The sequence below is a fragment of the Diabrotica virgifera genome, chromosome 5 (genome assembly GCF_917563875.1).
Source record: "Diabrotica virgifera virgifera chromosome 5, PGI_DIABVI_V3a".
NCBI classification, from domain to species: domain Eukaryota; kingdom Metazoa; phylum Arthropoda; class Insecta; order Coleoptera; family Chrysomelidae; genus Diabrotica; species Diabrotica virgifera.
The window spans coordinates 29,921,607-30,187,400 of NC_065447.1; the positions used below are offsets into that span (position 1 = coordinate 29,921,607).

Genomic DNA, 265,794 nt, shown 5'->3' on the forward strand with positions numbered 1-265,794 from the left:
TCCTCATTTTCAGGGGTCCGCAAAGGTACAAGATGTTTTGTTTTTCTTGATGTCGGAAGACTTTCAGAATACGTTTTATAAACTGTTGGTATGATATCCTTACTTAGTAAATACAATAAGTCTTTCTTTTTTGCCTCAGATATGAAAAGTATTTTCTGATATTTGGCTTTTAGCTGGACATCTGTCCATGCAACTTGTGTAATTTGTTTAGTATGTCTTTTGTTTTGTATGACATCAAACTCTAAAAATTGTTCATTAGTCAATGAATATTTATATTGAATAACAAATGGCCTTGTTTTTTCCAATCGGAACCACTTAACCTGGAGCCATTTTATTGCATCACCTAACAGATTTTTCTTATTTTGTATTATAAGGGAAGCAAGATTCTGCAGGTCATAAAAATGTGAATAGTTCAGTCTATGTACTTCGTAGGGTTTTGGTTTGTGTCTTGCTAATCAAAAGTGCTAATTCTTCGGTCGTGAATATCTTTTTGTGCTTACGAGCATGCTCAATTGTTGCATGAATTGAGTCAGCTTCCAAATAAGAATGACCAGAAAGATTGTCAATTTTTGCAACAGCGTATAGCATCGAAGCACAAACAAACTGGTTGCGATTTTGCCCACCACATGTGTCTTAGAAAGTGGCTTCATGTTCAACGGTTTCTGGCAAACTATACAGGTATTTTAAAAGGTATGCCCCTATCTCTGAGGCACCTTTGGAACCCTGGGTTTCATCCCACACATAGCAGTGACCACTGTGATTAAATTAGTCATAAATGGTAAAATTAAAACTGAAAGTTTTCGTTTGTAATAAATCTGAGAATCTGCAGAAAATGGCACTGTCAAAATTGCTTCTAAGTCAAACGTGATCGCTCTATAATTGACTCCTTTTACTTCAATAGCTTTCTTCTTGTCTGCTTTTTTCATTGTCATAGCTTCTTCTTCCCTTTGCTTATGGAGTTTCCAATTATTTTCCAAAGAAGATTTGTCTGAGACATTATAATAAATATTGCATGTAGAACATTGATCCTTTTTGAGAATGTGGAAGGACAGCTGTGGAAGAGCACAAATATTGCATGTCCGGACAAACAATATTTACAGCCATGATAAATTTGATCGCGTGAGCACTAATATTGTATGTCCAAAACATACTATGTTTGTGCACTTCCAACGGACATAATATATCTGTGCAAGTCGGTTTTTAGTACAAATGGGAAATACTATATTTTGGCAAGGCGGTTTAACCCATTTACAATCATTCTGGACTTACAATAATTATGTAGAACATTCATATGACCCTACTGAATATTCTTATGATGTTATCTTAAAATCAAAAAGTGGACATACTATATCTGCGCTCTTAACCATCGACTGTTTAAATTTAATGGCGCGTCCGCATGGGTAAATTTTTCGTGCGTACCAGCTGTTCGTCGCAAATATTTGCATGCTCGAAGTACCTAAATTGTGCTAGTGTGGACATGTTCGTCGCATAAATCGGACGCAAGAATTAATGACGCACACAACGCATACGCTCCATCGGTTATAGTTTTCGAGCGAAGATCAAAAATGATCTGAGCACCGCGTAGTCACTGGTAAAAATTTGCGACGAAAATTCTTGCGACGATCCATTAGTTCAATACGCACGAAAAATGTAGCAATGCGGACGCCCATAAAACTGGAAACTAAACTAGAAAATTGACAATACTTTTATGTGTTTTTTAAAATTAGCTAAAAACATATACGATACCGATACACTTCTTGTAAGTGTTTGATAATTTTATTCATTTCTTCCTTCATCTTTTTATTTAACTCATTGGAGTTGTGTAGACCGTCTGGAGTTAACTCGGGACCTCTAATTTTTTTCACACACCTTTCTCTAATAGAAATACTTGCCCCTCGAACAATTTTTAAATGCATTGTTATATTGTTCATAATGTTAACAAAGAGAGTATCAGTTGCAATAATACTGAAATTTATTAAAAAGAAAATTTCTTAGAAACGTGAAGTCTGATAAATTTCATGTCAAAGTCTTATAATAATATAATAATTTTCTTAAGTTCAGTGTATAATTTTGTACTCATGAGTGAAAACATCTTAAGTCAAAAAATATAGCGTTGAAATAACTTAGTCAAAATCGATATTTTTGACTTAAGACGTTTTTACTCATCAGTACAGAATTATTCTCATTAATGTTGAATCATATAAAAGGGAAACGCGTGTTGAGCTGTCCCCCCCCACTATCAAAAATTAAAAAACAAATAGCGCTGATTTATGAGCTGTTTATGAGCTTTCATATTGCGCAAAATATGAAATTTTGAGCTCGTTACACTGAGCAGGAATTTAATATTTTAGTGGGGTGGGGCTGACTCGCCCCCCCTACTTAAAAATAGGTATATTAAATTGATCTTTGCGGCAGAATTACGAGCTATTTATGAGCTCTTGAAATGATATAGCTTCAATTTTTGAGCTCATCCCCTTCACCCCCAAACAACCCTTTAATTGATTTAACTTAAGAGAAACATGCTGAAAAAAATTGAAATATATCGTATCGCGGATATAATTCCTATAGCTTATAATATGTTCTAAGAATAAACTCTTAAATTACGCGCATTTCGATTATTGAGCTACAACCCTTTCTGCAAGAAAACCACCTCATCTTCCTAGGCTTAAGAGAAAGTTGTACATAAAATGCATTATATTAATTATTAGGCGACTACATATCATTCAATAATTTATGAGCTCCCAAAATACGCGCATTTTGATCATTAAAATACAATTCCGTTTGTATGGTGCAGTCACTGAAGGTACAACAACTATTACCTTCAATTTCGTTGAACCTTCATCGATTTTCACGAAAATTGGTGAGAGGTTAGACGATATCTCAAGAAACAAAGATGGCATGGTGCCACCTTGAGCCTTTACCCTGAGGGTGGATACCGCCCCTTCTCGGGGGTGAAAATTATTTTATTAAAAATAACTTCGCAAATCGATAGAGGGACAAATTATCAGCAAAATTTATTAAAGTTATTAAAATAAGTCAATACTTTTTGAGTTATTAAAGATCACAAATTTTAATTATTCGTGAAAAAAAAAATGCATGTTTTAAAGCGGTTTCTCGTAAATCACTGAAAAACTGTAAGTTTTTACAAAAGAGTTAATAGTAGTTTAATTCGTATAGCTTGTATTCTAAGAATAAACTCTTCAATCACGCGCATTTCGATTATTAAGCTACAACCCCTTCGCAAGAAAATCCTTCCCGGCTTAAGAGAGTTGTACTTAAAATGAAGTAAATTAATTATTTGGCGACTACATATCGTTTAATAATTTATGAGCTTGCAAAATACACGCATTTCAATTATTGAATTGCAATTTTCTTTCTATAGTGCAGTCACTAAAGGTAAAAATCAACTATGATTTTCGATCGGTGAACCTCCATTCATTTTCACAAAAATTGGTTAGTGGATAAAGGATACCTCAAGAAACAAAAATAAAATGGTGCCAACTTGCAGTTATAGCCTGGGGTAGATGTCACCCCTTCTCGGGGATGAAAATTACTTTATTAAAAATAACCCCTCAAATCGATTGAGTGGCCAAATTCTAAGCAAAATTTGTTATATAATGTTATATCGATACTTTTGAGTTATTAAAGATCAAATATTAATATTTTTGTTAAAAAATGCCCCCTTTAAAGCGATTTTTCATAAATAACTTAAAAATTATAAGTTTTTACAAAACAGTTTTCATCACTAAAATTGAAGCTAATAAAAACTATAATAAATTCCTTACTTGTAAAACCATTTAATGTTAATTTAAAGTAAGTTACTTATAGGTAATTGAATGTATATTTTTTCTGCGAGTATTCAAATCTAAGGATCCAAACTTAAATAACGGGAACACGATGCATTTTATAACACTTACTAAATACTTGTCAAAGTACTTAGAAATACCTATCAAATGAGCTCCAGAAGAAGTTGATAGCATCAAAATTTATACTCCAAAAATTTTTCCAAAAAACTGTATTTTTTTGAATAACTGTTAATTTCTATGATATCAGGCACATCCAACTATTTGCAACGTAATTTCAAGAGCTATAAAACTGTATTACATTTAATCTTTCAAAAACTTTATTTTTTTAGGATAATAGGTTAAATATGCATTCTAAATCGGTCAAAATGTTTAAGGTCATTACTTATGCTAAAATTTTATAGGGATTGCTAAAGATTTTAATTTTTGTGGAAATGGCGTTCGTTTTATTTTTCACTTTTTACTAAAAAATTCGAAAGGGTCCTATTACTTTCATGTTCACTTGCTTAATTTTGATGATATCAACTTCTTTCGGTGCTCATTCAATAGGTATTTCTGAGTACTTTGACAAATGTATGTTAAGTACCTATATTTTATAAAATGCAGGATTTTCCTGTTAATTAGGCTTGAATAATAAGATTTGAATACTCGCCGAAAAAAAATATATTTAGTTACTTTTAACTCACTTTAAATAATTAATAATAAAATATTTTTCAAAGCTTTAATTTTAGTAATGATAACTTTTTTATAAAAACTTACCATACGTGATTTACCAAAAACCGCTTTAAAACAAGGAATTTTTTCACGAAAAATTTAAATCTTTGATCTTTAATAACTCAAAAAGTATTGATAGTAACTTATATTTAGTAACTTATAGTAAGTAACTTTATATAACACATTCTACTTATAATTTGTCCATCGATTTGTTAAGTTATTTTTAATAAAATAATTTTCACCCCGAGAAGGGGCGGTATCCACCCTCAGGGTAAGGCGCAAGGTGGCACCATGTCACCTTTGTTTCTTGAGGTATCGTCTAACCTCTCACCAATTTTCGTGAAAATCGATGAAGGTTCACCGAAATTGAAGGTAATAGTTGATTTTTACCTTCAGTGACTGCACTATATAAAAGGAATTGCAATTTAATGATCTAAATGCGCGTATTTTGGGAGCTCATAAATTATAAAATGATATGTAGTCGCCAAATAATCAATTTCATGCATTTTAAGTACAACTCCATTTTAAGCCGGGAAGATTGGGTTTTCTTGCGAAATTGCGAAGATAGTCGAAATGCGCGTGATTTAAGAGTTTATTTTTAGAATATATAAGCTATAGGAATTATATCCGCGATACGATATATTTTAATTTTTTTCAGCATGTTTCTCTTTAGTTAAATCAATTAAAGGGTTGTTTGGGGGTGAAGAGGATGAGCTCAAAAATCGAAACTATATCATTTCAAGAGCTCATAAATAGCTCGTAATTCTGCCGCAAAGATCGATTCAATATCCTTATTTTTAATTAGTGGGGGGGGGCTGAGTCATCCCCCCACTAAAATATTAAATTCCTGCTCAGTGTAACGAGCTCAAAATTTTTAATTTGAGGAAATATCAAAGCTCATAAATAACTCATAAATCAGCGCTATTTGTTTTTTAATTTTTGCAAGTGGGGGCAGCTCAACAGGGGTAAAAGGGAAACTACAGGGTAACATTCATTAGTGCTTAATGTATGCTAATGGTGTAGTATTAATAGGAAATACTAAAATAGATTTAGTAAACAAAAACTGGAAGTATTTGGAATATTTTGGAATGATCAATTAAAGATAGAATCACTGCCAATAAAATGAAAACTGTCTATGGTGATATGATTGTGGAAACGTAGGTAACAGTTTTAAGTACCTAGTATCCGAGTAGACTAGTAGACCATGTTGAAAGGCGAATAGTGGCGGGAAATAGATCATTCTTTGTAATGCAACATCTACTAAGAATAAAATTTCTCTCACGAGGTGCAAAAATTCAGATATGTATATGTTACCGTAAAAACCCGATTTCAGTTAAAACCCGAATTTAATAGGAAAAATTAGTTTTCACTATGAGTTTTAGACAATTCTAGTTTTAACTAGTGAAAACTAAAACTATCAAATATTTTCAGTTAATTCTAGTTGAGACTAAACATATTTCAGTCAAAACTAGTAGGTCTGGATCCCGCGTATGAAAAAAAAGTTGATTAATAGCAAGCTGAAAATTTGTTAATAGCTTAAGGGTGTCTAGTCGAATAAACTTTGATATATGGGAACACTGAAACAGGGGTAGTTTTAATTGTGGAACAGGTTAAAAATTTGGAACGGTCACAGCACGAAAACGGCACATTTATTTTGTCCGACAGAACAGACTTAAACTCTCCGAACAGAGATTAAACTCTTATGAAAAAATCAGACTGCTATTTATTACCTGTCATAATTCCTGTCATTTGACATATTCTACATGTTCCACTCATTAAAACGCCCATTTGGTGATAAATAGCAGTCTGATTTTTGCATGAGAGTTTAATCTCTGTTCGAAGAGTTTAAGTCTGTTCTGTCGGACAAAATAAATGTGCCGTTTTCGTGCTGTGACCGTTCCAAATTTTTAACCTGTTCCACAATTAAAACTACCCCTGTTCCAGTGTTCACACATATCAAAGTTTATTCGACTAGACACCCTTAAGCTATTAACAAATTTTCAGCTTGCTATTAATCAACTTTTTTTTCATACGCGGGATCCAGACCTATAGTTTTTACTAAACTTTTCAGTAATTTCTAGATTCAACTAAAACTCGGTAAATAATTGGCTGCTCTGGTTGTTTGTAAATAATTTCTCGAAAACGTAAAATACTGGACAAGATCTTTTTCTTCTTTATGTGCCGTCTTCTACCGAAGGTTGACCATCCAACGATAGGTTTCTCTGTTTTGTGCCGCATGTATTATGTTCGCAGCTTCTGGTATTTGAAACCATTCTCTCAAGTTTCTCAGCCAGGATTTCTTCTTTCTGCCCAAACCTCTTCTACCTTCAATCTTGCCTTCCACGATAAGCTGTAGCAGACTGTACTTATCATTACGGAACACATGGCACAGGTATGACGCTTTCCTCCTTTTAACAGTTGTTAACAATTCCACCTCTTTACCCATTAGTCTCAATACCTCTATGTTGGTCACTCTGTCTGTCCAAGGTATTCTCAGTATGCGTCGATACAGCCACATTTCTAGAGCCGCTAACTTCTTTATAGTTGCTGCTGTTAACGTCCACCCATCTACTCCGTAAAGTAGCGTAGAAAGTACGTAGCATTTCGTGGCGCGCCATCGGAGGTTAACGCTTAGGTTGCGGTTGCTTAAGAGCTCTCTCATTTTTATGAATTTGGATCTTGCTATTTCAATTTGGATCCTAATCTCTACGTCTGGATCCCACTTATCATTTACTGTATATCCCAGATATTTAAATCGGTGTACTCTTTCAATACGTTCGGCTTCAATATTCAGCTCGATATGTTGAATGTTCTTTTTACTGATCACCATAAATTTAGTTTTCTTTCTATTGTTCTTCAGTCCAAATCGGTTGCCAGTTGTATTTACTCTATTTAGCATCATCTGTAAATCTTCGATGTTATCGGCCAGTATAACAGTATCATCTGAATATCGAAAATTACTTATTGGTACGGCATTAATCATGATGCCCTCATTGTACTCTTCCAGTGCCTCTAGAAATATTTGTTCCGTGTACAGGTTGAAAAGCAGTGGCGAAAGAACACAGCCCTGTCTAACCCCTCTAGAAATGGTTATGTTTTCACTCACCATATGTCCATTCTTTATGTGGGCTGTTTGATTCCAATACAGATTTTTTATAATCTGGATGTCCTTAGTGTCAAGTCCTGAAAGATGTAATAGTTCTATGAGTTTGTCATGTTTGATAGTATCGAAAGCGTTCTTATAGTCGATAAAACAGGCGTAAACATCTTTCTGTTGATCCAGGCATTTTTGAATCAAGACTTGTATTGCAAATAGGGGCTCTCGAGTTCCAAAACCGCATCTAAAACCGAACTGTGTTTTACTTATGCTGTGTTCTAATTTTGCTCGTATTCTGGAATGGATAATATGCAAGAATACTTTAAGGGTGTGACTCATTAAACTTATAAGGCGATATTCGCTACACGTCTTAGAATTAAGATCGGACAAGATCGTTAACGTAAAAAACGCAAGTCCTTTGACCACTTGTTGTTATTGTCTTGCATCCAGACTGCTAACATTTTCTCGATGTCTTGGTTAGCTCGCTCTACTGAACCTTGACTCTGGTTGTGCCTTGGTTTTCCATGAACTAATTTCGCCTTAGGCCAGTATGACATTACCGCATTTATAACTGCATTACCGAACTCTCGGCCATTATCGGAAAGTAAAATGCATGAATGTAAAAAATCAAGAATATATCCGTTAATTATTGATAACCAACTTCGTCCACCCTCTTACTTTGTAATGGTCTCAACAAAACAAATTTTGTAAAATACCGTGATCCTCTTGTGATTGCATGTCGATCAAATCTACCCAACAGCGACTATTCATTTCTGAATGCAATAAAGTTTTCGACACAAGACCCCTCTTAGCTTTACTCTTCTTCCGTTGGGAGGTCTCACAAATTGATATAAAATTATTGAAAATACCAATTGATACATTTGCGTATTTTTTGGCGGTTTCAGTCTTCAACCTATCACAACTTCCATGACCAATAGCAACGTGGGCTGCTTCAATTATATCAAAAATGTCTTCATCAGGTACATAATATTTGATGGGTTCAATTCTAGAAGACAACTTTTTTATTTCGCTAACTTCAACAATTCTAAATCGTTTTAGTGTTTTCTGGGCAGACAGTTCCGCATCTTGTACTTCGGGCATTAATTTATTATACATGCTTTGATCACAACATTTTAGTGACTTTCTTTCTGCTCGGTCTGTTCCTTTTGTAAGATCTTTCCAAAAAACGTTCTTTCCAAGTTCTTATATCTCTGCTCTCAACCTGATCTTCGACATTATCACTTACGGTGAATAATACAAAGTAGTGTAATATTGATAATATAACCAATAAAAACGATGCAGAAAAATCAACAGTTGCACACACTAGTTTGTTTCCGTTTGTAACCCTACCCCGAAAACACCAAATCGTCTTTGTCTCTTCTCTCAACGATTTTAACTGGTATTCGCTAGTAATTCCAGTAAAAACTAGTTTAAACTAGTATGAACTACTGTAAAAATGAAATCCGGTCGGGATTTCCAGTTTTAACTGAATTTAGCAGTAAAATCTAGTTTTGACTAGTTAAAACTAGAATTGTCTAAAGCGCTTAGTTAAAACTAGTTTTTCCCAGTAAATTCGGGTTTTAACTGAAATCGGGTTTTAACGGTAACATATACAAAACTATAAAACGACCAGAAGTCACGTACGAAAGCGAAACATGGACGCTAACCAAAAAAGAAGTAAATAAATTGCTAGAGTTGGAACGTAAAATTCTTCGAGTATTATATGGCAGGGGTCACCAATTAGTTTCCCTGAGGGTCCGTTTCGATAATCTATGACACTTCCGGGGTCCGGATTTAATACTACCTGTGTCTGGTTGTTCTCTGATTCGGTTCCTAGGCGGATTCTTGTTAAAAAATATCCCCTATAAACAAATCAGAAGGGCTCCGGGCGAAATTTTTGGGCAGAAATTGTTTACCAATTTTTTTTAAGAAGTTCAAAACATCACCTTTTTCCCCCGAAAATATATGCTTTTAGCATTTTGGGGTCATCTTAACACGTTGACGGACAGAACGTCTATAGACGTCTAATTTTCATTGATGTAATGTGACACAACGTCTATAGACGTTGCATTTTTCCCTATTCTACTTTGCAAAATATATAAAGTGTCACAACACTTGCTTATTCTTATACATTTGACGCACTGTCCGTCAATGTGTCCGTCAACAACAAAAATCTTCTGCCATTTTCTCAAAACTTGATAGATTTCGAGTTTTAAGCGATTTAAAATCTGAAAAATGCGAAAATAAACATTTTCGAAGCTTGAACACTTAAATTATTATTTTTGCGGTTGTGCCTAAATTGAAGTTTAAACATTAAATTTCAAGATTATGGCTAGTAATCCGGGATTGTTTTAATCTAAACATTTGTTTTTAATTGTTAATTATGCGCGTCCTTTCGACCCTTAAGTCGTCCTGTCGCGAGGCGGCGCGTTGCACTATACTTATGGTGCGTATCGCACTATATGATTGAAGTATTTAAATAGCATATTGGCAATAATTAATTGAATAAATAAATAAATTATTAAAAAAAACTCTGGTTATAATAAATTATAAGATTTTAATAAATGTCAAGTATTTTTTGGGAATTTTTTGCATAAGTAAAGTGCGACGCGCTGTGATTTAGAAGTCGAGTGGAGGCGTATAATTAACAATTAAAAAACAACGGTCTATATTGAAATCAGCCCCGATTACTCGTTGAAATCTTGAAATTAAATGTATAAACTTCAATTCAGGTACTTGGTCACCTGAAAACTAATAATTAACATAAATATATAAGTTTTCAAGCATAAAATGCGTATTTTCGCATTTTTCAAACTTTAAATCGCTTCTAACTCGTAAGCTTTTAACTTTTCAGAAATATAACAAGAGACATTTTTTGTTGAGAATTACCCAAGAAACCTAAAAATATATTTTCGGACCAAAAAGGTAATTTAACATTTGTTTAAAAAATGGTTTTCTTTAAAGAAACTCTACAAAATTAAATTAGCAGTGAGAAAAATTAAATGTTTTATTATGTATAACCTGTCTGAAGTTTGAAGTGAGTTTAGTGCAACTGATTCTCATTAGAAAGTTGAGATATTCATATATGTTAGCTGAGATCTATAGGTACGGATTTTTAATAAAGTTCATTCTTGATAAAGCGGCTTCGCACACATAAGTTGAGCGAAATGTAGTACACAGTTTCATGGCCAAACATTTCCAAAATTGCCAAACATTATATTCTGAATTTAATGGAGGTCCGGACAAAACTCGCCCACGGTCCGGATGCGGACCGTGGTCCGCTAATTGGTGACCCCTGTTATATGGCACTTGTGGAGATAGCTTCACAAACGAATGAAGGCGCAGACACACCAGCGAGTTAGAGTCTCTCTTCGAAAAGGAAAATCTAGTCAGATATATAAAGGCCAATAGTTGCAAATACGCAGTTGCAACAATCGTCCTATAAACAATGTATTTTAGGAAAGACCTGATGGGAGAAGGTCTATATAGGATGACCTAGAAAACGGTAAAAATATGTAGTTTTGGAGGATCTGGAGAAAGTGGGAGTGAAACAATGGAAAATCGTGTCACAGGATTGAGAAACATGGAAAGTAATATTAAACGCGGCAGACTTACGAACACTTATAACGGCATTGATGATGATGACCAAAATATATGGAGATGCGTGTATTAGAATTAGTATGGAAAGAATATATATAACACCGGATTATAGCGTCCTGCGCCTTCCGGTTCCTATTCTCCAGCCGCGTCGATCTGTCCAATCTCCTGGTCGGAGATCTCTCTCAGACATGGCTTTCTGGATTCCACTTATCCAGGTTGTTTTCAGTCTGCCCCTTTTCCTTCTTTCCGGGAGTTGCCATTCCATTATTAGCTTTGGGAGTCGATGTTCCTCCATTCTGTGTACATGGCCATACCAAAAAATTTGTTTTTGTTGGACTTCTTCAATTATGTTTGTTTTTCTATTCATAATATCTCGAACCCGTTCATTCGTTATATGTGAGAGTCTGGAGATGCAGGCCGATCTTCGCCAGAAGTTCATTTCCAGTGCGAGCAACTTCTGTTCTGTTCGCTTATTCATTTGCCAGGTTTCACATCCATACAGTACCACGCTTTTAAAGATGCTATTATAAAGCTGTGCTTTCTTTTCTTTTGATATGATTTTTGACCAAAGTAGTGAGTTCAAAACTCCTATTACCTTCTTTCCTTTCATAATTCTTTCCTCTATTTCGAATTCTGTCCTTCCACTTTGTTGGATTCTCGTTCCAAGGTATACATAATCAGAGCTTGGCTCGATAAGCATATCATGCTCTAGTTGTAACTCACTTTTCTCTCCTCCTATACACGTATATTTGGTTTTCTTTATATTAACGTATAGGCCCCATTTTTTGTATTCTCGAAACAGCCGGTTTGTCATAAATATTAGATCATCTTTATCCCGGGCAATCACCACCTGATCGTCAGCAAAATGCAGTGTGTATAGTGTTGAGTCGTCGTTTAACTGTATCCCCATTCCAGAACACGATTTCCGCCACTTATTCAAGACCTCATTTATATAGATTTTAAACAGTGTTGGCGATAAGCTGCATCCCTGTCGTAGTCCCTTATTCACCATGAAGCTATTGGATAATCTGCTGTTGATTTTTATGTTTGCTTATATTATATTGTTATAGAATTGTTGCACTGCTTTTATTAAAGTTATATTAATAAGGGATTTTTCCAGGCCATGCCATAATTTACAAGGTGGTACGGTATCATATGCCTTAGTTAAATCGGCGAATAGTGGATGTATTTCTCTGTCTCTGGCTACTTTTTTTTTCGTTGAATTGGTTGATCGTGAAGATGTGGTCGATACAGGCCGATATAATCTGCTAAAGGTGCTGGTTACAGTAATACAGCGATAGTTTTGGCAGTCTTCCTTGTTACCCTTTTTGTGTATTGGGGTTATACATCCTGTTTTCCAATTTTCTGGTATGTTTTCTCCATTTGTGTAGTTGTTGAAAATTATGGTTATTAGTTTGATCAATTTTGCAGTGCTATTTTTTATAAGTTCCGCTGGGATTCCTTCTGGACCACATGCTTTTTTATTTTTTAGTGATTTAATCATTCTCTCAACGAATTCGTCATTTAATTCTACGACTTGATTATTTAAATTGTAGTGCTTTGGTGATGTATTTGTGTTTTCCATTTCTTTAAATCAATCATTTGAAGGTTTGTATTATTTCTGTTTTTGATCCAGTCTGTTCTGGTATAGGAACCTGGTGCTGTCGTCGATCACTAAGAGGTGATAAATATAAATCTATAAGCAATATTGACTAAAGCAGAATTAATTAGAAGCAAATAATATTTCATTATTGGAGTGGAGGCCACGAGAAAAAGCACTATGGAGCAGAGGACGACCACCAACCAAACGATCTAAAGCATGTTATCGGTAACTGGATGCAAACCGCACAAAACAGAGACAGATGGAAAGAACTGAGGTAGACCTATGTCCAGCAGTGGACGCGTAAGAGTTGATGATGATGATGATGATGATCCTTAAAATACATTTACCTGCAAGCATATGAATATACAACAATTGCTTCATAAAGCACACCAAGCATGTAAGCTGTAGTACTCCCGTCAAACTTAAATGGCATCCATGTCCTATAAGGCATATACTGAGGTATTTGTCTCTCAGCGTTGTTTTCATCATGTTGTAGTACAAGTAGGATATTGGCTATGAACGTGGCAGATATATCGGCGCAACTGCCTAATATATAAATATAAATACATCTTCTACTAAGATGTTCAAACTCATTTGATGTCTTTCCGGGATAAAAATCTTTCTCGGGGCAACACTCATATCGCAACTTGGGATTCGAAAGTCTCTTCGTGATTTGCTCTAATTCTGAGCGATAAAAGAAATAAAATGCAATCTAAAATAAAACAGTATGCATTATATAAAACTATTATTTATAAAAATACTTGCTAATATAATGTATGTTATAATCAAAGCCCGAATTTCAGGCACTCCTAGGTTTGACTATACAATCCTCAGGTCTGACTGACGGTCTTAGTCAAAGCCCGAAATAAAATACAGTTTCGGCCTTTGACTAGTCAAACCTAGGAGAGCCTACGTTGGTCAGGCAAAGGTCGAAATTTAATTTTATGAAATCGGGGTTTGACTAGTCAAACCCCGATCAGCTATTAAAATGTCGTAATTTGATAGATTAGGTTTAATAGAGCGTCATTTTTTAATTATAATATTTATTTATTTTATATTTTCGTACTTAATTAAAATAAAAAAATTAGTTTTTGTTCTCGCATGTTGAGGCATTATGGCATTTATAGTTGCACAATACATTAGACCTTTTACAATTACATCGTTTTGAAGAGCACTTCTTATTGCAGTGGTATTTTATAAATCCTTGTCCTCCAAACTTAGAAACTTTTGTACTAACAGCTTAACGTCTGGAACATCTTCGAAATTAGAAAAATTCTGTTTGCATTCTCTTATTTGATTTCTTGAGAAAAGTGTGTTTATTGTTCCGTATTCCATACCAACTCTATCTACTTCTTCTTTAAGTACCGTGCCCAAATTTTTAGGCGTGGGTAGCTTCCATAACAATTTGCCGATATCGTTCTCGATCTTGTGCGGCATGTAACAATTGATCTGCTGATAAGCCAGTCCATTGACGAAGGTTTCGGAGCCATGAATATTTCTTTCGACCAATTCCTCTTTTTCCGTCGATCTTTCCATTGAGTATTAACTGCAGCATCCTGTATGCAGCATCCTGTATATAAACCGTCAATTATAATTCTTGTTTTATCTTGTATGATACCCAAAATATTTCGAGCATCTCCTTGACACGCGTTCAAGCATGCGTTGTGCACAAGGAAATGCGATTGAAGGTCTTCATGCCCAGGCTAATGCTATGAAACAATTAAGTGAACAAAAAATTTCCTCCAATTTCGATCAGAAAAACTGTAACAATACCTATCTCCAGCTTTGATAGAGCCAAAGAGGATGCTCGAAATATATTGAGTAGCATACAAGATAAAACATTTGACGGTTTATATAGAGTTGGTACGAAATACGGAACAATAAACACACTTTTTTCAAGAAATCAAATAAGAGAATGCAAAGAGAAATCTCCTAATTTCGAAGATGTTCTAGACGTTAAGCTGTCTCTGTCTCTAAGAGAAATCAGTACAAAAGATTCTAAATTTGAAGGACAAGGATTTATAAAATGCTACTGCAATAAGAAATGCCCTTTCAAATTACGTAAGTGTAAAAGGTCTAACGTATTGTGCAACTCTAAATGCCATAATGCCTCAACATGTGAGAATAAACACTAATTTCTTTATTTTAATAACGAAAATATAAAAATAATAAACATTAAAACAAAAAATGACTAATCTAACAAATTACGACATTTTAATAGCTGATCGGAGTAATCGGATAAAATTAATTTTCGACCTGTGCCTTGACCTCGATTTTTGACACTTCGCTTCGTTATCGATCATTCGCTATCTGTACACTAATCAGATACGAAGCGAATACGTTCGATAACGAAGCGAAGGGTCAAAAATCGAGGTCCTGACCAACTTAGTCTATCCTAAGTTTGACTAGTCAAAGGCCGAAACTGTAATTTATTTCGGGCTTTGACTAAGACCGTCAATCAGACCTGAGGATTCCCTAGTCAAACCTAGAAGTGCCTACATATTTAATTTACTATACATAACATGTATACTAAATTTACAATCAAGATGCAGTAGATATATACAAACCAAGCCACGTTAAATGCTACTAGGAGCACTCCCGAAGTCAATTTTTATTCCTTACAAAAATGTATTAATTAACAAAATTATTATTATAGTGAACAACCAATGAAATAAATCCTATTTATCACGAGATTGTTTATAAAAAAATGAAAGACAATATTTATCCGTGGCTCTCTAGAGTTTAACAGAATGGCTGAAATACGGGTTTATTACACTTCCAAAAAAAAACAGGAACCAAAAAATCTGAAGAATTACAGTACGATATGCGTGATGAGTCATTTCCTAAAATTATTCCTAAAAATAATCCGGAAGAGAGTTTACAAGATGTGTGTGAAAGTCATATTTCCTCCAACCAGTTTGGGTTTATAAATGCTATTGGTACAACAGAGGCTTTGTTCTCAATACAAGTTCTATTCCGAGTAATACAGAGATGCAATTGCGACGTATGTGCATGTCTGGTTGATTACAAGAAAGCGTTTGATCGAATACAGTTCGCCAAGATGATGCAAATACTAAAAGAATCAGGAATTAGCAATTAGTATCCGAAAATAATTAAAAACCTTTACCCAAATATATGAAACCAACCACACCAAATATGTGAAAATCATGCGTGGTGTGAGGCAAAGCTGTATTTTGTTTCCTCTAATACCAACTTCTAGTCTGATAGAATATTTAGCAAAGTTTTTGCATGAAACTAAAAATGTATTCTATTAAACCGGTACCAGCTAAACAACATCAGGTATGCAGATTATGCCATAGTATTTGTGGACGACGTAGACCTACAAGTCCTTATGAACAAAATCACATATAACAGTCAAACCATGGACTCAACATGAACGTACAGAAGACAAAGTTTTTGACCATTAGCAAGAAAATGGTAATAAAAGGTCAACTCTACATCAACCCTTTCTTCAACTCAGCATCTTACCTCGACAAACACCAAGTTAATTCTGTCTTTTCATTGTATTATTTTTCGACAACCAATGTGTGTAATTGTTGCAGATACACGGGTTCCTTATTCAGCACCCGTGGCTCAAGGATTAGTACAATTATATTTGTAAAACAATGATACATTTGGTTACTCGATATTTCACAATCTTGACCCAGTTCAATATTGGACATTATTTAATATTCATAATTCATCTTCTGATACTTATAAAAATCCTAATCTCATAATCTTATTCCAGGACAAAACCCCTGTAGAAGAGTAACGTACTACAACTACCTTGGCACCATAATAAATGAAGAATGGACCAACAACCAAGAGATAAGAGAGCGCATCTGCAAAGATAGATGATAGATCCACCTTCAATCGGATGGGACCTTATTCAAGAGCCACAACCTCTCTTTTGGCATAAAATGTAAGAATGCTGCGATGCTACGTCTATTCTGTTCATTTTTATGGTGTTAAATCGTGGACCATGGACGAAGATATGTGCAGAAAATTGGAAGCATTTAAGATGTGGCTAAATCATAAAATACTTCAAATTCCGTGGACTGGCTGGGTCATAAATGAGGAAGTCCTCGGAAAAATGAAGAAGAACCGGAAAGTACTGAAAAATATGGAGAAAGCGGTGTCCAGGAAGAAGAACATCCTGGTTGAAGAACCACAGAACCTAGGTGAACACAACATCTGTGCAGCTTTTCAGCGTTGCTACAGATAAGACAAAGACTGGTATGATGATCGCCAACATTCGTCATGGATAGGTACATCAAGAAGAAGGACCTACAATTCGATTCCGAATAATTTTAACTATAATTACTCACCTACGTATAGGATATACAAGATATATGCACTCTTACCTGCTTCTTCTTGTAGTACCTATCCGTTTAGTATGTTGGCGACCATCATGGCAATCTATATTTTGCACACTGCTGCTCTAAAAAGACTTGTGGTTGTTGTGTTGAACCATGTGCGTAGATTCTTCAGCCAGGAAATCCTTCGCCTTCCTGGTCCCCGTTTTCCCTCCACTTTTCCTTGCAAGATTAGTTGCAGTAGTCCATATCTTTCGCTGTTTTTCATGATGTGACCGAGGTATTCGATTTTGGCTGCTTTTATTGTAGTTAACAGCTCTTTTTCCTTTTGCATTCTCAGCAAAACACCCTCATTAATAACGTGGTCGGTATAAGATACCTTCAGGATTCGACGATAAAGCCACATCTTAAAAGCCTCAATTTTCATGCAGGTGGCGTCTGTGAGAGTCCACGACTCAACTCCGTACAACAGTATAGGAAAGATATAACATCGCAATAACCTGACTTTTATGGGCAATGAAAAATCATGACATTTGAATAACTTGGTCATTTTTTGAAATGCAGATCTTGCTTTTTATCCTATATTTAATTTCTATGAAATAATCCCAGTTTTCATTGACCCTCGTACCAAGGTAGGTGTATGTTTTTACTCTTTCTATTTGTTGACCGTTCACACTGATTCGTCCAAGAAGTTGCTGTTCCTTCTTAGAGATCATCATACATTTTGTTTTCTTAGTGTTTAGCGAAAGTCCGTATCTCTGGCTGACTTCTGTGATTCTATTCATTAACTCCTGAAGGGCTTCAGAACTGTCAGGGAATACCACCGTGTGGTCTGCGTATCTTATGTTATTGATACATTGTCCGTTAATTTGAATTCCGGCTTCAACATCATCCACTGCTCCTTGAAAGATTTGCTCAGAGTAGATGTTAAACAGCAGTGGTGATAATATACATCCCTGACGGACCCACGTTTGATTTTGATATCGTCTGATTCTCCTGCCTCTGTCCGGATAGTTAATGTTTGATTCCAGTACAGATTGCTGAGAATTCTTAAATCACAGGTGTTTATTCCAATATTGGTTAGTATTTCCATCAGCTGTCGTGCTTTACTGTATCGAACGCTTTATGGTAATCAATGAAGCATGCATAAATATCGCAATTTACATACGTCTCTACATCGTTGAAATAGCACTTGTATACTAAAGAGAGCCTCTCTCGTACCCAATGAATTCCGAAAACCAAACTGTTTTTTTCTTCGCGCAGTCTATATATCATTTGATGTATAATTTTTAGAAATAATTTTAAAATATGGCTTATTAAGCTGATGGTTCGGAAATCACTTCAGTATGCGGATTTTCTTTTCTTTGGTAGAGCAATAAACGTCGACTTCAGCCATGTACTTGGTATTACTCCGCTCAAATATATGTCATTAAATATTTTTGTTAGGCGTTGAGTACCGTCAGTATTAAATAGTTTTATGAGTTCAGCATATGCATTGTCAGGTCCAGGAGCTTTGGCATCTTTTAGTTGTAATATTGCTTTTTCCACTTCATCTTATGTGATTGGTACGTGGTCATCACATATGTAGGATGGAGGTTGTTCGGTTTTTCGGTTGTTACCTGCTTACCGGAGATAATCTCCCTATATGTGAAATTTTTGACAAAATACAAATAGCAAAAAACATTTTTTAATCGACTGTCCATTTTTTGCAAATGAACGTAACATGTACATTGTTCCGAAAAATATAAATAAACTTTTCTATACAGATTTTAATTCTGTTAGAATTGTATACCTATACAGGGTGAGGCAGATAAAGGACCTATTAGAAATATCTCGAGAACTAAACGTAAGAGAATCATGAAAATTGGAATACAGGGGTTTTAAGGTGTGAACTATTTAATGAAAATATTTTGGGCTGTTTGCTACTACCAGTTATACCGGAAGTTGATTGTAACTTCGTTTATTTAAATGGGATATCCCTGTATATTTTTACAATTTTGGATTTTTCTCGATTTTTTTTTTTTCTTAAAATATAAGGTTTTGTAATATTATACAGGGTAGTTTTAAAGATAATTACGTTTTCTTATTAATTTCGTAGCAAACTTCACACCCTGTAGAATTGTAGTAGTTTAACATAATAAACTCTATTTATGTTCAAATGATTTCTAATATAGTCTATTATTGTTAAAAATTATTGGTATAATTAAATTTTTCATTTCAATATACAGGGTTGGTCGAAACTCGGAATGAGTATTTTCTGAGTTTTATTAAATAGAACACCCTATATTTAAGTATTGTAATGAAATGTTATTTTATGGTACTTTTAAACTTCTTAAGCATTCCCTATACCTAACTGCTTTAATTTGTGAGATATTGGTGATTCAAGCCAAAAATTAATTGCGACACAAAATACGTGAAATTTTATTAGGTTGGACGTGAAAATATTCAATCACAAATTATTTTTCGGAAATAAATACATATTAATCTAGATTGATACTTAAAATTGCCAATAATGGTTGAGCTACCAAAATACCTATGTAGTTAAGATTGTTGGTGCGATTAACAATTAAGCACAAATTAAAGCAGTTAGGTATAGGGAATGGTTAAGAAGTAAAAAAGTACCATAAAATATCATTTCATTACAAGACTAAAATATAGGGTGTTCCATTTAAGAAAACTCAGAAAATACTCATCTCGAGTATCGACCCACCCTGTATACTAAAATTAAAAATTTAGCTGTACTAATAATTCTTAACAATAGTAGACTATATTGAAAATCATTTGAACATAAATAGGTATTTTGATGTCAAACTACTACAATTCTACAGGGTGTGAAATTTGCTATGAAATGAATAAAAAAACGTAATTATCTTTTAAACTACCGTGTATAATATTACAAAACCGTATATTTTATTAAAGAAGAAATCAAGGAGAATCCAAAAGTGTGAAAATATACAGGGTGTCCCATTAAAAAAAACGAAGTTACAATCAACTTCCGGTATAACCGGAAGTAGCAAAGAGACCAAAATATTTTCATTAAATAGCTCACACCTCAAAACCCCAGTATTCCAATTTTCGTGATATTTTTACCTTTAGTACTCGAGATATTTCTAATAGGCCCTTTATCTGCCTCACCCTATACACACTGTATTCTCGCTAATCACCTATGGCGAATGTGGTAAATTTTTCAATAAAAAAAATATATTTTAAGTACTTTAATAAAACAGGAATTATTGTGAGAGATCTTTATATTCGTCTAAGTTAAGTAGTGTATGTTTGTATAAATCCCTTTCTTACCTTTATTAGCCCAAGTATGTGTGTTACTGTCACACTTAAATTCTTGAGGAATTGATAAAGATCCCCAGCATTGTACAAATTCCAAATTTCCGTTGCAGGAAAAAATATGTTCACAAACAGTAAAGTAGCAATTCTGTAAAATATGTATGAGTAACGAAGCAATCTATTGGGCATTTCGGCTTTATATAGCGCTACAGATTTTAGAATCCTCCGATTTAGCCAGAAAAAATCTTCAAAGTACTTGTCGTCTGTACCGTACATGGTTTTCCCCATTTTAAAGTTTGATTCAAACCTGTTTTTGGTATTTAAATGCATTTTGTTAATCGATACTAAATAGAAACGTTTAGATAATTGCAGTATTTTTAATTACAAGGTAGATCATATTCTAGTAAAATATTATGAGAATTCTGCTAAATAATTAATATTAGTGTTTGACCTATTTATGTTTGCCCTATTTATTACGTGGCCCTATTGCCCTATTGCATATTAATACATATAATTGCAATAAAAGTGTATTTTTCACATTAGGTATCCGTAACTTTCTATTTTGGATCACACTGTAGCATTTTTTCTCTCACTTATAATTTCGAACGAGAAAGCATACATTTTCTGCAGTCGCCCCGAAAATAAAACTTTCGGTATGATCTATTAAATTGAAAGTGCCATTTTACACGACTCGTACCGAAAGTAGCTACTTTCGGGACTATTTTTTTCACTTTCGGGACTCTTTTTTTACTTTCGGGACGATTTTGGGCAGCTAGGTAACGCCTTTGATAATACAGTAATATTTGTAACATCAACTTTGTATTTTTATTATGATAACGCTTGTCATTTAATATTCGTGTGTGTTTTCGTTATTGAATTCCAAGAAATGGAAATCAGCAGTGAGAGTGAAGCCGAAATGCTTCCAGATGGATTGGGGAAACTGCTAAAGCCGCTATTTATGAATAATTGTGTTATTAATATTCATAAGTAGATTTTTCTAATGTTGAATTCACGAGAGTAACTTTAAATTGTTTAATAAAAGTTCATAAGTAAAGTTTATCCATATATTCTTTTTAACATACAAAACGCACGACGGCTGCAAAAAAAATATTGTAAGTAACACGATCCAAAAGTGATTTTACGAGACTCGCAGGTAAAAATATGTAAATACATATTTTATATGTTTACGTTTTTTTTGTTTTTTCCCAAAATTATTTTTTGCATCGAATAAAGTTTTTTTTTGGGGTTTTTTGGATCATTTCAAACAGAAAAGGTCTTTAGTGACTTTTCTCTAAAGTTGATATATAGTTTTTGACATATAAACGATTAAAAATTTAAAAATTGCGAAATCGGATATTTTTAACCCTCAAAAACTATGTGAAAAACTGAAAATTTGAATGTTGCCAAGGTAGGTAGATATTCTTTAAACATCGATTGATGAAATCCTGAAGAGTTTTTGCAACACAATATCGAAAACCCCTTTAATTTTTAATTAACCGTTGCATGTGTATGTAACATGCGTAAATATATGTGCGGAAAAATATTTCGATTCAATTTTTTTTCATCATCTTGTTTGAAAATATCCCTTCTTAACCAATTTGTATGTTTCCAGGATCAAAAAGTCAAAAAATTTTTTAAACGTTTGTTTTTTGTTTTTTTCTAAAACTAACTTTTTGCATCAGACAAATTTTTTTAGGTTTTTTGTATCATTCCAAATAGGAAAGACCTTAAGTGCCTTTTTTGTGTAAATGTGATAGTTTTCGAGATATAAGCGATTGAAAGTTTAAAAATTGCAAAATTGGCCATTTTTAACCCTCAAAAACTATGTAAAACACCGAAAATTTCAATGATACCAAAGTACGTAGATACTTTTTCGAGATATAAGCGATTGAAAATTTAAAAATTGCAAAATTGGCCATTTTTAACCCTCAAAAACTATGTAAAACACCGAAAATTTCAATGATACCAAAGTACGTAGATATTCTAAGAATATCGATTGATGAAGTCCCGAAGAGCATTTTGCAATACAATATCGAAAACCCCTTTGTTTTTTAATTGCTAATCAAGCAGGGGCGGCCCGTCGGGGTAGGCAAGGTAGGCGCCGCCTACCCTCTTCAAATGTAGTACAATAATATAAATTATTAATATAAATTACTTATTTCAAAATTGTAATTTATAAATTTTGACACAATACCTACAATAAAATAGCAAAAATTATCCAAATTATTTTTAAAAATATCCAAATAATTTTCTCCTTAGTTATAATTATTGTACGCTCCTTGTAGTATCAGTAGTACTGTATAAGATTCTATATTCTTCCTTGGTCAGGCACTTGAAAACGTAGCCTGAAATAGAATGACGTTAACACCGAATTGACGTGCGATCTCTCTCTGTTTACGCGAGCAGACCTGCTGCAGGTCTGCTGGTAGCGACCGTATTCTACGATTTTGACAGGCGGGTAGGCACAGAGTCTTATTATAGCCGGACCTACAAAATTTTATCAGTTGCTTCTCTTGTGTCTTGTGAAACTGTTTTAAATAATTGTTTTTTGATTTTGGCTGTTATTAGTAGGTTAAGTATTGAATAAAACTAGGTAGGACAGTTTAAATTTGTTTATGAAAACTGAATAATAAACAGGTAAATTTGAGATCGATCTATTGAAGGGCATTTTAGTTTTATATTAATTTAGTAATAATTCATTACCGACAAATAAATCTGTGAATAGTTATTTGTCAGTCGTCCATTATATTTTTATTGTGTTTCAATACAATTTGGATAATTTAAAGTTAAACTGACGAATTGTGTTATTAGATTATATAGATAATTAAAAATTTAAAGCGAGGTTAATTGTTAACTTATCAATTTATTCGAAGAGTAAATTATTATTTGCTACATAAATAAAATAAGTAATATTTGGCGCTGTTGAAACGTAGGTGTGTTAGTTTTATTGGTGGAAAAACTTTAGTAATCGAATATGAATATTTTAAACGATGTAATATGCAGTTTGATCGAGACGCCTTTTTCAAGGCGCCAAAATCAAGAAAGATCAGAAATTATTTCAATGGGCCGGCCTTTACCAAATTTAACAATTTTATCCACAGATAAGACAATCGACCATTTTCGAGATCGTTTAAAACAATATGGTATGAAAATCATAAATGGCTAAGCGGAAGTTATTTTAAAAATTGACTTTTCTGTTGGCCTTGTCTGTTGCTCTCAAATTTGAAGCAAAATGTTTGGGTGAGTCAGGGATATTTAGATTTGAAAAATTTATCAGCTAGTGTAAAAAAACATGAATCTTCGAAAGAACATTTAAACAATTGCTTAGGTTTAAAACGGTTAGAAAAAAATAAACAAACTATTGACAGTGCTTTAGCTGGACAAATTTCTCTATCTAATAAGATATATAATGAAGAAGTTGAAAAAGATTGAAGAAGTTGAAGAAATTGATGTTACAATTCTGTTAGTAAAACAAGAACTTGCATTTCGCGTTCGTGATGAGAGCCATAATTCTTCAAATATGGGTAATTTTAAAGAAATTTTTAATTTAGTAGTTAAACGCGATCAGGAAATCCAGGATCATGTTAAAAAATAGAAGGGGTGTTCACGGGTTTGTCAAAAACAATACAAAATGATTTAATAGATTGCCTTGCCGATTACGTAAAAAATGAAATTTCAACAGAAATTAATGAAAGTCAATTTTTTTCTATACTAGCGGACGATACTACTGATATAACCGAAAAATCACAGTGTACTTTAACAATCCATTTTGTTAACAAAGTTAGTCAGGTAACAGAAAGATTTTTAGGGTTTTTTGATGTTAGCGAGAATAGATCTGCAGACGCTCTATATAGTTTAATTTCAAACGTGCTTGAGCCATATGATTACAAAAATAAATTAATTGCTCAATTTTACGGTGGTGCAAGTGTAATGGCTGGCTCTTTAAACGGATTACAATCAAAAATTAAAGTAGATGCTCCAAAAGCAATTTTTACACATTGTTGCGCTCATAGATTACATTTAGTATTTCAAGACGGCTCAAAATGTATTACAAATTTTAGGATATTTTTTGTCGCCTACCCTAAGTATATGTGTAGCCTACCCGCATACTGAGGTCACGAGCCGCCACTGTAATCAAGCGGTCGCTACACTGTTTTTAACCGTTGCATGTATACAAAATCTAGCTTAGAAAGGTTCCCTATTAACAAATTTACATGTTACCAGGGTCAAAATTGTGTCAAAAAAAGTTTAAACAATTTTTTTATACTTAAAATGTTCTCCTATTACATACATACCTAAACGGTTGAAAATAGTGTCGCTCCCGCTTGATTATCAAATAAAAAACAAAGCGGTTTTCGATATTGTATTGCAAAAATCTCTTCGGGATTTCACCAATCGATATTCTTAGAATATCTACGTACCTTGTTATCAATGAAATTTTCGGTGTTTTACATAGTTTTTGACGGTTAAAAATGGAATATTTTGCAATTTTTAAAAATTCAATCGCTTATATCTCGAAAACTATCACATTTACAGAGAAGTCACTTAAGATCTTTTCTATTTGGAATAATCCAAAAATCCTGAAAAAATTTGTCCGATACAAAAAAATTAGTTTTAGGAAAAAACAAAAAACAAACGTTTAAAAAAAATTGATTTTTTTGATCCTCTTAACATACAAATTTGTTAAGAGGGGATATTTTCAAGCAAGATGGTGAAAAAAAAAATGAATACAAATATTTTTCCGCCCATATATTTACGCATGTTACAAAAAAAATACATATAGATACAGGGTTATTCACTATATTTTGACCCCCTGTAAACTGCTTTATTTACAGAATTAGAAAAAATGTAAAATACAAAAGTTATTAGATTTTTAAATTATGATTTTTTGACATATATATCGTACTCGTGACGTCATCCATTTGGGCGTGATGACGTCATCGACTATTTTTTAAATAGGAATAGGGGTCGAGTACTAGCTTATTTGAAAGGTTATTCAATTCCCTATTCAGTAATATAAACATTAATATGATTAATTATACAGGGTGCCCAAAAATTTTTTTTTTAATTAAATTAATTGACACAAAAAGAAGAATGTATGTAATTTATTTAATTCAACATACATTCTATTTCTGTCAGAAAACAGAAATAAATGTTTATTAAACAAATAAACATTACTTTTCACTTAAATTCAATGTTCAAGCTGCCACCCATCTGCCTCTTGGCAGTTTGAACATTGAATTTAAGCAAAAATCAATGTTTATTTTGTGCAATAAACTTTTATTTCTGTTTTATAACAGCAGTAAAATGCATTTTAAATTAAATAAATTACATACATTCTTCTTTTTGTGTCAATTAATTTAATTAAAAAAAATGGACACCCTGTATAAATAATTATCTTAATATTTTTATTACTGAATAGAGAATTAAATTACCTTTCAAATGAGCTAGCACACGACCCCTATTCTCATTTAAAAAAATAGTCGATTACGTCATCATGTCCAGATGGATGACGTCCCTAGTATGTTTTATATGTCAAAAAATCATATTTTAAAAATCGAATAACTTTTGTATTTTACATTTTTTTCCAATTCTGTAAATAAAGCAGTTTACAGGGGGGTCAAAATATAGTGAATAACCCTGTACATGCAACGATTGCCAATCAAGCGCCCGCTTGATTGGCAATTAAAAAACAAAGGGGTTTTCGATATTATATTGCAAAATTGTCTTCGGGATTTCATCAATCGATGTTCAAAGAATATCTTCTTGTGTTGGTAACATCGAAATTTTCAGTTTTTCACATAGTATTTGAGGATTAAAAATGGCCGATGTCGCAATTTTTAAATTTTTAATCGCTAATAAATATGTAAAAAACTATCAACTTTAGAGAAAAGTCACTAAATACCTTTTCTGTTTGAAATGATCCAAAAAAACTTAAAACTTGAAAAAAATAATTTTGGGAAAAAAGCAAAAAAAAACGTTTAAAAAAATTTTGACCCATTTTTGGACATGGCAACATGCAAATTTGTTGAAAGGGATCCTTTTTGAGTAAGATTGTGGAAAAAATCCGAATCGGAATATTTTTCCTAGCGGATGCGCAGTGGCTTTCTGCTTCGAAATGTGGCTCTACTTAAAAACTCTACGCGTATTCTAGATAGAACACAGAGTCAACCTGTCAATTCACATAAGAGACAGGATATTTAAAAAAGTAAACCGAGCAAACCTAAGTCACTTCGGCTACGTACCCAGAAGAATGGGAGCTATGAAACTGTTAGTAGCAGAAGGAAAGGTAGAATGCCTTAGATCAACAAGAACAACAAGATAGGAAAACCAAATGAAAACTCTGGTGGGAAAATATCTACATAAATCCGCCCACCTAGTAGTGATGTTGATTATAGTTACTTTCGAGGATTAGTTACAAATCGTTACTTTTGTATAAAGTAATCATTTACAGTATTCGTTACTTTGATTACTAGAAATTACTTTTGTTACTTTTGTATTTGTGTATCGGTTATCATATCGAGAATCATATTTCTCAGTAGGTAGGTATTTTGTATAGCGTATTATACAGTGATGAGTGCGCTAATAACCGGCAAAATAGCTCAAAAGATAGAAAACATAATACATTGCAAAACAAAAAGAGATGAAATTAGTGGAGGTGGAAATTATCGTTATAAATGTATTAATTAATATTACATTACATAGTTTCCTACCTTTAGACGTATCAGAGGAATATGACAACTGCCAATGTGACAGTAGAATTTTATAAAATACTCCTGTCACGGACGTCTAAAGGTGGGAAACTATGCAGTGTAATGTTAATTAATACGTTTATAACGATAATTTCCACCTCCACTAGTTTTATCTCTTTTTGTTTCGCACTGTATTATGTATTCTATCTTTTGAGCTATTTTGCCGGTTATTATTGCGCTCATCACTGTATAACAACGACCTTAACCGATATGTTTAAGGGATAAAAATTATTTTATTACTATGATCACTCTTGTTACTTTTTTATTTTGTAACGAAGTAATCAGAGTAATCAAAGTAGATACAATAGTCGTTACTCGCTCTGATACGATTGGTACGAAATAACGAGGTAATTAGAGTAATGAAAGTAACGATTTGCCTCTCTGTATAGTAATCGTTACTTTCGGTATTCGTAAGTAACGAGTACTTTGTAACGAATAGTTACTTTTTCAACATCACTACCACCTGGTGTACGATAGTACGATCGTAGCCAGGTTTTGCGTATGCAAAATCATTAAAATAATTTCAGAGTTGTCAGGACTGTATGAATAGGTGTGGTTCACAATGATTAGAAGTGGTAATTAAATGAGTATCTATCTTTTGCGTAAAACAAACTAATATAGCGATTTTTTTTCATTGTCCAAAAATGTCTGTATCTCTCGAGGGTTCGGTTAAAGTTGAAAGTAGGCGCCATTACTAACAATTGGCTCAAGTAATAATTTTGAAATTGATGTTAGGGGCAGTGAATATGACATCAGATGGCATCTTTTTCGTTTTAAAGAGATTTACGTGGTTCCATATTTTATCATATCCCTATAATTATTATAATGAAAGAAACAAATAGATGCAACAAGTTTAGAAAAGCAGCAACTATGTTTTTAACGCAAGGGTGCAGCAAAACATATATTTTTTTAAGAAAATATTTCAATATAAAAATTAAGAAAAAATCTTTACAATCAAGACGAAGAATCGATGTTTCAGTAAATCAGTATGTATGGTAATATAATTAATATACCTACGATATTCTTGCGAGCAATGTAATGTTTGAATATTGTTGTTAAGTTAGCATTCAAATAGAATGCTTTGTTATTTTTAAGTTTTTAGATTATAGGGCAGTTTTAAAGTTTAGATTATAAAGAAGGTTTTATTTCTCGTTTTAATAACTATTTTTTTTTTCGTTTTCTAGCAAACTTGGTATCTGTGAATTGGAAATCAAAAGAGTAGTTGTACAATTATTAAGGGCTACTGTATAATATGCAAAATCATTAAAATCATTTCAGAGTTGTCAGGACTGTATGAATAGGTGTGGTCGAGGATCGAGGTCAAAGAAAGTCAGCCTTTCTTCAAATTTCTAAAAGCATAACCTCATACAGCTATCGGTTATAAAAATACTCATTAATATTTTTGAAATAATCTTTTTTGAAAACGATTTCTAAGTGGAAATCGAAACGTCAACGTCAACGTCAGTTAAAAATTTAATTTATCTACTCTATGCATATTATGTATAAGTTGTTAGTTTGTGAAAACTGGCATTATAGATAGCTGTGCGTGAAGGATTTAAAGTGTGCGTGAAGTAACAATATATTTTTAATGAGATTTACTTTTTTGCACACTTTCAATGGGTTTTTTGGCACACTTTCATATGATCAAATATCCTTAACTTTCGCGTTGTGATGGTGATGACAATATGAGCAAAGACTTACAACAAAATTTTTGACAGTTTTGTGGTTTGAAAGTAGTTAGGATTTTTAAATGTCAAAGTTCTTAAAATTTTAGAATAGAAATGAATTCCAGTGACGAAGAGTTACAGTTTTTTCATTTGTTTATCGTAGATAAAATATTGTATGAAACTGTGCGTGAAATACTTTTTTCGAACTTACGCGATGTATAGCACTCGCTCCGTTGTCGCTAGTGCTCTAAAAATCGTGTGCGTTCGCAAAAAGCATACTTCACGAACTCTTTCATAAATAACTATTATCTACTCTATGTCATATTATGTATAAGCTTTTAGTTTGTGAAAACTGTCATTATAGATAGCAGTGCGTGAAGTGTTTAAAGTGTGCGTGAAGTAACAATGTATTTTAAATGGGACTTACTTTTTCGCACTGTTTTTGATACACTTTCATATAATCAAATATCCATAACTTTCGCGTTGTCATGGTGATGACATAATGAGCAATAAATTACGACAAAAGTTTTGACAGTTTTGTGGTTTGAAAGAAGTTAGAATTTTTAAATGTTAAAGTTCTAAAAATTGTTGAACAGAAATAAATTCCAGTGACGAAGAGTTACAGTTTTTTTATTAGTTCATTATAGATAAAATATTGTATGAAACTCGCTCCGTTGTCGCTCGTGCTCTAAACATCGCGTGCGTTCGCAAAAAGCATATTTCACGAACTGTTTCATAAATATCTAACTATTTTAGTACAATTCATTGTGGCTAATATCAACATAATATTTAACTTGGACATGTCATAAGAAAACAGTTTCAGATTCGGAGACCGGCCCTGGCAAGGTATGGTTAAGTTGTACTGATATTGTACTCCTAGTTTTTAATAAAAGCAAGTAGTTTTATTAAATAGTTTTTTAAAATTAAAGTGTTTATCTACTAGATACTACTACGTAGGTCATCTATACGTAATTATTATTTTATTATTATTATTGTGAAAAAAAAACGTCAAATAAGAAATATACACCACCGTACAATCATTTTGTAAGGTTAGCTTGCATGCGGTTGGTCTGCCACTTACAAGAGTCGGAGTGAAGCTTTCGCCACCGCAGCTTATAATGACTTTACACAATGTGAACACACCTTCCGATCTAACCAGTCCAGTAAATCAACGTTCGGATATGAAAAACAGTTATGCATCAGCCGCTTCACATTCTTTTCCGAGTAAGACCCAAACAATTGTATTTAGTTGTATCGATAATGCTAAACTGCAGGATTATTTAATTCCGTTGGGCACAATCGTCAACCCAAAAAATATTATTTTTTCATCTAGATTATCTCATAATAGAACCTGCATATATTTGGCAAACAAAACCGTAGTAGATAATTTCATGACACATCATGGCTCTATAGAAGTACTCGGCGAAGTTATACCAGCACTAAGACTTGTCTCTCCAGCAGAAAGACTAGTCTTGTCTGGAGTCTGCCCGTCAATTCCTCATCAAGTATTAGTTGAAGAATTACAGAATATCGGTTTAAAGCTTATTTCCCCAATAACATTTCTGAAAATTAGCTCGACTCTTCCCGAATATAGTCACATATTGAGCTTTCGGAGACAAGTTTCTGTAAGCCCTATAACATCATCAATTCCAGATTCTATTCTAATAAATTTCGCCCAAACACCTTACCGCATATTTTTGTCACAAGGTACACTCACCTGCTTTATTTGCAAAAATATAGGACATATATCATCCCCATGCAATAACAGTTCAGTATTTTTAACAGTTTTTGTTCCAAACTTTATCGTTAATTAGTAATATTAATTACCAGTGTTTTAAAAAAACGCAAATAAAATAAAACAAGTACTATTTATCTTTTCTATACGCAAAAATACCGGCAAATAAAGTCATAGGCGTCCCATAAAATAATTGTTCGTGATGTATAAAACATTTAATTGTGATACAGGATGAGCGAAAATGTAGAAATCATAGACAAAGACAATCCGTTTCTAAATTCAAATAAAGTGAGCAGATCTCCGGCGAGAAGATCAACTTCAGAAGAATACACCGCTAACTTGCAAACAAATACCATGGAACAACCATCGAGAGATTCAACCACAGCCTCGTCTAGTGAGCAACAAAGCAATGAAAATTACTCAAGCATTATAGTGCACCAAGAGACTGATTCTAGTAACAATCAACAAGAACAACCAGGTAACTCTTTTCTTTCTAATCATGCTTCTTCTTCTTCTTATTCTTATCAACCATCACAAATACACATCAGTAATCTACACGATAGCCAAGAAAATCAGGACCAAGGATGGGACACTGTTCAAGCACGCAAAAGAGCAAGAAAGGACAGCCCTGAAGCTGATAAACAACTAAGACAAACAATAATGAGCGATTACTGGCTCAAAGCACCCACACCAACGTCTAATAGATTTGCTAGCTTAGATGAAATACCTGATGAGACCAACCTAACCGAAACTTATGAAGTTAAAAATAGTATTCAGCCACCACCCATATTTGTTTCAGATGTAGGTGATATAAAACCTCTTAGAGAATTGTTAGAAACAATATCCCCACTGGGATACACCATCAAATGCCTTTATAACAACCAAGTAAAGATCCAGCCCACAACCTCTGAACATTACCGAAACATAGCCAAAGCACTAAATGAGAAAAAAACCCACTATTACACCTACCAGACAAAAGAAGAAAGAACATTCCGAGTTGTACTTCGTAATATGCATCAAACAGCAGATAAAGATGCTTTAAAAGATGAGTTAGCACAAATGGGACACGAAGTAACCAACATAGCTAATATATATAAGAATGGATCCAAAACGGCGCTTCCGCTTTTTTTGTATAGAACTAAAAGCTAAGCCAAATAATAAAGACATTTATGAAGTGAGAGCACTTCAGAATATGATTGTGTCATTCGAACCACCACATCCCAAGCGTCAGGTTCCCCAATGTACCAAATGTCAACGTTATGGCCACACACAAAAATTCTGTTATATGCCTCCAAGATGCGTAAAGTGTGCAAGTAATCATCATACTCTAGACTGCCCACGCAAGGAACGCAGCAATAACGTACAATGTGTACTCTGTATGGGAAACCATCCGGCCAACTATAAGGGCTGCAGCGTATACAAACAAATACAAAAAGAAAAGTTCCCCCAACTCAGACAGAAACAAGAGACCCATAGAACAGACATCAATACAATTAACAGCCAAACAGTAACCCCTGGTGTTTCTTACGCTCAAAAAACGTCAGGAAATAGTCAAACAGCTGAAATCACAAACCAACAAAGTAATGTTAGCTCAAACCATTTAACGACAATTGCCAACCTGGAAAACATGATGGCAAAATTAATGGAGAGAATGGATACTATGCTTAATCTCCTTACCACTATGATCTCCAAAATGCACTAATGCAAAACGCACTTAAAATAGCCGTCTGGAACTCAAATGGGCTAACGAATCATATCCAAGAAATAAAAATTTTTCTCGACGAGAAGAAAATTGATGTTATGCTCATATCAGAAGCCCATCTAACAGACAAAAATTATATAAAAATTCCAAAATACACTGTTCACTACACAAAACATCCAAATGACAAAGCACACGGTGGCACAGCTATCATTATCAAATCTAATATAAAACACCATGAGTTAAATAAGTTCAGTGAAAAGTACCTGCAGTCAACTAGCATTGTTATTGATGACTGGTTAGGCAACGTTACCTTATCTGCTGTCTACTGTCCTCCTGGCCAATCCATCAACGAAAATAACTTTAATACCTATTTTAGTTCACTTGGACACAAATTCATAGCAGGAGGAGACTTTAACTGTAAACATCATCACTGGGGCTCTAGAATAATCACAACAAGGGGTAGACAACTGTTGAAGTCGATAAGAGGAAACAATCTACAACACATATCTACAGGAGAACCAACTTATTGGCCTACAGATCCAAATAAAACACCAGATCTCTTAGACTTCTGTGTGATTAAAGGTATCTCTCTTAACTACTTAGCAATACAATCATGCTGGGACCTCTCGTCAGATCATTCTCCCATTCTAATTGACCTAGACTCCAAAGTCATACTCAGAAATAAGCCTCCAGTCCTAACCAATAACCAAACAAATTGGAACATATTCCGAAGTGCATTAACAGAACAAATATCAACGAATTTGCCACTTAAAACAGAAATACAAATTGAAAATGCAGTACAACAACTTACTACCTCCATACAAAAGGCGGGATGGAGGGCTACACCTGAACAAACATTATGGAAGGAAACCATAAATTGTTCTCTGAGTGCAAAAAACATGATTGAAGAAAAAAGAAAACTTAGGAGAAAATGGCAAAACACACATGCACCTATTGACAAAGAAAATCTAAACAGAATTACCAGAAGACTTAAAAATCTATTAAAAGAAGAAAAAAACAGGGTGATTCAAACTTACTTAGAAAATCTGACTCCATTCAAAGACACTAACTATTCGCTATGGAAGGCGACGAGAAAAGTAAAAGGACCAAAAGACGCCATACCTCCTTTAAAAAATGCCAAAGGTAAATGGGCAAGAACAGACACAGAGAAATCCGAGACATTCGCAGAACATCTTTCGTCAGTATTTAGTCCCTTTACTAGAGTAGTACCATTAGAACAAGAAGAACCATTTCATTCTTTTCTTGAGGCTCCATATCAAATGGAACCGCCAATCTCCAAGTTTAATATTAAAGAAGTAAAACAGATAATAAATAATGAGATACAACCTAATAAGGCACCAGGATTCGACCTCATAACGGGTAAGGTCCTTCAGGAACTAACCGATGATTGTTACAGAATAATCACTATGATCTTTAATGCTATGTTAAGTCTGCACTACTTCCCGTTGCAATGGAAAGTGGCACAGATTATACTAATTCAAAAACCTGGAAAAGATCCAAAAGATGTCAACTCATACCGACCGATAAGTCTGCTCCCAGTCATCTCTAAGGTGTTTGAAAAACTTCTGTTAAGAAAAATAAAACCAATATTAGAAGAGAAGAGTCTCATAACTGACCATCAATTCGGATTTCGTAATCAACATAGTACAATAGAACAAGTTCACAGACTGTACACAGCAATAAGAACTAGTCTCGAAAACAAGCAATACTGCACTGCAGCCTTTTTAGACGCCTCCCAAGCTTTTGACAAGGTGTGGCACACAGGACTTCTGTACAAATTAAAGAAAAACCTACCTTACACTTACTTCAAACTGCTTCAATCATACCTTACAGAAAGGAGATATCTGGTAAAATATAGTGAAGCCTATACAAAACTCTACCCCATCCTATCTGGTGTACCTCAGGGTAGTGTGCTCGGACCGATCCTATACCTAATATATACGGCTGACTTGCCAACAAGCAACGACCTAACACTTGCAACATTCGCAGATGATACTGCTTTCCTGGCCTCTCATGGTAATCCAATAATAGCATCAGAGAGACTGCAACTACATCTGAACAAAACAAATGAATGGCTTAAACTCTGGAGAATTAGAGTAAACCCCTCAAAATCCACACATATTACATTCACTCTAAGAAGAGGTACATGTCCAGAACTTAATCTCGATGGACATCCTTTACCTCAAAAGGATGACGTAAAATATCTAGGTATTCACCTTGACAAACGACTAACTTGGACCAAACATATATGGACGAAAAGACTTCAACTGGGAATTGTATACAGAAAACTTTACTGGATGTTGGGAAAAAACTCTCACCTATCGATCGATAACAAGCTGCTTATATACAAAACAATAATAAAACCCATTTGGACATATGGTTCGCAGCTCTGGGGATCAGCTAGCAAATCTAATATTATGAAAATACAAAGATTTCAATCCAAAACTCTAAGAACAATCGCTAATGCCCCTTGGTACATCCATAATGACGCAATACATAGAGATCTTCAGGTACTATCAGTCTCCGAAGAGTGCAAAAAATCTTCTGAACAATATCAAAATAGGTTGCGGGTACATCCAAACACCCTGGCACACAATCTTCTAAACAAGCAACAAGCAAAGAGATTGAAGCGATATGATCCCTTGGACCTACCTAACCGATCCTGACAGAGCCTACAGCAGAGGAAGCTACGCCATCCAACAGCGTCCAGCCATTGTGTTCTGTGCCAGTTTTACTTTTAGTTTTCGTGCTCGCGTATCAGTGTATGTGCGCATCTCACCGGTAAACAAGGTAATGTGTGTGTGTCGTGATGCTTTGGTCACTGGACCTTACATCTCTCTGCCATTGTAAAGACAAACAATTTTACTTATTGTTTTCATTGTAAAACAGATTGTAAAAAAACTTGGATGTTAATAAAAAAAAAAAAAATCTACTCTATGCATATTATGTATAAGTTTTTAGTTTGTGAAAACTGGCATTATAGATAGCTGTGCGTGAAGGATTTAAAGTGTGCGTGAAGTAACAATATATTTTTAATGAGATTTACTTTTTTGCACACTTTCAATGGGTTTTTTGGCACACTTTCATATGATCAAATATCCTTAACTTTCGCGTTGTGATGGTGATGACAATATGAGCAAAGACTTACAACAAAATTTTTGACAGTTTTGTGGTTTGAAAGTAGTTAGGATTTTTAAATGTCAAAGTTCTTAAAATTTTAGAATAGAAATGAATTCCAGTGACGAAGAGTTACAGTTTTTTCATTTGTTTATCGTAGATAAAATATTGTATGAAACTGTGCGTGAAATACTTTTTTCGAACTTACGCGATGTATAGCACTCGCTCCGTTGTCGCTAGTGCTCTAAAAATCGTGTGCGTTCGCAAAAAGCATACTTCACGAACTCTTTCATAAATAACTATTATCTACTCTATGTCATATTATGTATAAGCTTTTAGTTTGTGAAAACTGTCATTATAGATAGCAGTGCGTGAAGTGTTTAAAGTGTGCGTGAAGTAACAATGTATTTTAAATGGGACTTACTTTTTCGCACTGTTTTTGATACACTTTCATATAATCAAATATCCATAACTTTCGCGTTGTCATGGTGATGACATAATGAGCAATAAATTACGACAAAAGTTTTGACAGTTTTGTGGTTTGAAAGAAGTTAGAATTTTTAAATGTTAAAGTTCTAAAAATTGTTGAACAGAAATAAATTCCAGTGACGAAGAGTTACAGTTTTTTTATTAGTTCATTATAGATAAAATATTGTATGAAACTCGCTCCGTTGTCGCTCGTGCTCTAAACATCGCGTGCGTTCGCAAAAAGCATATTTCACGAACTGTTTCATAAATATCTAACTATTTTAGTACAATTCATTGTGGCTAATATCAACATAATATTTAACTTGGACATGTCATAAGAAAACAGTTTCAGATTCGGAGACCGGCCCTGGCAAGGTATGGTTAAGTTGTACTGATATTTTACTCCTAGTTTTTAATAAAAGCAAGTAGTTTTATTAAATAGTTTTTTAAAATTAAAGTGTTTATCTACTAGATACTACTACGTAGGTCATCTATACGTAATTATTATTTTATTATTATTATTGTGAAAAAAAAAACGTCAAATAAGAAATATACACCACCGTACAATCATTTTGTAAGGTTAGCTTGCATGCGGTTGGTCTGTCACTTACAAGAGTCGGAGTGAAGCTTTCGCCACCGCAGCTTATAATGACTTTACACAATGTAAACACACCTTCCGATCTAACCAGTCCAGTAAATCAACGTTCGGATATGAAAAACAGTTATGCATCAGCCGCTTCACATTCTTTTCCGAGTAAGACCCAAACAATTGTATTTAGTTGTATCGATAATGCTAAACTGCAGGATTATTTAATTCCGTTGGGCACAATCGTCAACCCAAAAAATATTATTTTTTCATCTAGATTATCTCATAATAGAACCTGCATATATTTGGCAAACAAAACCGTAGTAGATAATTTCATGACACATCATGGCTCTATAGAAGTACTCGGCGAAGTTATACCAGCACTAAGACTTGTCTCTCCAGCAGAAAGACTAGTCTTGTCTGGAGTCTGCCCGTCAATTCCTCATCAAGTATTAGTTGAAGAATTACAGAATATCGGTTTAAAGCTTATTTCCCCAATAGCATTTCTGAAAATTAGCTCGACTCTTCCCGAATATAGTCACATATTGAGCTTTCGGAGACAAGTTTCTGTAAGCCCTATAACATCATCAATTCCAGATTCTATTCTAATAAATTTCGCCCAAACACCTTACCGCATATTTTTGTCACAAGGTACACTCACCTGCTTTATTTGCAAAAATATAGGACATATATCATCCCCATGCAATAACAGTTCAGTAACGGAATCAACTCATATTTATTCAAGCAATGAAGTACCAAATCAAACAGCTCCAACAAGTATATTACACAAGGTACCAAACACTCAGCAGTCCTCAAGTTATCCATTATCAAATCCGAGCACATCACCTACACCTACAAATCTCCATGACCAAGAAATTACTAATACTCCTACTCGTAGCAACACTTTCAATCAACCTCATTCAGCGGCAATACCGTTTTCACAAACTTCGGAAGCAATATCCTCCAATCTAACAGCACCTCTTCCATTAGATACAACTGCAGAAAACTCTAATAAAACTGATACATCACCACAATTTTCTGAAACAACCACTTCAACCAATCTTACAAACAAAACTTCAAGCTCGAATTCTGTCACTACCAATGAGTCTGCTCCAGTATTTCCAAATATAATAAAGCCACAGCATCTACGTAAAAACTCTAATAGCACTTGCGAAAACGCAAGTTCTTCCATAAAACGCAGTATTAGTGAGATCGATACGCCTCCTTCAGACTCAGCAATTTCATCACAAAATCTGTTTGCAAAACCCAAATCCTCTAAACCAAAAAAACCGCGCTTATGTAAAGTCCCATCTACATGGGAAACTCTTGAAAATTTTATTGATAATCATACCCCAGCATTCGTTATAAATTACCACCAATTATCCTTACTGATTGATAATGTCCAAGGCTCCCCCGACACTATTAGCGTCGTTAAAGAATTTACAACTGATATGGCTGGTTTACTCCATCTTTTACAAAGCAGCTATCAATATGCAAATGATAGATCTACAAAAACCAAGTTTACAAAACTTCAAAAGAAACTATACATTCATTTAGGGAAAGAGAGTTCTGACTTAGAAAGTGACTCTTCTGTAGACAATTGCTCAGTAGCATCTAACGCCGAATCTGTTAACAACATTTAACTCGATACTTCAATGGAACATTGATGAATTTTTCCATCGTCTCCCTATGCTACAGCTTCTTTTATCTGAATATTCTCCAGATATTATTTGTCTACAGGAGACAAACTTAAAGACCAATCAGTTGTACAATTCAAAACATTTCACTTGTTTCCGCAAAGACCGTACAGATGCAAGTCGTGCAAGCGGTAGTGTAGCAATAGCAATGGTTTCTTCAGAAAACAATCTTCTTCTCCGTTTTAACCCAGCATGTAGCACATATTCAGCTGAACTCTACGCCATATACCGTGCTGTGAAACTTCTTAACGACCTTACACTCACAAAAGCCCTGATCATAACAGATTCCCTTAGCTCTCTAAACTCATTAAACACATTTTTCCGAACATCCTTTTAAAAAGTTGCTAAAATACCAGCTGTCCGAAGCTCATGAACATGGAAGAATCGTCCAATTTGTATGGGTTCCCTCACACGTCGGAATAACAGGAAATGAAGAAGCTGACAGGACTGCACGAGAGGCAATTTTAAGTGATTTTTGTATCAAGTGTGGCAAGTGTGTTTCCAGTGACTTAAAAGCTTATTTTAAAAATAAAGTTGTGTGTTTGTGGCGAAACGAGTGATCTTAAAATAATTCTAAGGTGAAAAAAATCTAAAATAATGTGTCTCAGTGGATTCCATCGTCGCGCAATAGACGAAAACAAATTGCGGTTGCGCGTTTACGTCTAGGACATACCAGGTTAACGCACTCTTACCTTTTCACAAAGAATAATCTACCTGTATGTGATCAGCGTAACGTCCGATTAACAAACGAACACTTTTTAATAAGTTGTAGTAAATATGACCAAGAAAGACAGCGCTACAATATTCCAAACGCTCTACCAGCGGGTCTAGGTCAAAACTGTTCCTATGACAATATAGTTAATTATCTAAGATCCATAAAAATTTTGTACAATCTGTAGTTGTTTACTTTTGTTATTTATATTTTGTTCCGTCGCTAATAACCTTTTGGTGGATGCGACTTCTTTTTCTAAAAAAAAAAGTTTCAGATTCTTTTTTTTTAAATCGATATCGTTGGATTTTTCCCGAAAAAATGCATCAACCCCTGTAAATCTACACTAGACAAAAATAAGAAGGTAGCAACAAAATGTTCATTAATCTTTGAATATATCAAGGCACGAGTCTTTTAGATATTCTGTTTAAGTCTTTTATAAAATATGTATATTTTATATAATACTATCCCTCGTGCAACATCTACTTTTTGCATCAATTAGGGGTTGATACATATTTTAGCGCTGTTCTAAAAGATTAAAGAATAATAATTGCAGTAAAATACACGTCAAAACTGTGGAAAGTTCCATCGTCGGAAAATTTCATGTGAAAACTGAATAAAAGACGACTCAGCTCGAATGCGCGACACGGAAACTAGCGATATTAAAAGAAGAAGTGGCTACTGTAAAAAAAACTGAAAACTTACAAATCATCTCGAACAGGCAATATTTTTACGGAGATGTTTGTCTCGATCTGAGATGCAGGCACGAATATTATTTATAAGTATTTACTTACGCGATTCTTCCTAGGTCAATTCGGTCAACATGATCCATCTATTTGCGGCATCTTGATCATGTACAACTTATCACTTCCTTGACTCAAGTTTGTCTTGAAATATGCTCATTCCTTATTCTATCTCTGAGAGAAATTTCTCTTTTGGTTCTTAATATGTACGTACATTTCTATAATTCCCAAAAATCTTGCCACCGACGCTTCAGCTCTTGTTTTCGCTGCATATGTTGGTATTGACCTTATAGAGGCATTATATATCCGGATTTTGCTCTCTACGCTCATATACTTGTCCCATTTGTTCCTCCATATGATCTCCTTCAGGTATCCCGATATTCTGGCTGCATTACAGGCTTGCTCTTTCACTTACTCTGCAGGATATCTATCATACAAAACATCCACAATATTTCGAGGTGCTTAAAATTCATGGCTTGTTCTATTATGTGCTCGCTAATCATTAGCTACATCTGATAGGGCTCTTGGCTATAACCATTAACTTGATCTTTACGAGAGATATTAACATATTTCTGGTGCGCAGTAATATTTAATCCATAAAAAGGCGTCGAAGGTCATGATTATTGCACCATTCGTGTAGCCAAATTCACTCAAAGCTTGGTTATCTATTTTGTAGCCAAAATTGGTTTCATTTACTCGTACCATTATCTTGTCGATGAACATGTTAAAGAGATTCGGACAGATATTAATCTGCCTGATTCCTTCCGATGCATTTATTTCTTTGGTCAGTCCATGTTCCGTTTTTGTTCTTGCTTTATTGCGACTATTAAGCACCGTGATTATTGCTATGATTTTTACTGACAGACGTTCCTTTGCTTCATGATCGGGTTTACGCATTTCAGTTGGACTCCGTCGAACGCTTTTCTAAGATCAACTGAGATCAATAATGAACTCTGTACTAGTTGCTGAATTATGAATAGCTATTGATCCTGGATCTTTGTTGTTCTTCTGATATTCCTACGGTGTTAGTCAACTTCTGTGATTCTAAGATTTTTTTATGTAGACTTAAGTAGTGTTATTTCTCTGTAATTATGTGCGTCAGTTTTTACTCCTTTTTTGTAATTATTGTTGTAATGCTCGCTGACCATTCCTCTGGTATCTTATTATTTTTTTCAAATATATTTTTCAATTTTGTCACGATTTCTGAGCTAAGGTTTATTAGTAATCTCGTTATTGATACCATTGATTTTCATTTTTTGAATTCTACTTGTACTTCGTCACTAGTTATATTCTTCATATATCGGTATCATTGTACATATTATTTAAAATTTCCCATCTCGGTTTTATGTAGGCTTAATAACGTCTTTTGTTTCTTCATTTTTTGTCTGCTTTCTCTAAGCACATTTAATACTTCCTTTTGAGATGTATACATGTCACGATCTAACTCTGCTGAGAATCTTTTCTTTATTTACTTCAGTCCATCCATATTTGCTTCATTATTCAGCACTCTTTGGCTTTGGGAAGGCTCATTATTAAGCAAAAGCTTATTGAAGAGTCAAGTAGTAAATGAAGTGAAAAAATAAAATGACATTCTTATAAAATAAAAAAAAAACTATTTATTTACAATACTGATATTTTAACAATATATCACAATCGTATTATAATTATTAATAGGGTAATATTCTAAATATTCTATCTCTATAACATTGCTTATTATGGTGTGTTTATATCATAATAGTCAAAAATTTTAACAAACATATTGAGACCAACATTTTTGTAAAGTTACCAAAATTTTACAAAAACTTTTATCCATTAGATATAAATAAAGTGTCATATTATGTCAAAACGGTGGAGATAAGTTGATTTGACTGGGAATTTATTAATCTCAAATAAGTTGTTGAATTGACAATATAATAGAATGTTACCCTAAATACTACTTTTGCTGTATTACATTAACCTAGAATTGTACCTCAAAACTACTGGTGTATTTTTTCAGTCATTAGTCATTAGAAAGGCACATAATGAAGGCCATAATCAAGTTTCATAAGATATAACGGTTTCTTCGATTTAGCCTGTCTAAATTTTTACGAAAAAGAAATGTGTGTAATATGCTCTTTGATATATTTTTATAATCCCAGAGAACGACAGTTCTCGCTAGTGGCTCACAACCCCTCTATATGCGACACTATACAGGGTTGCGAGAAAGTCTGGCCACACGTTATTTTCCCGGAAACCGCTAGAATGATTTTTATAAGTTTTGGTGGGTAAGGGTCTTTTAATGCGGCCGATATTATAGTGGTAATTACATTGTTGTCAAATCTTCCGTTTTTCTGAAAATCTAACGAACTTTCTTATTTCAAATGGAACACCCTATATATTTTTTAATTTTTGGAATCCTTAAGGGATACTGATTATTTTTCATATGACATTCCCTATACCTAAATGCCATAATTTCGAAGCCATACAATTCATACACGTTCTCTGAACCGCATATTGGAATATTTTCCTGTGGATTTTCCCTAATTATAGTAGTGCTTTGGCGGGCCGCGTAAAAAGTTGCAAAGGGCCCCATGCGGCGAGCCGCAGGTTGCCGATCTCTGCACTAAAGCATCAGCAGTTCATCCATATATACCGCCATCATTTTGTACTCTGCTCCAAGTATAGCGTGAAACCAAAGATTTAAGCTTGGAAGATTTAAGTCGTACTTTTACGGCTTCTAATAGTATTGGTCAATACCTTTCCAACGCGTGTCTAATTTTGAATCTCAGTTATACCATTTAAAAGCCACCCAGCTTAGAAATTTGACTCAATTTCTATTTGAAAACGGGAAAATAATTATAGGTGTGTGTGTATGTATGTAGAAAAGTTACACCGTTGTGAATTTGTTTTTCTGTTTTAAGATAGAGTAGGAACCGACTCAGAATCGGTGTAGTTTATTATATTTGATCACCCATAAGCCAACCTAACAAAACAAAACATTCCAGGACTGTACTATCAAAGTTCTATTAATGTTTGAATGTCCTGGACATTCAAGGAACATTCGGTGAACATCTGATTAAATTATTGGTGGAATGTTACCACAAGTCATTCTATGCATATTCTACCAATGTGCTATATTTTAAGAGAGGCCATTTACTATTCAATTTGCGTTCATTTTCAAATTTTCCGCGCGTGTATCTGTGTAGGGTCGCGTGGTCATCACATTTCATGATAACCTAAAAATTTCTGTAAAATGGAAATTGGTGGCTTTTTTTGCTGTTCTGTCTGTTAGTTTTGCTCTGCTCTGGCCGGATCTCTTTTGTTTAAACAATTATGTAAGTATTATAAAATCCTTCAATTTTCTTTATTCTTTATAAAACGAATTTTTTATGCATATTATTACCTGTAAATAGCACCTATTCCTTTTGATTTTTAATTTTAAAGAAGAGAAAAATTACCATTCATTTTAATTTTTTTTAGAATCAGCTGAAGGTGGTCTACAAAAAACCAGATATAACCAAAAGAAAGATATAAAAAGTGTGTTGGCTAGTTGGAAGAAACTCCACATTGTCGATGCATAATAAGTTTACTTTATAAATAAATATTAAGACCTGTATGGAACAAGTAATATAAAAATTATACAAAGATTTCAGAACAAAATACTGAGAAATATTGTAGATGCTCCTTGGTATGTGACAAACAGCGATCTCCATAAGGACCTAGAAATGAAACTTGGATATAATCATCAAGAAGATGACAGGAAGTTACGAGCAACAACTTCATAAGAACGAGAATATTGAGGAAATCCAGCTCCCCGATAGTACTGGGCAAACTAGAAGATTGAAGAGGACAAAGCCTTTTGAACTAGTTTGAGTGATAGGTGATAGTGATGTTAGAATAGTGCACGATCTGGTTAGATTAGATAAGCGACGCTATGGGGTAAGCTCTTCAATTTAAAGAACAGTAGTGATTTAGGTTAAATTAAAATTGCTCATTGGTCAGTATTGACCAGATCGTAATTGTAATGTACAATTCAATACAATGAATCATCATCGTAGTGATGATTATGGAAAAAAATATATGACAAAATTTTGTGCAATACAAATGTTTATATGTATCAAGGATATATTATTTGGTATGGCCACATATACATCTGGTATATCGTCGGTGATGTGACAATACCTCCTATCTGCTTTTTCATGAATTTTGTAGGAGACGAAAAACCATTTTTAGGGTCATCTCTTGTTGTCACATGTAAATTTTGACATGTTTTGTAGTAAATAGATAGTTGAATTTACTACAAAACAAGTCAAAAAATATTATATGAAAACAGGAGGTGACTGTAAAAAAAGTTTTTATTCTCTCTTACAAAACTCATGAAAAAACAAATCGGTGGTATTATATCACATCAGCGACTATATCCAGGAAATGTGTAAAAAATATACTGTGAATGTTCAAAGAATATTCGTAAACATTCATGGAAAGTTCCAATAAGACATTCAGGGAATGTTTAAAATGCTGACGGAGAGGATTTTCGTGGGACATTTAGGGGACGTTCTTGTGCTTTTGAGGACATTCCAGGAATGTTTTCAATGTCCTGTGTGTACATTCTAGGATCATACATTGAATGTTTGGTGTTATTAGGGCAGGTATCCGCTGTGAGCTCGTAGGTAGACGGGATATCTAAAAGTTCGTGAGCACCAGTAGTGACAAGTCAGTGCTGGAAATGTGACATAAATGTCAAAGTGATTAATTTAAAACATTGAAATTAAAAACATTAATAGGAAAATATATTAGTTGGTCAAAACTGTGGCATACATTTTTCCTTAAATATACTACTTACGTTTTAAATATTAAAATTTGGTTTTTTACGTTTAAATATAATTATTAATCTAAGTGCCATCTACACGATAATTGTCAAAGTATCAGAAGTAAGAAAGATGGAAACTAATATTCGCCAGTAAATACGTCAAAATAATACGCAAAATCTTAAAAAAACATAATCTAATTACTTCTTTATACTGTATATGGTCAATATTACACGATAAGGAATAAATAATAAATTTGAAACAATTATTTGCTATTATTCGTTATAATTTTCTCATTAAATTTCCGACAAAAGTTGAACTCGTAATCCGCTAGTTGTCGATACCAGCGAAGCTCCTAGCGGATAGGATTGGGCAGATAAAACAAGGGATATTGTTGTTTTTAGCAGATCATTATTTAATATATTTTGAGGTATAATTTGTCTTATATTGGTTCAATGGACAATCTACGAATTTTATAAATTAATACATACAAGATAGGTTTATATGTATTATAAGAAAATAATACCTGGTAACTACATATGATATAGGTAATTGCTAATTTGAGTATCTTAGAATTTGATAATATTGAAGATTTGAAGTATCATTTTTAAAGTGGTAGATAAAAATAACGCAGATAATAAAACTCTTGAAACCAGCTGACAAAAAACCTTTGATTAGGTTTTAATTTTTTTCAAATAAGAAGACTGGAATAGTATTCCTTTACAGAATAAGATTAAACGTATAGGTAACTGTGGTGAACATGGTTAGGAAAACCCATATTAGATCGAAAAAATACAAAAGAATGGTGGGGTGAACATATTAGAGTAGTGGTATAGTGGAGCAAAAATCAAAGATGGCAGCAAAAAATTACTCATGGTATAATAAATACAAACAGATCGACCAGAGCATATGCATCAGCAAAGCAAGCGATGCATGGAGAACAATAAAATCCGCAAGAACGCATAGAAAGAAAAAGCTCGTACCATCCTAACACCGCTAATACATAGATTCAAAATATTATTATCAAAATCTGTTGACTGAAGATAGTTCACATTTATTACTGAAGATATTGAGCACTCTTTCCAGTCAAAGATATCTTTTGTAGAAGAAAACTCAATAACACCAACTGAAGTAAAAAAGTTCTAATGACAATGAGAACTGACACACGAATGGAAAACAGCATTCGTATCAAACATATGTATATGAAATGGTGATGGATGAACGTCCTACGACTACAGTCGTTAAGTATATCAAACTCTATATGTATTTAAACTTTACTCTAAGAATATAAAAGAAAGAAAGAGAACCAAGTAACGGAAGAGAAGAAGCCAACAGGATTCCAGGAAGAAAAGTCTGTAGCATACTTCTTTTACCCCAAATATATATATTGGTATTTAAGCGACAACGCCCTTCGGGTAGGGACGTAGGGAGGAGTATCACTAAGCCGCAAGCCCGTATATCTTGTCCTACTGCTCCCCCATTTGCCGATCAGACAATCGCACATTCCAGTCTAAGTATCAGGTTCCTATGAATTTTAAACTGCTGGGTTAGCCTTTCTGCTTTTCGTGTACCGAGCGAGGAATTGATCTCGCATTCATCACAGCGAAGAAGTGATGTACTAGCCAACTCTCGTCCCGCTAATCTATCCAATCGACGTCCCAAATAGCTTTTAGAAAAAAGAATAGCCATAATCTTAGAAGTATGTATGTATATGATATTCGTAGATCTAAAAAAGCCTATGTTAACATACCCGGCACTAAAATGGGACCTCCAATGAAGGAGAATGGTTTAAGTAATATATTTATTCAAACAGCTAAGGACATTTATACGAATATACAACTTACAATTACTAAAAGGAATAAAACAAGGCTGTGCATCCTTATTTAAAATTGATTTAAATCCAGCACTAATAGTACATTCTTTCACGGTTTTTGCTGTAAATTTTAAAGAACCCCTTGGATTGACATGGAATTTGGCATACGCATGGCTAACATGTCAAAGAAAAAAAGAGATATTGTATCGATGTGTGCTTTTCCCCTGGGGGTGACTTTCACCCCCTCTTGGGGGTGAAAAAATATATGTTCACAATAAGACCGGAAATGAATAAACTACTAATTTTAAGTAAATTTTGTCCTATAGAGCTTTTTTGCCAATTCAACACTTTTCGAGTTATTTGCGTGTGAATATGTTCATTTTTTAACAAAATAACCACGTTTTTAGATGGTTTTTCGCAAATAACTCAAAAAGTAAGCATTATGTCGAAAAAATATTCTTGGCAAAAATATAGCCTGTAAAAAAGTAAAAAAAAAAAATGGTGTACGATTGAGGTCTCTGGACCTCGTAGAACCAGAGTTCAAATTTCAAATGGAACACTTCAACGTGAAATATCCAAAAAATGAAGCACTTTTTGGGGAAAACCCATTATAACTTTTTTAAAGTTTTTAAAATATGCTTTATTTCTGTTTTTATATCAAGTTTCTAGCAACAAATGCAAGCAAGTTACGCTCAAAATAAAGTTGACCCCTTTTGTTTTGGCAAAAAAAATCAGGAAGATCACCCCCTAATTAACAACTTTAATGAAATTAATCGTTACCGCTTCACAAATTATTTTACTTATTATGTTGTGTTTATATGATCTGTAGGTTTCATCCGTTTAAAGTGCTTATTTAGAAAAAAATTGGTTTTAAAGTAAAATTTTTTAAATTTTTAATTGGTTTTTTCAAAATAACTAAAAAATTATTAGAGATACTGAAAATCTCAAAAAACAAAAAATGTCAGCATTGCTTTTCTGAATATCTTCTATTTTTTGTTTTTATGTAAGACAAAAATTGATTAAGATTTAGTGTTTCTAAATTTGCATACACTCGTGATCAGTGACTTGTTCAAGCCCTTTTAACTACAGCCCTTTCAAAAATAAGCACTTTAAACCGATGAAACTTACAGATCATATAAACAATACATACACGAGTAGATAAACTTGTGAAGTGGTAACGATTAAGTTCATTTGACATACTAATTAGGAGGTGATTTTCACGATTTTTGTACCAAAAAAGGGATTAACTTTATTTTGAGCATAACTTGTTTAATTTTGATGCTAGAAATTTTATTTACAAAACAAAAATAAGTTTTTTAAACAGTTTAAATAAGTTGTAATACGTTTTTTCCAAAAAATGATTTATTTTTTTGGTTATTTCACGTTAAAGTATTCCATTTGGAATTTGACGAATATGAACCTCTTTTTTCATTAGCTATAACTCTGCTTCTACTAGGTATAGATACCTAATATACACATCATTTTTTAAAATTTTTTACAGGCTATATTTTTGCTAAGAATGTTGTTTTCGACAAAGTACCTACTTTTCGAGTTTGCGAAAAACCGTCTAAAGGCGTAGTTATTTTGTTGAAAAATGAACATATTCACTCGCAAATAACTCGAAAAGTATTGGACTGAATACTGAATGAAAAAACGCTATAGAACAAAAGTTACTTAAAATTAGTCAATTTATCCATTTCCGGACTTACTTTGTACGTATAGTTTTTCACCCCCGAGAAGGGGTGAAAGTCACCCCCAAGACCAAAGCACACCTCGGCACAATATCACTTTTTTTCTTTGACTTGTTTGAAGCGGTCCTTTAAATTTAGAGGTTTTGCAATATTTTACCGTTAAAGAACGTACTATGAAACGATGGAGACACATTATACATATAATATTATGTTATCACATGGGTAAATCTACTGATGACGATAAACTTGTCACTTTGCTGACCACCAGATCAGACCTATTAGTTAAGTATGAGGATGAGATCGAAACACTAGCTACTCGCATGATTTTTACCTTTAGGTTGATAAATGAATAAAAGACAACAATGCAAAATTGAAAGTTATTCTAGGTAGCAGTTGACTGTAGGCAGTCGTTTGAAACTCGTGGGGTGGGTGTTTAGAATTGAAAAATTGAATAGTATCTGCATACAGTTTAAATGAATAATAGTATATTATGCAACGAGCATTTAATGATGGTCATTATGAAGCGAGTATGAGGGTTACGAAACGAGCCGTATGCGGCGAGTTTCGTATAGAGTACAAGCTTCATAATGATAATTAAATGCAAGTTGTATACACTATTTTTTCTATGATCATTCACAACAAAAAATATATTCAAATTTATTAATTTTGTAACACAAGTAAATTCAGTAGTTTGTCAGTTTGACGGTTTGTTTACATATTGAGAACTGTCAAAGCGTATGTATTTGACTTGCCATTGGTCACTGCGCGTGTACCATCTTTATCGCGAATGCCATATCGCGATTCTATTGGTTAAAAATTTGTATCTTAATGAAAATCTGTATCATAATGAAGTTCATTATGATACAGGTAGTGACATCATAATTGATATATTATAGTATAACACGTGGTGACAGATATGAACTCCTAAAATTAATTATGCAGTGAAAGATTCAAGGAAGGCGCAGCATAGGTAGGAGAAAAATGTCTGCCTGAGAAACCTCAGATAATGGATTGGATGCAGCTCAACTGAACTCTTTCGGGCTGTAGTGTCGAAAGTGAGAATAGCAATGATGATTGTCAACCTTCGTCGCGGAGATGGCACGTAAAGAAGAAGTATGAGAATAGAAAATAGTATATTATGCAACGAGCATTTAATGATGGTCATTATGAAGCCAGTATGAGGGATAAGAAACGAGCCGCATGCGGCGAGTTTCTTATAGAGTACGAGCTTCATAATGATAATCAAATGCAAGTTGTATACACTATTTTTTCTATGATCATTCACAACAAAAAATATATTCAAATTTATTAATTTTGTAACGCAAACAAATTAAGTAGTTTGTCAGTTTGACAGTTTGTTTACATATTGAGAACTGTCAAAGCCTATGTATTTGACTTGCCATTGGTCATTGCGCGTGTACCATCTTTATCGCGAATGCCATATCGCGATTCTATTGGTTAAAAATTTGTATCTTAATGAAAATCTGTATTATAATGAAGTTCATTATGATACGGGTAGTGACATCATAATTGATATATTATAGTATGAGAATAGAAAAACATAGTTATAATCCAATTATATCAAAGAGCATATACCGGCAAAAACTCGGTCTTATACGTTAACACAGTATTTAACAAGTATTTGTTTTACGGCTTTCTTATCCTTAATACTTCATATTGGTAGTTTTAAAATCATTAAACTGATAATATACAAAATGAGTATGACAGTTTTGCTAATTGCACCACTATAGCCCGTTTTGGGAATCACTAACACATGTGAACAGATAACAACAGTCTCTTGATCTCTATATATCTAACAGGACCCATAGATTACAAAAGTGTTGTTCTTCAGTCTTTACTATCTTTCTCAGTTTCAGTTTGCTTACTCTTTAGTACTTGTGCTCGCACTGGACTCGAATGGCTACTGGAAGCTTTTCGTACAGAAAACCTTCTTAATTCTGATGTTTCCTGCAAGGTTAGGGAATTCCTTGCAGAAACACAAGGGCTATATGGTGGAGGAGAGCTCAGTATATTTTCAGATACTGGAGTCATTGAAAACCTTCTTGGCTTTGGACGATTTCTGGTTTGTGGTATTAAAGATGCCCTCCTTATTGAAAATGAAGGTACTAATGGATTACTGGGTGAATACCTTGGTGGGGTCAAACTAGCTAATCCTATTTTTCTTCTTGGTGGTTCTTTGTACTTACTTTCTGTTACTGCAGAAAGCGCTCTGATAAATTCGGCTATCGACGTTTCTTCTAAAACATTTTGGTCTGGCATGTTCTGCCTTTGGGAGTCACTATTAGAAGGAATGATGCTAGGATGACGTATTCTATTAAAAGATTCATCTAAATTTTGTTTTTCAATATCGTTTTCTCTAGAATTAGATTTTCTAAATCGATTAACCACTGTTTTCTGAACCCGCTGAAGAAAGGAATTCTTAGAGTCTGGGCCTGGAGCTGGAGCAACTGACATAGCTCTCTTCTTTTGATTAAATGCTTTAAGAGCTGTAGAAGCATCGTTACCATACCATGTATTGACAGATTGCTCTGTTAAATATTTTGGTGGAGGCTTGACGTCGCTTATTGCTCTTCTTCTTTGATTAGGCAACATGGGTGGTGGTGGATCATATCTTGCATTATTTAGGTTCTCGTCTTCAGAATAACCGGAAATTATACCGTCTCTAGCAGATGCCAAGCTTAACGCATCAACGACTTTAAGAAGAAGATCTTTCTGTTTCATAAGAGCATCAGAAGGCCTGAAGGTTAGTTCTTTATCGATCTTGTCTAGTTCTGATTCGGATTGTACTCTCTCCAAAACGTTGTACTTGTAACATTCTGACATTGCTCTTTTTCTAGCCGTGGTAGGAGAATTTTTGTTTATCCAAATGGTGAAATCTGGACAACTTTGACTTCTTTCCAAATATTGTGGGGTGTATTCGAATTCACCCTTATAAACTGGTTTAACTCGCATAAACAAAAGCTCGTGGAGCATGCTTCTAAATTCATTTCGTATCTTCGTGGGGGTGCTTTTAACCGTATGTGCTAATATTCTTTCTAGTTTCTGAATATGCCGGCTCTGCATACCTTTGGTAATAAATCCTATGATCATAATAACATATCCTAAGCCTCCTATTACCCACACTAGTAGGAAGATGTGGTAACACACAAAGACCCCTTTGCTGAACTGATGAACATTTTCAGTTCCTGAAAAAAAAAACACAAAATATTAGGGATGACTTCAGGCAATCTATTATTAAAGTAAAACATAAATAAAAAAGCAAAGTAAAATATAAAGTAACCATAAATAATTGAATCAATAATAATCAAATATAATCCTCATAACAAGATTTTGCATTTAAGAACACAGGATTAGTAAAATATGTAGGTAGGTACTTATAAATAAACTCGAAATGGAAATTTTTGTTGTTTTTGGAGTTTAGCCTATGTACCGGGTGTCCCAATAAGAATGGCTCTCGGCCATATCTGAGGAACCGTTTATAGTACAGCTTTGGGAAAAAAAAAATTATAACAAAAGTTACCTCCAGAAAAGCCTGGAAATTATTTTCATAATTGTAAGTCCACCGCTAGAGGGCGTAATTGAATATCAAAAATTAAAAAATCGAACTTTTACCTAATTTGTCTAATGAAAGGGCACTGGAAATCCGATTATCGTATTCTTCATAAAATTCTGCGCATATTTCATTTCACAAGTTTGTCTACCTGTGCAAATAAGAGGTGGGGGTAAGTGGGAACCTTGTTATGAAAAAATCGCTGTAAGTCCGGTTCTGCTTAATCGATTTTTGCAAACTTGGTCTTGTTGAAAACAGCTCTTTTTTGTCAATGTAATAGTTATAATTTGGAAACAGCATATTACGTAATATGCCGGGTAGTAGGCACTATTTTTTTTAGAAATCTTGTTTTCTTTGGAAAATATTAAATGCAAGTATGTATTTTTTCCCTGTTTTACAAAATTAGACCAAATTAGCAACAGAATACCGAAAACCGCATGTCGATACCTTTTTTCTATCTCGAGATATCTTAAGAAACGTGTAAATTTTAAACATAAGTGTTGCTGTCATATACCTAAGTGGAAATATTATAGAAGCAAGTAGTGCGCTATGGAAAAAACCAATGAAAGATTTTCCAGATGTCACCGTATATAATAAATCAAAACAAAATATGAAAAACTCTACTACTGGGGTGACGTCTTTGGGGATATTTCATTGCATATATTCTAGCCGCAACAGTTGCATTTCTCATGCATTCAAAGAATGTGGCTATCATGTCAAATGATTCTTCGTTTGCAAGAATCATCTTGAATTTCACTCTGCATAAATTTTATATAAAATTTAATCGAAACAAACCGCAACAAACCATCAATGAACAAATTTTGATGTTTTACTGATTTGACACATAATTTGACACATGATGACTTTTTGAAGTTAATACTTCTAATAGTTCTATTTTTTTCCATAGCACACTACTTGTTTCCACTTTGACTTCCTTAACTTAGTTTACCGGTGACAATAATAGTTATGTATTTATCTTAGTTGGAAATAGGATAATTGATATTAAAATATAATGAAATAAAAATTAAAAATTTGTGTAGAAAATCTGACGTTTTTACATTTTCTACGATTCATCGAGAGAAAAGCAAATGCCCGGAGGCAACAATTCGTAAAAATTTACATATTAACGCTAATTTTTTGGTATTATTTTAAGTATTAAAATTAGTGTAATATTGAAATAAATAAAATTAAACTGATTAAAATTATTTATTTCGTTAAAATCATAATAATAGAAGTATAACTTCTTACGCGCCTACAAGGTACACACTTTTTTTTTTTATTATATTTTATAGTGTAATTTGTCTTTTTGTTGTTTTGATTCATAATATACGGTGACATCTGGACAGTGTTCCTTTGTTTTTTTCCATAGCACACTACTTGCTTCTATATATTCCCACTTATACGACAGCAACAGTTATGTTTAAAATTTACACGTTTCTTAAGATATCTCGAGACATAAAAAAGGTATCGACATGCGGTTTTCGGTATTCTATTGCTAATTTGGTCTAATTTTGTAATACAGGAAAAAAATACATACTTGTATTTAATATTTTCCAAAGAAAACTAGATTTCTAAAAAAAATAAATAGTGCCTTCTAGCCGGCATATTACGTAATAGACTGTTTCCAAATTATAACTATTACATTGACGAAAAAGAGCTGTTCTCAACAAGACCAAGTTTGTAAAAATCAATTAAACAGAACCGGACTTGCAGCGATTTTTTCATAACAAGGTTGCCACTCACCCCCACCTCTTATTTGCACAGGTAGACTTAAACTTGTGAAACAAAATATGTACATAATTGTATGAAGAATACGATGATTGGATTTCCAGTGCCCTTTTATCAGGCAAATTTTGTAAAATTTCGATTTTTTAATTTTTGATATTCAATTACGCCCTCTAGCGTTGGACTTACAATTATGAAAATAATTTCCAGGCTTTTCTCGAGGCAACTTTTGTTATAAATTTTTTTTTTCCCAAAGCTGAAGTATAAACGGTTCCTGAGATATGGCCGAGAGCCATTCTTATTGGGACACCCGGTACCTACAAACACCGGCTAACCAAAAATGGTGGTAACTTTTATTAAGAGGTAAATTTTTTCAGATGCTTCTTCTATTAGTGTTGAATACAATAAGAATATCGTATGGCATTTTTGCCGGGAGATCTTTTCCGATTGTTCCGGTGCCATTTACATCTTTAAACCTGTTTCAAGTAACTATAGTCCAGGGTAATAAGGTTTTTTCCATGACACTTGAACAGCCAGGGTACTGAAACATTTTTTCGACAGGTAATACCTATAAGAGCAAATTGGAACTATTTCCTGCGTAGGATCTGGCGGCCATTTTTATTTATAAACAATTAAGTGTCAAAAAATGGCATTTTTCCTTTTTTTTTTTCAAATCAATGGAGAACAGGGAAACTTATGGTTTTTTAGTACAAATATCTTCGATATTATGGAAAAATCTTTAAAATGACGTATTACAAAGTTTGATATATACCCTATTCCACGGACATACGCCTGTTTTGGATTACTTCGACAACGAATATTTTACTGTGCAAAATAAGAAGAACGAAAGTAAATTGCAAATTACATTGTTGTTTATTGGAATAATTATTAGCGCCATTTACTTTCGTACTTCTTATGTTGCACAGTAAAATATTCGTTGTCGAAGTAATCCAAAACAGGCGTATGTTTGTGGAATGGCCCATACTCATTTATTTTTAATATAATTGCGAAAAAATGTCGGAATTGCAAAAAATTTATTTTCGCAATAACTGTTGTAAAAATTAATGTACCGTTTTGAAATTTTTGGCAAATAAGGTCTCTTTGGTGCTTAATATGCGATAAAAATTTCAAAGCGATTCATTCAATTGTTCAAATCTTATTCAAATCGTTTTTCCCAGACAGCATTTTTTTTTGCAAATAACATAAGTCAGAAGAAAATGACGTTAGAACCATTCCACAGGTGTCAAATGAAAGAGCATGAGCTATATTTTCAACAAAATTTAAAAAAGTAAATAAAAGAATGCATTTATTAGTAATAAATAATTATGCAAAGTATCGTAAATCTTTCCTTATAAACTTTTTATTTTGTTATATAAGAAATTATACATATTTATTACAATTTTTTATCAATTATGATATAGATAACATTACTTGGTTGTTGTGCACTTAAAACAGGGTAAAAAAGTTAATTTTTTTGGAAAAAGTTATTCAAAAAGTTTATAAAGAAAAATTAACGATACTTTGCAAAATTATTTATTACTAATAAATGCATTTTTATTCACTTTTTTAAACCATGTTGAAAATATATCTCATGCTCTTTCATTTGACACCTGTGGAATGGTTCTAAGGTCATTTTTTCTGACTTATGTTATTGCAAAAAATGCTCTCTGGGAAAAACAATTTAAATAAAATTAAAACAATTGAATGAATCGCTTTGAAATGTTTATCACATATTAAGCACCAAAGAACCCTCATTTGACAAAAATTTCAAAGCTGTACACTAATTTTTATAACATTTATTGAGAAAATATTTTTTTTTGCAATTCCGACCTTTTTTCGCAATTATATTAACAAGAAATGAGTATATCAAACTTTGTAATACGTCATTTTAAAGCTTTTTCCATAATCTCGAAGATTTTTTTTTTTTTTTTTTTTTTTTATTTTGGCTTAGACTTACCGTCATACTGCCAGACACATAAGGAAATCTCGAAGATATTTGTACTAAAAAAAAAAAAAAAAAAAAAAAAAAAAAAAATCATAAGTTTCACTGTTTTCCGTTGAATTGAAAAAAAAAAAGGAAAATGACATTTTTTGACAGTTAATTGTTTATAAATAAAAATGGCCGCCAGATCCTACTCAGGAAATAGTTATAATTTGTTCCTATATATATTACTTGTCGAAAAAACGCTTCAGTACCCTGGCTGCTGAAGTGTCACGAACAGGGTATATTTTTGTCTTATTACCGTGGCCTACTAGTGTCGACGTATACTAGCCCAGGGCAAGCAAAATGCCAGCCAGTATGAGTGTTGAAATTTTACATTTATACAAAAATTGTGGTTTTTTCTTTGTGCGTTACCTCATAGAGTACTTACTCAATAAAGTAATTGGGTTATACGTTTTTTGAAAATTCGCAAAATGACAAGAAATACTTTTTATCACTATTTGTCCTATCTATTTTATCACTATTTATCACTATTTACTGCATCAGTTTTTAAGATGGTTATATTCTTTCTCATTCAAACTTGCCGTATTTACTGCATTTAAGATAGAATCTGGTAACTTCTCATCATAACAGATAGCATTAAAAGCTTCTCAGTTTTTTCATTATTACCCCAGGTAGTCCTGTCGCCAGGGGGGGTACAACGGCCTCCTTAATTCAGATGGACTTACCCAAGTTTTTTTATATATTTTGACCCGTAGAATACGAATTTTTTGGGTAACAGTTGATCCGGATGTCGATAAGATTGTTATAGACAAAGAACTTGAGGAATTACATAACAGTGATTTCTCGCAAAACAAAACATCTTTTTGTATTTTTTGGGTCATTCTAGGCAAAAAATGCTCTGACAAGTTTTTTCGTAGGATGCATAGTTTTCGAGATAACCGCGGTTGAACTTTCAAAAAATCGAAAAATTTCAATTTTTGAACCCGAATAACTTTTGATTAAAAAATAAAGTAGCGATTCTGCTTACCGCATTTGAAAGTTTAAGTCAAATTATATCGGTTTTGATTATTTGCATTGCTAAAAATTTATTATTTTATTGGTAAACAAAGCTATAAACACCTAGTGCGTGAGTGATGTTTTCAATTATTTCTCATTTAAAATCGAACGAGTAGGTAGAGTAGCTACAAGTGCAAGCGAGGCAATTTCTACGTAGCATGCGTTAAAACGCATGTATTAGGCACGGGAAACACTATGTGTTTATAGCTTTATTTAGCAATAAAAAAATTAATTTTTAGCAATGCAAATAATCAAAACCGATATAATTTGACTTAAACTTTCAAATGCGGTAAGCAGAATTGCTACTTTATTTTTTAATCAAAAGTTATTCGGGTTCAAAAATTGCAATTTTTCGATTTTTTGAAAGTTCAACCGCGGTTATCTCGAAAACTATGCATTCTACAAAAAAACTTGTAGGAATATTTTTTGCTTAAAATGACTCAAAAAATACAAAACGATGTTTTGTTTTGCGAGAAATCGCTGTTATGTAATTCCTCAAGTTCTTTGTCTATAACAATCTTATCGACATCCGGATCAACTGTTACCCAAAAAATTCGTATTCTACGGGTCAAAATATATAAAAAAACTTGGGTAAGTCCATCTGAATTAAGGAGGCCGTTGTACCCCCCTGGCGACAGGACTATAGGTGAAAAATAGGTCGATTTCAGGATATAATTCAGGAATTTTTGAAACCTGTCAGGTGTTGTAAAGGAGGATGCCAGGAATAACTTCTACTAAAATGTAACCAAAAATATTGTGCGCTTTTCTTATATTGCGATTTTCATTTGTTAAATTTGCAATTTTTAAAGATTTTTAATTTTGCAGCTTAGGATATTGATTTTAGAAAAAAACCTTTTTGTAGAAAACTATAGTAAATTAAAAAATCTACAATTTGAGCTATGGTAAGTTTAATTTTGTTTATTGGTTATTGCAAAACAGCCTGCGAAAATTCCAAAATGGCCGTTTTTTACAATTGCAATATTTATTGTACAAATCATTTTTTATATTTTTTAAAGCTTTAAAATGAAGATCTTTCAATTCCAAACATAAAAAAAGTTGTAAAGCCAGATTAACGAATTTGTTGCTTAGATATTATAAATTGTTTATCCCAAGGGGTCAAATATCGAAGGCTATAACTTTTTGAAAAAAAAATCGTAGAGAGTTGGTGAAACATCCAATCTCCTTCTAAAGAGTTATATTTTCATATTCTGATGTAAATAAATGCGTAAAACATTTTTAAACCTCTAATTTTTGGGTTTGAAAATAAGGGGCAAATTAGTTTTAAACATTTAGAGCTGAAGCGGCCCTGTACATCCTATGAGTTTTTAACTTACAGACTATTGTTGCTGAGGACGAAACCAAGATTTATAAAAAATAAAAAAATTCTACGACTAACTGAAGCCGAGATAATTTTTGGGTTTGAAAATAAGGGGGCAAATTTCGTTAAAAACATTAAGAGCTGAAGCGGCCCTGACCATCCTATGAGCTTCTAACTTACAGATTAAAGTTGCCGAAGACGAAACGAAGATTTATAAAAAAATAAAAATTTTCTACAACAAACTGAAGCCGAGATAATTGTTTTTGGTTTTCTTAAATCGTAGTGCCTTTTATTATAACCATTAAGAAATTATTTTACAGTCATTGACTAAAGAAAGACTTATGTTATCTTAAAATAAAAATTATTATAAAATATAAGTACATTTAATTATTAAAAATTATTTTTAAAATCGGTGCTTTTGCGAGCGGCCGAATTTTGCAAATCGCTTCAAATCCGCGCGCTCGGAAAATTTTTTACGTAACTTATATTAAATTTTGACAGAAAACAATTTAATAATATTACCATTATAATATAGAGTCTGTTTACCACTGTATTTGTTTTTCTTGTTAAACTTTTATATGTGAAATCTCATTTCTGAACAAATAATATTACAAAATATGTGAAATATATAACTATATTTTTAATTTTCTCATTGTTATATAAATATAATAATAATAATGTTACTTCTTATTATACAATATAAAACTTTTTCTTCTTGGCGAACATCCAAAACGGATAGTAACTACAAGAAGAAAAAGTTTTATATTGTATAATAAGAAGTAACATTATTATTATTATATTTATATAACAATGAGAAAATTAAAAATATAGTTATATATTTCACATATTTTGTAATATTATTTGTTCAGAAATGAGATTTCACATATAAAAGTTTATTAAGAAAAACAAATACAGTGGTAAACAGACTGTATATTATAATGGTTATATTATTAAAGTCTTTCTTTAGTCAATGCCTGTAAAATAATTTCTTAATTGTTATAAATAAAGGCACTACGATTTAAGAAAAAAAAAACAATTATCTCGGCTTCAGTTGGTTGTACAGAATTTTTATTTTTTTATAAATCTTCGTTTCGTCTTCAGCAACTTTAATCTGTAAGTTAGAAACTCATGGGATGTACAGGGCGGCTTCAGCTCTAAATGTTTATAACGAAATTTGCCCCCTTATTTTCAAACCTAAAAATGATCTCGGCTTCAGTTGGTCGTAGAATTTTTTTATTTTCTTATAAATCTTCGTTTTGTCTTCAGCATCAATAATCTGTAAGTTAAAAACTCATAGGATGTACAGGGCTGCTTCAGCTCTAAATGTTTATAACGAAATTTGCTCCCTTATTTTCAAACCCAAAAATTAGAGGTTTAAAAATGTTTTACGCATTTATTTACATCAGAATATAAAAATATAACTGTTTAGAAGGAGACTGGATGTTTCACCAACTCTCTACGATTTTTTTTTTCAAAAGTTATAGCCTTCGACATTTGACCTTTTGGGATAAACAATTTATAATATCTAAGCAACAAATTCGTTAATCGGCTTTACAATGTTTTTTATGTTTGGAATTGAAAGATCTTCATTTTAAAGGTTTAAAAAATATAAAGCAATGATTTGTACAATAAATAATGCAATTGTAAAAAACGGCCGTCTTGGACTTTCGCAGGCTGTTTTGCAGTAACCAATAAACGAAATTAAACTTACCATAGCTCAAATTGTAGGTTTTTTAATTTACTACAACTCTCTATTAAAAAGTTTTTCTCTAGAATTAATATCCTAAGCTGCAAAATTAAAAATCTTTAAAAATTGCAAATTTAACAAATGTAAATCGCATTATATAAAAAAAGCGCACAATATTTTTGGTTACATTTTAGTAGAAGTTATTCCTGCATCGTCCTTTACAACACCTGATAGGTTTCAAAAATTCCTGAATTATATCACGTTTTTTCACCCACAGCCTGGGGTATATTTACTATTTTCGTTAGGAATAAGCTACAATTTTATTTCATTCAAAAAAATTTAGTTCGTAATATTGATTAACAGTGATTATTGAATAATATTTCGTTGTAACAACAATTTAATCTTTTGTTTCAACGAACTTTCAGACATTGGCGAATATATTTGGTTATTGTCACAATGATTGAATAATAATTGTGAAAATAACTAGAGTACATTAATCAATAACACTCGATTTATTCAGCCAAAAACTTAGTTTCATATATTTAATAAATAATGCTAATTCTGGCAGCAACTCACTTTCTTGATTTCGTAGATGACAAGCAATTACCTTGGTTTATCGTGACAATGTACAGATTTCATTAAAACAATGTACAAATGTTGTTAATATAGGGTAATATATGATTATTGTATAGATGTAAACTGATTTTTGTGACAACGAATGCATTATTCAATCTACTTCTGCGTTTAATAACCACAATCAATGCGTTCATGGTGACAATAAACGTAGTTGTTGAGACCATAAATGTTTTGCTTGACCATTTGAAATATAACGGCTTTTCCTTATCGTGATACAAATAGCTTCTCTGTGTTACCATTGTTTAAAAAAGAATTCTTTGTTAAACGATGCTGTTACCTCTGCCGAAGTTCCGAATCATAATTTCATTTCGTTTCCAAGTGTAGTCCGTAGTAGAAGGAAGTTTTCGTGTGTCTATTATCGTGAAATTTCGGTCGAATTCTTTTTAAATGTATTCATTTTTTTCGAATCCAGAGAAAACTAATTAGTATTTTTGAAAATTTAAATGCAGAATAAAATATTACAGTACTATCGAGGGTCTGAAGTCCCTGAGAGCTTCTAAAATGATTACTTTAATAAGTCACAGGGGTGAAAAAAAGAAAATTTAGTATGATTTTTAATTTCAAATATACCATTCAAAAGAAACTTTTTGTTTATTTGTAGGGACTTTGAGCCCTCGGTAATAATGTAATCTTTTATTGTGCGTTTAAATTTTTCAAAAATACTTATTAGTTTTCTCAGGATTCCAAAAAATAATTAATACGTTTAAAAAGAATTCGATCGAAATTTTGCACCTGCGCTCTCAAAAAGGAATAAAGTGTTATACATTTTTGGAATTACTATTTCAAACGCTTTTAAATGAACTGTCACATGATGTACTTTTCCATTTAAAAAAATGAAAGTTATGCCTGCCACCTGAAGAGGGATCGTGTAAAGTTCGAACCATTGATGTTCCAATATACTTTGATTATTTTAAAAATCGACCTGTCCGAGCGTTTTGCTTATGTGGGGAGGGGTTAAGGGGGGTGTAACACTTATTTCAGCGCACTGTATAAGTGAAATCATATGAGAAATCACACAGTGTAAATTCCATTAGGTTTAGGACAAAAAAGGGAGATTTAAAAAATTATTATTAATCAATATCATACATTGGGCTAATGCATTCAGTAATTATTAATATAAATTACGTTTATAGTAGGCATGAACGAAACTGATTGTAAGAATGAATAGAATTGCTTGTAAGAATAACCGCATTTATTGTGGGAATGAACGGAATTATTTGTAAGAATAAACGGAAATAATTGTAGAAATAAACGAAATACGTTAGGGGAAATAACACTGTTATTGACACAACGAGTAGTCTTCGTCGGTCAAATAACGACGTTGTTGTTTCAATGAATAGTGTTCGTTGACTCAGTGAACAGAGTTCGTAATATCAATAAAGTGATATTATGGTATACATAATGAATGTTCATCCATTCAATAAACGTAACACATTGGCTCAACTAACGAAAATAATGAATTAATGAACATCGCTTTGTTGTTCCAATAAAACCAAGAATTGGACAAATTTTAAGTATTGCGTTTGTTGTCTGAATTAACATTTTTATTGATATTACGTACCTTTTTCGTTGAGTATTTAAAATTAAGCTGGCTCGATCAGCGCATCCTCTTCGGTTTTATTCTTTCTACATTTGCTCTACAAGTCTTCTCCACTTCTCTCTATTTCTCGCTCTTTGTTTGACCTCCCAGGCCAATCTCAGGCCAATTCTTTCAATATCTCTTGTTAGAGTTGCTCTCCAGCTATTGTATGGTCTTCCTGTTCTTCATTTTTTCCGTCTGGTTGGTATTCGAATCCATTTTTCTACGTTTGATATTTTATCCGGCCAGTTTATTTTTAGGGTTTTCTCAACGATTTATTTATAAGGGTTTCTAAATTTTTCGAAATTTTTTCTTCCTGACTCCAAAATTCTGCGCCATACAATAATATACTTTTAATACAGCTTTGATTTTGGTTAATTCTGATATAATATCACCTGTGCTCTATTATATTTACTTTAAAGAGTTATATGCATGTTGTGCCTTTATTATTATTTTTTCTACAGCTGATCTACTACTGCCATTTTAGCATGATGGATCCCAGACATGTAAAGTTATCTGTAGTCCGTCCGCTATAACTTATCCCATGCGGTACGATTCATATTCAATCAAAATAAGTCAAAACATAAATTTAAATGAACGTCGATGTGTATATACATTTTGTTTACTGTGAGCTATATACTAGACACATCGGCGTACATTTCACTTTCTGTTTTGACTTAATTTGATTGAAAATGAATCGTACCGCATGGGAATAGCTATTTGTATAACAAGGGAGGAAAGTCCTACTTTTCCTCCCGAGAATGAGGTTTACTACCCGACGCGTAGCGGAGGGCAGTAATCATTCAAGGGAGGAAAAGGCACTTTACTCCCATGTTATACATATGGTTTTTCCACCTTCCTCAAATTAATAACAAGTCATTTTTCATTTTTACTTAATTTATTTATGTAGCTAACCAACAAAATTTATTAAAACTAAAACTAACAAGTAGGTACAATATAACTGTCAACTGTTAAATATAAGTCAAATTATTAATGTAAATTAAATCAAAATAACAATTTACTGTTTTTTACCATTCTGCAAAATACTGGGTGTTTTATAAATAAACTTTAAATGTATAGATACTTACGTAATAGAAAATAGATATTGTACAGGGTGTCAATAAGTTATATTTCATGAATGACGTCACTTTTACTTTTCCTCCCTAGGGAGGAAAAGTACAACTTTGCTCCCTACAATCAAGTCCGGAAAAGTATACTTTCGGTAGAGGTAGGTGGAAAAAGTTATAGCGGACGGATTATACTTTCTCTATTTGTCTTCCATTTATTTTAATTTTAGTTTCTTGGTTTTGTTTCGTTTCGTTATTTTTTGTATATATCTTCATGTCCAATGTCCATTACGTTGGAGTATTTTGCAAGCTTGTCGATCTTCTTTTGCATATGGTTGCTATGTTCAATTAGGAGACAAATGTCACCAACAACTAATTATGCAAGTTGCATCTAATACTTGTTTTTTATCGCTTACGTTCTTCATGATGTAATCCGTTACTATTAAAAATAATGTAGGGGGCAGTACGCATTCTTGTTTAACTCCGCTTTGTATAGCTATGTCGTCTTCTACCAGTTTTCTCACATGTTCCAGTCTAGCTCTATATCCCATGTAGGATAGTCTGATCGAGTTAATATGTTTCATCATCGGCAGTCCACATAGTTTTACAATCTTCCACATGTGTTATTTGTTTGTACTATCGAAGGTCTATTCAAAGTCAATAAACATTATATTTATATTTTTTTGCCATATCACTAGCGTGTTTCAAGATGGAATTGACCTTCTTTTTCATGTGCCATCTTCTCCAAGAAGGTCAGCAACCATCATGGCAATTCGCACTTCCGATACTGGTGTTCTAGAGAGATCAGCAGAAGTTCAGTTAAACCATGCTCAAATTGTTTAATCAGGAGATGCGTCTTTTTCCACGACTTTTTCTACCCTGTATTCTTCCTTGTATTATTAATTGCAACAAGTTATAACGCTCGCCCCTTATGACATGTCCCAGATATTGAAGTTGTAATGATACGCTGATACGCCGAACAAGCATCGACACTTGGAACCGTGCGATTCTCTCAAATCGCGCAGATGCCTCCACTCAGTTCCACCTGTCCGAACCAACACCGGCAGAAGGATATTTAAGAGAGCCGCAAGCAGAGATCCGAGAGTCCTGAAACGACATTTCTGGACTCCACAACCAGTCAAGCGAGGTGAGCTAGGCAGGCCGACCTGAGTAGCGAGGTGTACCGTACCGACGTGATTCGCAAGCTTAGACAGGTCAACTCGCCGCAAGGTGCACTGTAGTGAAGTGATTTGTGGCTCATAAGTAAACGTCGTTACTCGACGCCCGGAAAATACCAAAAATGCCGACAGATAAAGACACAGACTCAGTTACAGGCGCCACGACAGGTACATCATGGATAAATCGTCTCTCCAAAGAAGAATTACAGCGCGACGCCGAAAGATGCGGAATAGGTTCCAAAGGAACCGTCAACGAGTTAAGGTTAAGACTCAGAACCTTTTAAAAAGAACGCGGGGAAGCAACAGGAACAATTCCAAAAATCAGTACTTCCAAGGAAACTGAACCAGACACACTTGACCCAGGGAAATTTCGATAATCAGAAGCCAATTACAGGACTTAACAATGACAAAACAAATGAGGCAATCAGATTTGTTAAATCAAGTACGGAGGTGGAACACACAATTCTACAAGAAACATTCGGATGCGGTAGACTTCATGGAGAGAATAGACGAGTTAAGCCTAGCCTACGAGGTCGATAAGCAAGATCTGCTAAAAGCATTACCAGAATTGTTAGGAGACCATGCACAGGTACCGAAACAACAACAGAAATTGGAATTCATGGAGGGACTTCAGCAAAGATTTTAAGAAAGCTTTCTATCCCAGAGAATATTCGCTGTAACTAGAGGAGCAAATCAGAAACAGGAAGCAAAGGAAAAACGAACCAGTGGATAGATATATCACGGATATTCAAACATTAATCAGAAGAGAAGGATCTTTTTCAAGAAACCAAGAACTGGAACGGATATATAAAAATATGCTGCCAGAATATAAGCTTTATGATCGCCGCCGGGACTTCGAAAATTTATCGGAATTGCAAGAATTAGCCCAAGAATACGAAACTTTAGAAGACGAAAGGACCCGAGAAAATCAAAATTTTCGCGGAAGTTGGAGACGTACACACCCTACAGGATACGTTGCCAAAAGGACATGCTTTCGATGTAGGATGCCAGGTCACTTCCGTAAGAATTGTAAAAACCCATGGAAAAAGTTTTGTTCGCGATGCGGCAAAGAGGGGGTCTGCAGCAGTGACTGCTGTTCCAGACGTCAGGGAAACGAATAACACACTGGAGAAACAAGGAGTCGTCCCAGTCTGAGGAGCAAGATTCGACTCCGTTCGTTCTCCTAACTTTAGTTGTATTTAAAACCCATCTTTCTTTTCCCATTCTTCTTAACACCTCAACATTCATGAGTCCATACATGGAATTGATAGAAGCATGCTATTTAAAGTGACAGTGAGCAAAATTAAGATAGATATGATGGTAACCATCGTTCTGAAAGGTACATACGTACGTTAAGAAAGATAAGATCCAAGGAGCAACAGAAAAAGTTTGGCTTAAAGTCGGTGAGTTGAAAACCAAATACATGTGCTGTAGCTTCGTCAACTTATTTATAACGACAACAAATATAAGAAAAAAAATGAAAGTAATCATTGCTATAAACAATTGAATTAATATACAAGTAGAGATAAGAAAACAATTAGGTCAATAACTCAATTCAAGTGGTAAACATTGTTACAATAGGCTTCTGGGAAATTATTTGTCCAAGTAGGTACATGCGTTCAAGTGGTATATCAGTTCATTAGCAAATCAATACTGCGTTTAATCATAATATGGTAATCGTATCTGTACATGTGTCTCAGACAGACGCAAAAACACAGAAAAAATAAATACACAACACATATGTTTGTTTCATCTCGAGAGTTTATAGAGCTTCAACCTATTGAATTTGCAACACCATAATATTGTTACATAAGTTATTCAAAATATATGGGAGATATCTTAACTTATCTGCATCAATTAGAATTAAGTCACATAAAGATTGCACTTACATTATATTTAAAATATGTTTTTCTATGGATGCTATACAATGTGCAACTTCTCTCACTACTTACGTACATTCAAAACGAACAATTTCCCATTCTGTGAGAAAAGTCGGCCATTGCAGTGAGAAATATTTTTTCTCATGGGTTCCATACGTAGAATCGCGGTTTCCATGGAAATATGCACAATACAAACACGAATATTTTCGTGAAATAAAATGTGTCAAATCAAAAATTACCAGAAATTACCTTTCAAAACTGTTCAAATATAACTGGTAACTATAATTTTAAATAAATAAAAGTATATAAATATTAAGAATATTAAATACCTAGATATGTGTATAATATGTATTTTATTTCAATTTTGGCATATAATCTACATAAAAGCACCTACATTATTTAATTTTGAAGTTTCAACTCTTGACAAAAACGCATCGATAGAAAAAGTATAGTGTACAACACGTGAGATAACGACATATTTCTCCCTCGCTTGATTTGCGGCACTCTCCCCGTGCCTCGGCTCGTGCTAACAAACTTCTGCGCTCGTGAGAAATATGTCTTTTTTCTCTCTTGTTGTACAATATACTATTTTATTAAAATATGGCGTCATTATTATCTTCTCTTTTTTATTTTTGGTGTATGACTGTTTATTCTGGCATCTCAGCTCTCCCACTGATAATGAGTTTATGTTATATTATGTTATATTATGATTCTTCTAACAACTTAGCTTGTTTAAACATCCTCTATCATTTTATCTCATATAATTGATTTGGTTATCATGTTTAACTCCTGATTTTAGCATAGACTCCTCCTTATTTGCTTTTGAGAACGACACAGAGAGAGAGAGAGAGAGAGAGAGAGAGAGAGAGAGAGAGAGAGAGAGAGAGAGAGAGAGAGAGAGAGAGAGAGAGAGAGAGCGAGAGAGAGAGAGAGACAGAGAGAGAGAGAGAGAGAGAGAGAGAGAGAGAAAAGAAGAGGGTGAGACATAGTACTTTGTGCAAGAGAACTGAAATTAGACTTGAGAGTTAGGCTGGCAAGGTGTTATATTTTCTTGACCCGATTTACGGGATAGAAGCACTTAACGCGTCGACTACTAAAAAGTTGGAAGCATTTGAACTGTGGGTGTATAGAAGAATCCTGAAGATATCATGGACCGAGTATATAACAAACAAAGAAGTCGTGAGAAGAGTCAACAAAAGACTGGAAATATTGGAAACCATCAAGACACGAAAGCTGCAGTACCTGGGGCATGTTATGCGTAATGAGAGATACAACATACTTCAGTTGATTATACAGGGGAAAATCCAGAGCAAGAGAAGTATAGGACGGAGACGAATCTCGTGGTTGTGTAACTTGAGGGAATGGTACGGATGCACATCAACCGAACTATTCAGAGCAGCAGCATCTACGATCAGAATAGCCATGATGATTGCCAACCTCCGTCGCGGAGATGGGATGTGAAGAAGAAGAGACATAGAGATAGAAAGAGAAGGAGAGAGTAATAAATAAGTGTTAAGTATCTATTTCTTATTCGTATCTCTTCAGAAGCATACAGTTTATTATATTTATTTTTTTATATAATCTTTATCCGGAGCCTTGTATTTTCCATCTTCTCTAGAAGCCCTACCACATGAGATGCTTTTCTTCATATCTGTCGTTATTAAGCCTTCAACTCCTATTCATCGTCTTAGAATAGAATAGAATAGAAGAGAATAGAATAGAATAGAATAGAATAGAATAGAATAGAATAGAATAGAATAGAATAGAATAGAATAGAATAGAATAGAATAGAATAGAATAGAATAGAATAGAATAGAATAGAATAGAATAGAATAGAATAGAATAGAATATAATAGAATAGAATAGAATAGAATAGAATAGAATAGAATAGAATAGAATAGAATAGAATAGAATAGAATAGAATAGAATAGAATAGAATAGAATAGAATAGAAATATGCTTTATTGTCACTGAAAATTTTTAAAATTTTATGGACAAAGCTTACATACAGTCAAAAGAAAACATAATATCAATAACAAATAAAAACTACAATTTACTAAAATTAGATAAATCGTCAATATATGTACAGTATAATATAAGATATAAAATCCAAGACAAAAACAATTTATTGCAAAATTTATATCAATTGTAAATTGAACATACTTATAACAAATAAAATAAAATACATAATGAACTGAAATGTTTATGCTACTGCGTATGAAACCCAATTTTCTTAGTTATTCATTAAGAAATTCTTCTATTGAATAGTATTGGTCTTTTAGATAGATAGGCTTTTGTCATTTTACGGAACTTTGGGAAAGATGTTGCAGATTTAAGTTGTAACGGGAGATGGTTGTACAGATTCTTTGCGGAATATAATATAGATTTCTTTACTAACTCGATGGATGGAATCGGTAAATAAATGTCAAAGATTGAATTTCTGGTGGATTAAATATGATTGGGCCTTGCTGGAAAGACATGAAGGTGTTTACGAATTAAACAAACCGTTTCTAGAATATATAAAGAGGGAAGTGTTAAAATTCCGTGATCTCTGAAGTAACTTCTGCAATGTGTAGATCTTCTGAGGCCAAACAGATATCTTATTGCTCTTTTTTGCAATTTAAAAATAACATCAAATTGAGCAGCTGTACTAGAACCCAAAAAAGGAAGACCATATCGAAGAAGAGACTCGAACAACGAAAAATATGTTATTTTAGAAGATGCCAAATTGAGTTCCCTTGAGACAGATCTTATTGCATAGCAAGCTGAGGCGAGTCTCTTACTTAACGAATCGATATGAAGGGACCATTTGAGGTTGCTGTCTAAAAAAAGACCAAGAAATTTTACAGAATCAACGGTACTGATCTGGATGTTATTAAGACGCAAAGGTTGAAGAGCTCCTTTATAGGATAATGCTACTGTTTTATTTACGTTAAAAGAGAGTAAATTAGAGTCAGACCAGGTCTTTATCGTCAGTAGATCCGAAGTTATAGTTTCATGAAGAGATGCAATAGTTGAGTAAATCATCTCCACGTTGCGAATTATCTCTCTGTGGGATACCCTAACTGACCTCTTAAAAACGTCCATTTCAACTTTCTTCAGCTTCTTTAGTTATTCCATTTACATGACCATAAAAAGAATACCTGAGAATGAAAATAATATAGAAGTAGACAACTATACTATTGAAAGTGTGGATGCCTTCACATATCTGGGCACAGAAATTAATCAGAAGAATTCCATAAGTAGCGAAATTAATACACGTAGGTATTTACATCATAAATATTGCCCAAAAAATATAAAAAGTATCGAAAACTTCGACTTTTCACCCTCCGTAACTCTGGCACCCTTGATTTTATAACAATTATGTATAGAATATTTTTTGTTTTAAATTTCACGCAGAGCATTTTTGTATATAACATTGTTTTCGCTAAAGCATAGTTTTAGAAATATTGACGAAAAACTTAAAAAAACTACTAATTTACCGGCTTCTCTCCCATCTCCCTCCCAAACCGGAAGCTCAAAATGGTGTAACTTTTTACTGAACAATATGTGGACCATATAGAACATTTTGGTGTGGGAGGAAAACTTTTACTTTGGATATTTGTGTTAGGCCTTTTTTTGGACCAGTTATAATATACTACCTCCGTAACTTTGGAACCATTCATTTTAGAAAGATTATGCATAAGGCCTTTTTTATTTCAAATTTAATGTAGAACAATTTTGTATAGAAGGTTGTTCTTGCTAAACCGCATAGTTTTAGAAATATTGGCGAAAAACTTAAAAAACTACGAATTGACCGATTTCTCCCCCCTCTCCCCCCCAAACCCGACGCTCAAAATGGTGTGACTTTTTTCTGGACATTGTGTGGACCATATAGAACAATTTGGTGTTGGAGGATAACTTTCACTTTGGATGTCTCGGTTATGCCATCTTTTGTATCAACTATACAGCAAAAGAACCAAAATGACTATCTACAGAACATTGATTAGACCCGTAGTAACCTATGGTTGTGAAACCTGGATAATGACGAAAAAAGATGAAACCCAACTCAGGACATTCGAGAGAAAGATACTGAGAAAAGTATATGGCCTGGTGCAAGACGAAGACTGTACAGGGAGAATCAAGAGAAAAGCCAACGACTGTCATGGCTGGAACATGTTCAGTGACAAGCAGATACTAAAATGACAAAGAAGATAAGTATTACAATGGAAGCCGGTCATCATCATCCAACCAATTCACGTCCACTGCTGAACATAGGTCTCCCCAATTGTTTCCACACTTCACGGTTTTGTGCTGATTGTTGCCAGTTTTTACTAATCCGCCTGATATCATCTGTCCATCGTGTAGGCGGCCTTACTCTACTGCATTTATCTTCTCTTGCTCTCCATTCCATCAGCTTTCGTGTCCATCTTGAATCTTTCAGCCTGGCGACGTGTCCTGCCCAGTTCCATTTGAACATGGTGATATCGTCGCCTCAAAGTAACAGTAGGATATGTAAAAAAAATGACTTTTGGGATAACCATTTCAAATGATTGGAAATAAACCCTTTTGTTGAGTGTAACATTAAGATAACTAAAAAGTGGAATATTTTTTCACAATATTATATATCCTTGTGTAGCTTAATTTTCTATAACTCATATTATGCTATAATGTAACACTAAGACAACATACATATTATATCCTACTGTTGTATTTTGTCGTTTACTAATTTTGGTCACAAAATATTAATGCAACACTAAGTTATCTTACGCACATCCTACTGTTAATGTAGTAGTGCCGAATTGCGAATATTTGTCTTTGTTTATATTAAACGGCTTGCACCCACAATGTTTATTATCTTCAGAAATCTTACCAAAGTTCTACTATTACATTCATGTTAAAAGTTGTATTGTGAGAATAAAAATGAATAATTCAGCCTCAGCCAATTTAAGTTATAAGAAATCTAAAATATCTAGTATAAGTCAATATTTAGTTTAGTCTGCATCCGATGTGACCAGTGACCACAACTAATTCTGATTAATTTTCCATTCTCTTTTGTTTGTCATTTTTGTTGTTGAGTTTTAAAATTGTCGGAAAACATGACAATGTATATTGAGTTTATAATTTATCTAATAAAATGTTTAAACAAAACGTTTGAACAACATTGTTTTGTTTTTTATAATAAAATGTGTAAAATTTTAAACAAAACTTCAGTACAAAAATATATGTTTATACCGGAATGGGACGTTTCGATGCCGCCGGTTCATCGCCAGTCCATTTCATCGCCGTCATATCTCGCATTTCCTAGAATTCCTAATTAATACTAAAAATAGCTAATAATTGTAACTGTCGAAAATTCGAAAATATATCAGATAGCGATTAATTGACTGGCGATGAATCGGCCGGCATCGGCATCGAACTGGCGGCATCGAAACGGCGGCGATGAAACGTCCTAGACCCGTTTATACAGTGAGGACGTTTGAGTTGGAATAAATTCATTATCTCGAGAAGGGGTGAATTTGAAGAGAAATCCTGAGACAATTCGATTTTTAATTTTAAATTATGACTTTTTGCCATATAGATCATACTACTGACGTCATCCATCTGGTTGTGATGACGTAATCGATGATTTTTTTAAATGAGAGTAAGGGTTGTGTTATAGCTCATTTGAAAGATTATTTAATTCTCTATTCAGTAATGTAAATATTAACATTATACAGTGTGTTCAAAAAATATTTTTTTTATTAAATTTTTTTATTAAATTATTTGACACAAAAAGAAGAATGTAAGCAATTTATTTAATTAAAAATACATTTTATTCTGTCAGAAAAACAGGTGATAATGTTTATCTCAAAAATAAACATTAATTTTTGCTTAAATTCTATGTTTAAGCTGCTAAGCGGCAGGTGGGTGGCAGATTTAACATTGAATTTAAGCGAAAAACAATGTTTATTTATGAAATAAACATTTCTTTTTGTTTTCTGACAGCACTCAAATGTATTTTAAAGTAAATTAATTACATACACTTTTCTTTTTGTCTCAATTAATTTAATAAACCAAAAATTTTTTTGGGCACCCTGTATAAATAATTATGTTAACGTTTACATTATGAATAGAGAATTAAATAAACTTTCAAATGAGCTATCGCACCACCCCTACCCTTATTTAAAAAAATCATCGATTACGCCATCACGACCAGATGGATGACGTCATTAATATTATACATATGGTAAAAAGTCATAATCTAAAAATAAAAATCGACCTGTCTCAGGATTTCTCTCCAAATGCTCCCATTCTAGAGATAATGAATTTATTCCAACTCAAACGTCCTCACTTTATAACACATATTTACGGATATCGTTAAAAAACAGATTAACTGTTAGAGCAACAGTAGGACAAATAACTTTTTTTCCAATTATTCTTTACTTTTTTATGAATTAATATAAATATTTATGTAAGGCCTGCAAAGTTATATACTCAAACAAAATTCCATGTAATTCCATTCAAATATAAAAAAGTTATTAGGTAATGAAAAATTCGTAAAAATTTCAATTGCGTTTTTCTCGAAACTACAGTATTTGACATATCCTACTGTTGCTTTAAGGCGACGATATGTTCTATAACATCTGCGATACCGGTTCTTTGTCTGAGATCTTCATTTCTTATTTTATTCCGTAGGGTTACACCCAGCATGGATCTTTCCATACTCCTTTGAGCAACCCGCATTTTCGACGCTGTTGCCTTGGTTAGATCAGTGTCTCTACTCCATATGTCATTACCGGCAGCACACATGGAAGCCGGTAGGAAATCGAAAAAAGGAAGGCTCAGGACGAGATCGTTGGATGACGTGTAAGACGACCTGAAAACCATGAATATAAGACAATGAAAGAGAAGGGAACAAGAGAGATCTGAAAGGAAGGACAGATGCCAGGATACCAGACAAGCAAAGACCCAAAAGAAGAAGAAGAAGAAGGGATACCCCAACTTACCTCTTAGAAACGTCCATGTCAACTTTGTTCAGCTTCTTTAGTTATTGTCTAAGTTTTGCTCCGTATAACAGACTATTTTTAATTCGAGCTTCATATGTGTTCTTTTCTTTGTTTCCCTATTTATTGACACCAGAGTATACTGTTTAAACAGCCTATTATTCTCCTATCCGAAGTTATTGTGAGTTACCGAACAATATAAGATATGCCGATGATACGGTGATTTTTGCCAGTAGCATAGATGAAAACGGACTACAATAATTATACATTGGAGACCGTGGAACCACATACGAAAAAGGGGAAGGCCACACATGCGATGGTCAGGGCCGGATTTAAGGGAGGGCAGGCTGGGCAGCTGCCCGGGGCCCCCACATTTCGGGGGCCCCCACAAAGTCTTAAACATAAGAGATTCATAACAGATATTGGCAGGAGATACAGGAACAATGTATGACAAGTATAAAATAAAGGAGCGAAGGAGTGATAATATTGCATTGTTCATGGTTATGTTTTTGACCTTCCACCGGGTGGGTGTATTGCTTCGTTTGTAAATTCTTATGAAGTGATGAGAAGAGAATTTTGTGATAGGAAACATGTAGATGCAGATAGTAGGCTTATGGATCACGAAATGTCTAAAGCACACGAAAGAATTGGGCGTATTGATACTGAAGTAGCAAAACAGATCGAAGAAATAAAGAATTATTGGAAAATGGTAACTCAAAGACTAATTTTAGAGTTATAAAGTTTATTTGTGAACGAGATTTAGCATTTCGCAGCGAAAAGGAGTTGTCGAGTTCATCACAAAATGAAAATTATTTGAAAATGCTCCAGTTATTAGCTGAATATGATCAATTTTTGAAACACCATATTTTAATAAATATTCAAATTCTGGAAGCGGACGTGTCAACTATCTTTCATCAACCATATGTGAGGAAATTGTACATCTGATGGGTCAAAACGTATTAAATGAAGTAGTTTCAAGGATTAAGAAGTCAAAATATTATTCAGTTCATACAAATCAATTAACTGTGACATTTCGTTACATAGAAGGTTTCACTCCTGTTGAAAGGTTTACCATATTTTTGCCAAATCGCCGTCATAAAGCAGAAGATATATTTAATTATCTAATGACATTTTTGCAAGAACATGATATCGATCTGAAAAACTGCAGGAGACCGTTCTACGTTAATGCGTCAGATATCAATGGAAAATACAATGGTGTTCAGGCTGAAATTATAGAACAAAAAGGTACATATCCATACGTGGGTGCTCCGTGCTCGGTGTAGCTGCTTAAATGGATACAGCATGCGCTCCCCTACATATAAACAGCAAACCAGTTAAATCACTGGTTGGCGATCACCAACGTATCTACTATGTGGAGCTGCTACATTGAGCACGGAGCACCCACGTATGGATACGTACCTTAACATCTTGGAGTTGTGGATTCCTTGTGTCGCCCACTCTCTAAATTTAGTTTCAAAAGCTGCAACTGAGTGTTATCATGCATTAGCATAGCACCGCATTCTTTAATTTCTTAAAAGAACTAGCTTATATATATTTTTCACTTCCTCTACATATAGATACAACTTAACAGAATGTTTTAAGCTGCGTCTTAAAGCGACAGCAATACAGACCGTGCCAAAAATATTATTGTTCCTAAAAGAGCAAATACTACTAGATGGTCATCGAGGTAATGCCGCAAAAGAACTAGTTAAAGGTTATATTCGGATTAAAGGAGCAATATCCAAAATTTCGGAAGACTATTAGCAACAATCTAAAACTCATTGCAAATGGTTTGTTGTACCTATAATCGAATGTGTTTACTGGAAACAGAGAGGATATCAGGGAGGACAAACAGAATAAGTCGTATTCTTCAAGATCCAAATATTGACCTTAATTCAGGAGTGGCAGCACTTATATCACTTATACAAATTTTACAGTCAAGACGTGACAATTTCGAAAGATATGAGAACATCGGGGAAGTTTAGAACTCAAAATTTTATCGGTATTATAGATTAGGTCAAGTCAGAGGCTTTCTGCATAGGATTCCATCCATTCCAATTTTGGATTTTTACATCATTTTGGAAAATTGGAAAATTTAACTCTGAATGAAATTGAAGCTCACTCACTAAAGCTTACCAACATTTATAGCATTGATTTAGATGAAAACTTATGTGTCCATCTGGTACAGTTTGTAAGATTCTTTAATTCATTTAAAGAGGAAATCAGCTCATCAAATATAACCAAAGAATTTCAAATGTACCAACTGCTAAAAAAAAAGAATATGAATTTTTCAAATGTTGAGGTGACACTTTGTTAATATTTAGGTCTGATGCTAACTAACTGCAATGGGTAGAGATCATTCTTAAAATTTAAGTTAATTAAAAATCGACTTCGGTTTATGATGGGCCAAAAGTGTTAGACTCATCTCTCTACAATGAGCATTGGCCACGATATCTAAATGCAACTTATGTCCCACATATCAAGAAATTTTTATTTAAAATATCTCGAAAAGTTCCCGGACTTTAACCATACATCTTACTATTATTTTTAGTATTTTACTCTAACAAGTTAGAGCTCTTGTACTTTTTATTATTTAAAATTATATTTATAAAAGTAGATCAATATTTTTTTAATGGTAGGAGGTAGGGCCCCCACACCAATTCTGCCCAGGGGCCCCCACAGGCTTAAATCCGGCTCTGATACCAAATAATATCTCATGAGAAATCTCATAGAGAAGACATTGTAACGTAGATGATTTTGATATGACCAAATCTAGAAACTTATCAATTAAAATGACCAACTGACTATGTAAGCTTTATGGTAATTTAAGATATCCTTACACAAAACTCTATACACTCTGTAATCTACAGACGTGAGTACAGTGAGTAGCGAATTAATAATACTACATGTCTCATGCCTTTCAGATTATTTATTAAATTTACATGTTTTTAAGCAGGTCGCATGGGAATTTATTTTAGAGAAGAGTCATAGTAATGTTAAAATATATTTTATCGCCAACCGTCACTAAAGTCATTCATTATTGTACTCATTTGCGGGAGTAAAGTAACACTTTATTGTACTGAAAGAAGAATTTTACTTTACCTGCCGCGATTAATCAAATTAATCGAGATTGAATGTAAGTGGTCGATGCCAGTAATCGAATGGCGAGTTTGAGTGGATTTAAATTTATTTACTTTAATTATTAAAAATATTGTACGCAATTTGCGATATTATCAGTAGTAATTGCACAAGAGCTCTGAAATTATTGAATTTTTCCCAAGTGACACTTTGATAGTTTTAATTTCATGAGCCGAAGGCGAGTGAAATTATGTCAAAGTGTCACGAGAGCAAAAATTCTATATTAATTTCAGAGGTCAAGTGCAATTTGTTGCGATTATTTCATGAATAAAACTGTTCAAAACCAAAAATTTTATTGTAATTTATTTATGTAAGTACCATTAAACACACAGTTTTTATAAATAGTTGACGATTGAAAGTCATCACTTTTATAATTTTTAAAACATTAATTGTCATTAATGTCACTGAATGTATTTTTTCGTAGCAACGAAGGGCATCTGACGTAATATACTTAACGACGGGAGATTATCAAAAATTATCGATTTAATTCAGATTTCTGTAGCTTTTTATTGGTCAGAATCTCATATGAATGAAATAATCAATTAAATTTATGTCAAAAAGTTAAATTCTGTAGTAATTATTTATTTATTAACTAAAACTTTACCGATTTAGTAATTATTGAATATTGATAACTAACAATTAAAAATCGAAAGCGGCCATCTTGCAAGTTATCTGTCATCAGTCATCACTGGAATAGGAATAAAAGAGATTTAATTGTATCACAAATTTTTCAGGTATACTTTTTGTTAGAACACATATTATGTATCTACTTAATATAATTTCTTTTTATTTTTAATATGTATTTTCCGTTGTTGTCGTTTATAACCCCAGTGGTTCGGACGACATTAAATTAAAAAGAATATTGTAAATATATTCATATAAAATAAATTAAAACTTTACCGATTTAGTAAATTATTCAATATTGATAACTATCGATTAAAAATCGAAAGCGGCCATCTTGCAAAAGTTATCTGTCATCACTGTCATGAAATTATTATGACGTCTAAAATTTAAAAAGTTCTTAAATTGTAAATTGCAAGTGAGTGTTAAAACCCATATCAAATTATTGTAGAAAGTGAAATTGTAGATTTATAAAATATATTTTGGCATTATCCAATCTGTCAATCTTCCAGTACTTCATTTCTCTAGTTTTTAATTCAGGGATTATTAAAATTAAAGATAATTATGAAGATTATGAAGATTATTTCATTCATAGGAGATTCTGACCAATAGAAAGCTACATAAATCTAAATTAAATCGATAAATTTTGATAATCTCCCTTCGTCAAGTATATTACGTCAGATGCCCTTCGACGAAAAAATACATTCAGTAACATTAATGAAAATTAATGTTTTAAAAATTATAAAAATGATGACTTTCAACCGTCAAATTAATATTTATAACAACTGTGTGTTTAATTGTACTAATTTGTACTTACATAAATAAATTACAATAAAATTTTGGTTTTGAACAGTTTTATTTATGAAATAATCGCAACAAATTGCACTCGATTTTTAAAATTAATATAGAATTTTAGAGCTCTTGTGCAATTACTACTGATAATCGAATTAAAAAAAATTGTGTAGTGTTATAATGAGATTTTAAAGAAGTTAAATACACGACAAATTTTTATTCATTTTTTTTAATTTTATATTATTTTTAAATAATTACAGAGCCCAAACTTTTACGTAGTCAACTTGAAGGTGCCAATCATCGGAATTCAAATTGCAAGTTGATTTCCAATCAAATTATGTTGGCGATAAAATGTTTTATGCACCATGTCAGTAAAGACTCTTTATCGAACTCGTCTGTTACTCGCTTCGCTCGCTACGTTCGCTCTCTTCGTAATATCAGGCTCGTTCGATAAAGTGTCACTTTACTGATTTGGTTCATAAATAACTATTATTGTTTCAATTCAGTATGTTTTATCTCACCTGCAACAAAATCTCCAAATCCAATAGTTGTTAATGTAACAAAAGCATAATAGACAGATACGTCGTAGTTCCAGTTTTCAAAAAAACTCATGATGGTGGCCGGCAGAAAAATGAAGAAAGTTAAACCTGGAACTGCGTATAGAATGATTTGACCTATAAGTCCCAATTTGGCGGTATTCTTTTCTAGGCGTACCTTCTTCCATCTGTCATACAATTTTGTGAACTGAAACAAAAGTCTATATTATTGGGGTGATAATACAAATTAATATAATGCAAAATATAGTCCAAGAACTTTACAGAAACTTGTCTGGTCTATCTTTTTACCAAGACTAATGATCCATGTAATAAAGCATTCAGCTGGAAACTCATTCTGCGAAGCTCTTAGAGCAGCTCAAGATAGAGACCAATAGAGAAACATTGTTAGGAATATTGGAAGAAATCACAATCTTCAGTAATGGGGACAAGAGAGGGAGAAAATGATCTATATATTTAGCCCATATTTATTGTTACATTGGACAATTCATGGTATTTCGATGACGTAGCATTTCAAGATATTTTATAAGATATAAAAGTTCTAATCTGTTTTTGGAAAGCTGGACGGCCACTAAATAATTATGGTATAAAATAAACTTCAAGCTTACGAAATGTGAGTGTATCCAAGCCATGAGCTTGGTTGACAGCTTGACAAATGAAGAGGTATTACAACGTTTAAAATAAAACGAGAAGTAGCTAAAATGAATATTCCAATCTGAATGCGACACACAGAACGATATGAAGTCCTCCATTTTATTATTGAGGGCCATTATTATTAAATATATGGAAAGAGGAACATCATATCTTCTTAACCTACTCAAGTGGTTAAATCAGTCTTAGTCATTCCTATTAAAAGCTGCTGATTAAAAATATTATAGCTAAAATGATAACCAACCTTCAGTAATGGACATGGTATGGAGAGAAGAAGAGAATAATTTTCAAGCTCCTATTTATAGGATAAGGAACTTCAAGATAAAGCAAGCGTATGGAGACTATTGCTGTCACTTGAGATAAAACAGTTTTCGTTATTAAATAAGATTGAAAATAACAGAACACTACTATTTTCATTTTTTTGCTACCCATAAAACGTATTTTTGAGAACATCAATGTATTCTTCAATAAGTTCGTTGTCGATAGGTATTAGCAATATTTTGGAAAGTAGTTGTTTTCCAGGCTAGTACAGCTGTCTGAGGAGGATGGTTTCAGCCCTATTATTAGTGTTGAAATCGTTCTCAAAACGTATTTATTAATTAGGAACTGAAATCGGGTAGTGTGTATGAGAGTGTATACTTTGGACATGTTATGAGAGCAAACACAGAATACATGGAAGAACTCATTATACAAGGAAAGGTGGAAGGCCGAAGATCACGAGGAAGATCCCCAACAAGATAAATCGATCAAATTACAGGAATATGCAAAAGACCTACGCATGAGTTAAAAGAAATGAACAGAGACAGAGATCTTTGAGGCGGACAATACACGACATCATTCGACCACTACACTCCCTCTGGGGGGTCAGGATTGAAGAGAGAGAGAGAGAGAGTATGAGAATGAAGGGATAGTAGTTCAATAGCTTTATGCCAGGAACTTTGTGTATAAATATAAGAGGAGAAGGATAGCAGTTCTCCTTTATGAAACAAGTTTATGCAGGATTGTTATCTCCACTGACAAAATGTCGTGCCTATGTCTCCGCTTAAGCAGCAACTACAATGCTCAGCATCAGCATTATAGTACATTATTTCACGGTTTTTGCTGTAAGTTTTAAAGAACCACTTGGACTGACATGATATTTGGCATACGCTTAGCTAGCAAGTCAAAAAAAGTGATATTGTACCTATGTGTGCTTTTGCCCTGAGGGTGGGTTTCACCTCTTCTCGGGGGTGAAAAAATATACTTTTAAAATAAGTCGGGGAATAGATAAAATGACTAATTTTAAGCAACATTTGTTCTATAGAGTTTTTTCATTAAGTCAATTCTTTTCGAGTTATTTGTGAGTGAGTATGATCATTTTTTAACAAAATAACCACGTTTATAGACGGTTTTTCGCAAATAACTCAAAAAGTAAGTTTTTTGTCGAGAAAAACATTCTCAGCAAAAATATAGCGTCTAATAAAGTGAAAAAAATGGTGTATGCATGAGGTTTCTAGACCTGGTAGAAGCAGAGTTATAGCTAATGAAAGATAGGTTTATATTCGCCAAATTTCAGATAGAATATTTCAACGTAAAATATCCAAAGAATGAAGCCATTTTTGGAGAAAACTCATTACAACCTTTTTAAAGTGTTAAACAAAATAACCACGTTTATAGACGGTTTTTAGCAAATAACTCAAAAAGTAAGTTTTTTGTCGAGAAAAACATTCTCAGCAAAAATATAGCGTCTAATAAAGTGAAAAAAATGGTGTATGCATGAAGTCTCTAGACCTGGTAGAAGCAGAGTTATAGCTAATGAAAGGTAGGTTTATATTCGCCAAATTTCAGATAGAATATTTCAACGTAAAATATCCAAAGAATGAAGCCATTTTTGGAGAAAACTCATTACGACCTTTTTAAAGTGTTTAAAAAAATCTTTATTTCTGTTTTTATAAAAAAAGTTTCTAGCATCAAATATAAGCACATTAGGCTAAAACTAAGGTTGGTCCCCTTTGCTTTGGCAAAAAAAAAATCGGGAAAATCATCCCCTAATTAGCAACTAAAATGCAATTAATCGTTATCGCTTCACAGGTTGCTTTAGTTATGTTGTGTTTATATGACATGTAAGTTTAATCCATTCAAACTGCTTATTTTTAAAAAAATTTGGTTTTAAAATAAAATTTTTAAAAATTTTAATTTTGAAAAAAATGTTTTTTTCAAAATAATTTAAACATTATTTAAAATACCAAAAATCTTAAATATAGTCTGGGCAGATTATCCGACAATAGGCCATTTTTGGGAACAGTTATTTACCAGCAATTTTATTACTGGAATCGAATCTTATGATTGCATATATTAATAATATAGATATGCAAAGTCCGCAGATAGTGTGCTACTTTTTTTATAAACAAAATGGTGCCCGAAAATCGTGTATTTTTTTTAATTTTTGCTCTATAACTCCAAAGATTTTAACTTTACACCAAAAACGTCCAAATAAAAATGAACCGTAACTAAATTCTGCATAGAGGCGTGTTTTTTCCAATTTACTTCGACGGAAATTTTTCCCGAAAAACGCGGGTTTTTCCAACAAAATCTTTAATTTTTAACTAAAATTTTAGATAAGTAATTGTTTATCAATAATTAAATAACTTGGTAATATAAAATATCTTTTCGTCTAGATTATAATTCCAGAAGCCGATGGAAATTAAATGGACAGTTTAGCAACAATTGAATTGTTAATTAAAAATTTACGGTCGCTATAATAACCACAATAATTACGATACATAAGAATAACTATGATTTTTTATAAAAAGACACTGTACCTATCTAATGCACTTTACAAAATGGGACTATTTAAGCGAACTCAGGAATATTTTAAAATTATAAACAATTTTTTGGCTTATAAACAAACGAATATCTCGGGAAATATTAAATTAAATTAAATGGTGAAAACGGTATTGGAAAAAAAGCAGCAGGGCACTTCTTTTAAAAGAAAAAACGTTTAGTTGTAATGAGTGGTTCCTGAGATACTTCCGGTCAAAGTTGATCGGAATTTACGGCAAAGATATAAACAAAACGATCATAATTTTTGAACCATCACCTTTTCGTTTTTGTCCTCATTCTCCACACTAATTTTCATACGTTTAAAATACTCATAACATTTATTATAATAAAAACTATCGATATTACAAGTGAAAATTGCCAAAAATAGCAAAATTCCAATCAAAAATTAGGTTAGAGAAAAAAAATGTAATTTCAAAGTTCAAAATCGGTACACGTTAAAAAAATGCATGTTCTCGGCTTCCCATGGAGCAATTTTCTTCATTCCTTTTTTCTTCCAAAGTAACTCGAGTAGAGCCATCTAACTAACGCATTATTAAATGTCAAAGTGGCTTTTGTTTTTTTATAGTAAATTAATTTTCTTCTCTTTCTTTTTTTCAAGTTCTCAGGTTATATACATTTACTTTTGTTAGTGGATAGTAGCTCATTTTTAGTCTATTTTATAGTATCCTAAACAGGTACATAATGACTAAGAATAACAAGAAATAGTTTAGTACCGTGTATTGCCTCGTAATTAGATACTCATCTTCTTATTCCAAAAAATATATTTGAATAGGATTTAATTTCTTATGACCTCTAGCCTACGTAAAGAGTAAGCTTATATAAATGCTGACCTCATACAAGCGATGTATATAATAATGTCACATTAACATCCGCATGCATAAATAATTTATGGCGATTTACCGCAGCCAGTTGTAAAAGCTCTTAAAGAAATTTCTAGTCGAATATAAAACAGAGTTTGTTAAATCGTGAGTTACAGCCTTCGAGTTAGAGCATTATTATTATACAGTGTGGATATCAAGTCTTACCCCCCTAGTAAACTCCGTTATTTAAGACAAATATGAAAAATGCTCGGACCCGTCAATTTTTTATTTTAATAGAGGTATTTTATAACATAAAAAAATTGTCACCCGTTTCATCCCCTTCACTTGACAGCTACCCCCTCAGATTTTTTAAATAGCAATGGGGGTCGTGCGATAGTTCGTTGGAAAGGGTTTGAAAAGAAGAATTCAAAAATGTATCACACTTTACTTTAACCTCAAGGGTATGTTTGTTAATAACGATTAATTGTTTGGAGATACACTTTGCGAGAAGATGGATTGGACGTCGTGGATTCATTGAATGGCCACCAAGATCACCAGATCTGACTCCTCTAGATTTTTACCTATGAGGTTACCTTAAATCCAAACTGTATGGGAGCCAGTTGACGACACTTGATGAACTCCGTCAAAGAATAATCGAAGAATGTAATAGGATTGATATGGAGACCCTACAAAGTGTCAGGGGAGGCAACGAAACAAAGAATCTACTTCTGCCAGGAAGTAAATGGAGAACATTTCGAGCATCTCCTGCAGTAATTTAAATTTTCTTTAGAATAATTTGGCAGTTCCTTTAATTTTAAAGATGTAATTTATTACAATATTTTTTGTAATAATTTTAAATAAAACAAATATTTTAAATAAAATACAAAATTTCAAACTTGTACATTTTTGAATTCTTCTTTTCAAATTCATTCCAACGAACTATCGCACGACCCCCATTGCTATTTAAAAAATCTGAGGGGGTAGCTGTTAAGTGAAGGGGATGAAAGGGGTGACAATTTTTTTTATGTTATAAAATACCTGTATTAAAATAAAAATTGACGGGTCCGAGCATTTTTCATATCTGTCTTAAATAACGGAGTTTACTAGCGGGGTAACACTTAATATCCACACTGTATGGAGATTAGAAAAATAATTAATTACTTTCTTTAATTAATCAGTGCCATTATTTAAATTATCGCATAATTATTGGAGTATTCCATCATGTCTTCTGTTTTAACAGCAGCTTATAAAAGTGACTCAGTTTGCTATCTTAAAAGGAGTCACACAAAGTTCTGCACTTTCGCCTTTGCTATCCGCAAGACGTGAGGTGCAAATTTGCAAATTCTACTCTTCTAAAGAGCTCTTCTTCTATTCTAAAGGTACTCTAACCAGTGCCATGGGTAAGAGACTAAAAGCTGTTGAATCTTTTTAACAATGTAAGTCTAGAATGGTCAACCTAGATAACGCAAAAAAACTAATAAGTACTTCTTCCAGAAGACGCCAGAACTCGCGGTTGAAATTCCTGAGGAGATGGTTTGACCGCTCATCGTCAGCAATCTTTCGTATAGCAGTTTCCAAAGCTACAGTTGCCATTTGGATAGCCAACTTTCTAAAGGAGACGGCGTAATAAGAAGCAGGAGGCAGGGCCGCCGAGAGGGATGAGCGGGTCCCGGTAAGAAGTGAAGAGCGGGCCCCCGGCAAAAAGTGAAGAGCGAAAAAATTGTGTATTTTTTATGGACATAAAATTATCAATAATAAATAATAATAAACATTTCAAATATAACTTTTATTATATTTTGATTATATTTTTATTTATAGTGAAAATATTTACCATACCGATGCTTTTCGAGTTTTTTCATTGGCAAAGATATCTATAATTTTCGGCATGATTTTACCAAATCATTCTCAATACACAAAGTTGTTAGGCCAGGTTACTGATCCTGTTTCATTTTAGATATCATAGCATTTTTTATGATAGAAAGAAAACTAAAGGATATTTTCCTTTTTTGCGACTTCCACCGGTAAGGTGCAAAATATTCTTGACGCTATAACGAACTTAGGAAATAATGATTCCAATTTAGGATGTTTCCTTTAATTAAGTAAATATATTGGAGAAAGTAAGATTCACAAATATTCTCCTTGTATATTTCTAGCGTCTTCTTTATAAACTCGCACAATATATCAATTTTTTTCTTTATACTGTCGTTATCTTTATCTCAGAATGTCCATAAAATATTAAATATCCAATGAATCTCAATTGCTGCATTAAAATATTCTGGTTAAGTTGCTTATTATACAATCTATGACAATATTAAATATTTCACAGCGAACTATTGCGTCGGGCTCAAAATAATTTTTTTTGCACGATTGATTATTTTTTACTGTTTACCGTGACAGATTTTACGTCAGTAGGTGACATTTACTAGCAACTCGACGGTAAGTAATCCAACTCAACGGTAAGTACTCCAACTCGACGGTAAGTAATTCACTTACCGTCGAGTTAAAAAATCTTTTAATTTTAATTTATTTTTTGAAAGAATAAAGGAAACTAACGAATTATTTATTAATATTGAAACTTATGGTACAATTTGTTAAATTATTTTGCAGAATTTCTAAATATGGAATTTTATCGTCTGGTTTACTAACGACTGTAAAAGTACGCTGGATGTTCGTTTTTGTATTGGGTACTTTTACAATCATTAAACCATCGGTTTGTTGGATGTCATTCATAGTAATATTATATAATTCTTCTCTTCTACAGGCACCAGATATTCCCAATATCATTGCGACCTACAAATTATGAAAAAATCTTCATTAGAGTATTTCTTCTACCTAAACTAGCTTATATTACCTTGTGAACTAGAAATTCTTCAACCGGTGCTTCCATCAGAAATTTTTCAAATTGCTCCCGTGTAAAAATGCTCGCTTTCTTAGGCCTATAGCCAACATTTTTTCTCTTCAAATACGCGATCAAAGTTGAAAACTTGGAAATATCAATGCCATCATAAAGAAAAACGGTGGATTTAATCATTGAATATTCTGCCCAAAGGCTTCCAGGAGCTTTCAACTGCATATGTCTTTGAACGAAATATGCCAATAGAGTCTTTTCTTCGATTCTTAAATTCTTGCCTTCGCACCATTTTTTAAAATTTTGGTAGGTATTTTGATAACGGATTTTGGATTTTTCGGGAATAATTGCGGAACACCCTTCTTCCCAAGCCCGTTCAATTTCTTCAATTCACTTTCGCTCATATTTTAATTTATAATAATCAAAATTGTACTTAAAATTATTGAAAACTAAATAAAAACTCAATTCTCCATTGTTGTTATGCACCCTAGTTACTACCTAACAACCAAAGTATCTATCTTGATAAAATGAATGAAACTAGTCAATATGACGAAAATGTTTAATTTTATAATTTATAATGGTATCAATCGTGCAAAAAACGTTATAAGCATGTCGAACGTTAAGGCAAGCCGCACACCAAAGAAACATGAAACGAAAAACATGAAACATGAAACGAAAAACCTGTTTCATGAAAAGAAATCACTGCTAAACAAATCTCAAAGTCCGTCTATCAATGAAACGAGTGTGATTCATGCTAATGACACATTTTTATTTTCGGAGAGTCTCATAAATGGCCGGACGTATATTTTTTAACAGTGGTTTATTTCCATGAAACGTAATTTACGTTTCATGTTTCTTTGATGTGCGGCCTAGCTAAGGGTAACCGATCTCAGACAATAATTGGAGTCGTCGCTCCGCTCCTCCTCCAAACAATTGTCTTCAATCGGTATAAAACCCTTACCGTTCTCCATACTTAATATACTATATCAGTCGCCTCAATACTAGGCCCTATATTTCAAAATAGAGGTAAAGGTCATATTAAATATAGCTGAGTATTAACTAAACGCACCATATTCTATCGGTACTTGTTTTTTTTTGTAGATTATTTTTATAATAATATTTTTCTTATATTCTTGTTTGAATTAATAGTTTCTTTTTTGATCTGTTTTCGTTTTAACCAAATTAGGCATTTTACAAATCTAAATATTCAAAAATGTTAAAATCAACAAAAGTATGGGTACTCATCCAATGATTTACAAAGTTTTAACTTCTTATAATTTTCAATTTCTTGATATTTTAACCAAACTATGTGTGAACTGTATTATCCAATACGCACTCGTATGATGCCATTAAAACACTAACGTCAGCAGGATTGATATCTTTCAAATTTCGCAGAAAAATACCAAACTGAACAATCCAGTTTTAATTTGAAAATATTGAAATCTAGGTCTAGTGCTACCGTATGCGTATGCTTATATTTCTGTTAACAAAAAATGTGTTAACAAGTGAGATACTGGGTGTGGCAAATTAGCGATTTAATTTTTACAATAGTAGTACTGCAGGTGAATTTCAATGAACAGATAATAGTTTAGTTGGCAATGCTACTTTAAATCAGACAATAATATTAATAAATCAGATTTTGAACAAAATACATGCATTATAAAATATGTAGGTATACAGGGTGTTTAGTAAAGAATGGACCAAAGCGTAACCTTAGATTCCTTAGGTCTTAGGTTAAAATAGGTCGATTTAAGCTAACTTACCTTAGTACAAAAGTTGATAATAAATGAAATACAGGGTGACAAAGTTAAACTTTTATATTTTATTTTTGAATATTTTTTGACAGGCATGGGACAACAACACGAAATTTGGAAAGTGGTGCTGGTACTATACACCCTGCTAAATTATGTTAAACAAACGTTTCTGGCTACTACCAGAGGCGTACGACGGGGGAACGTGAATTTACTTTGAACCCTTCCTAAATTCTACGCCACTGGCGGAATTGCTATTCTAGTGCAATTTTTTGATTCTTTAATAAATTATATGCAAATAACTTACTCTTCATTTGTAACGATAAAGCCATTAGTTTTCGAGATATTTAAAGCTAAACACGAAAGAGCATAATATATTTTTCAAAATAAGTGTGCCTTTTCATGTTAACTTCAAATATCTCGAAAACTAATGACTTTATTGTTACGAATGAAGAGTATATTATTTGCATAGAAAGTATTGTATAATTTAAAAATTATGCTAAATAGCAGTTTCATCAGTGGCATAGAATTTGAGAAGGGTCAACCATTCACTTTCCCCTGTCGTACGCCTCTGGTAGTAGCCAGAAACGATTATTTAACATAATTTAGTAGGGTGTACAGTGTCTACACTTTCTGCCAATTATGACATGAATATGTCAAATTATTTTAAAGTATTCTTTTTTTTTTAAATAATTTATTCTTTATTTAAAACTTTAAGAATTATGTGTGCCCGGTACTATAAAACTATTTGACATATCCAAAAAAAGTTGATAAATAGCAAGCTGAAAATTTGTTAATAGCTTAATGGTGTCTAGTCGGACAAACTTTGATGTACGGGAACACTGGAACAGGGGAAGTTTTACTTGTGGAACAGGTTAAAAATTTGGAACGTCAGACTACGAAAAGGTCTCGTATATTTTATCGGACGAAACTTCCGGACAAAAACCAAAAAGTGTAACAAAGGCATTTGTTACCCTTTCATTGAACTCTCATGCAAAAATTAGACTGCTATTTATCACCAACATAATTTCTGTCATTTGACATGTTCCACTTTTCGGACTTATTAAAATACCCAGTTGGTGATAAATACCAGTCTGATTTTTGCATGAGATTTTAATGAAAGGGTAACAAATCAATTAGAAGTTCTCTATGGCAAAATACATGGGACGTTTTCGTAGTATGACGCTTCAAATTTTTAACCTGTTCCACACTTAAAGCTTCCCCAGTTCCAGTGTTCCCATACATCAAAGTGTGTCCGACTAGAGATCCTTAAGCTATTAAAAAATTTTCGGCTTGCTATTAATCAACTTTTTTTTAGTACGCGGGATCCAGGCCTAATAGTTATAATTGAAAAAAAGGAACAAGAAGAGAAATATACACACATATGGAATGGGGAAGAGAAAAGGAATTTTCAATGTACTAAAATATGTATTAGACAAGGGAAAGAAAACACAAGATAACCTAGTAACTAACAGTGACATAGAAAAGGAAGATGAAGATATAATGGGAAGATTCGGAGACGACAAAATTAGAAATGACAATGGAAGTCGACTAATACAAGATTTCAGCATACAAATATATATAGATACAAATGGGAGGAACATCAATTATTGATACAGCTATGATTGATGGTGAAGAAGAAGAAGTAGAGTGAGAAAAGTCAGCAAAACAATAATACAAGATGTAACAGTATACAGTCAAGCAGAATATGCAAGTAGAGACCTCAGAGAAGATGACTGGGATAATAGAGTGGTGTGAATGACGAATGTCTATATTTTGCTTTTAAGTCTACACTCATCTACAATTGAACACGATAATTCTAGCAGCTCTTTATTTTTAATTTTTTACTCCAGTTGCTTTATATTTTTAATATAAAACTTCACTCAAAATGAATGTCTTATGTCATAGAAACTAAAATTTCTTATTACGAATGTTTTACCCCTTATTTTTTGTTTCTTTTGCTCTTGAATTCAACTGGCATACGCTAGTTTCTAAATGATGACACTGCAAACGAATATTCCTTTAATATTAAGAAAACTTGAATACTATGTACTAAGTAATCTACAAATTATTCACTAATTAATTTTTATCAAAAGAGTGCTATTATATTAACAGTGCTCAAAGTATTAGAAATATGGTGTTATCGATTTTTGCTAACTATAACTTCCGTATGAGCCAAAGTTGTAGAAATACAACTTATGGGAAACGAGTTTAAACTTTTTGGTTTTAAGTCAAAGAAATAAAGAATAATTTAAAAACACTACTATTGAAGATGTAAAAAATATGCGAAAACACCTACAGAAGGCTGCTTAACGATAAAATGTGGAAAAATAGACACTTGAAAATATAAATTAAAACATACAAATTTGTAATTTCGATGGCCTAAAAACAATACCTCGTAAGTACCAAAAATTCAAAAATCACGCTTTTGGTGCCGCAGTAGGTACTGATTTAAACCTTTTCTACCAATCACCAAAAGTATAAAGGCGCAAAGCAATTCATCATCGTACTTTTCATTTCGTACTTTTCATCATCATGAATATCGTACTTTTCATCATGTGTCAATATCTCGCCTAAATATTTTTGCCTGCAATACCTCGTTTGTGTTTATTTTGCTGTGGTAGTTAATGTCGATTATAACGTAAAAGTTTGTTATGCAAGTTTATATTATAAAGTTTACCAGTCTGGCGATTGGTAGAAAAGGTGTATGTCAGTATTGCGGCGCCAGAAGAGTAATTTTTGGTACTTACGAGGTATTGCTTCTAGGGCATCAATTTGTCTAAATATGATGTAATCCGTAGATACCTATGAAAAAGAAGTATTGCCAATTAGTGAAACTTACTGATTTTCCAAAGAAGTCGCCCAGCGTAACCATAACGATACCATTCATTGGGATTCCAATTAGACCATAAATTATCATAAATATTCTGGTGAACATGGTGGTTGGAGAAAGATTTCCATATCCTACAAATAAAAGATATTGAGAATGTTGCTGGAAATTTCAATGGATCTTAGTACATATGTTACCGGCCAAACCCGATTTCAGGACAAACTAGATTGTCCTAACCGCGTTAGGATAAACTAGTATGACCTAGGCCAAACTAGTTTGTCCTAGGCCAAGCTAGTTTATCCTGATATAAATACACACACTTCAGGCCAAACTAGTTTGGCCTAGGCCAAACTAGTTTATCCTCATACAGGGTGTCTGCGTAACTTTGCACCATATGGGAAACTTTTTTAATATCAATTTTACGAAAAAAAGTCATTCTTTATAAAGTGCTCTGCATAGTCTAAAACCTAAGGTGCAATCATCAGATATCAAATTTTGTCAACAGTATACGAGGTATGTCAAAAAATATTAATTTCGCTCAAGAGCAAACTACCTTTATACTTCAAAATATCAAAAAAATTTATTATGAAAAGTTATAATATATACGAGACAGATATACGAGCAATAACAGCCATCTACGAGAAAAAAAATTTCTGAGATTTGCCTAAATTAGTGATTCCGAACATCATTTTTATTTATTAGACCTTAGTCCTGTCGCCAGGGGGGGTACAACGGCCTCGTTAATTCAGATGGACTTACTCAAGTTTTTTTTATGTATTTTGACCCGTAGAACACGAATTTTTTGGGTAACAGTTGATCCGGATGTCGATAAGATTGTTATAGACCAAGAACTTGAGGAATCAAATAACAGCGATTTTTGGCAAAACAAAACAATATTTTGTATTTTTTGGGCCATTTTAAGTAAAAAATATTTCTACAAGTTTTTTCGTAGGATGCACAGTTTTCGAGATAAACGCGGTTGAACTTTAAAAAAATCGAAAAATTGCAATTTTTGAACCCGAATAACTTTTGATTAAAAAATAAAATAGCAAGTCTGCTTACCGCATTTGAAAGTTTAAGTCAAATTATATCGGTTTTGATTATTTGCATTGGTAAAAATTTATTTTTTTATTGTTTAACAAAGCTATAAACACGTAGGGTTTCCCGTGCTTTTACATGCGTTTTAACGCATGTAACGTAGAAATAGTCTTGATTGCACTAGTACCTATTCTACCTACTCGTTCGATTTTAAATGAGAAATCATAGAAACATCACTCACGCACTAGTTGTTTGTAGCTTTGTTTAGCAATAACACAATAAATTTTTAGCAATGCAAATAATCAAAACCGACATAATTTGACTTGAACTTTCAAAGGCGCTAAGCAGAATTGCTATTTTATTTTTTAATCAAAAGTTATTCGGGTTTAAAAATTGCAGTTTTTCGATTTTTTGAAAGTTCAACCGCGTTTATCTCGAAAACTGTGCATCCTACTAAAAAACTTGTAGAAATATTTTTTGCTTAAAATGACCCAAAAAATACAAAATATTGTTTTGTTTTGCCAAAAATCGCTGTTATTTGATTCCTCAAGTTCTTGGTCTATAACAATCTTATCGACATCCGGATCAACTGTTACCCAAAAAATTCGTGTTCTACGGGTCAAAATACATAAAAAAAATTTGGGTAAGTCCATCTGAATTAACGAGGCCGTTGTACCCCCCCTGGCGACAGGACTACCTGTAATAACTCTTTTATTAATAATTTTAGGAAAAAAGGTATTCCTCATAAAAATCTGTGCATGGTCTAAACCTCAAGATGCAACCATCAGTTATCCAAGTTTGTTAATTTTATACGAGGTGTATCAAATAATATGAATTTAGAAAGAATTCTTTCTATATTCTTTCTAAATTCATATTATTTGACACACCTCGTATAAAATTAACAAACTTAGAAAACTGATGGTTTTATCTTGAGGTTTAGACCATGCACAGATTTTTATGAAGAATAAGTTTTTTTCCTAAAGTTATTAATAAAAGAGTTATTACATGTCTAATAAATAAAAATGATGTTTGGAATCGGTAATTTAGGAAAATCTCAGAAATTTTTTTTCACGTAGAAGTCTGTTATTGCATATTTGAATATGGTTTTTAATTACAAATAGCTTTTCTTAATAAAATTTTTTGATATTTTGAAGTATAAAGGTAGGTTGCTCTTGAGCGAAATTAATATTTTTTGACATACCTCGTATACTGTTGACAAAATTTGATATCTGATGATTGCATCTTAGGTCTTAGACTATGCAGAGCACTTTAAAAAGAATGACTTTTTTTCGTAAAATTGATATTAAAAAAATTTCCCATATGGTGCAAAGTTACGCAGACACCCTGTATAAAGACGCATACTTCAGGCTAAACTAGTTTATCTTGAAGTGTATGTTTTTATATCAGAATAATCTAGTTTAGCCTAGTCTAAACCAATTACATTACAGATAAACTAGTTTGGCCTAGGCCAAACTAGTTTATCCTGAAATCGGGTTTGGCCGGTAACACATACATAGTTTATTTTGGAATTGCAATGGTTCTTCGTACATACATACAGTATTTCTCATGATCATCTTTCAGTGCGTCACAGTTTTTCGATTTCTTTCTAATGCATTAAATTGTATGTGAGAGAAAAAAAGGCACGTCAGTGATTACATTTCGTCGGTGACATTTTTATAACATTTATTCTAGTTATTCTAGTTGTCGATAGATGGCGCCATAATAAAAAAATTATTATTTTTTAATTAGATAATAATATTACAAATATAATCTGTGTAATTTATAAGACTATACAAATCAAAGAAAATACCATTTTTTAAATGCAAGAGACACTTTTGATTTGTTTTTATTCCAAATTGAAAATAAAATGTGACAACTGTCAGATTTAACTAAAATGTCATGTTAGAATAAATGTCATAAATGTGTATTATCACGGACTTACCCTTTTTCCTATCATTTGTTACGCACTGAAAAATGATCATGAGAAATACGTACATAGAGTTTATTTTGATAGTTTGATGTTACTGCTTTTTAACAGCACAGTCAATTTAGAAACTAAGAGAAAAAGAGATTTTTATTTTATTATTTTACTTCGTTTAAACGTTCACAAGCAAAACTTAAGAAGAAAAGTGTTCAACCAGCACATCCTTTATCATAATATATGTGTGTATATCGAACATGGCTCCTAATTATGGCAAATATGAATAAACTACCTACAACAGAAAGAGCAATAATTTTGTAGGTATAGACTATCAATGAAAAGAGGAATGACTGCGTAAAATCAAAAACAAATGAGAATAGGGGAGAGTCGGCTAATGGTGCGCGTCGGGTAATTGTGCGCATCAATGTTTCTAATCTCTTATTTAATAAAATTACAAAAACTATATTGTCGGGCCATCTAGTAGAAACTGCCATATCTATCCGACACAAACGAACGTCGGGAGATACTTTACCGGATGGCAGTTATCGTTTACATGTTTTCGCATGGTTTGATATTGTTTGTGTATCTGAAAAAATAAGCGATAATTTTTTTCTCGACAGATATATAGTTTAAATTGTGCTTATATCCTTTCTTTATCATTTTAAACACTGATATAGTTAGTTTTGCTTGTTTATTTTCTTGTTTTTATCAAATTTTGTGTTATGTGGTGAAACGTAACGTCGTTTAATGATGCGCATTGCGCACCATTAGCCGGCAAGATTTATAAAGGCATTTTTTTACGTTTTGTGACTGCGTCATAGAAGGTAAACAAGCGTTAAACAACCGTCAAAGTAAAGAAAGGGGCAAAAAGAAAACCACGAAATTGAAAAAAGGTACAAAAGGAAAATTTTTGAACACAACAGCTTCGAAGTTATTTCAGAAAGTGAACTGTGCCATTATGATGAGTTGGACGATCTCGTGTCAGATCAAAATGAGTTCTGTGTATTGTGGTGATGGTAGCAAAAAAAACTAGGTATGGTGCAAGTGTTCGATATATTATCAATGGTTTCATGCCATGTGTATACGACAGGATAGTCCAGAAGGATATATTTGTGACTTCTGCAATACTTTGTTTTGTTTCTTTGTTTGTTCCTTTAATATTTATGTTCAATATATTATATTTTCGAAGGTAATTTTAAGTTCTATTATTGCGCACAGTTATCCGATATATGCGCACCATTAGCCGAATAGGTCGGGCAATTTTGCGCATTACACTAATTGGAAATTTCACCTTTCACTTCTCTACTGTTCAGCCATTCATTAAATGTGGTCCCTACCAATATACCTAAGTCTTAGAAGTATATCTTCAAAAAATTTGGAAACTGAAATATTTCAAGTGTGTAAAATATCCTGAATTTACCTTAGGTGCGCACCAATAGCCCATTCTCCTCTATGACAAAAAATTTCCAAACTTAAATAGAGATTTGCAGGCCACACTGCTAGGCCAAAAGACCAACGTTGGAATGCCACATACAACTTTGGTGTTGGAGACCATACAAAGGTAGGCGACCAACAGAAATACTAGAGATAAAATGAGGAGATGACATTATAGTCCTGTCGCCAGGGGGGGTACAACGGCCTCGTTAATTCAGATGGACTTACTCAAGTTTTTTTTATGTATTTTGACCCGTAGAACACGAATTTTTTGGGTAACAGTTGATCCGGATGTCGATAAGATTGTTATAGACCAAGAACTTGAGGAATCAAATAACAGCGATTTTTGGCAAAACAAAACAATATTTTGTATTTTTTGGGCCATTCTAAGTAAAAAATATTTCTACAAGTTTTTTCGTAGGATGCACAGTTTTCGAGATAAACGCGGTTGAACTTTAAAAAAATCGAAAAATTGCAATTTTTGAACCCGAATAACTTTTGATTAAAAAATAAAATAGCAAGTCTGCTTACCGCATTTGAAAGTTTAAGTCAAATTATATCGGTTTTGATTATTTGCATTGGTAAAAATTTATTTTTTTATTGTTTAACAAAGCTATAAACACGTAGGGTTTCCCGTGCTTTTACATGCGTTTTAACGCATGTAACGTAGAAATAGTCTTGATTGCACTAGTACCTATTCTACCTACTCGTTCGATTTTAAATGAGAAATCATAGAAACATCACTCACGCACTAGTTGTTTGTAGCTTTGTTTAACAATAACACAATAAATTTTTAGCAATGCAAATAATCAAAACCGACATAATTTGACTTGAACTTTCAAAGGCGCTAAGCAGAATTGCTGTTTTACTTTTTAATCAAAAGTTATTCGGGTTTAAAAATTGCAGTTTTTCGATTTTTTGAAAGTTCAACCGCGTTTATCTCGAAAACTGTGCATCCTACTAAAAAACTTGTAGAAATATTTTTTGCTTAAAATGACCCAAAAAATACAAAATATTGTTTTGTTTTGCCAAAAATCGCTGTTATTTGATTCCTCAAGTTCTTGGTCTATAACAATCTTATCGACATCCGGATCAACTGTTACCCAAAAAATTCGTGTTCTACGGGTCAAAATACATAAAAAAAACTTGGGTAAGTCCATCTGAATTAACGAGGCCGTTGTACCCCCCCTGGCGACAGGACTATTAGGAACATAGCCAGAATAAATTGGAAGTACATAAAATATGTTGCTCAAGATACAGATCAATGGAAGCAGTTAGGAGAGGTCTATATCCAAAAATGGACGACAGAAGGCTAGGAAGAAGATTGAAAACAACAAGAAATGGCCATGTTAAAAATCTATAAACTACAATTCGTGGATACATAAATAGTCCAAACTGTTAAGCTGCTAAACGAAGTGTGTATTGTCTAATTCGAGAAAAGTTAAATGTAATCTTAACATTACTCCCAGCTTTGTTTGTAATTGGTTTTTAAATAAATATATTTACTGTTACAAATATTTGGCAATACCACGAGGATTGGCCCTTTGCTAACGCTAATACACATACATCGATTTTGGACTGTCGATTTTTATCTTCTTTTTCATGTACCATGTCCTGTCAGAACGTTGGTTACCATCACAGCTATCTTAATTTTATTCACTGCCACCCCAAATAGCATTCTTGTATCAACACCATACCAATCTCGCAAGTTCTTCAACCATGAGGTTCTTCTTCGCCCTGGACTGCGTTTGCCTGCTATTTTCCTTGCATGATATTTTGTAGCAACCTATATTTGGGACCTCTCATTACATATCCGAATTACTCCAGGTTTCTCTGCTTGATGATTTTTATGATCTCAGTAGTCTTGCTGAGACGTTGTAGTATTGTGGAGTTTCGAATCTTCTCCACCCAGGAAACTTTTAAATTCTTCTATAGCACCACATTTCGAAAGCCCCATGGCGATTTAGATCGATTCTTTTTCACAGTCCAGGACTCGACACCGTAAAGTAAGACCGAGATCACGTAGCAGCGAAGCAGGCGGATCCTCAATGCCAATTTTAGGTTTCTGTTACATAACACCTTGGACATCCTTCTAAAAGCGGCTCTAGCCTACTCTATCCTAGATCTCATTTTGCCGTGACTTTCTGCGTTACAATTTAATTGCTGCCCAATGTAGCAGAGTATTTTGGTTACGTATGTTCAGATCCAGACCTGCCTCACTACAACTCTCAACGACACTATCAAGTAGTGTTTGCAGATCTTCTTGAGTAGAAGCTAGGAGCACTGTATCGTCCGCACATCGCAAATATTGATGACTTCACCGTTCACAAGTATTCCTTCTTGTTTTTTAGAACAAATTTTTATCGCGCGTCCAAATTCGTATATTTATTATAGTTAACCATATTGCAAGAACGGTCGGCGTTTGTATTAAAATATCCCGTTCTCGCATGTGGTTTACTATCGGAATTTGTGGACGCGCGATAAAAATCGACCGTCCAAAATCGATGTGTCTGTGTATTTAGCGTAACTCGCGAGGATCCCTCGTAAGGAGGGAGCTCGCAAACCAAAGCAATATCCCTACATCGCATAACATACATTGCGGAAAGATACGCACTGAGTGTCACATCTGGTTTTCTGTGAACAAAATTCCACCGAAAGTCACCGAAGATTCACCGAAAACCAGATGTGACACTCAGTGCGTATCTTTTCGCAATGCATGCCACATGCCATGTAGGATATTGCTTCGGTATGCGAGCTCGCTAAACGCTAAGACTAAGATACAATATTATTTATTATAGTGCATATGATGTAAGATATTAAAATGATATTAAAAGCTCTTACCGATAGTACTAACCACTGTGATTACAAAGAATATCGAATTGTAGTAGTTCCATTTACTAGGAGGAAGTTCATCACTCATATGATAGTGAACAGGCTTTCCGCAATAGTTAGTCAGTCTTTTAAATAAAATTTCCATACTTTTGTTGTTACCATGGTAGTTATTCCATAGCAATTCTGAAACAAAAATTTACTGTTAAAACAAAAATACAAATCGCGTCATTTCGTTATTTAAATTTGGTTAATTCTCATAGGTCCGGTTTCACCAACAACAAATAAATCAATAAATAGTTATTCGTAGAATAAAATTTATTATACGTTTATATTTTTATTTTGTTTTAATACAATTGTGATAATTTAAAGTTAAACTGACTAATTTACTTCCTTATAGATATTTACATCAAGAATAACTTGCCAATTTATTCGAAGGGTAATCATTTGTTTGATAAATAAATAAAATAAATGTTATTTTGACGTTGTAGACCAGGACGGATCTGTTTTGAGGTGGATGTGAGAGGTGGCATTCGGATTTTTGCAGATACAGTTAGGTGACAACTTCAATAATTATAATTGACTTATGCTCCTTCTCAAATATACCCGGAACATTAATTAAAAAATAAAAATATTTAAAAATTTCGATAAACATCGAACTTTTTCTACTTTCTTTGCTTATAACTTTACGATTCATTTTGGAACAAAGTCGTAGGAAAATAAAATAAAGATAATTAAATTTTGTATGATATACGACTGGTTAAAAATGTCTTAAATTATTACCTTTTCTGCAAAATATCAATAAACACAAAATAAGGGTGCAAAATAAGCCTATTTTTATTTAATGTTTTTCAACCAATTTGGTTGCATTTAGAACCTTCGTAATTCGTTTAAATAATTCTTATAGCATACTTAAATCGTCCACCAAATTTAATTTAAATCCACCTAATAGATTTTGCGTAATAATTTTGCAATCTAAATGTTTTTAAAAAAGTTCAAATTTTTTAAAAACTTTCTGAACAAAAAGTAGACTATTTAAAAGTTGACTAATTTTTTAACATATAAACAGGAGCGCTACTTATCTAATACACCTTCTACAATTAAAATCGGATTATTTAGGCAGCTTCAGCAATGTTTTAAAGTGATAAACAATTTTTTGGCTTATAAACAAATTAGTGCTGTCGCCAGGAAGGGATGCAACGTCCTCCTGTATTTTGACCCAAAGAACACGAATTTTTTGGGTAACAGTTGATCCAGATGTCGATAAGATTGTTATAAATAAAGAACTCGAGGAATTACATAAGAGCGATTTTTCGCAAAATGAAACATTTTTTTTGTATTTCTTGGGTAATTCTAAGCAAAAAATGTTCTTACAAGTATTTTCGTAGGATGCATAGTTTTCGAGATAAACGAGGTTGAACTTTAAAAAAATCGAAAAATTGCAATTTTTGAACCCCAATATCTTTTGATTAAACAATAAAAAAGCAATTCTGCTAACAGCATTTGAAAGTTTATGTCAAATTATACCGGCTTTGATTGTCTGCATTGCTAAAAATTAATTTTTTTATTTTTAAACAAAGCTATTTGTTTATATGCCCTGTATAAGCCAAAAGCTATATTTGTTTTAAAAATTGTTTATAATTTTAAAACATTGCTGTGGCCCATAATCCGATTTTAATTCTGTAAAGTGTATTATATAAGTAGAGCCCCTCTTTATATGTAAAGATATTAGCCAACTTCTAAATGGTCTACTTTTTGTTCAAAAAGTTTTTAAAAACTTTGAACTTTTTTAAATAAATTTAGATTGCAAATTTCTTGTGCAAAATGTATTAGGTCGATTGTAATGAAATTTGGTAGACTGTTTAACTATGTTATATGAATTTTATAAGCGAATTACTAAAGTTCTAAATGCCACCAAAGTGGTTAAAAACATTGAATAACAACAGGCTTATTTTGCCCCCTAATTTTATTGCTAAATTGCAAAAAGGGTAATACTTTAACACATTTTTAACCAATCGTTTATCATACAAAATTCAATTATTTTTATTTTATTTCGTTACGACTTTGTTCCAAAACGAATCGTTTGAAAGTTATAAGCAAAAAAATTTAAAAAAAATCGATGTTTTTAGAAATTTTTAAATATTTTAATTTTTTTATTAATATTCCGGGCTTATTTAAGTCTATAATTATTATTATTATTGAAGGTGTCACCTAACTTTATCTGCAAAAATCCGAATGCCACCTCTCATATCCAAAAATAGACGTTTTTTCACAGATCAGCCCTGGTCTATTGGTTCTTCTTCTTTATGTGCTGTCTTCTACCAAAGGTTGGCGACCATCAAACGATAGGTTTCTCTGTTTTGTGCCGCATGTATTATGTTCGCAGCTTCTGGTATTTGAAACCATTCTCTCAAGTTTCTCAGCCAGGATTTCTTCTTTCTGCCCAAACCTCTTCTACCTTCAATCTTGCCTTCCACGATAAGCTGTAGGAGACTATACTTATCATTACGGAACCCATGGCCCAGGTATGACGCTTTCCTCCTTTTTAACAGTTGTTAACAATTCCACCTCTTTACCCATTCGTCTCAATACCTCTGTGTTGGTCACTCTGGCTGTAAAAGTTATTCTCAGTATGCGTCGATACAGCCACATTTCTAGAGCCGCTAACTTCTTTATAGTTGCTGCTGTTAACTTCCACCCTTCTACTCCGTAAAGTAGCGTATAGAGTACGTAGCATTTCGTGGCGCGCCATCGGAGGTTAACGCTTAGGTTGCGGTTGCTTAAGAACTTTCTCATTTTTATGAATTTGGATCTTGCTATTTCAATTCGGATCCTAATCTCTACGTCTGGGTTCCACTTATCATTTACTGTATATCCCAGATATTTAAATCGGTGTACTCTTTCAATACGTTCGGCTTCAATATTCAGGTCAATATGTTGAATGTTCTTTTTACTGATCACCATAAATTTAGTTTTCTTTCTATTGATCTTCAGTCCAAATCGGTTGCCAGTTGTATTTACTCTATTTAGCATCATCTGTAAATCTTCGATGTTATCGGCCAGTATAACAGTATCATCTGAACATCGAAAATTACTTATTGGTACGCCATTAATCTTGATGCCCTCATTGTACTCTTCCAGTGACTCTAGAATTATTTGTTCCGTGTACAGGTTGAAAAGCAGTGGCGAAAGAATACAGCCCTGTCTAACCCCTCTAGAAATGGTTATGTTTTCACTCACCATATGTCCATTCTTTATGTGGGCTGTTTGATTCCAATATAGATTTTTTTATAATCTGGATGTCCTTAGTGTCAAGTCCTGAAAGATGTAATAGTTCTATGAGTTTGTCATGTTTGATAGTATCGAATGCTTTCTCATAGTCGGTAAAACAGGCGTAAACATCTTTCTGTTGATCAAGGCATTTTTGGTCTATTGGTAAAATGGAGAAATGTCAGTTTATTGGTTGAATAACTGTATTCATAGAATAAACTACTATTTGTCCTTGGTTAAACCTGCCAATAGACATATTGAATGATAAGGTGCAACAAGAAATCTCACTTTAATATTCTTTACGGTGTCAAGATTCAGTTATACCCAAGTTTTTTTATGTATTTTGATCCGTAGAATACGAATTTTTTGATTAACAGTTGATCCGGATGTCGATAAGATTGTTATAAACAAATAACTTGAGGAACTACATAACAGCGATTTCTCGCAAAACAAAACATTTTTTTGGTATTTTTTGGGTTACTCTAAGCAAAAAATGTCCTGACAAGTTTTTTCCTAGCATACATAGTTTTCGAGCTAAACGCGGTTGAACTTGCAAAAAATAAAAAAAATTGCAATTTTTGAATCTGAATAACTTTTGATTAAAAAATAAAATAGCAATTCTGCTTACCGCATTTGAAAGCTCAAGTCAAATTATATCGGTTTTGATTATTTGCATTGCTAAAAATTAATTTTTTTATTGCTAAACAAAGCTATAAACACCTAGTGCTTGAGTGATGTTTTCAATGGTCACTCATTTAAATTCGAACGAGTACTCGAGTAGGTAGAGTAGGTACAAGTGCAAGCGGGGACATTTCTACGTAGCATGTATGTAAACGCATTTATTAGGCACGGGAAACACTATGTGTTTATAGCTGTTTTTGTATTGTTTAACAATAAAAAAATTAACTTTTAGCAATGCAAATAATCAAAACCGATAAAATTTTGACTTAAACTTTCAAATGCGGTAAGCAAAGTTGCTATTTTATTTTTTAATCCAAAGTTATTCGGGTTCAAAAATTGCAATTTTTCGATTTTTTGAAAGTTTAACCGCGTTTATCTCGAAAACTATGCATCCTACGAAAAAACTTGTAAGAATATTTTTTGCTTAGAATGGCCAAAAAATAAAATCAATGGGAAAATCCCAATAGGGATCAAAAAAAAGTTTTGTTTTGCGAGAAATCGCTGTTATGTAACTCCTCCAGTTCTTTGTTTATAACAATGTTATCGACATCCGGATCAACTGTTATCCAAAAAATTCGTGTTCTACGGGTCAAAATACATAAAAAAACTTGGATAAGTCCATCTGAATAAAGTAGGCCGTTGTACCCCCCCTGGCGACAGGACTATACTTGCTTTTATGAAAATGAAGTCATTTCTTTGCAATAATTATCTCAGTTTAGAACTAAGACAAAGAATGGTTAAGTGCTATATTTGGTTTGTACTTTTGTATGGTGCAGAAGTGTGGACAGTAAAAGTATTGACCTTGAATATAATTGTAGCATTGGAAATGTGGATTTACTGTATGTTGCTGATGTTCGAGAAGTCCTCGCAATGGTGATAGTCAAAGTCAGATAATTCTGAAGTGAATATAATATAGTGATATATAAGTGTATAATAGAGTATATAAGTGTTTAATAATAATATAAGTATAATATAAGTGATAATTCTGGCACGTGAAGAGACCTATATTCTGTTCTGTATTTTAATATCCTTTTTTAAATTGTATAATCCAATAATACTATGGAAGATGCCAAGAATCAAATTCACAAAAAGACTGAAAATAAACACTACAGCGCACTAAAATGAGGAAAGAGTGGAGAAAATATGGAGGAACCTTCAGGCCATAATGTCAAACATTGCAAACGAAACGATTGTTATTAAAAAAGAGAAAACAGGAAATGGATAACCCGAGAGAAATTACAAATAATAGAAAAAAGACATAAAAAAATAAATGTTACAAGAGGAAGTATCCGAAGAAGGAAAAGCGCTACAAAGAAGCAAGCCAGAAAAAATAAAAAGAGCCAAAAAGTAAACCATTATAAAAATGAATAATCATTTTCATCTCGTTGCAACACGAAGCTTATATTCTAGTTCGTTTAGAGATAGTCTAAGAGCTAGAGGCGAGAAATCATCGTCATAAGTAATATGGAGTTTGGCATGTGAAATTTGTCTATTTTATGTTGATAATTATGACCCCTTTCAGGCTGACACCTCAGTGGATACAGGGAGTAGCAATAAGGGATGAAAGGGGAAAGTTAACGCAGTCATTAAAGGTTTTCACCTCCTATTTTGTTAAACCTACATCGATTTACATGAAAATTGGTGAGTAGTTAGAGCATACCTTAAAAAATAAAACTGATATGGTACCAACGTGCGCTTTTACCCTGGGGGTGGATGCCACCCCTTCTCAGAGGTGAGAACTATTTTATTAAAAATAACCCCAGTAATCGACAGAGGGACAAATTTTAAGCAAAATTTATTACCTCTAATTATTAAAATAAATCAATACTTTTTGAGTTATTAAAGATCAAAGATTTGAATTTTTCGTGAAATAAATGCATGATGTAAAGCGGTTTTTCGTAAATAATTCAAAAACTGTAAGTTTTATCAAAATAGTTATGATTACCAAAATTGAAGATAATAAAAAATAAAAGAGATTTGTTATTCGAAAAACCTTTGAGAATTAATAAAAAGTGAGTTATAAGTGATGGAATATATATATTTTTCGGCTAGTACCCAAATCTATGTATTCAAGCTCAAATAACGGGAAAACGGTGCATTTTATAAAATATATTTACTGACACTTGTCAAAGTACTTGGAAATATGTATCAAATGTTATTAACAAGGTATTAACATATATGTTAATTTTGTTGAGTGTCACAAATTTTTCGTTAGTAAAAATGGAGAAGTGCAGAAAGACGAAGCTCCATATTTTAGTTGTCCAGCTCATGAGGAGGCAGACACTAAAATAATATACCACGTATGTCAACTACAGAAAGATGCCAATGTAATCATAAAGTGCTCAGATACAGATGTTCTGGTTATTATGTTAAGTAATATGCATCACTTGAACAGTAATTTACACATTTGGATACAGTCTGGAACGGCAGGAAAAAAACGTTATATTGATATCTGTAAAATTTACGAACATTTTGGAGATTCAATATGCAAAGCTTTAGCCGGTTTCCACGCTCTAACTGGCTGTGACTATAATCCATGTTTTCAGAGAAAGGGAAAAAACCATTCAATATTATGAAATCATTTGAGCAACATAAGGAAGCATTTTATGCTCTTGGAGATATCGATTTTGACGAAGAGACGATTTTTGAAATTCTAGAAACATGTATTTGTCACATATACGGTACAGGGATTACAAAAAGAATTCTCCAAAGAAAAGTCAATGACATACGGCTTACAATATTTAATCGTCGATATAAGCTAAAAGACGTAAATGAACCATTTTTTAAAAAATATCTGAAAAATTTTGATGCATCAACTTTACCACCATCTCAATCTGAGCTATATCAACATCTTTTACGAGCACGATACATTACAAGTATTTGGTTGAATGCCTGTAAAAAAATCCAACAGATCTGGTTATTGAACAAAATGGTTGGGAACTTGCTGAAGATAACAAATATAAATTCAAATGGTTTGAAGGGCCTCAAATGCCAGAGATTGTTAGAGATATTACTTTTGAGAATGAAACAGACGATGAGATGGATGACGAGCAAGCTTATGATGACATTCATAATAGCGAAAGTGATGAAAATAATTATTATAGCGATTTTAGTGAATGTGACAGCGAAAGTGAAAAATAAATAGTATTTTCAATGAAAATTTTGATTTCGTTTATAAATTCGCAAAGTCCGGTCGTTCGTTCCTGCGTTGCCACCCCTGCAATATCTGGAGCTTATGTACCGATGTCAATGTAGTTTTGTCTCCTGAATCCAAATCTGAAAACGGCATTTAGATATCTCAAACCATCTTCGAGATAACCGACCTCAAAAACAAGTTGCATCTCGGGACAGCAATTTATGATTTTTTAGCAATTTTAGATAGCGAGATAATTCTACAATGGAGACACTGTACGTAAAAATGTTAATGAAAATTTCATATTATTTCAAAAATATATTACTTCATATAAACTGTAAAAGAATTGAAATATCAAATAAATAAATATTACTTATTAATTTTAATGTAAGTAATGTTAAATGGCAGGTTACAAATTTTTGGTGCTGTCTACCCAATGATTTATGTATTATGTATATTATATTGTATAATATACAGTGTGTCTACTTAAGTTGGACACATATATTACGGGACACTTTTTTATTTTTAATTTTACGAAATAAAGTTAAAATTCATAAAAAGTTCTGCATCGTCTAAAACCTACGATTCAATCATCAGATAGCAAATTTTACTTATATTAGAGGAGGTATTTTAAACAATATGAATTTCGCTCAAGATTAAAGTACCTTTTTTTCACACTGTTGTAAATTATTGTTACTACGAAAAATGGTTTGGAATTAAAAACTGTGTTCTAATATATGCAATAGTTGTTATTATTATAATTAAATAATTAATAATTATTATAATAATGTAACTATTATCTACATTCTTCTAATAAAAAAAAATATTTAATTTTTTTCTCAAATTAGAGATACCTACCAATCATCATTTTCATTTATAACTCTTTTATTATTAATTTTACGAACAAAAATTATTCTTCAAAAAAGGTCTGCACGGTCTAAAATCCAAGATGCAATCATAAACATAAGATTATATAAAATTGTATCGATTTTAGTCGGTGTGTAAAAAATATGAATTTCGCTCAAGAAATTCGCTCAGAAAAGTGCCTTTAGAGCTCAGAATATTTAAATAGTAGGATATAATTGCACATTAAACATAATTTTTAATTCTAAACAACTTTTCATAATAGCAATTTTCCATATTAGGAATTTAAATACATAAAAAACAAAGTTTTCGTTATAATAATGCTCGCATTTTTAACTTGTTTAAAATATTTAAATTGTAATAAAACGAACTTGATAATAAATTATAATCCTAACTTCATTCCCGAAATTCCATTAAAAACTATTCTGTTAACAAATTTCAAAATAAATATATAAATAGCGTATGTTTTAATTTTCACTTTTTCCTAAAAACTCGAAAGGGTTCTCTTATTTTCATCATCACTTGCTTAGCTTTGATGTTATAAACTTCATCTGGAGCTCACTTGATAGGTATTCTTGAGCACTTTGACAAGTGTTCGGTAAATATATTTTATAAAATGCACCGTTTTCCCGTTATTTGAGCTTGAATACTTAGATTTGGGTACTAGCCGAAAAAAATATATAATCCATCACCTATAACTCACTTTTTGTTAATTCTCAAAGGTTTTTCGAATAAGAAATCTCTTTTATTTTTTATTATCTTCAATTTTGGTAATTATAACTATTTTGATAAAACTTACAGTTTTTGAATTATTCACGAAAAACAGCTTTACATCATGCATTTATTTCACCAAAAATTCAAATCTTTGATCTTTAATAACTCAAAAAGTATTGATTTATTTTAATAATTAGAAGTAACAAATTTTGCTTAAAATTTGTCCCTCTATCGATTAGTGGGGTTATTTTTATTAAAATAGTTCTCACCCCCGAGAAGGGGTGGCATCCACCCCCAGGGTAAAAGCGCACGTTGGCACCATATTAGTTTTGTTTCTTGAGTTATGCTCTAACTACTCACCAATTTTCATGCAAATCGATGGAGGTATAACAAAATAGAGGGTGAAAACATTTAATGACTGCACCAACTTTCCCCTTTCATCCCTTATTGCTACTTCCTGTATCCACTGAGGTGTCAGCCTGAAAGGGGTCATAGTTATCAATATACAATAGACACATTTCACATGCCAAACTCCATATTACTTATGACGATGATTTCTCGCCTCTAGCTCTCCGTATAAGAGCGCAACAAGCACCCTATGAGTGAATTGCAAATTATAGAATTCCCTCATCTTCCTAGCTCCATTATCCGCTTGACTTTCATTTTCAGGAGTCACTGAGGTGTAGCCAGAAAATGGTCCCAATAAAATTTTTAATTTAATATTTATATTATTTTATATTTTATTAAGTTGAAACCTTTGACTTGCAAAAGTAAACCATTTAAATAATGATATTACTAGTCTGGATTATACTGGTCATATATATTATAGTGTGGGCTGATTATCGGAGAATAGGCCATTTTTGGGAAAAGTTATTTACCAACAATTTTATTGCTGGAATCGAATCTTATGATTGTATATATTAATAATATAGATATGCAGAGTTCGCAGATAGTGTGCTACTTTTTTTATAAACAAAATGGCGCCCGAAAATCGTGTTTTTTTTCAATTTTTGCTCTATAACTCCAAAGATTTTAACTTTAGACCAAAAACACCCAAATAAAAATTCACCGAAATTAAATTCTGCATAGAGACGTGTTTTTTTTTATTTACTTGGACGAAAACTTTCCCCGGAAAAAGTGGGTTTTTCCAACAAAATCTTTAATTTTCAACTAAACTTTTAGATAAGTAGTTGTTAATCAATAAATAAATAACTTGGTAACGTAAAAGCCCTTTCCGAATATATTATAATTCCAGAAGCCGATGGAAATTTAATGAACAGTTTAGCAACAATTGAAATGTTAATTAAAAATTTACGGTCGCTATAATAACAACAATAATTATGATGAATAAGAATAACTATGATTGTTTCATAAAAAGAAACTATACCTATCTAATGTATTTTACAGAATTGAAATTGAACTATTTAAGCGGCCTCAGGAATATTCTAAAATTATAAACAATTTTTTGGCTTAAAAACAAATAGAATATCTCGGGAAATATTAAACTAAATTAAATTGTGAAAACGGTGGTGTTCGAAAGACAGCGGCAGGACGCTTCATTTAAAAGAAAAAACGTTTAATTATGACGAGTGGTTCCTGAGACACAACCAGTCAAAGTTGACCGAAATTTACGGCAAAGATATAAACAATAGGATCATAATTTTCAAACCATCACCTTTTTATTTTTGTCCTCTTTCTCCACACCAATTTTCATATCTTTAAAATCCTCATAACATATATTATTATAATAAAAACTATCGATAATACGTGTGAAAATTGCCAAAAATAGTAAAATTCCAATCAAAAATTAGGTTGAAGAAAATGTAACCCTCAAAGTTCAAAATCGATATACGTTAAAAAATGCATTTTCTCGGCTTCCCATAGAGCAATTTGCTTCATTCTTTTCTTGTTCCCAAGTAACTCGAGTAGAGCCATCGAACTAACGCATTATTAAATGTCAAACTTGCTTTTTTTTTTATAATAAATTAATTTATTTATTATAACACAATATTTTAATTTGTTTGAATAAAAATTGTTTAAATAATTATACAGCTTTCAAATGAGAATATTTATGTTTTTAACTTTAAAAGGTACACTTGTAGTAAGTTTATCTAAAAAAAAGCCTACAACTGGAAAAAATATGTAATTTTCTCTTCTTATAAATAAATTAATCTATTATAACAAAACAAAAGCAAGTTTGACATTTAATAATGCGTTAGTTCGATGGCTCTACTCGAGTTATTAGGAAACAAAAAAAGAATGAAGGAAATTGCTCAATGGGAAGCCGAGAAAATGCATTTTGTTAACGTATACCGATTTTGAACTTTGAGGGTTACATTTTCTCCAACCTAATTTTTGATTGGAATTTTACTATTTTTGGCAATTTTCACACGTATTATCGATAGTTTTTATTATAATAATTTATGTTATGAGGATTTTAAAGATATGAAAATTGGTGTGGAGAAAGAGGACAAAAATAAAAAGGTGATGGTTTGAAAATTATGATCCTATTGTTTATATCTTTGCCGTAAATTCCGGTCAACTTTGACCGGTTGTATCTCAGGAACCACTCATCACAATTAAACAATTTTTCTTTTAAAAGAAGCATCCTGCCGCTGTCTTTCGAATACCGTTGTCAAAATTTAATTTAGTTTAATATTTCCCGAGATATTCTATTTGTTTATAAACCAAAAATTGTTTATAATTTTAAAATATTCCTGAGGCCGCTTAAATAGTCCAATTTCAATTCCGTGAAGTACATTAGATAGGTATAGTATGTTTTTATGAAAAAATCGTAGTTATTCTTATGCATCCTAATTATTGTCGTTATTATAGCGACCGTAAATTTTTAATTAACATTTTAATTGTTGCTAAACTGTTCATTCAATTTCCATAGACGTCTGAAAATAATAATATATACTGAAAGGGCTTTTACGTTACCAAGCTACTTAATTATTGATTAACAACTACTTATCTAAAAGTTTAGTTGGAAATTAAAGATTTTGTTGAAAAAACCCGCTTTTTCCGGGGAAAGTTTTCGTCGAAGTAAATCGGAAAAAACACGACTCTATGCAGAATTTAATTACGGTGAATTTTTATTTGAGTGTTTTTGGTCTAAAGTTAAAATCTTTGGAGTTATAGAGCAAAAATTGGAAAAAACACGATTTTCGGGCGCCTTTTTGTTTATAAAAAAAGTAGCACACTATCTGCGGACTTTGCATATCTATATTATTAATACATACAATAATAAGATTCGATTCCAGCAATAAAATTGCTGGTAAATAACTTTTCCTTGTATTTTGCTGATTAGCCCAGAGTATTAATTTTATTTCATGTTCTCTATATATCTAATCATCCCTAAACATCCATTCTTGTATATAGGCCTCCTCTTCCTTCTTTCATGCCTTCCTTCTTGGGAAATTTGCATCCAATTTGACCCAGTGTGTTTCTTCAGGTCATCCGACCATCGCATGTGTGGCCTTCCCCTTTGTCGTATGTGGTTCCACGGTCTCCAATGTATAATTATCGTAGTCCGTTTTTCATCCTTCTGCCGTAGGGTGTGTCCGGCGAACTTCCATTTAAGCTTTGCTACTTGGGTTGAGACATCTTTCACTCTTGTTTTGTTACGGGTCCATTTGTTTCTTTTCCTGTCTGATAGTTTAATGTTCAGCATTTCTCTTTCCATGGATCTTTCTGTCTTTACTATTTTTTCCATATTTTATTTTGTAAACGTATATGTTTGAGAGCCATATTAGAACAGGGAGTATACAGTATATATTTCATGTTACTAAGTAAACTTGTCTCCTTAATTTTTATTCCTAATTCGAATGTGATCAGTGATTATACACCTACTAATATTTATATTACCTATTTTATTTGAAGTGCTAATTATTGTAACGTCACTTGAAGATTTCTTTTTGACTCATGTCTGAATGGTATCCATTCCCCTTTAATTTATATACAGAATTTTTACCAAATCATAATACGATAATTTGTCTGAAGGTGACGTATTGGTATGGTGTTTGCTTAATCAATTATATTGATTATCGGATCATCACATTGATTTTGCTAATATATTACAATTTAATTTTGTGCTAATTAAATTCTGTTGGTGGGAATAATTATGATGCAGATTAAATATATGGTAAAAGTTGCTCATTTTTAAATATATAATCTTTGGCACAACGGTTTATTTATCATATAATAAACCAACAAACTTGTCGATTTCTTCTATGGTGCCTTAATAACATTTTTTCTTCATGTGCCTTGCCCGTTGCGGACGTTGGCCATCATTATAGCGATTTTAATTTTGTTTGCGGCGTTTCTCAATAACTCGATCGATGTTAGTCCAAACCATTGGCGTCAGTTTTGAAGCCATGAGTTTCTTCTTTTTCCTAGTCCGCGTTTGTGTTCTATTTTACCCTGTATTATCAGTTGGAGTATATGATATTTATCATGTCTCATACTATGACCGAGGTATTCCAGTTTCCGTTTCTAAATTGTGAAAGACATTTCTTTTTGTTTTCCCATTCGGCGCAATACCTCTACGTTGGGGGGTGTAAACACTAGGGGAGAGGCTTGTACCTTGAACGGGATTTTTTTAAAGCTCAATTATTTTTAAGTTTCTAAAGTTCAAGTAAAAATTTTTAGACTAACTTGTAGTTTACATACCATAGTGGACTATTAGTCTGGGCTGATTATCGGAGAATAGGCCATTTTTGGGAAAAGTTATTTATCAGCAATTTTATTGCTGGAATCGAATTATAAGATCCTATTTATTAATAATATAGGTATGCAAAGTCCTCAGATAGTGTGCTACTTTTTTATAAACAAAATGGCGCACTAAAATCGTGTTTTTTCAATTATTGCTCTATAACTCCGAAGTGTTTAACTTTACAACAAAAACACCCAAATAAAAATTCACCGTGATTAAATTCTGCATAGAGACACGTTTTTCCCAATCTGCCCCGACGAAAATTTTCCTCGGAAAATGCGGGTTTTCCCAACAAAATCTTTAATTTTCAAATAAAGTTTTAGATAAATAATTATCTACCAATAATTAAATAATTTGGTGACTTAAAAGACTTTTTGGTTTAGATTATAGTTCCAGAAGCTGATGAAAATTAAACGAATATTTTAGCAACAATTCAATTGTTAATTAATAATTTAAGGTCGCAATAATAACCAAAATCATTATGATATACTGATCAAGCTTTGAAATCTTATAAAGATGAGATGTCTATTTAATATTTTGTCGACAAAATATGAATTTTTTATTTTTTTGCACAATCTTTAAATGTTTAAAAAAAATAGTTATAAACAAATTAACGTTTCTCAGAAAGTTTTTATTATATTATAATTTTAAAAAATATTTAAAATGCGCATTTTAAATATCTTTAAAATGAAGGCTTTAAAACTTTTTTGAAACCATTTGTAAAAAAGTTATGAAACAGCAAAATAAACATACGATTACTACTGTGTTTATATATTTTTTTAATTCTTTCAAAGCGTAGAAGTGAGTTTAAAGTACAAGCTAATTATTTACAAAAAAATATCGATTATCAGTTTAATGATTATATTTTAATTAAAGATTATAAATATATTTTTTTGTAATTTACACGCGCGAAAGTAGAGTAACGCAGTACTGTAGCTAAAATTTTCACTCGGAGCGACGATTGGCCGCGTGATGTACACTTTTAATAAATAATTCATGCTGCGTGTCAGTCGCTTCGAGTGAACATTTTAGCTCCGACTCTGTATCAGGCCTACGTTTGCGCTAAAAATTACAAAAAAAAGTATTTTTAATCTTTGATTAAAATATAACCATTGCACTAATTTTTGACATTCTTTGTGAGTAATTAGGTTGTACCATAGACTCACTTTTAAGCTTTGAAACAATTAAAACAAATTAAAAATAACGGAGATTTCGTCTATTTATTTTGCTGTTTCATAACTTTTTTGCAAATGGTTGGAAAATTTTTTTAAAGCATTCATTTTCAAGACCTATGAAATACGCATTTTAATTATTTTTTTAAATTAGATTATAATATACAATTTCTGAGAAATTTTAATTTGTTTATAACAATTTTTTTAAACATTTAAATATTATGCAAAAAAATGAAAAATTTATATTTTGTCGACAAAATATTAAATAGGCATCACACCTTTATAATCTTTGTAAGTTTGATCAATGTCTCATGATTATTTTGGTTTTTATTGCGACTGTAATTTGTTAATTAATTATTGAATTGTTGCTAAAATATTCGTTTCATTTTCACCGGCTTCTGAATTTATAATCTATAACAAGAAAGCTTTTATTTCACCAAGCTATATAATTATTGATAAATAATTACTGGCCAAAAAAATTTATTTGAAAATTCGAGATTTTGTTGGGAAAACCCACATTTTCCGAGGAAAATTTTCGTCGGAGCAAATCGGGAAAAACATGCCTCTATGCAGAATTAAATTTGGGTGAATTTTTATTTGAGTGTTTTTGGTGTAAAGTTAAAATCTTCGGAGTTATAGAGCAATAATTGAAAAAAATACGATTTGTCGGCGTCATTTTGTTTATAAAAAAAGTAGCACACTATATGCGGACTTTGCATAGCTATATTAATAATATATAGGATCTTATAATTCGATTCCAGCAATAAAATTGCTGGTAAATAACATTTCTTTGTACTTTACTAATTAGACCAGCGTATTATAACTATTTTTTTTTCAAAATTTAAAGATTATACAAAAAAAAGAAAAATTTATATTTTGTCGATAAAATATTAAATAAGCATCTCATCTTTATAATCTTTATAAGTTTGATCAATGTATCATGATTATTTTGGTTATTATTGCGATCGTAATTTGTTATTTAACAATTGAATTTTTGCTAAAATATTCGTTTAATTTTCACGGGCTTCTAGAATTACAATCTATACCAAGAATGCTTTGATGTCACTAAGTTATTTAATTATTGATTAATAATTACTTACCTAAAACTTTATTTGAAAATAAGAGTTTTTGTTAGGAAAATCCGCATTTTCCGAGGAAAATTTTCGTCGGAGCAAATCGTGAAAAACATATCTCTATGCAGAATTTAATTGCGGTGAATTTTTATTAAGGTGTTTTGGTTGTAAAGTTAAAATCTTCAGAGTTATAGAGCAATAATTGAAAAAAATACGATTTGTCGGCGCCATTTTGTTTATAAAAAAAGTAGCTCACTATCTGCGGACTTTGCATACCTATATTATATTATTAATATATAGAGCAATAAAATTGCTGGTAAATAACTTTTCCATGAATTTTGCTAATTAGCCCAGAGTATATATAAAAAGGTCATTTTAATAAAACAAAACCAAACACATTTTTTTCAATTTTATTAATTAGAGCTCATTTGGTCCAAGGTAGAAGCCAGAAGCCAGTCCTGTACCTTGAACCACGTAGTCTTGTACGTTGAACCACCCTTAAAACTTTAAAAATATATACACAAAATTATGTTATTCAACATTGAACCTCTCAAAATCTAAGTCAAACACATATCCTCCTTTTAGCCTTTCAGACACCCCAGCCTGACTTAATGGTTTAAGTTTGAGTAAGACATCTACAATCCCAATGTCAAATTGTTGATCAGATACTCTCTTCAGATACTGCACCGTTAAATGGGGACTTACAGCAGTTACGTGTGCAACATAAAAATGTGTCTTCTTTTTTCCCATTAATTTTGTACAGCCCAACGTACAAGCCCTGATAGCGGTCTAAGGTACAAGACTCGGCCGAAAAGAAAACAAATGTGAATTTAAGCTAATAAAGCGGTTTTGTTATGTTTCTCACTATGTTGTATAACTACCTGTTAGAATAGGCATACACACCCTTTGATTTAATTTACGATATCTATTAACACCAAAATTAAAAAAGAAAATGATGTATCCTATAAATAGTTACTTTTCATGAAATAAAACGCTATATTTTTACGATAGTCGCAAACGTTTTCTAATCACGTTCAACAACTAACCACAGAATGACGCCGATTGTAGAAGAACTTGAGATAAAAAACACAGACAGTTCGAGCGAAAATTAAAAGAAAAATGGGGTGGCCCATGGTACAAGCTGGCCCAAGGTACAAACCTCTTCCCTATATGGTGTAAACGACACAAAAACATTGCGGTGAAATCAAGAATCGGTAAATCCAGTACATATAAAAAGGCACGTATCCACTAAGTTGGTACTCCGTGCTCCGTGTAACTGCTCCAATGGATACGGCATGCGCTCCTCTACATATTAACCGCCACCGATTGGATCGCCGAGGGTGAGCGCTGAATGGGAGCACCAACGTATCCACTATGTGGAGCAGCTACACGGAGCACGGAGTACCAACTTAATGGATAGGTGTCTTTAGACCAACAAAGGCCTACGAAAAACATCAAAGAGAAATAGCAATATTCAGAAAAATTACAGGAAACACACTGAGACACCGAATAAGCAGTGACGAAATCAGAACAAAATGTAATGTACAGGGTACAAACTAGAGCACATTATTAGAAAAAAAGAATTTGACTTTCATAAAGGCAACAATCCGATAAAACAAGCAAAATTGCTTATATAAAGAAAGAAAAAGAATAAGATTAGTTCCTATGTAGAAACAATTTTACGTTTATATTCTTCTGTTCTGTTTTTTACAAATTATTATCTTTATACAGGGTGTTTGGTAAAGAATGGGCCATAGCTTAACCGTAGATTCCTGACGTTTTAATATGTCGATTTAAGCTAACTTACCTTAGTACAAAAGTTGATAATAACCGAAATACAGGGTGTTAAAGTTAAACTTTTATTTTATTTATTCTTGAATATTTCCTGACAGGCATGGGATAACAATACAAAAATTGGTAAGCGGGGGTTTTCTGGGATGAGAAATCTAAATTCGCCATCAAAAATGATGTATTGCCCAGAGGGCGTCACCAACGTCTTTCAGTGCTCATTTAAAAAGTTTTTTTTATCCCCCACTCTACACACTTTTTGAATCAAAATTTTTATTCTCTGTTTTCGAGATAAACGCATTTTAAAACTGCGATATAACATATATTGTTGTGCATAATATCATTGCAGTTATTATGACCCGAAAAATTAACTTGAAACCATAATAATTGTCCAGTTATCATATTTATGTCATTGCATCGCAAATTCCATTTGAAGAAATTTGCGATACATGTTTGTTAATTTTTATGGTTTTAAGTTATTTTCCGGTATAACTACTTACAATGATAACATACAAGAAAATGATGCTGCCTCGCAGATTTAAAATGCGTTTATTTCGAAAACAGTTGAATTTAGCGAGATGAATGTAGTATACCTTTTATAAGTAGAAATATTAAAAGAATATAAATTTTGATTCAAAAAGTATATATAGTGGAGGATAAAAAAAACTGAACGTATTAAACGAGCACTGAAAGACGCATGTGGCGCCGTCTGGGTAATACATCATTTTTGGTGGCGAATTTAAATTTTTCGTCCCAAAAAACCCCTGCTTACCAAATTTCGTGTCGTTATCCCATGCCTGTCAGGAAATATTCAAGAATAAATAAAATAAAAGTAAAGTGTGCTAAATGTGCAGTCACTCTAGCGATTTGGGGACCTATTGGGTTGTGAAGGGTGGGTTCTAAAACCAAAAAAAGTTAAGTAAAGTTTTTCATTTTAGTGGGGACTTTCCATTTTTAATTTAATTTTCCATTTCCAAAATTCGTTTTTTCCGATTATAGCGCCATCTATCCATAATTCGAAAAAATGTTTGAAATAAAATTACTTATTTTTACGTAACGAATCCGAATCTGAAATAAAAATGGGGGCTCCTATTAAAATTTTAAAGTAACCCCCACCACACATCCGTGGGGGGTCGTGTTTGGTGCCATTCGATAGACACAATGGTAAATTTGGACTTATGCATATTCAATGACTTAGGCAACCATCTCTAGGTACTACAAGAGGTACATCTACAGGATACCAGGGTTCTCTCCATATGATAATCTAACGCGCTCGAGTTACTGCAAAAATCCCCTCTTGTGATCCCCTACCATTAGTGCCAATGACAAACATATCTTGTTTTTCTATCGCTCGAATCGAGATCATAATTTATTAGATTGTCGATCTTTTCTCTTTTAAAAAATAATATTGTTTACGTAGTTTATATTGCGCAATATGGTTTGTTCATTGATCTTTATTCTGATATGCCTTGCCAACGAACCTTTCAGTATTTCTGTTTATTCACTTAAAAATGGTACCCTCCGTTAAGATAAGCAAAATGCCTTTACTCCGATAATTAATTTTTTTTATTATTTAACTTTCCATGTGATTAAAAAATAAAATTCAGCTCAAATTTTATCCCTCCACGCTCTCCCCTCCCCACCAACAAAAACGTCATTCTTTCGTAGTTATTTTTTTTAGACGAGAGACAAGCAATCTAAAAATTTCAAAAAATTCAGACATATAATTGAGGCTTTTTCAAAATATATTTATTTATATAGACCCCCGTAGGTTGAGTGTACATAAAAATGTACACAAATTTTTTTTCGAAAACAGCGTGTAACTTTGTTTTGTAGATGGTCTATTTTTTTTATTTTGTATATTTTATCAAAAACTGTATTTCCACTTTTTTTTCAGATTTTTCCGTAAGGTACGTTATTTTCAAAACTCTGGTTTTCTCTCGAAAAACTCTTGTTTTTAGGGTTTTAGGGGAATTTCCTCATTTTATGGACTTAGAGCTAGATAATATCAGGGTTTTTTATAGGCTATGTTCAATTTATAGGCTAACTAAGTCTTTAGGATAACTACTGAGTCCTGCTACAGATAACTGAGTCCATTAGACAATTTTATAAGCTAAGTGAGTCCTTTAGAACATTCAAAAAATAGGCGAAACACGTTCTAATCCGCAAAATGACCCTCAAAAAACCCCCAATTTTGGGAGGTTTGAATGTGTTTCTCCCATGTTTTATTGTCCTAAAAGACCCAGGTAATTCAAATACTATATCACCTATAAAAAACCTTGATTTGATTTATTTTGAATACATTATAAAATGGGGAAAATCTTCTAAAACCATTCTTAATAAAAGAGTTTTTAGGATTTTTGAAAGATACGTAACGAAGAGATTTAAAAAAAAATAGAAATAAAGCTTTTAATAAAATACGCTTTTTTCGAAACCTACGAGTCTATAAAAAATAGACATATTTTAAATGACTACGCGTATGAATTTTATAAAATTCTTAAATTCACTTAAAAAAATAAAAACGAAAAATAACGGTTTTAGTGGTGGGTGAATGTGAAGTGGGTGCAGGGTTAAAATTCCACCGAGTCTTCTTTTTTTAATCAGATTTTATGACACAAAGGAATCGGATTAAAATGCTATATGTATAAACCTAAAAAATTGCTAAATATTTCGAAAAAGTTGCAATACCTAGTAAAAATAATTTCATATGACAAAGGCTTTTAAATTCGATAATATTTTTTAAATGTCCTTTAATTTAAATCCTGATTATACTAAATTTACAATCAAGATGTAGTAGAAATAAACAAACCATGACACGTTAAATGCTACTAGGAGCACTCTCCCGAATCATAATTTACAATTTATATACATTGAAAATCCTAAAACCCTAAATCATGATTTTCAAAGTTTATTCATTGTAAATTATGATTCAGGAGTGCTCCTAGTAGCATGTAACGTGTCTGGGTTTGTTTATTTCTACTGCATCTTGATTGTAAATTTAGTATAGTAGGTTTACTGAACTTTAAGAGTCACGCCATCTATTTATCATGATTTTGGTGCACATTTCGTGCTTTTAAGGTTCATCGCATTGCAATTTTGGTTACGTATTTTTTATTAAAAACACTTATTATTAAACACTCAATTATTCCAAAAAAAGAATGTGTGTGTACTTTGTACGCACGTAAGAAGTTATACTTCTATTATATGATTATATGATTATAAACGAAATTAATATACTTTTTATTTATATTTTATTTAAATATTAAATTAATTTATACTTACTACTTCTCAAACATTTTTATTAAAACAGTGCCAAAAAAACACATTAAAAATGCCACAAATGATTTCTGAACATTAATTGTCGGAAATTTTTTTAACTAAATACGTATTTTCTAAAAATAAAATTATATAATAAATATACTTACAATCATAAAATGTATAAAAAAAATAAAAAAAATAAAAGTTTATATTGGGATTCGAACCAACTTACCACGCGGCTGGTATTTGCGTTGTATTGGGATTCAACCGCATTAAAACTTCGCCACAGAGACAGCTTGTCATTATGTGCGAAGATCGTCTAACTAAACAGATTAACCTTTTGACATTTTTAACTTATGTAAATCAAATTATTTTGATTTTGAATTGAAATGATTTAGAATTGAAAAAATACAACAAAACATAGAGTAAGAAGACAATATATTAGGTGAATATTGATAGAAATTTTGATGGTAATCAAATTATGTAAATAAAAGTATTACATACTACTTATGTATTTTGGTAGGTTCAAGGTAGGTATCGGAGCCCGTATAACGACTAATAAATTTCGCAATCACTTGCGTCGTGCAAAGTGGCTATGTTCAAATATCATAACAAATTTTGATCAACTATTTATAAATCACTTACCAGTGAAAGATTCTTTAGCTTTGAATAAGCGAGATCTGCGGCACTCATACTAGGCACAGTTTGATGAGCTTTCACATTGGCATGCAACAATCATCTCTTCTATGTAAATAAGTCCAAAAATATAATATGAAAACTATTTAAAAAGGCAGTATAACCATTAACTAACTTTTTGTTTGTTGTTTCTCTTCCTACAAATTTTAAAACGCAACAAGCATACATTATAACCAAACCATGCACAGTCCCACAGCTGTGCCACAGCTGCCATATTGGATAATTTTTGTCATGTCATTTGAACATCCAATCAGAACAAAGTTATAATGCGCATGCGCCCGGTCGCTAGGTTTTCCCATATAAAATTTCACCGTCATTACGCCCGTAAAGAAGTATAACTTCAAAAAAGTTTTTTTTGGAAATAATTACGTGACTCCCTAAGCTCTTTGAAGTCACCCTCAGGAGATGGCAACCTACACTTTTGGAACCAGTTGTTTTCAAGATTCCCAAGTAGCACAATAAAAACATTTTAGTTTTATTTAAAGTTTATGAAGGTTTGATTGTGGTAAATCAGAAGATAATGGTTTTAAAGTTGCCTTTTAGATATACAGCCAGATCTTTAAAACTGTTAAGAATTTGTCACTAGTTTTAAAGTATCTAATAAGATCATCAAATAAGACTAATTAATCTAATAGATAATTTGTCTTATTGTAGTTTTAAAATGGTTTATTATCAGTTCACTTTAAAACCAAGCAGTTTTATGAAGAACTTTCGGACTGTTTGGTTTTGTTAGATTTTAGTTTGTTACCTTTTGGTTTTATTGCAGTTTTAAAGATTCTCCTAATGTTACTAATAAAACCTATTATTAAAACTACTTGAACTTAAGACTATTATGTCAGTAAAACATATACCTTAAAACTATTTTTTAGTTTTCTTTAAAGTTGCTTTCTTAAAAGCAATTAGTAGGCTATATTAAAACCAAACGCTCTTAACTGAATCAATTTGGTTATCGTAAAGACTAAACTATGTTTCTTCTTAGAAACAAAAAATCTAAACTCATCCCCTCTTCTTTTATGTCCAAAATGGTCGGCCATTTGTTTTAGAGCGAAACAGTGGTGTAGTGTGTTGTAAAAGTGGAAGTACAGTTATTATGGAAGAAATAAGTCGCAAGTACTTAAAATATAAACGAACCGGTCATATTAAAAGAAAAATGCAACACACACAGCACTACAATTTTAGGTTAGATTCACATTAAAACCGAGTGGCATTATTGACAGCAACATTAAAACTAAACGGTTTTAATTCCAAGGCAACCTTGCTTTTATGTAGGATATATGCTCTTGGAAAGGTATAAAATAAAACCATTTGATGTTAACAGTTCTCTGTCGATAGACCAAATAGTTTTATTTGGATTTCGGCCATATTGCTTTCTGGAGATGCTGAAAGCCATGATATATTAAAATATAAGGCTTATATTAAAATTATAAATAGGCGTCTTAAAGACATACATTCGACTTATTTTAACATTAAAACATTAAAATAGTAGATAAACGTATTTTCCTTTCAAATTAATATTTTTCGGATTTAAATTTTTTTATTATTTTTATTTTTTAATCGCTAAAAGTCAGAAATATTAGAGGGCGTGTGTTATTTAGACCTATTTTTGTTAACGTTATCAATAAAGTTGGGTGCACAAGTGTTTTTCTACCTTGACAGTCCGAAATAACCAAGTACTTTTTATTATTTTATGGTTACAAATACGTATCTTTCTATCATAACACATGTAAACATTTGTTGGCCTATATGAAGTATATGAGTTTAAAGAATCATTTAATATGTTAGTTTAAAGTGTCTTTTAACATGGTTTTAAAAACACTTTCACAGCAGCTTTAAAACCAGTTGCTCAAGAAAACAAAGTTTTAAGAAGATTTTTATTTTTGGTTTTATTGACCTCTTTCAGAGTGGGTCCCTTTTGTGCTGAAAGCGGTTTTATTGCAACCTTAAGGTTTACTTAAAAACCAAGTGGTTTTAATTTTAGTTTTATTCTACAGTTTTAAAGCATCCTTAAAATACTTAATAAACCTGTTCGGTGCTACTTGGGTTACTTTGAAATTGACGAAAATAAATTTTATTAATTACTTAATCTATTAAAACATGCTAATAACTCTGCGTAGTTAACGCGTTATTGTAAAAAAAGACAACTAAAAATCGTCAAAATATTCTTAGTCAGAAAATTTACAACTCTGTCGTATTTAAAATAATGTTCTAACTATAAACAATCCTGTTAATTGTCAAGGAAACAATAATAAAAATAGAAGGCAAATCCAGACCTACCTCAAAATTCGCATTAATTCCTATCGCATCTTCTGAAAATTGTGTATGTCATCGTAATACCAAAAAGTGTCCGTCAAGGAGAATCAATCATTTACAATCACGATTTACCTTTGGTTAAAGCAACGGAATATAAATTTTATTTATTCTTATTTGACCACAACAATTTATTTGATCCGTGAGAATATCAGTGTAATATTTTTTTAATATTAGAATTCTTGATAAATTTTATTAACTGTGTTATAGAGTTAGATTTTCTGTAGTTTCCCAGTTATAAATGGAAATTTATAATTGTGTTATAGGGTTAATAGGGGAGTGCATATAGATTTTCATTTCGGAAAAAATCAAACAAGATAGAACTTTTTGTAATTTCATTAAGAAACGTTTAATAAACAACATATCAAAAAGTTCTACTCGAGAAGTGGGTGCTTCAGTTTTTATTAAACAAATGAACTACGAAATTAGATGTTTTTTTAAATACCTCCGAAAATATAAATTTAAGAGAAACTGACTTGACCACTGAAAAATCCAGATAATTTTACAAAAAAACCTTATATAAAAATTTTTCTAAAATTAAATCTGTATCTTCTATAATTTTTTATTTATAACGCTAAAGTTACGCTTCTCACAAACATTGGCGCACTGTAAACTAGCGTACGGCGAAGTGCACGGCTGAGTTATTTTAATGTAATTCTTTAACTAATGAATCAAATGAAATTTTACAACTTGAACGTGAAAGAAGAATAATTAAGCTATCTTAGGGTTGTAATAAAAAGAAATAAAATGTATGGGCATAAGTACGGTGTGGGCGGAAAATGAGCCTTACATGAATTTTGTTTAAAAATGATTTAAAAATGTGTAACTAATACTATTTTTTTTATAAAACTCTTTATTTTGCACAACTTACCTTTCAAGTATCTTACTAAATGATGTTTCATTCAAAAAAAAATCTCAAAAATTTAATTCTAATGATATGACGTCTCAAAAAATGTAATTTTTGAAATCTTCGTAGTTTTATAGAATTACCACGAATTTAAGACGGTATTACTCAAGTTTGAACAGATCTAATACAATTTTATAGGCACTTTTTTAAAGCTTAGGATGTAATCTTTAAAATGCACTGAATTATTTTACTTTAGAAATGAAATAAGTTATTTCTTTTTGAGAAAATTAAGAAAGATAACAAAAATGTAATACAAAAACCGAAAATTACCAGCTAAAAAAATGTTTATACAAAGTGATCAAAACTTTTTTCTGTAAAACTTACCTAAAATACATTTAATAATAAGCTTCAACAATAATAAATGTTTTTTTTTAATTTTTTTAGCTGTTATACGGTATGTCTGCGTAACTTATTGATAACTTTTTTATTATCAGTTTTACGAAAAAAAGTTTTTTCTTTATAAAATACTCTGCATCGTATATAATCTAATAGCCAGGGAGGTAGTGTCAAATTTGACCGGAGCATTTTAGCATGGCTGGTTTCTTATTATTTAGGTAGGTGCTCCAAAGCTTATTAACAAATGATGTGTCAGCTGGCCCAAAACCGGGGATTTTAGTCAAGAAAAGGTAAAACATGAAAGTTGATGGACCAACGCTACAGCTTAAATGTCAAATAATTTTATACGTTACTCAGAACATTTAATGGACTTGCTTACTTCGCGCCTACCTTTCACTCAGGAGATCGGGGTTCAAATCCTGGCGCGGAAAATTCTTTTTGTTTTTTAAAATGACATTTTATTTTGAAAAATATTTATTTTTCTAATACCACGTTTTTATTATTTATACGAGACAATATAAAAAAATCTGTATGTCTTTTATAGAATCGCAAACTATGCATTTTTGGTCATATTATGATTGATCTTAATAAGCAAATGTGTTGTACATGAACCCCTGAAGGTTCCTGAGTTGGTAAGACCAACAATCTAAGTGAAAAGGGAGATATTATTTGTTATTTTTTTGGACAAACTGTTTTTTCTTAATTTTATATGTTGTAGAACCGAAAGATACAACCCTAAATTTTCACTTTTCTATCACCAACCCCCATGTTTTAATAGCAATCTAAATATTTCCTATTCTCTATAATATATATAAAATGAAATATACAAAAAACAGTTTTTCTAAAAAGATAAAAAATGTCAGGAGGGGGTGGGGTGGGAAGGCCAACCCCCCTTTTCACTTAGATTGGTCGTACTAACTCAGGAAGCTTCAGGGGTTCATGTACAGTAATTTTGCTTATTAAGGTGAATCATAATATTTATGATCAAATGTATATATTATGCTATTTCATAAGTTCTATGCATAATTCTATAAAAGACATACATATTTTTTTATATTGTCTCGTATAAATAATAAAAACGTGGTATTATAAAAATAAATATTTTTCAAAATAAAATGTCAATTTAAAAAACAAAAAGAATTTTCCGCGCCAGGATTTGAACCCCGATCTCCTGAGTGAAAGGTAGGATCCAAGTAAGCAAGTCCATTAAATGTTCTGAGTAACGTATATAAATATTTGACATTTAAGCTGTAGCGTTGGTCCATCAACTTTCATGTTTACCTTTTCTTGACTAAAATCCCCGGTTTTGGGCCAGCTGACACATCATTTGTTAATAAGCTTTGGAGCACCTACCTAAATAATAAGAAACCAGCCATGCTAAAATGCTCCGGTCAAATTTGACACTACCTCCCTGGCTATAAGATTCAATCATCAAATATCAAATTTAATTAATTTTCTACGAGGTTTGTCAAAATATATGAATTTCACTCAAGAGTAAAGTACCTTTACATTTCACAATATCGAAAAGTGTTATTAAGAAAAGTTGTTTGGATTTAAAAAATTTGTTTTAGTGTTCAATTACATCCTTCTAATTAAAATATTGTGAATAATAAAGGCACTTAACTCTTAAGAAAAATTCATATTTTTTACATACCTCGTATAAAACTGAAAACGTTTAATATCTGATGGTTGTATCTTAGATTTTAGACCAGGGAGAGCATTTTATAAAGAATAACTTTTTTTCGTAAAAGTGATAATAAAATAGTTATCATAATTGTAATAAAATGATGATGAGTATCCGTAATTTGAGAAAAAATTGAATTTTTTTTTTCGATTAGAATGATGTAATTGTATATTTAGACATAGTTTCTAATTTCAATCAACTTTTCATATTAGCATTTTTAGATATTCTGGAATATAAAGGTAGGTACTTTACTCTTTAACGAAATTCATATTTTTGACATAACTCGTATAAAATTGATAAAATTTGATACCTGATGGCTAAGTTTTAGAATTTTTACTATCCAGAGCATTTTATGAAGAATAACTTTTTTTTAAATTGATAATAAAAAAGTTTTCCATGTGGTTCCTAGCTACGCATATATATTGTAATCATCCAGTAAAGATAAACTGCAACATATTCTCCAATACATCATTTCGGTTTAGAGAAATTCTTGTGACATATTCTTATCTATAGCAGGGTTGGAGGCAGGAGCTTTGTTTAACACCTTTTGTTTGTGAAAAAGCCTGCGATGTCTGATTTACGATTTTACTAACAGATTGATTTTACCGACAGCTTCATTTCCTTTGTGTAATGCTTTACAGAATTTATGTGTAAGCTATGTATGAGGCAAAATGAGCAGTACTGAAATGAATATTGAAATGTTTATGACTATTTCAATATTTAGTATAGAGTATTATACATGACATAGTCTTGCAAATATTATTCACGATAACGTTCCCGATAAAACAGATGTTAAAGATGTCCTCTGGCACGAAAAAGTATTTAATTCTAGTCCACAACTCCGGAATATCAAATGGTGGATGCTATGATTTCCCTTGCTTCCAATTCCAATCGGGCTGATATTAGGGGAGTGCAATTAGAACGAAAACATGCATTGTTTCGGAAAAATTCAAACAAGCTTATATTTTTTCAAAACTTTTTTGTTAGTTTCTATACATGTTAAAGTAAAAAGTTCTACTCGCAGATTTGGCCGCTAATTGTTTATTAATTGTTTAAACAATAACAATTGTTTTGTACAAATAATTTTAAAAATATCGATAAATTTATTATTTTACTTTGATCAAATATGTTTCTATTTTGTTTTTGATTATGCTGAATCCGAATATGGCATTTCAGTTTGAAAATTCTTATACAGAAGCTCTTATACACAGTGTCTACGTAGCTAGGAACCACATGGAAAACTTTTTTATTATCAATTTCACGAAAAAAGTTATTCTTAATAAAATGTTTTGGATAGTCAAAAATCTAAAACTCAACCATCAGATATCAAATTTTATCAATTTTATACGAGTTATGTAAAAATATGAATTTCGTTAAAGAGTAAAGTATCTTTATATTTCAGAATATCAAAAAATGCTATTATGAAAAGTTGTTTGAAATTAGAAAATATGTCTAAATATACAATTACATCATTCTAATCGAAAAAAGAATTCAATTTTTCCTCAAATTACGGATATTCATCATCATTTTATTACAATTATGATAACTATTTTATTATCACTTTTACGAAAAAAAGTTATTCTTCATAAAATTCTCTCCCTGGTCGAAAATTTAAGATACAATCATCAGATATCAAATTTTTTTAATTTTATACGAGGTATGTAAAAATTATGAATTTTTCTTAAGAGTTAAGTGCCTTTATTATTCACAATATTTTAATTAGAAGCATGTAATTGAACACTAAAACAATTTTTTTAATTCCAAACAACTTTTCTTAATAACAATTTTCGATATTGTGAAATGTAAAGGTACTTTACTCTTGAGTGAAATTCATATTTTTTGACATACCTCGGATAAAATTAATTAAATTTGATATTTGATGATTGCCTCTTAGATTATATAAGATGCAGAGTATTTTATAAGGGATAACTTTTTTTCGTAAAACTAATAATAAAAAAGTTATCAATAGGTTCCAAGTTATGCAGACATAGTGTATAAGAGCTAAAAAAAATTTTTGCTGGATATTTATTATTGTTGAAGCTTATTATTAAATGTATTTTAGGTAAGTTTTACAGAAAAAAGTTTTGATCACTTTGTATAAACATTTTTTAAGCTGGTAATTTTCGGTTTTTGTATTACATTTGTGTTATCTTTCTAAATTATGTTAAAAAGAAATAGTTTATTTTATTTCTAAAGCAAAATAATTCAGTCCATTTTAAAGATTACATCCTAAGCTTTAAAAAAGCCCTTATAAAACTGTAATAGATCTGTTCAAACTTGAGTAATACCGTCTTAAATTGGTGGTAATTCTATAAAACTAAAACTAAGATTTTAAAAATTATAGTTTTTGAGACGTCATATCACTTGAATGAAATTTTTGAGATTATTTTTGAATAAAACACTATTTAGTAAGATACTTAAAAGGTAAGTTGTGCAAAATTGAGAGTTTTATAAGAAAAATTGTAATAGTTACACATTTTTAAGTCATTTTTAAACAAAATTCATGTAAGGCTCATTTTCCGCCCACACCGTACTTATGCCCATACATTTTATTTCTTTCTAATATAACCATAATATAGCTTAATTATTCTTCTTTCATGTTTAATTTGTGAAATTTTATTTTATCAATTAGTTAAAGAATTACATTAAAATAACTCAACCGTGCACTTCGCCGTACGTTAGTTTACAGTGCGCCAATGTTTGTGAGAAGGGTGACTTTAGCGTTATAAATAAAAAATTATAGAAGATACAGATTTAATTTTAAAAAGTTCTTTATATAAGTTTTTTTTTTGAAAATTTTCCAAATTTTTCAATGGTCAATTTTTTTTTAAATTTATATTTTCGGAGTTATTTAAAAAAACATCTAATTTCGTAGTTCATTTGTTTAATAAAAAATGAAGCCCCCACTTCTCCAGTAGAACTTTTTGATATGTTGTTTATTAAACATTGCTTAATGAAATTACAAAAAGTTCTATCTTGTTTGATTTTTTCCGAAGTGAAAATCTATATGCACTCCCCTATATAACTATTTCGTAAAGCTTTCCTATTGACAGTGAATAAACGAATAGAAAACTTGCTTACTGAATTAAACGTCAAATATTAAATTGTATACAATAGTAAAATCTACCAAAAGTTGTTCAAACTTCGTTAATAACTATTTACTCCAATTTTCTTTCAGAGTATAAGCAATTTATTGTTATTAAAACAAACAATGCAAATGAATCCCGCCTCAAACGTTATTTTAATGGAATACCCGAAGACAATCTATCTACTTCTAAGTTAACTAATTTACAAGTAAATTAGTTAACTTAGAAGTAGATACTAAAATTAGTGCAAATTTGAACTTGAGTGCACTCGGCATTAAGTTTTCCTAGAAGAGACTTATTTTTGCACTTCACGTTGTTTTTTATCGTCTTTGAGAATATTGATAATAATTATTAAAATCATTTAATTGAAACTCAAGCACATTGAATTACTGTTATATTTTATCTCAGATTATTATATCATTTTCCCGAACTCTTATTATATTAAAAATAACACAATATAATAATAATTACCTTACATAATTTATAAGTATTCTATTTTCGTGGTGATCTCTTTTTTTACATAATTTTATTAATCCGTAAAATTTGTAAAATCATAATACACCTGCTATGACTCAATTTATTCCTAAAACATATTTATTCAACAAATTAGTAGAAGCGTTACTTTTATAAATAAAAAGCGGATAACGATAATCTAAAGCCGTTATGGAATATTTTCAAGAAAATTATTAGTAGTAATTACACAAGGGCTCTAAAATTATCGAATTTTTCCCGAGTGACACTTTGACAGTTTTCATTTCACGACTCGAAGGGTAGTGAAATTTTAGAGATCGAGTGCAATTTGTTGCGATTATTTCATGAATAAAACTGTTCAAAACCAAAAAATGTTATTGGAATTTATTTATGTAAGTACAAATTAGTACAATTAAACACACAGTTGTTATAAATATTTTACGGTTGAAAGTCATCACTTTTATAATTTTTAAAACATTAATTGCCATTAATGTTACTAAATGTATTTTTTCGTAGCAACGAAGGGCATCTGACGTAATATACTTAACGACGGGATATTATCAAAAATTATCAGTTTAATTTTTATTTCTGTAGCTTTCTATTGGTCAGAATCTCCTATGAATGAAATAATCATAAATACAGCTAAAGAAGTATGTGGAATAAGAAAAACAAATGGAAAAGCATTCTGATAGAAAGAAGACATAAAACAGAAAATTAAAAAAGAAAGATGTATGTAAAATATATTTGAATAACAAAACAGTATAAAGCTTTAAAAAATACAAAAAAGGTGGCAAAAACAATGTTGGTCATAGCCGCGAAGAAAAATAAATGGTAGAAGTTTGGAAAAAATTGAAAAAAACAGAATCAGAAATTCTAACAAAATACAACAAAGCAATAATATAAAGGATAAATAAGCGTGAAGCGAACATTCTCAAGATAAATAGAAATACTAATAGACGACAGAAAGAGAGGTATGAGAAATTGAAGAAATAAATGAAATAGCAGTACAACAAAATGAAGAACAAATAAACAGCGAGGAACTTAAAAAAGAAGCAATCATAGTTAAACTATAGGAAACACCAGATAGCGACGAATTAACAACAGAAATGACGAAAAACAGGAAATAAGGAAAAAAATATTAAGTACTAAACAATCATAACAAGGCTTGGAAGGAAGAGTAAGTTCCAAATGATTGGCAGGTGTCATCGATAGTTTTTATTTTTTGAAATGGATGGCAGAAAAGATTTTAATCATTAAAAATGAACTACACTTCTAAGAATTGTAGGTATATTATATAATCTAATATTCTTTAGAAAACTTGTAGTATGTATGTAATAGTCATATGGACATTTATTTTAAAAGTTCTTTTAAAGTAAACGAACACAACAAACCATTTCAATGTGACATTTTCTCATTCTTTGAATTAATTACATTAAAAGTTCTATAAAATACAAGTTTTCATATTTTTACATATATTCATTACAGCCTTTTATAGTAACAGAACTAGTTCTGTAAACAAACATCTTGTCAACCTCTCTAGGTACTGTTTAGTCTTGTGTTGTTGGGGTCAATGTTATAATGACATCATTTTTATAGTTTTGTATACATAGTATTTGGTCTTGTTCCTCTGCTGTATAAGGCAGCAAACATGAACTTGTGAATAAAGGATTAAATAATTAGTTGTTAACAATGACAATATATAAATACAGGAAGTTGTTCTTTGAAATTCTGCTTTGACAAAACACTGTACCGGATTAATTTAGAAAGCTATTATCTTTTACTACAGCTATTAACGGTCTAAAGGAGCATATACATTTAATATAATAGGCGAGTTTTCTACAGCTGGCGCCGTTAATTGCATCCTGATTTCCAGCGTTTTCTGCCTTTTTGGAGGTCGACCCACACCTTTCTCATGTAACCTAGGTCTCCACTCTACGAAGCATTTATAGTCCAGAGTAATAAGGATTTTCTCGGAACACTCAAAGATCCAGGTAGCTGACTACTTTTTTAGTTATTGTAGACTTATAAGAAGAAAACCTACCTGTTTCCTGTCTAGAGTTCGCGTCCGTTTTTAATTATTAACAATTTAGTGCAAAAATCGCGATTTTTTCGATTTCTTGCACTCCATTCAAAAGCTAAATAGTTGACATAAAATTACAAAATTCAGTTTTTTACAACATTAAAAAACTTTCAAAATGCAGATTTTTGAAAGTAACAAAGGTAATTTGTTGCTACACAAACTGCAAAATAAGTGAAAATTGTTATTTTTTAATAACTTTTACTAAAATTAACTTAGAACTTTAGTGTTTCACCCAAAGTTGGGTATTGGCGTACTTAACAAAACTTTAAAATTTGAGAACGATCCATTAATTAGTTTAAGATTTATTCTATTTGTTTATCCCAGAGACCTTTATTTTGCAATAGCATAAGACAGAAAATAATACAAGCAGAGCCCCAGGAAATAAAACAACATGAACAGGATAACACAGAACAACAACGTGAAGAAGAACCTACACTACAAGAAGTAAAAGAAAAGCTGCAAGAAAAAAATTTCCGACTAATATTAACAGTCTGGCAAAAAGAGGAAATGCCGCAACAATGGAACAATGCACTCATCTGTCCAATCTACAAAAAAGGTGATGAAACAAGTTGCGAAAATTATAGAGGAATATCGCTATTAGAAGTGGCCTATAAAATACTTGCAAAAATCATCCGAAATAGATTGCAAAAGGAGGTAAATAAGATCATTGGAGAATACCAAGGAGGTTTTAGACCAGGAAGATCAACAACGGATCAAATATGTTTATTAAAACTAATACAGAACAACAGCTACGAACAAAATTTGGGACTACATATGTTGTTCATTGACTTTAAACAGGCTTACGACTCAGTAGACCGAGATATGCTATATGAAGCAATGAGCTCCTTGGGTATTTCAGGAAAGCTGGTTAAATTAGTGAGAATGACGCTCAACAATACAAAAAACAGAATAACACTGGAAGGAAATTTTTCAAAACAATTCACAGTGAATAAAGGACTGAAACAGGGTGACCCTCTATCTACAGACTTATTTAACTTGGTACTAGAGCACATAGTAAGAAGGATAAAAATTAGTACAAGCGGTACCATATTTAACAACAGACAGCAGTTTATAGCTTACGCTGATGATCTAGTCATCTTAACAAGAACAAAGGAACATCTCCAAAAAATATTCCAAAAGTTCGAAGCGGAAGCAAAAAGGTATGGATTAAGAATCAACCAAGGAAAAACACAATACATGGTAATGAAACGAGATATAAATAAAGAGGATAACTATATAAAAATGAAAGGAGAAGGAGATGAATATAAATTTAAGGAAGTAGCAGAATTCGAATACCTGGGAGTGACTGTAACCAGAACTGGAAGGGAAGAAAAAGAAATAGATAAAATATTATTGAAGGGAAGTCGAGTTGTGGGTGCCTTAAACACGATATTAAAAGCCAAAAATGTATCAATAAACGCGAAAATCAGAATGTATGAAACGATAATACGGCCCACAGTGTTGTATGCGAGCAAAACGTGGGTAATGAATCAAAAAGAGGAGAAGAAGATACAGATATGGGAAAGGAAGGTCCTGGTAAAATTTTTTGGAGGTATACAGATAGCGGAGAAAACCTGGAGGAGACGAACAAATGAAGAAGTAATGAGGATGTATGGGAGACCAAAAATAACGACAAAAATACGAGCCCAAAGAGTTAGATGGCTGGGACAGATTACTCGAATGCCAGAAACTAGAAACGTCAAACGAATATTGAATGACAGAGCATTGGGAAAAAGGAGACAAGGTCGCCCAAGGTAGAGATGGTTAGAGGCTGCAGAGAGGGATTTGGAAGAAATCGGGGTGAGGGACTTGAGAAAGAGTGCAGAGGACCGAAAAGAATGGAGAAAGATTATCCAGAATTTAGAAGCCGTAGGCCTATAAGGCCTATAAGGCCTGTTAGCGCTGTTATATATATATATATATATATATATATATATATATATATATATATATATTATCTTTTACTACAGCTATTAACGGTCTAAAGGAGCATATACATTTAATATAATAGGCAAGTTTTCTACAGCTGGCGCCGTTAATTGCATCCTGATTTCCAGTGTTTTCTGCCTTTTTGGAGGTCGACCCACACCTCTCTCAGGTAACCAAGGTCTCCACTCTACGAAGCATTTATAGTCCAGAGTAATAAGGATTTTCTCGGAACACTCAAAGATCCAGGTAGCTGACTACTTTTTTAGTTATTGTAGACTTATAGGAAGAAAACCTACCTGTTTCCTGTCTAGAGTTCGCGTCCGTTTTTAATTAGTAACAATTTAGTGAAAAAATCGCGATTTTTTCGATTTCTTGCACTCCATTCAAAAGCTAAATAGTTGACATAAAATTACAAAATTCAGTTTTTTAGAACATTAAAAAACTTTCAAAATGCCGATTTTTGAAAGTTACAAAGTCAATTTCCTGTCTAGAGTTTGCATCCGTTTCTAATTATTAACAATTTAGTGCAAAAATCGCGATTTTTTCGATTTCTTGCACTCCATTCAAAAGCTAAATAGTTGACATAAAATTACAAAATTCAGTTTTTTAGAACATTAAAAAACTTTCAAAATGCCGATTTTTGAAAATAACAAAGTTAATTTGTTGCTACACAAACTGCAAAATAAGTGAAAATTGTTATTTGTCAATAACTTTTACTAAAATTAACTTAGAACTTTAGTGTTTCACCCAAAGTTGGGTATTGGCGTACTTAACAAATATTTAAAATTTGAGACCGATCCATTAATTAGTTTAAGACTTATTCTATTTGTTTATCCCAGAGACCTTTATTTTGCCATAACATAAGACAGAAAATAATGAAGATAGGGCAATTTTGAGTATGCCAAATGAAATTAGAAGGGTGATAGTATCAAAATCTATTAAAAAAAATATAAAAAAAATAATTAATAAAGTCAAAAATCCTAATGCCACATTTTTGAAATTTTGTAGTTTATAAACATTTAGAATAACTTTAAAAAGGTCCGCAGAAACAATCTTTTTATATATTCGAAAATATAGTATTTTAAGACGAATTTTCGAATAAAAAATTTAGCCTGAGTTCATTTGGAACAAAGTTAGCCATATGTTTTTTTTTTAATTCGCAGCTAATTTGTTTATAATAATAAGGAATCATATTAATGCCATTTTAAAGAATGGGATCTGTGTTTTATCTTAAAAAATTTGCACAGACATTGCACCTTCACAGCACCCTCTACGATTTTTCAAAAATGTAGTTCAAAGGATTAGTAGGGGGAACCTACAAATCCACCGAGTTTTGTTTGTGTTTTTGTTTTATTGGCACTGGTTTTTACAACCAACTGGCCAGTCAATTTCATAATGACTTTATTAGATTATAGTTTATCACTAACTCAGGGGAGTAATGTGTAGTGTGTGTGTTGAGTAAGTGTCTTGTTACTTTGCAAAGTCGACGTCATTATCTTTGCAAAGAGACGCTAATTGTATCCGAACGCCTGCGATCCAATCCACCGAGTTAAAATACCGAAAAAGCAATTTCAAACAAATACAAATTTCGGTATCTCCGGATCAAGTCAATGGATTTTGATCTTTCTTTTTTAATTTGTATGCAATTTCTACGTACATTACAAATATGCAATTTTTTTATATATGTATTAATTAATAAACAGTCTAATTTGTTTAAACAATTCTTGAAAAAATAGTTTTTTTACAAAAATCTATTTTTTTGATCACAGTATTATTAATGATCATAAAAAAGTTAAAGTACACTTTAATAAATAAATGAGTTTTATTAGATAATTATTTATTGTAGATAATTTATTTATTAAAGTATACCTTAACTTTTTCTATGATTAATTACGATAGTATGATTAAAATCATGGATTATTTCAAAAAAATTATTTTTTCAAAAATTTTTAAACCAATTCGACTGTTCATTAATTAATAATAAATGTCAAATTGCAAATAGACAAATTGCATATTTGTAATGTACAGAAAAATTACATACACATTAAAAAAGAAAGATCAAAATATATATTCAGTAGATCCCGAAATATAGAAAATGATAGTGGCTTTAAGTTGCCTTTTTTAGTTTTTGAACTCATGCATTTGTCGGCTCCCAGCTCCCCCTTCACTTACCACGACTAGTCACCAATTGAACTAAATTTTTAAAAATTCGTGTAAAATACCAACTTTTCTAATATTTAAAATGATTTTTTCTACGGACAATATTTTTAAAGTTATTCTAAATGTTTTTAAACTACAGTTTCACAAATTTGGCATTAGGATTTTTGACTATATTAGATAATTTTTTATCTTTTATTAGTACATTTTGATAGCATCAGTTTTCTACTTTTATTTGGCATACGCAGAATTGCCCTATCTGTCTTATGTTATTGCAAAATAAAGGTCTCTGGCTTAAACAATTAGAATAACTCTTAAACTAATTAATGGATCGGTGTCAAATTTTTAGTGTTTTTTAAGTACCCCAATACCCAACTTTGGGTGAAACACTAAAGTTCTAAGATAGTTTTAGTAAAAGTTATTAACAAATAACGATTTTCACTTATTTTGCAGTTTGCGTAGCACCAAATCTTCACCACTTTTAACTTTCAAAAATCGGTATTTTGAAGGTTTTATTATGTTTTAAAAAATTAAATTTTGTTATTTTATGTCAACTATTTAACTTTTGAATGGGGTGCAAAAAACCGAAAAAATCGCGATTTTTGCACTAAACTGTTAATAATTAAAAAACGGACGCGAACTCTAGACAGGAAACAGGTAGGTTTTCTTCCTATACATAGGTCTACAATAACCTAAGAAGTAGTCAGCTACCTGGATCTTTGAGTGTCCCGAACATGGTCTATTTCTAGCTAATTGCCCTGGAGTATTAGTCGACCTGGTATCATTTCTCAAGTGTTCTGCTCAAGACATCTTATCTTTCAATAAACCATTCGTTGTATTAGATCTTCGAACTTTTGTTCTTCTACATATTTTTCATTGCCGACACGATCTTTTGAACTTATTCCCAGCATAATTCGCTCCACTGCAGGCTGTGTTACTCTCATTTAGTCGGCTGCTTTTATGATCAATTTAATATAGGCCTGGATCCCACGTACCAAAAAAAGTTGATTATTAGCAAACTGAAAATTTTTTAATAGTTTAACAGTGTCTAGTCGGACAGACTTTGATGTACGGGAACACTGGAACAGGGGAAGTTTTAATTGTGGAACAGTTTAAAAATTTGGAACGTCAGGTTACTAAAACGTCTCATGTATTTTGTCGGACAGAACTTACAAATGATTTGTTACCATTTCATTAAACTCTCATGCAAAAATCAGACTGCTATTTATCACCAATATAATTCCTGTCATTTGACATATTCTTCGTGTTGGACGCCTTAAAATGCCCAGTTGGTGATTAACACCAGTCTGATTTTTTCATGAGAGTTTAATGAAAAGTTAACAAATCAATTGGAAGTTCTGTCCGACAAAATACATAGAACGATTTCCTAGTCTGAGGCAGGCCGCACATCAAAGAAACATGAAACGTAAAACATGAAACATAAAACGTGGAACACGTTTCATGAAAATAAAACAATGCTAAACAAATAGAAGTCCGCATAGCAATGAAACGAGTGTGATTCATGCCCATGAAACATTTTTATATTCTTGAAACGTGTTTCATGAAATAGGACGTGTTCTATTTTTCGATATCAGTTTCATTGTTTTAACTAATTAATTACATGCGTAAAATGAATGCCACCAAGAATTTAATATTGTATTGGATTCTGTGGTGGAGCAGAACGAAGAGTTGTACAATAATTATAACCTGAAGTGGTACTCGAATAGACAATAACAAGAAAATATCGTTTTTTTTAAACCAGGACCCACAATAAAACAATGTAAATGTTTGAATACTCATTCTATAAAATGATTGAAATTTAGCAAGATGATCATTTAAATTGTTTGCAACCAAATGTTATGTACTATGGTTATGATTTTTGGACAGTAATAAAAGAGTTGCCACAACAGCAACGACCTCGTCATCATCACTTTCCATTATTTACTATACAAATTTTATTTTTGTTTCTTTGATTAGTATATTATTAGTGTAGGAAACAAAGATTAAACTTCGCAAATTCGACATAAGTCCGGTATTTTTTTTTGGTATATCAAGGGGTGCTTATTATGAGACTAACTTTTTTTAAAAGATTTGCCCCGGAACAAACACCCATTTTCATTCCTTTAAAGGGGGTATGGAAAATCCTACTCCATCAGTAGGGTTTTTTATAAATACATTTATATATTATGGTTATTGCAACATCCCTGCGGAAACTACCCCCATCCCTGAAAATAAGTTTGGCGAGTATGTTCTAAGATTTTCTCATTAAGTATATATTTTTTTGAAACAACGCTTATACAGTATTAAAGACCACTATTTGCTCTACAAATAAGGTCCTATGCATTTTTTTTGTATAAACCATTATGAGCAACAGTGGCGCCGCAAACCTCAGAAATGCTTTGGCAAGCTCCAGTTTTTGTTTTTTTTTTCGTCACCTATTCATTTTATTAATAATATATTTATGAAAAATAAAAGAACACACTGTCTGCTACATATTATGACCTTTAATATATTTAACTTATAGTTTTGCGCCTTAAAGCCACAGTGGTGGCCCAGAGTAAATTTTTGCATATTTTCTTTATTCATTTTCTCTTTTTTTGGGGGTGGTTTCGGGAAAAATATGGGGCTGAATTATACAAATTTGTAAATAATACTTGTACATGGGTATGAGTAATCGCTGAAAGTTTTTTTTACGCTAGCATAAGTGGTTCAGATGATATATATAAAAAGGGGCTTTTTAAAATTTAACACCCTGTAACTAAATAATGGACAATTGCCCTTAAATGAAACCTATACCAAAAAATAAGACATTCATTTGTGATTAATTGCCGCTGGGTTGCTTCTTGATTACCATTACGCTTAGAGAAAAATATATTTTTTTTAAAAACATCTTTTTTAAAAACTTGTCAACTTTGGGGCGCCACCTCCGCTAAACGGTGTGTGATAGATATATGATGTCGCAGAATAAATTGTAGGAAATATTTCTCTTCATATTTCTATTGAGGAATTTTTGCAATGACGTACAGGAAGGGCTACGTTTCGCAAAAACGACAAACTACCCCATTTAAAGGGATGAAAATGGGTGTTCCGGGCGAAATCTTTTAAGAAAAAGTTAGTCTCTTTAAAAGCACCCCTTGATATACTAAAAAAAATATAACTGGACTTATTTGCGAAGTTCAACCTTTGTTTCCTACACTATATAACATGAAACGGTTTCGTTCAATTTATTTGTTTCATGTTTCAAGTTTCTTTGATATTAAAAAGCAATTCAAGAGCGGCGCCGACAGCAACGACCACGTCACTATCCATTGCCGACTATACAAATTTTATTTTTGTTTTATCGATTAGCTTATTACATGAAACGGTTACTTTTTTTACAATTTATGTGTTTCATGTTTCACCTTTCAACCAAAACATCAAAGCAAAGAAGAAATAAAGGTGAATATTGGAAAATTGGAACATGGAATATTAAAAGTATAACTGGGAAAGAAATAGAACTAATAGAAGAATTTGAAACAACGGAATTAGACATACTAGCAATAACTGAGACTAAGAAAAAAGGTAAAGGTGAAATAAAATTAGAGAATGAACACACAATGATATATAGTGGAGTCCGAGAAGATCAAAGAGCAGCTGCAGGAGTAGGATGTATAATACATAAAAGTATGGAGAAACAAATAGGTGATTGGAAAGCATGGTCCGAAAGAATATTGAGTATCGAAATTAATAATACAGAGAATAATCGCATAAAAACTGTAATAGTAGTTTATGGCCCAAACGAAGACGACACAGCATACAACAAAGATGAATTTTGGCATGAGTTGACACTGATAACAGAAAGCGCTAAAGGAGAGATATACATAATAGGCGACTTCAATAGTAGAGTTGGAACAAGAGATGAGTTATACACAAGATGCGTAGGACAGTATGGAGAGCAGACTAGAAATAATAATGGGAGAAGAATGCTTGAATTTTGCACTATCCACAACTTGATTATAACTAACACATTTTTTAAGCACAAAGATATCCATATGTACACAAGAGAAGTAAAGAGCCGTAACGAAAAATCCATAATTGACTATGTACTAGTTGAAAGCAACGACAGAAAAAAAGTTATGAATACTAAAGTACATAGAGGCCCAGAAATAGGTAGTGATCACTATATGGTTGTTGCAAAGATAAGAGAGAAAATAATAGACATAAAAGTTAATCGACCAGATAATCAAACAATGGTAACGGTGGAGACAATTAATACTTATAAACTCAGAAATAAAGAAACAGCAAGAGACTATGAGAAGAAAGTAAACGAAAAACTCAATAATAAAATAGAAACGAACGAAGAGAATATAAACCAAGCGTGGAATTGGTTTAAACACCTATTACTAGACTCAGCTAAAGAAGTATGCGGAATAAGTAAAACAAATCCCACGAAAAAACAGACAGCTTGGTGGACAGAACAAATAAAAACACAAGTAAAAGCTAAGAAAAAAGCATGGAAACAATATCTGCAAAACAAGACAAACGAATACTACAACATTTATAAAAATGAAAGAAAAAAAGTAAAGCTACTAGTAACTGCAGCTAAAAAGGAAACATGGACAAAATTTGGTGATAAAATGGAACAAGACAGTAAAAGTAATCAAAAGCTCTTCTATAGAACACTAAAAACATTAAGAACAGAGAACAAACAAAAAGTACACAATATTAAGAGTAAAAATGGAAACTTATTAGCAGAACCAACTCAAATAATGAATAGATGGCAAGAATACTTTGAAGAACTATTGAACCATGACAACAATACAGAAACCAATACTGAACCAGAAGAAACACCTGAAGAAAATGTAGAAGAACCAATAACATTAGAAGAACTACAAGAAGCCATAAAACAGCTAAAATATGGAAAAGCTCCGGGAATTGACAAAGTAACGGTGGAAATAATAAGAAACATGGGACAACAAGGTACTGAAATACTACTAGAAATAATGAATAAAGTATGGAAAGATGAAATATTACCAGAGGACTGGAAAACCGCATTGATAGTTCCCATACATAAGAAAGGTGACAAAAGAGAATGTAATAACTGCAGAGGATTGACATTGCTATGTGTATCCATGAAAATATTAGAGAAAATCATAGATAAACGAATAAGAATAATCGCGGAAGATACACTAGACGAGTCACAAAGTGGTTTCAGAAGCGGAAGGAGCATACAAGATCATATATTCACGCTAAAACAAATAGGCGAAAAAGCGCTTCAAGAGAAAAAGAACATATACTTAGCCTTCTTAGACCTAGAAAAGGCCTTCGACAAAGTACCCAGACAGAGAGTGTGGAAAGTGCTAAGAGAGAAAGGTGTAGGACATAAAATGATACGAATCATCCAGAAAATATATAGTCAAAATGTGAACTCGGTGATTAGTAACAACAATAGATCAAACACTTTCACAGTAACAGGAGGACTAAGACAAGGCGGAGCTCTTAGCCCAACGCTGTTTATATTGTTTATGGACCAAATAATTAAAAGATGCACAATAGAAAGCAGAAAATTAAATGTTGGACACAGATATCTTCGCAGAGTAGAAATATCAGAAGGAGTGTTTGCAGACGACTTGGTGTTAATTGCAAGAAGTGAAAAAGATTTACAACACAACATTGAAATATGGAACAGAGTATTCATCGAAAATGAAATGGTAATAAACAAAAGCAAGACCAAAGTACTACAGATCGGTGAAGAGAGACAGGAGCTAAGAATAGAAATTGAAGGAACACAAATTGAACAAGTGAAAACTTTCTCTTATCTAGGTGTAATAATTGACCAGGCAGGCACTCAAGATGCTGAAGTAAACAATAGAATAGACAAAACAATAAAGCTGTACCATACAATGAATAAAAAATTTATCAGTAGAAAAGAAATTTTAAGAGAAACAAAAATAAAAGTGTTCAAATCAATCTATAGACCAGTACTAACCTTCGGCAGCGAATCTTGGGTCTTAACAAACCGACAAAAAAGCAAGATCCAAGCCATGGAAATGAAGTTCCTGAGAAGAGTAAAAGGCGTCACTAAATTAGACCGACTACGGAATGTAGACATAAGAAGAGAGTTAAAAATACCATCCACATTGGAGTATATAGAGCAAAGACAATTATGTTGGTGGGGACATCTACAACGAATGAAAGAAACTAGACCAGTTCGAAGAGTATGGGAAGCAAAAATATCAAAAAATAGGAAGAGAGGGAGACCCAGACAAACATGGGATAAAGCAATAGGAACCATTCTGCAAAAGAAAAGATCAAACTGGACAGATGCCAAAGCGATAGCACAAGACAGAAAAGAGTGGAAAAAATTTGTATATAGATAACTGATACTTTTATAGAATTAATGAAATTAATTTTAGAAATGTAGAATTAGATGTAAAAGTGTAATTTGTATATTTGTAAGTACCTATGTAAAACTAGATATGTTAATTTGGTAGATTAATGTTGCAACCCTACACCATTGTATGGTAGAAGGGATATGATTATATGATTATATATGTTTCACCTTTAGGGCCGGTTGTTCGAACGCTAATCAACAATGATCACTATCAAATATTTAATTACTGTCACCAAAACTGTCAATGTCAACTTTTATTGGGTTGCTGAAAACATAATTGATTAAATTATGAGATTAGTTAATCAATTAATATAACAATTATTAACATAATTGATTAAGTAATTTCATATTATGTTTTCAGCAACCCAAACAAAGTTGACATTGACAGTTGGTGACAGTAATTAAATATTTGATAATGATCATTGTTGATTAGCTTTCGAACAACCGGCCCTTAATGTTTCACGTTTCATGTTTCTTTGATGTGCGGCCTGCCTGACGTTACAAACTTTTAACCTGTTCCACAATTAAAACTTCCCTGTTCCAGTGTTCCCATACATCCAAGTTTGTCCGACTAGACACCCTTAAGCTATTAACAAATTTTCAGCTTACTGTTAATAACCTTTTTTTTTTGGTACGCCGGATCCATGTCTAATAGTCTCTAATCACTGAAATTAGGCCAGGATTGAAAACTATTGCCTTTAGATTTATGGGAGTATTATTTTTATTAACGACAATTTTACGCTTTCCAATGGTACCATATGTCATAAGGATTCGTCTAATAACGTTGGGCTCTTCCCACGTCTTCTTCCCTCACAGTAACTGGTATTTCCTCTCAAGTAAGGACCTTGGTCTTCTTTGATATATTCATTTTCAAGTCTGTTCTGTCTGAAACATCTCTTAATTCTGAAGCATTTCTTGTAGCTGGTTATGTTCGTTAGAGTTATGATAGCATTGTCCGCAAAGCGGAAATCATTCAAATAACTTCCGTTAATATTTAAACTTTTTTAAAAATCCACAAGGAAAGAGTTTTCCTGTAGTTGGCTGTATACCTTATTACAAAAAACGACTTAAATCCTTTATAAAAGCTATATTTTTAAAAATCCCTAAAAGGGGCTACATAACAGAACTAGTTTTCGATCGGATGACCGATCATCATCAGTGCTTACCTAAAATGAGTATAGCCGGTTAAGTGATAAGATAATGATATAAGTGATAAGTTTTTTAAATTGTGACTACGGTTTTAAGAAAAGTTATATGTTATACTCACATGATCTAACATGCTAACCACCAAAATACAATATTATAAAAATATATGGGCAATATTTAAAGGGTTTTTATCCATATATTTTTATAATATTGTATTTTGGTAGCTAGCATGTCAGATCACGTGAGTATAACTTATAACTTTTCTTAAAACCGTAGTCAAAATTTAAAAAAACTTTGCATTATCATATCAGGTTATACGCATTTTAGGTAAGCACTGATGATGATCGTTCATCCGATCGAAAACTAGTTTTGTGATGAAGCACGTTTTTAAAAATATTCCTTTTATAATGGATTTTAGTCGTTTTTTTTTCTCAAGTTAAACTGCTTTAAATTTTTCCCTAGAGCCAATTTGAATAACATCGTAGAAATCGTATCGCCTTGTTTTCATCATCATAATCAACCCGTGCGCGTCCACTGCTGGGTATAGGTTTCTATTCTTTCTAAGCTGGGCATATTTCTTCGTTTGGGATTCGGTCTCTCAGGGAGACACCCAACATCTGGCACTCCATAGCCCCCCTCAGTTACGCGAATCTTTTTCACTAACTTTTTTGTTAATGTTTCATCTCAATAAGTGAGTACAGGCAACACACACTGGTCAAAGATTTTTCTCTTCAGGCATAATATGGGCATAATATGGCATAATAAATCATAGGTAAATACATAGTTCAGTTTACCAAACGCTGCCAGGCTAATCCTATGCGACGTGGGAGCTCGCATGTCTGGTTATCTCATCCCAACCGAATTTCATGTTCCAAGTATTTATAAGATGCAGTCTGATCAATATCCATTCCATCATCAAAAATATTATGATGTAGCACCCGATTATTCATTATTTGCATCTTGTTCATGTTAATATTTAGTCCTACTTCTAAGGAAGCGTGATATAATTTGTTCAACATTATTTTTGCACCATCCACACGATCAGCTATAAGGACGATGTCATCTGCAAATCTCAAATGACTGACCTTATCTCCATTTATGTTGATAACATACTTATTTGTTCAGGCCTGCCTTCTTAAAAGTGTGTTCTAAAAGGGTTGTGAATAGCTTGGTGAGATGTTCTTGCCGTACTCCTCGCTGTATGCGAAATATATTTGTTTGTTGTTCAGATAGCATAGTCTAATGGTAGCCGTTCCTTTTTGGTAGATATATTTTATCATGTTAGTGTAGCGATAGTCCACTCGGCATTCTGTCAATGCTTTTAACATTTTCTGCTGGTTTATGGTATCAAAAGCTTTCTCGTAGTCCACGAATATCAGTGCCAATGGTTTGTTGTATTCTGCCGACTTCTCTATCAGGTTTTTTATTACCAGTAAGTGGTCATTAGTGCTATATCCGGATCTAAATCCAGCTTGTTCTCTAGACTCATAGAAGTCTAACTCAGCCCCCAGTCTTTTTTTAATAATTTTTGTGAAAAGCTTATATATGCGTGATAGCAAACTGATAGGACGGTAGTTTTTTAGATCTGTTATGTCACCTTTCTTGTGTAATAAAACAATGGCAGTATTGTTACATTGAGAAGGGGTTTTTATATAAAAATATAATATATATTATAAAAATTATAATTTTAATTTTTACATAATAAAAAAATAACATTTTCAAACCGACAATAGTTTCTTGGCCTTACGATCACAATTACCTACATTTAAAGTAAAGTGGAATAATTAAACATCCTATTACCCTTATAGGTATATGGTATATTTAGCCATACCTAAAATAGACTAATAGTTCTAAATACAGCAACAATACTACCATTTTCCAATTATTCCAAATAGATGTAAGTATCGAGCTAACACTTTGACTCTCTTAAGCCTCCTTGATTGTCATTGGAACTATTTGTATCAAGGTCAGTGTATTTAATTTAAAAATAGGAAAAAAGAACATGTTACCGTTACATTAATAACTTCCTGCTAAGGGTTCCGCTAGAGAAAATAAAGGAAAACATTTTTGCAGAAGAAACAAATTAGAATTGGAAAAAGTTTATATTATTGTTTTTTTTTTTAGTTTTTTTAATAAAATAGGATCACTTCTTTAGTATTAATAGTATATTATTCAACAAGCATGTAAATATGGCTATATTACTCATGATGATACAGTTTAAGACACGAGCCGAAGCATGCGAGTAGCATACTATACTTCTCTACGACCTTTAATTTTTACTATTAGAAAAATATAATTATCAACTACTCTCGGCTAAAATTATTAAAATTTACAAAAACAAATGTAGTTCACCAATAGTACGCAGCTGAATAATTGGTTGCCTACTATTAGGAGATGTATAATATTGTTACAATGTGTAAAGTGTAAATATTTGTGTACAATGTGTACAATGTGTAAAGTGTGTCTCGACTATTTCTGTATCTGTCACTGTATATTATAACTAGGCATGCATTAGTGGTTTAATTAAACCCGTGAGTCATGAACTATTACTCACAGGTAAAGTAATGGGCGTTATTACCTATTCAAAAATAGTGAATATTGAGCAGGTTACTATACGGTTGTAAAAAAAATATACAGTGATGAGCGCGCTAATATCCGGCAAAATAACACAAAAGATGGAAGAGTTGTGAGATAAAAAGACATTAAAGGTGGGAAATTTAGCGATAAAAACGTATAAATTTACATTATATCAATTTCTTCCCACCTTTAGACGTATCAAAGGAGTATGTCAACTAAAACTGTCACTGTCACAGTGTTCACCAAACTCGTCCTACACATCTACAGGTGGTAAACAATCAATATAATGTAAATTTACACGTTTCTGTCGCTAAATTGTCCACCTCTACAAGTTTAATCTCTTTTTATCTCACAACTTAATATGGATTTCGTCTTTTACGTTATTTTGCAGGTATTAGCGCACTGATCACTGTATCATTTACACAAATAATTAGAAAATATTAGAATAAAAAAGATAAAAAAAATTTACGCAAATACAAGGCATGTTTTTAAAAATAAACGTTTTATTAATTATATCAGACTATGAATGAAGTGATATTAGTTCAAAAGAGCAGCCACTTTTTTACAGCGTGATCAGCTCTTTGAAACAAAAAACAACTCGAAATTAGATAATGAAATTGATTCAGTCATAATGCATACCACAAATTGCTTTGATTATACAAAAATTAAATATAAAATTTATTAAGCTTTACTTTATACAACTAGGGGAGAGCAATTAGAACGAAAATATGCATTGTTTCGGAAAAATTCAAACAAGCTTATATTTTTCTCAAACATTTTTTGTTAGTTTACATACATGTTAAAGTAAAAAGTTCTACTCGCAGATTTGGCCCCTAATTGTTTATTAATTGTTTAAACAATAACAATTTTTTTGTATAAATAATTTTAAAAATATCGTTAAATTCATCATTTCACTTTGATCAAAAATGTTTCTATTTTGTTTTTGATTATGCTGAATCCGAATTTGGCATTGCAATTTGAAAATTCTTATACAGAAGCTCTTATACAGCATGCCTGCGTAGCTAGGAGCCACATGGAAAACTTTTTTATTATCAATTTTACGAAAAAAGTTATTCTTCATAAAATGCCCTGGATAGTCAAAAATCTAAAACTCAACCATCAGATATCAAATTATATCAATTTTATACGAGGTATGTCAAAAAAATTAATTTTGTTAATGAGTAAATTACCTTTATATTGCAGAATATCAAAAAATGCTATTATGAAAAGTTGTTCGAAATTAAAAACTATGCTTAAATATATAATTACATCATTCCAATCGAAAAACATTTTTAAATTTTTTCTCAAATTACGGATACTCATCACCATTTTATTACAATTATGATAACTATTTTATTATCACTTTTACGAAAAAAAGTTATTCTTCATATAATGCTCTCCCTGGTCTAAAATCTAAGATACAACCATCAGATATAAAGCTTTTTTAATTTTATACGAGGTATGCAAAAAATATGAATTTTTCTTAAGAGTTAAGTGCCTTTATTATTCACAAAATTTTAATTAAAAGGATGTAATTGAACACTAAAACAAATTTTTTAATTCCAAACAACTTTTCTTAATAACAATTTTTGATATTGTGAAATGTAACGGTACTTTACTCTTGAGTGAAATTCATATTTTTTGACATACCTCGTATTAAATTAATTAAATTTGATATTTGATTATTGCATCTTAGACTATATACAATGCAGAGTATTTTATGAAGAAAAACTTTTTTTCGTAAAACTGATAATAAAAAAATTATCAATGGGTTCCAAGTTACGCGGACATACTGTATAAGAGCTAAAAAAATTTTTTTTGCTCAACATTTATTATTGTTGAAGTTTATTATAAAATGTATTTTAGGTAAGTTTTACAGATAAAAGTTTTAATCACTTTGTATTAACATCTATCTTAATTTTCTCAAAAAGAAATAGTCTGTTTAATTTCTAAAGTAAAATAATTTAGTGAATTTTAAAGACTACATCCTAAGCTTTAAAAAAGCACTTATAAAACTCTAATAGATCTGTTCAAACTTGAATAATACCGTCTTAAAATGGTGGTAATTTTATAAAACTACGAAGATTTCAAAAATTACATGTTTTAAGACGTCATATCATTTGAATTAAATTTTTGAGATTTTTTTTTGAATGAAACATCATTTATTAAGATGCTTGAAAGGTAACTTGTGCAAAATTGAGGGTTTTATAAGAAAAATTGTATTAGTTACACATTTTTAAATCATTTTTAAACAAAATTCATGTAAGGCTCATTTCCCGCCCCCACCGTACCTATGCCCATAAATTTTATTTCTTTTTATTATAACCACAAGATAGCTTAATTATTCTTATTTCATGTTCAGTTTGTAAAATTTCATTAAGGTGAAACAGTAGCGATCAACAGGTAGCGAAAACGCGTTCCAAGATTGCGGCTGTAATTTTGAATATTTTTTCGAGATATTTGGCACACGTATTCGTAATATAATAAAGAATTGCGGTACAGAGCCCAATTTGAAAAATATATTAATGTGTGGAAATTTCTCTGTAATTAACTAAAATATTAAAAAAACAAGCCTGTACCGCCATTAAGAAGAAGAAAAAACTTTCTTCAAATAAACTTTTTTATCCGATGCCTAGATTTTGTGTTATTTTGGAACTACTAAAATTTTTTATTTCATTAGTAGTTCCAAAATGACACAAAATCTAGGCATCGGATAAAAAAGTTTATTTGAAGAAAGTGTATTTTTTTGTTCTTCTTAATGGCGGTACAGGCTCGTTTTTTTAATATTGTATTTAATTACAGAGTAATTTCCACATATTAATATATTTTTCAAATTGGGCTCTGTACCGCTATTCTTTATTTTATTACGAATACGTGTGCCAAATATTTGGAAAAAATATTCAAAATTACAGCCGCATTCTTGGAACGCGTTTTTGCTACCTGTTGCTCGCTACTGTTTCCTCTTAATTTGATCCATTAGTTAAAGGATTACATCAAAATAGCTCAACCGTGCATTTCGCCGTACGCTAGTTTACAGTGCGCCAATGTTTGTGAGAATGGTGACTTTAGCGTTATAAATAAAAAATTATAGAAGATACAGATTTAATTTTAAAAAATTCTTTATTTAAGGTTTTTTTGGTAAGGTTTTCTTAATTTTTCAATGGTGAAATCAGTTTTTTTCTAAAATTTATATTTTCGGAGTTATTTAAAAAAACATCTAATTTCGTAGTTCATTTGTTTAATAAAAAATGAAGCACCCACTTCTCGAGTAGAACTTTTTGATTTGTTGTTTATTAAACATTTCTTAATGAAATTACAAAAAGTTCTATCTTGTTTTATTTTTTCCGAAGTGAAAATCTATGTGCACTCCCCTAAACGCAAACTCATCCTTAGAACATGGTCTGTTATTTCTGTGTAAAAATATGTGTTCATACCAAACCTTTGTTTCAGTTCATAGTTTGCCGATTTCGCTCTAACGCATTAAACTCAAAGTCACATAAAGAAACGTACTTCCGTGATTATTACACATAGAACTTCGAAAATTTCCATATTTCCATTTTAAACCGACTTAACCCTTAAGTACTAACACCCCGTCTTTCAGACGGCATCGCTTGTCGAAAGTGGGATATTTTCTTTCCTAGACAATTTTGAAGGTCACCCATTTATGACTTTTCAAGTTGGGTTGTTCTTTAATAGTATTGAATTCGGAAATTTGCGGCAGGTTTTTATTCGAAAGATATTTAGGCTCAAAGTGTGATTTCCGTCTAATAGACGGGGTGTTAGTGTTTGTGCCCAGTTCGTCATTACACATAATGGGCCTCAGTTTGTCAAAAAACATCAAATAAGGGAATAAAGACCCTGAGAAAACTCTTTTTAAATGGTTTGATGACACAGTATTGTTTGATGACACAGATGACACAGATGTGACACAGTAGAAGACGACATAAGCGAAGTGGAATCAATTTGTGATGAAAATGTTGCCATTGACTTCCATTGCTACACTGTACTAAGTATAGTACTTGTCTGTTTTTTATTTTTATAAATACAGAAAAACTAGATTAATTACTGTGTTTTTTAGATAATCAATACTTTCAGTACGTCATCGAGATTTTTTGCATTAAAATATTAAACAAAATCAAAAATTATCACTAAAATGTTAAACCCGTCGGTCAGGCGGGTACTTAATAAACTTATAGGTGTATAATTGGTTGAAAATTACAATTCTACAAACATATTTTGACACAAAAGTAATTTATCGTGACAGTACTTTCACAATGTTAACGGGCAAAATGACAATTGTAATTCTAGGTAATTATTTTTCAACGACGTAAATATAAATATTTTATGTCATTGGTATATTACGATATTCGAACATTGTATAGTGAAATTTTATCTTATATTTATTAATTTTTTTCTTAAAATATTTTAAATATTAATATTTACAAACATATTTTGACACAAAAGTAATCTATCGTCACAGTACTTTCACAATGTTAACGAGCAAAATGACAATTGTAATTTTAGGTTAGTACTTTTCAACGACGTAAATATAAATATTTTATATCATTGGTAGCAGTCAGTGGTATGCTACCCCTGACTGCTACCAAACAGAATTTAAAGAGCATTGCCCAACTGTAATAAAGGAAATGATTGCTAGAAAGAGAAAAATAAAGGAGGAGTGGCGAAGAAAAAGAACACCTGAGAACAAGACGAAATTAAATAAAATCACCAAGGAAATTAAACTAAAATTGCATAATATCAAAAATAATAAAATACAAGAATATCTTACAGGTTTATCAGCAAACGCAGATAGTGAATATTCCCTTTGGAAGGCCACGAGAAAAATCAAACACCCGAAACAACAAATACCACCAATACGAAACCAAGAGGGAAACTGGTGTAGAAATAATAAGGAAAAAGCCGAAGCATTTGCAGATTTCCTCACTAATTTATTCCAGCCACATCCCATGGAAGATGGTGACACAGAGGAAGAAATAAATGACTTCCTGGAATCGCCCTAACAGATGGACTTACCTATACAAAAAATCATCACTAAAGAAATTAGAAATATAATCCAGCATGAAATCAGTCCAAAAACAGCTCCAGGGTATGACCTGATCAACGGGAAAGTACTTCAGCAATTGACATGCAAAGGTCTGAAAATAATAACGCAAGTATTTAATAAAATATTTAGGCTAGGTTACTACCCAGAACAATGGAAAGTTGCTCAAATTATTCTCATACCTAAGCCAGGGAAAAATAAAACTCAGGTGACTTCATACAGACCAATAAGCCTGCTACCTGTTCTATCAAAAATCTTGGAAAAACTTCTCCTTAAACAATTATCCCCAGTTATAGAAGAAAGGAAACTAATTCCCCAACACCAATTTGGGTTCAGAACACTACACGGAACAATAGAACAGGTACATAGACTGGTAAAATACATCAAAAGTGATCTAGAAAATAAAAGGTATTGTTCTGCTGCATTCCTGGACATTGGTCAGGCCTTCGACAAGGTATGGCATGCTGGTATGCTCTTTAAACTAAAGAAAAACCTTCCCCATCCTTTTTATCAAATTCTAAAAAGCTATATTTCCAACCGACATTTCCTAGTCAAGCAGGATAACGAATACATAAGCCTAAGACCAATAAAAGCCGGAGTACCACAAGGAAGTGTCTTGGGACCGATATTGTACTTGCTCTACACTGCTGACCTACCCGCAAGTAACAGAACAACGTGTGCAACTTTTGCTAATGACACTGCTGTACTAGCCTCTCACCATGATCCAAATACAGCATCCAGAACCCTTCAGAAAGACCTTAATAATATACAAAGATGGCTTAAAAAATGGAAGATAAAGGCGAATGAGAGTAAATCCATCCATGTAACCTTCACCATGAAAAGACAAACATGTCCATCTGTAACACTAAATGAAACGCAACTCCCACAAACCGATACTGTCAAGTACCTAGGAATCCATCTTGATAGGAGATTAACTTGGCAAAAGCATATTTTTACAAAAAGAAAACAACTAGGAATAAAATTCCGAGAAATGTACTGGATCATCGGTCGTAAATCTCAACTATCTCTTGAAAACAAACTGCTGATACATAAAACTATATTAAAACCAGTGTGGACCTATGGTATCCAACTTTGGGGGACAGCCAGTCAAACTAACCTAGAAATACTGCAGAGATTCCAGAACAAAGTCCTTAGAACAATGCTGAATGCCCCTTGGTACGTGCCAAACTATGTGATAGAGCAAGACCTCAGTGTTCCATCCATAAAAACAGTAATAACAGAATATTACAAAAAATATTCCACGAGACTAGAATCCCATCCAAACGAGTTAGCCAGCAACCTCACTGATGACCACAATGATGTACGACGCCTGAAGAGATTCGAAGTAGTGGACCTAGCAAGAAGATTCGAATAATCTGTGATAACTAAACTTATGTTAGTTTGTTTTAATTTAATTTATGTAAAGTGGGTGATCACTGGATCTCCCTCTACAGGTCAAATTTTCAATTTTTGTCAAATAATTTACCTATTGTTCTTAGTTGAGGACAGATTGTAAATATTACAACATAAAAAAAATGTCATTGGTATATAACGATATTCGAACATTGTATAGTGAAATTTTATCTTATGCTTATTTATTTTTTACTTAAAATATTCTAAATATTAATATTCTAGCAAATATTTATATAAACATCGATATTTATATACCTAAATATAAATACTCTTGCAACTGTCAAATTTAACTAAAATACCATGCAGTGATTCACGAAAATCTTAAAATCTTCATGTGACGTCATATGACGTCAAAATTATTGACGCACTAAAAGAAGGGTTTGAGATAACCTGTACAGAATCTGCCAAATTAAAGCCATTTTTTCTTCTACATCTATCATCATCCTTTCAATTTTATTTTGTATTATTTTTCGTAGAATCTTGAGAGTGTACTTATGACACTAAACCCTCTGTAGTTTGAAGAATTTTTATCTTCTTTTCGTAGTATTTTGTCCTTTATAATAAAAGTATAAATGACCTCGCTATTATAAATGGGACCACGCAAAATATCAAAAAGACTTGGAATTTAAATAGAAAATAATAATTGTGATTGTTTAAGTATAGTTCAGTTTACTAATTATATCTTTTATATATAATAGTTATGTTGTTTTTACCTATATTGTTATCGCTTATGAGCCTTAATTTACTAATTAAGGCATCAACATTGTTTAAACTTTCAAGTAATGAAGTAGGAAAAATACTTTTTTTTTTGTAAAATATATCAAATTAGCGTGCCCTTTATTATCAGCAAATTATATTTAACCGTTACTGAAAGAGAAACAATTTTATAAAAAACCTTAGTTTTACCAATACATTTTTCGAAATATACGAACTAAAATAAATTTTTTCATTATTTTATTTTCTTAATTTCCACGTCAATTTGTTTTAAATTTGTAAATGAAATTTTTTAAAAACAAGGGGTACCCCTCATTAAGTTTTTTTTGCCATTTTTTAGGTTCTATGTGATGAGAAAGTAAGACTTAGCTCAATTTTAGCCCAGCACCCCTCCCCTTCACCTTTTACAAAAACGTCAATTCTTGTTTTTATTTTGATTTGTGGGTTGCAAAAAATTAAAAAATTAAAAAATCACTTGCAAGGCTTTTACAAAACTTGTCATTTTATAAACCCGTAGGTTGGTTGTACATAAACTAAAAATGCTTTTTTGTGTATTTTAAATTTTGTATATCTTATCAAAACATAATATACACTCACCGGCACAAAATTCCGCCACCCAAAATTTTTGATTACGTTTGACAACCTATAACTTTATTATTTGTACTCCGATTTCCAAGATTCTTGCATCAGTTTATATTGGTGTCCTTGTTACTATTCTGGTAACAAAAAGTTTTTGCTTAGATGGCATTATACGGGGGTGAATGAAAACGTTGTTTTTTCTCCTAATTTTAAAAAATTCTGTCGAAAATTTGGAGGGCTGATTTTGTTTCATACTCCTTTTGTATTATCCTGCAGGTATTACTAAGGTTTTGTTTTTTGAATTATCCGAATATCTCTTTTCTTGTAAGAGCTGTAAATAAAACACTACTTTGAAGGTTTATTTAATTAAAAATATCAAGCGCAATAAAATTAACAAAACAAAAACAAAATTACCAACAAAACAAGACAATTCAATAGCGGGTATCTCCTACTCTTGCAGCAACGACTGCTCGCAATCTGTTTAGCATCGAATAAAAATGTGTTATGCTTGCCTGGAGAATAATCCGATATTCTTCTACCAGGGCCATAACTGTACCAAATTTTCTGGATGCCTAGGATGACGGCGAATAGCTTTTTTAATTCATCCCATAAATGCTCAATTGGATTAAGATCTGGGCTGCATGCGGGCCATTCTAATCTTATCAATCCAAACTCTATTTTATGAGTCAATCAGTGTTTTTATTTTCAAAAAATGGTACAGCTCTTACAAGAAAAGAGATATTCGGATAATTTAAAAAATAAAACTTTAGTGATGCCTCCGGAATAATATGACAGGACTATGAAACAAAATCAGCTATTCAATTTTTCCACAGAATTTTTTAAAGCTAGGAGAAAATGCAATGCTTCCATTCAGCCCTGTATAATGCCATACAAGCAAAATTTTTTGCTACCAGAATAATACCAAACGATGTTAATACATGTACCTACAAACTGGTGCATGAATCTTGAAAATCGGAGCACAAATAATAAAGTTATGAACTGTCAAAATTAATAAAAAATGTTGGGTGGCGGAATTTTGAGCCGGTGAGTGTATATTCTTGATTTCTATCAGATTTTGAAAGGTGCGCCACTTTCAAAAATCCGAAAAACTGTTTTTTATAAGTTTTGGAGGATTTTCTACATTTTATAGATTTAGACATTAATGTTTTTTTATTGGTTACATATAATTTTATGTAAATGAGCCTTCATGAGCCTTTATAATATTCAAAAAATTGGCAAATTGCGATTTTTGGCGGGGTCATATTATTTGACACCGATACAACCTGAATTAATTTTTTTATTTTTTTTTCGTTTTATTTGTTTAAAAAATACAACACCACAATTTAAGCTAGCTACCCCCACCCTCTCAAGGGAGGGGGTGGCCGACTAAAAAGGTTAAGATGCAATTATTTTAAAAATTTAAAAATATTCACACGCATCATGGAGGCTTTTACAAAACCTGTTTATTTTTTGTAGACAAAATTTTTATTAGAGACATCAATAGACATTTTTTCGAAAATTTTCGCATTTTTTTGGAGATCTATTGTTTGCAGGTCTATTTTTTTATTTTGCGTATTTTATCAAAAAATGTATTTCTGATTTTGTACAGATGTTTCCGTAAGGTGACCCACGGTGACACAATGGACCCCCGTACGAGGTCTAAGTGCCTGAACGGCTCACAAGTGGGCCTTGCCCCTATATACCATACCCAGGTGACCATCTTTAAAAATCCGAAAAACTGTTTTTAAGGGTTTTGGTGATTTTTATCCATTTTATTAACTTCTTTAGGGTTTTTCTTAGGTTATACAGATAGATACTGAAGTAACTGATTTTTTTAGGGCATTTAAAAATTGGATAAAACGACTTTAAAGCAATAACAAAAATTATCAATAAACATTAATCCAAAAAAGGCTCCGGGATTTAAATTAATAACAGAAGTAATACTACAAAAGTTTTTTAGGAAAACAATTGTGAAACGAACAAACCTTTAATCAAAGAAACACATTTTTGAGTTAAACAGAAAAGCGAATATGCAGAAGGTCGACCAATCAAAGCAATAATACCACGGGGCAGTGTTTTGGGACACATAGGTACTATATTTATTTTATACCTGCGAAATCCCTGTTACAGAAAATATTAAACTGGTCACATTTGCTGGCGATACTGCAATACTAACAGTCGGTGAAACATTCAAAGAAACAACTCCACACCTCTAAAAGACAGTGAACAAAATAAGCAATTTGAGTAATAAATGGCACATAAAAATTAATGAAGGAAACCCTCCCATATTGATTTCGCTTTCACATAATAATCACCAGATTAAACTAAATAATAAAATTGTTCCGTACAAAATAACAGTTAAATACCTACATTAAATTCCAATAAGAAATTCACGGCTTGTAAACAACGATTTTTGTTGTTAAAGATGTTCAAAATTTATCTACTCGTTCCATAGTAACAGTATAATATTATTTAAAATACTTTATCACTTTTTCGCCTTTCTCGATTATTACTTTTTATTGTATAGTATATAAATTATTGTAATCATTAAATACGTAAATATTGTAATTTAAATACTTAAATATTAAATTATTGTAATAAATTAGATAGTGAAAAATAATCCTATTAATTAAATTAATGAATAATTTACACGATTATACAAGTAACTGTTATCCAAAAATATTCAAAAACTGAATGAAATAGCAATCTCGCATGTTGCTGATGACGACATCGCTGTCAACTAATGTTTATATCTCCTGCATAGCTTATGTGAATAAACTTTAGGACATTTGAGTAGCAAATTAATGTGGCAGAAACATATCAGAACGAAAACTGAAGAACTGAAACTGAAATAAAAGATGTTTTATTGTTTATTAGGTAAATATAATCAAAAACAAGGTACATATTAGTTTACAAACAAATAAGCAAACCAGTAGATATGGGTCAATACTATAATAGTGATGGTAGTTAAGATAGTTGCCTTCAAAGAGTCCAAAACCGAACACTGAGGAACGTAGTCAACTCCCGTGGTATAATTAGTAACGAAGACCTAAATCGGGAACTCAGTATAGTAACAATTAAAGAAGAAATAAAGAAAATTGAAAAGGCCAAGAAAAGCGACTCCGTAAGGAGTTATGTTATGTTATGTAAGGAGTTATGGAGTCTTTGGATCATAATAAGATAAGAGAAGATAAGTGTAGGTTATTGTAGATAATATTAAGGAAAATGCAAGTAATGAACGAAGACGAATTCCCTTCTCATATGGAGAATAAGGAGAAGGTGAAGATATGATATTTATTGCCTATTGTCCAATAAAGCCATTTGTCTTTTTGTTATAAAAATATTGATAAATATTTCATTGAATTTAAATATTCTAGTATAAATGGGTAAATTAACCGCGGAATTCCTATAATATATCATTTATACGCATTTACATAACAAACCACACTCGCCGTGTTTTCAATAAAATTATCTTGATCCAATAAACTCCGATCAATATTGAATAATTCAAAAATCGTACTGATACGTACACTGAAAAATTAATGTGCCCAATTAGTTAGATATAAAAATTTCCCCGTTAGGCACGTGATGTAGTCGTAATATAATAAGGAAATCCGTGCGTTTACTAAGAAAATCATGAATAAGTATTATGTATGATGGGAACAAAGCAATTTTCCGAATTATAATATATGTGCATAACATTTCAGAAACAATATCGTCATTTTTAAAATAGGTTTTGCCAAACTGAATATTGAAGAAGAAGTTTGGACATAGAACAAAGAAAACTAAACCCTAAAGATATAAAAAACTGATACAGAGAGAACGTACGGACATAGAAGAAAAGGAACAGGAAATAGAAAAGGAGATGACTATAAATAATAACTCGGGAAACAAATGTAGCGAAAAAAAATTCGGATATCTGAAATTCGAAGCATGCCCAATAAAATTAAATAGAAAACAATCAAGGAAAACGATAAAGTAAATAAAATAAAATTTTCTACAAGACAGGCGTGATAAAAAAATTAAAATTGATCCTAGAGCTAATGAAACAGAGAGCAATAAAATACTTATCAATAGACAAATGTGTAAATATCTGACTATTTATTGTGAAAAAAGATACGAGCGTTTTGAAAAATATCAAATTTATTTTTTTCTATAGATTTTGGTGATTCTGAAAACCAAATAAATTGCCAGAAAGTATTTAGCAAATTTCTAACCAAATTCTGGTATTTAATTGTTTAACAATCACCGTATTTGTAAGTAGGTAGGTAGTTGCAAAGATACAGTTTTTGTTTTATAGAGCCATAAACAAGTGTTATAGATAAATAGTTGCAGTGTATATAACAATACAATAGCTCAAAAAATAGATAATGAAATTGGAGAATATTGATGTGAATTCAGAAGAGGACGCACCACACCAGATGAAATTTATTTTCCTTCGGTGCGAAATAAAAACAGAAAACCATGGCTCTATGAGAAACATACAGAGGCTCTATAGTGATCAACTTTAAATCAACTTTTAATAGAATAAAACGAAAAGAAATGTACAAAGTAAAAGTACTGCCTGAAATGTAAATGAATGAAAAATTACATAAGAATGATACAATTTATACGACGAAAAATACAGAATATGGTCAAAATAAATGGGATAGAAACAGATAAGTTTAAAGTTAAGGAGGGGTGCGATACCCACTGTCATCAATCTTGTTCAATATGTCTCGAAGTTATCGTCAGAGAAGCCGAAATCAACTGGTGAGGACTTCAGAAACCAACTTGAGGCCGAATCAACGAAAAAACCAATACATTTACCTAGCATTGGCTGATGAAATAGTAATGATATTCAGTAGTAAGAAACTGGAAGCAAATTGGAAAAATAAATTAGCAAACAGAAAAAATGGAAAAAATAATAAACCATGACATGCTCCTTTTAAGCTACAATAGGTACTTAAAAACCTTTAGTCGCTTAGAAGCTGTTGTTATATTCACTGTTTTTTGGAAAAGTAAAGGAAATTGCAAACTTTAACAACAGTGGTAAAAATAGGTCGGTCACAGATCTTCAAAACTCCAAACGATCACCAAAAAGGAATTGCTGGGTTTCAAATGTATGCAAGCAGTAGAAGAAAAAAATAAAACTGAAAAGGGAGTTAGACAAGGAGACAACATGTCACCAAAACTATTCAATGCCGTAATGCAGCATGCATTCCAGATGTTAGAATGGGAAAACAGACGTTTAAATGTCGATGGCGAAAGGCTGAACCACCTACGATTTGCAAATGAGATAGTTCTAATAACCGACGACTTAAAGGAAGCCCACGAAATGCTGCAAGAACTACAACGAGTTTCTCAAAAAGTAGGGTTGGAAATAAACTTTGGGAAAACTAAAATGATAACCAATTTAGTACCTGGCGGACCATTGAGACTGGAGGACTGCCATATCGAAACAGTCGAAAAATACATCTATCTGGGCCACGAAATACAAATAAGTAGAGACCACCAAACATGCGAATTATCTAGAAGAATAGCCTTAGGATGGGCAGCGTATGGTAAACTAAGAGACGTGTTCAAGGAAAACATCCCAATAAAGCTAAAAAGAAAAGCATTTAACCAGTGCGTACTTCCGGTACTTATGGAGCTGAAACACTGACATTGACTAAAACATCAATAAGAAAATTACAAGTAGCACAACGAAAAATGGAAAGATCCATGCTTGGCCTATCTTTGAGAGACAGAATACGAAATGATGAGTTACGGCGAAGAACTGGAGTAGAAGACATCATAAAATGCATTACTAAGTTGAAGTGGAAATGGCCAGGACACGTCGCAAGACAGAGAGACAACAGATTGACAAAGATTTTAGAGTGGTGGCCAAGGGCAGACAAACGAAGTCGTGGAAGACCACCTACCAGATGGACCGGCGATGTTAAAAGAATAGCGACAAACTGGATTGCAGCTGCCCAGGACAGAGAAGGGTGGAGACATCTTGAGGAGGCCTATATCCGACAGTGGACAAATTTGGCTGTGTGATGATGATAATGATGAGTAGAAGAGAAAGACCAAATAAAACTTGGTCGGAGATGCTTAAATAGGATATGGCGATGAAGGAGGTTAAATAAAGGGGAATTACTTTTAGTTAGTTATTATCAAAAAAATACTCTTTTATTAGCCTTCTTTTGCCAGGCATAGTAAAGCTGGCAATTGGCGTACATCCCTTGCTTCTTATGTAAGAATGGGCTTGAAACCAAGAAAAAGAAAAGGAACAAAGCAATGGCGGCCATGTGGAAGCTATGTAACTGGGTCCTGGTAATGAAGCTCAGCAAGAGCCAAAAAGATTCGAGCTTGAGCGGCGCAGAGGAAAGAAAAACTTAAAGAGCTTGTTAAATCCAATCATCGATCCAACAAAGGGTCGACAGCAGGCGCTAAAGTATATTAAAAAGCCACAAATAAGGATATAGAGTATACAGGGTGAGGCAAATAAAGGGCCTATTAGAAATATCTCGAGAACTAAAGGCAACAGAATCATGAAAATTTGAATTAAGGGGTTTTGAACAGTCGTCTATTTAATGAAAATATTTTCATCTATTTGCTACTTCCGGTTATATCGGAAGTTGCTTATATCTTCGTTATTTTAAATGGGACACCCTGTATATTTTTACATTTTTGGATTCTCTTCGATGTCTTCTGTCTTAAAATATGAGGTTTTGTAATGTTATACAGGGTATTTTAAAAGATAACTACGTTTTTTTATTAATTTCTTAGCAATATTCACACCCTGTAGAATTGTAGTAGTTTGACATATAAAACTCTACTTACGTTCAAATGATTTCTTATATAGTGTACTTATTGTCAAGAATCATTAGTATAGCTAAATTTTTAATTTTAGTATACAGGGTTGGTCGAAACTCGGAATAAGTATTTTCTGAGTTTTCTTAAATGGAACACCCTGTATTTTAGTATTGTAATGAAATGATATTGTATGGTACTTTTTTATTTCTCAAGCATTCCCTATACCTAACTGCTTTAATTTGTGCTTAATTGTTAATAGCGTCAACAATTTTAACTACGTAAGTATTTTGATAGCTAAACCATTATTGGTAATTTTAAGGACCAGTCTGGATTAATATGTATTTATTTCTGAAAAATTATTTGTGATTGAATTTTTTCACGGCCAACCTAATAAAATTTTGCGTATTTTTTGTTGCAATTAATGTTTAGCTTGAATCACCAATAACTCACAAATGAAAGCAATTAGATATAGGGAATACTTATAAAATAAAAAAGCCCCATGAAATATCATTTCATTACAATACTAAAATACAAGGTGTTCCATTTAAGAAAACTCAGAAAATATTCATTCCAGTTTTGACCAACCCTATATACTAAAATTTCAAAATTAGCTATAATAATGATTCTTAACAATATTAGATTATATTAAAAATCACTTGAACGTAAGCGGAGTTTGTAATGTCAAACTATTACAATTATACAGGGTGTGAATATTGCTAAGAAATTAATAAAAAAACGTAAATACCTTTTAAAATACCCTGTATAATATTGCAAATCCTCATATTTTAAGAAAGAAGACATTGAGGAGATTCCAAAAATGTAAAAATATACAGGGTGTCCCATTAAAAAAAAACGAAGTTATAAGCAACTTCCGGTATAACTGGAAGTTGCAAAGAGATAAAAATATTTTTATTTAATAGATCATCCCTCAAATCCCCTTCACTCCAATTTGTATGATTCTGTAGCCTTTAGTTCTCGAGATATTTCTAATAGGCCAGTTATCTGCCTCACCCTATAATAAAAGATGTTTCAGTTCGCAGTTCAGTCTACAAGTCCTTTCGGTGAATTTATATAAAATCTATTCCCAATTTAGGTATTATAAATAGGACTGTTTTGAGAAAATAGATAACATAAAACAGTTTAACTGAAAGTGAATGAGCATGGTACTCTGTGACCGAAAAATTGAAGAAGGGCTGTAAGGAAAGATATACGAGAATTTGGTGAGGCCTGTGAAGTGTGGCGTGTAAAGAGAATTCAGAAAAAGAAGATGGAGGTAGCTGAAATGAAATTCTTACGGTAGATGTTGGCTAAGACTAGAAGGGACAAGATCAGAAACAACCTGATTGGCTGGCGAAAGAGTTGGGGTGACTACAGTCTCAAAATAGTTTCAAGAACAAATAATGCAATGATTAAGTCAAGTCCGATGTAGAAATGAGAACTATATGAGATGAACAATAGAACTGTGAGAAGGCGAGGAAAAGTGATATAATGGAAACAAGAAACGAAAACGGAAGGACTATGTGGCAGAAAACTTGATAGAGAATGGTTTAAATAAAGAAGACATGATAGACATCATTGAGTGACGAAGAAGAGTAAAGAACAGCGATTCGTGAAAAGGGAAAAGCAGATGGAAGAAGGAGAAGTTGATAAGATTCACGATTATTGCTTTATAGACCAGTAAGGATCTGTTTTTAGGTGGATGTGAGAGGTGGCGTTCAGATTTTTGCGGATAAAGTTAGGTGATAACTTCGTTAATAATAATTGAGTTATGCTCCTTCTCAAATATGCCCGCAACATTAATAAAAAAAATAAAATATTTAAAAATTTCAAAAAATTTCGTTTTTTTTTCTATTTTTTTTGCTTGTAACTTAAAAACTATTCATTTTAGAACAAAGTTGTATATGAATAAAACAAAGATAATTAAATTTTCTATCAGATGCCATTGGTTAAAAATGTCTTAATTTATCACCCTTGCTTCAAAATAGCAATAAATATAAAATAAGGGGGCAAAACAAGCCTGTCTGTATTCAATGATTTTTCATCACTTAGGTTACACTTGGAACCTTCCTAATTCGCTTAGAAAATTTTTGTAATTTGCTAAAACCGTACACCAAATTTCATTAAAATTGACTTACTAGATTTTGCATAATAATTTTGCAATCTAAACCTTTTTTTTTAATTTAAAATTTTTTCAAATCTTGCATAAACAAAAACTAGAACATACAAAGATTTTTCAATTTTTTTACATATAAAGCACCTTACAGAATTGAAATCGGATTATTTAAGCAGCCTCAGCAATGTTTTAAAGCTATAAACAATTTTTTGGCTTATAAACAAATTAGTGCTGTGGCCAGGAGGGGGTGCTACGGGCTCCTTTATTTAGATGGACTTACCCAAGTTTTTTATGTATTTTGACCCGTATAACACGAATTTTTTGGGTAACAGTTGATCCGGATATCGATAAGATTGTTATAAACAAAGAACTTGAGGAATTACATAACATCGATTTTTCGCAAAATAAAACATTTTTTGTATTTCTTGGGTAATTCTAAGCAAAAAATGTTCTTACAAGTTTTTTCGTAGGATGCATAGTTTTCGAGGTAAACGCGGTGGAACTTTCAAAAAATCGAGAAATTGCAATTTTTTAACGCGAATAAGGTTTGATTAAAAAATAAAATACCAATTCGGCTGACAGCATTTGAAAGTTTAAGTCAAATTATACCGGTTTTAATTATTTGCATTGCTAAAAATTAATTTTTTTATTATTAAACAAAGCTATTTGTTTACAAGCCAAAGAATTGTTTATAAATTTAAAACATTGCTGAGGCCCCTTAAATAATCCGATTTTAATTCGGTAAAGTGTATTAGATAGGTAGAGCACCTCTTTATATGTAAAAAAAATTAGCCAACTTCTAAATGGTCTACTTTTTGTTTAGAAAGATTTTAAAAAATTTGAACTTTTTTAAACACATTTATATTGCACATTTATTATGCAAAATTTATTAGGTCCATTTTAATGAAATTTGGTACACAATTTAAGTATGTTACAAAGAATCTCCTAAGCGGATTACTAAGGTTCTAAGTGTCACCAAAGTGGTTAAAAAATATTGAATAACCACAGACTTATTTTGCCCCCTTATTTTGTATTTATTGCTATATTGCAGAAAAGGTAATACCTTAAGACATTTTTTACCAGTCGTATATCATACAAAATTCAATTTTGTTTATTTTATTTCGGTACGACTTTGTTCCAAAACGAATTGTTTTAAAGTTATAAGCAAAGAAACAGAAAAAAATCGATGTTTTTCGAAATTTTTAAATACTTTAATTTTTTTATTAATGTTCCGGGCATATTTGAAAAGGAGCATAAGTCAATTATTATTACTGAAGGTGTTACCTAACTTTATCTGCAAAAATCCGAATGCCACCTCTTATATCCAAAAATAGACGTTTTTTCGCAGATCCTTACTGGTCTACTAAGTTTTATAAAAAGGTAGGTCAACAGTTTTCTACTTGTGCTATTGTTTCTAAATGAACGCAGCTAATTCATAACTATTGGGTATATTTTATATCTTTTTCTCTATTATATTTAGGTTTATTATTATTTATATGATAATAACTATTCGATGACGAATACGGAGTACATGTATCACCATAAAACGAAAGAAATATGTCATTTTAAAAGTATATTAACTTTATTTTTTATGTTAGTTCTTAAAATCTAGATAGATAAATTAAAAATACTGACCTTCAATATTTTGCCTTTCCCTAACTTCAGACTTGTGTTTAAGAAGTTCTTCTTGAGATTCGACATAGTAAAAGATGGATGCTCCTAAGAGCAAATACAGAATGAACAGACAAAGGAGAACAAACCACTGGGTCTTTGACATCATGTTCTAATAGAAATAAAGCTGGAAAAACATTTTCAAACTAAAGAAAATGTAGTGATGTCTTTGAACCAAAAAGGTGTATATTGCGCATTTTGCGTAAATCAGTGAAATTGTTTAAGACATTTAGCCTTTTTAAATAGATCAAATGAAAATCATTGCATAGTGTTTTGTTTGTCATAATATGATATGTTTGCCCTATAAAATTTTTTTGTATAAAACTAACTTTATGAAATGGTAATTTTTAAATTTATTCTAAATCAAAAGTTTTTTTAACATTATATTATAACGTATATATTACCAAAGTCGCTAAAAGTAAACATCTATACTACCCGAACTCTTTCTTTAAAAGGATAAAAACAGAAAGTGGACATAGATAAAAAAACTTCAAAAATTACAAGAATAGAAATGACCTAGGTAGCGGTAGGTAAACTAAGCTTTATTATAAAAGATCCATAAATTCCAAATAATCTAGAACCAAAGGTTTGGCATACGAATCCTTTCCTCTTAGGCCCATCAAAACTAAACATCGTAAACCCTGGTCAACTAGAGGACTACGTATATCTGCAAAGAACATGCGTTCATTATCGTACCTAAAAAAATTCTCGGACAACATATCCTTCCATGATTACTTTAGGCTTTACAAGAAAATTTACCATAAAGCCATAAAAGCCGCCAAGGAAATTTATTACAATGCGAGGCTGGCTAAATCAGGTAATGTTGCTAAGGAAACGTGGTCTATCGTAAATGAACTGAGAGATAAGACTTCTTCTCCCACCACAATCTCGACTTCTCCTGAGACCCTGAACAATTACTTTGTAAATGTGGCAAAAAATTTAACAAATACTATACCTCCTTCTCAGGATCCGATTTCATATCTTTCTCATAGGAATGTAAATAGTTTCTTTTTTACACCCATAGTATTAGGTGAACTACGCTCTACAATAAATGCCATTAAAAATAAATCGTCATCTGGGACTGATGGCCTCACTCTTAAAATGTTTTCTGCTCTACCTGATTGCACTTTAAACCATCTTACTACCTTAATAAACAGGTCATTCGAAACTGGAGTTTTTCCAAGCTGCCTTAAGACAGCGATAATTATTCCTATACATAAAGGAGGCGATAAAGATCTTGCTTCGAATTATCGCCCTATTGCACTCCTGCCCACGTTGTCGAAGATAATTGAAAGTCTGGTAAAAAAAAGAATCTTATCTTTTCTGTTGAAATACAAATTGCTTACTCCACATCAATTTGGATTCCTGAGTGACAAATGCACGAATGATGCTATGTTCTTCCTTTTCGATCATGTTTACTCCAGTCTAAACAACCATCACTCTACAGCAACAATTTTCTGTGATTTCTCTAAAGCATTCGATTGTGTAAACCATAACATCTTGACTGACAAATTACAGCACTATGGATTTAGGGGAAATGCTCTTAAATGGCTTAAATCATATCTTAATAAAAGAAGTCAGTTTGTGAGGGTTGACACGAAACGTCTTCTTGCATGCCATTAGAATGTGGGGTACCTCAGGGTTCAGTTCTAGGCCCTATATTGTTTCTGATATACATAAATGACATCTCTAGTCTGAACATTAAAGGTAAAATATGTCTCTTTGCAGATGATACTAGTATTACTTGGAGTAACACGGATATTATGGATCTTCGCAATACCATAGCTACAGACCTAGTCACCATTAAATCGTGGTGCGATTCGAATCTCCTGTTATTTAACGTTTCTAAAACCAAAGTCCTACCTTACAACAGTATGATGCAACCTTTAGTACTTAATAACAACAGTCTAGAGGTAGTTGAATCGGTGAAGTTCTTAGGGCTTATTGTGGATAAGTCTCTAAAATGGAACTTGCACATTGATGCCTTACACAAAAAATTAAGTTCTGCTTGTTTTGCGCTAAGATCAGTTGCTACGGAAATGAATTTGTCAACATCTAGGACCGTTTATTATGCCCTTTTTGAGTCTCATCTTCGGTACGCCCTTCCATTCTGGGGTACGTGTTGTGCGACTCAATTTGAGCGTATTTTTAAACTACAAAAGAGAGCTCTTCGTTACTCCCTGAGACTCAATAGCAGAGTTCATTGCCAAGAATTCTTTAAAAAATTTAAAATATTAACTCTTCCTTCTTTGTTTGTTTTTGAATCCGTTTGTTTAATCCGCAAACATGCATCAGAAGGTCCAGAGAGACCCACTCATAACTATCCCCTTAGAAACATGGATCATAATCTTTATCTGCCAACCCCACGGTCTGAGCTGGTTAAGTGCTCTATACTATACAATTCGAGAAAAATGTACAATCACCTGCCATCTAACATCAAATCTATTGCAGCATTTCCCGCTTTTCGTAAGGCCTTGAAAGCTTATTTGCTGGAGAAAGCTTTTTATACAGTGAATTACTTTTTTATAAACGATTTGAATTCAGCAAATTGACTTGTAGGATTATTACTTTCGAGTACTTGTGTACATATTTGCAGCGGCATAGAACTTTTGATTTACTTTCCCTTTGCCCTTTCCTCGTTTGCCTTCTTTTTGCTCTGACGTTGTATACTTATTGTTTGCAAAATTTTTAATTTTTTAATGTGTACTTAATAAATGTAAAATTATATTAAGTAGTATAACTCACGCCATTTACTTGGTGTCTGTTTCTGTTTTTGTTTTGTTTGTAGTTTTTTACTATTTTTTGTTTTTTATTGTATTTTTTATTTTGTATAAGCTTTGTCCACAAATTGTTAAAATTTTTTGACAATAAAGCATACCTTACTTACTTACTTTGACAGGTGCCTCTCTTACCATGAGTTAGGGAATGGAGAAAGTGTCATTGCTAACAAATCTCTCAATAAACTTAGAACTAGAGATTGCAATTGCTGGATCCAGCATTAAGCAATCCAGCTGGATTCAGCGTCTCCTTTACATGCTTGATCCAGCAAACTATGCTGCATCCATCAGCGCGGATCCGCAAACGTGTCTAATTCGAAATACTGTGTTCATGTGTTCATTGGCCTCTTTATTCAAAGCCGTATGTCATCAACAGTTTACTTAGTATGCTGGAACGTTTCTACAGCCTAAAATTTTGCATCGATAAAGTGTTGATAGACATTGATTCTGCGATAAAATTCTCTGCTGGCGAATGGTCAATAATCAATAAGTTGATCGCTACTTTTCAACCAGTGAAACTGGCTGTAAAAGCTCTTTGCAGAAGAGAGTCCACTTTGATAACGGCCGACACAACTATGAAATTTCTCTTGGACAAACTAAACAGACAGGACTCTCTAGCCTTAGTGTTGAGCTATCGGAAGCATTATGCAACAGAACGGCGCCACTCTGAAATTACAGGTACATCAGTCTACTTACAAAATCCAAAAAAGTATGACGAAGGACCAAACAATCCTGGTTATTTCCTAATGCCGAAAAAGACTGCAATACGACAAGAGATGAAAAATCCATTGAGTCGTATAAATAAACAAGTAGTGATTCTAGAACCAGTGCCGGAGGACATAATGAAGATGGGCCGCTAATCCGGAGTCCGTGAATTTTGCTTTAGAACAAGAACTTGCGATTGAACTAAAACAAGAGGGAGAAAATACTTCTATAACCAAACCAATTGGTTATCAAAAAATTACGCAAAGATTTTAAAAAAGGAAATGACTGTTTATGAGACCGAAAGAGCGAAAGGCGATTATTTGTCCATGGTTTATAACCATTTGATGACCTTAAAACCGAATAGCACAGAGGCCGGAAGGGCTTTCTCAAAAAGCGGATATATGTGCAGTTTTGTGCAAAGTAGGTTAGGCGGTAAGATGATAGATAAAATATGTTTTTATGGTCTCAATTTCAAAAAACTAAATAATTCGTATTTCTGTTGTTTATAAATTTAGAATACAGACTGATTTTTATCATGAGATCCAAAAAACGTCCTCAGTAAGCCATGGAAGAAAAATATATTTCTTAAGTTATGTCAGCACACAAGAGGTATTGAATGTTGTGTGTGTGTGTGTGTGTATGCTCCCCCAACAGGTCTGGGTGAGAATGAAAGAAGAGCTTTCTATGATCAATTAGGAGACGTACTGAGTGATATTCCAGCAGAGGAGAAAGTTATAATAGGAGTTGATTTCAATGCACATGTGGGCCAAACCAAGACAGGATATGAAACAATACATGGGGGATAAGGCTTTGGAATTAGAAATGAATCTGGAGATGACATGCTTGAATTAGCAACAGCATTGGATATGGCGATTATTAACACATTCTTTAAAAAGAGAGAAACTCAACTTATTACCTACAAAAGTGGACAACATCAATCCCAAATAGACTACTTCATGATAAGGAAAGAAGACATACGTGAATGCAAGAACTGCAAGGTAATAGTTAGTGAGACAGTAAGCCAACAACATAAGCTGCTCGTTCTGGACATCGAAGTAAAAAGCGAAACCAAACAAAAATATCGGAGAGGACCACAAAAAATCAAGTGGTGGCTGCTGAAAAATGAGAAAGAAGGTCTATTCATGAGAAGAATAGTAGAAAAAATATGTTGGAACATGAAAGGAAGCCCTAATACAATTTGGAGAAAAATAGCCAGTAGTATTAGAGAGACTGCTATTGAAATACTTGGGAAAACATCAGGAAAAAGTTTGAGGATAAAGAGACTTGGTGGTGGTCAAACTAAGTACAAGGAAAAATAAAAGAGAAGAGAAAATTATATAAAAAGTGGCAAGAAACCAGATCCGATACAGATCTTCAAAATTATATGGTGGCGAAAAAAGAAGCGAAAGTAACAGTAGCAAAAGCCAAAGCAGAAGCGTATTCAAACCTATACGATCAACTTGATACCAGGGAAGGCGAAACGAAGATATATAAAATTGCCAAACAGAGAGCAAAGAAAGCAAAAATTTTAATCAGATTAGATGTATCCGAGATGAAAATAATAAAATACTAGTTCACGAAAGGGATGTCAAAAAGAGATGGAGAAAGTACTTTGACAGCTTATTAAATGAAGAATTTGACAGACAGCCTGTAGAGTCAACGGAGACAGTAGCAGCAATGGTCACCAAAATAACCAACGAGGAAGTGGCTCAAGCGCTTCAAAAAATAAAGAAAGGAAAAGCGGTAGGAGTAGATGATATTCCTGGGGAAGTATGGAGAGCATTGGGAGAGACAGGAACAAGGTGGCTAGCAGGTCTATTTAATAGAATTATGGAGGTTGGACAAATGCCAGACGAATGGAGAAGCAGTATACTGGTACCTGTTTACAAAACATAGACGGATACGTGAAGAGACCTAAATATCCGAGAATCAATTTGGCTTTATGCAGGGTAGATCAACAACAGATGCAATTTTCATTAAAAGGAAGTTGATGGAAAAATACAGGAGTAAAGAAACAAACGCTCATATGGTATTCATTGATCTTGAGAAAGCATATGATAGAGTTCCTCGAGAGATTCTGTGATGGTCACTCAATAAGAAAGGAGTCCCTGGTGAATATGTAAAGATTGTGAGGGATATGTATGAGAGAGTAACGACTAGTGTTAGGACAGGTGTGGGAGAGACTGATAAGTTTCGTGTAAAAGTAGGATTGCACCAAGGCTTTGTGCTTAGTCCGTATTTATTCTCAATAATTTTGGACCAGATAACAGCGAAACTACAGGGTAACATTCCATGGTGCTTAATGTATGCTGATGATGTCGTGTTAGTAGGAAATAGTGAAAGAGACTTAGAACAAAAACTGGAACAGTGTAGACAAGCTCTGGAGGAAAAAGGTTTAAAACTTAGTAGGACAAAAACAGAGTATATGGAAAGTTCATTTAAAGATGGAGCTACTACAAATAAAATGGTATTTTTGGATGGTGAAATGATTGTGAAAAGCAATTGTTTTAAGTACCTAGGTTCGGAATTACAGAGTAATGGAGAAATAGATGGAGATGCATGCAGTAGAATTAGGGCTGGATGGATGAAGTTCAAAGAAGCGAGTGGTGTGTTGTGTGACAGAAAAATTCCAAAGAAGCTGAAGGGAAAATTCTATAAAACAGTCATAAGACCGGCTATGATGTACGGAACTGAATGTTGGGCAGTGAAAAAGAAAGAGGAATAACGAATACATGTGTCGGAATGAGAATGCGCTTAGATAGATGAGTGGAGTGACAAAGAAGGATAAAATTAGAAATGAGTATATTAGGGGAAGTCTAGGTGTGGCACCAATTGATGCCAAAATGAGAGAGTATAGGTTAAGATGATTTGGTCATGTTCAACGTCGAGACGTTAATCACCCAATACGAAGAATAGCTGAAGTGCAGATTCCTGGAAGGAGTAGGAGAGGAAGACCAAAGAAGACCTGGGGGGAGACGATAAAGCAGGACATGTTGGTAAAGGGGATTAACATTGATATGACCCAAGATAGAATTGTGTGGAAAAATGCAATTAGGGAAGCCGACCCCACATAGGGATAAGGCAAAAAGAGAATGAATGAAATGTCAGCCCAAAATTGCCGTTAATGAAATTTGCTTCAAATGAACCACTCTTAGAACAGACAAGTTAATTTGGATAAAATTTGATTCGTGGAAATTCTCAGCCGACACAAGCAAAGTTGAACAAAAGTTGTTCAAAAATGAACAATAAAAAAACATTTCAACAATAAAAAATCGTGTTTTTATTCTGAATCCAAATTTTGCTGGATCCGCGCTGCTGGATCCAGCTGGATTCAAACCAATCGTGCAAAAATCCAGCTGGACTGAAAATACTGCTGGATTGCAATACCTACTTAGAACAACTTAAAAACCAATTGGAAATCGTGAAAAGATAATTGATAACTTGGGGACCAAAAGCACGTAGACGAGGCATAAAAAGACAAAAAAGATGGATCGACGACATTAAAGAAAAGATAGGGAAAAACTGGGAGATGGGGAGAAAACACAAGATTGCTTAGGTCCAGGACTAGACCAGAAAAGGCTGCTAAAGCAGAAGAAGAAGAGTTTTGTTAATTATGTGCCATTCTAATATTTCTACAAGAAAAACAACCCTTATCGATGTATTAAAAAGTTGATTCCTAAAAATTAGACACGCATATTAGTTCTAATAAAATCAATTCATTTCTTGTATGAAATACAATGTACATCTATGGGGTAATATGGGTTTTTAAATATTTTATTTTTATGGTAAAATATTTAAGCTCTTATATAGGTATATTATTACATATGGAGGTCGCATATATTCAATTTCAAGTTTTTTTTTTCAATTTTAAACCGTTATTGTAAAAATCATGTTTTAGTACAAATTACATAATATATTTATCTAACCTTAATAATATGTTTGGTTTAGGATATAAGCAATATATTTTAAGTTTTTTGTTATGATTTATTTACTATTTCGAATTAACCTCGCAAAATGCAATGAACTGTATTCAACGAAAAGCAAAAAGTTAATGTGATTAATAATAAATACTGTATTATTGGAATGATATATATAACCATGCAACTGTATTTTGTGTTTTGTAAATATTACACCTAGAAAGTGTCATATCCCGATATTTACTTCATCAGGGATGTTATTTTTTATTTCTACTGACTATGATTAATCAAATGGATCATTAGTGTGGCATTCATTCATTAACAATAAGTAAGTTTTGAGTGTTTTCTTGTACCGATATGTTAATGTGGTCAGGAAGAAAACATATAATACAAGGCAAGGTAGATGGAAGAAGAGGGCCAGGTCGAACAAAAACGTCATGGCTTAAAAGCCTGAGATAATGATTTAACAAATTATCTGCATTACTTTTCCGAGCTGCTGTCAATAAAATTACCATAGCCACTTAGATAGCCAACGCTCTAGCACTAGCCAAGAAAGAAGAGAAAACATAGATAATTATCGAGGAATATGCATTCAGTCTGCAACATCTAAACTTTTCAATAGGTAGTTTGAAAGCTAAGCAGCTATCTTGGTTGTGCCAGTGGGCTTAGCCTAGAGTCTAGAGTCTGAGTGGGGATTTTGGTTCGAACAAAATCTACAGCTACTAACTTAGTAAAGATCTATGCTTCTCTGCAAGACGACTGACCTCATTTTTAAGGTTTTAAAGTTGCACGAGCCATCTCATTTCTACATTTTATCTTATTATCTGTATCTAAGGATCTAATTGTTCGATAATATAATACCCTAGATATTTAAAATTAGATCTTCTTTGTATTGGTTGTCTTTCTGTTTGTAATTATGTATTTTGATAATATAAGCGACTATAAACATATATTTTATTTTAGAACAATTAATTTCTAGTCCCATCTCCTATCCCACCTTATTAATGGACTTTAAAAAACATTGCAAACCATTTAAGTCATCGCTCAATATAACTGCGTCATCTGCGTATCTGATTGTATCTACAAGTTTTCCATTAATTTTTAAACTATATTATAAGTTGTGCAAAGCACGTTTAAAGCACATCAAAACAACCATCGTAAGGTACTAAACGTTTAAAAAGTGTCTGATCCAAAGAGCTTGTCAATAATAATAAAAAGATATGATATAACCTATACAATTATAGACAGTCAAAAAAATGACAAGTGTAGTCACAACAAGGGACAATAGCTTCAGCGGAGTTAGGCTCAGTTGAAGACATTTTTGGAACCACATCACAGCTTATAGAGTTTGTATACTAAAGCAGAATAGAATGTTTTATGCTTACTTATAAACAAAATGAAGATTTTTCATGATCTTTTACGTTTTATACGATGGCAATTACGTTCCCTTCTACGTGGTTGGAAGTGGTTACGTAGTTAATAACAAAGGTTGGTAAATTTTTAGTCATCTTAAGTCAAAGAGTACAATTAGGAAATATAAGACAGTATATTTACAGTAAGACTTTTTACTTATTTTTAAAATCAGTACTAAGAAGATGTAGTATCAGTGCTAGAGGACTTTTCTTTTGAATATTTATTTCGTATCTATTACCCATAATGAATCATCAAAGTCGCCATCCACCTGTTAAGGTTAAGATTTTCACTTGAAAATGACACTGACATTATTATATCAATTGAAAAAAATCAAGGAAAAAAGAAAAATATATTGCAAACTTCTAGCATGATATTTCTTACAATCGAGTTAAAGACTGTAGGTATTTAATTATGTATTCAAAATTTTTGAGTTATACCTAATTTTTGTAATTATGTATATCATTAGTATGGTATAACTCGACCCAAACCCAGACATCCAAAGTGAAAGTTATCCTCCAACACCAAATTGTTCTATATGGTCCACATAATGTTCAGAAAAAAGTCACACCATTTTGAGCGTTGGGTTTGGGGTGGAGAGGGGGAGAAATCGGTAAATTCGTAGTTTTTTACGTTTTTCGTCAATATTTCTAAAACGGATTAGCATAAACAACCTTCTATACAAAAATGTTCTACATTAAATTTGAAAAAAAGGCTCTACGCTTAATCCTTCTAAAATGAACGGTTCCAAAGTTACGGAGGTAGTATAGTATAATTGGTCCAAAAAAAAGCCTAACTCAAAAATCCGAAGTAAAAGTTTTCCTTCAACACCAAATTTTTCAATATGGTCCACATATTGTTCAGTGAAAAGTTACACCATTTTGAGCGACCGGTTTGGGGGGAGATGGGGGAGAAGTCGGTAAATTAGTAGTTGTTTTAAGTTTTTCTTCAATATTTCTAAAACTATGTTTTAGCGTAAACAGTGTTCTATACAAAAATGTTCTACATAAAATTTAAAACAAAAAAGGTCCTATACATAATTGTTATAAAATCAACGGTTCCAGAGTTACGGAGGGTCAAAAGTGGAGGTTTTCTATACTTTTTATATTTTTTGGGTAATTTATAATATTATATTATTACTGAAAAAAGAAATTTTCTTTAACAGGATTGTGTTTTGCAAATAAAATTTATTATTTCAGTGGCCGATGGTATGTTAGTGATAAGCCCTTAAAGAAACGTCAACCTCACCACTCAAAATCATCATCAATTTTCCAAAAATTATAAAAAGTATCGAAAACCTCCACTTTTCACCCTGCGTAACTCTGGAACCGTTCATTTTATAACAATTATGTATAGGACCTTTTTGTTTTAAATTTTATGCAGAACATTTTTGTATAGAACGTTGTTTACGCTAAAGCATAGTTTTAGAAGTATTGACGAAAAACGTAAAAAACTTTACTAATTTACCAATTTCTCCCCCATCTCCCCATCTAACCGGACGCTTAAAATGATGCAACTTTTTACTAAACAATAACATATTATGTGGACAATATAAAACAATTTGGTGTTGGAGGAAAAACTTTTACTTTGGATGTTTGGATTAGGCCTTTTTTTGGACCAATTATACTATACTACCTCCGTAACTTTGGAACCGTTAATTTTAGAAGCATTATACATAGGACTTTTTTTATTTATAATTTTATGTAGAACATTTTTGTATAGAAGGTTGTTCATGCTAAACCGCATAGTTTTAGAAATATTGGCGAGAAACGTAAAAAACTACAAATTGACCGATTTCTCCCCCCTCTCCCCCCCCCCCAAACCCAACGCTCAAAATGGTGTGACTTTTTTCTGAACATTATGTGGACCATATAGAACAATTTGGTGTTGGAGGATAACTTTCACTTTGGATGTCTGGGTTATGCCATCTTTTGGATCAATTGTATCATACTACATAATATGAAATATATAAAATAATTTCTAAATGGGTTTTCTTCCTTATTTTGTGTTATTTGTGTTTATCATAGTCTGTTTTTATAATAAGTTTTTGGGTAAATATTAGCTATTCAATTTTTTTTATACAATGTATCACATCAGGTTTTTACATAATATTTGGGATAATATTGAAAATTATAAGATACATTTGTTATTATTCCATATTTCGATTTCAATATCGGAAGATGATTACTTAACTGAGACCGTTATTTGCCAAAATTGTTTTCTACGCAAATATGAGGTGGTTTTAATATATTTAAATCATTTTATCATTGTCCCTTTTTCATGTAAAAGTTGGTAACTACAGTAAAACTTCTCATTTCAGTCAATCGTCTTAAGAGGATACCACTATTAAGGATATATTTTGAACCTAATTATTATGTTTATATGGACTTTCGATCAATAAATGTATAATTCGAAATTGTTGACATTTATGTGCAGTCAGATAAAAAGCCGGGTAAAAACTAAGCCATGGTTTTTGGTGGATTAAATGTAAGAAGAGGTATCCAGTATTTCACAGTACAGTGGAACCCCGATAAGTCGGCCTCCGATAACCCGGATCGATTTTGATCAGATAAAATAAAAATGATTTCACTTTGACTGAGTTTTTTTACCAAGAAATAAACAATAATGTATACAACTGTACGTAATTTAGATGTACTGGACATAAGTATTTAATTTTTTTGGCAATTATAATTAAGTTTATCTGTAAGAGTACCGTATTTTATTAATTTTTACCATATTCTCCGGCTAACCCGGATTTTTGATAAACCGGATCGGACGCGGTGCCGTTTAATCCGACTTATCGAGGTCCCACTGTACATTTTTTGAACACAGAAAGACTGCGAGTACCCGTTAGAACTGTATTATATAAAATGTGGTTTTGGCACATTTGGTTTTGGCAAATGTGGCAAGTTAAATTTGCCACAGAATTAATTAAAAATAATAATAAGGTATTCATTTTTAAAAATAATATTTAAATTTTAAAAATACAGAAAACATGTTATTAAACTTCGCGCTTGTCTATAGTACCGCTTACTATACCACTATTCAGTAACTATTATTTGTAATTTTATTTTTAATAAGAATTGTTACATCAAAGTATGAAGTAAAATATCAATAAAAGACGATGTTGAAAGACAAATAAATAATAAAGCAAATACTTGTCTATGTCGCATTGTATCACGATTTTGTGCCAAATAAGTTTATACAAAAAGCTTGTGAAATAAACAAAATAATGCCAACAAATAACAAAAAAGCTAGAAGCCGATGGACTAAGAGGCATATATTAAATACCTACTCGTTTAATTCTAAAACTAAAAACTTTTTATTATAAATTATTATCTCTCTAATTATATGTAATAAAAACAAATTGAAATTAAGACAAGACGTCACAATTAAACAGTCCATAATAACACATATAACCCCCAATTCAACAACAAGAACAGTAGATAGTACTAACTTTCGATTTCCTTTCTTTTTTTAACTTCGCCACGAAGGATTTCCAATTCATGAGGGTGTTCAGAAATATAAAATACGAAAGCACCAAATAGTAGGTAAACAATAAAAAGGCAGAAAAGAATCAACCATTCCGTCTTGTTCATTGTTGTCATTTCTAGAAACAAAATATAATAATACTCTGAGCTAATTAGCAAAATTCATGAAAAAGTTATTTACCAGCAACTTTATTGCTGGAATCGAAATATAAGATCCTATATATTAATAATATAGGTATGCAAAGTCCGCAGATAGTGTGCTACTTTTTTTATAAACAAAATGGCGCCGACAAATTTATTTTTTTAAATTATTGCTCTATAACTCCGAAGATTTTAAATTTACAACAAAAATACTCAAATAAAAATTTACCGCAATTAAATTCTGCATAGAGATATGTTTTTCACGATTTGCTCCGACGAAAATTTTCCTCGGAAAATGCGGGTTTTCCTAACAAAAACTTTAATTTTCAAATAAAGTTTTAGGTAGGTAGTTATTAATCAATAATTAAATAACTTAGTGACATCAAAGCTTTCTTGGTATATATTGTATTTCGGTCAAAATTAAACGAATATTTTAGCAACAATTCAATTGTTAATTAACAAATTACGATCGCAATAATAACCAAAATAATCATGATACATTGATCAAACTTATAAATATTATAAAGATGAGATGCTTATTTAATATTTTATCGACAAGATATAAATTTTTCTTTTTTTTGCATAATTTTTAAATTTTGAAAAAAAAATAGTTATAATACGCTGGTATTATTAGTAAAGTACAAAGAAAGGTTATTTACCAGCAATTTTATTGCTGGAATCGAATTATAAGATCCTACATATTATTAATATAGGCATGCAAAGTCCGCAGATAGTGTGCTACTCTGTTTATAAACAAAATGGCGCCGACAAATCTTATTTTTTTTAATTATTGCTCTATAACTCCGAAGATTTTAACTTTACACCAAAAACACTTAAATAAAAATTCACGCCAATTTAATTCTACATAGAAGCATGTTTTTTTTGATTTGCTCCGATAAAAATTTTTCTCGGAAAATGTGGGTTTTCCCAACAAAATCTCGAATTTTCAAATAATTTTTTTGGGCCAGTAATTATTTATCAATAATTATATACCTTTGCCTCAAGCCGGTGAACATGAAACGAATATTTTAGCAACAATTCAATTGTTAATTAACAATTTACACTCGCAATAACCACCAAAATAAGCATGAGACATTGATCAAACTTACAAAGATTGTAAAGGTGTGATGCCTATTTAATAGTTTGTCGACAAAATATAAATTTTTCATTTTTTTGCATAATCTTTAAATGTTTAAAAAAAATTTTTATAAAAAAATTAACATTTCTCAGAAATTGTTTATTATACTCTAATTTTATAAAATACTTAAAATTCGTATTTCATAGTTCTTGAAAATGAATGCTTTAAAAAATTTTTCCAACTATTTGCAAAAAAGTTATGAAACAGCAAAGTAAATATACGAGAGCTCCGTTGTTTATAATTTGTTTTAATTGTTTCAAAGCTTAAAAGTAAGTCTATGGTACAATCTAATTACTCACAAAGAATGTCAAAAATTAGTGCAATGGTTATATTTTAATCAAAGATTAAAAATACTTTTTTTTTTGTAATTTTTAGCGCAAAAGTAGGCCTGATATAGAGTCGGAGCTAAAATGTTCACTCGAAGCGACTGACACGCAGCATACATTATTTATAAAAGTGTACGTCTCGCGCGGCCGGTCGTGGCTCCGAGTGAAAATTTTAGCTACAGTACTGTATTATTCTACTTTCGCGCGTGTAAATGACAAAAGAATATATTTATAATCTTTAATTAAAATATAACGATTAAACTGATAATCGATATTTATTTGTAAATAATTAGCTTGTACTTTAAACTTACTTCTACGCTTTGAAATAATTAAAAAAAAATTATAAACACCGTAGAAATCGTATGTTTATTTTGCTGTTTCATAACTTTTTTGCAAATGGTTGCAAAAAAGTTTTAAAGCATTCATTTTCAAGATACTTGAAATGCGCAGTTTAGGTATTTTTTAAAATTACAATATAATGAAAACTTTCTGAGAAACGTTAATTTGTTTATAACTATTTTTTTAAACATTTAAAGATTATGCAAAAAAATAAAAAAATTATATTTTGTCAACAAAATGTTAACTAGGCATCTCATTTTTATAAGATTTCAAAGTTTGATCAGTGTATCATAATTATTTTGGTTATTATTGCGACCGTAAATTATTAATTAACAATTGAATTGTTACTAAAATATTCGTTTAATTTTCATCAGCTTCTGTAACTATAATCTAAGCCAAGAAGGCTTTTAAGTCACCAAATTATTTAATTATTGGTAGATAATTACTTATCTAAAACTTTATTTGAAAATTAAAGATTTTGTTGGGAAAACCCGCATTTTCCGAGGAAAATTTTCATTCGAGTAGATCGGAAAAAACACGTCTCTATCCAGAATTTAATTACGGTGAATTTTTATTTGAGTGTTTTTTTTTTTGTAAAATTAAATTCTTCGGAGTTATAGAGCAATAATTGAAAAAAAAACACGATTTTCGGGCGCCCTTTTGTTTATAAAAAAAGTAGCACACTATCTGAGGACTTTGCTTACCTATATTATTAATATATAGGATCTTATAATTCGATTCCAGCAATAAAATTGCTGGTAAATAACTTTTCCCCCAAAAATGGCCTCTTCTCCGATAATCAGCCCAGACTATAAGGATTTGATAAGATTTTGTCAAAAAAATTATATGTAAGTAGATTTCTCAAAAAAAGGCAGACAATTTTATTAAACATTATTAAGTTTGATATTGGCATACAATATTACACACTTCTCTTAAACGTCTTGAGGTACAAATAGGTTTTGGTAACTTTCTACCTAGTCAAGCAAAGGTTTTATTGTCATGCTCTCTCTCTCTAGTTGTTTTCTCAATACTGGATGGTGTGATTTCCTACCGTGCGAGTAACTATCTTTTGCTATCTATCATCTATCTTGGGCTACTCTCATAGATTTAGGGAATGTCTGCCACTGGCTTTCTGCAGTTTTCCAAAAATATAAAGCTCTTATGATTACTTCTTCTTCTTCTAAGTGATTCAGTGAATTTGTACTCTACGAGCTCTTAAGTGGGAAAGTTTTGGGGTAGTTCTGATTTCTTTCATTATATATAGATTTTGGGCTGCTAAATCCGAATATGAGGTTTGCGGACAAAATTTCTTGCCGGAACATTGAATAAATCGCGAAAAAATCTAAAAATTTCAGCTTTTTTCCGCTTTTTTGCTCAAATCTCGAAAACTATTAACTTTTAGTAAATGGCCTGTTAACATAAATTAATGTACTTAAAATTATCTACAAATATCACTATTTACTTTTTTTTTTCAGACGAACCGTTCGGTCTAAAGTGCAAGTTGAAAATTGCCAATTTTTAACGGTCTCGGCAAAACTCACTTTTTACATTCCAAAACTTTATTTTTTATTAGAATGCTGTCATTTGATAAATTTCTCCTAGTTTTCTGTACAAATAATAAATGTTAGTTTATAATATGAATATGGTAGGTCTCTTCTCACAGCTTCCATGAATCCATTCCATCCTAAAATACCGAGAATGACTCTGCTTTTCCCTTAGAGCCACAGAAGATCAGGCACAAATGGAGTCACAGTTTCAGTTGGTGTGAACATTCCCTTCGGATCTTGATTTCTGATAAACCTTAAGGTTTTGTCCTTTCAAAATGTATTAGTTGAACAGCTCTCTGACTTCCATAAATCTCAGGTGCGGATTTAGTTTTTAGCCGAGGAATGGATTGGTTAGGAGCTATTGCATGTTTTGGTGCAATACAATAAATGCCATCCATGACGTAAAAAGTGTGGTATCCGTCGATTGTATGTACGTTAACCCTTTCTGTCCCAACGCTGCATATATATGTTTTTGAAAAAGTGGGTCTGTATTCCCAGCCGCCGTATATATACGTTCAAGGTGTTATGGTCTCGATTTACCAAAGCCGAAAATATGCGTTGCTTATAAAATTTTAGACCCATTGGTGTCCCAATGCAGTAGAAATATCGAAAATGTTAGATTATTGTTCCCAAAGCCTCAAAATGTTGGCACCTAAGACAGGTCATGCGGACCCATTGCCGTATATATTTGTTCACATATTTTAGATATATGCTATATTGTAGTACTGGTGGCAACGCTTATAGGTAGCTGCTAGAAGGTGAAGCGTTTGTAGCCACAGAGAAGACCAGAAAAAAAAAAGAAGTGGATCGATATACATGTGCGCAAGATGCGGAGTCGGCCTTTGCGTAGTGTCATGTTTTGAAGAGTACCACACAAAAGAAAATTTTTAATGTTAATTTACATTACATTATTTTTTTTAAGTTAGTTACATTTTTTCAAATTGGTTTTGCTCTCTGATGAGTATACTTTTGAAAAGAAAACGTTTAAGTTGGTTAAAAAAACTCATTAAAAAACATGTTTTGGTCATTTATTTGTTTATTTATATTCGATGTATATAAAAGGCAATGGGACTCTAAGTATGAAAAAACTTTTGGGATTGAGAGACCAACATGCAAATTAAGGCCTGGCATAGAAAGGGTTGAAATCAGCGTTTTCGTACACCTGTTGTTTAAAGCACGGCTGGTCAATTTTCTGCGGATCGCATGCGATTGCTGACACTTCCAGATAAGCAACACGCTTGCTCAAAGTCTTGTAGCGGCAGTAAGGCCCAGATAGTTGGTCTCACCATTCCTTGCAGGGTTGGCCGTTTTCTCTACAAAAAGTACGGCTCAAGAAAATAGGTTGATGCAGTTTCTTCCTTGGGGTTTTGTTTATCCTATTCAGAAACTGTTCGACTGGAAGTGTCAGCATTCGCAGGCGATCCGCAGAAAGATGACCTGCCGTGCTTTACACAGCAGGTGTACGATAACGCTGATTTTAGCGTACATGCCAAAACATGTAGTAGCTCCTAAGCAATCCATTCCTCGGATAAAAAGAAACCCGCGCCTGAGGTTTATGGAAGTCAGGGAAGCTGTTCAAATAATTAATTTTAAAAAGACAAAACCTCAAGGTTTATCAGAAATCAAGATAGCAGATCCGAAGGAAATGTTCACACCAACTGAAACTGTGAATCCATCTGTGCCTGATCTTTTGTGGCTAAGGAAACAGCAGAGACATTGCCGGTCTCTTAGGACGGAATGGACTCAAGAAAGCTGTCACAAGAGACATACCATACCTATGAACTAACATTTATTATTTGTACAGAAAACTAGGAAAAATGACAGTATTCTAATAAAAAATAAAGTTTTGGAATTTAAAAAGTGGGTTTTGTCGAAACCGTTAAAAATTGACAATTTTCAACTTGTACTTTAGCCCGAACGGTTTGTCTAAAAAAAAGTAAATAGTGATATTTGTAGATAATTTTAAGTACTTTAATTTCTATTAACAGACCATTTACTAAAAGTTAATAGTTTTCGAGATTTGAGCAAAAAAGCGGAAAAAAGCTAAAATTTTTCGCTTTTTTCGCGATTTTTTCAATGTTCTGTAACGAAATTTTGTTCGCAAACCTCATATTCTGACTCAGCAGCCCAAAATCCATATATAATGAAAGAAATCAGAACTACCCCAAAACTTTCCTAGTCAAAACACAATTTTATTGAATCAAAGAGGCTTGCTAGAAAATCAAATAGGCCAGGGACGAGTCCGAATTTTAAGCAATTGAAAGATTTAGAGGGTTTAAACTATCGACTATCATAATTTTGGTTTTTTGTTTATCGATCTTGAGTTTCAGTTTCCACCAGCTGTAGCCAGCTTGACATTTCTTCTTTCTAATTCAGTTATAGTTGTATAGAAATACTTCCATTCCATTTGTCAAGTATTTTTGTCATTTTAATATATTCCCCGCAAATTTTGAAGGGACTTGGATATCGAATAGGTAAGTCTTTGATAGACTTCATAATGGCTGTAAAAGGGTTAAACTTAGTTCCATTTCTGGTCCCACAACATCTACAACATTTAAAAGGCTTTGTATACATTCAAGTCATTTTTTCGTTTACTACTGGATCTATTTTCATTATCATCGTCATCATTAATCTCTTAAGTGAGTCTCGCCATCAAGTAAGTGGATACTTACTATCCAGCTGGTTGATATTGTATTATGCTTACGGTTTTTTTAATATCATAGACGTTAATCATTCAGCCAGTCGCAATCAGATTATAGTTTATCACTAGCTCAGGGGAGTAATGTGTAGTGTGGGTATTGAGTAGAGTCTAACAAGGTATATAAGAGCGTCATTAATATTCAGCTGAGTGGAGTGCTATTGTCCAAGTTGTGAAATTATATAAACAAGGGATCATTTCATAAAACAGGTAGATCCCTTGTTTATGGAATTTTACAACTCGGATAACAGCACCTTGCTCAGCTGAGTATTAGTGACTCTCTTATAAACCTTGTTAGACTCTACTCAATACCCACACTACACATTACTCCCCTGAACTAGTGGTAAATTATAATCTGATTGCGACTGGCTGAATGATTAACGTCTATGCCATTAAAAAAACCTTAAGCCTAATACAATATCAAACAGCTGGATAGTAAGTAGGGGTGTAATAATGACTCTCTTACATAGTTTGGTTAGACAGTAAATGTCTTGTTACTTAGTAAAATCGACTTCAATATTTAAGATTTCGTATACTAATACTATATCGTCTTATTTTCGCAGTTTTTTTTGTTTTTTCATCCACATTATTTGTCTAGAATATTTTATCCAAACTCTTATCCCTGAAAGGAGCCTTTTATACTGATTATATTGTAGTGATTTGATAAACTGATTGTGATTTCTTCTTCTATTATTTTATTTTATTCTGATTAGCTGAATATTTGTTTATTTTATTATATAGTCAATTTTATTAACGAATATTATTATAATATGGCCATCAATGTGTCTTCCGAAAAATGAGAAACAAATTTATGTGGAGTATAATACAAAGTATACTAATAGGCTTGGTCGTTTATCTGAATTTCCATTAACCATTTAGTTTACATTTAAATATTTTACATTAGATTTGTCAACAATTTCAGTTGCTCCTCTTTTAAAAATGCGTTTAATTTTTATTTTGCATAAATTCTTTTGAATAGTGCGGCAGATTCGTGCAAATATTATAAGAATTGTGCATTTAATGATAGAAGCATATAATTTGGACCACATATACTACACATATAAAAGTTCAAAATTAGATATGAGGCCATCTCAGATTTTGCCTTTTACAAAAATGGCGGGATTCAAAATGGCGACTATACAGGGTGAGGCAGATAAAAGTCCTATTAGAAATATCTCGAGAACTAAAGGAAACAGAATCATGAAAATTGGAATGAAGGGATTTTGAAGAGAGATCTCTTTAATGAAAATATTTTCATCGATTTGCTACTTCCGGTTATACCGAAAGTGGCTCATAACTTCGTTTTTTTAAATGGAACATCCTGTATATTTTTACATTTTTGGATTATCCTGGATGTCTTCTTTCTTAAAATATGAGGTTTTGTAATTTTATACAGGGTAGTTTAAGAGACAATTACGTTTTTTTTTCTTAATTTCCTAGCAATATGCACACCCTGTAGAATAGGGAACTTGCATAAATTTTTAAATATTAAAATGATATTAAAAAACATAAGATAACATGATATTAAAACGCTTGCATGCGAAAAAAACAAATATTTTTAACCCGTACGCTAATTACGACGCTTTGAAAATGCTATAAAATTCAAATATCTTAGGAGGCTCTTGAACGTCCTTCTATTGGTTCGACGTCACGGGCCACGGTCAACCGGTCTAGCAGTCGGAAACAACGCGATTAGGATAGGTATCACGGGTATATTACATTTTAATCGTCTTTAATGGAAAATTCCTAGGTATGATTTATGTTCATCTTATATATTGTAATAAGTAGTTCCCCAATCAGCTTAGTTTTAAACTGAAATTGATAAAGTTGAGTGCTACTTTGTAAAGAGTTTAAAACGCATAATATGACGGACGAGGATTTTTCAAAAGGTCAATCTGACTAACTTACCTACCGTTGATGTCTTCATGGTGGCAACTTTTATAAAAAGTGGTGAAAGCTATTCAATTGGAGAAATGCGAGGTGTCAAGGCAAATAAGTAAGAGTTATTAATAAGCATATTTAAACCGTTTATAACAATAGTTTGGTACCATTATATTATAGTATAAGGTTTATCCCGTGGGTTTGATCTACCTACCTCTAATCGAAGGATTTCGTATATCCTCGAAAAGATTACGGTGTAATTTGCATTATAATAAAGATTATATTTTATTGTCATGTTTATTAGTACCTACTTTAGCCTTTCATTATTGTGTTCAAAGCCTTCAAGAAAAGATTATGGTGATTAGCAGACGTACCGATAGAACCTGTACATAGCCAACAAAATCCGTCTTTACAAAGATAATAATACGCATAAATAAGAAGAATAATTATTGTAATTCTACAAGTTAATATCTTTATCATCTCAGCTTATACTTACACCGCATCCCACGGTAGACCGCAAGCTATAGTAGAAACCCGACTGTAGACCGCATACTATAGTAGCACCAATACTTTTTAGTTACTCTTACTTTTATTACTAAAAGTTTTGTTTATTTTTAAGTTACTTGTTTCTTCCTTGTTCTTCAACACAAAAAACGACAAAAGTAATTTCATAAAAAAGAACATTTTGATACATGTCAACAGAGATAAAATGTTAATATTTTGCCTGTCACAGAAAAAATCATTTTTGCCACAGAGTAAATCAAGATATTGCAACTATATTATTTATGTATCTATGGGCAAACTGCATTAAATGCAATAGCCCACCGAACGGGCAAACGATATGAGTGGTCTGTGACGTCAGACCCCAGCTCTCGCTTTTGAAGTTGTTTGAAACGGAAATTTTAGGCGCGGAACTTTGATCAGATGTTGTAGGTACACTGTTAATTGTTAAGACGTAATATTTTGAATATAACATTTTAAAACATAAATTAACAATTTTATGCAAAACATTTTTTAGTGCAAGTTCCCTATTGTAGTAGTTTGACATAAAAAACTCTATTTATGTTCAAATGATTTTTAATAGAGTCTACTATTGTTAAAAATTGTTAGTATAGATAATGTTGAATTGTACTATACAGGGTTGGTCGAAACTCGGAAAGAGTATTTTCTGAGTTTTTTAAATGGAACACCCTATATTTTATTATTGTTATGAAATGATATTTTATGCTACTTTTTTATTTCTTAAACATTGCCTATACCTAACTGCTTTAATTTTTAAGTTATTGGTGATTCAAGGCAAACATTAATTTCAACAAAAAATACGTGAAATTTTATTAGGTTGGCCGTGAAAATATTTAATCACAAATAATTTTTCGAAAATAATTACATATTAATCTAGACTGATCTTTAAAATTACCAATAATGGTTGGGCTATCAAAATACCTACGTAGTTAACATTCTTGGCGCGATTAACAATTAGGCATAAATTAAAGCATTTAGGTATAGGGAATTCTTAAGAAATAAAAAAGTACCATAGAATGTCTTTCATTGCAATACTAAAATATAGGGTGTTCCATTTAAGAAAATTCAGAAAATCCTCATTCCGAGTTTCGACCAACCCTGTATACTAAAATTTATCATTTAGCTATACTAATATTTTTTAATAATAGTAGACTACATATATTAAAAATCATTTTAACACAAATAGAGTTTTTGATATCCAACTACTACAATTCTACAGGGTGTGAAATTTGCTACGAAATTAATAAAAAACGTAATTATCTTTTAAACTACCCTGTATAACATTACAAAACCGCATATTTTAAGAAAGAAGGCATCAAGTAGAATCTAAAAATGTAAAAATATACAGGGTGTCACATTTAAAAAAACGAAATTTTAAGCAACTTCCGGTATAACCGGAAGTGGCAAATTGATGAAAATATTTTCATTAAATAGATCACCCTTCAAAGCCCCTTCAATCCAATTTTCATGATTCTGTTGCCTTTAGTTCTCTAAATATTTTTAATAGACCAGTTATCTGCCTCACCCTATACATATGTGACTAATAGCACGATAACTTTTGAACGAGACTTCAGATTTCAGCCAAATTTGGTGTATAGGTTCTTTTTTTTTATGTATAAGATCGAGGTCTTGAACCGGAAGAATCAGTTTACCAGAAGTTGTTTTTCCTGGTTTTTATGTAAAAATATGTTGTTTTTTTTTTCATTTATTTCACACTGTATGTATTAATTTTTCAAATAGTTAATACGGCCATTTAAAAGAGCATAAAAATATTTTTTAGGAAATATTTTTAACTTTTTAGTTATGTTAATTACTATTTATTAAGTGCAAAACGTATCTTCTCATATACCTATATGCGGCAGATTCGTGCAAATATTATAAGAATTATTGTGCATTTAATGTTAGAAGCATATAATTTGGACCACATATACTACACATATAGAGATTCAAACTTAGATACGAGGCCATCTCAGTTTTTGTTCCTTTACCTTTCGTTACTCGCGCCAACTTTTTGTGATCGGATACTCGCGCACGGTGCAGGAGACCGGGTCCAAAAATATGGGTCAGCAGCGTTTTAAAATTATTTTTTTTGCAAAATTGTGTACGATTAAATTATTTAATGAATATATGATCATATAATTTTGTAGATATGCGTTTGTGTTCACATTATATTACTTTAATCAAAAATTTAATAATTTTCATTGTTATCCATTTATATGTATATACAAAAACTTTGGAAGTGAAAAAACTTTGGAAGTGAAAAAAAATTGAATATGGTTAAATTTGTTTACTAAGAACTTTAGATCTTAATTCAATACACAAAAAAATTAAAAATAAAGAGTAATTGTAGTAACAAAAAAAGTTATAAAAATTAATTAACGTTTTTAAAACATGAAATACACAATGGTGTCACATTCATTGGAACAATGGTGTTCCAAACAAAGATATTTTGAGCATATTTGGCAGTAAAACTTTGTTTTTCTATTTTTCTTCCAATCACAAACAGCACAGCGATCTGAAGTTCCTGGTGTTACGACTGGTACTTGTTCTGTTGGTAAACCACATATCTCCCTAAACCTCATTCTGATGGTTCTGGGTAAGTTATATATTTATATTTATATATATATATATATATATATATATATATATATATATATATATATATATATATATATATATATATATATATAAATATAAATAAACTAATCTATAAACATTGAAAATAAGGAAAAGATCTTAAATTACCTTACTAAAATTAAAAATATCGATGTGCGATCCAAACACAAAAATTGGTGCACAAATACTCGCACAAGGTGTACGGGACCGTGTTGCGTAATAACAAAAGGACAGTACTATTTTTTACACTGCGAACTGACTTTACCCACAGTGATTGACCACTGAAGAAGTATACGAAGTAGCCATTCAAAATCCCCACTACAAGCAGAGTTACAGGAATTTATTTACAGGCCCGGTCTCCCACACCGTGTGCGAGTAACGGAGGGTTATAATAGCACGATAACTTTTGAACGAGATGTCAGATATCAACCAAATTTGGTATATAGGTTCTTTTTTTGATGAGTAATATCGAGGTCTTATACCGGAAGATCGGTTTACCAGAATTTGTGTTTTTACTGTTTTTTATGTAAAAATATGTTGTTTCTTTTTCAATTCTTTCACCCTGTATATATTAATTTTTCGAATAGGTGGTACAGGCGTTGAAAAGAGCGTAAAAATATGTTTTAGGAAATATTTTGAACTCTTTAGTTATATTAATTACCATTTAATACATGCATAACTTATCTTCACATGTAGGTACCTATTTGCGGCAGATTCGTGCAAATAATAATATAAGAATTATTGTGCATTTAATGGTAGAAGCATATAATTTGGACCACACATACTACACATACAAAGATTCAAATTTAGATATGAGACCATCTCAGATTTAGTCTTTTACAAAAATGGCGGGCATTCAAAATGAATCTGCCGCCTATAGGTACATGTGAATATACGTTATGCATTTATTAAATGGTAATTAACACAACTGAAAAGTTCAAAATATTTCCTAAAAAATATATTTATACTCTTTTCAATGGCGTTATTACTTTTTGAAAAATTTATATATACAGGGTGAAAGAATTGAAAAAGAAGCAACATATTATTACATAAAAAACAGTAAAAACACACATTCTGGTAAACCGATTCTTCCGGTTCAAGGCCTCGATATTATTCATCAAAAAAAGAACCTATATACCAAATTTGGTTAAAATCTGACGTTTCGTTCAAAGGTTATCGTGCTATTAGTCAGATATGTATTGTCGCCATTTTGAATTCCCGCCATTTTTGTAAAACGAACAAAAATTGAGATGGCCTCGTATCTAAATTTGAACCTTTATATGTGTAGTATATGTGGTCCAAATTATATGCTTCTACCATTAAATGCACAATAATTCTTATAATATTTGCACGAATCTGCCGCATATAGGTACATGTGAAGAGTCGTTTTGCATTTATTAAATGGTAATTAACATAACTAAAAAGTTAAAAATATTTACTAAAAACTACTTTTATGCTCTTTTCAACGGTGGTATTACCTTTTTTAAAAATTAATACAGTCGCCATTTTGTAAAAGGCAAAATCTGAAATGACCTCATATCTAAATTTGAACCTTTATATGTGCAGTATATGTGGTCCAAATTATATATTTCTATCATTAAATGCACAATTGTTTCACATGTCGGCTGCACTAAAACATATGTTTACATTTCAGAAATAAAAATAATAAAATAATTAACAATAATATACGTACACGCTTAAATATTTATAACATTTAACCAGTTTTTCACTTATTATTTATTTATGTAACTATACATTGTACCAGGCATGAAAACTTTGTTGTAGATATAGACAAATTTCCACCCGCAAAATGTTACAAAAATACAAAAATTAATAATGTAAATTTGCATTTTAAGGTAAGTATCTAATAAATATATGATTGGAAAATATTATCTATCTGACAACATAGTCTGTAATTAACAATTATTTCTACAACTATATTACAGGTTGACTAATAGAAAATGTAGAAAATATGGAAAATAGTGGCACAAACATGGAAGGCAATAATAGTAAACGTGGCAGAGACTCACGAAGAGTTGTAACGCCATTAACGCCATAAATAGTTTGTTGCGTTTATAAGTAAAACTTTGAAAATATTAAAGACTGAATACCCCTTATGCTGAAAGACCTTATGCTGGTACATGTAAGCAATCCCCCACTTACTGACTAAATGACTAGAGATTATTATCACAAACACAGAGTTATTGCGGGAAGAGATTAAACGTAGCTGTGATCTAGCAAAAATTGCCAGAGCGAAAATGAACAAAATATGGAAGGACTGTCAAATTTCAAAGCGTTAAAGATGAGGCTGATAAACTGCTTAATATTCCCAACACTAAACTTTAAACTCTAAATTTAACGACTGCGTAATTGGATATAATACTATTGATGACAGGATAATATCCGTTAAAATGAGAATATCCACCAATACCCTACACCTTGTCCAGGTATACGCTCCTACAACAGCTGCACAAAGGGGTAATTCTACATGAAAAAATAAGGACCGTTTGCTTTATAAACATGCAAATGATTCGTTTCCGAGATACGGGATGTTGAAATTTTTCTTACAAACTGACGATTTATTTATTGCTCTAAAACTGTTTGAGATATGCAGATGAAATTTGGTAGGTTTTATTCACCATTGGTGTGCATACGGGCAATATGACTGGGTAATATGACCCGTATGCACGCCAATGGTGAATATAAAATTCTTAATTGTATGTCAAAAAATGCGCAACAGCTACCTCTTAAAACCTACTAAATTTCATTTGCATATCTCAACCCGTTTTAGAGAAATAATAAATCGTCAGTTTGTAAGAAAAAAATCAACATCCTGTATCTCGGAAACGAAGCATTTGCAGACATATGTTTATAAAGCAAACGGTCATTATTTTTTCATGAAGAATAACCCCTTAAAGTTTGTCACATTTATTTAGAAACACCCTGTATTGCTGAAGAACGTTGCTAGTTGTTAAAGTACCTAACTTTTTTATTATCCAACATAAGCGAATGAATCAAAAAGCATAATGTTAAGAAATCCAAAGGCTACAGTTGAGTTTTAATTTTAATATTTTATATTAGCTAGAATATTCCACAGGGTGTTCCAAACTTTGAGCAAAAAACACACTATCATTGTTACACCCGGTATACAATGACACTTATCTGTTTAGCAACAATACTATTACATCGATATTCTTAAAGAATAAAGCTATAACATATTAAAATAATCACTAAAATCGGACAACAGGTTTAGGGAATAAGAGACAGCAAAAATGTCCCATTTTTAAGGTGGTCCGTTAATTTTGACGTTTAGTGTATTTTGAGCCAGCTTTTTATAAAAATTAACACTCATTGCATCTGTCGAACTATTCAAAAGTGTCATAAACACGATCAGAACTTCCATGTTAATAGCCAAACATCCGCAGCCGATAGAGCAATTAAAAAAGAAGAAGATGTTCCCTCACAAACATTCATGGAAGAGCATCTTGAATTATCCTGACCAATAAAATCAAAGGGTAACAATTTAATAGCAATTGAACGTAAAATCCTCAGGTATATTTTTTAAGGCTTGCAGGTAAATAGACCAAGGTGGATCTATGAAAAAACGTCTATTTTTGGATGTGCGAGGTGGCATTCGGATTTTTGCAGATAAAGTTAGGCAACAACTTCAACAATAATAATTGAGTAGTAAAGAAAAGAGAGACGTTCTCACAAACAATTTATTTTACTACTGACGACCGGCTTCGCTGTTTACAATTTATACAGCATCATCAGGTCCGGTTAAAGTAAAATCAAATGCTACAAAACAAAAAACCAGGGTTAGTTAGGTGGTCTGGTTTGAAAAAATTTTTAATGATACAGCCAATATCAAAGTACATCTGTCAAAGCATGCACATGAATACCCACATGTACGCGCGCATGGTGTACAATCCTCATACTCACAAACATGCACGCATCCATGTGCAGTGGCAAACTATAGTATGTCAAAATTTTGACTAATTTTGACAATTTTAATATTTTTTAAATATAAAAAAGTTTTAACAAATTACTACTGTTCAATTTTATATTCAACTACAATTTTTAAACAGAGAAAATAAATATTCACAAACAGATCATATTTATTACACAAACGAACAATTTTTTCTTAAAGTCGCACACCCAACACAACATCTAACTATCACATAATAAAAGCTACATTTATAAATAAGATAACATCACCATATTATATAATTAAAATAACATTACTATATATAACTAACAAATTGGATTATCGGTTCAATGTCGTATTTTCCTACTAAACCCTTCAAGACCCCATCGATGTTTAGTTAATATATTACATTGAAATCTTTCCCTTCACCAACCATCCCCCTAGCAAGGTGCATGAAAAGTATGATATTGAATACTACTACTTTTTTCCCTTATACCGGAAAGTAAGTATATATCTTATACTTGACATACTATAGTTTTCCACTGCACATGGATGCGTGCATGTTTGTGAGTATGAGGATTGTACACCATGCGCGCGTACATGTGGGTATTCATGTGCATGCTTTGACAGATGTACTTTGATATTGGCTGTATCATTAAAAATTTATTCAAACCAGACCACCTAACTAACTCTGGTTTTTTGTTTTGTAGCATTTGATTTTACTTTAACCGGACCTGATGATGATGTATAAATTGTAAACAGCGAAACCGGTCGTCAGTAGTAAAATAAATTGTTTGTGAGAACGTCTCTCTTTTCTTTACTACACTAGTATGGACTCACACATGCAACACATTCATTATTTGAATAATAATTGACTTATGCTCCTTCTCAAATATGCCCGGAACATTAATAAAAAAATTAAAATATTTAAAAATTTCGAAAACCATCGATTTTTTTTACTTTCTTTGCTTATAACTTTAAAACGATTCATTTTGGAACAAAGTAATACCAAAATAAAATAAAGATAATTGAATTTTGTATGATAGACGACAGGTTAAAAATGTCTTAAATTATTACCCTTTCTGCAAAATAGCGATATTCTTGAAGAATAAAGCTTAAAAAGAATAAATACAAAATAAGGGAGCAAAATAAGCCTGTTTTTATTCAATGTTTCTCAACCACTTTGGCTGCACTTAGAACTTTCGTAATTCGCTTAGAAAATGATTACAATATACTTAAATTGTTCACCAAATTTCATTAAAATCGACCTGATAAATTTTACAGAATAATTTTGCAATCTAAATTTTTTTTTAAAAAGTTCAAATTTTTTAAAAAGTTTCTGAAGAAAAAGTAGACTATGTAGAAGTTTGCTAATTATTTTAAATATAAGGAGGTTCTCTATCTATCTAATACACTTTACAGATTTAAAATCGGAATATTTAAGCGGCCTCAGCACTGTTTTAAAGTTATAAACAATTTTTTGGCTTATAAAAAAAATACAGTGAGGACGTTTGAGTTGGCATAAATTAATTTTCTCGAGAATAGGCGTCTCTGGAGATAAATGCCGAAACAGGTCGATTTTTATTTTTAACTTCTAATTTTTTGGTATATATATCATACTAGTGACGTCATCCATCTGGGCGTGATGATGTAATCGATGATTTTTTTTAATGAGAATAGGTGCCGTGTGATAGCTCAATCGAAAGGGTATTCAATTTTGTATTCACTAATATAAACATTATCATAATTATTTATACAAGGTTTGAATTAAAAAATTGTTTTTGAATTAAATTAATTCCAATATTTAGATTACGTCATCGCACCCAGATGGATGACGTCACTAGTATGATATTTATGCCAAAAAATTATAATTTAAAAATAAAAATCGACCTTTTTCTCGAGAATAGGCGTCTCTGGAGATAAATGCCGAAACAGGTCGATTTTTATTTTTAACTTCTAATTTTTTGGTATATATATCATACTAGTGACGTAATCCATCTGGGCGTGATGATGTAATCGATGATTTTTTTTAATGAGAATAGGTGCCGTGTGATAGCTCAATCGAAAGGGTATTCAATTTTGTATTCACTAATATAAACATTATCATAATTATTTATACAAGGTTTGAATTAAAAAATTGTTTTTGAATTAAATTAATTCCAATATTTAGATTACGTCATCACACCCAGATGGATGACGTCACTAGTATGATATTTATGCCAAAAAATTATAATTTAAAAATAAAAATCGACCTTTGTCGGGATTTATCTTCAGAGTCGCCCATTCTCAAGAAAATGAATTTATTCCAACTCAAACGTCCTCACTGTATTTGTTTATAAGCCAAAACATTGTTTATAAATTTAAAACAGTGCTGAGACCGCGTAAGCAATCCGATTTTAATTTTGTAAAGTGTATTAGATAGGTAGATAATCTCTTTATATGTAAAAAAATTAGCAAACTTCTAAATGGATTACTTTTTGTTCAAAAAGTTTTTAAAAAATTTGGACCATTAAAAAAAAATTAGATTGCAAAATTATTATGCAAAATGTATTAGGTCGATTTTAATGAAATTTGGTGGATGGTTTAAGTATGTTGTAAGAATTTTCTAACCGAATTATGAAGGTTCTGGGTGCAATCAAAGTGGTTGAAAAACATTGAATAAAAACAGTCTTTTTTGTCCCCTTATTTTATATTTATTGCTAATTTGCAGAAAGGGTAATAATTTAAGACATTTTAAATCAGTCGTATATTATACAAAATTTGATTATCTTTATTTTCTCTCCACACGACTTTGTTCCAAAATGAATCCTTTTAAAGTTATAAGCAATGAGATTAGAAAAAAATCGATATTTTTCGAAATTTTTAAATATTTAAATATTTTTATTAATGTTCCGGGCATATTTGAGAAGAAGCATAAGTCAATTATTATTATTCAAGTTGTCACCTAACTTTATTTGCAAAAATCCGAATGCCACCTCTCACATCCACCTCAAAACAGATTCGCCCTGGTCTAAAACGAATTATGATGTAGACGTTATAATTTTGAGCTTTACCGCCTTTATAGCGAGCCTAGTATTGGTAGGTCTATCAAAGTAAGCAGACAAACACAAAAACACAAAAGAACGAATCAAGTGAGGAGAATAGGCAGGCCCTTAGCACGATTTAAGGATTAGGTGGAAGACGACTTACGAATGTTAAGAGTAGGAAATTGGAAAACCAAGCCAAAAGATAGAAAGTCAATACTTTTATAGATATTTCAAAAATCGCAATATGTAAACAATAAGGAGAAAAACTGGTATATTTGTTACAAAATATACAGGGTGAGGCAGATAAAGGGCCTATTAGAAATATCTGGGGAACTAAAGGTAAGAGAATCATGAAAATTGAAATACAGGGGTTTTGAGGTATTAACTATTTAATGAAAATATTTTGGTCTACTATTTCCGATTATACCCGAAGTTGTTTGTAACTTCGTTTTTTTAAATGGGATACCCCATATATTTTTAAATTTTGCTCGATGTCTTCTTTCTTAAAATATGCGGTTTTGTAATATTATACAGGGTAGTTTAAAAGATAATTACGGTTTTTTGTAAATTTTGTAGCAAACTTCACACCCTGTAGAATTGTACTGCTTTGATATCAAAAACTCCATTTATGTTCAAGTGATTTTAAATATGGTCTATTATTATTAAAAATTATTATTATAGCGAAATGTTTAATTTTAGTATACAGGGTTGGTCGAAACTCGGAATGAGTATTATCTGAGTTTTCTTAAATGGAAAACCCTGTATTTTAGTATTGTAATGCAATGATATTTTATAGTACTTTCTTATTTCTTAAGCATTCCCTATACCTAACTGCTTTAATTTGTAAGTTATTCGTAGTTCTTTTAGCCAAACATTAATTGCAACAAAAATTACGTGAAATTTTATTAGGTTTGCCGTGAAAATATTCAATCATAAATAATTTTTCGAAAATAAACACATATTAATCTCGACTAACCCTTAATTTATTAATACTGGTTGATATATCTACGTAGTTGAGATTGTTGGTGTGTTCAATATTAATAAAAACATACAATATTCTATCTAGTTCGCTATGACTGACACTAAATTAATATGCTTAAACATTTGATTTGCTTAAACATTCTACTATTTTTTAAGTTCCAGTTGCTTTGCTACCATTGCTAATATGAATTTTTCTAATGAGGGACTGATTCAGATGTTTTTTGTTCTAGGAGAGTATCTTATATATAAAAATCAATTGCTGTGCGTTAGTCTCGCTAAAACTCGAGAATGGCTGAATCGATTTGGCTAATTTTGATGTTGAATTATTTGTGGAAGTTCAGGGAAGTCACCAAAATTTTTACAGCTATATGTATAAAATGCTCTTTTTACAGTGTTTGTTGCCATACTCCTCCGAAACGACTTGACAGATTTTTATGATAGTTTGCAAGTATACCCGATCGGACCGGGGGTAGGTCGTTATCTATATTTTATACCCGTGCGTCTTAAGGGGGGTTGCCCCCCTGATACTTATTTCTATTTTTTCGGAAAAACTCTTTTTTTTTTACTGTCGTATGATGTGGAACGTAAAGATACATACAACTCTAAATTTTCACTTTTCTATCACTAACCGTTCTTTTTTAATGGCCATTTAAATATTTTACATTTATATAAACAAAAGAAAGTCGTGACAGTTACCAACACATAACTCGAGAACGACAGAATGAATTTTTATGAAATTTTCCACGTATATTTGACCGGACCGAAAATAGGTTGTTATGTATTTTTCATATCCGTATGTCTTATCGGGGGCAGCCCCCATAATATACTTTTTTAATTTTTTGGTCAAATGTTTTTTCTTAATTTTGTGTGATGTGGAAGGCAAGGGTAAATACAACCCTAAATTTTCACTTTTCTATCTTCGACCGTTATTTTTTAATAGCCATCTATAATTTTGCATCTTCTTATATATAAAAATCAATTGCTGTGCGTTAGTCTCGCTAAAACTCGAGAATGGCTGGACCGATTTGGCTAATTTTGATGTTGAATTATTTGTGGAAGTTCAGGGAAGGTTTATACGGTTTTATATTGTCACTTTAGTAGCCACCAAAATTTTTACAGCTATATGTATAAAAATGCTCTTTTTACAGTGTTTGTTGCCATACTCCTCCGAAACGACTTTACCGATTTTTATGAAATTTGGCAGGTATGTTCGACCAGACTGGTAGTAGGTTTATGTCTATATTTTATACCTCTATAACTCTCAAAATAATGACGTGAAAAATACGAAATTAAGTAGGTGTACTCCTTGCTTTCAAAAAATATCTCTACCGAACTTTCCTGACGAACGGCAAGCAGGAGAAAAGTTCTGAGCACACGAAAAGAACAAGCAGCAAATTATAAAATTTTATTTAATTTTAATTAATTTTGTTTCATTTTATTTAATTTTATTTAATTTAAGTATTTTATTTATTTTCGTTCATTTTATTTTATTTCATTTTACGAAATTTTAATTATTTTTATTAGATTCTATTTATTTTTTTTTATTTTATTATATTTTTAAATTTATTTATTATTGTTATTTAATGATATTATTTTAATTTTATTTTATTTTGATTAATCAACACCTATACAGTTGGACAACCCCGAACCCAATTATAAATACAGGGTTGTTTTGAATGTAAATTAAATAAAGCTGTTATATTCATTATAAGATAAACAAACTTAAGATTGCAACTGTTGCACTGCAAACTTTATTTTGTTACTTCTAACTAACCTTTATTATTTCAAACATCATGTGTAATTCATTAAAGATAATAAAAAAAACTCATTCACATCGAGCATTTTTTATTTATTAATTACGAATTCCTTTTGTTTATTTTAAGTTTATTGTTTACAAAAGTTATTTTTTTCTATTGAGGCAGTACGAAGTCTGCCGGGTCAGCTAGTAACAAATAAAAATGTGCTACTAACAATAAGAGTTTATCATCAGCAATTCTATGATAGATGACAACCAAAAAGAGAAACTTTTCAAAATTTACTAAAGCGGTTTCAACGAACTGGAAATTTATATTAGGAGAAATCTGATCGAACAAAAACCATTTTAAAGGATTAAAATGAATTAATTAGTGTCACTCAGGATCTGCATATTAGTATGAACGTTCTCGCAATCTAAGTGTCTAGTACGTCGAAAATATTCTAGTAAACTTTGAAACTGCAGATGATACATTCTTATTGCTAGTAGTACATTTTTGTTATACTTACTCTCCTAGAACAAAAACTTTAATAATCAGTTCCCCATTACAAAAATTTATATTAGTAATGGTAACAAAGCAACTGGAATTATAAAAATAATATAATGTCTAATGTTTAATCAAGTTTAGTGTCAAAACCATAGCTAACTGGGTAGAATATGGCTTGTTTTTATTAATATTTTATGCACCAACAATCTTAACAACTTAGGCATTTTGGTATCTCATCCAATAATAATAAATTAAGGATCATTCTAGATTAACATGTACTTATTTTCAAAAAATTATTTATGATTGAATATTTTCACTGCCAACCTAATAAAATTTCACGTAATTTTTGTTGCAATTAATGTTTGGCTTAAAGAACTACGAATACCTTACAAATTAAATCAGTTAGGTATAGGGAATGCTTAAGAAATAAAAAAGTACTATAAAATATCATTTTATTACAATACTAAAATATAGGGTGTTCCATTTAAGAAAACTCAGATAATACTCATTCCGAGTTTCGACCGACACTGTATACTAAAATTAAACATTTTGCTGCATTAATTATTTTTATAATAATAGACTATATTAAAAATCACTTGAACATAAATGGAGTTTTTGATATCAAATCAGTACAATTCTACAGGTTGTGAAGTTTGCTACAAAATTTATAAAAAACCGTAATTATCATATAAACTAAACTGTATAATATTACAAAATCTCATATTCTAAGAAAGAAGACATCGAGCAAAATCCAAAAATGTAAAAATATACAGGGTGTCCCATTTAAAAAAACGAAGTTACAATCAACTTCCGGTATAACCGGAAGTAGCAGAGACCAAAATATTTTCATTAAATAGTTTATACCTCAATACCCCTGTATTCCAATTTTCATGATTCTCTTATAGTTCTCGAGATATTTCTAATAGTCCAGAGAAATAAGACTTTTCTCGTGACACATCGCCCTCCAGGCCGAAACCAAATTTTTTGAGTAGTATGGACATCTATATTATTAACCTATATGTTTCCTGCAGCCGATTTTGATGATATACATAGTTATAAACAAATGAAGATCAAAAAACGCTAAATTTTCGCTTTTTTCGTCTATTACCAAAAAATTAAGCACTTTAAACAAATTTGAGAGTAAGAAACTCATAAATCGTATAAAAAACTTCAATATGGCGTTCGCTGAATATGTCCATCCTTATTGGTTGCTTAGAAAATTGCAAAATAAATAATAAATTTTCAGTTTTTATAAATATTCATAACTTATGTAAAAATGAACTTAGGACCTTTTTATTACACGGAATGCTGATACTTCTTGTACATAAATTATATTTTAAATTTCAAAGCAATTGGTCAAATAGTTTAAAAGATATTTAATTTGTTTTTCCCAAATTCATTTTTTTTTGCAACACTATAAGTCAGAAAATTATTAGGCTACAATAATACTTCGGACAGTTTATGAAAGAAGAACATTTATACTATTACCCTAATTTAAAATACATGACAAAAAATAATTTAAAACAGTGTAAAATTATTTTGCAAAAACATGTCGATTTTTTGCTTACTTATAAACAATTAGAATAACTTTTTAACCGCTACTCATAGAAAAATTATTTTTTCATATTTAGAAAGACTGAATTTTTATACACATTTAGAAAGAAAAACAACTGTCCTAGGACAATTAGGGACAAAGTTAGCCCCCTTTTTTTTTAATTTACATGTTTTTGCAAAATAATTTTGCCATATTTATAATTATTTTTTGTAATTTTTTTTTAATTAAATTAATACTGTAAATTTTCTTCTTTCATAAACTATCCAAAGTATTACTGTAACTTCATTATTTTCTGACTTACAGTGTTGCAAAAAAAATTAATTTGGGATAAACAAATTAAATAACTTTTAAACTATTTGACCAATTGCTTTTAAATTTAGGGTATAAATTAAGCACTATAAGTCTCAGCATTCGGTGTAATAAGAAGGTTCTAAGTTAATTTTTACATAAATCATGAATATTTATAAAAACTCAAAATTTATGAATTATTTTGCAATTTTCTAAGCAACCAATAAGGAGAGACATATTAAGCGAACGCCATATTGAAGTTTTTTATACGGTTTATGAGTTTCTTATTCTCAAACTTGTCCAAAATGCCTATTTATTTAAGAATAGACGAAAAAAGCGAAAATTTGCCGTCTTTTGATCTTCATTTGTTTATAACTATGTATATCATCAAAATCGGCTGCAGGAAACATATAGGTTATTATTATAGATGTCCATTGTCCATAGTACTCAAAAAATTTAGCTTCGGCCTGGAGGGGGTTGTGTCACCAACAGGATACTTTTTTTCCTTATTTCTCTGAACTATAATAGGCCCCTTGCCTTTATCTGTCTCACCCTATATATCTACGTCCATAATCAGAAACAGTTAATTATAGTTTGTTATCTAATGCAATAAACTTAATCAAAGTATAAAATTACCGGGTTTTAAAGTAAAAATATTTTAAAAACAAAATAAACGTTTTCGTTTCGATTCAAATCGAGTCTCTTGCCATCCTCTGACACCGTGTTCCGGGGTCTACCCCTTATCAAAGAGTTTTCGCAAGAAGACTGACCTGAATCAAAACTCACCGAGAAGATGGTGTAAATATTAAAATATTTACACCGGAGTATGGTTACACTCAACTCTATAGACCAGGGCGCATCTGTAAAAATATTCGTACATTTGGACGTTGAGAGGTGACTTAAATTTTTTTGTAGAAATTGCTTCAAAATAAATCAAATAATAATATTTGAGTTATCCTCCCTCTCAAAAAGGTCCGGAACATTGTTTAAATAATCAAAATATCAAAAAATTAAGGAAAAATTCGATTTTTTTCTTGGTTTTTTTATTATAACTTTAAAAGTGTTCATTTCCGAGAAAAGTTGTACTCACATAAAAGTTGTGCAATTAAATTTTCTATAATACAGAATTGGTTAAAAATTTAAAAAATAGACACCCTTGTTACAAAATAGCAATAATTGTGAAAAAAACATACAAAAACAAGTATTCGAATTTTACGTTTTTCAACCATTTGTGCTCCACTTAGGACCTTCATATTTCACAATGAAAAACATTATGATACATTAAAACAATACTGTAAATTTCATTAAGATCGGTTCAACAGATTTTGCAAAATAAATTTTGCAATCCAGCTTTCGTAAAAAAATTCATTTTTTCAAAATGTTACAGGACTGAAAATAAAGCAGATAGCAAGTTGAAAATTTTTTTGCATATAGAAATGTACTGTACCTTTCATTTGCAATTTTGCAAAATTAAAATCGATTAACACCACGGCGTCAGGAATTTTTTTAAATAAACATTAATTATTGGTGCTACGCGCAGGACAGCGGATAGTTTGCTCTGATTGGGCATTCCAATGACCTTTGATAATGATTGGATACATTTTAATTTTTATTATATTTAGATATAAATAAATAAATTTGTTTATTGCAAAATAAAAACACATACTCTATCCTTTGAAATAACATTTTTATTAGGAAAAACTTTCTTTGTTCATATATTTTAACTTAAATAATAAAAGTTTATTATTTTTAAACACATGCAATTGTTAAACGATATTTCACAAACAATAATAAAATTATTTTGATTTTTGTGGAATTAAAATATTAAAATATAACAAAATATAGAGTAAGAAAATAATATATTAGATAAAGATTGGAAGAAATTTCGGTGGAAATCAACTTGTGTGAATCGAACACCGCTGTCCTGCGCGTAGCACCAAAAATCATTGTTTATTTTAAAAATTTTCTGACGCCATGGTAATTAATCGATTTTGATTTTGAAAATTGCAAATGAAAGATACGGTACACTTCTATAAGCAAAAAAAATTCAACTTGCTATCTGCTTTATTTTCAGTCCTGTAACATTTTGAAAAAATGATTTTTTTTTTGCGAAAGCTGGATTGCAAAATTTATTTTGCAAAATTTATTCAACCGCTCTTAATAAAATTTACAGTATTGTATTACTGTATCATAAAGTTTTTCTGGGTGAAATATGAAGGTCCTAAGTGTAGCATAAATGGTTGAAAAACGTAAAATGCGAATACTTGTTTTTGTATGGTTTCTTCGCAATTATTGCTATTTTGCAACTAGGGTGACTATTTTTTAAATTTTTAACCAATTCTCTATTATAGGAAATTTAATTACGCAACTTTTATGTTAGTACAACTTTTCTCGGAAATGAATACTTTTAAAGTTATAATCAAAAAACGAAGAAAAACATCGAATTTTTCCTTCAATTTTTGACATTTTGATTATTTAAACAATGTTCCGGATTTTTTTGAGAGGGAGGATAACTCAAATATTATTATCTGATTTATTTTCAAGCATTTTCTGCAAAAAAATTTGAGTCACCTCTCAACGTCCATCTCAAAACAGATGCGCCCTGGACTACTAACGGGGAACGATCAAATGAATGAAAATGAATGAGTGAATCGTCGTCAACTTTCATTTTCATTCATTTCAAAAATATTTTAGATTATTTTATATGTAATAAGAAATACTAACCTTAAAACTATCAAGAAAAATAATGTAAAAAAATAGTAATTATTGTAAAGGTATTTACTAATTAAGGGATTAACGACTAGTTTGAGTGCGTTTAATTGATATTCTTTTATATATGAGTACATCTAGATCTGTTCCATATCTAAAGGCTGTATCTATATACCACATGTCCCACTTGACCCCCAGACAGTGTAATATAAACGAGTAATTAAGCAACATCAGATAGAGGAAGAAAACTATTATATTAAGATCTAAATCTCAATCTCATCAGAATCTTTATTTATTTTATTTCAGCGAATATTAAGTATTTAATTGAGATTTAGGTTGAAGTCATTTTGCCTATCTAAAAATTACGTATTTGGTAAACAGGTGCGTGAGTGTAAAATACTATGGGTTCAAAGCATAATATGTTCGATTAAATCCATTCGAATATACAGTATGATGCAAATGAAAGGAATAAATTCGATAAAAAAACAGGTCGATTTTTATTTTTAAATTTTAATATTGTACCATATCTCACAAAAGTGACGTCATCTATCTGGGCGTGATGACGTAATCGATGATTTTTTTAAATGAGACAAGGGCCGTGTGCTAGCTCATTTAAAGGTTATTTAATTCTCTATTCAGTAATGTAAACATTAACATAATTATTTATACAGGGTGTCCATAAACAATTTTTAAAATTATATTAATTGAAGGGTGTCGGGAGAAAATCACGCATGTCACCAAGAAATGATTTTGAGAAAAACGAATTTTAAAGTTATGACTATTTACGACAAAAAAAATGTGTTGGGAGGTATTAAAAATAAACGTAATGATAGAAAAATATATTGATAATATAAACTAATGTAAACAAAGCATAAGAGTTAAATTGTTTTTAAGAAAATAAAAAATTAGTCGCGTAATGTCCACTTTTTAAAGAAGAAAACAATGGATGTCACCAAGTACAGGCGTTTAGTCACAGGATTATTCCTGCTTTGTTTTTGCTTTTTTGTTCTCTGCTTGTCATCTAAAACAAAATAAAACATTTTAGTTAAAAAATTATATTTTTTAATTATTTTCTTCATAACCTCGTACATCCTTCCCATTTTTTTCTTTTTTCCATCACTCTTTTCACTATTAGCCATTATGAGATAATATTGTATTAAACTCACACTAAACAATACTGTACAGTTTTCGTAGTTATAAAACAATCTGCTGCTCTTTTGTTACAATTTGTAAACAAACTAACGACTAACCTATCTAAACACGTGTGTATTACAAATCAACCGAAAAATATACATTTTACCACGCAGCGTGCCGACGTGGCAAGTGATATTGCTTGGGTGACAATCATTGTTTTCACCCAATTACGCGTGGACAAATATCATTTTCTCCCGACATGGTCAATTTAAAAGGCTTAAAATCTCTGAACATTCGACGTTTTCTACCTATTTGAAGGAATGATGTGATAGTATTCGTTAAAATCTGGAGAATGACTTATTTACCTAAATATCACCCAATTGGTGGCATCCATGATTTTCTCCCGACACCCTTCAATTGACAAAAAAAGAATAATGTATGTAATTTATTTAATTCAAAATACTTTTTACTTTTATCATAAAACAAAAAAAATGTTTATTTAAAAAATAAATGTTGATTTTTCGCTTAAATTCAATGTTCAAGCCAGCTCCCGCCAGGCATCTGTTTTTTGGAAGTTTGAACATTTTTTAATTTAAGCGAAAAGCAATATTTATTTTGCAAATAAACATTTTTTCCCTGTTTTCTGACAGTAGTAAATGTATTGTGAATTACAAAATTACATACATTCTTCTTTTTCTGTCAATTAATTTAATTTAAAAAAATGTTTTTGGACAAATGATAAACCATGATGTTAATGTTTATATTACTGAATAGAGAATTGAATAACCTTTCAAATGAGCTAGAACACGACCCCTATTCTTATTTTAAAAAATCATTAATTACGTCATCACGCCCAGATGGATGACGTCACTCGTATGATATATACGCCAAAATATCATAATTTAAAAATAAGAATCGACCTCTTTCGGGTTTTTTCCGTAATGTCGCCGGCTTACGAAATAACGAATTTATTCCTTTCATTTGCACCACACTGTAGATTAATTTAGTAATTAGAGTTTAACTCCACTTTTGGCATTAGTTTGCCATTTCGAAATGTGTAAATATACAGAGTGGGCCACAGAAAACAGTCCACCTCGATATTTGGCAATATTTATTAGATTTTAAGAAAATGACGAAACAGATCAATTTTTTATCTAAGGGGGACACATTTTTACGGTACATACATCTGTCATTTGTCAACCCCCACCCTTCCACTTCCCCATCCCTTATTTTTAAATAGGGAATAGGGATCGTGTGCTAGCTCATTTGCAAGGTTATTCAATTCTGTATTCAGTAATATAAACATTAACATAATTATTTATACAAGGTGTCCAAGAAAAAAATTTTTAAGTTAAACTAATTGACACAAAAAGAAGAATGTATGTAATTTATTTAATTTAAAATACATAATACTGTTGTCACAAAACAGAAAAAAATGTTTTTTGATAAATAAACATTGCTTTTCGCGTAATTTCAATGTTCAAGCTGCCACCCATCTGCCTCTTGGTAGGTTGAATATTGAATTTAAGCAACAAGCAATGCTTATTTATCAAATAAACATTTTTCTGTTATCTGTCAACAGTAGAATTTATTTTGAATTAAATAAATTACATACATTCTTCTTTTTGTGCAAATTAATTCAATTTAAAAAAAGTTATTGGACACCCTGTATAAATAATTATGTTAATGTTTATATTACTGAATAGAGAATTGAATAACTTTTCAGATGAACTAGCATACGACTCCTATTCCCTATTTAAAAATAAGTGGCGGGGGAAGAGGAAGGGAGGGAGTTGACAAATGACGGATATATGTACCGTAAAAATGTGTCCACCTTAGAACAATTGACCTGTTTCGTAATTTCCTTAAAATCTAATAAATAGTGCCAAATGCCGAGGTGGACTCTTTTCTTTGGCCCACTCTGTATAATTGTCAATACTGTTAGTGTTCTGTGTGCATAAAAAGAACATACAGTTACAAAAATGGCTCCCCGAACACCTAATAGCCACCAATAATCCTCAGAGCAAATTTAGACGAACATGAAGCAACACAATATGTGTTTCAGAAGCCCTCAAAAATCTATCAAGGATATACAGTCAGAGCCGGATTTAAGGCAGGCTCCAGCCCCTGGGCAGAATTGGTGTGAGGGCCCTATGTCCTATACCATTAAAAAATGTTGATCTTCTTTTTTAAATAATCTATACTTTTCGAGACTTTTTAATTGAAAATTCCTTGATTGTATCGGGCATGTCTAGTTGGTTTAAGGCATCGTGTTCAATGCTCATTATAGAGAGATGATTCAAACGCTCTTGGCCCATCATAAACCGAAGTCAATTTTTAATTAATTTACGTTTTGAGAATGACTTCTTTCCACTGCAGATAGTTAGCATCAGAACTAAATATAAACGAAGTGTCAGCTTAATGTTTGGAAACGCATCATTCACATTCTTTTCTTCTAGCAGTCGGTCCATTTGAAGTTATTTGCTTATACATATTTGATGAGCCGATTTCCTCTTTAAAAGAATTGAAAAATTCTACCAATTGTACTAGTTCGACACCTACGTTTTCATCTATATCATTGCTATAAATGTCGGTAAGCTTTAGTGAGTGAGCTTCAATTTCATTGGGAGTTAAATATTCCAAATGATGTAAAAATCCAAAATTGGAATGAATGGATTCATATGCAGAGACCCTCTACTTAAAGGGGTAATGAAGTGATCTCTACTAGGGATAAAATGTTGAGTCCTAAATTTATCTGATTTTTCATTTCAGTCTCTTGAGTTGTCCATAATCCAGTGTAGTCAGTCGAATATTCAGTAGTCGTTTTCTATGTGTCGACTAAATAGTCTTGACTTCCGCTTGTCATTGCGCCACGCGTCTCATATATTATGTATTTCGAAATTGTCACGTCTTGACTGTATAAATTCTTTGTGATCTAAGGGCCGCCAGCACTGAATTAATGGCAATATTTGGATCATGAAAGAATATGACTTGGGCTGTTTGTTCTTTCTAAGATTTGATTCCAAAATATTGGAAATATTCCTGTTTCCATTAAACACACTCAATTATACAAATCATTTGCATCGCTATGAGTTTTAAATCATTGCTCATTGTCTTCTGACATTATGATAATGATTTGTTGAAAATATGATGAAATTTTAATCTAATTATAACCTTTAACTAGTGCTTAAACGTTAAGTTAACAAGTTGTATCTATACGTAGACGAAGTGAAAAATACATAAAAATAAAATAAAAATTTTATTTTTAATTCAGTGGTAATGCGAAGGCAAAACAATCTTACTTTTCAATTAGAATACGGAGCGCAGTCCAGTCCCTTGAGTCGCGATTTTCGGCTCTTATTGGAGCCTCATCGGAAAGAACGTAGGCTTGTTCTCCATAATTGAAAAGTAAGATTGTTTTGCCTTCGCATTGCAACTGAATTAAAAATAAAATTTTTATTTTATTTTTATATTGGTCTTTACTCCTTCGAGTAACTAGGTACATTTTCTGTTGGAATTTACCAGCTGAACAGACGGGGTCGTGAATTGTAAGTTTTTTGAATTCCCTCTTGTCTTCTTCGCTTCAGCATCCATTTGGCTTGCAAATTTTAGAAGCCTTAGAGTTGTTACCAAGGAAATGGACCAATAAGTTTTCGATTTAAAAATCTTTTAGTAATATTTTAATATTTTCTAAATATTATTAATAATGCTAATAGGATCGAAAACTTCATCTTTCATCTTTTATCTCTTGAAATATACATATAGTTCTAATAAGAAAACACTCAGTTGCAGCTTTTGCAACTAAATTCAGAGAGTGGGCGGCACAAGTGTTCGCATAAAACAAAAATAATTATTATATGTGCATAATTTGCTGATATTTTTTACGTTTGAGGTTTTGTGGGGCTCCGGAATGTGGGGGCACCGGGCAGCTACCCAGCCTGCCCCCCTTAAATCCGGCCCTTTATACAGTGCTCTCCTATCTGGCAAAGACTTGTCCCGCTATTAGCATAAGGCAGCAAGTTTGTGTAAGAAGTTTTTGCATCATTTTTTGGTCATCTTAAGGTACGTATCCATTACGTTGGTGCTCCGTGCTCCATGTAACTGCTCCAATGGATACGGCATGCGCTCCTCTACATATAAACCGCCATAGATTGGATCGCCGCATTGGATGAACAAGGCGCATACCTTGGTCATCTGGCAACCATTTTTTTCCTTACCAACTTGTTTTTAGAAACATTCAAGGGAAATGACCAACAGGACGGCCTCGAATCAGTTAGTCCGACCAAATTCAGAAATCAGTGAGCCACTCATTCTATTAAATCCTTAGAGCAGCTGAAAATAGAGACCATGGGAGAAAATTGATTAGGAGTATTGGAGGAAATCACGATTCTCAGTAATGGGGAGCGACAAAAGCGAGAGGCAACCTGCAAACTTTGAAGGAAAATTATAGTCCAAGAGGAAGCGCTGAAAAATTTCTCTGAATTTACTAAAGCTAATTATTTCACACTGTGATTGTATAGAGTATAGAGAAACATACTGCGGTCGGTCAACGAAACGTAGAACAGGTGGTACTGACAGCTTGTCAAAGTTGCTTACCTGCGGAGGTAATTAAATCCATTTACTAAGGCTGAAAATCAGTACACACATTCTAAATTGAATATAAATAAAAGTTATTATAGTCGGTCAGCTGTATGACGGGACAGAGCCGGTCGGTCGGCCCCAATGAATGTACAGGGTTATTCACCATATTGTGACCCCCTTGTAAACTGCTTTATTTACATGTAACGAGTAAACGATGGACTACCCCAGCTAATTGAAACAATATCCGAAAATATTACCTCAACTAACCAAGATAGCCATCGTTACACCCTTAGCTTAGCTCAGTCACTCAGGTGTGTGTTCGTCTTGTCCTAACCTCAGATATGAACTATGAAAATTGGAATGGAAGCAAACAAAACAATAATTTTAACTAATCATGTAGTAAATTGCATTAACAAATGTATTTAAATTCTTGCCAAAAACTAACAATTCTGGATTATACTTATGGCTTTTGGTAGCTGATGGTATCTTCTTGATGTCGTATGGTACTGCTGCTGGTTCTGCAACGGGCTCTGGGGTTGTAGGTGTTGTATTCCACCAGGCCTACGGATGTTGGTCGTTGCAGTCTTGGTTATGTGGTTGCAGCCCTGATGACATGGTCCTCGTTGTTGTATCGCCGGCGATTTGAGGGTTGTTGAAACTCCCGGAGGGAGAAAAGTGGTGTCTTTCCAAAAAACCCAAGAGATGATTTGATGAAATAGAAATGATTTATTTTTCGAATTACATGCCTTTTTAAGGATTAATTTTTCCCTTCCAGTGTATGTCAGGGAGTAGGGGGTCAAGTCGATGAAGTGACACTGTCATTGAAAACGACATTTAAAATGACAACCAAGTACTATGAAGTAGCGGCATGTTCCGTATTGAAAATACAGATATTTGGAGAGTATGAATATACGAGGTATGTTCAGTATGATGATTTAAATGAAAGAGATATATTAAATAGAAGATAATAAAAGAGGGTAATAAAAGAGAGCGCCAACCGATTTTTAAAGGGGAAAATGGGTAAACCAAATAGAAGAAGATAATGATTAATGAAATATTAAAGAAAATAAGGTAAAATAATTATTTAAAAACAAAATATCAAAGATGTGACGTTTGTAACGTTACATACAGAATTGGAAAAAAATTTAAAATACAAAAGTTATTCGATTTTTTAATTATGATTTTTTGACATATATATCGTACTAGTGACGTTATCCATCTGGGCGTGATGACGTAATCGACTATTTTTTTAATGAGAATAGCGGTCGTGTGCTAGCTCATTTCAAAGGTTATTCAATTCCCCATTCACTAATATAAACGTTAACATGATTGTTTTTACAGGGTGTCCAAATTTTTTTTTAATTAAATTAATTGTTTAATTATTAATTCAAAAAATTTTTTTGCACACCCTGTATAAATAATGATCTTAATGTTTATATTACTGCATATAGAATTGAATATCCTTTCAAATGATCTAGCACACAACTCCTATTCTCATTTAATAAAATAGTTGATTACGTCATCACGCCCAAATGGATGACGTCACTAGTGCGATATATATGTAAAAAAATCATAATTAAAAAGTCGAATAACTTTTGTATCTTACATTTTTTCTAATTCTGTAAATAAAGCAGTTTACAAGGGGGTCACAATATAGTGAATAACCCTGTACACTCATTGGGGCCGACCGACCAGCTCTGTCCCGTCATACAGCTGACCGACTATCATAACTTTTATTTATATTCAATTTAGAATGTGTGTACTGATTTTCAGCCTTAGTAAATGGATTTAATTACCTGCACAGGTAAGCAACTTTGACAAGCTGTCAGTACCACCTGTTCTACGTTTCGTTGACTGACCGTATTATGTTTCTCTACACAATCACGGTAATCAACTGTGAAAAATCTAGCTCTAGTAAATTCAGAGTGATTTTTCAGCGCTGCCTCTCCGTCTATTATGTATGAGAATAAATTCAAAGAAAATGTTGATGGTGTTGAAACAGCAATGCCCAATTCTATAGATATATGTAAAGAATAGATAATCGAGCTGTAAAATTATTCCAGAGATGGAAGTCCCAAGGAAACAGAACAAGAGAAAGGCCCCGTAAAAGATGGATAGACGATGTAGAGGAGGATATTAAAAACATGAACATCAGGCAGTGGCGAAAGAAAGTATCCGACAGGGCAGAATGGAAGAACATTGTTAAGGAGGCCAAGACTCACAAAGTGTTGTAACACCATTAGAAGAAGAAGAAGGATATAATGAAAATAAAATATTAGTTTATCATTTTCATCAAGAGTTAAACACCTGATTACATAAATATTGAAAACACATCCTTGATAGGTTTTTGACATTTTGCATTTACTAGATATATTACTTATCAATACAAAATCGATATGTAATCAGGTAAAACAACAAAACAACTCGTCTAATCACTTTTTACAAAAGATTATCGATAAAAAACAGGTCTTCAATGACCTTTTAGTACAATAAATACATACAGGTTGAGCAATTATTCCGGGGAAGTTCAATTATTTATTTGTCGTAAAAAACCAAAAAAAAATATTTAAAAATTTAAAAATTAAATTCCTATTTAAAAGAAATCTCCAATCTTTCAACACTTCTAAGGCAGAAGTTAGCAGAAACTTAGTTAGTTAAGTAGAAGCTCATATTTTCAATATTTTGTTGAAAATATGAGCATGGATAGTACTGCATAAGATGGGATAGAATATTAGACAACTTCAGCGACCTCAAGCAGGAAAAATGAAGTCCTTTGAAAGGAACACAGGCACTTTTTTGGTTTTTTTATTGTATGCAGTGATGACTGATGATATCAGGACTGGTAACCGGCAAAATAACGCAAAAGATGGAAAACATAAATTAAGTTTTGAGATAAAAAGAAATGGAACTAGCAAAGGTGGGAAATTTAGCACTAAAACCTTTAACATTGTATTTATTGTTTATTAAACATTATATTTATTGTTTCCGATCTTTAGACGTATCAAAGGAGTATGTCAACTAAAACTTTCACTGTCACAGTGGCACTTGCCAAACTCGTCCGATACGTCTAAAGGTGGGAAACAATAAACAAAATGTAAATTTACAGGATTTTATCGCTAAATGTCCCACCTCTACTAGTTTCATTTCTTTTTATCTCACAACTTAATATGTTTTCCACATTTTGTATTCCACCGCTCATCACTGTATAGTTCTTTTAGTATATTAATATACCGATTTTACAATTTTTTATATTAAAAGTATTTTTTTTTGTAATACAGGTGTAAGCAGTGCCGGTTTATGCACTGGGCGCTTGGGGCGGGCGCCCAGGGGCCCGGGCCCCGGAGGGGCCCGTAGAGACCCGTTCCTTTTACTAATAAAAAAGTAAAGTCCGCTAAATAATCTACGTATTTTCCAAAATAGAAAAAAAAACGACGAAATACCTGCGATTTCCAAATGGATTTTAAGACTGATGAGATGACTTTATAAAAACTGCGAACTTTTAAACCAAAAAGTGTTTTCTTAGAACGTTATAAAAATGTTTGAAGATGGAAAAAAAGCTTATTATAGAAGATTAAATAAACGCAACTTTCATAGATAGAGGAAAACCGAATGGAGGCAAAAAAAAAGAGAGATTGGCTAATATACGGCGCAAGTGTTAAAGCTGTTTATTGTTACCCGTGCAAATTATTTTCAATTGAAAAAATAGTTTAACTGAGTTTGGATGGACCCACTGGAAACATTTGAATATTTTGCTCAAATCTCACGAAGAAAGTAAATTTCATCTGAACTCTATGATTACATTAATAACAAAATCATCATTGATTGGAGTTATAGACGCTGTCTTGAAAGAGCAAGTAAAATGCGAAGCTAACTATTGGATAAACGTCCTAAGAAGAGTTGTCACTACTAAATGACTTGCTTCTCAAGGACTAGCTTTCCGTTGATGCAATGAGGATTTAACGAGTCGCTATAAAAGGAAAAATTATTAAATACAGTTGTCTTGTATACTTGGCTAAATTTGACTACTTCTTAGCTGAGCATTTACAACGGAATGCGAATAAATGAAAAGATTCAGTTAGCTATCTGTTTCACCAAATTTGCCATGAATTTTTGGAAGTAATGAAATCAAAGCTTGTAGAAACTTTTGACGCTGTAAATACTTTAGTTAAAAACTAGGGACCCATCAAACCTATTTTTCCAGTTAAGCAATAACAAAGACGAAAAATTAGCAATTAAAATTGAAGGCAAGACACTGCAGAATAAAATCTTTGAGACAGCTCTATTGACACTGATTTGGACAAAAACTTTGGAACGAGTTAATGCAAAAGCAATACGTGAACGTGAAGAAACTGTGGACTTAAACGTGTCAATTGGAGTAGAAATAATGACATCTATTTTAAGATTTGTTGGAGACGTAAGAAATATGTCAAGCGAAATTGAAGTAGAGGCCAAAAATATTTTTTGCGAAGACCTGGATATATGCTACAAAGATGTTACATCAGCTGTTAGATGATTTTCTACGCTAGATAAATAAGCAGTCACGACCTCAATTAAAACTTTATACAAACTGGAACATGAAGTAAAAACCACTTCTATGTAAAAGGTATATTTACTAAACATTTTTTAGAATCCCAATGGATTCAATAAAATGAGTTCATCAGAACGTTTTCAAACCTATCGGTCCATCATCAGTGATTTGAATACTTGCAAAATAGCCCCAGAACCAAACAATGGTTGTGATTATAAATAAATCTACATTATGTTGAAATAAATTTAAAATGGCTAAAAGCCGATGTTAAAGGATTAAACCTCTGGGAACATGGTGAAACTCTACCCGAGGACCCAATCAACCATCTTCGGTCAACGATGACTACTAAGTGTCAAAGCTACATAGCTTTGACACTTAGTAGTCATCGTTGACCGAAGATGGTTGATTGGGTCCTCGGGTAGAGTTTCACCATGTTCCCAGAGGTTTAATCCTTTAACATCGGCGTTTAGCCATTTTAAATTTATTTCAACATAATGTAGATTTATTTATAATCACAACCATTGTTTGGTTCTGGGGCTATTTTGCAAGTATTCAAATCACTGATGATGGACCGATAGGTTTGAAAACGTTCTGATGAACTCATTTTATTGAATCCATTGGGATTCTAAAAAATTTTTAGTAAATATACCTTTTACATAGAAGTGGTTTTTACTTCATGTTCCAGTTTGTTTAACTATAAGGTATACAGCCAATCCAGGGAACTACCCCTTTTTAGTTTAAAACTTTATACTTATGTGAAATATAAAATATATGTTGATGAAACCAAAGAGAACTTGCATAATGAAATTACCCTTTCTATAACATTATGCCAAAAGTTAAAGAAACATTTATAAAATTTGGTATCATCCAGGATGTAAAGATTGTACCTAAAGGTAACATTTTCCAATATTTTACCTTTACTGCAAGTTTATTTCATGATACCAACTTCTAATGCATTAGGCGAGCGGTCTTTTTCGGCTTTAAAAAGAATTTGTTGTTGTTTATTTGGGTTTATATGACTGCGGACACTAAATCCATTCGCCATTTAAAAAGAATAAAAATATATTTAACGCCAAATTTGGGTTAAGAAAATCTAGACGCATATCACTATTGTACTATAGAAAATGAAGACCTCGAGCAACTGAATTGTGATAGTATTATCTGACAGATTGCTAATGCCTAGTCAAGCAAAAAAGTGATCTAATTTTTGTCATATGTATTTTTTAGAATATATTTTTTTATTTGTCATGTGTTGTTTTGTGTAACTTTCTGTTTTTTTATACGTTTTTAAATGTATTTTTTGGAATATTTTTTACGTTTGCTATTCTTCTTGTTTGCTAAAAATTGTGTATGGATTTTACGTTTATAAATACATGAATGTGTTTTCTTGTAAAAAAATTTGACGACGAATAGCAATTAAGGGGGCCCCTAAATATTCAGCGCCCAGGGCCCGAAGTTAGGTTAAACCGGCACTGGGTGTAAGCCACATTTTTTTGGGGTTTTTGTAAGTCCTTGGCTGCGCTTTTCCAGCGAGTTCCTGAAGCTTTCAAAATATCGTCCTGCCATCGCATTTGAGGTCTTCCTCTTCCTCTTCTTCCTGTCCGCGGTCTCCAGTTTTGTATTTCAGCATTCCATCTTTTATCTTCCTGTCTCGCATTGTGGCCCGCATATCTCCACTTTAACCCTGTTATAATACACACATGTCCAAAAGTTTGGAATACGTACAATTAATATATCTACGCCTATGGTGGTTTCAAAACTGTTGTTGATATTTATTTTAGAGCGTTTTTACATGAAAATAATAAAAACTTTGAATCGTTTTTGTATCATTTTGCCCATTTTGGTCACATTCAACTGCTTAGCGTATTTACACATTATTTCAGTCTGTGTTTAAATTTGAATTGAGCCGTTTAAAAATGTCTAGGAACGTGATATCTCACTTTGACAGATCTAGAGTAACTGCTTTGATACAACAGGGCTTTAGTCAAAGTGATATCGAGAATATTGTTGATGTTACTCGGAGTGCTGTATCTAAAATTACAAAAATAATTCCATGAGACAAATGACGTCAAGGATCGTCCCAGAAGTGGTAGAAGTCGATGTATAACAGCAGCACAAGATCGGCAGATAACATTGATAGCTCAAAGAATTCGTCTGGAATCCACAAGTGGTATATCCAGAGCAATTTCTAGGCTGCCAGGACTGATTATTTCACGGCAAGCAATAACACGTCGACTAAATGCGGTCAATTTGTATCGTAGAAGGCCCTTACATGTTCCTAAACTAACCTAGTAGCACAAAATAGTAAGGTTGCAATGGGCTAGAGAAATGGTGTAACATGGTCCTAACTGGAATAACGTGATGTTCTCTAATGAGTCAAAAATTGGCTTGGTATCTGATTCGCGAAGAACACTGATTTGGAGGGCCCCAAGACAACAAGCTTGACTAGGACCAGCCCAACCCCGTGTCCCGTTTGAAGATGGCAGTAATATGATTTGGGGTGGTATTATGAGTGGTACACGGACGCCCCTGCTGGTTCTGGAGAGAAGTGTCACTGGTGCTGTGTACATCGAGGAAGTTTTAAATCCTGTCCTACGTATATTCCGAGGGGCAGTACCTAGGTGATAAATTTGTGTTTGTGCATGACAACGCACCTTCTCATCGAACAGCAGCAGTACTAAATTTTCTGGAAAAAGAAGGAATATCTACATTACAGTGGCCCTCGAATTCCCCCGATATGAAGGTTATTGAACATGCTTGGGGCATTCTCAAAACACGCATCAAAAACCGAAACAATCCCCCTATTACACTTAGCGAACTAAAAAATGCTGCTCGTGAAGAATGGGAGAGAATTCCGCAAGCCCAGCTCAACCAGTTAACCGGCAGCATGCCAAATCGCCTACAGGCATGCATACAGGCCAATGGAGGAAATACTAATTATTAGTTTTATTGAAAATTATTTTTTTCTTTACTAATTTATTTTTAAATATAAGTTGTACTTTTAAGTTTTTCACTCCAAGAGAATAACTATTTTTTTTGCATATCGTTTATCTGGTTTTGAGATTTATTTAGTATTGTTAAGAATTGAAACAAGATAATCTTTAACTATTCAGAAAATTTTATATATAAAAATCAATAAAAAGACGAAATATTCCAATATTCCAAACTTTTGGACATATGTGTATGTTCTGTTACGCTTTTTACTTTTGTTTTTTCTCTTATCCATTTGTTTCATTTTATGTCTTGCCATTTTATTCCCAACATGGATATTTCTATTTTTTTACTTCTATTCACTTTTTACATTGCATTAAATAAAGACGAAAATACGATGCAGCATGGTGATTGATGTTTTGTCAATGATATTGTCAATTTTATTTATAACTAAGTTTCACAGAACAAGCAATTCTCGGATAAACACAGATAACGATAGGTATATCTAATTGATAGTTTTTCAACGTACGCAAATATAATAATTAATTGTAACTGTTTTAAAACTCGCGCCTACATGACCTATTTTTTTAATACGTGTCCGGAAGCTCCGCAAAATTAAATTCCATTCCTGGGACTAAACGAATCACTTAGTGAGTTTATACTATTGTACTTTGGTTTATTAAAGTAAAACTTATCATTTGACATGGATTTTCTGTATAGTTCGCCGTCCTAGAAGAACAATGGCCCAACTGAATTTTTTTTCAATTCCTGTTTATTGAAATCCATAAGGAAAAATTTCTTTTAGCTGGCTGTATACCATTAATTACAAAAATTGAAGAAAAAGATCTTCTGTGTAAAAGGTATATTTATTTAAAACCCCAATAAAGGGCTACATTAAAAAACAGAACGTTTTCGCTCTAAAGAGAGCATCATCAGTGTTCTAAACAAGCTCTACATGCTAAGCCACCAAAAATACATGGGTTAAAACCCTTAAAATGCCGACCAAAGGTCTTACATTGGCGTGTTATATATATTAAACCCTGGCGATGGGTGAAATTTAAACAAGATATACCTCAAAGCATCATATGACTATACCACGAGCATGTGGGTGGTTGAGTTGATTTCTCTGTCTCCACAAAGAGAAATCAACATAGAACTGCATTTAAAATATCGCGATGAATCTCTATTGGCGCCATTTTGTTACTGAAATTCCTTCAAGTCAATTGAAACATGTAAACCTTTTGGAGCATTCAACTCACTTGAATTCAAGTGAATTTAACGCTTTCTGAACGTCTAAACCCCCAGTTTTTCTGAGTTGATTTATTTCCCTTGGAAGAACCGTCAGTTAAACACGTAGGGATGAAAATAAAAGCCAGCGTTGTAAGTATATACGCCATACCGATGCTCCTGGACGATTACATTTCATTTATAATCACCATTTTAAATATGTATTTAGAAATCGTGTTTTTTGCTCCCCTGATTAATTTTGCTTTTTGCAGTTACGTCAACGTTCTTCCGGGACAGCGTGTAATTGTTTTAAAATTCGTGGCTATATGACGCAATTTTTTACACACCGCAAAATGAAATTCCTTTCTTGAGACTGAGCCAATCACATGTGAGTTACTATACTATTGTACTTTGGTTTATTAAAATATAACTTATCCTATGACATGGATTCTCTGAATAATTGTGGTCTAAACCCACTCATTTAATGTGTTTATATGTATTTATATTTTTATTGTTATTCAACCGTTAGTATTGCATTAACATAAATTTTAATAAAATATGGGCACTTTGATGAAGTAGAAAATATGGATTTTTGTACATTAACAAATATGATTTCATTGTTGGTCAATTGGTGGACATTCTATTAAACATTTTCGTAGATTCTGAAGCTAGAATATTCTTCATGTTCTTCCTGGACCTCTTTTTCCATGTACCTTATCTTGAAGCAAAAAATGCCCTAGATGGAATCCCCAAGGAAAGAGAAAAAGAGGTCGCCCAGCACAAACTTGGAGAAGATCCATCATGGACGAGATAAGAAGTCAAGGAAAGTCTTGGAATGAGGTGAAGGCCCTAGCGCAAAATAGAACCCGATGGCGCGTTTTCACTGAAGCTCTATGCTCCACTTAGGAGTTCAAGAACAATATATTTATATATAGTCTTTTAAGTCCCTTTTACTTTTCAGTGTCGGGACTAATGTCTATTCACGTGTGCACAAACTTTGACCATTGTTTTCTATCCTGCGCCAGTCTGCTTGCTTCTGCTACGGTTTTCCCTTTCTTTTGGATAATCTTCGCAATGGTTGTATCCCAGTTTTCTGATGGTCTTCCTCTGTTTCTTTTTTTCTGAATTCTTGCTTCCCATACTTTCCTTACTGGTATATTTCTTCTCATTCTTTTCATGTGGCCCCACCAACTCAGCTGTTTTTCTTCGATGTATTCTAGGAGTGGTTTAGTTTTAAGCTCCGCTCGTATATCTATATTTCTTAGTCTGTCTCTTTTTGATACTCCTTTTACTCGTCTTAGGTATTTCATTTCCAGTGCCTGGATCTTACTCTTCATACTTCTTGTTAATACCCAAGACTCGCACCCGTATGTAAGTACTGGTCTGTATATCGTGTTGAAGACAGTTATTTTGGTTTTTCTGGATATTTCTTTTTTGTTTAAAAATTTGTTGTTAATTGCGTGGAATATTTTAGACGTTTTGTTAATCCTTTCTTCTATATCTTTGTGTTGTTTTCCGTTGTTTTCCACTGTTACTCCCAGGTATTGAAAGTAGTTTACCTGTTCTATTGTTTCTCCATTGATTTGTATGTTTAATACGGGTTGTTCTTGTGCTACTACCATAATCTTTGTTTTGCGTGTGTTTAATTTCATCCCATGCCTATTTAATACCTCATTCCATGTTTGTAGATTATTTCTTAGATCTTCCTCTTTATCTGCCATGACAATTACATCATCAGCAAATGCACATTCTGATATTCCTATTCTTTCTAGGTTTCGGTAACCTACATGTAGCTTTTTTAATTGTGTCCATGAAGATGTTAAAGAGTGTAGGGCTCATGACTCCTCCTTGTCTTAAGCCTTCAGATGTTTTAAATTGTTGCGATTTCATATTTTTATGCATTATGTAATTCGTGTTTCTTTTATATAGACTTTTGATGACTTCTATTAGTTTTCTATCAACTCCTCTTCTAATTAGACTGTTCCATATTGTTTCTCTTTTCGCTCTGTCGAATGCTTTTTCTAGGTCGATGAAGGCCATGTACGCTTTGGTTTTATTCAGTAGTGTTTTTTCTGTTATTTGCTTCACTGTGAATATGTGATCTTGCACCCCTCGGCCTTTCCGGAAACCACTCTGGGCTTCTTCTAGTGTCGTTTCTATTATATTCTTCAGCTTTTGTTCTAATACTGTTTCATATACTTTCAGTGCCGTACATAATAGTGTAATTCCTCTATAATTGTTACATTCTTTGATATCTCCTTTCTTATGTATGGGCAGTATTACTCCCATCTCCCAGTCCGACGGTATTTCTTCTTTCTTCCATGCCTCATTGCATATTTCTCTGAGCAATTTCCTACCTTCCAGTCCCATACACTTTAGCATTTCTGGTGTTATTCTATCATGTCCAGGAGATTTCCCATTTTTAAGTTTCTTTATTGCTGTTTCTATTTCTTCGTTTGTTATTTCATCTGTGTTTTCTTCCTGTTCTGTTCTTTCTTCATTTTCTTCGTTGTTCTCTTCTCTGTTTACTTCATTACTAGTTAGTAGTTTTTGAAAGTGTTGCTTCCATCGTTCCATTATTTCTTGATCGTCTGTTATTATTGTTCCATCTGTGTTTTTTATTCTTGTATCTCTTGTTGGTTTGTCTATTCTTATATTTTTCATTGTTCGATAGAAAAGTTTCTGATTTTCTTTACTGTTGTATTCCATCTGTTGTCCGAATTGTATCCAGGTCTTTTCTTTTTCTATTTTTATCATGTCTCTTACTTTCTTTCTTTCTTCTTTGTATCTATCGTAATTTTCCTCGGTTTTGTTCCCTAAGTACTTTTCCCACATTTTCTTCTTCATTTTTACATGGTTTTTGATTTCATCATTCCACCAGCTCGTTTGTTTAGTTTTGTTGTTTTTCCTGTACACCCCACACGCTTCTTTTGCCGTTTCAATTAATATATCTTTGAGTAGTTGCCATTTTTGTTCCAAATTGCTTACCTGTATTGATCTCATCAAGTTTGTTATTTTTAAGTTTGTCAGTTCTTCGTATTTTTGAGCTATTTGTTTGTCTCTAAGCTTATAGTTTTTAATTGTTTCGAACTCAATCTTTTTTCTATTTTCAGCTGCTCTAGTTTGGGGTTCTATCCTATGTTTTATTTTAGCTTCTAATAAGTAGTGGTCACTGCTTATTTCTGGTCCTCTTCTAACTCTTATGTCTTGGAGTGCCCTTCTATTATTGCGTTCTATCAGTATGTAGTCGATTATTGATTTTTCCGTTTCTCTTGGTCCTTGTCTTGTAAATTTATGAATATTTTTGTGCTCATAAAGTGTGTTTGTTACTATTAGGCTATTTAATTCACAAAATTCTATTAATCTTCTTCCATTGTTATTTCTCACCTCCTCACCATATTTTCCAATTACATCAGATGTCGACATATCTTTGGTTCCTACTCTACCATTAAAATCTCCAATAATAAATATATTTCCTTTACTATTTTCTACGGCTATGTTGAGGTCTTCCCAGAATTTGTCCTTTATTTCCTTTTTCTCATTTTCATCTGGGCCATACACCGTGATTATGGTTAGGTTTTCTTCCCCTTCATCCTTCATCTCTACTGTAAGTATTCTTTCTGTCCAACTTTCCCATGTTTGTATGTGCTTTATTCTGTCTTTATGTATTACACATCCCACTCCCGCTGCTGCTCTTTTTTCGTTTGGCACACCGCTGTATATGAGAATATGTCCACCTTCCAAATACATTTCTCCATTGCCTTTCTTTTTGGTTTCTGTTATTCCTAGTATTTCTATTCTGTTTCTATCAAACTCATAGCTTAATTCTGCCTCTTTTCCATTTAGTCCTCTCACATTCCACGTTGCTAGTCTCCAAATTGTTTGTTTATTACCATTACCATTTTCATTTCCTGTTCTTTGCCTCGTCGTTTCCGTTGATGTCTTGTCATCTCTTTTCCATGTGGTTATTGTTGCCAGTTTTTTGTTTGCGTGTTATTGCTTCTTTGTTCTTGTATCAATTCATTATTTTTTGTACTCCATATCCATTTTTCTCCATTGATTATTAATTTTTGATGTCCTATTTTTACTTTCTTGTTTTCTTCTCTCTTTTTTTCTGCAATTATTTTGAGTTTATTTTGGATTGCTCTTTCTTTTACAGTCAGATCATTATTTATATAAACCTGTTTGTGTTCTCCTCTCATTAGTAGTGTTTTATTTTTCATTATTTCCAATTTTTTTGGGAAGTTATCTACTTTGACCATTGCCCATTCCGTGTAGAACTTCTTTGTTGGTAACTTTGTCTCTCTAGGAAATCCTCAAAATGCATCTGTAGCACCACATTTCAAGTGCTTCGGATCTCTTCAATGATGCTTCGTATATTAACTAATTATTCACTCCTCAGCGTCTAAATCTTATTGTTAATTGTTGTATCAGCTACCTGTTTTATCAGCTACCTTCCGCCCTGTTTTATGGCATTAAATCAAGAAATATAATATTAAGCCATGGACCGAGTTAATCTAACAGACACAACCTGGTGCAATTGAGGACAATTTCTAATATAAATCTAATTCAAATATATACACCAAGAGCTGAACGAAGTCACGAGTTATAAAAGTTTTAATCCGATATTAAGGGGGTAGGAGCAAAATTTTTTGCGAATGCTATTTAAATGCAATAATTTTTTCCGAATCCTAAGAAAACTAATAAATATTTTTCAAAAATTTTAATGTAGATGAAATATTACATTATTACCGACGGCCGAAAGTCCCTTAGAATAAACAATAAGTTTCTTTTGAATGAAATATTTAAAATTAAAAATCACACTAAATTTTCTCTTTTTTCTCGCCCCTGCAACTTATTCAAATAAACGTTATAGAAGTTTTCGGGATCTTTCAGTCCTCGGAATAATGTAGCCTTTCATTCTGCGTTTAAATTTTTCAAAAATACTCATTAGTTATCTCAAGATTCGAAAAAAATGAATGCATTTAAATAGCATTGGACTAAGATTTTGCGCCTACCCCCTTAAAAGTGTGACTGATAAGATAAAGTTATCCTGATGCAATTGAGGTTCAAAGCTTTTAATATAAATTTCGTTCCAAGTACATGCACTAACAGCACAAAATGTAGTGACAAAATACAAAATTTTTTCTCGAATATTAAAAGTGTGACTGATGCGATAAATAGTAAAGATATTAAAATACTAATGTGAGATAAAATGCCAAGATTGGTGAAGGGAAAGAAGAAAATTTCGTGAGAGAGTTTGGTCTTGCAAAACGCAAAGAAAGAGGGTATCGATTTGTAGAAATCTGTAAACAATTCAAGAATGTAGAATTCATTATCTGCAGAATCAGGCAAACGTTCGGGAAAAAGAAAAGCTTGTCACCAATGTAAGAAATATTCTTTTTGATTTTGAGCTCAATCATTGATACTTAGTTTATTATCTTTAGACACTTCAAGTCTTGGGTATCTATGTCGTTATAAAGAAATCATTGTTTTAGGTAGAATTATCAACAAGGTGACGCAAAATTATAAAAAGCAACTCCATAATCACGTGAATTTTGAGGTAATCCAACAATACAGAGCTAAACATAATTAAGATATCAGTGTAAAAGCATGACAGATTGACAGAGAAGCTCCTAAAAGAATACAGTAAATGAGGACTAGAAGTAAACATAGGTAAAACAGCAACTATGTACGTAGGAGGGGTTAAACAAGACGTAATATTATAAATTGGAGAGTACATCAGGCCTTGTGAAAACTGTGAGTATCTAGTTAGTCCAGCGAAATAAGATTTTTCTCGTGACACATCCCCCTCCAGGCCTAAACCAAATTTTTTAGTAGTATGGACATCTATATTAATAACCTATAATATTAGTCCAAGTAATGAAGCTTGAAATAGGACAAAACCTCGCAATTTTTACAGAATGGATCGATTTGCTTGAAAATTTGAGAATAAGTAGTGGATAGTTCAAGGATCAAAATCTATATGATACCGAAAGGCGCTTTTACCATGGGGGTGGTTGCCACCCCCTGTTGGGGGTGGAAATTTTTTATTATATTTTGACCGCAAAAGTTGGTAAAAACGTTCATTCTAAGCAACAAATGTTCTATACATTTTTTTGATAAAATTAATAGTTTTCGATTTATTCGCTATCGAAAGTGTTAGTATTATATCGAAAAATCAATGTTTTTAATCAGTTTTCTGCTAATAACTCCAAAAGTTTTCGTTTTATCAAAACAACCTTACTTAATAAAAATGTACTATTTGAAAAAATAAACAAAACCTTGTTTTTTAATTTTATTTAAGACCAACAGTAATCAAGATATACTTTATTATATGTTAGCTCTCCTTTGTCAAATGCTAGATATTGTAGTTTCAAAGTCAAAAAACGGGAAAATATGCATTTTTCGAGAATAACTTGTAAAAACTAATTTAAAGAACTTAAAAATATCTATCTCTAAAAATAAAAAAGAAGTCTCTAGCTCAAAAATTAAGTGACTTATAATGAAAAAAATGTCAGTCCCTATTTTTTTCAGTGCAAAAGTGGTCGGAAGCAACCCCGTAATCACCACCCTAATTAAAACTAGTCATTGACCTTATTTGGTCTTATTTATTTATGTATTATTAATAGGTTCAAAAAGGTTTACCGACTTAGAATGATTCGTTTAAAAAAAATGAAGTTAACAGCGATTAACGAATTTTTGTAGTTTGGAAAAAATGGCTTTTTCTTCTGAATACAAAGATTAGCATCATAGATGTGAAAAAATGTTTCAATATTATATTGTAGCCAATTTAATTCCCAAGAATTTGGTATAAAAAAAATTTTTCTACAATAAAAATTAAGTGAGCTATTGACAATTAAAACTTGTAATAGCATGCAAAAACCACCTTTACCAACCCTTTCAAAGTCACCTCTTTTTGTGACTAAGCATTTTAATAAGATTTAATATTAATAAGCTTGTAGATCTTGCAAAAGCCTACAAAATTCTTTTATACCAAACTTTCTAGGATACAAAATAAAAAAGTTACGGTTAAAAAATTAATATATTTTTTGAGAAAAAAAAAGGAGAAATCCCATTGGAAGCATAATAATGTAAGTTAGCGGTGTTTTTAGTCATTGGCCTTATTCATTCTTCTTTATTTGTGTATTATTAATAGATTCTAGAAGTTTGACTGGCTTAAAATGATTAGTTTTTAAAAAATTGAAGTTAACAGCGAATAAAGAATTTTTGTAATTTTGTAAAAATGCCATTTTCTTCAGAATAGATGATTATTATCAAAGATAAGAAAAAATGTTTAAATATGAAATTGTAGTTTATTTAATTCTTAAGAACTTGGTGTAAAAAATTTTTTTCTACGACAAAAATTGAGTGAATAGTAAATGAGTATACTATAGAATGACATTGATTTTTTCCATATAAAACTAACATTTTCGATAGCGAATAAATCGAAAACTATTAGTTTTATCAAAAAAATGTATACAACATTTTTTGCTTAGAATGAATGTTTTTATCAACTTTTGCTGTCAAAACATAATAAAAAATTTCCACCCACGAGATGGGGTGGCAACCACCCCCATAATAAAAGCGCCTTTCGGCATCATATAGATTTTGATCCTTGGATAATCCACTACTTATTCTCAAATTTTCAGGCAAATCGATCCATTCTGTAAAAATTGCGGGGTGAAAAGCTTCGGTTCCTGGACTATATGTTTCCTGCAGCCGATTTTGATGATATACATAGTTATAAACAAATAAAGATCAAAAACGGTAAATTTTCGATTTTTCGTCTATTACTAAAAATTGAAGCATTCGAAACAAAGTTGAGAATAATAAGAATCTCATAAATCATATAAAAAACTTCAATACGGCGTTCGCTGAATATGTCTACCCTTATTTGTTGCTTAGAAAATTGCAAAATAATTCTTAAATTTGGAGATTTTATAAATGTTCATAATTTATGTAAAAATTAAGTTCAAACCTTCTCATTACACGGAATGCTGAAACTTTTGTGCTTAAATTATATTTTAAATTTCAAAGTAATTGGTCAAATAGTTTAAAAGTTATTTAATTTGTTTATCCCAAATTCATTTTTTGCAACACTAGAAGTAAGAAAATTATGAGGTTACAGTAATACTTCAAACAGTTTATTTAATAACAACATTTATACTATTAATTTAATTAAAAAAATGACAAAAAGTAATTTTAAACAGTGTAAAATAATTTTGCAAAAACATGTCGATTTTTTGCTTACTTATAAACAATTAGAATAACTTTTTAACCATTACCCGTAGAAAAAATGAAAGAGAGTGTACACTGAATTCTCACCAAGACGAAGATATAGACTTTATCGAAGAAGTCGAAGAAACAGAACTAGAAACGCCCGAAGAACAAGAAGAAATAATAAATCCCACATCACCAAGAGAAATAAGTGAACTGATTCGAAAAAGTTCACCAAAGAAAGCACCTGGTCCAGACGAAATCACTAACAGAGCTCTGAAGTATCTTCCCTCGAAAGCAGTTGTGTATTTGACAAATATAACAAACGCAATACTAAGATACAGGCTCTTCCCAAATCGATGGAAGGAAGCCCATGTAATTATGATACCCAAGCCAGGAAAGAACCACATATTTCCTCAAAATTACAGGCCGATTAGCTTACTTCCAGCAGTCAGTAAGATAGTGGAGCGGGTCATCCAAACCAGGCTCCAATCAGAGACAGACAGGCTAGGCATAATCCCAGAATCACAGTTTGGATTCAGAGCTCAACATTCCAGCGAACTTCAAATATTAAGACTTACCGAATATATAGTAGCTGAATTCAATGACCAACAATATACGGGAGCAGCCTTTCTGGATGTAAGCAAAGCCTTTGATAGAGTGTGGCATGAAGGACTGACATACAAAATGAGAGATTATGGATACAGCGGGGCCATGACGAAACTCATCTCCTCGTACCTAAGCGACCGGAAGTTCAGGGTCCGGATAGGACCAGTTCTATCAGAACACGGAATGCCGGAAGCTGGAGTACCACAGGGGGCAGTTTTATCACCCCTTCTGTATACCATATATACAGCAGATGTTCCAAGAACACCCGGAACATTGATCAGCCTTTATGCAGACGACACTGCAATTGCTGCAAAACACATGAACCTAGATATAGCTGTAAGAAATCTACAGACGGCATTGGATACAATAGAAGAATGGAGTATCCAATGGAAAATAGCAATAAATCCAGATAAGACCCAAGCGGTTATCTTCAAAAAGAGAAGAGATAACCCAGAAGAACAGCTAACATTGCAAGACAGACCCATCGAATGGCAAAACGAAGTTAAATATTTAGGAGTCACAATGGACCAAGGTCTTACATTCACATCACATGTCAACGCAACAGTCCAGAAAACAGCAGCGGCCAGATCGGCAATAAGAGGACTCACAGGAAGAAGAAGCAAATTAGCTATGAAAACAAAATTAAGACTGATAAATAGCATTATACTGCCAATAATTACATACGCATCTCTTGCATGGGGTCACATAAGTCAAAGTAACAAAAAGAAGATACAAGCGGCACACAACAACTGCCTCAGAGAAGCTGCAAACGTGCCCAGATACGTCGCCGAACGGTTCTTATTTAGAGACCTAAAACAAATAAGAGTACTGGATATTATGGAGGAAAAAGCCAGAACAAAATTTGCTGAGCTAGAAGACCACCCAAACCGGATCTTGCAAGAGATATTAAGGTATGATGTGTACCATAGATGGAAACATAGGAGACCCAAACAACAAATATTATTAAATATATAATAAAGGCTAGATAATCGTAGCTCTATCAAAAGAAGACAACTTGCTCACCTTTGGCATCTCATTATATTTATTAATGTTGATTTTTATAATTTTCAGACATCCCTCAAAAAAAAATATACAAAAAACTTCAAAACGGCTTCAGCCACTAAACAAATCAATAAAATATTAACAATAGGCGAAAGCCACAAAAAAAAAATATTAGTAACAAAACCCAAAAAAGGGCATGAGGGGCCCACATCCTCGAGCGCCGAGTCGCCGAACTGGACATAGCCCAGAGCGGGGACTCGGCGCCCGAGCAAGCAAAACAGATCGAAGATAAGTCACTAGAGATAGCGGGAATAGAGCGCCTCACGCTGGCCTGCATTGATCGGGGTAGGATTTCATATGGGAGTCCGTGTACCCAAGACTCCCATATGATAAGCACTTTGCTGATTGAGAGCCCCTATAGCGCATCAGAGTGCTATCGGGGGGTAAGTGGATGGTCTGGAGCATTGAGGCGGGGTGGAGTGATTCCTGCTTACGGGAGTTAATCCTCCTCGCCTCAATGAATTGTATCACCCGAATGTCATTCTCTAGGGGTGAGCAAGTCTCTCAGGCTGGGTTAAATCACTATGCTTGCTTGCTTGCCGTAGAAAAAATATTTTTTCATATTTATAAGGACTGAATTTTTGTACACATTTAGAAAGAAAAACAATTATTGTCCTAGGACAATTAGGGACGAAGTTAGCCCCCCTTTTTTAATTCACATGTTTTTGCAAACTAATTTTGCAATATTTAGAATTATTTTTTGTCATTTTATTTAATTAAATTAATAGTGTAAATCTTCTTCTTTCATAAACTATCCAAAGTATTACTATAACTTCATCATTTTCTGACTTATAGTGTTGCAAAAAAATTAATTTGGGATAAACAAATTAAATAAATTTTAAACTATTTGACCAATTGCTTTTGTAGGGTATGAGTTAAGCACCAGAAGTCTCAGTATTCCGTGTAACAAGAAGGTTCTAAGTTAATTTTTACATAAGGTATGAATATTTATAAAAACTCAAAATTTATGATTTATTTTGCAATTTTATAAGCAACCAATAAGGATAGACATAATCAGCGAACGCCATATTGAAGTTTTTATACGATTTATAAGATTCTTTCTCTCAAATTTGCTTAAAATGCTTAACTTTTTGGTAATAGACGAAAAAAGCGAAAATTTACCGTTTTTTGATCTTCATTTGTTTATAACTATGTATATCATCAAAATGGGCTGCAAGAAACATATACAGAGGTTATTATTATAGATGTCCATGCTACTCAAAAAATTTGGTTTCGGCCTGGAGGGAGTTGTGTCACCAACAGGATATTTTTTTTCCTTATTTCTCTGAACTAAAAGGCTAGAAGGGCAATATCAATACTAAATGGGATCCTCTGGGATCGGACGATATCGCAAGCCAATAAAATTAGAGACACCAACTTAGATGAAGATGCATGGAAAGATAGAGACGGATAGCAACTAGTGCTGGTACGTATGATACATTTTAACTTAATCTTGAAGTAGTTAAATAATTTAGATTAAAAATGCTTATGAGTCGTTAACGATTAGATTTTAATAATAATCACGCCAAGATTAAAAATAAAGACCAGCTTATATAAAATTATACAAATCAGTGACGAATTCAACCTTTATTAATTACTCAGTGGTGTACACAAAGTTACAAGTGATGACTGTACAAAAACTTACATCGGTCAAACTGGTAGAACCTTTAACAACCGTATAGCAGAACACAAAAAGGATTTCAGAAATAGAAGAACAAATCCTACGTACGCACTTTACCTTTTAGTCTAGAGTCTTGATCATAATTACTCTTTTAAAGTTTCAGATTCAAATTCTACTTATTCAAAAATGAAGGCCTTAACCTATCTTTATTTGAATCTATGGAAGATATAATTCTGAAGTACCAGCTTGCATGAATAATATTCTGAATCAAAGTCACTGTCTAAACAGCTGAAGTGACATTAATTATTAGTAATAAATTTTGTGGAAGTATGTATTGAAAACAAAAGTTTTCATTATTTTACTGTTACATACAATATATTCTGAGACGAAGACAAATAAGAACTTTGGCATGTACTGCTCATCAATAGTTTAAAATGCACTGCAAATTATTTTACAGCTGCAACATATTATCAGTTTAAATAAGAAATCGAGTATTATTTATTTAGGAATTATAAACCCGATAAGTTGATTATCATTTAAATTAATAGATTATTGGTATCTTTTTAAATAACTTGATTGATTGTAATTTGCGACTTATCGTTTTATAATTATTGTTTTTAGCATTTTTAGTTAATCTTATAAATCGAACATATCAGATTATTATAATGATTTGAAGATAAAATTAAAAGGGCGCCATTTTCATTTGTATATATACACCTTTTTGGTTGATTTTATAAATAGTAAACGTCAAATTTTACTTACGATTTAAGGCACAAATGGAAGTAAAGCACTGTTAACGATAAAATACTATTGTAGTTGAGCAAAAATTTGAGAACACTATATACGAATATACAACGAACTCACAATCACAATATCACAATGACGTAGGAGTGGTACAATAATAGGCCGATTAGACCGAAAACTACCATTATCACAATAACAAAATTTAAAATGGTTTACAAAAAGACCGGGCTCGCGACAAAACGAACGGATTCCACCATCGTTGATTGTTTTGTATTGTAAACGATCAATGTCAGTTATTGATCGATTGATCGTAATTAAATTTTATAACAATCGATCTAAACGATACGTTTTGCTTAGTGGAGTGCGAATCTTTGGTGGCGCTAAGAAGTTGCACTCCATTTTCTACAATAATATATATCTGTCCTTGCTGATGGTCGTGGGGGGATATCACTTGAAAATTAGATTAAGTGAAGTATGATGAGGTGTAAATTTGACGTTTATTTAACTTTAATTAATTTGTTTTTATTATTATTACTGTTAGACAATAGTTTCTATATTGCTCGCTAATTTATTTATCAGACGTTTGCGCAGATTTCTGGAATTCCACAAAATCAAAATAATTTAGTTTTTAAAGTGATCAAACAACAATATCAATCTGGAACGGCGAATTAATACCTCAACACTAATAAACAAATAAATAAACAGAAAAAATGTTTTTGAAGCTAATTTCTTGTGGTATTCAATTTTGCAGTTATAATCGATTTGGAAGTATCTGATAACATAGTTCTTGTGGCAGAAGATTATAATGGTCTTTATACTGGGCTGTTCAAAGAATAAAATGCTTTCCACTCAATCATTTGTTTTTGGGGAATTGAAACAGAAGTAAGTCGCTATGGACTAAATCTGGTGAATACAGTGGATGTTCCGAAAATTCTAACTTTAATTCATGGATTTTATCCATTGTCAATTTCTTCTGCAAACCAGATCTTGTTTACACACCAGTCACAACTATTTTCATAATTTATTGTTTTACCAGTTTGCAAGTAATTCACAAACATAATTGCTGTCGCGTTCTTGGCCGATTTGTGAACACATACTTGATTTGGTTCACACCACTGTTTGGTCTCTTGTTTTGATTCAGGATCATGGTTATTACTCCAAGTCTCATCCGCAATGCTGAAGCGACACAGGATAAAGTCTTCTTTAAAAAAAGTCGCATTCGAATGTGTTTTTGTTCCATTATTATCGAATGAACACATTGTGAACACAGCTTTCTGAAACCCAATACTTCAGTCAAAATATAGCTTGTACTGCCTAATGAAATGCCTAGAGCCTCAATTAAATCACTTTTAGTAACTACATGACTTTCTAATACGATATCCTGTATTTCTTCTATAATTTCTGGTGGTGTTGCAGTTTTTAAATAAAAGTCAGTTGCGTAAAAGAATTTAAAAAAATGGGTACATGATCGTGATCATCATCCAGCCTCAAAAGTCCACTGCTAAACATAGGTCTCCTCCCCTTGTTTCCAACCCCATCTATCCTGCGCCGCCCTCATCCAGTTTTTTATTTACCTTTCTTAAGTCGTCAGTCCATCTTGTAGGCGGTCGACCGACGCTTCTCTTGTCTTCTCTTGGCCTCCATTCCAATAACCTCTTCGTCCATCGCCCATCTGTCATTCTGGCTACGTGTCCTGCCCATCTCCACTTCAACCTAGCTATCCTCTCGATGACGTCAGTCACCTTTGTTCTTCTCCTGATTTCTTCGTTTCTGATTTTGTCTCGCAGAGTTATTCCTAACATTGACCGTTCCATTCTTCTCTGCGTGACTCTTAGTTTGGTAGCCGAGGCTTTAGTTAAGGTAAGTGTTTCTGATCCGTACGTCAAGACTGGGAGGACGCACTGATCGAATACCTTTCTCTTTAGACATGTGGGTAACTCACTTTTAAAAGTTTCTCTCAGTTTTCCAAATGCTGCCCACCCAAGACCGATTCTTCTCTCATGATCGTGATATATCGTAATAAATAAGGATCATTATTTTCTTTAATACTGTTAACAAATTTTTTTAAATTGTTTCTATTTTCAGCTGCTCTAAGAGCTTCATAGAATGAGTGGCCGGTTGAAGTCTAAATTTGGTCGGACCAACTCGTTGGTGACAGTGCTCTTAGTTTTCTGCTCGAAACATTTCCAGAAATAATTAATCTCTCTAAATTATCATTTCCTCTGTAAACCACGTGACCAAAGCACTGTACATTTCGCTGCAGACTTGTTGTGAACAGCCTTTTTTTTTATGTAAAATTGGTTACGAATGGGAACGTTTGTTTTTTGAATGTTTAAAAAAGAAAGACGAAAACCCTAAACAACAGAAAAGGAGAAGGTCCCGACGGAGTACCAAACGAATTAATAAAAATCGGATCGAAAAAGCTAGTCAGGAGATTTTCTAGAGGAGTCCGGGCCATAGATTTTCTGCTGGAGTTCCTTTCTATATAAATGGCTACAATCTACCAATTTCTCCACGTTTATAATATTTCGTCAGTATCGTTCTTTATATTATCTTCCTTATCTATCAGAGACCACTTTTATTTTAAAGTTTAAACACTCTGATAAGAAGTTTGACCTTCTGAAATGTCTCTCGGTTTAGTCCGACAACCATGTTCTTCTATTTCTCTGCATTTTTGAGAGATGTAATCCGCTTTGTCTTTGTCTAGCGACATTGCCATCTCATTTCTTTTGATAATGCTCTGTATTTATGATTTATTCTAAATATAGTTTTATATTCTTTTCTGCGTTAAACCACAGTACAAATCACATTAGGTATCCACTGTTTAAGGTTTGTGAAAACCGGGGCCGTATAGTTTTTGGCAGTCTAACATATAAAAAGAAAAGTTTTGTTTTAAGGATTGTTGGAATTCATTAATTCTTGAGGAGTTTAAGGACATGACTCTTCTTAAGGGATTCCTTTTAATGATCTTTAAAGACGAATTCAGATGTTTAACGCTGGGAGTTGATGGTCACTTCCACGATCTGCGCCCGGGTATGTTTTACAGTTGATGGCGCGGATTTCCCTCTTGATTTGCTTAGTGGACTGCGAATCTTTGGTAGCACTCCATTTTCTACAATAATATACATCTGCCTCTGCTGATGGTCGTGGGAGGATATCACTTGAAAATTAGATTAAGTGAAGTATGATGAGGTGTAAAGTTGACGTTTATTTAACTTTAATTAATTTGTTTTTATTATTATTACTGTTAGACAATAGTTTCTATATTGGTCGCTAATTTATTTATCAGAAGTTTGCGCATATTTCTGGAACTCCACAGAATCAAAATAATCTATTTTTTAAAATGATCTAACAACAATATCAATCTGGAATAGTGAATTAATAATTCAACATTAAAAAACAAATAAACACAAAAAATTTTCTTGAAGCTAATTTCTTGTGTTATCAAATGTGGCAGAAACGCTTTCCACTCAATCATTTGTTTTTGAGGAATTGAAAGAGAAGTAAGTCGCTATGGACTAAATCTGGTGAATACGCTGGATGTTCCTACAATCCTAACTTTAATTCATGGATTTTGTCCATTGTCAAACTGCTGAAATGCTATGGCGCATTTTTTCTTCTGCAAACCAGGTTTTTTTTTACAAACGGGTTACAACTATTTTCATAATTTATAGTTTTACCAGTTTGCAAGTAATTCACAAACACAATTGCTGTCGCGTTCTTGGCCGATTTGTGGACACGAACTTGATTTGGACCCGAAGAACCTGGTTCACACCACTCTTTGGTCTCTTGTTTTGATTCAGGATCATGGTTATTACTCCAAGTATCATCCACAGTGCTGAATTGAAGCAGTTTATCCTTTGGAAACTGCTCTAATTATTGCTGAAAAAGTCGCATTCGAATGTGTTTTGGTTCCATTATTATCGAATGCACGCATTGTGAACACAGCTTTCTGAAACCCAATACTTAAGTCAAAATATAGCTTGTACTGCCCAATGCGATGCCTAGAGCCTCAATTAAATCAATTTTAGTAATTACATCACTTTCCAATACGATATCCTGTATTTCTTCTACAACTTCTGGAGGTGTTTTGGTTTTTGAGTAGTCAGTGTTTGAGTAAAACAAGTTATAAAAATAGATAGATTATCAGGATATATATCTTAATAAATAAAGATCATAATTTCCTTTTATACTGTTAACAAACGTTTTTAAATGGTTTCTATTTTCAGCTGTTCTAAGAGTTTCATAAAATGAGTGGCCGGTTGAAGTCTAAATTTGGTCGGACCAACTCGTTGGTGACAGTCCTCTTAGTTTTCTGTTCGTAACATTTCCAGAAATAATTAATCTCTCTAAATTATCATTTCCTCTGTGAACCACGTGACCAAAGAATTGTAGATTTCGCTACAGACTTGTTGTGAACAGCCTTTTTTATATAAAATTGGTTACGAATGAAAACGTTTTTTTAATGTTTAAATGTTTAGAAAAGAACAACCAAAACCCTAAAAAACAAAAAAGCAGAAGGCTCCGGCGGAGTACCAAATGAATTGATAAAAATCGGATCGAAAAGTTAGACAGGGGCTGTTCTAGAGCTATTTTTTTGCTACAATCTACCAGTTTCTCCACGTTTATAATATTTCGTCAGTATCGTTCTTTATATTATCTTCCTTATCCATCAGCGACCACTTTTATTTTGAAGTTTAAACTCTCTGATAAGAAGTTTGACCTTCTGAAAAAGTCTCTCGGTTTAGTCCGACAACCATGTTCTTCTATTCATCTGCATTTTTGAGAGATGTAATCCGCTTTGGCTTTTTGTCTTAGCGACATTGCCTTCTCATTTCTTTCGATAATGCTCTGTAGTCATGATTTATTCTAAATATAGTTTTATATTCTTTCCTGCGTTAAACCACAGTACAAATCACATTAGGTATCCACGGTTTAAGGTTTGTGAAAACCGGGACCGTATAGTTTTGGCAGTCTAGCACATAAAAAGAAAAGTTTTGTTTTAAGGTTTGTTGGAATTCATTAATTCTTGAGGAGTTTAAGGATATGACTCTTCTTAGGGGATTCCTTTTAAGATCTTTAAAGACGAATTCGGATGTTTAATGCTGGGAGTTGATGGTCACTTTCACAATCTGCGCCCGGGTATGTTTTACAGTTGATGGCGCGGATTTCCCTCTTGATTTGCTTAGTGGAGTGGGAATCTTTGGTAGCACTCCATTTTCTACAATAATATACAAAATATACATCTGTCCTTGCTGATGGTCGTGGGGGGATATCACTTGAAAATTAGATTAAGTGAAGTATGATGAGGTGTAAAGTTGACGTTTATTTAACTTTAATTAATTTATTTTTATTATTATTACTGTTAGACAATAGTTTCTATATTGGTCGCTAATTTATTTATCAGACGTTTGCGCAGATTTCTGGAATTCCACAGAATCAAAATAATTTAGTTTTTAAAATGATCTAAAAACAATATCAATCTGGAATAGTGAATTAATAATTCAACATTAATAAACAAATAAACACAAAAAATGTTCCTAAAGTTAATTTCCTTCACAGTTCTTGTGGCAGAAGATAATAACGGTCTTTATACAGGGCTGTTCAAAAAATAAAACGCTTTCCACTCTATAATTTGTTTTTGAGGAATTGAAACAGAAGTAAGTCGCTATGGATTAAATCTGGTGAATACTGTGGATGTTCCGACAATTCTAACTTTAATTCATGGATTTTGTCCATTGTCAAACTGCTCAAATGTTATGGCGCATTTTTTGTTCTGCAAACCAGGTTTTTTTTACAAACGGGTTACAACTATTTCCATAATTTATTGTTTTACCAGTTTGCAAGTAATTCACAAACAAAATTGCTGTCGCGTTCTTGGCCGATTTGTGGACACGAACTTAATTTGGAGGCGAAGAACCTGGTTCACACCACTCTTTGGTCTCTTGTTTTGATTCAGGATCATGGATATTACTCCAAGTATTATCCACAGTGCTGAATCGACGCAGGATAAAGTCCACTTTAGCCTTTGGAAACTGCTCTAATTATTGCTGAAAAAGTCGCATTCGAATGTGTCTTTGTTCCATTATTATTGAATGCACACATTGTGAACACAGCTTTCTGAAACCCAATACTTAAGTCAAAATATAGCTTATACTGCCCAATGGGATGCCTAGACCCTCAATTAAATCACTTTTAGTAATTACATCACTTTCCAATACGTTATCCTGCATTTCTTCTACAATTTCTGGTGGTCTTGCAGTTTTTGAGTAAAAGTCAGTTGCGTAAAAAAAGTTATAAAAATGGGTACATAATCGTGATATATCGTAATAAATAAGGATCATTATTTCCTTTAATACTGTTAACAAACTTTTTTAAATCGTTTCTATTTTAAGCTGCTTTAAGAGTTTCATAAAATGAGTGGCCGGTTGAAGTCTAAATTTGGTCGGACCAACTCGTTGGTGACAGTCCTCTTAGTTTTCTGCTCGAAATATTTCCAGAAATAATTAATCTCTCTAAATTATCATTTCCTCTGTGAACCACGTGACCAAAGAACAGTAGATTTCGAATTACGAATGGAAATTTTGTCTTGTTGAATATTTAAATGATTAAAAAAAACGACCAAAACTCTAAAAAAGCAAAAAAGGAGAAGGCCCCGGCGGAGTACCAAATGAATTGATAAAAATCGGATCGAAAAAGCTAGTCAGGAGGTTTTTTATAGGAGTCCGGGCCATAGATTTTCTGCTGGAGTTCCTTTCTATATAAATTGCTACAATCTACCAGTTTCTCCACTTTATAATATTTCGTCAGTATCGTTCTTTATATATGATCTTCCTTACCCATCAGAAACCACTTTTATTTTGAAGTTTAAACTCTGTGATAAGAAGTTTGACCTTCTGAAAAAGTCTCTCGGTTTAGTCCGACAACCATGTTCTTCTATTCATCTGCATTTTTGAGAGATGTAATCCGCTTTGTCTTTGTCTTAGCGACATTGCCTTCTCATTTCTTTGGATAATGCTCTGTATTCATGATTTATTCTAAATATAGTTTTATGTTCTTTTCTGCGTTAAACCACAGTACAAATGTCATTAGGTATCCACTGTTTAAGGTTTGTGAAAACCGGGGCCATATAGTTTTTGGCAGTCTAGCATGTAAAAAGAAAGGTTTTGTTTTACGGTTTGTTGGAATTCATTAATTCTTGAGGAGTTTAAGGATATGACTCTTCTTAGGGGATTTCTTTTAATAATTTTTAAAAACGATTTCAGATGTTTAATGCTGGTAGTTGATGGTCACTTCCACAATCTGCGCCCGGGTATGTTTTACAGTTGATAGCGCGGATTTCCCTCTTAATTTGGTTAGTGGAGTGCGAATCTTTGGTGGCGTTAAAAAGTTGCACTCCATTTTCTACAATAATATATGTCTGTCCTTGATGATCGTCGTGGGGGATATCACTTGAAAATTACATTATTTGGAGTATGACGAGGTGTAAATTTGACATTCATTTAACTTTGATTAATTTGTTTTTATTAGTACTGCTTTTATTTATCAGACGTTTTGCGCAGATTTGTAATATTTCTGGAATTCTATAGCATCAAAATAATTTAGATTTTTAAATGTTTAAAATGAACTAACAACAACACAAATCTTAAATAGTATATAAAGCCCGTGAGAAAAAATATTTCTCACTGCCATGGCCGACTTTTCTCACTGCCTGAGAAATTGTTCGTTTTTAATGTATGTAAGTAGAGACGTGAATTGTGATATATATGTGTGTTTTGTTGATTACCAGAAAGCGTTCGATAGAATAAAACATGACGAACTGATAAAACATGAAAAGAGGTGTGCGACAGGGATGTATATTGTCCCCATTATTGTTCAGTTCATATTCAGAGCACATTATGAACCTAGAGCTAACGGACATAGACGAGGGAATACTTAAAAACGGAGAACGATTGAACAACATAAGATACGCTGATGATACTCTCATTTTTGCAGACAGTCTCGAAGGTCTGCCGACCCTTGTATCCAGGGTGGCAGAAGTAAGTAGCAGGTTTGGGCTTGATTTTAACATAAAAAAAAACCAAATACATGGTTATAAGCAAAAGTAGGATACCACCTGGTCAATTACTAGTTAACCAACAACATATAACACAAATCACCAACTTTTGTTATTTGGGTGCAAACTTAAATGAACAGTGGGACCAATCGACAGAAATTAAGATAAGGATCGAGAAGGCAAGATCAGCTTTCGTCAAAATGAAAAAAATCTGTAACAGCCACGATATAAAACTGGAAATAAAAGTTCTTTTATTAAATGCTACGTATTCTCCGTTCTTTTATATGGCTTGGAGTCATGGATCTTAACTGAAGAATCACTGAAGAGACTCGAAGCATTTGAGATGTGGTGCTATAATAGACGCATGTTGAGGATTTCCTGGATAGACAGAGTTACCAACGAAGAAGTTCTACATAGAATGGGTAAAGAGCGCGAACTAGTCGTAACCATAAAACGTCGCAAACTGGAATACCTGGGCCATATAATGCGCAATGAACAACGATATGACCTTCTTCGGACCATACTTCAAGGTAAAGTGCATGGGAAAAGAGGTCCAGGACGAAGAAGAATATCCTGGCTGCATAACCTGCGAAAATGGTTTAACTTAACCACTACCGGACTTTTCAGGGCAGCAGTCAACAAAGTCAGAATAGCCATGTTAATGTCCAACATCCGTAACGGATAGGCACCATAAGAAGAAGAAGTAGTGAGACAAGTTGCACATTGTATAGCATCCATAGAAAAAATAATTTATTTAATACTTTCTTTCGTAATATGCCACTTACAAGTAAATTCCACAAGTGTGACAATGATCGTGTATGCCCACTGCAATAAATTAAACATCATGTAAATCATAAATATCGGTTAAAGATTTCCCCAGGTTGAAATACCCGAAGGGTAGGATACATAAATATTGCTATATTTATTATTTTGTGTGAATATTGTATTTCTTTGTAAAATACGTATAAGGATTTTTACGTCAATTTTATAAAATAATTTCACAAAAATATACACAACACAAATCGTAGTGGTTTTAAGTAAAATCAAACAATGTAGGTACGTAATTTCAAGTGGAAAATTAGTGAATATCTCAACCACAACGAACACTAGAAAACAGTTTGAATTGACATGCAGATGCAGGGTGATAAATACAAATTGGTTTTATATTTCAGAAATAATATTTTTTAAAAAGTTTATCTGTATAACGTTCTTGAATAACAGTAAATGGACGTTGGCCGTCATCTTCGACACACAATAATTCCAAAGAAAACAAACACCAATAATTCCATGTTCAGCACACGAAACTGTGAAGTGGTTTTTCCAATGAGCTCTCGGCATTCAAATCCAAGGAATGGGGGTTTACAGTAAATACAGCATCGGGACGTAAATTTTAATATTGGGTAATAAGTTAACTTTTTTCTCCCTATTGTCTTTTTTTGTACGAAATAGCTATTTGTATAACAAGGGAGGAAATTGCTACTTTTTCCCCTAGAATGAAGTTTACTGCCCTCCGCTACGCGTCGGGCAGTAATAATTCAAGGGAGGAAAAGGCACATTATTCCCATGTTATACATAGATATGATTTTTCCACCTTCCTCAAATAACAAGTCATTTTTTCATTTTTAAATAATTTACTTTGTGTGATTAACCCACAAAATTTATTAGAGAACTAAAAGTAACAAGTAGGTACATTATAACTACTGTCAACTGTCAAGTATAAGTCAAATTATTAATGTAAACATTAGGTTTGTTCTAGCAAACAGTCAAACTAGTCAGGAACCGTCAGCAAACAGTTGGTCAGTGAGAGAACATAATACAGTCACCAGTGCTATCCCCTCTACTCGCGCTGGTCGACTATACGCTGATGGTTTCAAACCGTTTGAAACTGATGCTAGAACAAACCTAATAGGTCTGGATCCCGCGTATGAAAAAAAAGTTGATTAATAGCAAGCTGAAAATTTGTTAATAGCTTAAGGGTGTCTAGTCGGACCAACTTTGATATATGGGAACACTGGAACAGGGGAAGTTTTAATTGTGGAACAGGTTAAAAATTTGGAACGGTCAGACCACGAAAACGGCACATGTATTTTGTCCGACAGAACAGACTTAAACTCTCCGAACAGAGATTAAACTCTCATGCAAAAATCAGACTGCTATTTATCACAAAATGGGCGTTTTAATGAGTGGAAGATGTAGAATATGTCAAATGACAGGAATTATGAGAGGTGATAAATAGAAGTCTGATTTTTGCATGAGAGTTTAATCTCTGTTCGGAGAGTTTAAGTCTGTTCTGTCGGAAAAAATAAATGTGCCGTTTTCGTAGTCTGACCGTTCTAAATTTTTAACCTGTTCCACAATTAAAACTGCCCCTGTTACAGTGTTCCCATATATCAAAGTTTGTCCGACTAGACACCCTTAAGCTAGTAACAAATTTTCAGCTTGCTATTAATCAACTTTTTTTTCATACGCGGGATCCAGACCTATTAGGTTTGTTCTAGCATCAGTTTCAAACGGTTTGAAACCATCAGCGTATAGTCGACCAGCGCGAGTAGAGGGGATAGCACTGGTGACTGTATTATGTTCTCTCACTGACCAACTGTTTGCTGACGGTTCCTGACTAGTTTGACTGTTTGCTAGAACAAACCTAATGTTTACATTAATAATTTGACATATACTTGACAGTTGACAGTAGTTATAATGTACCTACTTGTTACTTTTAGTTCTCTAATAAATTTTGTGGGTTAATCACACAAAATAAATTATTTAAAAATGAAAAAATGACTTGTTATTTGAGGAAGGTGGAAAAATCATATCTATGTATATAATGTTAAATCAAAATAACAATTTACTGTTTTTTACCATTCTACAAAATACAAGGTGTTCTATAAATAAACGTTAAAGTGTATAGATGCTTACGTAATAGCAATAGAATATTGTACAGGGCGTCAATAAGTTATGTCATCAATGACATTGTATGACGTCACTTTTACTCCCTAGGGAGAAAAAGTACGACTTTGCTACCTACAATCAAGTCAGGAAAAGTATACTTTCAGTAGAGGTAGGTGGAAAACGTTATTTTTGGTGCTGTAAACGAGGAATTTAGCATATAACGCATTTATGTTAATAAAATCCATAATAACACAATAACAAAAAAAAATTATTTTGTACCTACACCTTCGTTCACCTTCGAAAGGAGACGGAGCAGTAAGGAGAAGATACATAAGTTCGTTTATAAATGGGTGCTAGAGAAAGAAGTCTGCAAACCATTGCTTTAAGGAAACCAGGGCCGGATTTAAGGGGTGGCAGGCTGGGCAGCTGCCCGGGGCCCCCACAAAGCCTCAAACATAAGAGGTTCATTTAAACAGATATTGGCAGGAGATCCAGTAAGTCGACAATGTATGACAAGTATTAAATGAAGGAGCGTAGGAGTGATAATATAAGACATTGTTCATGGTTAGTTTTTCACCTTCCACCGGGTAAGTGTATTGCTTCGTTTGTAAATTCTTATCTAGTGTTCATACACATTTTAGCCACAGAGGATTTTGTGATTGGAAACATGCAGATAGTAGGCTTATTGATCACGACATGTCTAAAGTCCACGAAAGAATTGGGCGTAATGATACTGAAATACCAAAACAGGCCGAAGAAATAAAGAATTATTGAAAATAGTAACTCAAAGACTAATTTTAGTGCTGTAAAGTTTATTTGTGAACAAGATTTAGCATTTCGCAGCGAAAATGAGTTGTTGTCGAATGCATCACAAAATGAAAACTATTTGGGAATACTCCTGTTATTATCTGAATATGATTAATTTTTGAAACACCATATTAATAAATATTCAAATCCTGGAAGCGGATATGTCAACTATCTTTCATCAACCATGTGTATGTGAGGAAATTTTACATCCGATGGGTCAAAACGTATTAAATGAAATAGTTTCAAGGATTAAGTCAAAATACTATTCAGTTCATATAAATCAATTAAAAATCAATTTATCAGAATAGTTTCTTAGAATTTCTTGTATTTTTCGCTTCCTCTACATATAGATAAAACTTAACAGAATGTTTAAAAGCTGTGCCTATAAGCGACAGCAACGCAGACCGTGGCAAAAATATTATTGTTTCTAAAAGAGCAAATACTACTAGATGGTAATGGAGGTAATGCGGGAAAAGGACTAGTTAAAGGTTATATTGAGATTAAAGGAGCATTATCCAAAATTTCGGAAAACTACGAGCAACAATTTAAAACTCGTAGCATTGCAAATGGTTTGTACCTATAATCGAATGTGTTTACTGGAAACAGAGAGGATATTAGGGAGGACAAACAGCACAAGTCGTATTCTTCAAGATCCAAATATTGACCTTAATTCAGGAGTGGCAGAACTTCTTCTTCTTATGGTGCCTATCCGTTACGGATGTTGGACACTAACATGGCTATTCTGACTTTGTTGACTGCTGCCCTGAAAAGTCCGGTAGTGGTTAAGTTAAACCATTTTCGCAGGTTATGCAGCCAGGATATTCTTCTTCTTCCTGGACCTCTTTTCCCATGCACTTTACCTTGAAGTATGGTCCGAAGTAGGTCATATAGTTGTTCATTGCGCATTATATGGCCCAGGTATTCCAGTTTGCGACGTTTTATGGTTACGATTAGTTCGCGCTCTTTACCCATTCTATGTAGAACTTCTTCGTTGGTAACTCTCTCTATCCAGGCAATCCTCAACATGCGTCTATAGCACCACATCTCAAATGCTTCGAGTCTCTTCAGTGATGCTTCAGTTAAGGTCCATGCCTCCACGCCATATAAAAGAACAGAGAATACGTAGCATTTTAGTTAACGAACTTTTATTTCCAATTTTATATCGTGGCTGTTATCATTTTGACGAAAGCTGATCTTGCCTTCTCGATCCTTATCTTAATTTCCGTCGATTGGTCCCACTGTTCATTTAAGTTTGCACCCAAATAACAAAAGTTGGTGATTTGTGTTATATGTTTTTGGTTAACTAGTAATTGGCCAGGTGGTATTCTATTTTTCCTTATAACCATGTATTTGGTTTTTTTTTATGTTAAAATCAAGCCCAAACCTGCTACTTACTTCTGCCACCCTGGAGACAAGTGTCTGCAGACCTTCAAGACTGTCTGCAAAAATGACAGTATCATCAGCGTATCTTATGTTGTTCAATCATTCTCCGTTTATAAGTATTCCCTCGTCTATGTCCGTTAGCGCTAGGTTCATAATGTGCTCTGAATATGTATTGAACAATAATGGGGACAATATACATCCCTGTCGCACACCTCTTTTTATCTTTATGTCGTCTGTTAACTGATCCCCTACTCTAACAGCTGCAGTTTGTTCGTAATAGATATTGTTTATTATACGGCGATCTCTGCTGTCTAGACCAATTGAATTTAATATTTTCATCAGTTCGTCATGTTTTATTCTATCGAACGCTTTCTGGTAATCAACAAAACACACATATATATCACAATTTACGTCTCTACATCTTTGAAAGAGAACTTGTATTGCAAAAAGTGTCTCTCGAGTACCCAATGCATCCCTGAAGCCGAATTGTGTGTTTGTCATGTGTTCTTCACACTTTTTATATATTCTTTTATGTATAATTTTTAAAAAAGTTTTTAGGAGATGGCTCATAAGGCTTATTATTCGATAATTTTCACATTTTTTGGCATTGGGTTTTTTAGTGATTGTTATAAAAGTTGATCTTAGCAACTGTTGGGGTATTTTTCCACTTTGGTATATATTGTTGAAGATCAAGGTAAGTCTTTTTACTTCGTCGTTATCCATAATTTTCAAAAATTCTGAGTAGAACTCGTCTGGTCGTGCGGCTTTTCCCTCCTTAATGTTGTTTATAGCAGCTTCTACTTCCGCTTCGAGAATAGGTGGTCCGGTATCGTCATTTTTATTTTGTGGGATGGTGACATTCCTATCGTCATGGCATATCGTATGGCAGAACTTAGATCACTGAAATAAATTATGTAGTCAAGACGTGACAATTTGGAAAGATAAGAAAACATCAGAGAAGTTTAGAACTCAAAATTTCAGTCACTTCATTACCTCTTTAAGTCATAGGTTTTCTACATATGAATTCATTCATTCCAATTTTGGATTTTTACATTATTTGGGAAAATTGGAAAATTTAACTCTCAGTGAAATTGAAACTCACTCACCAACATTATCATCAACTTACCAACATTTATAGCAATGATTTAGATGAAAACTTATGTGTCCATCTGGTACAGTTTGTAAGATTCTTCAATTCATTTAAAGAGGAAATCAGCTCATCAAATATAAGCTAAGAACTTCAAATGTACCAACTGGTGACACTTTATGATGCATAGTTGTGATGCTACCTAGCTGCAGTGGTTAGAGATCATTCTCAAAATTTAAGTTAATTAAAAATCGACTTCCGTCTATGATGGGCCAAGGCCAAGAGTGTTTGAATGATCTCTCTACAATGACCATTGACCATGTCTTAATGCAACTAGATATGTCCCACATAATCAGAAAATTTTCAATTAAAATATCTCAAAAAGTTTCCGGACTTTAAAACAATACATCTTACTATCACTTTAATATATTACTGTAACACGTTACAGCTCTTGTACTTTTTATTATTTAAAATTATATTTATAAAAGTAGATCAACATTTTTTTAATTGTAGGAGGTAGGGCCCCCACACCAATTTTGCCCATGGGCCGCCACTGCATTAAATCCATCTCTGAAGGAAACGGAAGAAACATAATAAAAATGAAGAAAGAGAAATATACAACAAGAAAAATTATACCATCCATGACACAACATGCATTATAAAACTCATCTTTATCAGAGTTTTATCAGAGAGTAATGAAAAAAAATATTTTTGATAAATTAGAGTGTATGTCCATTTTTTCAGAAATATGGAATATAGACACGCGATTTAAACAATTAAATGACGCAATAAATATTATTTGCTTTATTTGAATTATTCTTGACGTGATAAGATCGAGTCCTGATTTTGTGAATATATTTCCATATTTTTTCATTAAAGACTATCCAGTAATGAAGAAAATACATATTTAGATATTTTGTGTACCTATTTGCTGTCTTAGGTATCACCAGGGTTCAAAATTTTTTACTAATATATAAGGTACATAGTTATAAAATTGTTTAAAAAATTATTAATATATCAAATTTCTTTGTTTAATCTTTTGACCTCGATTTCGAGACATGTGCGTCGATATATCGTCACTAACTTTGTAATGGATTTGGCATTACACAGAATTTAATATAATATATTAAGTTTTATATAAATATATTATATTAGGTATGTTGTTTATTGAACTTAAGACATTCACGCTCCAACTTTTTATGTATCAAAACGCTCAAAAAATGTATCGAGTGCAAAATCTATGCAAAATACATTTCGGAGGCTTTGTGTTTTTAAAAATTGGGTACATGAGTTGAGGTTTCATAATTAAGCATGCCATAAGTTTCGTTTCACTAGCATTTGTCTAAGTAGGGCTGATATGAACTATAGTATATTGTGCAACAAGTGCAGAAAGGTACTAATTTCTCACGAGTTTGAAAAGTTGCGGTACGAGCGCAAGCGAGTGCCGCAATTCAAACGAGTGAGAAATTACCTTTCTGTACGTGTTTCACACTATACTTTTTCTACAAGCACAGTTTTTCCTAAAAATAAAAATCACAATTTCCAAACGACGATTAATTATAATAGATACCTATGTGATAAATTTTAAACTGTATTTAATTAATACCTACTAATCAATTTATATTCCTTATACCTAAATAAATTGCACAGAAATCAGTTAAAAAATTAATGCACTGCCTTAATTTGTTTAAATTTAAACAATTATTACACATTATTGACATTATATTTATGCAGTCACGGATTTACACAAAACCTACTTCATTCGACGTCTCTTGCACAGGTTGCTAAATCCTTATTGGTTATTTGATAATTATAAAATGTTTAAAAAGAATAAAATTGTAAAATAAAACAGTTGTAACATCCATAATTTAGTTTCTATGCTATAGTTAAATATAATAATTGTCTTATAGGTTATATATTTGTCTAAAGTTTAACCACGGATGTAAACAGAATATAACGTTACTCAGAATGAGGTAGTCAACTGTGCAGAAAAGAACTTTGCGGCACAGAAACGTCACTTTGCGGCACAGAAACGTCACTTTTCTGCACACTAATGTCAAATATCTTATACTGTGAGAAAATATCAAGTTTGCTAACATAAAACCGTGCAGAAAAGTGCACTTTGAATAGTGGTTGTAGAAAAATGAATTTTTACGACTCTTTTAATTTTTACGACTTTTTAAGATGTAGGGTAGTTATATTTTATTTTAGAAAGAAATAAAAACTTGTTCTAAACTGGAGCTGGGATTTACTTTGCTGTGTGTGAGTGTATCGTGTATTTTAATAGTAGCAATTTTTCGTGCCATTAAAAGTTATTTTCTATTATTTATTTGCGAACCTAGGGATCTTTGCTCAGCGATGTACCAATTGAGATCTTGTTTGGAGCTGATGTTGTTAGCAAATTGTATACACGGAGGAAATACTAGTTACAGTGCGGTCTCGTAGCAAATTTACTATTTTAATTGGGAATAAATCACAATGTTACTTCGAAATTAAATTTATTTGACGTTTAGACTTCTATTTCTGAAATCGTTATCAAAATGTTCCGAAGTGGAAGACGAAACATCAAATAAATTTAATGCATAACTAATATCGTGGCTTATTCTCAATTCAAATAGCAAATTTGCATAAGATGCCAAAAGAAAATAGCTTCAGATTAATAAGGGACTGGTCTTTATTTACAGAAAGGAAAATGATTGGTCCCAACAAAAAGTAGATAATGAAGAATCGTGTATTTTAATAAGGGTAATTTTTGTGAAAGTTTATTTTATATTAAATATTTGCAAACTAGGAATGTTTGCGTAAAGAAACTTGTAGACATCCCATACGTAATATACTGCGAGGCATAAGTTAAGCCGGACTCAAACGACTCGTGTACTTGGCGAATAATCGTCACTTGCGTATAGGGCTTTTCATCGATTGTCATTTGTTTCGAGCTTCTGTCATGTGTCACATAATATTAATATATCTACGTCATACGTCTTCGGTTTGTATCATTGGTAATACCAATAACGTACGACGTAGATATATTAATATTATGTGACACATGACAGAAGCTCTAAACAAATGACTGTGAATGAAAAGCCCTATACTGGCAATGCTGTGTGAGTGGGTTATTAGTACAATTATTGTACTATTTGTTAAACACTGATAATAATAATGTTAATACTACTATTAATTGACAAAGAATCGTACTAGTAACCCTCCCAAAAGACATAGTAAGTAACGCAAGTAACGATTATTCGCCAAGTACACGAGTCTTTTGAGTCCGGCTTTAGGGATATAGAAAATGTATGCTCATTTTCATAGTTGATTTTTTCGTGAACTGATTATGGATCCCGCTAATTTTTTTACTATTTTAGATATTTCTTTAGTATTGACACAGTTGTGCAAAGATTTACTCAAACTTTTTTTTTACTTATACCGGGTGGAGTTCAATGTTTTTTTTATAGGTTATATGTAAATCAGTCCTTTGAAATATTTAAAAATGGGGGAAACACATTCAACCCCCACAAAAACCCCATAAAAGCCAATTTTTTTTTGGATTTTTGAAGGTTGCGAAGTGGATTTTTAGTGTTTAATAAAATACACAAAATAGAAAAAAATAGACCTCCAACCTCCAGCAAAAAAAAATTTGCCATTTTTTAAAATTTTTTTTTTTATTTTTTTGAGGTTATGTGCACTCAACCTACGGATCTATAAAAAATAGGCGTGTTTTGTAAAAGTCTCAGCTATGCTTATATTTTTTTGAAATTTAAAAAGTGATTTGAAAAATGAAGTTTTTGATCGTGGGGGAAGGGGGAACGGGTGGTAGGTTAAAATTACGCTGAGTCTAATTGCTAAATCACATAGAACTTTAAAAAATAAAAAAAAATTGAATTCTGGGATTGAGGGACGCACGTGCCACTAAAAAGTGACGGCACAGTGTTCATACGTTTTCATTCAGGCTCTGCTATTTAAGTTATAGGATCTTATGGTGCCTAAAATGATTAGCAAATTTCACCTATAGGGCTTTTCATTCACAGTCATTTGTTTCGAGCTTCTGTCATGTGTCATCTAATATTAATATATCTACGTCATACGTTATTGGTATTCCCAATGATACAAACCAAAGACGTATGACGTAGCTAAATTAATATTATGTGACACATGACAGAAGCTCGAAACAAATGACAGTCGATGAAAAGCCCTATTGGGACCGTGCAAGTTCGGCAAAGCGACCCCTATTTCTACGCTCTATACTAAAATTCGCACTTTTAATTATATTGGCAAATTATATTAGTCCTGGTTACTGGATAATTGTCAAGACCATAGTCCAAAAAAATAATAAGAAGAAAAAATAAGATTCAGGTTATGTTATGAAAACGTCAACAATTGTATGTAGTAAATAAAATTAGTTATTAAAATGCAGTACTGCAAGCAAAATAAAATTAATTAAATGTACCTTTATATAATAATTGCATATCATACCAATATTGTGGAGCAATATATAATTTTTCTGCTTCATTGACAGAAGGTATGAAATATACGTCAATTTGACAATTTCAATTGACAATATGAATTATTTAAGATCGTTGCAATATTTCTCCGCGACTCGCGCAGGGTCGTTTCTCGTTTCCCCTTCCAAGTATTTGCACACCGCGAATACCGGCTCCTAGTCTATTATTATTTTATGCATCATTTTCGTTATACATTCAACTTCATACGTTGCAGTTGAACTTCGAGTGATTGTTTATTGTTTGGATATAGTATTTTTACTACCAAAACGTTATTACGTAGGTCAAAATTTTTGACGTAAGAGAACTGTCAAAACATTAGAATGTGACTTTTCATTATTGCCATGTTTATGAAAAGTCACATTCTAATGTTTTGACAGTTCTCTTACGTCAAAAATTTTGACCTACGTAATAACGTTTTTGTAGTAAAAATACTATAAGCTACTGACCGTATACAAAATGCTTGTTCTAACTTTCAATAAAAGTCAATAAAAATATTTTTAAGACATAGGTACATATGTTTTTTTAAGTTTAAGTATAAACAAAAATATTGTTGATAATATCACACAATATCAAATATATCGAAATTAGAAATAAGTGCTAATTGTTTTTTATTACTTTTATAATGACGACATAGTATATTTTATTTTCAAAAAATAAAAGGTTTTAACAATTACACGTTTTTTTTAATTATTACAAGAGATACTTTACAAGATTACAATATTACAAGATTATTACAAGAATATTTAGGCTACTGGATTGATCTTTGTGATTTTAAGCATAATTATCAGTTAACACGTGTCTTAACTGAAGTAGCAAAGCTTAAGGTACTAGTACACTAATAAATAGCTAAATTGAACACTTATTTCAATATTTTTTTCCGCTAATTTTATTATTTTATTTTATAAAATTTTTTGGCCTATAAGTACATTGATCGTTGAAGAACATAATTTTAATTTAATTTATTATCAGTAGTAATTGCACAAGAGCTCTGAAATTTTTGAATTTTTCCCGAGTGACACTTTGCCAGTTTTAATTTCACGAGCCGAAGGCGATTGAAATTATATCAAAGTGTCACGAGAGCAAAAATTCTATATTAATTTCAGAGGTCGAGTGCAATTTGTTGCGATTATTTCATGAATAAAACTGTTCAAAATCAAAATTTTATTGTAATTTATTTATGTCAGTACCATTAAACACACAGTTTTTATAAATATTTGACGATTGAAAGTCATCACTTTTATAATTTTTAAAACATTAATTGTCATTAATGTCACTAAATGTATTTTTTCGTAGCAACGTAGGGCATCTGACGTAATATACTTAACGACGGGAGATTATCAAAAATTATCGATTTAATTCAGATTTCTGTAGTTTTCTATTGGTCAGAATCTCCTATGAATGAAATAATCATGATAATAATTTTATAGAGGGCGTCAAAGTTCTGTTCTTGAAAAATACATTGTCTCATGGCAGAGAGTTATTCTTGAAAACGGCTTCTCTGAAACAAAGAATAAAAATGGGATATTAAAAAGGAAGGTTAATTATACCGCAATCTACCAGAAAATTGCAAAAATATGTAAAAAAAATATTGGTTTGTTAATAAAGTCGAAGAAAAACCATGAAAAAATTATTTTTTCATATTGCGACCATTTTTTTAAATCGTTTTTTAATAAAATTGTGCTAGATTACGGTGTAATTAACTCTGTGCCATGAGACAATGTCATTTTCAAGAACAGAACTTTGGCGCTTCCTATAAAATTAATATCATGATAATAAATTTAAAAATAAAATGTATGTTCTTGAACGATCAATGTATACCTATGCCTAAAATTTTTTATAAAATAAAATCAACGGAAAAAATTATTGAAATAAGTGTTCAGTTTAGCTATTTATTAGTGTACTACAGTCGAATCCGCTTATTGGAATACCTGTTAAAGGAATATCCCGGTTTAAGGAATAGAAAGTTGATGTCCCGAAACGTTTTTACTAGCCACCAATGATCGGTTATTAGAATATTCCGGTTATAGGAATACTTTTGCTTGGCACGAAGGCTATTCCAATAAGCGGGTTCGACTGTAGTACCTTAATTGAAATTTTACTGAATTGTGTGCTAAGATGTGAAATTTCAGTTGTCTGTGAAAACTCAAGTCAGTTTCAATTATGTCAATTTCGTCTGCCGGTTGCGTGCTGTACGATCCCGCAGTCTCTTCAACATAACCCTTTCAGTCATGAGTTTTTGTTGGTAAAAATAAAAATTTTAAACTTGTAGAAAGAAAAAAGACTAAATTTTCACTCTAATGGCATATAAAACAACATAATGCTATTTCTACATCCCACCAGAATGAAAACAATGGGAACTTTCTCTGGTTACACCTCCGAGGCTTCTACAATTTGCAAGCCATACGGATGCTGAGACTAAGGAAGATGAGGGCATTCTACAATTTACAATTCAAAATTGAAAATTGAAAATGGTTATTCATTTTTAAAACTTGTAGGTTGAAATATATTATGATTTCTTTAAAGGTTTATAAACAACAAATTTCGCCCGTAAACATTATTATGCCTATTCGCGTTGTGTAAGTACTTGGAAGGGAATTGAGAAACGATCGTGCGCGAATAGCGGAGAAATATTGCGACTTTCTTAAATAATTCATATTGTCAAATTGACGTACATTTCATATCTACTGTCACTGAAGAATAAAAATTATATCTTGCTCCACAATATTGATATGATATGCAATTATTATATAAAGGTAAATTTAATTAATTGTATTTTGCTTGCAGTACTGCATTTTAATAACTAATTTGATTTACTACATACAATTGTTTATGTTTGAATAACATAACCTGAATCTTATTTTTTCTTCTTATTATTTTTTTGGACTATGGCCTTGACAATTATACAGTAACCAGGAGTAATATAATTGGCCAATATAATTAAAAGTGCGAATAATATTGCAGAGCGTAGAAATAGATGTCGCTTTGCCGAACTTGCACGGTCCCAATAGTCTAGTAAAATAAAATTACACTATATGTAAATCAAAATGTAAATTCATACAGGTTGAAACAAATTTTATATAAATGCTTAGATGGGTACAAAAGGTATTTTCAAGAAAGTATCCAAATCATACAAGGGGATCATTGTTTAAATAATTAAAAGGGGGTCATTTTTGCAAAAAAATTACTTTTTTAACGGCTGAGGTCATTCAATTAATAATGAAGGTCTATAGGATTGTTTTCTGCAAAGTTGAAGGATAAATATTTTACATAAGACTTGCTAAATTAAATTTGACCCCCTATTTATTTAAATAATTATACATAAAACTTTAAAAACAAATTTGCAAAAAAATATTTTTAGCGTTTTAAATAAGCACTATAAAATATCTTATTTTACAAGACAAGTTGCGCTATTTCATCAGTATTAATTAAAATAAATTGGTCCAAAAATATTTAATATTTTTTGAGATATTGAATTTGTTTATTAAATGTTACTCTATTTTCAATTGCAAAAACGCGGTTGTTGCCAAAGAAATATTCACCTGTATTAAATCTTATTATTTTTATTTTTATGTATGTTTTCGATAAATGTATTGATAAATTCAAATTTCAATTATACTTCCCCCTAAAATGGCATTTGAAAATTATTAAAATTTGTTTATAATTTATTTTTTTAATAACGTCGCAGAGATTAAATATTTTGAAATGCTGTTTCGATAATTGCGTTCCTGAGAATTTTTCACTAATAAACAATTTTTTTGTCTTTTTTTCCTCTTCTTTTTTTTTCTTGGAGTTATATTACTACGGACCCTTTTAGGGTTAAGTTTCACTAAGAATGTCGAATCTCTAAGTTTTAGATTCTAGACCTAAAAATATTAAAATTTAACTAAAATCACTTAAATAAAATGTGGCTACTTACTGAGTTACAGGGTGTTTTATTTAAAAATTTAAAAATTATTTTTACCAATTACTTTCAAACTATTTGACGTATCCTTATCATACTTGTCAGAAAGTGTGGGTACTATACAGTCTACTACACTGCGACAAATAAAAGTTTCTAGCTACTACCAGAGGCGTACGACACGGGATAGTTAATGGTTGACCCTTCCCAAATTCTACGCCACTGAGGGAATTACTATTTTAGCGAAATTTTTCGATTCTCCAATACTTTATATGTAAATAATATACTCTTTACTGGTAACGATTAAGTCATTAGTTTTCGAGATATTGGACGTTAAAAATGAAACGGCATATTTATTTTGATTCATTCATTCATTCATTCATTCATTCATTAATTCATTCATTCATTTTAAACTTCCAATATCTCTCAACTGATGACTTTATCGATACCAATAAAGTTATTTACATATAAAGTATTGGAGAATCGAAAAATTTCGCTAAAATAGTAATTCACTCAGTGGCGTAGAATTTGGGAAGGGTCAATCATTCACTATCCCCTGTCGTACCCCTCTGGCACCAGCTAGAAACGTTTATTAATCACAATTTAGTAGGGTGCATAATAGCCACACTTTCTGCCAAGTATGATAAGGATACGTCAAATAGTTTTAAAGTACTTGGTAAAAATAAATTTTAAATTTTTAAATAAAACACCCTGTAACTCAGTAAGTAGCTACATTTTATTCATGAGACTTTAGTTAAATCTTAATATTTTTAGGTCTAGAATCAACAACTCAGAGATTCGACATTCTTAATAAAATTTAGCCCTATTTATTTTTTATTTAACGTATGGCTTAAGTATATCACAGAATATATTTAGATTTATGCATTATACAATGCATCACATTTAGCCCTAAAAGGGCCAGTAGTAATATAACTCCAAGAAAAAAAAAGAAGAAGAAAAAACGACAAAAAATTTTTGTTAATTAGTAAAAAATCCCAGGAACCCAATTATCGAAACGGCATTTCAAAATATTTAGTCCCCGCGACTTTATTAAAAAAAAATTATAAACAAATTTGAATAATTTTCAAAGACCATTTTAGTGGGGAGTTTAATTGAAATTTGAATTTATCAATATATTTATGGAAAATATACATAAGAATAAAAATAATGAGATCTTAAGCAGGTGAATATTTCTTTGGCAACAACCGCGTTTATGCAATTGAACATATAGTAACATTTAAAAAACAGATTCAATATCTTAAAAAATATTAAATATTTTTCGACCATTTTTTTTGCTTAATACTCATAATATAGCGCAACTTAGTCTGTAAAATAACATATTTTATAGTGCTTATTTAAAACGCTAAAAATAATTTTTTGCAAATTTGTTTTTAAAGATTTATATACAATTATTTAAATAAATAGGGGGTCAAATTTAAATTAGTAAGTCTTTTGTGAAATATTTACCCTTCAGATTTGCAGAAAAAATCCCATAGACCTTCATTTATAAGTGAATTACCTCAGCAGTTAAAAAAGTATTTTTTTTTGGAAAAATGACCCATTTTTAATTATTTAAACAATGATCCCCTTGTATGATTTAGATACTTTCTTGAAAACATCTTTTGTACCCACCTAAACTTTGATATAAAATTTGTTTTAACCTGTACGAGTTTACATTTTGACTTTTTTTTATTTTATTAGGCTATAGTACAACGTACAGTGACGGTGTTCGTTGAGACGATCACGGTGATTCAACGTAAAAAATGGGAATTACATAGCTATCGTTGGAGCTTAAAAGTTGATGTTCCTTTAAACGAACATGGTGACTGAAAGGGATAAGCAGTCTAGCCTGAGAGAGTCTTATTTAGCTTTATTAGCTTTGCACCGATTGTCCAAACTGTCTTTTGTTAAAATTTTGAAACAAAATTCTTCGATACCATACTATGCTGCAATTGTTTTTAAAGATTCGCCTTTATCAATCCTACCTAATGCTTCTAGTTTTTTTCTCATTGTCACTACAACAATTTTACGTTTTGTTGCCATTACGTAGACAAAAAAAAACGCAAACACAAACCTATCTGAAGCACGATTAAACACAATACGGTCACAATCGGAACGATGTTATGTTATTTAAGAACAGTGGAGACTAAAACCATTGTTCAAAAAAAATTTTTACATAGTCTTTTAGTCTTTTTTAAACAATGCTAAGACAGTTTGGCAATAAATAAATGAATATTTCATGGCCTGTTGTTTCAGATAATCCGACACAATGCACGTCGCTCTGCCGCCGTGTGCCATGGGTCATTTTTACTATCGTATAGTTCAAATTACACAAATATACATTATCTCTTAAATATTATATTACATACATTTTTATTCTTGAAATGTTTGTTTGATGAAAATCGGTCCAGATTAGCCGGACTTCCTGGTTATTGGGGACCGACTTATCAGGGTTCCACTGTACCTATATGCTGAAAAAATATTTATTACAAATCTAAAATATCTTTAAACTTTATAAATAATAAGAACAAAATCTGAAAAATTGAGTTAGTCTCATTCTCATAATTTAGGGATTATGATAATTTCCAGGTATTAGGGAAGTATTCCAATCATTACCTATAATTTTTATCGAAGATTGGCATCGCGGATTTCAAATGAAAATATAAGTGCTGACAATCCAAGCATTTGAAAATTTATTTCCTTAAAAACGAGAACAAACTTTAAATGAACTAAAAATTGAATAGTATATATTATAAGTGGCCAACAACCTCAAATGGGTATTGCATTTAACAAAGAATTATTATGAACCACAAATTAATATATGGGATTGCGTTCGTGAAATATTACATAATTTGTCTTTCTTATGTATATTTAGGTAGTATATATTCTGCATTATTGTGAATCAGTATATTTGGATATACAGAGTGTCCCAAAAGTAGCGGAACGGTCGAATATTTTGTGAACTGTACATCCTATCGAAAAACTGAAAAATACGTGTTTAATAACTTTCAAAAATCTTTCGAATGATACCAAACACGACTCCCCACTCAACCCCCTGGAGGTGAAGTGGAGGGTAACTTTAAAATCTTAAATGGAAACCCTCAGTTTTTATTGCAAATTTGGATTCCTTACGTAAAAGTAAGCTACTTTGATTTGAGACATTTTTTTCGAATTCTGGAGGGATGGCGCTATAATCGGAAAAAAAGATTTAATGTGATACTACAGGTAAATTATAGAAACGGTCTAATATCTCGAGAAATTCACTATCAAATGAAAAACCAAAATATATGTATTTAATATTTTTCAAAAACCTATCGAACAACATCAAACATGACCCTCCACCAAACCCCCTGGACGTGGGGTGGGAGTAACTTTAAAATCTTAAATGGGAATTTCAATTTTTTATTGCAAATTTGGATTACTCTTTACAAAATAAGCAACATTTGTTTGAAAAATTTTTTAGAATTGTTAATGGATGGCGCTATAATCGGAAAAATACGATTTATTAGCGCCATCTATCAACAATTCTAAAAAACGTTTCAAATAAATATTACTTATTCTTTCATGAGGAATCCAAATCTGCAATAAAAAACGGGGGTTGCTATTTAAGATTTTATAGTTACTCCCATCCCCACCTTCAAGGTGTTTAGAGGAGGGTCATGTTTGGTATCATTTGATAGGTTTTTGGAAAATGATGAACACGTGTTTTATGGTTTTTCATTTCGAAGTGTATTTGTTGAGATATTAGATCGTTTCGATAATTTACCTACGGTATCACGATAAATCGTTTTTTTCAATTATAGCGCCACCTATCCACAATTCAAATAAATGTCTCAAATAAAAGTGTCTTATTTTACGTAAGAAATCCAAATCTGCAATAAAAACTGGGGGTTTTCATTTAAGATTTTAAAGCTAACCCCCACCACGCCTCCAGAAGGTGGAGTTGGGGGGTCGTATTTTTTGTCATTCGATAGATTTTTGGAAATTATTGAACATGTATTTTTCAGTTTTTGGATCCGATTTTCATTTCGCGAAATATTCGACCGTTCCACTACTTTTGGGGCACCCTATATATATTATTTTCTTTTTTATTCGAGCAATTGGTATTTAGAGCAATTTTCATGTCGAGCCATTAATTTTCGAGCAATTGCATTCGAGCAATTGACCTAAAATATTTCATCTACCTATTCATCTTTCGATAACTGTTCATTATCTCCATTTGTGAATAAGTAGTCATACTTCCCTTATTACATTATTGGAAAAATATTTTATATAAGTTATAAATAGATATACTAATCATAAAAGATGACAATTTTTTATCATTCCGTAATAGTTCTACATATGCCACTTTAAACCTAATAAATATCAATTGATATGATTTCTATTACTGCACTTAAGTTATAAAGAAATAATTCGTATTTCCGCCCTCTTAAAAACCCTAATTCTTCTCCTTCGTGTCTAGTCTCACAAATACAGGTATATATATTATTATAAAACTGAATAAGAAGATTTAACGAGTTAAGTATATAGGGTGTCCGACTAAGAATATTACATAGAATAATAGATTCTCTTCTTCAAAATGAGACGTTCTAACAAAATATTTTAGGTAAAATGTTGCTTCTTTCAAAAGTAAGGTTTAGAATAAAAATATATAATTGACCGTATTTTTTTATTAGGTACTTACTATAATTTTTCGAAATTTGGTCAATGTTTTTTATAATATTGGTTAATATTGGTTATAAGCAACCACTTTTTCCTTATTAGATGGTACGCTAATGATGGCGCACTAACTCGGACTACAGTTTTACTTTTTTTCATATTTATATGTATTCCTATGTATTCCCTTTACCCATGATACAATAACAGAAGATATGACATGGAGCAGGTAGGCGAGGCCAACGTAGCTACGTCACTCTGTGAGTAGATCAGCATTATATTCAGTGTTGTCGTATAGTAAACACTGTTTATTTTTGTGTTTAAGGTGAATTTTACTTATAATTTGTTACACTTTTATCAAAAATATTATATCCATAGTTAGATTTGAATAGTCCTTAGGAGGTGTGATCATAAATATAATTAATGAATAAGAGAACTTAAGTAATAAAAAAATATAACTGATGGGCTTCATGACTATAGCAGCTTTAACTTTTTTTATCATTTAACACATTACAATTTTATTGTTAACTTTATTTCATCGTCAGTACATGTATTATACAGGGTGTATAATACATGTATTATATATAGGGTGGAAGGCACTTATGGAATAAAATTATTTCTGTCCTTGTTTTAAAAATTTTTAAAACACGCTGAAACGTGTTCATTTTTATATGTAAATGCTTTTTAAATCTAAATTTAAATTTAAGCAGGGTGATTCACGCAAGCCTGCTATAGTTCATAAGCTTTATTTTTAATGGAACACCCTATATATTTTTATATTATTAAAAGCTACTTAACGGCCTGATTTCAACGACCCATATCATGTATGGTGTATTATGAATAATACAGGGTGAGATTTTGAAATTACAGTGTATGGAAACCATTTATGGAATAAAATTGTTTGTGTCCTTATTTTAGAAAATTGGCTGATCCACACAAGTTTATCATAATCCATGATCTTTAATTGTAATGAAACACCCTGTATATTTTTGTTTTTAGAAGTTGCTAAATAACTTCACCACAAAAAAGTGTATTGCATAGGGCCCATTATGAATAATACAAGATGAAATTTTAAAATTATATAGGTTAAATTTTCGTCAAGATATTAAATAGGTACCTACATAAAATTTTGAAATTATTTAATTATTTATCATACTTTAAATAATAGTAAAGTGTGTACATAATAATGGTATTTTAGTTAAATAAAGACATATATTTTCTCAACTAAGTATAAATAATATTTATTTTTTTTAGTTTTGTATCTATAATGTCTTGACGAAATTTATGAATAATTTAAAAATTTCACCTTTTCAAAATTTCACCTTGTATTATTCATAATGGACCCGAATAATACATTTTTTTTAGATGAAGTTATAAAGTAGCTTCTAAGCACATAAAAATATACAGGGTGATCTATTAAAACTAAAGATCATGGAATATGCTTTACTTGCGTAAATCACTCTGTAAATTTAAATCTATGTTTGTAAAGCGTCCATTTAAATTTAAAAGTTGACCTGTTCCGGCATTTTTCATAATTTTTAAAATAAGGACACAAACAATTTTATTCCATAAGTGGATTCCATAGTTAATAATTTCAAAATTATATCCTGTATTGTTTATAATTCACCCTACATGATATAGTTAGTTGAAATCAGGTTTTTAAGCAGCTTTTAAAAATATAAAAATATACAGGGTGTTCAATTAAAAATAAAGCTTATGGACTATGTTTGACTTTTATGAATCACCCTGTAAATTTAAATTTGTGTTTAAAAAGTGCAGATATTTATTTAAAAATCGACGAGTATCAGCGTTTTTTGTAATTTTTCGAAACAAGGACAGAAATCATTTTATTCTACAACTGCCTTCTACACTGTATAATTAGACGTATGTTGCCTAATAATAAAAAAATCATGTTTCTGATTGATTTTTATTATTAGAATATGTTCTCAATAATTATATTTAATCATACTAAAGAAAACAGCACTTCTAGAAAGTTTCACAACTGATATTAAAAGCTAAAATCTCCAAATCATAACGGCCATGCATTCGAAATTTAAAGGATCTACTCACAACGTGACCACATGCGCGACCTGAACGAAATTAGGAACGTTCCATACCATATCTTGTGTTATTGTATCATGCCCTTTACCGACATCTCCTACCTAACCGCTCTCACGTCTTCTTTGGGTTTCCTTTCCCACTCCTTCCAGGAACTTGCAAATCAGCAGTTCTTGACATTGGGAGATTAATGGCTTGACGTAGAACATGCCCGTTAGGGTGGAGCGAAAAACAAGAAAAAATTTTTTCTTACAAATTGGTATATATGCGAAAAATGCTATATGCGAATAAGTGGTTAAATATAAAATATGTAATTGCAAAACGTTATCCAAAATTTGGGATTTATAGAACAATATTTTCCGGTGCCAGCAGAACTTTAAAAATTTACAAATTAAAAAAAAAATTGAAAAAAAATCATAATTTTTTATTTTATATTAAAGTTGTTTTTGCGTGTTTACAACTCAGAACTTACTACAAAATAGTTTATTTCATTATTTACTCAAAAGTTTGAAAAAAATCAGATTCTGTTTCAAACTTAGGTAATACTTGTCTTGACAAAACTCGATTTATTATGAATCCATCTCTTGCTTCAGCTCCACAAACCAATAATGATGCTTCTGTCAGTATTTTGACACATCTTTCCACTGCTTGCGAATGACAAGGAAATTTAAGAATTTAAAATTTATAGATGAAGGCATTATTTTTATTTTCGATTCAGAAATCATTACCATCTTTCTATGGACCATTTCGAACTCCTTAGTTCTCATCAGGAAAGCTACCGTAATGATGCTCTGAAAAAAAAAAAAAAATCTTGGCCATTTCTGTCAATTATAAAATCTAATTAACATTCAGACGCTATAGCGACATCTATTAACAACTTGTCGAAACCCAAAAGACTCCATTTTCAAACAAATAAATGTTTAAAAATAATAAAATCTTTGGATTTCTTAGTTCGGAAACAGATTCTCTCTTATACCTATTCCCCATCCTTCTAAAATTTGCAAGGAATAAAGGGTGATGAATGCAGAGACATGGGGAGTCTATATAGTTGCACTCCACAACACATCAATTCACCGAGGCAAAGATCAACAAATCTGTCTCCTAGTACTCAATACGTGAGTAAGAACGTAGGTAGATAAAGGCATTATTTTTATATTTCGATTTTATAATGATCTCTGAATCGAAAATAAAAATAATGCCTTTATCTACCTACGATCCTTTATAATACCTTTATCTACATTCTTACTCACGTATTGAGTACTAGGAGACAGATTTGTTGATCTTTGCCTCGGTGAATTGATGTGTTGTGGAGTGCAACTATATAGACTCCCCATGTCTCTGCATTCATCACCCTTTATTCCTTGCAAATTTTAAAAGGGTGGGGAATAGGTATAAGAGAGAATCTGTTTCCGAACTAAGAAATCCAAAGATTTTATTATTTTTAAACATTTATTTGTTTGAAAATGGAGTCTTTTGGGTTTCGACAAGTAATTTCAAATTTATTTGAAATAGTGTCATCAATCATTTTTCTAAGTTCATCTGTTGACAATTGTTTTGTTATTGGTGGTTCTGATATTACAGTAGTTTGCCAACTAATTAAGTTAAAATACTCTTTGGCTCCAAAATTTGTCGTTGGAATTTTAAACTGGCGAATTTATTTGGTTTCTTGGCCGTTCCTAGACTTTAATATGCGCCTAAAACCTAGCTCTCGGATGTGCTCTCGGGTCGTTTATCACCCAACATGGCCACGAGAATATTCTCTGGATGTGCAAAATATCCATTACCTTGAATGACTTTGTTCACTATTTTCTTTAGTTTTAGTGATAAATATTGCGAGCATTGAATCACATTCAATAAATGAATTGACCCATATTTAACTTCTGGATTTACTGTGATTAAAAACCAAGTGGGAACATACACCTTTTGCAGATAAGTTGCCAAAATATTTAGATTGTAGATGCCAATCTACTTGGATTTAAAGTTCCTACATAAAGTCGTAGTATTCTGTTTGCTGTTGTAATCCACCTCGAATGAACCATATTTCCCGGTTATCGATATTTTAAGCTCTCTGATATGGTAATAATTACTTACAGCTTTGCCTATTTCGTACAAATATTTTTGTCTGTAGGTACTTAATGTATTAACATCTACTTCAGGAAGTTCACTTCGAATTTTTAGAAATTCAAAAACAGGTAGGGTTTCACAAGTTTCTAAAAGCTTTCCTATATCACCCGAAAATCCGGTAGGTCCTGCGGTTACTCCATCTAAATACTTCATCAAATGTCGCAATGGCAGCTCGTTTCCATGTAAAAGACAAATGAACCACTGTAATGGTTTCTTAATTTAAAGTTCTAATTTGCGAATGGCACCATTGTGAACGCCAGTATTTACCGCTGTTCCGTTGCATCCACTTGCAACTAAAGTCAAAAAGTCACATTTAGATTTTAAGAAATTGAATAAATTGTCTCCTATACTTTCTGCTGAACCAGATTTTAAAGTAGTAAGATGTCCAAAATACTTAGAGTTTGGTTCTGAAACTAACACAATATGTTCTTCGGTTATGGTTCTCTTTAGTGCTCGATTCTCAACTTGGATTTGAACTAACGTTTTATCCTTACGACCATCAAAATAGATACCGTGCAACATCTTTTGGTCTTCTTTATAAATTAAAGATTTTCTAGTTCTTCTTCGTTCTCTTCTAGTTTTACTTCTGTCGACAATATTTTGACTTTCAACATTTGTTACCATTCCCATATCTTTAAGCACCGAACTTACTATAATAGCAGCCAATCTGTCAGAAACGCCAGTTCTATCACATGCTTGTGCTAAGCTTGGTAGCCGAATTCGCATTTGCTTTGTTTTTAGTGGAGTGCAAAGTTTTGTATCCAAAGTTACACAATCATGTAATTTTATATTTGCTCTTTTTGGTAATTTCAAATGTCCACTTGTTAAACTGCTCTTTGGCGATGTACTCGTAGAAGTTAAACTTTCTATTTGTCTTCTATACAATAATCGTTCACTTTTTTTAGTCGACAAAATATCAATTGAACCAATAACCATTTTTCTTTCGGATCTTTGATCTTACAAAAATTTTCGTTCTATTTTTGGTATTTTTTGTTTGCAAGTACACGATGAAAAATTTACATATTTACAAGCGCAAATGTCAAATAACATATTTTTGTGCATTTTGCTTAAAATCGGCTATAATATTATCTTTTTAAGTGCATCTGTTATTCTTGATTTAATGGGTTTTTTGATGTTTCGTAATTTTTCGTAATATTTTTTAATTAAATGTAGTATTTGTTGATCGGTCACTGTTGGTAATGCTGCTTTGGTCCACATTAATTTGACTTCCGCCTTCCGCCATCAAAATTGTGGCTATATTACCTAACAAACCATAGTTCAAATTTAGTAAGTACGTTATTACAATTTAAAAAATATTACCTAATGACGGTTCTGCTTTATTTGGAGATGCTTCTTGTAATGAATGTTTTATCCATAAATTATTTTTCCATACATCTGCGTAAGTAGGTAAAACATTGTCTTTTAATTGTGAGGGGGCACCAAATAACACACATTCGGTCTTTTTTCTAGTGTTTGCCATGTTTACATGTTAAAATTACGTTTTTTTTTGGTTTATTAAATTTCCACTAATTCACAAAGAACAATACAAAACAAGTTGTAATTTAAGGATTTCACACAGTTTGCATAAAAATACGTGCAATACTGACGCTAGACCACCTCAAACTGGTTTACTTATAAGCACGTGCATGACCGACCGAGAAGAGAAAGCGTCTATTCACAAATGTGGGTGGGGGCACCACTAAATAACATCCGATTGAACAAAAATTTTAACACAACTTAAGATTCAGTACTAGACCACTTTTCCGCATATAGGCAAATTATTATTTGAAAGTTGATTTTTCGTTCCACCCTAATGCCCGTACCATCTTAACCTGTGCTCTCTCACTATAGCATCAATAACTGCCACCCCTAGACTGTCCCTAACATACTCAATTTTAGTTTTAAAAATTTTTTGTCACTACACTCATCCATCTAAGCAACTTAGTAGAATTTTCCGTTCAGGTCTATTGGAATATTTCTATCACACAATACACCACTCGTTTCCTACCACTTCATCCATTCTACCCAAATTCTACTGCATGGTTCTAAAGATTAAACATTAAGTCCTGCTGCAATCCTATTTTCACATGTAATTTATTAGTCTATCCCAGTCCTGTCCTGTCCTAATACTAGTTCCCAGCAAACAGACCGACGTGTTAATTACGTGAATTTTGGGTACATTTGTCACCAATATACGTAAATTGCTTACGTGAATTTCACGTGAAAATTTGGTTGGAATGTCACATTGAAAATACGTCTTTAAATTACGTGAATAACTCGTCTTCATTAGACGTGTTATTTACCTTAAATAGCAATAAAATGTTTCGGGAAATTCACGTTGCAAATACGTGTTGATTAACGTATCTTTTAGGGAATGTATATATTAGTATTCACGTGAAAGATACGTCCTCGGTTCACGTAAATAATTCGACCTTAATTAAATTATGAATCACGTAATTATTATATCCTCATAATATGATATAAATAAAACAAGCATATAAAGTATTAACAATGTATTTATTTAGTAGAATTTAGAGACTTTAAAACGTTTGTCCTGTATAATTATTATACAAGATAATGAACCAAAAATGGTACCGACCTAAAGACACCTTAAAAAATTTGCCAACATAAAACACAACACATGTCACTTTTTATTTCGAGGAGGACACTTCGACACTTTCTTGTTTTTTCTAATTGCATCATGGCACTTCAACCCTCGAGCAGTGAGGTAAACGTTAATACGAAAGACATTATTATACATAAACCCGCCTAAAATAAAACTAGGAAAATAAAGCTCTTCACGTTTCACTTTTTGTTGTGAGAAATGTGAGAAGCCAAGCCAGAGAAGCTGATAGAAGATATGATCATCGATTATAAAAATCGATTATTTTTAAATTACAGTTAAGCTATTCTACTTACTTTAAATTAGTATTACGAATTTTCCTTTTGTTTTTAAATTTCTTCTACTATTAACTAATTGGTCTTACTAAAAATCTATTTCAATACCAGAATAATATAAAAAAATAGTCCTATCGAAACGTATCTATTATTCGATAAATTTTGTGACGTGATGGTATTTAAAGGAGGAGAAAGGCTTGGTAGTACTTCATCACCGCGCGCGATTTGAAAATAAGACAACATCATTTTAGCTCCTGTGATATTTTTAAAGAAAAAAATAGCTTCAAATCAAGTTGGATTGAAATAGTTATGCTAAATGATCTTAAAAGCGAAATCATAAACTTTTTGTTTAAATATTGGTATTATTTACATTACTTTTACGTGAAATACATCTAATTTTTCGACGTCCATAAAATACAGTGAGTAAAATTCAAGCGATACGTATTTAACCAACACCGTTGTAAAATTTTTTTTCCAAAATATTTCTCAAAATTTAACCAAAGGAAGTTATTTCTGTTTCGTGATTATTACGTGAAATAAACGTACCTTTGCGATGTAACCGAAATTCACAAATATTATAAAAAACATGTACTATATTCGTTATTATGATTTTATATTATTCTAATGTCAAACATGTATAAAGAAAGCACTAATATATAGGTGAATGATTTGGCACTGAAATACGTTTTTTTCCCGTCATAAATCACCGAGTTACGTATTCGTTGAAATTTGCCGTAAATTTAACGTAATTATCACGTAATTGGGCTCAAGTCTGTTTGCTGGGTTATAACTCCCTCGTACATGTCTCTCCCACATACTCACCGGGAACTTCTTTGTTATTGAACGCTTAGATACCATAGAATCTGTCGAAGAACTCTCATACGCTTAACTTGTTCCTGTCTCCTCTAAAACTGTCCACACTTCTCTAGAGATATTATCTGATCTAACTGATTTATCTTCTTTTATTTCTTGAAGTGCTTAAAAAACTTCCTCGTTTGATACATTGGTGACTGTTGCTGTTATTATCTTCGTTAGCCAAACTAGTTTTTGTCAAATTCTTCGTTTCAAATCTGTTTTGTAGCGGCAGTTTCAAAAATTTTATCATACGCCTAAACTTGCAATTTACTATTTTTATCTCGTATCGTATACTCGTATACACAATATGATGAAAATATTTTGCTTTCTTTCGCTATATTTGGCTATTTTATATATCTTTTCTTTACCCTCCCTGGTATCAAATTGATTGTATATATTTATAAACGCTTCTACTTTAGCTTTTGCTACTGCTACTTTCTTATCTATTGTCTTGCCACTTTTTATATAGTTTTTTTACCCTTTATTTTTCATTAAAGTTCGTTTACCACCAACAGTTCTTTTTTCAAATTTCTTTCCTGGGGTTCTTCCATGTGTTTCAATAATAATAGTATCGTGATACAGGACCTCGATTTTTGACCCTTCGCTTCGTTATCGTACGTAGGTATTCGCTTCGTATCTGGACCTCGATTTTTGACCCTTCGCTTCGTTATAGATCATTAGTTATCTGTACACTAAACAGATACGAAGCGAATACGTTCGATAACGAAGCGAAGGGTCAAAAATAGAGGTCCTGGCCATCTTCCTCCAAGTTGTATTAGAACTTCCTGTCATGTTTCAGACCATTGTGTATATTATTTTTGCCCTTTGTCTTTAATTGTATGCTTCATTTAGACCATCTCGACCTCGGAGGTAAACTACACTACAAAAAAACTGTGTATGTCATTTCGAGCAACTGTGCAGTAGAGCACTTGGATGTTATAAAAATCTGATATATCCCATAATGGTAGGGGAGCCCAAACGGCGATTTTTGCAGTAACTCGAGCGCGTCAGATTATCATATGGGGAGAACCCTGGTACCCTGTAGATGTACCTCTACCATATTATATTAGCTCTAAACACAGGGGAGTTCGTTAAGGGGGTGCCGAAAAAAAAATCAATCCTTAGAAAAACTGGAAATCGTCAGATTAAGATAAGGTAAGTTAAGTATGTGAATAGATTCACGTACCTAGGAATGGATCTGGTTGCAAGCATTGAAGAAGAACCGGAAATAAATAGAAGGCTTGTGCTGGCAAATAAAGCCTATTTCGCGATGGGCCACATATTCAAATCGCGAGACGTACACCGGAAAACAAAACTCCGGGTATATAAAACAATAATCAGGCCCATAGTAAGTTATGGCTGCGAAACATGGGTGGTGACACAGAAATCTGCCAATGCATTAGATGTGTTTGAAAGAAAAGTATTACGTAGGATACTGGGCCCAATAAGTGAAAATAACAACTGGCGAATTAGGTATAATAGAGAAATATACGAGCAATATAGCGAACCAACTCTAGCACAACACACTAAACTGCAGAGATTACGGTGGGCAGGGCACGTGGTCCGCATGCATGAGAGTAGAATCCCCAGAAAATTGCTGAATGCAAGAATGCAGGGAAGAAGACCTGTTGAAAGACCTAAAAAGAGATGGGAAGACGAAGTCGATGAGGATGCCAGGAACTTTCTGGGAACGCGTTCATGGAAAAGAACAGCGGTAAATCGAAATGATTGAAGAAGCTTATTGAAGGAGGTCAAGGCTCGATTTGGGCTGTAGTACCATTGGATGGATGGAAGTTAAGTATGTACATGCAAAACAGTGTATATTTCAAAAATCTGACGATTTGGGCGGGGCGTAAGGAAATGGGTGAGTCACAAAGTTTCACAAGAAAAAAGCGAATATTTCGCGAAATGAACGATAGATCTAAAAACTAAAAAATACGTGCTCAATATTTGTCAAAAATCTATCGAATGATACCAAACACTACTGCCCACGGAGAGGGGTGCCCGCGATATTTCACGAAATGAACATCAGATCGAAGGACTGAAAAATACATTTAAATTCAATATGTTTAAAAAATCTATCGAATGGCACCAAACACGACCCCCACGGAGGTGGGGTGGGGGGTTACTTTAAAATATTAAATAGGAGCCCCCATTGTTTATTGCAGATTCGGATTCCTTACGTAAAAATACTTTCTTTGAAACCTTTTTTCGAATTATGGATAAATGGTTGGAAATGTAAAATTAAATTAAAAATGGAAAGTCCCCACTCCCACTAAAATGGAAAACATTACTTAACTTTTTTTGGTTTTAGAACCCAATACTCTTCACAACCCAATAGGTCCCCAAAGCGCTCGAGTGACTGCACATTTAGCATACTTTCCTCCCCTACTATAACGACCCGTGACGGCGCGCCGATGCGGCTAGTTTGCACGCATAATTAACAATTAAAACACAACGGTCCATAATAAAGTAAGCCCCAATTATAGGTACTCGTCAGAGCCTTGATACTAAATGTTTAAGTTCCAATTTAGGCACTTGACAACTTCAAAAATAATAATTTACATTTGAGTTTTCAAGCCTCGAATATTATGTGTATTTTAACCATACTTAACTGTTGAGAAAAATGACAAGTTCGGGTCGGTGGTCTATATCTATCTCCCTCTACCAGCGCTTAGCTTTCTCTCTCTAGCATATGATGGCAGCCGTCTCTGTGACTGTGTCGTTCCATTACCCTCACCTCTTGGTAGATACGCTCACACTCGCACGACAGACAAAGATAGCTAGAACACTGTACCTACTTGATACTGGCGTCACAGTATATAGAGGTTCCACAGTAAAACCACTTCTCTGTCGGCGCTTTGATCTCAAGAAGTAATACCGGCAGTACGCAATTGGTAATTCACCAGTGGTGGATGCGGGTTTTCCCTGTTAAAATCCGTAGGTTTCTATGCGAATAGCAATGCAAGAGTGGGGCAAAAGCGACTACGACGACTACAGATTTTACTTCCAATTTTTCGGTAAGTGGTTCTACTGGTGCTGGCGTTACACTCCGATATGCATTGAGTGGCATATCACTAGCCTGGTCTATTGTTAACATGTCTCTGATTGTATGACGAAGATAGCAAATGTTCGATTTGGAAAATAACACCACGGACATGGACATGGTGTTCATTTTTTTCGAATCCTGAAAAAACTAATAATATTTTTGAAAAATTTAAACGCGCATATAATGAAAGACTATATTTTTTCCGAGGGAAGAAACTCCCTTATAATAAAGAAAATGTTTCTTTTGAATGATATATTTGAAATTAAAATCACACGAAATTTTCTCTTTTTTTTTCACCCCTGTAACTTATTGAACTAAAAGAAGTTATCAGGGACTTTCGGCCCTCGGCAATAACGAAATCTTTCATTCCGCGTTTAAATTTTTCAAAATACTTATTTTCCTCAAGATTTGAAAAAAATGAATGTATTTAAATTTAAATAGCACTCAAGCCGAAATTTTAATTATAATACATATTAAAAAAAAATATTACTACTATTAGGGGAGTGCAATTAGAACGAAAACATGCATTGTTTCGGAAAAATTCAAACAAGCTTATATTTTTCTAAAACTTTTTTTGTTAGTTTATATACATGTTAAAGTAAAAAGTTCTACTCGCACATTTGGCCGCTAATTGTTTATTAATTGTTTAAACAATAACAATTTTTTGTATAAATCATTTTAATAATATCGTTAAATTCATCATTTTACTTTGATCAAATATGTTTCTATTTTGTTTTTGATTATGCTGAATCCGAATATGGCATTGTAATTTGAAAATTCTTATACAGAAGCTCTTATGCAGTGTGTCTGCGTAGCTTTGAACCACATGGAAAACTTTTTTATTATCAATTTTACGAAAAAAAGTTATTTTTAATGAAATGCTCTGAATAGTCAAACATCTAAAACTCAACCATCAGATATCAAATTTTATTAATTTTATACGAGTTATGTCAAAAATATGAATTTCGTTAAAGAGTAAAGTATATCTACCTTTATATTCCAGCATATCAAAAAATGCTATTATGAAAAGTTGTTTGAAATTAGAAACTATGTCTAAATATACAATTACATCATTCTAATCGAAAAAAAAAATTTAAATTTTTTCTCAAATTACGTATACTTATCACATCATTATTTTATTACAATTATGATAACTATTTTATTATCACTTTTACGAAAAAAAGTTATTTTTCATAAAATGCTCTCCCTGGTCTAAAATCTAAGATACAATCATCAGACATCAAACTTTTTAAATTTTATACGAGGTATGTAAAAAATATGAATTCTTCTTAAGAGTTAAGTGCCTTTATTATTCACAATATTTTAATTAGAATGGTGTAATTGAACACCAAA

The 265,794-nt window shown here is 32.2% G+C and overlaps 1 protein-coding gene across 3 annotated transcripts; it reads right to left on the reverse strand.

Annotated features, from left to right (window-relative positions):
• Positions 1 to 41,210: 41,210 nt before the first annotated feature.
• Positions 41,211 to 226,578, reverse strand: LOC114334824 (open rectifier potassium channel protein 1). Of its 3 annotated transcripts, none has more exons than XM_028284942.2 (6): positions 226,201 to 226,578; positions 161,255 to 161,417; positions 96,552 to 96,725; positions 89,330 to 89,451; positions 77,582 to 77,804; positions 41,211 to 51,109 (listed from the first exon to the last, which is right to left on the reverse strand). In XM_028284942.2, exons 2-6 carry the CDS (start codon positions 161,397 to 161,399, stop codon positions 49,752 to 49,754), a joined length of 2,022 nt encoding a protein of 673 aa, XP_028140743.2. In that variant the 5' UTR covers positions 161,400 to 161,417; positions 226,201 to 226,578; the 3' UTR covers positions 41,211 to 49,751. The 3 variants fall into 3 exon arrangements, with proteins under 3 accessions (XP_028140743.2, XP_028140725.2, XP_050507302.1); XM_028284924.2 differs by lacking the exons at positions 161,255 to 161,417; positions 226,201 to 226,578 and adding exons at positions 173,557 to 173,709; positions 199,541 to 199,614; XM_050651345.1 differs by lacking the exons at positions 161,255 to 161,417; positions 226,201 to 226,578 and adding an exon at positions 199,541 to 199,615.
• Between the last annotated feature and the right edge of the window lie 39,216 nt (positions 226,579 to 265,794).

What these genes read in the sequence shown, in the direction of transcription:
- LOC114334824 (XM_028284924.2), bottom strand. Translation starts at nt 173,707, where the DNA reads ATGACAACAATGAACAAGACGGAATGGTTGATTCTTTTCTGCCTTTTT. An exon ending in CACAGTGGTTAGTACTATCG is followed by an intron (nt 89,452 to 96,551) that starts GTAAGAGCTTTT and finishes TTTTATTTGTAG; the next exon opens with GATATGGAAATCTTTCTCCA. An exon ending in ATTTGGAGATTTTGTTGCAG is followed by an intron (nt 51,110 to 77,581) that starts GTGAGATAAAAC and finishes TTTTTTTTTCAG; the next exon opens with GAACTGAAAATGTTCATCAG.